The sequence below is a fragment of the Etheostoma spectabile genome, chromosome 21, assembly GCF_008692095.1.
Source record: "Etheostoma spectabile isolate EspeVRDwgs_2016 chromosome 21, UIUC_Espe_1.0, whole genome shotgun sequence".
Classification (NCBI taxonomy): domain Eukaryota; kingdom Metazoa; phylum Chordata; class Actinopteri; order Perciformes; family Percidae; genus Etheostoma; species Etheostoma spectabile.
In genome coordinates, this window is record NC_045753.1 from 251,659 (window position 1) to 485,000 (window position 233,342).

The 233,342-nt window shown below is 44.4% G+C and overlaps 2 protein-coding genes and 3 long non-coding RNA genes across 10 annotated transcripts; 3 read left to right on the plus strand and 2 right to left on the minus strand.

Moving 5' to 3' along the window:
• Positions 1 to 209: 209 nt before the first annotated feature.
• On the plus strand, positions 210 to 17,607 carry LOC116671403 (uncharacterized). Its single transcript, XR_004327263.1, has 3 exons — positions 210 to 220; positions 5,360 to 5,365; positions 17,550 to 17,607. It is a non-coding gene; the product is annotated as an uncharacterized LOC116671403 (long non-coding RNA).
• A 2,506-nt stretch (positions 17,608 to 20,113) lies between these two features.
• On the plus strand, positions 20,114 to 142,355 carry LOC116671474 (dynein heavy chain 9, axonemal-like). The gene is given in 78 exon segments (XM_032502789.1): positions 20,114 to 20,600; positions 22,056 to 22,071; positions 22,074 to 22,251; positions 22,369 to 22,527; positions 23,517 to 23,647; positions 24,245 to 24,456; positions 25,524 to 25,757; positions 25,916 to 26,083; positions 26,415 to 26,531; positions 26,667 to 26,817; positions 27,419 to 27,533; positions 27,710 to 27,778; positions 31,663 to 31,789; positions 32,424 to 32,570; positions 33,410 to 33,518; positions 34,441 to 34,682; positions 35,042 to 35,177; positions 36,346 to 36,542; positions 36,745 to 37,007; positions 37,510 to 37,671; positions 39,274 to 39,496; positions 39,674 to 39,840; positions 40,935 to 41,078; positions 41,229 to 41,388; positions 41,482 to 41,637; positions 42,382 to 42,514; positions 45,061 to 45,338; positions 45,693 to 45,823; positions 45,906 to 46,032; positions 46,418 to 46,570; positions 47,068 to 47,193; positions 49,519 to 49,758; positions 50,534 to 50,694; positions 55,126 to 55,282; positions 56,256 to 56,360; positions 59,249 to 59,406; positions 61,173 to 61,311; positions 62,803 to 63,090; positions 65,017 to 65,227; positions 65,306 to 65,433; positions 66,595 to 66,703; positions 67,950 to 68,097; positions 69,781 to 69,955; positions 70,760 to 70,933; positions 71,352 to 71,559; positions 74,045 to 74,210; positions 74,820 to 74,922; positions 77,887 to 78,126; positions 82,723 to 82,884; positions 84,302 to 84,498; positions 86,095 to 86,257; positions 86,480 to 86,603; positions 89,796 to 89,938; positions 92,468 to 92,629; positions 92,852 to 93,085; positions 98,235 to 98,345; positions 98,868 to 99,098; positions 100,353 to 100,547; positions 101,418 to 101,537; positions 102,962 to 103,150; positions 104,486 to 104,721; positions 104,795 to 104,917; positions 105,857 to 106,061; positions 110,789 to 110,953; positions 112,007 to 112,147; positions 113,287 to 113,457; positions 113,615 to 113,737; positions 115,984 to 116,177; positions 117,324 to 117,472; positions 119,986 to 120,113; positions 123,967 to 124,194; positions 126,424 to 126,615; positions 126,756 to 126,947; positions 129,447 to 129,617; positions 133,549 to 133,731; positions 138,747 to 139,000; positions 139,081 to 139,216; positions 140,825 to 142,355. Coding segments are annotated over 78 exon segments (13,245 nt in total). The 5' UTR covers positions 20,114 to 20,246; the 3' UTR covers positions 141,053 to 142,355.
• Positions 107,861 to 108,283, minus strand: LOC116671428 (uncharacterized). Its single transcript, XR_004327271.1, has 2 exons — positions 108,019 to 108,283; positions 107,861 to 107,931 (listed from the first exon to the last, which is right to left on the minus strand). It is a non-coding gene; the product is annotated as an uncharacterized LOC116671428 (long non-coding RNA).
• A 14,175-nt stretch (positions 142,356 to 156,530) lies between the features above and the next one.
• LOC116671035 (protein shisa-6) lies at positions 156,531 to 223,251 on the minus strand. Of its 6 annotated transcripts, XM_032501918.1 has the most exons (10): positions 223,157 to 223,251; positions 221,873 to 222,773; positions 219,666 to 219,826; positions 211,306 to 211,407; positions 177,951 to 177,989; positions 166,715 to 166,777; positions 165,571 to 165,591; positions 161,030 to 161,182; positions 158,780 to 158,883; positions 156,531 to 158,567 (listed from the first exon to the last, which is right to left on the minus strand). In XM_032501918.1, exons 2-10 carry the CDS (start codon positions 222,397 to 222,399, stop codon positions 157,704 to 157,706), a joined length of 2,034 nt encoding a protein of 677 aa, XP_032357809.1. In that variant the 5' UTR covers positions 222,400 to 222,773; positions 223,157 to 223,251; the 3' UTR covers positions 156,531 to 157,703. The 6 variants fall into 6 exon arrangements, with proteins under 6 accessions (XP_032357809.1, XP_032357810.1, XP_032357811.1 ...); XM_032501919.1 differs by lacking the exon at positions 177,951 to 177,989; XM_032501920.1 differs by lacking the exon at positions 161,030 to 161,182.
• Positions 174,319 to 181,065, plus strand: LOC116671053 (uncharacterized). Its single transcript, XR_004327178.1, has 3 exons — positions 174,319 to 174,412; positions 176,312 to 176,314; positions 181,054 to 181,065. It is a non-coding gene; the product is annotated as an uncharacterized LOC116671053 (long non-coding RNA).
• Positions 223,252 to 233,342: the final 10,091 nt, after the last annotated feature.

The window sequence follows — 233,342 nt, forward strand, 5'->3', positions numbered from 1 at the left end:
TCACAGATTGAAACTTTGTATTCATTTCATTCCATGGATGAGGTGTAATGTGTATCTGTTATGCTCAAAGTCCCACAAATAAATCATACCAAAAAAGCATATTTAGGACGGAAGCATCAGTTTTAAGAGTGTGTAGAGACCCTGGTGATGCTGAGTCCATGTGTAGAGACCCTGGTGATGCTGAGTCCATGTGTAGAGACCCTGGTGATGCTGAGTGCATGTGTAGAGACCCTGGTGATGCTGAGTGCATGTGTAGAGACCCTGGTGATGCTGAGTGCATGTGTAGAGACCCTGGTGATGCTGAGTCCATGTGTAGAGACCCTGGTGATGCTGAGTCCATGTGTAGAGACCCTGGTGATGCTGAGTCCATGTGTAGAGACCCTGGTGATGCTGAGTCCATGTGTAGAGACCCTGGTGATGCTGAGTCCATGTGTAGAGCCCCTGGTGATGCTGAGTCCATGTGTAGAGACCCTGGTGATGCTGAGTGCATGTGTAGAGACCCTGGTGATGCTGAGTCCATGTGTAGAGACCCTGGTGATGCTGAGTCCATGTGTAGAGACCCTGGTGATAAATCTTAAAAGTGACACTTCTGTCCTGAATATGCTTTTAAACGAAGGTTTAACGTAGGTACATTCACAAAAATAATTTAGACATTTAAAAGAAGACCAAGATGTGGCTTCCCTGACCTCCTTATGGAATCCTTCCAGAGCAAGGGGGCCCTGATAGCAATCTCTAAAGAGAACCCACCGGAGGATCCTAAGTGGGATTAAACCTTCATTGACATATTGTACCAGTCCCATCTGTACCTTAAAAGAGAAATCTAGAAATTGTTTCTAAAGTGTAATGAAACTAAAATTGGGGTAATATGTGCTCTTTGGCTAGAACTAGTGAAAAGGGCCCTGTTGGGAACGGGTCGATTGCTTGTCCTGTGGTATTGCTGCTTGGAGAACATCTCATCCAAACCACTTCACATGCTATGCTGTGCTTTTGTAGGTCCTGAGCAACATAGCTACCATGACATAGGGCACTGACACCCCAAGCCGATCGCCGTTACACGCACCGTCGCTACCCGTCGGCCTTCGTCTGCCTATTTATGGTCGAAATGGTGTCAAATTGTTATAACAGGAAAATCTTAAAAATGTAAAGTTAGCATTCAACGTGTCATAATTTACCAAATAACTCTTAATAACAACATTCATAAACATTTAAAAGGACTCCTTCATGTTCATGTCATGGTTATGACGGTGCCATGTCAGTCATATAAAGTGTATAAATCAAGTGTTATTGGAAAATTGAACACGTTTTTCAATGTTCACAATCTTTCTCTGTACTTAAAGCTGCACTACTTGATTTTCTTTCCACCTGGGGGCAGCAAAGCAAACTTTAAATACAAGATTTACTGTAACATGTCGCCTATGCTGTTATTTGACGTCTTAATGTCCTTTCTTTGTATTTTTAAATCTATCACTTTCGGGGTTTTAAAACATATTAAAGGAACCACAGCATTGGTTTTAATTCATTTTTTTATTTCTATTACTTCCCTGTATTTTTCTTCTGTGTGTTGTTTTGCTATATTGTTGTAAATGACATTTTCATATACAACTGTGTTGGTTTGTGGATTGTGGGATTTGCGGGTTAATACGTGCTCCTATTAGCAGGTGTTATGTCAGCTGATACCTGGGGTTGGGTTAACAGAAAGTTATTTAACACGTTTTCCCTTTGCAGGTGCTCTTGTCCAAAGTGAAATACAAATACAATTTTGAATAACAGCAATTTGATCCAAATATTGATTAGTGCATCTTTAACCAAGTGTTTTGGTAGCCTAAATGTGTCAAAAGTCCAAGTCCTGCGACTTACAGCCCAACCAGCTACCCCCCCCCCCCCCCCCCCCCCCCCCCCTGCTGCCAACAGGATGACTGATGTCACACTTGGTGGATTGGACAACCCGTTGCCTATGAAGGTAATCCAGGAAGTAGGGACATTTCCTTGAATGGAAATGACTAATATAAGAATGTATTTTGTAGGTGATAGGGTAAGAATATCGTGTGAATTCCGAGGATTATGGTTACAACAATGTTAAACAAGTTCAGTAGTCAATAGCAAAGTTTATTTTCAGCCGAGGCTTGATTTGTTTTCTTTCATGAGTCAAATAACCAGCAAGTGTCTGGCTCGAGGATCTGCACAGGCCTGCTCTGTTACGTACTGTATATTATGCAATCTCATCCTTCATGCACACAGTACGTCTCCACATCAATTTCACAACAGCTCTTTCTCAAATTCTCTCATTCTCTTCATCAATATATTTCTACAGACATCTCATTAATAAAAATGTCAGGTGAGAAAATAAAGCAGAATTTCTAGCTGTAATACCATCCGTAGTGCCGAACTTGTGCCGAAAAAGCAACGATAAATCGCCCCATGATTATTTAGTCTATATTATGAGAAATATTGATGTGGAACTCCATGACCTGGTTCAAATATGAGCAACTGCCTCTGCCAGTGCTCGTCTGAAAACGAACATTCGGATGCCAATCGAATGAGGAACCCCGTCATGAGATGGTCTGATGACAGGATTAGATTGACTTGAAAGCTTGGAGAGGTTCACGTCTGGGTTCATGTGTGCCAAAAACGCAATTTTGCCAGACGTGTAATCACTGAATGGATGTTGCATTGTGGTTGAAATCATGCTGTGCACCGGGTCAGCATTGTGTAGTTGGACTCAAGCAACTGGGCAGTGGCACTGCTCGCTCTAAAGAGTGATCCCTCTGTGATCTCATCGCTAACGATAAGTGACTCAACTCCAAATACAAGCGGGGTGAGAGATTAAAACGCTACGAGGCACCAAGAGTGCAACAACAGTAAACCAGGTCCATGATGTCATGTTTCTCCAAAGCAACAGGGCGAGGTCGGAACACATGAAAGTCCTGGGCCAATTGGAAACAGATTTCACCTGACAAGTGTAGCCTGTTGTTTCAGAAAGGACTGTGTGTGTGTGTCTGTGTGTATGTGTATGTGTGTGTCCCCGCGTGTGCGTGTGTATACATGAATTATTATAGTATTATAAGTAGAGCATGGGACAGACACTTCAAACCACTTTAAAGATGTATCTGCTACTTGGGTTTCAATAAATCCTGGTTTTGTTTTGCTTACTACATTACCTACTGGGATCCTCGAAAATTGCAACATTACTGTGTGTGTGTGTGTGTGTGTGTGTGTGTGTGTGTGTGTGTGTGTGTGTGTGTGTGTGTGTGTAAGAGCGATAACGTGGGGAGTTGGGTGGCTGGCCTCAAATTTCTTTTTACCATCCATGAAATCCACGACCAGCGTGCAGCCAGGGGAGTCTTAAGAGATGGAGATGAGCCTGGAGGTGCAGCTGATGAACGTGCGGCACCGGCCAAGCAACATAAAAAGAGAGATCTGTGTAGCCATTGAAGTGAAGTTGGACCAGTTGTTTCTAATTAGGCCTGGCTCCTGGGATCAGCCCAGTAGAGACGTTCCTCCTGAAAGTCTCTGCTTCTACAAACAGGCCCTTGGCGTCTCAGACCTGGCCCCGGCATCTATAGGGTATCAGACCTGGCCACTGGCGTCTACAGGGCCTCAGACCTGGCCCCTGCGTCTACATGGCCTCAGACCTGGCCCCAGCGTCTACAGGGCCTCAGACCTAGCCCCCGACATCTACAGGGCCCTTGCCTCCAGCATCTACAGGGTCTCAGACTTAGCCCCCAGTGTCTACAGGGCATCAGACCTGGCCCCTGGCGTGTACAAGGCTATGGCCCCTGGTGTCTACAGGGCCTCAGACCTGGCCCCCGGGGCCTACAGGGCCTTAGACCTGGCCACTGGCGTCTACAGGGCCACAGACCTGTCCCCGGCGCCTACAGGGCCTCAGACCTGGCCCCCGGTGGCTACACGGCCTCAGATCTGGCCCCGGCATCTACAGGGTATCAGACCTATCCCCGGCGTCAAATTCCATCTGGTTTAGCATTACCACCATAATGTGCTCTCTGCTGCCGAAGAGATGGCCAACTGAAAGTAATGTTAGCGGTACTTCCAAAATCACAGCCCTTTTTTTTCTCTCTCTCTATATATATATAATATTTCAACTTAGAGGACAGTTGGGAGGGAGGGAGACAAAACAATACATGTAGAAACAGACACACACAAACACATACACAGACAGACACACACAGACAGGGGACCAATCCCGTGCCCAGGTTGAGGTCAAGCTGTAGCCCCAAACCCACAGCTCTTCTCCTGGTTGGTTTGATTCCTCTGACCTTGCTCTAATTGTTGCCATGCTGGGTGGTGTCAGCAGGGGTTTGTGCTGCTGTTAATCGAAGTTCCTGTGGGATTAGACAATGGTTTCGTCCATGAATCTGCTGATAAATTCAACGAATCAAGAAGCTACATCAACGTTTTGCTATTTTTGACTGAGTGAATTAACTGAATTAGACTTACGTTTACCTGTCCACCTGACAAATAATCGTTTAGCTTATATATATACATGTTGTCATGGCTGTTTCAAAGGTTTCTTCTAGTTTTGGGATAAGTGGTATGCAATTGTTGGGGGGAGGAAGGGTGGGGGTTGTGTCTATACTATAGTTGATCAAAACGCTGCTGCTTGAGTCCTCACTAAGACCAAGAGACTGGATCACATCACTCCAGTCCTCACTAAGACCAATAGACTGGATCACACTACTCCAGTCCTCACTAAGACCAATAGACTGGTCTCACTACTCCAGTCCTCACTAAGACCAAGAGACTGGATCACATCACTCCAGTCCTCACTAAGACCAATAGACTGGATCACACTACTCCAGTCCTCACTAAGACCAATAGACTGGATCACACTACTCCAGTCCTAACTAAGACCAAGAGACTGGACCACATCCCTCCAGTTCTGAAGTCTTTACATTGGCTTCCTCTGCCTCAAAGAATTGATTTCAAAGTACTTTTCAATAAATAAAATATATGTAAAATAATATATAAATATTGTTTGGCATTGTCATAGTTTTATGTTAGAGGTTGAAATGCGGCATGACAGCGGGTCTTCCCCTCACTCTCACTCTGCTTCTCTTCTCACTTATTCTTCTCTCTGTTTAGCCTTTTTTTCTTTTTTTCTACTGTCACCTGTTTCTCCTCTACACATAGACTTATCGCCAACTCTCCCCTTGAGTTACAAAAACAAGTTCACCTTTGCATTATCACCCCAAATGTCAGCTCAGGCTATTATCAACTTCTTAAGTTACCTATCCGAAGGCCGCAGTTATGAATCTTAATACTGCATGCCTTTGAAGCCAGTATCACGATGCATACTTAGGTGAAATATCTTCATCTCTTTCTCCCACACTTTGATCACTAGGTAGGAGTGAAGCTCAAAAACTGCTACGAGAACTCTGAATTGGACAAGTCAGACAGAGGACAGGCGAGCTTCGCAATCCTTTATGAATGACACAGCACAATATTATTGCAATATAATTTATGCTTTAGCTCTTGCTATTCCAGATTGCTTCACTTTGTGAAGCTGAAGCTCTGAATAAAAAGACGCCAAAAACCTACGCTCTTGTAGTTGGGTTATAAACGAGCTTCAGACGGTTCCTGACGGGGAAGATGAGAGGAGATGTATTGCATAAGTCACACTGACTGGTCGCTGGAGGCTTAATTCAGCAGCTTGGTAATCCGGATCCGGCGCGGGGTTGTCCTCACCTGGCCCGGCCGCCGCTCCACATGCACAGCTGTGTGTGTGTTCCCTTCTTACCAGCTGTCTGAAGCACTCTTTAAGGCTATTTATAATGGAGGTTTTTGTTTGCACGCTGGGTTGTTACCTCCACCCGCTTGTCTCCGAGTTATTTGAGAGTAGTGAGCTCATTGGACGGCGTGGTTCCTACCAAAACGAGCGTGCATCAAGTGAGAACCTGGTTCATCAGTGGAGGACGTTTGGTTTGGGGGTGAAACCGTCTGGTCAAGTCACCTCTCTGGGCAACCTTCAAGGAGACTCGTTTGGTGTCTTTTGCAGCGCGTTAATGGACTAATGAAAGGAACATTTAATCTTTAGAAGTTAATTAGGACTATGAGTGAAATGTGTGTAAATGAGTCTGGATCAAATCTTTAGTAGAGCTGTGTCGACATAAAAACATAATATTTGAATTAGAATTGATATCTTTCTAAAGATTAATTTTTTGAGATTTTCCTTTTATTCAATAGTGACAGGTGAGTAGTGGGAGAGAAAGAGAGGCGATAGCATGCAGCAAAGGGCCACAGGTGGCATACCAACCCACGGCCCCTCCAAGGACTCAGCCTACATGGGGCACCCACTCTACTGGGTGACCTACAGGTCGCCCCGACAATGGATATTTCATGTTAATGTAAAAAAAAAAAAGGGTGCAGAAACGTCCTTTTAAAAGTTGAAAAAAATGCATAAACTGTCTCTATCAAAACCCTGAAACCTTTAACCAGCTGGACCCAAGACATTCAGGCTCACAGCTATGGACACAAACACAACGCTTCTGTTCTGATGAGCTGCCGATGCCCAGGTCAATGCAGAGAGGAATTAAAAGACTCTTTTTTTCCAACTTATAGAAAACATACACAAAAAGTTTTAAAAAAGCGTTGATGGTGGTTTTCCGGCTGGTCCAGTCTGTCTACCCAACACACAGGAATGTCTCCTTGACTTGGACATCCCATGTATAACTGAACAAGGTACAACAATTTGAGGAAAGTCCATGTTTTCCAATTTGTCTCTCTTCCCATATTTTATTTTATTCTGGTTGATTTTTATTTATTTTTTTATTTAAAGTTTTATAATTATTTGGATTTGTCAATAGTTAGTTGTTCACTTAGATGTAATCAAAGTTGTGTTTAAATGGTGCAGCCTAAGCTTTGTCTCTGTTTTCCCTAATAATAAGACGTCATAGGAAACTTCAGAGGAAACTATTAAGAATAATTGGAACTCATAAAAATAAAGTGTCAATGTTTTATTTCCTATCATGAAGATCTACATGCCCTCTCCACACCCCTGAATGCTGGAATCCCAAAGTTGTGCACGTTTTGAACTGTAGAAAGATGAAAATGGCTTCAAGATTGATAGAAACCGAGCAATTGTTGCTCAGAAACCTGCTGGAGTTTCTGTTCTGTTCTGGGATTTGGGATGAGACCTGGCTGTTTAACGACACAATATCTGTCTTTCAATTCAAATGAACTTGTTTTGAATAAATGTATAATTATATCTATCTTTCTGTGATGTCCAAACTTTGTCTCTTGCCCTATTATTTTTCTTTTCAAAGAAAGCAGTTTGACAGACAGCCTAGCTCCTGGGAAAAGTGGCACAGCAGCGAGCTGGAAGGCATTAAGAGCTTTCAGCGACGCCCCGAGGCAGGCTCATGTGATACCCTGAAAGTGAAGGGCTAATATTTTAAAGTCAGCTTGGTATTTACCAGAAGCTCGTAGCGTTCACCTCCGATCCACAGCAAGGTATCCAAACACTGGGAGGATGAGTGCTGAAGCAGCTTCTCAGCCAGGGTTCAGTGGTTGAGAGAGAAACCAACCTGGATGCCCAACATGACGTTGATGTTAGGCATCTAAAATGTGACACCACAGAACTCTTTGCCTGTGCACCTCGGCCATGACGTAACCCATGAAATACAACAATAAAATGCAGAAAATCCTCTTTTGTAAAACACGATGAGGGAGAAGTCAGCCTGTTTGATTGATGGAATTATTACAGAGTCTACTTAACAATCCTCTAAATTTAGATGTGATTTGGTATCCCAGTTCTGAGCAGGGATTCCTGGCCTGCAACCCAAGCATTACCTCAGCTCTGAGTGCCGTGTGCGTGAAGACTGGGCAGAGAGGCTGCTGTCAGCCAGCCCAAATGGCAACGATTGGTCTGTTGAACTGAGCTCAGCCAGAGTGAAACGGCTAAACAAGCATAGTTGTTCACATCCAGACATATTACTGCAAACTGAAAACATGCTGGTGCTAGTGCCTGTTCACAGAGGGAGGTAAAGAGGGTCGGAGAAGCCAGGTGGTCTGGGTTTCCTCCTACATCTGGATGTGCATTCTGACAAATGTTCCTGGTCCAGTCTGCGTTACGAGCTGCAGGTTGATGTACGTGACGAAAGAAAGGAGAAGAGCCGGCGACATCCAAATTTATTGAGCCAGGGTTTTGATTTCAGCAAAGGATACGTACACATAGTCAAAGTCAGGAGCAGTGGTTCCCATTTATCATAGAAAATACCAACAAGCATTGAACATCCTAAATATCAGTTTGTCACACAATAACTTGTGTTCAGTCTAAAAAAATATGGCTGCTGTAATCTATGTGTAACAATGCATAAAGACTGTAATGTGAAAGGAGTCGCTTGCAGTGAAAGACCCACAGAGAAGTATCTCTATTAGTTTTGGTTTTACGGCCCACAATAGATTTAGATACGTTTATAGGGTAACTACCAATTTCTTCAACCTGCAGCCTATTTTCCTGTGGTTTTGTGCCTAAGTGACTGATGGAACAACAATCTTTGACATCGATCCAGTATTAAGCGATAATGTTACAATGGAAGTTAATAGGGCAATTGTGCAGCTTGTATTTACCTTCACAAAAGAGCTACCACTGACAGACTCCGATTAATATTCTAAGTGTCAGACAACATTATGGAAAGATTGCTAAGGAGGTCAACATTTCTGTAAACATTTCCAAATTGTGTTTCTTAAACCCACCAGACTCCATGTAAATAAAGCACGGTAAAATACACTTCATTCAAAGTTGACTGAAAAAAAGTGAAACTTTGACAATTCAGTTTTTAGGTTGTCTTTCCACTTATCCAACCATCACAACTGTAGTTTAGGTTGAAATAAACACAGTTTACTTATTTGCATGTAAAAATATGTTGGCTCTTTAGATGCTAAAAGTATTGCTTTTTTAAATAGAGTCTGGCGGGTTTAATGCTAGTGACCTCAGAGCGTTTTCTGGTGAAACAGAAAGGTCTCAAAGATTTTTCCATAATGTTGTCAGACACTTTGAATAATAATCTGAGTCTGTCACCAGCAACAACACAACTTTTAATAGACCAAATTGACGATGCACATTTGCCCCATAGGGTTCCATTGCAGCCCGGTCTGTGGCTGCTGGTTACAGCGTTAATGCTCAATACTGGACCAATTTCACTTACACAACAAAACACAGGAAAATGAGGCCAGGTTGAAAATAATGGTAGTTACCCTTTAACAGCTGCTGTGATGAAGCTGCTCTGTACCTGACGGCACAAAGACCACGTCAGCCACTGGCCGGTGAACAACGTGCAGCATTCAGCAGCTAAGAGACACTTTCCTCAGACAGCGCTAAAAGCATCACTATTGGACATAGATTGGTACACATCGTTCCAAATGAATGATAGAGATCTGTCAATAATTAACAGTTTGCGTGTTATGCTGCAGGTTATGGTAGGGTTAAAGGAATATTATATACTTTTTATGTTTGTGTTTTTGCCAGCATTCCTGTCAGTAAGGCTAACTATGTAGTGTGGGGAAAGCAGCAGCATCAGGTGTTAGCCAGACCTACCTGGAAGATAAAACACACTGACGCTACAACAAGGCTGAGATAACCATCATCCCGGTTTCCTCACACACTTCATGGTTCAGTTGGGACGTAGGATCCTTACCGTGGTTGTTGGGCACACAGTTTTCTAGAATAAATGAAGTGGATTGACAATCTGCTTACACTGTTAGCTCATTAACATGTCTCTCTGCTCATTGGCCATGTTGGACGGTTCAGATCTCAGCAGTTACTTTAGTGAGTGCAGTGTTATCATAACCAATAGAAATGCAGGCCAAAACTACTTCAGTAAGACCAACAATGTGATAAATCAGAATTATCCTTTAACTGTGTGGATTTGGACCCCTGATGTTTCTCCTTACACTGACTGAACCCCACTGCCTTCCACTAACTTTCACCGAACTCACTAACTAAACACAGATGGCCGAATCTCTCCACAGCGTGGTATTAACACACTTAGCAGGGACTGAACCCAGCGCTTTGGCTCTAATGACAGAAGAAACCCAAATCTTTCTATATCATACATCAAAGAATGTAAGCAACATTACCAGAATGATCAGTCCCCTTGCTGCACTGACTTTGTTTCATGAATGCTCATTACGGTGTTCACGACTAAAACTACTTCTGAACGTACAGATGTTCCACCAAAACAACTTCCAGAGACCATTCAGCAGAGGCACCATGGCTCTGTCTGGAGCTTAGCCCCGCCCACAATGATTCTGATTGGTTTAAAGAAACACCAATAAATCAGAGCATGTTCTGTGGAGGAAGGTCTTTAATGCATTTTTTTGCGTATCAATCAATCGATTAATCAAGCAAGTAATTTGTATTTGTCACATGGAGATATAATGCCGGTGGACTGTGTGCATTTAAAAGACTTTAAAGCATGAACAGTGACTTTGTTAAGCTGTTTCATTTCAGGAGAGTCAAGTATTTTATTTTTAGAGGAACCGTAAACATATCGTTCACACGTTCCATACATGACATTTATATTTCAGGAACTAACTTGAATAATAAGACTTGAAAATGGATTTCATCCCGCTACAAGACTTGAGTCACACACGAAGGAGGTCCAGTGTGCGACTTACATCAAGCATGACTTTAAAAATAAGCATGCTCCTATTTCCCATGAACCGGGTTTGGGGGCCTGAACCGCTCAAACCCAGTGCTGTGAAAGGATTCCTACGGGGTTATCTACAGCAACACTGGCAGCCAAAGGATTACTCATTTCAATGTCCCTGATAGTATGACAAAGTTGTAGAAAGGATCCCATTCCCATCAAATGAAGCCTTGTTTTTGCTACAGGGATGCAAGGGTACAAAATGGTATGAACTCATGCTATCAGACATTCAGAGCCCATTTCCCATTGAAATTTCTAAAACATGGTATTGAGTGATTCCACAAACCCCAGATGTAGAAACTCTTGTCTTGATTTAAGATTGATTTTTGCCTTTAAAGTGCTGACATCAAACAGCGGCGAGCTTTCACCTGCGTGTGTACATCCAGCAGTGTCTTTAAATTATCACATCAAGTTTGATGCATACTCTTCTTCAGCCAACATAAACAGTACACTGTTGCTTTAAATCAGGGAGGACATCTTGGGACAGCCAGCCAGGGTGTAGAGATTACAGGGAAACTAATTTATGCTGCCTTTCTCACTACTTTCAGAGCTGAAGAGAAACACTGCACAGGCCCTGATGTTTCATTTTTACTATTTTCTGTAGTTCAACATATGGTACCACGATTATTTAATCACATGTAGAATAAAATTTACAACTCCTTCAATGAAGCATGGCCTGAGCAGCCTGCACATGGTGTGAGCAGTTGCTGGTTGTATTTAGTCTCTACAGAGCTCTAGGACACCGGCTACCAGCAGCAGTTGCTGGTTGTATTTAGTCTCTACAGAGCTCCAGGACACCGGCTACCAGCAGCAGTTGCTGGTTGTATTTAGTCTCTACAGAGCTCCAGGACACCGGCTACCAGCAGCAGTTGCTGGTTGTATTTAGTCTCTGCAGAGCTCCAGGACACCAGCTACCAGCAGCAGTTGCTGGTTGTATTTAGTCTCTGCAGAGCTCCAGGACACCGGCTACCAGCAGCAGTTGCTGGTTGTATTTAGTCTCTGCAGAGCTCCAGGACACCAGCTACCAGCAGCAGTTGCTGGTTGTATTTAGTCTCTGCAGAGCTCCAGGACACCGGCTACCAGCAGCAGTTGTTTAGCCGCCAATAGGTGACTGTGAGCCAGCTACAGGCACCGCCAGATGACGCTTTCAGGGGTTGTGGTAGTGGAGTTCAGACCGAAACAGTGAGAATAAGGCAGCGCTGACAATTAAGTTTAGGCACCAAAAACAACTCGATTGTGGTTAAAACACTACAGTGGAACTTTCGTTTTCTGGGTGAAAGTATTTTGTTTTGGCCTAGAAGGGACCTCTGTTTTCCGGCGTATAAGCTCTGTGTTTAAGGTTGACATCACGTTGTAATATTTAATTTTGAGATTGAATAGTTCATTAATCAGTGTTTTGGCATCCTGGCTACAATATTAATAATATTATTTAGGAGTGGCACATTCCGTAGGAAGTTGGGTTGAGTTAGGGTTAGGGTTGGGGTTAGGGCCGCTGGTTCAAGTCCCTGTATTGACCAAAGTACAGAATGTTTGTGTTTTGTAGCTTGTGAGATGCCAGTTCACCTCTTGAGCAAGGCCCCGTATCCCCAACCGCTCAAGACGCTGGTCAAGCACTAGCAGCCCCCCCACTCCGACATCTCTCCATTTGTGCTTGATTAGGTCCTGAGCAGGTGTGTGTATTTTCAGGCCTGTGTGTAGTGATTTCTAACAAACAGATAGAGTGTAAATTGTAATTTCCCCACTGGGGATCAATATAAAGTATAAATAAAAATTATTATTAGCTCTAGTTTGGTCTCCACCGCAAGGAAAGGATCTGCTAAATGCTTCACGTTCTTCATTAGCTAGCAGCTGCATTTGTCTGCTATTCTATTTTAAAGTATAATAAACAAAAGAAAGTATCTGACTCACTGTCAATATGAAAAGGGTGTACTGCAACACCTAGCATCATTGTGATGTCAGTGTGGTAGAGCTTTGGTTGGCTGAGCTATCATTTTCACACAGAAACACCATTCTGTTTTTGATTGAAAACAGTTTGACTCTGTATTTTTATGGAGGGGGTTCCCATCCAGCATTAGGGTTAGACAAAACATTAGAAACACTTGACAAGCTTTTCGGTGCCCATGTCCATGTTATTGCAGACATGGCTCTGATCTGTACTGTGATGAAATAAGACATCTGTCATGCACTCTGGGTGCCTTTATCTCCAGCCGTGCACACACACATGCACTCAGTCTCCACCTTTAGGACGGGCACGCACCGTCCAGCAGGTTCTCCGTAAGTGGAGAGCGCTGAAGGAAATGATCCATCACTCCCAGTAAACTCTAAACAGCCTAATGACACGTGGCAATATAAAATGGAAAATTCAAATAAACAGCAGTGGGCCTGTTTGGAGGCTCTTGTGGTACAATAGCCCAAACACTGGGCATTTGAGTAATCATTACTAGTCATAACTCAGCACCCTGGAGATGTTAAATAAACAGTATACTTCTGTAAGGCATATACAACAAGGCCCAAATTTACTTTACCGTATCACAGGAATCTGTGAGGTAAAGGACACTCAGCAGCCGTGCCAGAGACACTATCTTTAATGTCATGTCATGTCCTCTCATCAGCAGCACGGAGAGAAAAGCCTCCTACTGTACCTGTTGGTGGCCTCACAGCTGATTTGTGGCTGTTGGGTGATATAACTAGAAAGTGTTTGGAAACCTTCACAACTGGACAGCCTGAAGTCTGATTTCTAACACATCTGTGGACGTCCTGCATCACCGCTCTACCTCTGTGATTCAGTTCAACTGGAGAAAACAAGTCGAAAATCATTTGTACTATCACTCAAGCGCGTGCTTGTTGTCAGAACAGAAATGATTTATAAAACCAAAAGCTTGTCCAGCAATGAGGTCAGCGTCCACATCGGTGAAACCCTGCCTCTAATTGGCTCCTAATTGGGCTTGATTACACGGCTGAGAGGAAGAGTTCTCCGAATGCAGCCGGCCGAGTCCTGTGCTGGAGTTAGGGAGTTAGCCAGATACTGTTATGAAGCCCAGGTAAGGTGTCACCGCAGGGCTAAACCCAGTGGGCCCAGTTAGGACCCAAATTGAGGCTATTACATTACTGCTATTCCTGAGTGCAATTTAATGCAATTCAAAAGCAGACAAAGAAGAATAATCACTTAATAAATAATGTTCTTAACGGGTTATTAAAAACTAGCTCATGATGTAGAACGGTAGTCTCAGGAACACTGGACTCTTTCTGTCTGTCCTCAGAACATTAACATTAACCCACAGCTTTGTCAAACATGAGCTGTACATAAATGCGATAATAAAATAACCTTTCCTTTCTTTCTTTGCAATGCCATTAATCACAGTTAATAACTAAGTTTCCTGCAATGGTTGCTATCTAGAAGATGAGGCATGTTGCAAACCGTGATGGCCGACAATGATTCGGGGAAAGCATCGAGGAACGTGTGGGGAGCCGTAAACATCCTCCAGAGTCAAATGCATGAACATTTGTAAGATTGGTAAACAAAAAGCATACTGTGTTGCATATAGATGACCATGTACAGCGTCTTTATCTCGAGTCGAGCCAAGGTTCATCGGCCACTCTGAACACACAATCATCCCTTGATCCGTTTTGTCCAACCTGCCACACCATATTACACACTGAGATCTTTTAACCCTCCTGTTTTCCACAGGTCAAGTTTAACCCATTTTCAAATAGGTTTTACATTACAAATTTGGGTTTCTTTCAGCCAAATTTTCAACAAAAATATAGGGTGACAAGTTTTTTTAGAACGCTCTTCACAAATAAAAGAAATGATCAGTTCATTGATTTGGGTTTAATTCCTTTTTCATAGCTTTTGAAGAAATAAATAAAACAATGTTAAAAAGTGGCAAAAATGTCAGTACAAGGATTCACAAATGGGGGGGGGGAAACAACTCAAATGTCAAAAAGTGATGCAATTAGGAAATGGGACAAAAACATTTGGAGAAAAGAAACAAGAGTGTCAAAAAATACCTCCAAAACCAGTGAGAAGACCAGTTAAAAAGGAAGTTTAAGGTGTTCATGTTAAAAAAAATCTGTATTAGGGTTGATATATTCTGTTCTTACTGGCTTCCTCTCCATACTGGAGAACAAGCAGTTTTATGTTGTCAAAATCAAATGTGACCTAAACTTTGAGCCATTTTCAATCCAACAAGAGGGTTTCGTATGTGCTAAAACGTCTGTAAGCTCTCAGTGATATGTGTGAACAAAGCCTAACATTTATGTCATTCTGCTGGTCCCTTGACGGCCATTACCAACCCAATATCCTGTTTCAGAGAGAGTAAGCCTCCAGCATGTTGCTTTTGGCCCATCACCAAATCTCAAAGTATGAAAATGACCCATCCAGTCATGGCCTGCAGCTCTTTAAAAGACATCAGCGTTCCTTTTGACAAACCTCCACAGGGCTCAGAGGCCAGACCCAACTGGCAGAGCACCACCGCCACCGCCACCAACCACAACCCCCCCCACCCCCCAACCAAAATAACCAGGCTCGTCCCAGTCATTTGTAAGGCCACATAATTCAACGGCTGCGAGGCCTGGCGATTATAGTACTGCAAAAAACCCAGATAAACAGCAACGGCTTCCTCTCGCCTTCTTATCAGCGTTCTCATACACTGGCTGGCCTGTGCTTTACCCCTGCCTCGCTACACGTGTCACATCCCTCTGGAGTGTCGGCCCCAGAAATAGCCTGACATGTCGTCTCTGGGTGTGCTTTCCTTCTCTTCTTGTGACACCAGAGGCTACTAGTCTGCATTTCTATCATTGTAGTGGCTTACAGATGTGTAAACTCAGACAGCGATAGGAGGACCACTTGTGCTTCGAGTGCTGCATAATAGGTTGTCACCCAAGTTCAATGAGGCTTTCAAGAGAAGCAGCTTTGCCTCACAAGTGACAAATAACAGGGAAAAACAGCAAACTTATGAGTAGTTCTTTCTCTGACTTTACAAAAGGAAAAGCTTGGCTCCAGAATGATTAATGTTGCTGCTGTTGACAAAGGAATCAAGCTCCATCCAAACCAAGAAGGAAAAGCATCATTCAGGAACATTGGGGATTACTGACATTCCCGAGAGGCCGAGGTATTCACCACATGCCTCAAACACACTCATGCACAAACAGCGTCAGGTGTCAGGTGCTGCCTTCAGTCCTGCCAGTGGCAGGTTAGCATCGCTAGGATCGCCAGGCTTGGTGATGTGAAGGGTTTGATCGGCCACTGGCAGCGCACCAGAACCCAGGCTTTTACTGATGCTAGCCTTTATGAACTGTGACGTATCCTCAGTACTAGACTCCAGTCTTGCCAGGAATGACTTGGAACTGGGCTAGGGTAAAAACTGTCTGTGTGTGTGTATTTAAATTGCAGAGGGACTGATGGAAACCGGATGCAAAATGAATTACATTTTTTTATGTCTACTTGTGGTCTCTGTGTGGTTTTGGTGTTTTCAAGTGTTGCTTTCTTTGAAATGAAATAGTCCCAGTTAGCTCTGTGTGTTTCACTGTCTTCACTGACAGAGCTGGATGGGCTTGGCATTCCACCATCACATATATGAGGTCATCGTCAGACATAGGCATGGAACTCTGTTTATCTCACAGGCGTGTGTGTGTGTGTGTGTGTGTAAACATTAATGAAGATAAGTAGCGTATGGGACAGACACTTCAAACCTGATCAAAGTTAAAGAATAGTTCTGCAACTTGGGTTTTTATTGGTCATGGTATTGTTTTATCATGATAGCCCAAAAGTACAAAAGTAAATGATCTTTGAACCAAAGCTCCCTGCTGAGGTCATGTTGGGGACTCCACATGAAGACATGCTGTTGTCTTTCCAACCTAAAACTATCAGATTTGCTTAGTCCAAAGCAGACAACTTGGACATGGGTCATTTCCAAACTTCAATTGGGCATAGATGAATGTCTACAAAGTCCCAGGCGGTTGATATTGTATGAGTAAGTTAATAAGTGACTCACAATGATGAACGTGTTTGCTCCATTGATGCTTGGTCGTGGTCCAACCTGTGAACTCACTTTAGCTTTATTTTAGACCAATGAGGATGTGGCGATGGATAGGTTAGGACAAATACCAACACTGTTACTTCTCCTGAACTGAATCTAGCTCCGCCTCTCATACTGGTGCTGTCACACATCTGAAAGCAATAAAACAAGAAAGAGAGAGAGGGACGGGCACATTTGAGATGGTGAATGATGTTACGGTATACATCTTTAAATACACAGAACACAGCTTTGATACCTCCAGGGAGAACTATTCTTCATACATGAAATATTTGAATGTGATACTAACCTGGACACAGAACGTGTGGCAGGGGACCTGAGGACAAGAAGCCTGAGGACAAGAAGCCGTCTCCTTCACTGTCCGACGGCTCAGAGGAACTTCTCGGCCTTTGCTAACGGAGGAACATGTATTTTGAACTTTTAAAACTTGTTTCCCTGAAGTCCCAACAGAAGCATGAGTGAAGCTCAGAAGTGTACTGCCCTCTGCTGGTGACAGACAGGAAGTACAAGCGTATCAACAGGAAACATTTTACACCCACAACTCTAAATAATGCGCTGGTATATTATATCATGTTTATTATAGTAATATTGCACATTATTTTTATTTCAGGAGTAACACAGCTTTATTCTGTGTTTAGTCCATATTAAACATCACATTTCTAATGTGTTGTCCACCCCCAATTGATACAAATGTGTTGGACAAAATATTAGAAACACCTCCCAGTGACCATAAAGATGAATCAGCTGAGCATTCTGAGGAAGGCGTTATTAGACAGCATCACTTTGAACGCTCATTCTTTTTGTCATTTCAGGCCTTTATTTGATAGCACAGCTTAGACTTAAGGGAGAGAGACGGGGGGAATGACATGCAGCAAAGGGTTGCAGGTCGGAATTGAACCTGCAGACTTGCCATCTCTACATGGGGCGCATGCTGGCAGGTGAGTTAAGCAGGCGCTCTGAGCTTTGATTCCAACCGAATCTCCAACAAGTAGCTCGGTCAAATAAGGGCCTACACATCTCCTGGGAAATGAATATATAATCTTTAAATAAAGAAATAATCAGTGTAACAAATGAATAAGCATTTATTAAAGTAAACCAACTCTGTGTCAAACTACACATAGTTAGTGCTTAAGAGTTCAACAGATTTCCTTCAGTGTCATAAACTCATGAGGAACTACGGATCAGTGGGAGAAAAGGACTTTATGTTGTGATGCATCAAACTGTGTGAACACGTGTTAAATAGTTATTATAGTTTGGTAATTCAATAACCAACTTCCTGTTTGTGCTGTGTCAGTCTTACTTCACCGCCCATCATGCTCAGCCAGGCGTTCCTGCTGTATGTATTTGAGCTCCGTCATATCAGCGGGTTGATTCTGAAATGGAACGTCTGGCTGCAGTGCTTCTCTTTGGTCTGTCATCTTAATCTTCAAAGACACTGAGAGTAACTGAAGGTCCTCAGATGCTGTTTCTGGACATCTGACACACAAACACACACATGCACGCACGCACGCACACACGCATGCACCTCAATGAGACAAACGACGAGAACACTTCCAGTCATGTTTCTGAGACTTCTTTCTACATTAGTGGACTGAACACACTCTCACACACATTGTGTTTGGATCACATGATATGTGGGAAAACAAATAAAATCCTTGTGTCTGCTGCAGTCAAGTTGAACTGAAGCATGATGGAGCAGAACGTAGACTTTCACAGGTCAGTACTGTTGGATACCTCCCATGGCATTTACGGTAGACTTGAGGCTGTACGGTGAAGGTCTGCCTGAACACAGCTCTGGGACCAGGCTGGACCGCCACAGTGGACTGAACACAGGTCTGGGACCAGGCTGGACCACCACAGTGGACTGACCACAGCTCTGGGACCGGTCTGGACCGTACACAGTGAACTCAACACAGGTCTGGGACCGGTCTGGACCGTACACAGTGGACTAAACACAGGTCTGGGACCGGTCTTGACCGTACACAGTGGACTGATCACAGGTCTGGGACCGGTCTGGACCGTACACAGTGGACTGACCACGGGTCTGGGACCGGTCTGGACCGCCACAGTGGACTGAACACAGGTCTGGGACCGGTCTGGACCGCCACAGTGGACTGAACACAGGTCTGGGACCGCTCTGGACCGTACACAGTGGACTTACCACAGGTCTGGGACCGGTCTGGACTGTACACAGTGGACTGACCACAGGTCTGGGACCAGTCTGGACCGTACACAGTGGACTGAACACAGGTCTGGGACCAGTCTGGACCGTACACAGTGGTTAAGAACAACCAGGAGCGTTCACATCTGAAACCAGCACTCATGGTAAAGGTCTTTCAGTACAGTAGTGCCCCCCTGTGGCCACCTGTGGCAATCACATCTTTTCTACATACAAGATATGGAATAATAGCTTACTAAATAAATAAGTATTAACCACAAAATGGGTGGCTATTTACACGCTTCCTGTCCGTTTCCCGAGTCTGGAGGAGCACAAGGCAGGACTTTCTCTGAAGTCTGTCCCTGTCCTGAACATGCAGACAACAGAGTGGACGTCTGAGGAACTGGACCAGCAGCCCCTGAGCCAGGGTGAACTACCTTTTTACATACAGACATGTGTGTTATGTAGACCTGCTCTACAGAGAGCCCTGATATAACTTATTGGATGATTTGACAATATAAATACCGGTAGTCAGAGTAACTCTGTCCTGGTTACAGGAGTCTGTCCCCACCTGCAGGCCTCCCCTTTGGACACACACACACACACACACCACACACACACACACACACACAGTGAAGGCAGGCCTGTTTCTCTTAAATCAATTTTCTTTTATGATCGGGATGTATTCTGCTTCCTTCTCTCCTCTCCTCTGCTTAACTTAATACAATATTTTTTTGTATTTCACTTCCACTTTTTCACTCTTTTCTTCCATCCGTGGGATTTCCTGTGGGCCAATCGAAATATGAGCTATACATGTGTTTAATCAACGCAGTGTCAACATGAATGGACCAACCACTTCCTGGAAGTCAACAATGGCAGTCAGGCAGCAGGGGGACAGACGGATAGACAGGCAGGCAGCGGGGGGACAGACGGACAGACAGCAGGGGGACAGACGGACAGACAGGCAGGCAGCGGGGGACAGACGGACAGACAGGCAGGCAGCGGGGGGACAGACGGACAGACAGCAGGGGGACAGACGGACAGACAGGCAGGCAGCGGGGGGACAGACGGACAGACAGGCAGGCAGCGGGGGGACAGACGGACAGACAGCAGGGGGACAGACGGACAGACAGGCAGGCAGTGGGGGGACAGACGGACAGACAGGCAGGCAGCGGGGGGACAGACGGACAGACAGGCAGGCAGCGGGGGGACAGGCAGGCAGGCAGGCAGGCAGGCAGGGGCATGTCCTGGTCCTGGGTCTGCTCCAGGTCGCTCGTGTCCCCTTAGCAACGGCCTGATTAATGCAAACACTGTGTTACCTTGGAGGCCGAGACACAATCAGTGCACTCAGTCACTGAGCGGGACCGGCCCGGGACAGCAGCCATGGAGGAGTCCCCCGCCGAGGACAGCAGACTGGACTTCATAGCGGACTATGTGCTGAGGACTTTCCGACTCAAACAGGACGCATGGCAGCAGTGCGTGTCCAACGGGGACAACAGGCAGCTGCTGCAGGACTTCCTGGACCGAGCCGACCACAGGAGCCTGGTGATGTGGGTGAGCGCGGCCGGGCTGCTGCAGCCCACAGCCGGCGTCCCCCCGGGCGGCAGCGGGACCCGGGCGGTGTACCTGCTGAAGCAGCGCGGGGCAGCGCTGCGGCCGCACCGCATGCAGGAGCAGCTGCTGTGCGGGGACATGTCCCCGGCTGCCCTGGACCACTTCTCTGCTCTGGTTCAGGAGGTAAGGGGACTGGTAATGATTGTTCGGGATCACTAACCCCCCCCCCCGTGTATCACTTTCTCATTTGCAAACAGTGGACTTCCCAGCTGTAGCCCACCAGAGATCCCCCCTTCACGTGTGGAACTACAGGGCCTCTGTTTGCTTTACTTCAGGAAATTTGGTCCAGTACTATTTTTTACTTGAGTAGGCCTACAGAGAAACAAAGGGAGGGAGGCTGGAAATAATAGGGGGGGGGGGCAGTGTTAGATTTGACCTCCCTGGCTCAGGTGTGGTCAGGTGGTCTCTGTTTGGGGAACTTCTTCTAGAGGGTTTTAACCTTTAATGTGTAACTTTTTCTAATAATGAACATCAGCTCCATTCCCCCCCCCCACTCTCCCTGGGTGTCTCAGTGGGGCCATGTCGGTGTCAGGGGACTTTCCCTCCAGAAGCTAGAGAAAGATAATGACCGCTTGTAAAGACACACACACACACACACACACACACACACAAACACACACAAACACACACACACACACACACACACGCTTTACGGAACCTAGTGTTTGAGAGAAGCATCCATCAATCCTATTTCTTTCACCAATAATAAAATAAAAAAGCATAAATAAAATATTACTTTATAAAATATAATATATCTTTGGCCCATGCTTCATGCAGTTTTTTTACAATCACTTTGGCACCAATTTTTAGAACCTTGACGTCATTTTCAAAACTCAAGACACAAAACTCACCACCAATGATCAAAATGCAATTTTTTCAAAACTCTAACACTTAATTTTCTATTACTTGGTTACAATACACATAAAGCTAAGATGTAGAAGTACAGTAATCACTTCTTTGTTTAGTACCGTCATTACTTTTCTATTTCCTTGCTAATTATTTAACTTATGTTGGGATTGTACTGTATTGTTTTTCATCAGAAGATTTCAGATGTCGTTCAATGACTCCACTGTGTTTGTAGTATTCGCTCTACTGCAGTGCTTTTACAGGGACGTGTTTTCATCTAGTACTATAATGGCCCATTTTGTACTACAATATTTAATGATTACACTAACAATGACACTGTAAAACTATTGGTGTGGCTGATGTAAAGTAACGTTTCAATGATATTTCACAATATATTAGTTTTTTTGAACCAATGATTGTGCAAGTGCAAGCTTTCTTTAAAGATATGAATGCCCAATGCAATGTTTTGAACTTTGGACAGCCATGGTTACAGCTGATGACCCAGTTTTGTGTCTAGAGTTTAGGAAAAGGACATCAACGTTCTGAAATTAATAGCAAAGTGATTGTAAAAAACTGTAATTTGTACTTTTACTTTAGATCCTTACTCAAAGTAACATTTAGTATCCAAGACATCTCTGATGTAATATGATGGGAATATGTTGTCCACCTCTGTCTGCCTCAAAGGTTTCCTCCAAAGCAAACATGTCCCACGCTGTCCTCATTGTCCTGCAGGTTGTGGCCCCACTGCTGTCAACAATAGGAACCACAGTGAATGGCCCCAGGTCGTGTCCCAGGACGTCAGACGCCATGTCCACTCCCTCCAGACCAATGTGTTTGTGGTGACAGGCCAAGTCCAAGGCAAGACCCTGCTGCCTCTGCCTGCAGGCTGCGACCGGGTGGAGCAGGCTGCCCTGGAGGCTGAGCACAGGTACACACACACACACACACACACACACACACACACACACACACACACACAGGTGCATGTCAATACATCATTCTTTCCCAAGACTTAAGGGACCTCTTACCTGCTAAAACCTGACAGGGGGGAGATAATGGATAAGAGCATCATTCACTCCTTGGAGTCAGCAGTGATTGAGTGGAGCCATCAGATCCGCACCGTCCTGAAGAAGGACTCCTCTGAGGCTCTGCTGGAGGGCAAAAACCCCACCCCACACATGGAGCTGCTCTTCTGGAAGAACAGGTCAGCACCCCCCTAGTTACAGGACTCACAGTTCAGTCAGATGTTTTGCCGGTGCTTGGGGTTTCACAGAATAATCAAATACTCAAATATTCCATCATCAAAACTAATAATCCACGCGGCACATTATAGTCAAATTATCCTTCACCTGTGGTTTGAACATGGTGCAGTAATGAAGTAATTATAGTTTTTTATCAATTGCTAAACGATACTGGGCACAACTATAGTGTGCAGGCTCAGTGCAGCTAAATCCTCACTGAGACTTACACACACACACACACACACACACACACACACACACACACACACACACACACACACACACCACACACACACACACAATCACGTATTAGCCATAATTTCTTTCAGGTGAACCTGGGTTATCAGGATATGAATGCTGCAGGGATGCCACAATGTAATGTTTATGCATGACTATAAAGACTAAACAAAAGAAATCTATTGAAATCACACAGAACAAAAATAACAATGAAAATTGTCATCACAAGTTTTGGCAATAGGGTTAGGGTTAGGGTTAATGTCTGCTCTTTGAGATCAGTAGGCCACATCACACTCATTTCAGCCTCCAGGCTTTATTCTGGCCTGTCTGTGTCCGTTTTCCAATATACACACACACACACACACACACACACACACACACACAGCTCTCCCACTAGGTTTATCTATTGGATATGTGATTGGTCACATATAACGCTGTGATGGAGCTCAGGACTCCACTGTGTAACAAATCTAAATGTCTGATTGTTAGATGTTGTTTAGATGATGTTTTAGTGTGTGCACAGCCTCTATAACCCATAGAACTACATCAACAACTGCTGTGAGATTAGTTGGGGCACAGTGAGAGACCGCCTGAGAGCCGAAGAGTGTAGGAAGGACTTCACTCTCAAACTTAGAAATGGACTTCCAAGTAGCCAGTGCATCACAAACCAGTGGCCTCGTGCAGATGTGACCAGAGCTTTTTGTTCTCCTTAAAGATATGCAGACCTGCAGTGCATCCAGTCCCAGTTACAGTCCTCCAAGGTGAATAAGATGGCGATGCTGTTGGAGGCTGTGGAGAGCAGCTACTCCCTTGCTTTCACTAACATGCAACAGGATGTCCTTGCAGGTAACGATACACCTTGACACCTGGCACGATAGAGACATTATTATGATGATCTATCATTATTAGTAGGCATGTAACAAGGTTTATATAATTGCCTAAGTGTCTTTGTTTAACCACAAGGAATTAGCTAAGGGCTTAAGGCCAATGACTGGTAGTTGTTGGTTTTGTTCAGATATGCCAAATAGTAAGTGATTATTGGTTGGACTATATCTTTTTATTATCATTCCAGTTGTTAGTTGATGGCACTTATCCCTATACACATTCATAGCGACAGAAATGACAGTTAGTCCAGTTGTTTTATGATCATAGAGAGGCGTGGTTTACTTCATAGACTGTGTACCTGTGTTATTACATTGGGTCTGGGTTACATGACAGTTATATAACCAAAAGATGGATCCTGGGATTCAATCACAACTTTTTGTTTATAAAAATAATACATTAATACATCTTTTTAAATTTGACTGAAAGAGACAATTATATTGTTAATTTCAATTATTTTTTCCGAGACATGTTATTGTGCAACAGCATTTGTAAATGTAACCGCTGTAATTATTAATATTTTGTGGTTGAACTGACTGTGATGTCCTGGTCCCTCCCCAGCCCTGGAGGAGGCGAAGGACATCTGCCGCTACCTGAGGCCGCTGCAGCGTCTGTTTGAGGACATGGAGACTGCGGAGTTCCCTGATGTCCGGGCTCAGATTGGCCCGCTGATGCACACCGTGTGCCTGGTGTGGGCCACCTCCAGATACTATAACACCCCCGCCCGCCTGGTGGTCTTGCTGCAGGAGACCTCCAACCTCCTCATACAGCAGGTCAGCTGCAGGCTCTGCTCTGTGTCCCGCGGTCATCCAAGAGCCGGCTTTTCTCTGGTGTAGTTATTGGCCTGGTTGCTGAGCAGTCATCATGTGGCTGCTGGGTCTGGACCTGGGTCTTGCCCTGGTTTATGGCCTGGGCCTGGGTTTGTGTCTGTGTCTGTGTCTGTGTCTGTGTCTGTGTCTGGTCTGGTCTCGTCTAGGTCTTGCCCTGATTCATGGCATGGGTCTGGCCTGGGTCTGTACCTTGGCCTGGGCCTGGGTCTGGGCCTGGGCCTGGGCCTGGGCCTTTCCCTGATTCATGGTCTGGGTCTGGGCCTTTCCCTGATTCACGGTCTGGGTCTGGGTCTGGCCTGGGCCTGGGCCTGGACCTGATTCATGGTCTGGGTCTGGGCCTTTCCCTGATTCATGATCTGGGTCTGGGCCTGGATCTGGCCTGGGTCTGGGTCTGGGTCCGGGTCTGTAGAGATCAAGGCCAGTTGTTTGTATCCAGGTATCGTCTATAATGCATTTCCTCTGTGGTTTCCAGTGTGAACCCGACAGAAGAGGCCTACTGCTCTGGGGACTGCACAGCACTGGTGGGGGCTGTGGTCTAAAGTTGATAATCGTCTTTTCAAATCGTTGTGTGACTCAGTGATTCAGGACATGTTACCGTTGCCTTAGTAACTGTCTTTACACACTTTAAAGGGATAATGTTGGCAGATTGAATATGAATAGAATAGATAGAATCTTTTTAAATTGTGGGGTTTGGAGCTAGCGATGACAACTGTCACAAGCACATTTGATCAGCTTTGGTTCGCTAATCACTTGTTTTGGAAGGAGAACTATGTAAACAGGTCTTAAATGAGCACCTCAGAGGGTCATACATACTATTGTACTAGAAGCTGAGACCATGTCCCAGGCAGGATGGTAGCGGTTGATGACGTCTGGAACAGTGATGTCACTGGGTCGCTGTCTGTGCGGCCTAAGGACACAAATGACAAAGCTTTCATGAAATGGGAATTATTAACTAAACATGTTATCTGTTGCTATAACAACACCTGAGCTGTGCTGCTGTGTACCACCAGGCCCAGGTGTATGTTGCCCCAGAAGAGGTTCTGAGAGGAGAGGCTTCAGAGAGTCTCCTGAAGGTGCAGACCTGCCTGGACATCCTGCAGCTCTTCAAGAGCACCTACAAGGACCGGAGGGCCAATCTGAGCCAGTATCAGTGGAACGGGAGCTGTGTGAGGCCCTGGGACTTCTCCCCCCTGTTGGTCTTCTCTAGACTGGACCGCTTTATTAACAGAGTCAGGACCATTGAGGCGAGTATGGAATTAGGATTCATGATAACTGAGACATGTCTGCAGTTGTTGCTCTGTGGATAGAGATGCCAAAGTTAAACTTACCTAAATCTTTACAGTGAAACTGCACTGTAGCTTGATTGCCCCCCCCCCCCTTTTCCATGTTTATTTCCCCACAGGACATCCTGTTGACAGCTGTGGACCTGCTGAAGCTTGAGAAATTGGAGATTGGAGGTATGCGAGGCCGAGCCCTCAGCCAGCAGGTCCAGCTGCTCCACCAGGAGTTTGTGGACACTTACCGACTGATCACAGAGAAGCCCTATGACTGCCTGGACCTCGACAACAGGGTACGGAGGATTAGTAGCACAGGTGGCATCGTGCTTGTCTTCATTTGCCTTCTAAAAAATGAGGCTAGAGCAACTTTAAAGTACAGCTTATTTTCACAAATACGCTGAATACTTCTCAGTACGTACTCTTGATTTCTCATATCCTGGTGTGCCTCTGCCCAAATGAAATGAAGTTTTCAGCTCATCTTGTTGCTTAAGCAAGATGTTCCCAAAGTCTAGCAGGAAAAGGAATTTACTTGGTGTGTAAGAGGCAGCCAGTGCTCCTGCTGGATGGCTTCGAGTCAGGGAGCGTTAGCTGCTGTGGTGTTTAGCTGAGCTATCTGCCCTGCAGGAGTATGAAGAAGACGTGAAGCAGTTCAAGCTGAAGGTGGAGGACACCGACCGAAGACTGGGAGCCATCTTCTGTCAGGCCTTTGAGGACGCCTCTGGACTAGAGCACGCCTTCAAGGTCTGAGAACCTAATCTGTCTCTGCTTCTCTCTGTCACACACGCACAGAAACACACACACACACACACACACACACACACACACACACACACACACACACACACATATTTATTTACACTTATTTGACTTGTGCAGGTTCTGGATATGTTCGGAAGCCTGCTGGAGCGCCCCTTAGTTGCCACAGATGCTGGGGCCAGATACCCTGTCCTCGTGTCCCTGTTTGACAACGAGCTGGACTGCTGTAAACACCTTTACAACAAACAGATCCAAACTGCAGCGGAGCTGGGTGAGCCACTTCCCAGAGAGCCGTATGAGTGAGCAGAGCTTCTGCAGAGCGGCAAACCAGTTTGCTTTAGGCATAAATCAACATTTAGATTGTGAAGATGAAGAGTGTAATGTTTAGGTAAGGATTAGAGATGGGGGGGCTAACTTGGTGTGGCTAAAGCAAACATTATGCAGATACTTTGTTCAGGTTATGAGATGCATCCATGCAGTGTCTCTAAACATTAAAAATAACAAAAAAAGGTCAGCAGCAACATGTCTGATCAAAAGGAACGCCCTCAGTAGAACGAGCAGACAAGGCCATGCTCTGCCTTTCATACATGAACTGAAATCTTTATGTGTACACCACTGAATGTGTGTTTGAAAGAGGACACAGTTAACCCTGCTGAGATTTCACAACTTGGGGATACATAATCAAAAGCATCTTTGTGACTAGATTGCATGAGAGCTAATTTGTTTTTTTAAAGTTGAAGTGAGGCGTTGCCCCGAGGTTTAACCTCAGTGTTGAGCGTTGTTTCATGTCCTTCATCTGTCTCTCGGTCTCTCACTTCCTGTCACACACCTTCATTCACCAAACTGTAACTCCAACTCACCCCCCCCCCCAGGTTGGACTCCAGTGAATAAGAATATGCCAGCAGTAGCTGGTGGGCTGAGATGGGCCCAGGAGCTACAGCAGCGCATCCAGAGCCCCTTCTCCAAATTCAGACTCCTGTCGTACCCGTAAGTCTCCAACACGGCAGACTGAAAACACAACAGTGGTGTGGTCATGCATTCAGGCTTGTTCTGTGAGCTGTTTTAAAGGCTTCATTAACAAGCTGTTATATAGGGAAATACAATGTTTTGGCATATTGGCCCCTGGGAAGATCATCATGGGTTGTAAAATGTCTTCTCTGCAGGTGCCTGGAGTCGGCAGATGGAGCCAGGGTCATCCACAAGTATGAGGAGATGATGACACTGCTGGACAGGTGTGGTGTGTGTGTGTGTGTGTGTGTGTGGTGTGTGTGTGTGTGTGTGTGTGTGTGTGTATGGGGGGGGGGGGGTGTGGGGGTGTGGGGGGTGTGTGGGGGTGTGTGGGTCCTATCAGGGTATTCCACTACATGTCACCATGCTCAGGTGTATGGATTGCTGTCCTTATTGGACTGTAAATATGAAAGATAACATAAATCTGGTATTAGCTCCGTCTCGGCCAGGTTTCTTTCTGTAATTCACACCAGCGCTGTTTTCAAACGAACAGTTGTGATTCTGTTAGTTGAGTGCATAACATTTATGAAGAAGCCGCAGTGGAATAGCACGAGGACATTCAGCTCCTGGCTTGATTTATGTTCTCATTACTGCGGCGCTGCTCTGCAGATTATCCCGCAGGACTCCCATAATCCCATGTGTTCTGTTGCTGCTCACTGATGCCAAGTGAGAAATGGCCTTTTAGACCACAAGCAACATCAGAACCTGCAAGAGGAAGTGTAATATTGGGTGGGAAATGCTGTTTGTATAAAGCTGTATCAAGTCAAGCTGAGTGCATGAGAGTCAGAGAAAGAGTTCTATAATTTAGAAGAAATGTCCACATCCAAAGATGAGACATTCCAGCGGGTAATGTGAGTATCATGACTAGTAAATTGAGGTTTTGGATCCTTTTGAATCCTCATCACTACACTTCATAAGCAAGGGAAAGCAGCTTTTAGATTTCAGCAACAAGGCAATTCAAAGGGCTTTACATAAAAACAGCATTAAAGAGCAGTTCACATCATTTGTTAAAGAGATTATTAAACAGCTAAAATAGAATATGACAGGTATGAAATACGAGAATAAAAGTCACAGTGCAGTGTTAGAAATGAAGAGTCACTTAGAAAAAGAAGAGTGTTCAGCCTTGATGTAAAAGAAGTGAGAGGGGCAGCACTAATCTGGGAGTTAGGTCCAGATATGTGGAGCATAGACAGTGAAGGTTCAGTTCTGACTCTGACAGAAACCAGGGCAGACCCAGACCACCAGAGAGGTCTGGAGGGTTCAGAATGTAGCAGCTGATCAGAAATAATCCAACTGTAGTATTTAGAAACCAATTCTCTGAGAGACTTCAGAACTAGACTCATGTGATCCACTTGGTCTTGGTCTTGGTGAGGGCTTAGGCAAGGCAAGGCAGCTTTATCTGTAGAGCACATTTCAGCAACAGGGCAATTCAAAGTGCTTTACACGAAATCAGTTAAACAGATAAAACACAAGTACAAACAGTTAAAAATCATAAGCATTAAAAATTAATAAAACACATGAATAGACAGTTAAAAACAAAATAGAAACATTAGGACACATAAAACACAAAAATAAAAGTTACAGTGCAGCATAAGAAATTTAAAGAAATTAGCATTAATTTAAAGAAAGGCAGCATCAAAAAGAAAGGTCTTCAGCCTTGATTTAAAGAACTGAGAGTAGCAGCGGATCTGCAGGTTTCTGGGAGTTTATTCCAGATATGAGGAGCATAGAAACTGAAAGCTGCTTCACCCTGTTTAGTTCTGACTCTGGGGACAGAAAGTAGACCTGTCCCAGATGACCTGAGAGGTCTGGGGGGGTCATAGTGTAGTAGCAGATCAGAAATGTATTTTGGACCTAAACCGTTAAGGGATTTATAAACTAGCAAGAGTACTTTGAAATCAATTCTTTGAGACACAGGAAGCCAGTGTAAAGACTTCAGACTGGAGTGATGTGATCCAGTCTCTTGGTCTTAGTGAGGACTGGAGTGATGTGATCCAGTCTCTTGGTCTTAGTGAGGACTGGAGTGATGTGATCCAGTCTCTTGGTCTTAGTGAGGACTCGCGCAGCAGCGTTCTGAATCAGCTGTAGCTGTCTGATTGATTTTTTAGGGAGACCTGTAAAGACCCCGTTACAGTAGTCAAGTCTACTGAAGATGAAAGCATGGACCAGTTTTTCTAAGTCCTGTTGACACATAAGTCCTTTAACCCTTGATATATTCTTAAGGTGATAGTAGGCTGACTTTGTTATTGTCTTAATGTGGCTGTTAAAATTCAGGTCTGAGTCCATGACTACACCAAGATTTCTGGCTTTGTCTGTTGTTTTTAAAATTGTTGTTTGAAGCTGAGCGCCGACTTTTAATCGTTCCTCTTTTTTTCCAAAAACAACCACCTCAGTTTTTCCTTCATTTAATTTCAGAAAGTTCTGGCACATCCAGTTGTTAATTTGTTCGATGCACTTAGTCAGTTTTTGTATTGGACTATAGTCCCCTGGCGATAGGGTTATGTAAATGTGTGTGTCGTCCGCATAACTATGGTAACTTATTTTGTTTTTCTCCATAATCTGAGCCAGTGGAAGCATGTAGATGTTAAACAGAAGAGGCCCCAGAATGGAGCCTTGCGGAACTCCGCACGTCATATTTGTACGCTCAGATGCATAATTACCTATAGACACAAAGTAATCCCTATTCTTTAGGTAGGATTCAAACCAGTTTAGTACTAAGCCAGAAAGGCCAACGCAGTTTTCCAATCGGTCTAGTAGTATGTCGTGGTCGACCGTGTCAAATGCAGCACTGAGATCAAGTAATACTAAGATTGAAATTTTGCCATTATCTGTGTTAAGGTGGATGTCATTAAAGACTTTGACAAGAGCCGTTTCAGTGCTGTGGTGTGGTCGGAAACCCGACTGAAAGGTATCAAAACTGTTGCTTAGTGACAAGGCTGTCTGATGGATTTGTTAGGGAAACCTGTAAAGACACCGTTACAGTAGCCGGGTCTCCATACTGTCATCACTTGTTGTGATTTACTGGGCTTGAGAGTCTCCACTGTCATTTTCTCTGCATCAATAAAATGTGATGCATTGCATTGTGGGACCGTTAGCAGAAGGCACTGTGCATGCCCTGGACACCACCTGCTGCAGGCCCTTTTAGAGCTAAGAGTATTCTTAGTGTTAGCTTACAATAATTATGTATTAGTAATATAGTCAGTGGAAGGCTTTACAAGGATGGTGATATAAAAGTAGCCAGCAGTACAGTATGTGAGTCAGCATTGTAAAAGAGACGCACATCAGTGAGCACACACAGATGCCTCTACACACACACCCAGACAAACAGCCATTCTTTATGCTTTGCACGCTTAATAACAGTCTTGACTTCCTGTCCCCCAGCCACAGTGATGGGATGATAAACAGCACCAGTTCTTTGCCCTCACTTTACTCCCATCAGAAATCAGAGCCCTTGTTATGCTGTAATAATCACTGCTGCTGCCTCCGATTAATGCCGCCGTTATTATACATATTTTAGTCAGGAACAGGACGGGCATGCTCACTCATTACCCCACAGACAAAATGCGGCGTGATTTATGGCCGGGGCCGAGGCATTTGATTGCCTCTGCGTCTGCGGTGCCACTATCAGGAAATGAAGCTCACAGCAGAAATCCAATAAGGAGCACACAGTGTGCACTGAAGTTCACATCATAATCATAGCTATTTACAGATTGATATAGCTGTACGAGCCCTGACATATTCTGTGTTTCCCAGTCTCTTGCAGATGATTCAGCGTTTTACCCCCCCTCCTACTTACCCTGCTGCACTGCTCCCTCTCCCTGTAGTGTCTGCTTGATATGGACCAACCAATCACGCCTCTCATTCTGTTTACAAGCTCAGAGGATTGGGAAATGTCTCAATCATATGCCTTTGAGCTGCTCCTTTTATTTGCTTATGTCAATCTCCACGATGCGTGCCGTTTTCACGCCCGTGCCCTGGTCAAATAAAAGCCCCAGGCTCTTTTATCGGGGAAATGAAACAAAGGTGTATCTTGGTGGTGTGAAGGGGGGGGGGTACAAACAGCTTTTGTGTGATAATAACTTGTGTTGGATTGTGTTCTGTGTTCCAGATACTCCAGCAGCCTGTATGAGACATGGACCGAGAGCGTGGGCGAGAGTTCTCAGTACAACCTCAGCCTGCCAGTCATCAGCAGGGACCCGGCCACTCAGCTGATCTCAGTCAACTTCAACCCGCAGGTTAGAAGCAGAGACGCCGGCCGCTACATGTGTCGCTCACAGCTGGAATCCTTTAAATAGCTGGGACAGGATCTGAGTGATTCATTAGTTTGGTGATAGATCTTGCTGTAAGGGTGGTACACCTGCCTGCAGCTGCACAAGACGGTATCAATCTTTCTTTTTAATTAGCTGGATCAGTATTTCCATTTTTTATTCTAAAGCCCTAATGTTGGATCAGGCTGCCCTAAAGAAGTGCTAACCTGCATCTCATTCATCTTTAGTTGGACGTTTTCTACCACCAACAGCCAAACTCTAGTAGTGAATTTTAATGTTTCTTTTGTGATCAACATTTTTTATTGATTTTATTTTTTTACAACATACAAAACAAACAACTCGAAACATTAACACCCCCACCCCCCTTCTGTCATTACCACCTACCCAGACAAAAATCCAGAAAACAGTAGCTACAATATTCCAGACCATTCAACAGAATGGTAACAAAACAGAAAAAGACCAATAAACCAAATAAGCATATGTATAAATGAAGCCCATAAGCCTAGGAGTTACCTAGCAGTTACCATGTTGGAAACCTATTGGCAGCCTGTACTGATAAAAACTGTCAGTGCTTCTAATTTCCCTTTGGCCCTGTTCCCAGCTGGCGGCGGTGCTCAGGGAAGTGAAGTACCTGGAGGCGGGGCGGAGCGAGGCCATCCCTGACACCGCGGTGCAGGTCTACACCACCAGGGGGCAGCTGTGGCAGTATGTGGCCAACCTGGAGCTCACCGTGGGCCGCTACAACAAGGTTGGTTTAGAACACGCTAACAGCAGTGAAGAGAAGCACTGTGTAGGATTTAGGGGCATCTGTTTTCAGAGTTTCTGCTGGGTCTAAAGGTTTCTAAAAGTTTTCTAAAATTTTAGTTTTGTGTTCTAGGTCTTAAAGCTATAGTGCATAGTTTCTGCCTTTAGCACCTCCTTCTGCTAATATTTCGTAGCTTAACAGTTGCATGTGTTTACAATCTATCTGGAATACACACTGTCCTTTCCCTGCAGCACCATGTATTGTTGTCCTAGTGACGTCTTCCATCCATTCATCCCTTCAGGGTTGTAAAGAGCAGCAGAGCCTTGTGGGGCTGCCTGACACTATTTCAGAAACATCAAGCGTAGATCACTTTTACTCAACCAAACTACACTGCCTGCTGTTTGACTTGTATTCTGAGATGATGCTAATGAGGGCGTGCACTGTGTGTGCGTTCACCTAATGACTACAATAAAGGAGTTAGCAGGCTGCATAAATGCGCTTCTCTTTGCTTCGGACACTATCGAACACATCATGTATTGTTGGTCTTATGTAATTGGAACTGGGCATGGGGACAAAACCAAGAGCCATAACTGATGTGATAAACTCCCAGAGGACAAAGCTTAACCATACGCATCACAGCTACGTCAATAAGATGATTACACTCCAAATATATATATATATATATATATATATATATATATATATATATATATATACATATTGCTTCATGTAGCTGAAAGTCGCAGCAACATGGAACGAGCTTAAAAGGCCACACAGAAGATCAATTCAAATGATATTTCTAATCCGTGCCCAATGGATGGGATCTTTGTCTCTGGCTGCAGGTGATGCAGTCCGTGCTGGACGTGGAGCTTCCTCTGGTTCAGGACCAGCTCAGGGACATTGACGCTCAGCTCCAAAAGGCCCAGGAGAGTCTGAACTGGAACAGCCAAGGTCAGGAATCTAACTGATAATTATCAGACACTCTGGTTATTCTGGAAGATGAGTTTTAATAAAAAAACATCAGGAACACAACATGTGTGTATCACACTGTACAAACACTGAACAGACACAGCACGTAGAGAGCCAGTCCAGCTCTCTGACTCTCTTCCTCCTCTCTGTAGTCATGTTCACATCTAATTGTCAAGTGAATTTTAAACAGACAGAAAAAAAGAAAATGTGAATTAGAAGTGTTTCCATCAACTGGTTTAGAGTGAATAAAGTAGTTTGGTCACAAGATGAGGTTAGCAGGGATGTAGATTGCTAAATCAAAGAGGTTGTTTAGTTCTGACCATTTCACTAACTGCCATGACACTGGGCTGCTCGGGGGGCAACAACGGGGAAATGAAACGCCACACGCCGGCCACAGCTACAGGACAGACCGCCACACACGGGACGCAAGCCCTGGGGACACGATCCGCGGTCTTTGTAGCGCGCAGGAACGGGGAATGAAATGCCCCACGCCGGCCACAGCTACGGGCCGGTTGTGGTTAGGAAAAAAAGAACGGGGAAAGGAACTGAAACACACAATCCCCGGTCGATCCCCGGTCTACGGGGTGAAAGTCGCAGCAATAGTCATGTGACATACCTGTTTGCTACGTCACAACTTATTTGGCAAAGCTGTTTCCATCTCCCATTTTGCGCATTAGCTCTTTTTTGGAAAAGGCAAAAACCACTTCAAGCAAGCTTAAAAACTTTTTTGCAATTTTGAGGACGTTTTTTTCCTGAATTTTGCCGTTTCCATCAACATTTTCTAATGCAGGTTCACATATGGATTGACATCGTATCAAGTACATTAATTTTTGTAATGTCAGAAACCATATTTACTTTTTAAAGTGTATCCCGCTGATGTTGAGTGCTGGATGTGACCCTGCAGGCCTGTGGCAGTACATCCAGGAGGTGCGAGACTCGGTCTGTGACCTGGAGAGCCGTCTCCAGAGGACCAAGGACAACGTGGAGGAGATCCAGAGCTGCATGAGCACCTGGGCCAGCCCCATGTTTGACAGGAAGGAGGGCAAAAAAGACGCCCTGCTCAGTCTGGAGGACAGGGCCGAGAGGGTGGACCGGTTCTACAGTCTGATACGCTCCTCTGGAGAAAAGATCCACTTCCTGCTAAAGGTGATTTAGAAAAGGTTTCCCTGTGGTGGTGTTTGGGACATGTCAGTCACATTCAGGGTGTGATTTGTCAAAAAAAACTGAAAAAAAATGTTTTCTGATCATGCACAACAAAACATGTAAGAATTAAGAATTAAGGAGCTCTGTAGAGACTAAATCCAACCAGCAACTGCTGCTGGTAGCTGGTGTCCTGGAGCTCTGTAGAGACACAATAATTACACAATAATTCAGCAAATGCAGGGATATGTAGACCAGAACGGGGAATGCCCCCCCCCCCCCCCCAGAAAATCCCATTGACAGTGATGTTTACCTGTGGGGGAGAGGGCGGTCCGGTGTGAGTGTCAGCCTTTGTCGTGTTACAGAACAATCTGGAGCTGTTCCGAGCCGAGCCGGGCTCTGACCAGTGGAAGGCCTACATCGAGTACATCGACGACATGATCATCGATGGATTCTTCAACAGCATTGAGTGCTCTCTCAAGTTCTTCCTGGAGAACACGGGTAGGATGATGATGTCACTGGTGTTACTACTGTAGTCTCAGAGCCACAGTTGTGCCAGCAAATCAAACATTTAATAATAATAAAAAATAATTGAAAACGTCCTCATCAGCCAGCGCTGACTTGGAAGGTTTCCTAGCAACACTTCCTCAGGGGTTAGCGTGTCAATTGGGTGTCCGATTCAGTTGGCTGTGGACATAAAATAGATGTGGACTTGGTTGCTGGCATGACTTTTGTCAGTTTAGATGCACTGGAATGTAGTTCAAGATTTTGGGGGGTTGTTGCCAGACTGCTGCTGGGTCCAGTTCTGCTTCTGCATGTTTCCTCTATCTACTCCTCCTCCGTCTGCTCCTTCTTCCTCTCCCCCTGCCTGGTGGTAATATGGGAGAACAGCACAGCCATCCTCTCCAGACTCAAGAATTAACCTTCAGCCTCGTCTTTTATAAAAATACTATTTTATACAATTCTTTTTAATATTCATCTCAAAAATTGCCAGAAAGTAGGGCTGCACAATTCATCGTTTTTTATCATCATTATAGGACGCTACAATTTAATATCAGCAGACTGCAAACTGCCCTTTAAAATGTAACTGCCCTTCTGTTTTAGTGCTGCCTTTCATATTCAATTCAGTGTTTGTTCAGCAAAAGAAAGTTGGAGATGATTTCCCTTTATTTGTTATGAATTCAACAAGCACTTTCTTGTATTTTAGCAGAATATCGCAAGCAGCAGAAATGCAGAACTGAGGACAATTAAATATCTTTATACGTTATTTATCGCAACTAATATTGCTATATTCAACATTCTCGCAATCTGCATTAGTTTCTCAAATCGTGCAGCCCTAATACAAAGATTTTAAAATGAGAATCCCTTCCCTCCATGTTGTAGCAGCTGCGATGTCACATCATGTCGACTAGATTATTAGCAAGGACCGAAACTCAGCGACTCTATCTGTCTGATGAAATGGACATACGTTATTAATATAACCTCTTTGCACAAGGTCTCCTCTTGTTCTGGAGCTTTTGGTCATATCGCATGCAGTGGTATGTTTCCGGTTTTAAACACTGAAAAAAAATTGAATCGTTGGCAGAGTTTTCAAAGTAATAAGGAAATGTCAGTTATTATGACCAACCCATGTTTTTGACTGGGGTGGTGTTCCTGCCTTTGGCTCCAGACCCGAGAGCGGCCGCCGCCCCCCTGTTCGAGGCTCAGCTGGACTTGAAGGTTCCCGACATGGTGTTCACTCCGGCTCTGGAGTTTGGGGGGGGAGACAGCTTCTTTGAGCTGGTGGAGAGCCTCATCAATGATGTGTTCCGAATCTCCTCCCTGGTGCCCCGCCTGGCCCAGCACAGCCCTTCCCCCCACTACCAGGTACTGCTGCTGTGAGGCGTTAGAAGACCAACAATAGTCAGTAGTCACTGACTTTCACCGACTTTGATATTTCCCAGTGTACAAAGCACAGCATCAGTAACATCTAAAAATAAGATAAAACTCAAAATAACTACAAACACCCACAATAAAGTGCTAAGTGTTAAATACATAATTAACTTATCCTCCATTAAACCCCCCCCAGGCTGACATGGAGGACATGGCTGATCTGGCAGACATGCGTCATCTCCTCATGGAACGCGTGCAGGGCGTCATGGCGACGTGCTGTGAGTTCCGTAACTCTCTGGAGCGCTACAGCTACCTGTATGTGGACGACAGGAAGGAGGTCATTCGCCACTTCCTGTTGTACGGCCCCACTCTCAGCAGCCGCGAGGCGGAGCTCAACACTGACGACGGCGTCTCAGAGAGCCCACCGACGCTGGAGAACTTCAGAGAACAGGTGGACGGGTGGGTATCGGCCATGTCTGTCTCTGTGTGTCCATCTGTCCACTAATCAGCTGATTTTAGTCTCAGTAGGCTGACATTTCTTCACTCTATTTGTCTTTTTTTTGCTTTTTCATGCAGAATGTTTTATTTCCAAGAAACGTGTGAGATTTAAAGTGGTGCTTTGGTATGACAGTGACAGTGTTTGTCAGTGGAGAATCTCAGTTTTAAAGATCTGTAGAATAAATCAAGTCATCAGTTAGGCTGCAGTTACACTGCTAGGTTTTGGTTTAAAAAGAAATGTCTTCTGCTGCTCTGGTGTTTCCCCCTCTCATTCCCCCTGCTCTGGTGTTTCTCCCTCTCATTCCCCCTGCTCTGGTGTTTCTCCCTCTCATTCCCCCTGCTCTGGTGTTTCTCCCTCTCATTCCCCCTGCTCTGGTGTTTCAGATTTAGAATAAGTTCTTTTGTTTTGAGTGAAGAGGAAGTGTTGGTTACTGACTGGGATGTGTTTGTCATCCTGCTGCAGGTACGAGAAGATCTACGAGGAGGTGTTGGGTCTGGAGCCGGTGCACGTGTTCCACGGATGGATGAGGGTGGATGGCCGGAGCATGAAGAGTGCCTTGCTCAGCATCATCAAAAAGTGGAGCTTCATGTTCAAACAGCACCTCATCGATCATGTGACCAACAGGTGATGCTGCAGCCGGGTCTGCTAGAACCCCTAGCTCATTGTGGATCATGTTAGCTAACGTTAGAGGATAATGCTGAGCTCTGTCAGGCCTGGAACAGCAGCAGTTTTCAATGAAACTGCCACAATCAGTAGCACTAGAGCCTGAGGGCTTAATAGTCTTGACCAAGAAATGTTGTTTCCAATAGATTTTTATGATTGTAATATTATCTACAGCCCTAGTGGATGTGGCATTGTCAGTAATTAACATAATTAGTTGATTTAGGAGTAGAATCCACAGAAGAATAGGCTAAAAAAATGAACTAATAGATATCAACATGAAACTTCCCAAGTTGATTACTCACATGAAGACAAAAAGAAAATGCATTGTACAAGTTTTCTGAAATGTTATTTTTAAATTTGCAAATGAGGCATTATCTTATTGAAAATAGACAAATTTGCATAAATGCCCAGAACTAAAATCTGAATATTGGATAAAATCTTGTTTAATTTTGGTGACAAATTAGCTCACAGTCAATGATTTTTGAAAAGTGAAAAACAGATAATATGAGCAATATTGCCAAGTCCACCCTTATCCCACCTGCTGTGTCTACTGCCACTTTACTGCAGAAATTCTGCTGTGTAACCTAAATCAGCTAATTGTGCAAATTACTGACATTGGCCAAAATGCAACTTTTAGCAACCAAGCTTAATTTCCTCCATTAGGGATGTAGATGCTATTATAATCATATAAGTTAGTAGGAAACCCCATTTCTGAGTTTCCTATTGGCCGTGTAGGAACTATAGCACATCTGTGCAAGTAGAAAGGTACTCCAGGAGGAGGTTTGCAAGATCGTCTGATTATTCCCGGGGAATAACCCTGAATAACGCTCCAGCTCAGTTTTTCTAGTGTCTTTACAAACATGGACATGCAGGACACGTTCTACATGTGATGTAGAACGGTCCCAGACTGCTCTCAGATACCCTGTCCTGCCAAGTTCATAACGGCTCGGTTTGACCTGTACTGCTCCTAGTTGTTGACATGAGCCTGTGACTGGCCGAGGTCAGCTGAGAACATCCAAGACGGAACATTTCATTTACCCATAGTAAATAAATGCATGCACAATGAAAAAGTCTACACATCTTCATTGAACGAGCAAATGTAATAACATGATAACATGTAAGAGCAGCTAGACATGACAAGACCTGCTCAACACTCTGTTCTCATGGCAACAACTAGCGGGTCCCAGCCGTGTGCATCACTTTGTAGCGTCCTCTGGAAACCATCTCTCTATTTGGTGTTGTTTTTTGCAGCGTTTTGTCTGGATCCTGTGCATGTGTTGTCATATTGGTGAAGATGTTTTCTTCGTTTTGCAGTGCGGTGAGCTCTCAGGGCCACCGTAGATGAAGGTTCAAATATGTCTCCCCAAACGGATGGTTCGGTTAGCATCTAAGCTGTTAGCTGGTAGTTAGCCAGCTACAGTGACTCAGACTTCAGAAAGCTCCTCAAGAGCCACAGAAGACATTCTGGTTCCACAGGTCCACTAACTCCCCATGGTGCATACCTGATCTTAATTGGGATTTCTAATAAGTGTCTTTGTAATGATCCCTGTTGTCTATTCCCAGTCTGTCAGATCTGGAGAGGTTTATCAGTGTGGCGGAGGCTGGCCTGAGCCTGCAGGTGGAGGAGGGGGACTACGGTGGCCTGGTGGGGGTACTGGCTCACCTGATGGCTGTTAAGGAAAGACAAAGCAGCACAGATGCCATGTTTGAGCCGCTGCAGCAAACCATCGGCCTGCTGAAGCTCTACGAACAGGAGCTGCCTGACGTGGTCTACAAGCAGCTGGAGGTAAGGACTGATGGGGAGTCATTTTACTAGCACACCTTCTTTCAGCTGAGACAGAGACATCTCTCTCACTTCCACTCTCTGTCTTCCAATCACCAATCTGTGTTCTGTGCTGTACCTGTCACTCCTGCCCTCCTTGCCTTCATCCCCCTCTCCCCCCATGTATGCGTCTGTCTGCAGGTGTTGCCAGAGAAGTGGAACAATGTGAAAAAGCAGGCTGTGTTAGTCAAGCAGCAGGTGGCACCTCTGCAGGCCATCGAGGTGGCCAGCCTGCGACGGAAGTGTGCTGCATTTGATGTGGAGCAGCACACCTTCAGGGAGCACTTTCGCAACAACGGGCCCTTCAGGTACAGGTTTATTATATTTATGTAGTACTCCAGTCCAGACTCAAGACCCTTTTCTGTTGTCTTGGACTCGTCTTGGACTTCTAGTTGGTTTGGACCATGTCCAGCACTATATGCTTTCGTTCTAAAGTAACTTCCACCTGCAAAACGAAGCCACTGATAAAGTGTACCTGACCAGTTTTATTTAAAATCCATCTAGAACAGGCATTGAGATTGGTGGCCTGGTACATCAGGGACAGTAGGCTACCTCCATCATCAGGGAGCAGTCGGTTTCATTTTAACACTTTGTTCTATGAATTCTTCAGGACTAGCGATAAGTTCAAGAATTGGAACTTCAGTTTTTTTAGAGACACCTGCGTTGCTTGTTATTTAGAACATTGTCCATCAGCAGTCCAGAATGTTCTTGTTACACCAGAATAAAAAGACTCAACATCTTATACTGTATGTGAAGCTGCACATACGCTCCATGTGACTTAACGTTTTTAATTAAATTGTTGTACTTAAAGTAAATAATGGGCCTAATTGGATCCTTTCTGTCTCGGTCTTGCCTATGTCTCATCTAGACTTGGTCTTGACTTGGATTAAAACCAGTTTGGACTTGGTCTTGACTCGGTCTGGCCTAGTCAAGGTCTTGGACTCGACTTGACTGCAGCCCTGTACACAATTATGAATCATGCTGTAACTGATTACATGTTATAAGATAGCTATAATCTTAAGTATGACACAGTTCAGCGAGAAGCTTTGATAGATTAACAAGTCACCTCTCCGCCTCCTCACCTGATTATAGAGTGTTATCCCGAGGCTCTCATGTCCGACAAGGCTAATTGAATCTTAACATAATTATAATTAATTCATAGGTAAGAGATGCTTTGTCATAATGTCTAATTGTCAGATTAGTTATGTGTTTAATTGGTCTCTTAATAACCTGGTGATTATTTTCCCATTAATGCCATGGAAGCCATTGTTAACTGTCACAGTGTGCGGTTAGACTCTGGTCTGGTTCTACTGCAGCCCTTCATTACCTTAACACTGTCTGATTTATAGTGTGTGTGTGTGTGTGTGCGTGTGTGTGTGAATGGGATCATGCATTCATCCAGGTTTGACAGCGAGAGTCCCAACCAGATGTTGGATGCATTCCAGCTGCAGATCCAGGAGCGGGAGGCAGTGATGGCCTCCCTGGTGGAGTCTGCCAGCCTGTTCGAGGTCACCGTCTCCGAGTACAAACAGCTCCGACAATGCAGGTAAAGCCCAAAGCTGGAGGCAGGAAATACCACAGGCCCGTGCCAAATTCCAAACTATAGCAGAGATGCTCTCTTACTGCGCTGTCGCTATCTGAAGAGTTTCAATTTTGATGCTGGTTTTTTGATGCCTTTGTCTTCTCTGTCCCCAAGGCGGGAGGTGGTCCTGCTGAAGCAGCTGTGGGACATGATCAGCGTGGTGGAATCCAGCATGGCGGCATGGAAGATGACTCCCTGGAGAGACATTCACGTGGAGGACATGGAGCTGGAGTGCAAACGCTTCTCTAAAGATATCCGGGGGCTGGATAAAGAGGTGAGGGGGGAGAGCGGAGACGGTAGGATGGAACGGAGCTGCTATCGTCTGTCCAGAGCCCTTAGGCTGATTCCTGGTCTTTGTGTACCACAGGTGAGAGCGTGGGAGGCCTTCACCGGTTTGGACAGCAGGGTGAAGAACCTCCTCACCTCCCTGCGGGCCGTGGCAGAGCTCCAGAACCCGGCCATACGCGCCCGGCACTGGCACCAGCTGATGGCTGCTACTGGAGTCCGCTTCACCATGGACCAGGTTTACATTCCATTCTCCAGATAAGCTATAAGAACGTACTGCACACTGAGTTCTGTATTCACCAGCTGCACACTCTTTAGTTGATATCATGTGGATTCTTTAAGGGCAGTGTGCTCTGAGTATTTCATGTTTTCTGTCCCATCCTCACTGGGCGCTTTGTCTGCTGAAGGAAGATCAGATGATGTTTGTACTGATAGGTTTGTTTCCTACAGGGGAAGACAGTGATAGCTGCCACCATTAGAATCTTATAATAACAACCCACCTCCCGTTTTCTATCTTTAGACTCTTGATGTAAACATCTGTCCCTTTTACCAATTTAATAGTACTTTTACTGAAGTACAATATCTTTGTACTCTTTCCACGTCTGATGTTGACCACCAATACAGGCCTTGGTAGTGTCCTGCTGTCCTGCTGTGTGTAACACCTGCAGCCGGCGCTGAGGGTTGCTGCTGTATGAAACTGTACTATTTATAGATAATATATGTCTAAACTGCAGAAGCAATTTGTTGCCGTGTTTGTTGTTGACGCCAGTTGGACAGAAACCCTCTGTCCTCTGCAGCTCTGCTGTCTCTTCTGTAGCTAATAAGTAATTGTAATTAATTGTCCAAGAATATTGAGATGTGATGTGTAGACTGTGCTGTGAGTCCAGTTTTTTCACACACACACACACACACACACATATAAATATAACTAATGTTGTAATGTTATCATATGATAAAGTGTAGCTGTGTGTTGTCTGAGCAGGACACCACGCTGGCCAGCCTGCTGCAGCTGGAGCTGCACTGCTTTGAAGAGGAGGTGAGAGGGATCGTGGACAAGGCTGTTAAAGAGATGGGCATGGAGAAAGTCCTCTCTGAGCTCAACTCCACATGGACAGGTACAGGCAGAGACATTCTGTTGTAGTAATTATAACAATAACTTGTATTTATGTAGTGCCTTTCACAAAACCCAAGAGCCCTTTACCAGAGTTTCCACGGGGTCTTAACAAGTCTGAAATTTCAAAATCTAAATGTTAGGCCTTAAAAAGTCTTAAATTCACTGACGAATCGTGTTCTAGGTCTAAAATAATTAGAAACAGATCTAGATTGAATGTTTCCACAGCGCTTTTTTTTTACCTTTTTTATTCTGTGGCGGTATATATAATTTTCTGCAATATGACTACAAATGAGACCAACATGCAACTTATGTTGCAGCCGAGTGCAAGGCTGCGCCAGCCTCGTTCAGGGACACATTTTATATTCTTCAGCTCTGGGCAAGTGTAAGATTAGCGATGTTTCCAGTTTTTTTTTAATGTGGTGCTATAGGTCTTAGATTATGTTTATAAAAGTCTTAAAAGGTTCTTAAATTTGACTTGTTGAAGCCTGTAGAATCCCTATTTTCAGAATTACTGGAGCCAAGCTAAGCTAAGCTAAAGGCGGCTGTAGGCTGTGGGGAACAGGTGGTGTTTTTGAAACATGGGATGTAGCATTGTGGATATCTGCAACACTAGAGCAGGGCACTTATTTCTTTAGGAAGTCTTACCTTTTGTTCATAAAGGTCTAAACATTTGTATTGTCCTTCCATAGTATTTACCAATTCCTTCATTATTCTGTCCCAAAGCATCTCTACAAATGTTTCAAATTATCGCCCTATTTCAAAGCTTCCTTTTTTTATCAAAAATCTTGGAAAAATGTGTATTTATGCAGCTACAGTTTTTTTTGGAGGCACATGGCACTTTAGATATTTTTCAGTCAGGTTTTAAAGCATTTCATAGCACTGAGTCTGCACTTTTAAAGGTTTTTAATGACCTGTTTTTAATAACGGATTCTGGTGATTCAGCCATTTTAGTGCTTTTAGATCTCACTGCTGCTTTCGACACAGTTGACCACACAATTCTACTATCTCGCTTGGAAAACTGTGTGGGAGTTAGGGGGACTGCCTTAAAATGGTTCCAGTCATATCTTTCAGGGAGATGCTTCTTTGTTAAAATGGGGGACTCTACCTCATCAACTGTGCCTCTTAACTGTGGAGTCCCCCAGGGATCTATTCTTGGTCCTATTCTTTTTGCACTGTACCTCCTTCCACTTGGAATAGTTTTTAAAAAGCATGGCATCTCCTATCATCTTTATGCTGATGATTGTCAAATTTATATACCAATCAAAAAGCAGGAAGGCAGCTCCCTGACACCCCTACTAAACTGTTTAAATGACGTCAAAGCGTGGTTAGCCCAAAATCTTTTAAAACTAAATGAGAGTAAAACTGAGATCATGCAGTTTGGTCCCACTAATTCTATGATAAACTTGGGCCCCCTCAGTGATTTTGTGCATCCTGTTGTAACTAACCTTGGGGTAAAAATAGACAGTGATTTTAAACTTGACAAACAAATAAATGCAGTTGTGAAATCTAGTTTTTATCATCTTCGTCTTTTAGCCAAAGTTAAACCGTTTTTGTCTTTTAACAGTTTGAACAAGCTATACATGCTTTTATTTTCTCGTTTAGACTACTGTAATGCACTTTATATCGGTATAAGTCACAAGCACTTTCACGCTTACAGTTAGTCCAAAATTCTGCAGCGCGTCTTTTAACTGGAACCAAAAAGCGCGCTCATATAAGTCCAATTCTCGCCTCATTGCACTGGCTTCCTGTACGTTTTAGGATTGATTTTAAGATTTTATTGTTTGTTTTTAAAGCTGTGAATGGACTGGCCCCAACATATATCTCAGACCTCATCCAGATTATAGGCCGGCGCGATCACTGAGGTCAGAGAGCCAGCTCCAGCTTGTGGTCCCAAAGACGAGACTTAAAACTCGGGGGGACAGGGCCTTTTCTGTGGCTGGACCTAGACTCTGGAACGCTCTGCCCCCCCATGTCCGAACAGCCCCAACAGTTGAGTGTTTTAAGTCTCGTCTTAAGACACATTTTTATTCTTGGCTTTTAACTCCATGTGAGTTGTGTGGTCCTCTGATGGCTCTTACTGTTTTATTGTATTTTAGTATTTAGTATTTTTATCTTTTTTTTTTAACTTTTTAAACCAGATGCTCTTATTTAGTTTTTACCATATTTTACATTAATTGTTTTGTATGTTTGAGTTTTCTGTGCAGCACTTTGGTAACTTTGTGTTTGTAAAATGTGCTATACAAATAAAGTGGATTGGATTGGATTGGAAAGCATGTATGTATTGAGTACTACAATAAAATGTTGTATTGGGTGAAGTACTTGGTAAACAATAATTTTTATAGTCTAAAATCCTTTCTGATATTTGACATACGTTTGCCGTATGGCCATAAAGTTGTTATTACATTTAATTCTGAATGGTATTATAAAAGTCTTTGAAAAGTCTTAAATGCAACGCGGGCCCGCGTCTCATGTGTAGTCAGCATGAGAGTTCCCCCCCCCGCCTTCCAGAGTCTATGACCTATATCTGAGTGTGTGTGTCTTGTCCAGGTATGCAGTTCCAGTACGAGCCCCACCGCCGCACCCACGTGCCCCTGCTGCGCACGGACGAGGAGCTGATCGAGACGCTGGAGGACAACCAGGTGCAGCTGCAGAACCTCATGTCCTCCAAGTACATCGCCCACTTCCTGGACGAGGTGTCGTCTTGGCAGAGCAAGCTGTCTGTGGCCGACTCGGTCATCTCCATCTGGTTCGAGGTGCAGCGCACATGGACCCACCTGGAGAGCATCTTCATCGGCTCGGAGGACATCCGCTCGCAGCTGCCAGAGGTTACATGCTGAACACATGCACACACACACACACACACACACACACACACACACAGCTAATTACATCCCCGACAAGCTCAGATGCAAGCAGGCCTTGACCTGCGCCCTGTCGTTGCCAAAGGAACCCAGAGAGCGCAACTTTTATAGTCTTCTAGACTTTTTTTAGCTAATTAAGAATGCATTAATTGGCTCATACTCCCAGTTTAGCGAGCTGAGATTAAATAACTTTTTATTAATTGCTCCCACAACGTCGGGGCTGGGCTTAAACCCAGATGTTTGCTATTAAACCTCTGACTCGACTCTCTCTCTCTTTTGGGAACCTAAATCCCCCGGCCGGGCTCCCTTCCTCTGCAGGACTCCAGGCGCTTTGAAGGGATTGATGCTGATTTCAAAGAGCTGGCAAACGCCATGCATCAAACGCCCAACGTAGTGGAGGCCACCAATAAACCGGGCCTGATTGGTAAACTGGAGGACATCCAGAGCAGGTGAGACTTCTCTCTGAATATCTGTGATCAGTCTTTAGACTTCAGACACATGGATGCACACATTGACTGTGTTTCTCTACAGGCTGTCTCTATGTGAAAAAGCTCTGGCAGAATACCTGGACACCAAGCGTCTGGCCTTCCCCAGGTTTTACTTCATCTCTTCGGCTGATCTGCTGGACATCCTGTCTAATGGGACCAACCCGCTCCAGGTGACTCCACTGCATTTTAAGCTTCAGTCTGTTCCCAGACTTACTTTCTACTTTACTTCTTTCATAAACCATGTTCCATTGCAACGTTCAGCTATTTAGCTGAGGGCTGTTGACTTCGGCAGTACCCGCGGTGTCCACACAGGGGCAATGTCGCTTATAGTTTTGCAGATTGTTCCAACTTCCATCATCAGGACATTGTCTTATGCTTCTCCACCATGAAGAAATAAATCACTGTTAAGCACAAACTTTCTACTAAATCTCCTTAAAGAGGAAGTTAGCAGGCACGCTGCAGAACATAGGTCCTGCCCTTCTATAAATGATCCTGAAGAACAGTAATGACGCGTGCGTGGCTACCATGAGCTGAGTGGGCCTGTTGTTTGCTTAGGTCCAGAAGCATCTGTCTAAGCTGTTTGACAACATGGCTAAGATGCAATTTGAAGCAGATGGACAGGGGAATCCTTCTCAGACTGGTCTGGGCATGTACAGCAAAGAGGAGGAGTATGTCCCCTTTAATGAGCCCTGTGACTGCACTGGACAGGTAAATACACCCGTCTTCATTTACTCATGTCTCTAAAACTGGGCTGCCATCACTAAATGCTAAAGACATTTATAATCTTCAAGGGACTTAGTGCTGACCGTGGCACTACAGCTGTCTGCAAAGGAATGTAATGGACGAGGAAACTGTCTTACCTGCCCTTTTCTGTAATAGAAGAACATATATATATATATATATATATATATATATATATATATATATATATATATTATATCAAATACACATATCACAACCCACAATAAAGGAAGGAAATGAAATGGAGTCTGTCATTGCCCCTGGGGTTTTGCATATCAAAGCCTATAAATCCATTAATTTTCCATTACATCCCATAGTATTTGCCTGACTCCACTTTCACTCTAATGCTTATTAATGACCTCATTAGGGTCCGTTGATAAGAAAGCCGTCGGTGCTCACGTGACACACATTGCAAAGTGTTTTTACATTTGTATTCATGGACCTGTCTGGGGTTTTTGTGTAAGGTGGAGGTGTGGCTGAACCGGGTTCTGCAGAGCATGCGCTCCACGGTCCGGCACCAGATGACCGAGGCAGTGTTGGCCTACGAGGACAAACCCAGAGAGCAGTGGCTCTTTGACTATCCGGCGCAGGTAAACCGTCTCAGCGGGCTGTTTAACTGATGGATTGGTACCAGAGTAATGTGCATGCCTCTCTTACATATTGCAGTCCAGTGCACACACTCGCCAAGGCTTTACAGACACAGTTGGCAGCCAGATTCTGACCGGGTGGAGTGACACAGTGTGGGGGTTCCCCCTCATGTGCCATCACCTGAGCTGATTGCAAACGGGGAAAGTGAATGGATGAAGGGGTGAGGGTAGGTGGGAAGACAATGTGGTAGGTGAGAAGTTGAGGTACCAAATGGTAAGGGAGGATGGGTTGAGGATGCAGAGACCAACAGCAACTTCCTTAAAGAAAGCTATCTGGGACATTGGAAAGAAGAAAATAAAAGCCAAAGTAGATTAGAATGGGATCTAACCCTAAAAAGACAGTTTGAATGAGCAGAATATCTCTGTGCTGTCAGAGAGAGGAGCCAGAGACAGATCCTAACCAGGTACAGGCTGAGGCTGCATCTACCAACCAAAAGGTAAGAGAACATGTGGTCCGTGTTGGACAGGTGAGCCTGAGACAGAGGTACACTTCCTCCCACCATGTCTAACATTCAATGAAACAAGCTCCAAGTTCCACTCTGTAATCTCAGATTTCAAAGAGATGAATGAAGTTTTTTTACAAAATAAGTGTAGAAGAAAATGCATGAAGAAAAAAGAAGAAAAAATGCAGCGAAACAAAAGCAACTGCTGTATTTACTGTATAAACAATAGTTTGTAGGAGTGATCTTTTTGATCTTTTTTCCAAATCAAATGTTTCAGACAGCAGGGCTTTTCTACTTTTTTATACAGCAACACAGAGGAATCCATTAAATGCTCATTTTCATTCCACAAAGTAACTCCACACAATTTAGTAGAAACTACAAGATGTTTTGTACAAAGGAAAATAAAGGTTCTTAGTCCGTCTAGTTTGGGAATTATGGAAATGTGGAAGTGTTAACAAAATAATATCTAAAACTATCTAAAAACTAGCAAGTACAGCCCATACAAGGAAAAAAGTACAGCATGGTATGGCTGGGTATGGATAGCAGTTAGCTTATTGTTGTTGCCGAGTTCCATCTGTTGAATCGGAGACTGGATCTGAGGAAAACGTGGTTCGAGGTAGTAGCTTTTCTGTTTCTCCACTAATGCCTCTGCAATGGCGTCCGGATCGCCGCGTTGGACTTTGTCTTGTTTGCCATTCTGCTTCAAGTCACTCTAGCAAGTGCAAAGTTGTAAACTATAAATTTGGAACCATATCAAACAATTATTTGACAATGTTGGGCCAGGAACTCCAGCTTAATCCGCCATCTCTGTCCAGCCGATCACGTGACCCAGTTTGAAGAATGTTGATGTTGAAGATGAAATCTAGGATGCACTTGGTCCTAAAGCTTTGGAGAAGGTTGCTAATCCAATATTACAGGGTGTTAAATAAATATGATGGTAGGAAAGTATATAACATAACCTCTTATAGGTTATGTTATATGTTATAGGTTGCTTCTTAGAACAGAGCAACTTGTTCTTCAGTAATCAGAATACCTGGAAAATAAGTTGTATATAAGTTGTAATATATCCACGACGTGTCACTTCCGGGAATGATGCCTGATGTCCGTCCCCGTCCTCTCTCTCTGTGTTGGCGCTCTAACCTCTGGTGGATTTCTGAGGACTATGGTTACCTGGTCCTCAGATCTCTGCAGGGTAAATCCAGACAGCTAGCTAGACTATCTGTCCAATCTGAGGACTATGGTTACCTGGTCCTCAGATCTCTGCAGGGTAAATCCAGACAGCTAGCTAGACTAGCTGTCCAAGCTGAGGACTATGGTTACCTGGTCCTCAGATCTCTGCAGGGTAAATCCAGACAACTAGCTAGACTATCTGTCCAATCTGAGGACTATGGTTACCTGGTCCTCAGATCTCTGCAGGGTAAATCCAGACAGCTAGCTAGACTGAGAAAAGAAAATGAAATGTATTTCTATGTCAATATTACTATTTTTTTCTTCCTTTTTTTCTCTATCTTTTCTGTGTAAAATAAATTGTTAACTGACCAACAATGGGGCTGGGGAAATTAGATGTTTCTGTCTTCATCCAGCGCCTCAAGAATAATGCTATGTCATATAGCAATTCATTAATGGTTGCATTATAAAATGGGTCTGTTTCCATGAACGTAATAAAAACAATGTGAGGTGTGAAAGGTGGTAACGTGTCAAAGTGGCAGCGAGCACAAGCTGCTGCTGCTGCCAAGCATGCTGCCATCTGTATATTACCCCTTTAAATACAGGAATGCTTCTGCATGAAATCTCATCAACATTTCTTCCATTGTTCCTGATCCAGGTGGCGCTGACCTGCACTCAGATCTGGTGGACGTCTGACATCGGCATGGCGTTCGCCCGTCTGGAGGAGGGCTACGACAGCGCCATGAAGGAGTACTACAGGAAGCAGGTGTCCCAGCTTAACACCCTCATCTCCATGCTGGTTGGCCAGCTCACGCCGGGCGATCGGCAGAAAGTCATGACCATCTGCACCATCGACGTCCACGCCAGGGACGTGGTGGCCAAGATGATCACTCAGAAGGTGAGATCAATGTGGCAGACAACATGTACTGTTGACACCCGTTCTCACTCCCAACTGGTTAAATACTGACCCGAGGTCAGTGGCTCTCAGCGTCTGATACCAACGCAAAAATCAGCCTTCGGCTTCTGGATGAAACCCAGCGGGCAGAGCAGCAGCTCAAACGCAGCGCTGTAAGATGACATAGAATGTAGAGACACAACAGTACAGACACAACAGTAGAGAGACATGTCCCGTTCTTGTCCCACATGTCAATGAATCAACGTCATCTTTTCCCAAACCTAACTCTCCTGTTCTTGTGCTCCATGTCAGTTAAACATACGTCCTGACCCGGAGCGTCAAAAAGTGACGCCAAGAGTCCCGACTAAGAGCCTGTAAATATGCCCCCACTAAATATGCCCCTACTAAATAATATGCCCCTACTAAATATGCCCCTACTAAATAATATGCCCCTACTAAATATGCCCCTACTAAATATGCCCCTACTAAATATGCCTCTAAATGAGCCTTTTTGCTTCAGTAACAAACAGCAAAGGCCCCTGATGAAGTGTCACTTCCTGTGCTCTGGGAGTGAGAAGGTGTGGGTACTCTATGCATTCCTGTGTAGACACCACGACTGCTGCTGTATTTTTGAGAGGCTATTACCAGTGAGTAATGCACTCAAGATATTCAAGCAAGGCATGTCATTACCATAATTAGAGGCTGGTAAAGCTTCGATTATTTTTAGCTTCATTATAAGCCTAGGCTCTCACTCAAAGCTCTCTTTATTATTTTCAAGGTGGAGAGTTCTCAGGCCTTCGTGTGGCTGTCCCAGCTGAGACACCGCTGGGATGAGAAGGAGAAGCACTGCTTTGCCAACATTTGTGATGCCCAGTTTCTCTACTCCTACGAATACCTGGGCAACACGCCCCGATTAGTCATCACTCCTCTAACAGACAGGTACGGGGGCCTCGTGTGTGTGTGTGTGTGTGTGTGTCTGTGTGTGTGTGTGTTCAGAGGCAACAAAATGTCATGGTTGCTTGTTAACTGCCTGATAGCTGATGCTATTTCCTTTGGTGTTGCTATACCAAACTTTCCATTCTTGCACATCATATAGCCTATGCAGTTAACAATGCTAATGCTGGCAAATTTACCAATGCCATATGTAATGAAATAACATGACATGACCATGCTTGTATCAATAAATCTGTGCTGTTAAATTAATTAAACGTGCAGGGTTCCAGACTGCGCTGCAGAGTGGGCGGGGCTTACCCAATCTACCAGTTAGCATGAAACCCACTTGAAATCCATTAATAGATTTTTTTCAATCTGTGTTGATGAAAATTAGTATTTTTCTGACTAAAGGATACATGCGTCTCATTTTACAATAATCATCATTCTAAGGATCTTTTTTTGAATTATTTTTGATACCTACCACAAGCCAAACCTTGTAGAACAACTCAGCTCGGCCACTTTGCCAGCAGCTTGTTTGTTCACGTGCACATGATGTGTAGGATTCCCGATAAAGCTTCAACTACGCAGAGATGAATCCCCGCCTCCCAGATCCCTTTGGCAGTGTTTGACGGTGCGGTTTTCCAGACTGACCAGCATTCCCTTTGAAGCCTGAACAAAGCAGAGACAATGGGCTTTGATGGTGAGCTCAGCGGCCGTGTAGCGAGACGTCACCATATGGTGCATGCCCTCGCTGGTTGCCACCGGCTTTCATTTCAACAATGGACCGTGGACCAGGGAGCTGGGTGTCAAATCCTTTAATCCAAGACTTGAGAGAACAGAGAAAAGCATGTTTGCTTCATGATATTGTGACACAAGTTTCTTTCTAACGGAGCCGGGAGGAGAAGATGCTGTCAGGGGAAAACGGGATGTCACCAAATATCACAGTAGCTGTGAACAAAAGTTGTCTTTAGTTTGACAGTGTGAATACAGTAGAGACAAAAGGCAAACCATGAAATAAGATATAAAAGAAACATGAGTCAATATACAAAAGACATAAATATGATTTGAATAGAATAAAACAAAAATATAAGATAAAAATAAGCTGTAAGCTATATGATAAGATATATGAATGAATAGCCCTAAATGTAATGATGGCAGAAACCTTTTGAGCCTGGACTTGGAAGAACTGAGAGTTGGAGCGCATCACGTTTTCTGGGAGTTTGACTCTTTGACTCGTTTCCTGCTTCCAATGATCGCTACATGATTGCTGGATATAAACCATAATAGTATAAAGTTGTTATGAGCTGTAGCCTCCAGTCTCCTCTTCTGACCAGAGGCAGAACATAACGTCATCTCAGAGATTCTTCCTCCACAGGCAGACACAGCACTCTTCATCAGACTCTAACTACTGCTAACTTCCATCACTGATAACATTACCCCCGCTAATCAAATCCATAAATCCATACTACACCGTCAACCATCAACCACTACACCTGGATGGAAAGAAACACCTCTGCCGAAATGATGAATTAGTTAACGATCATAATAACACACATCTCTCTCTCTCTCTCTCTCTCTCTCTGCTCTCTCTCTCTCTCTCTCTCTCTCTCTCCCTCTGTCTCTCTCTCTTTCTCTCTCTCTCTCTCTCCCTCTGCCTCTCTCTCCTGCTCCCTCTCTCTGCCTCTCTCTTTCTCTGCAGACACACACACACACACACAGACAGACACACACACAGAGTCCGGAGCTAAATGGGAGCTTGTCTCTGGAGGCCAGTTGCTCCGGTCCTGGTGGTTGATTAAGGCAGATAGGTGCTGATTAGCTCCCATAACGGGCCGGATGGATAGCGCCCTGCCATGAGTCCATATGGCTAATGTCTGATTACTCCACATTTTGATTGTGATATTTTGTGATTACATTATGAATCAGGTAACTGTAGAAGTACAATGTCTTCCTCTGATGTGGACGTAGACTGGAAGTCAGTAGTAGGCTATCCAGTGGAGTTGCATATGAAGTGGGTCGGGGTCCCTCTGGAATCCTTTTGGGGTACATTTTGGTTTTGATGAATTCTTCTAGCAGGAATACCACAGCCCAATCAACCGGCCCCCTCCAAACAGACACATTTTCAACAGCCACTGTTCTAGTGTTACAATTTGGCAGAGCTAACCAAAGTCAACAACTACATTCCCTTAGGACCCTAGCTAATGATAGCAATCTATGGGGTTAAACAAAGAAACCGCGATGTTTGAAAAAAATTGACAGTTAGACAATTATTGTTCCAGGCCTACTGGGACACGACTGATGGGAGATGTTTGGCCCATAGAGCCTGTTGGCGCTGATATGGGGATGAGACACTGTAGACAGATGGGATCATTTGTCTTCTGTGAGCTTCTGTCTCTTGTTGTGCTTTCCAACATTATCCCCTTCCATACATCATCTATTAACCAGCAGCTCATTAAAATCATTGCTGTGTTAATATTCAAGGCAAAGCATTGTGTTTATTGCCCTGATCAATAAAGTCCTGATTGTCTCCATCAGTTCACGTCCATGATGCTGCTGGTTTTTATTGATACGAGACAGGCCCGCTGCTTGTTAGTCCTGACGGCTTCTGTCACTGGGGTTGCTAATCAGCCTGCGTGATAATCAAAGCACAGGAGCAGATTCTATTATCATATAATGAGGTTATGCACAATGATGGATGACTGTCTGTGCTAGTAATAAGACTGTGTCATTTGCACTGTTTACGGCTGTGTGCAGTTTTCTAAATGCTGCTGTAGAAATAAAACCATAAAGTCACTCTGGATCATTGAGGGGGGAGCCGAATGCAGAGCTGTGTACATGCTTATCATTTTAAAATGAGTCCTATCTGGGACTATAATATATCACTTTACTTTGGAGAACTGGGATTTCTCACACACAGAACTGTAGATAATTAATCATAGATTGTTGTCCTCCCATATTTATTAGATTATGTGGTAGTGAAGTAGAACAATAAAGAAGTACACTTAGGTAGAAAACCCACGGTGTCATCCATCCATTTGACCTACAGGTCTTCAGCATGTGTTCTACCAGTTTGTGCATGCAGCTGCAGGGAGCCATGCTGTTTCAGGGTTCTTCATCCAGTAGTTCCAGTTGCATTCTGCTGCTCTTCGAACCTATCTGACGGTGCCCACCCCCTTACTCTGAGTTTCAGGTGTTGCCCTCTGGTTCTAGGTTCAGATTCTCTGTGATTAAGAGTAACAGGTACAAGCCCTCCTTCATCCCCACAGCCATTTCACTAGTTAACTCCGGCTGGGGCAGGAGGTAATAACTTCCAGCTCACTTGGCAAAGTGTGTAGTTTAGTAACCGATAATATGCGCTCCCTGATTATGGTGATGATTAGGATAATGATGATATCTCTGCAGCTGATGTGAACAGTTAGTGTTATAATGGAGCTGTTGATCATGTATTCAACATGCCTGGTCACTCGGCACTTTATTTTGTGCATTTGTATCTTTTCCATCATTCTGTGAAAGTATTTCTTGCCGACCAACATCTGGGCGCTCGACTTCCTGGAGTGTTGTTGCCAGGCTGAAAATAAACTCCCTTCAAAACCGTAAGTTGTATATGGACAAAACAAACGAAATACAGCAACAACATAAAAAAATCAGATTTGTTCAAACTGTCCCTATCTCCTGACAGTACTACGTGAATCAGATGATCAACGCTTTAAAGGTTTGTGACCAAGTCGAGCCAAAACCAAGCCCTGCCGATCTCACTGCCACAGCTTTCTGAATGGAGGTCATCAGCAGTAGTAACACTGGGCTAGAGACCCTGGGGTCTGATTGGTTGTTTCCCCAATGCCATTAGGGGCACCAGGAGGAGGAACAGGATCTCCTTCATGCATGACTGTCAGGATATAGCGACAGTTTGACCAAATATGACCAAAGGTTATTTTTTATAAAAAGTATCTACTGATTGTAATTAAAACCCTCCCGAGGAATGAACGAGCGTTTCCTGGGTCAAAGTATTACGTTCTCTCTGCTCTGTGTGTAATGTTGACACTATGTATTGATTTAATTTTGAGATTGTTTCCCATTGAATATTCAGTTCATTAATCTATATAGTCTAATCTATATAATAGTGTTTTGGCATGGCTGGCTGAGGGGCTCTATATCCTAGGTGGTATTGGAAGGGAGATTCCATTCTTGCATGTTTTGTTTCCCTCTGTTTTCACAAATCACGCCCTGTATATACAGTATATAATTATTTTGGTGGAACATTTTAGGTGGAAAAGGTCAAAGTGCACTTGTTATGCTAAGCCGTGAGCTAACGTGTTAGCGTAGTCCAGCTGCTCACTGGATGAATGGAAGGATCTTTATGAATGGAAGAGCAGCCAGTGGCTGTCGGGCTCCAGCCCCCGTCAGTGATGCATGCGCGTGTCTCTTCTCTGTTTCTAGATGCTACATCACCCTGACCCAGTCGCTCCACCTGACCATGAGTGGAGCTCCGGCAGGGCCTGCAGGCACTGGGAAGACTGAGACTACCAAAGACCTGGGCCGAGCCCTCGGAATCATGGTCTATGTATTCAACTGCTCTGAGCAGATGGACTATAAGGTGACAAGCATTCATGGGCACGTAGCTAATGTGCATTGGCAGCAGCTCACATTGTGCTTGTTTCTTTTCATCTTTGTCAGTGATATGGGATCCATTTGTTATTACAGTTGTCAACCCACCTTTATGCCCTTCTCTTTTCATCTTTTATTCTTTTCATCTTTCTTGTGCCTGCTTCCTTCTTAAAGAAAAGCTGATGAGTTAAACCCAGATTGTTATTTCTTAACTAACCCTTTTGAAAATGCCTCCTCCACCTCTCTTTATTATACGCTCCTGTGTACTCTTACACACTCACTTTCTGCACATAGACTGCTCAGGGGAGACATAAACATAATCTTGTGATCCAGCTTTCTCCTGCTTCCCCCAGACAGGGGCATCATTACAGTACAGAGGCGTACAGCCCCCCCGGCCATACACTCCGCAGAAAGGTGTCAGAGAGAAGTGCTAATGTACTCCAGGGGGAACACAGAGCCCTGCACTGTTACTCATATTCAGTTATGCACACACAGAAATAATAACGGCCAGCAGCTCCTCCAGCTGCACCACCTAAAACACACACACACACACACACACACACACACAGCATCAATCCAGCAGTCAGCTCCGGTTTGCGTCAGAGAAGGTTTCCTCTGCCCTGTAATTGGAGAGAGAAGTCAGCTGCGAGCCTCATCGTGGTCCAGCTGTTCACCTGCTCTCAGGTCGATGTTGGGGAAAACTGAAGTGTGGGTGGTAGACATTTTAGCCTTTCTCTTTTTGCCTTTAACACCTTGTTGTATTAGTGCGAGGCCGTGTATAAGCATCATCCAGTTATTCTACGCCTACTCCCAGCCTGTTGTTCTCACTGCCATCAATGCTTCTCTTATATCTTCTGTCTAATCAGTCAGTCAGACAGGGCGTCCACCTGTGAGCCTGTCTGACTGACTTCCTGTCCCGCAGTGGTCATCTGAATATCTGTCTTTCTCTTTGTGTCCACCAGTCCTGTGGGGACATCTACAAAGGCCTGGCTCAGACGGGGGCATGGGGCTGCTTTGACGAGTTTAACAGGATCTCAGTGGAGGTGCTGTCTGTGGTGGCTGTACAGGTAAGAACCGTTCCAGTTCCCGCTGCCACAGGTGCTGAGCACAGCTTGTGTGTATCTTCAGGCCAGAGAATCGGTGATTTTTTATCTACTGAAGTTGAAAGTTGAAATTAAGCTCTTAAAAACAGCTCTGCAGAAGTAAATAGCCTCTTCATCACCGATTGCACGCGTAAATTGCTTCAGCTATAAGACTAATCCACCGAGGCTGACACCTTAGCACCCCAGAGCTCCTTCCTAATTGGAGCCTCCTCTGATCTGATATGAGAGTTAGGGATGGAAAACCGCCCTTTGCTCGCCTGCACGCTGCTCACATCTTTAATAACGGCAACTCTGAGTGGACAAATTCTGTCAAAGCACATGCAGCCATAGGACGGGGAATTGGTGGGATCTGGACACCTGTACAGCACATTTGTATTTGTAATTTAGAGTTATTTCTTTTAAAATGAATTATCTTAGTTCAAGGCTTAATCAGAACACACACACACACACACACACACACACACACACACACATTGCATCCATTCATCTCATCATCATTCGGGCCGTATGTCTGTCACCTTCCTTTTTCTTTGTGTTAACAAAACCGCTGAGATTTCGAATAGCCCTACAAAATGGCCAACACACTATATAGTGTGCTATTTCTGGGATAGAAACTGTTTCCAACACAGCTTTTATGTCACTTTGTTCACAGCTTTTTGCGTTGCCCACAAGTGGTTAAACACCAATGCAGGTTTAAGTCTGTGCCTTAATGTAAGCTAAATCCTGACCTGTGGATGACCCGCGATGGTCCTGTTTTGTACATGTCGGAGCTCTGGGGAGGAACTGAAGGGATGTGATCGGTGTATGCTCTGAGCGACCTACAGCAGCTAGCCCTTTGATTAGGGGACTCAGCCCTGTTCTGTGCGTTTCAGCTGATGCTAGCTTTTCTGCCATCTTGCATTCTGTTATCCTGCTTCAAGCAGACCCTCTCACATGTAAAGTACTGTCACTGCACAATGGACACACTTGAGGATGATGATCATGATCGTGATGATAATGGAGATGGAGATCCTCAAAGGATCATTATTCTTTGCAAGACCCAACACACTGCTCTTCCCTCCATCCTTCCTTCTCTCTTTAGCAGCAATAAGACTTCTTCCATACGCTGTGGAAGCCGACAATATTTAGAGAATTTGAAAGTGCCAGAAGAATAAATCGGTGTTGCGTGGCGTAATGAATAATAAATCACGGTGGCTTATACGAGGATAAGTAGACCTTGAGAACAGAGGAGTGTCAGACTGCTGCTGTGACAGCTGGCAGCCACCGAGCCATCTCTTATCGCAGCACACACACCTAATCCATCCTCTGAAAGTGGGAGCAGCTAGCATCACCCGCCGACATACTCGGCTGCTGCTCAGGTCTGCTAACACAGGTGGCGGGACCAGTCCTACATTAAATAAAGCCGGGACAAGCAGAAGGCCGCCAGCCGTTACAACATGGAGATAAATTGGTGGAGCTCTGCCTCTGTAGCAGCCAGCACAGGCATGGACTGTGAATGTATTGCAGCCTGTACATTCAAAGAGACCGCAGAGAGTGGAGCCGGACCCCACTGGATCCCACTTTTCAGGACGCTTTCTGCTCTTGAACTTTTAAGGAAGTGTTTTTGGTGTTTTACGTCCTTTAATATCTCTGTAGGATAGCAGAGGTGGGCCGCTGTCATTTCACATAAAAAAGAAGGCCCGATGATGTTCTCATGGAAACTTGTATTCTTTTTTGGTGTGCTGCAGCTGCACTGTTTGTTTTTGCGTCCCCCTGTTGTGTTAGTATGACTGAGTGATCTGTAGCCGAGTACTCATCCATGAAGAGATGTTCCTCCTCTTTCCAGCTGTCGACTCGCTACGCCCGTTTACCACACGCATGTTAAATTCATAAAGCCTCTTACAGGCTGGGATTCAGAGTTTTAGGCCACGCACATGCACAGACACACACACACACACACACACACACACACACACACACACACACACACACACACACACACACACACACTCACAAAAGTTCATTTCTGATATCTCATTTCATCGTAGTGTAGACAATCGGAGGCTGGCAGTTGATGCAGTAAAGCCTGGCTGATAGCATGCTCATATTATTGATGAAAGTGTGTCCCTGAAAAAGGTTCCTAGTGCGTACCAGTTTGACAGACTGTTACAAATTGACTCTGGTATGTGCTTAGTGACTTTAATGATATACTAATGTGTGAAACCCAACTTTCTCAAGCTACGTCACATGTGGGTGTTGAACAAGTTGGAAGCGTCCCTTGGGCTGCTTAATGGACAGTGACCAGGACTGGGTACGTTTGATAGTGGTGCCAATACAGAACTTTAGTTTTAAAATATCTATTTAAAATGTATTATCTGATACACGGATACCAGTATCAGAAAAGCTTCATATGCTGCCTAAAATACTAGTATAGGCATGGGTAAGTACTGGTGTTTATGCACCGATCTGATACCACCTGATGTAGCAGAAGGAAATCTACTTTAAAGTAGTTTCTGAAAGTTCTTTTTCTGCTCTGACTGACTGTCAAACTGGACAGTAAAAGAAAGTTCTATGGTGTTCATTGTTTGTGTTTCTTCATGTTTCCCTAAAGCTTTAACCTGAGCCAGACCAAACAACACTGATAGCAGTCCTATCACATCCATACGGGGACAGTAGTCCACAGCTGTTAAAATATAATAAAATATACATAACACACTGGTATCGGATCAGTACTCGGTATATGCGAGTTCAGGTATCCGAATGAGTATTGGGAAGGAAGAAATAACAGAAAACGTCTCAAGTTACAGTACCAAAAAAGATTGGATACCATTTGATAGTACTCTGTATTTTGTGTTTGTACTCTGTACATGCAGGTGAAAAGCATCCAGGATGCCATTCGAGATAAGAAGAAGAGGTTCAACTTCATGGGCGAGGAGGTGAATCTGTGCCCGTCTGTGGGCATCTTCATCACGATGAACCCCGGCTACGCTGGCAGGACCGAGCTTCCTGAGAACCTCAAGGCTCTGTTCAGGTAGGTCCGACTGAACCTGTTGGCCCTAGCCCGGCCCAGGCCACTGTGTCAGGCCGGACCCGGACCCCGACCCCGACCCTGACCCTGACCCTTGACCTACCGCTTATCACAAATTTCAGCCCGAGCTCAACTGCAGCCTGTGTTTTTTTTCTTTCCTCCCAATAGCCAGCCTTTATAGGCCAGAGGTCAGTTGTGTTTATCATAGCAAAGTGCTCATATTGCTTTTTGGTTTTTTATTAAATTAATTTAGAAATATGTATGAAACAATTTTTAGTTTTTTAAAGTGACGACAGCAGCTGACAGTGAGCAGTTTTTGTGTTTTATCAATTTAGCATCTTAAATCAACACTTAGTAAGAAAGATGAATATAAAACACTGTAGGCTCATCAAAATGTTAGTTAAAATGTTTATTAGCAGTCAAAAGACATTTTTGAATGAGGCTGCTCACAATGGGCCAAAAAACAAAGCGACATTTAAACAAATAATTATAGCCTAAATAATAAATATATAATACAAGGTGTACACTGTCATACCTTACGGCTAGTATTCATAAAAAGAAAGGCTTCAAAACACAACATTGCATGCCATAAGCCCCAAAATTAAAAACAATACAGCCAGTTATAAGCAGTGTACGTAATAGGCAGGTATACGCTGTATAGGAAGCTCCAGACTTTCCATATCTCTCTAAAAATGTTCAGTGATAAGTAGCAACATAAGTTTGTGACAGAACTTTGACTTCTGCTAATGGTCTTCTAATACGGGTTGAGTTACAGCCCAGTAAACCAGACCACACCGCTGCTCGTCCAGTAGAACCGAATGCATCTTAGAAAGCACTCGCGCCATGCAAAAAGGGTTTAATCTCGTCTTCTCTTCGATTGCCCTTCCAGCCGCGCTAAAGACGCCTTCGGGGGGGATTAAACCATCAACCAAGGTTTAGGCCATCAACTAGTCATGGGACAGATTATAATAACAGAAAAACAATAGAGTTGCACTTACTGTATGTTGTTACTAAAACCTGGAAGTGATATGGACAGGTCCCAACCCCCTGGTACCCCCCAACACGATCAGTAGATTGAGAAATGGACTCCAGAGGGATTTTCAGAAGATGGAACATGATAGTGTTTGTTAGGCGTTTTCAATCGGTCGTGTTTCCTGTGGACCTAGACGTGGTCATTGAGTTAGGAGCAGGACCTCTGCTGGACATCCTGTGCTGTAGGCAGGAACTCCGATACAACTCTCCCTCAGCTGGTCTTCATATTATTCTTAACTCTTGGAACGTCAGCTGGATGGACAGAAGAGGAGCACGACATTCTCGGCCCTCTGGAAACATCCACAGCTATTAGTCTAGCATCGTTTCTTCTTTTCTTTCCTTACCTACACTGTACAGGTTTTTATACACAACATTTTATACTGCATTTTATACAATATGTATATCAGTTCCATCTGACACAAGACCACAAGATAAATGCATACAGGCCAGTGTGTGTGAGAGAGAGAGAGAGAGAGAGAGAGAGAGAGAGAGAGAGAGAGAGAGAGAGAGAGAGAGAGGGATGTTAGGTGAGTAGCGGCTCTATGAAAAGGGGAGATAGCTGGACCCATCGTGGGAATAAAGCGCTGCAGTGTTGAACTGGGATGGCCTGGGACCTGATCAGAGCTTCCTGTGTGCTGTGTGTGCTATCTCACAATCCGTCCACATGGACACAACAGTTGAGTGAACTGCAGGTGTTATGATTTTGCCCAACTTCTGAGATCCTGTTTTTTCCTCAGACCGTGTGCCATGGTGGTGCCAGACTTCGAGCTGATCTGTGAAATCATGCTGGTGGCCGAGGGCTTCCTGGACGCCCGCGTCCTGGCCAGGAAGTTTATCACCCTCTACACACTGTGTAAAGAGCTGTTGTCCAAACAGGTATTAGCTGCTTTCTTTCATCTTGCACATGTGATATGGTTAGAAAAAGCCAGATCCATTTCTACCCTGGTCCATATCGACAACGTGTCATTTACGGGATTGTTCCGGTGCCACTGGAGGTGCCGCCAGACGTCCGTCCTTGTCCTCGGTCTCCGTGTTAGCGCTCTAACCTGCAGCTGATTTCTGAGGACTATGGTTACCTGGTCCTCAGGTCTCTGCAGGGTAAATCCAGACAGCTAGCTAGACTATCTGTCCAATCTGAGGACTATGGTTACCTGGTCCTCAGATCTCTGCAGGGTAAATCCAGACAGCTAGCTAGACTATCTGTCCAATCTGAGGACTATGGTTACCTGGTCCTCAGATCTCTGCAGGGTAAATCCAGACAGCTAGCTAGACTATCTGTCCAATCTGAGTTTTCTGTTGACGACTAAAACTACTTCTGAACGTACACATGTTCCACCAAAACAACTTCCTTCCTGAGACTATTTAGCAGAGGCACCGGGGCTCCGTCCAGAGCTTAGCCCCGCCCACGATAATTGGGATTGGTTTAAATAAATGCAGAAACAGCTCACCTGCCGCTTCTGGTCTATTTTAAGGACTCCGAGCTCGAGGCATCGCTCCTTTCTAACTGAAGGGTCTGAATGAAGTCTGACGCATATGAATAAGAAGCTGATGTGATTCCATCTGAAATGTTCTTTCATCCTCTTCTAGTCCGGTCCTGTTTTACATGTCATACCATTATTTAAATGATTTAAAAAGCAATAAAATCACTCGCAGGTCTGACTAATTGTTACAGCAGAGCTCCTCAACTTAGGTAAGTCATTTTATGAGCCCTCAGTTCTGGATGAATTTCCCGTGACCACAGGCCCATTTACGTGTCATAGCACACTGCTTCCTTTTTATGGCGGTTTAATGAAGCTCTAGTTCTTCGGACATTTTTTAAATATCACCTTAATAACACTTTTTGGGCTACTCTAAAGTTGTTTGCCAGAGTTTCATTGCAGGTTTTCCAACATTAGCAACTTAGTAGTAATGAAATCCAATGATAATGAACAGACTGCTTCTCTAAGCAATATTCAAAAGGGCTGAGCCTGCAGATCAATGGAAAGAGCAGATTCAGAGAACTACTTTCTTGAATTAAACAAGTGGTTGATAATTATGGATTAAATATTGCATAAGTTCTCCTGCTTTACCTGTGCAGAACGACTATGCTGTAGACACCAGAGCATGCTAAGAATCTCAGTCTCAAAATCAGCAGGGAGCTGAAATAAGGCTCTAATAATTTGTTGCCACACACTTAATGGCTCTGTGTGTGTGTGTGTGTGTGTGTGTGTGTGTGTGTGTGTGTGTGTGTGTGTTGTGTGTGTGTGTGTGTGCATGACTACGCTAGCAGCTCTTTGAGCAATGCTAATATGCTCACAATAACACTGCTAACATTGTAAAGGCAGTAGAGGATAAGTGTTGAGCTGTGCTGTGTGTTGCCCACTGAAGGACCACTATGACTGGGGCCTCCGAGCCATCAAGTCCGTGCTGGTGGTGGCCGGCTCTCTGAAGAGAGGAGACCCCGGCCGAGCGGAGGACCAGGTGCTGATGCGAGCTCTGAGAGACTTCAACATCCCCAAGATCGTGACAGATGACATGCCCGTGTTCATGGGGTTGATAGGTGACCTGTTCCCTGCCCTGGACGTCCCCAGGAAACGAGACCTGGACTTTGAGAAGCACGTGAAGGAGTCCATTTTGGACCTGAAGTTGCAGGCCGAGGACAATTTTCTCCTCAAGGTAAGTTAAACCAGATTCCTGGATAGCCTCCCGACGTGCTCGCCTGCTGCAGTTTATCGGATTCTGTTTTGATTACAACTCAAAATGTTGCCAAGGATGGAGGCAAACGCAATCACAGGTTGTCTGCGATGGGGGATTTGTCTTTAACAATTTAGACAGATATTACAGTTGTAGCAATCTCATTTAGATTTATCGTAGTTCTTTCCAAAAGCTATTTACCTCACATCATAATGTTCTGCTGGGAAATACACATTAGTGTCAGACATGTCTGCAGGATAGGGATGAATTGGGCAAATATTGCAGAAAGCCAACGGTTAGCTGCGATGAGAGTTCAGGTGCCCAAGCTGCTGACCTAATTCTGGTCATTACACACAAACACAGACACACACACACCACACACACTATAGAAGGCGTTATATGTCAGAGACAGATGAACGCAGGACCAGGGGAAATAAGTGCAAACTGCCTCAGGTCAAATAGACACAGGAAGCACATAATAACACTCCATCAATGAGGCTGGCGCTGCACCATGCCACTTAACCCTGATATTGTGAGAGACAGCCACGGAAATAAACAAAGAGGAGGAGAAACACAGCGAGCGAGAGAGTGAGAATGGCGGGGTGGTCAATAACAAGCACCCACCCCCAGAGCCTGAACTTTTACTGTCTTTGTTTGTGCGGCCAACCTTTTGATTCCAGACAACGAGGGGGGGAGGGAGGGTGTGTCTGAAAGAGACTGCATACCTTTGGCGTTAGCCTGTGCTAGCATTAGCCCTCCCCACATCAAAGCGGTAATCAGCCGGGCCCTTTGAGCTGAATGGATGGTGAGTAGGAGCCGCGGGGGGGCGGTCGATGGCATTGATTGAGGTTTGAGTGGAAATCTCTCTTTGTCCAGGTTTGCCCCGTCTGTTACTCACTCTGTTCATCACCTCTCATACCTGAATGAGAACTACAGGAAGTGTAGAGATGCAGAGAAGCTGTGTGAAGGTAGAGCGAGCTCTTTATACTCTGAACATGTTGGTTAGAGGCCGGCACCTCAGTTTATTTGATGAAATACAATGGTCTTGTAAAAGTGGAGTATTGCACAGTTTAATTAATTTAATATTTATTGCAGTGTGAACATGAGGTATTGCACACATTTAATATTGCACAGTTGAAGATATAAATACTAGAAATGATTATAAATAATTCTCCATTTGATGGCCACAGGCAGGAAGGACTTCCTGTGGTTCATCTTGGAGGAATGTACTGCTGTTTTTGGATTTTTGTGTCCAGGAGAGAGTGCGAGACATTGTCCAGAAAGGTACGTATCTTGGGATCCTGTCTCACTTCCTGTCCGGCTGTCTGAACGCCCCTTGCGTGAAAAAAGACTTGGTGCATATCTTCAGCGGAGCAGAGAGCCTCTCCAGGCACGCGGCTGGTGGAATAGCAAGCACTGACTTGAATGGCTGCAGTTGCTCGCGGTGGTCGCGCCACATCTGGGAAGCAGCGCAGACGCACCCCATAGCTGGGGGTCACCCTGGGGCTCACCCTATCAGGGCCTACCCTTGTCAGTGGACTCTCATCAGCTGTCTTCTTACTTGGTCAGCTGTGAAGAACACTGCAGAGGTTACAGGGAGGGTGGGGGGGAGGGGGTCTTCAAGAGGACTGTTCTTGTCATGTCCTCACCTCCTCCATATCACCCAAACAATCCCTCTTCTATGCATTCAGGATGGCCTTGATGTCTTTTTTTATAATTTATAATAATAATGCAGTTTTTGACTGGAACAGTGTAGTCCTCATCAAAGTCTGCCATGCACTACGCACTGTGAAAAGCCCATCAATGTCCTCTCCCTTAATTAAATTTTAGTAAAAAACAAATCAAAACATATAAGACAAATGCAGAATTCTAAAATGTGTGTGTGTGGTGTGTGTGTGTTATTGTTAGGTGGTGCAGCTGGAGGAGCTGCTGGCTGTTCGTCACTCTGTGTTTGTGATCGGGAACGCAGGCACCGGAAAGAGTCAGGTGATGAGGTCACTCCAGAGGACCTATCAGAACATGAAGCGCAGACCTGTGTGGGCGGACCTTAACCCAAAGGCTGTGACCAATGACGAGCTCTTTGGCATCATCAACCCAGCTACCAGAGAGTGGAAAGATGGTGAGTCCAGTGTTTATGAGTGCAACGTGTTTACTGACCTGAGTTAAATATCCAACATGTGAACTCTTCTTCCCATAGGCCTGTTCTCCAACATCATGAGGGAACTGGCCAACGTCAGTCACAGTGGACCCAAGTGGATCGTTCTGGATGGAGACATCGACCCCATGTGGATTGAGTCACTCAACACGGTCATGGATGATAACAAGGTGCAAGGGAGTTGTGTGTGTGTGTGTGTGTGTGTGTGTGTGTGTGTGTGTGTGTGTGTGTGTGTGTGCGTGTGCGTGTGTGTGTGCGTGCGTGAATCTGACAGACAGTGACAGTAGCTAAGTTTCCACCCACTTGTGAATCGAATTATCGGATGTTGGGTAAATAAATCTGGTGAAAGTGTGTTTCCATCCAACGGCTTTACAGCCAATAAAAACCTGTGGTGATGACATTACACGCTTTTTTTTTAGGGTCAGACTGGGATATCGGATTGGTTGGAGACATTTTAAGGTGTTTCCATACATTTTCACTGAATCACAACATTCAACAAACATTTGGGAACAAAGTTCTTCAAAATGGATCGCGCCGTCTACCAACAAATGATCAATATGGGACAAGTTGTAATAGAGCTTATGTGCCAGCGACATATCAAGCTTTAATAAGAAAACAAGGATGCTATCAACACATCGATATGACGATGCAGATTAAAACTTGTCTTTTATTGTCCCCCCGGCACCGCTGCGAGACTCTTTTTTGAGTCATGTCTCTCTGTCTGAGCGTCTTCCATTGTCTCCCATGACGTCCCACGGCTTGTCCTAACCTTTGTCGCCCATTTCTTTCACGAGTTCCTGATCAATTAAATCCAGAAAGTCTCTCGTTTCCTCTACCGTCCACTTCCATCTGTCTTTGTTGCCCCCCCGATGTGTGCAGACAGACAGGAAATACTGAGGGACATTAACTACAACTTCTTCTTCTTCTGCGTATTGTGGCGGGTTGCAACCATAAAATGACCTAAAACTTAGTCAATTCATTATTTATTCAGCAAATAAGGTTTCCATCAGTGTTTTGGGCAGCACGCTGGTTAAGTGGTTAGCACTTCGGCCTCAGAGCAAGAAGGTTCTTGGTTCGAATCCAGGGTATTCCAGAAATGTTCATAGTCCTAATCAAATAAATAAGGTAGATTAAATGCTGCATATTGATAGATCTAAAATAAGATGAGACCCAATGGATTTCCTTTGAGTTGAAATTCCATTGAATTTTACTGTTTCCATGAGGCATTTTTTATTTGATTATACTTAATTCAGATACAAACGTGTGGATGGAAACTGAGCTGGTATGTGCTGTAATGCTGGGTGTCTCCATGCCCTGTGTCTCCCTGTTAGGTGCTGACTCTGGCCAGTAATGAGCGGATCCCTCTGAACCCTACCATGAGGCTGGTGTTTGAGATCAGCCACCTGCGCACTGCCACCCCCGCTACAGTATCTAGAGCAGGTACTCCTCGCTTTCCTTTCTTTGTCTCTACATGGGCTCCTAAAGCTAGAGTGCGTCTTTTCTGTCTCCCCATGAGGAATTCTATGTAATGACAACATTGACGGCGCGTCCACCTGATACAAGTTTTCAGAATCTCTGCACCTCCTCCACACAGTTGCTAGTTGCCAAGGAGGACACAGAGGATTAAAAGAACATGATGGTCTCTTCAGATGAGGTCATCATCTTCTCTAGAGTTTCTGGCCCGGAAAGTCACCTGACGCCCCGATCTCCTGAACACAGTACCACGAGAGTCCAGAGAGGTTGTGAGGAGCTGAGAGTCTTAATTAGCATCGTTTGGTAATGCGTTGAATGAACTGGCTTTAATATCAAACAACAACCCCTGCCTATGACGTTCAATCAGCACCCAGAGGACCGGTTCAGTGGAAGGCTCGCTCCTCCCAAGTCCGGCCACAGACTCAAGGACTCCTTTGCCTCATGCCATCCACTATACAACTCCTCACTAGGGGGGAGCAGGAATAGGGCAGCAAGACAATACATATCATAGTACATAACATACATACTTTCCCACATGACATATCATAATACATACATATTCCATACTCCTACACATACACACATACATACATACATGCCCCTGGACTAAATTCACACCGGTCAATTTATTAAATCATTTTTACACAGCAGGACTAAACACTGACACTTGTAATAATAATTTGGTCTTTCTTGTTTATTTGACAAATGTTCTTATAGTTGTTATAATTTTTATTGGTATTTTGTTGATTTTGTGTCTTTATACTGTCTTTTATCTATTTTTTATTTCTTTGTTCTTGCTAAAAACTGCTGCTGGAACTTTCAATTTCCTGCGGGAGTCATCCCAAAGGATCAATAAAGAGAAGTCTAAGTCTAAGTCTAAGTCTAAGTCTAAAAAGTTACACACTAAAGCTTTAAAGACAATGCGCTTGTATTTTGGATTTATTTTCAAATGTATTGGATGGATAGCAACCGGGAAAAGTGGGCATCTTCTCAGCTAATAATCATTCATCTGTTCACTTCTAGTTTGTTCACACAAGTATTGGAGTATTGTCTGCTTTCAAGGTGTCTGGGCAAATCATGGAGGAGCCATGTATAGGCTGCTTTCTGCAATGAACTTGGCATTGGAAGGGGGGGGTCAAAGGGGCAACACGTGTTTGCCCCTGGGACCCTCAGTCATTGTAATCACTAAATGTGTTCCCTCTTTCCCTTCCAGGCATCCTGTACATAAACCCAGCAGACCTCGGCTGGAACCCGCCGGTCTCCAGCTGGATTGACAAGAGGGAGGTCCAATCAGAGAAGGCCAATCTGACCATACTGTTTGACAAGTACCTCCCCTCTTGCCTGGATGGAATCAGATCAAGGTAACACAAAATGAACATCATGCTGTATTGAAGAAGACTTGAAGCTAGCAATTAAAAATGTTCACTGAGGTAATAAATCAAAAGAGAAGTTGACTCATTTTCTCATAGACTTCTATAGAAACAGGAGCCAATGGAGAGAGCGCAGCTTAAAGGAGTCTCCCCCTGCTGGAGGTTAGAGAGAATGCAGCTTTAAGATGTCTCCCCCTGCTGGAGGTTAGAGAGAATGCAGCTTAAGGAGTCTCCCCCTGCTGGAGGTTAGAGAGAACGCAGCTTTAAGGAGTCTCCCCCTGCTGGAGGTTGGACAGAATGCAGCTTTAAGGAGTCTCCCCCTGCTGGAGGTTAGAGAGAATGCAGCTTTAAGATGTCTCCCCCTGCTGGAGGTTAGAGATAATGCAGCTTTAAGGAGTCTCCCCCTGCTGGAGGTTAGAGAGAATGCAGCTTTAAGATGTCTCCCCCTGCTGGAGGTTAGAGATAATGCAGCTTTAAGGAGTCTCCCCCTGCTGGAGGTTGGAGAGAATGCAGCTTTAAGGAGTCTCCCCCTGCTGGAGGTTAGAGAGAATGCAGCTTTAAGGAGTCTCCCCCTGCTGGAGGTTAGAGAGAACGCAGCTTTTCTTTTCTGACTGCTGGAGGTTAGAGATAATGCAGCTTTAAGGAGTCTCCCCCTGCTGGAGGTTAGAGAGAACGCAGCTTTAAGGAGTCTCCCCCTGCTGGAGGTTAGAGAGAATGCAGCTTTAAGGAGTCTCCCCCTGCTGGAGGTTAGAGAGAATGCAGCTTTAAGGAGTCTCCCCCTGCTGGAGGTTAGAGAGAATGCAGCTTTAAGGAGCTTCAGCTTTGGCTTCACTTCTCAGTAGTGATGACGAGATGAAACCTCTTGATGTATTATAAAACAGGAAGATCAAAATATATATGTATTCTTACAGATGATCTTGTGATCTGTAATACAGAGACAGTTTTTGACTGAATTTTGCGCCAGTAAAGATTTTTCAATTTTCACACATACATTACATACATTAAATACATTCATATCAATATAGTGTGTATTTTCTGGTATGATATAATTAAGATGACTGTGTAATAAACTATCAAGGCAATCAAATGTGTGTAAATAAGTCCTTTAGGTCATAATATAATAGCAGGAAGGGCAATTTTAGTAGGCTATTCTAAAACGGGAAGGTGGCGGTGGTTTAACCAGGCAGAGGGCCGTGCATGTGCTTGTGTATATTGGGGGGTGTAATAAAACTGTATAGATTCATCTCATAAGCCAGTCACTCGGTAGGCGCGTCACAGACTTGAAACTTCCAGGATTTCTCGACACGCTCAGAACGTCCCAGACGCAGAAGCTCCGTCCATCTTTTTTTCAGTGTGTGGTCCCTGTCGTGTCTGGTTGACGCAGGAGGCTGCCATGTGACATAACATGTTGGACTGAGGCAAACAGTGAGTGACTCAGCAGAACTGGATCCCATCCTGCATTCTATTGTACAGGAGCACTTGCCTCCTCCAACACCTCCATCACAACGGCAGACAACAAAAAACGGAAGCAGAGGAGGATTATTTTGTCCTAACTGTATTCAGGGTCCAGAGAAGCTCTCTGTCCCATAATGCCACAGAGCCTATAGACTTGCCAACAACACCCGTTGTGTAATAATGCTTGAGGCCAGTGATGTAATGTCTGTCTTTGCTCAGGTTTAAGAAGATCATCCCTATCCCTGAGCAGAGCATGGTCCAGATGCTGTGCCATTTGCTGGAGTGTGTGCTGACTCCCGAAAACACCCCGCCAGACTGTGCCAAGGAACTTTATGAGCTCTACTTCGTCTTTGCTGTGGTCTGGGCCTTCGGGGGAGCCATGTTCCAGGACCAGGTACTGCGTGGGCCTCTGGCCATGTGAGACGCTTACTAAGTGGTTGCATAAAGAGGGAAAAGAATAGGACACAACTGCTAAATGTTTTTTTCTCTCTCTCCTCCCAACTCTTTACTGAAAGAGATTTTTTCAGTTGCATTATGGGTATTCCTTTGTATTATTCAAGCCCTGATGCTCTTATGCAACTCAACTTTGTGTCTCTATTTATGAAAAAGTCATTTGAAAGTTATTTTCAGTTGAAGAAATGGCAGGTTTTGAAAAAGGCAGAGATCTCCATCTGAAAATGAAGTGGACTCCATTCCTGCTCATCAGCAGCCAGGCTGGCTGAATTTAAATCAGCAGGAGAGCCGTGGCCAGCAGTTGCTAAGCAATCCAGTTAGTGCTGTACAGTAAGCGTGTCCATCTAAGTTATGGGATGAAAATGCTTTCCCCTTGGTACAAATGTACTCCACTTTATTTTCCCATCACAGATGCATTTAAATGCTAAGTGGTTTTATTGACTGGAGAGTTGGTAGTGAATAGAGGAGACAGGTACCATGGGGGGGGGGCTTGGAGAAAGGCAAGGAGTGATGAGGCTACTTCACTGTCTGAATCCGACAGATGGATAGATAGGCCTGCCATCTCTCATTTTCTACCCTTCAGCTGCGGTGGCTGTATCTCTCTGTTGTTGCCATTTATTCTTCCTCTGGTCTGTAAATCAAACGCTCAGATCCATAGCTACTGTACGGGCCAGGGAAAGCAGAAAGGAAGTCATTTTAGAGTATTGACTGTTCGCCTACCCTCTGTGTCTCTGCGTGAGTGTAGCTGGTCGACTACAGAGTGGAGTTCAGCAAGTGGTGGGTGGCCGAGTTCAAAAGCATCAAGTTCCCGTCCCAGGGCACCGTGTTCGATTACTACATCGACCCCGAGAGCAAGAAGTTTGAACCCTGGTCCAAGATGGTGCCCAGGTTTGAGATGGACGCAGACACACCTCTTCAGGTACAGCAGCTTGTCTTAGAGTGGTCTGCAGGGTTCTTGTGGAATGACACAGATTTCATCTATTGGATTTATTCTTAAATTACATAACATACAATTTGAATAACCAATTAATAGTTTAAAACTGTGGTAATCACTATTGTCACCCCCCCCCCCCCCTTCCCCCATCATGTGAGCTGGAGCATTAGACCCAGATGTGTTCCTCAAAGACTAAAACCTTATGCCATCAAGTCCCTGTCAGATCTGAGAGTGGGGAGGGCATTTCCACATGTAGACAAAGCTGTACATTGAACAAATATTCTACAGATAATTTGATAATCAAAATAATCATGAGTTGCAGTTGCAAACCCTGTAGTTAGTCTATTAATCTCCGAACGGGGGTTGTGCACGTGCTGAATGTATGTTTGCTTCCCGTGTGCAGGCGTGTCTAGTCCACACTACAGAGACCATTCGAGTCCGGTACTTCGTGGACCGCCTCCTGGAGCGCCGCCGGCCCGTCATGCTGGTCGGGAACGCTGGGACAGGGAAGTCTGTTCTGGTCGGGGACAAACTGGGATCGTTGGATGCAGAGAAATACATGATCAAAAATGTCCCCTTTAACTATTACACCACATCCGCTATGCTCCAAGGTAAGAACCGGGCGTGGGAAATCTTTGATTCTGATTGGTTGGCAGCTGTGTGTAGACGTGTGTCTTCTTGGCGTATGTACTCCATCCATCCATCTATCTTCATCCGCTTATCCAGTATCGGGTCTCGGGGGCAGCAGCTCCAGTAGGGGACCCCAAACTTCCCTTTCCCGAGCCACATCAACCAGCTCCGACTGGGGGATCCCGAGGTGTTCCCAGGCCAGGTTGGAGATACAATCCCTCCACCTAGTCCTGGGTCTTCCCCAAGGCCTCCTCCCAGCTAGACATGCCTGGAACACCTCCCTAGGGAGGCCCCCAGGAGGCATCCTTACCAGATGCCCGAACCACCTCAACTGGCTCCTTTCAACGCAAAGGAGCAGAGGCTCTACTCCGAGCTCCTCTCGGATGACTGAGCTTCTCACCCTATCTCTAAGGGAGACGCCAGCCCCCCTCCTGAGGAAACCCATTTCGGCTGCTTGTACCCTGGATCTCGTTCTTTCGGTCATGACCCATCCTTCATGACCATAGGTGAGGGTAGGAACGAAAATTGCCCGGTAGATCGAGAGCTTTGCCTTCTGGCTTAGCTCTCTTTTTGTCACAACGGTGCGATAAACAGAATGTAATACCACACCGGCTGCTCCGATTCTCCGACCAATCTCACGCTCCATGGTCCCCTCACTCGCGAACAAGACCCCAAGGTACTTAAACTCCTTCACTTGGGGTAAGGACTCAATCCCTACCCGGAGAAAGCACTCCATCGGTTTCCTGCTTAGAACCATGGCCTCAGATTTAGAGGTGCTGATCCTCATCCCAGCCGCTTCACACTCGGCTGCGAACCGATCCAGTGAGGGCTGAAGGTCACAGATGATGCCATCAGGACCACATCATCCGCAAAAAGCAGCGATGAGATCCTAAGCCCACCGAACTGCAACCCCTCCCCGTCCTGACTACGCCTCGATATCCTGTCCATAAATATTACAAACAGGATAGGCGACAAAGCGCAGCCCTGGCGGAGGCCAACCCTCACCTGGAACGCTTTGGTCATACAGAGATTGGATGGCCCTGAGAAGGGACCCCCTCACCCCATATTCCCGCAGCACCTCCCACAATTTCTCCCGGGGGACCCGGTTATACGCCTTATTCCAATCCACAAAACACATGTAGACTGGTTGGGCATACTCCCTTCAATCCGAGGTTCGACTATCGGCCGAACCCTCCTTTCCAGCACCTTGGAGTAGACTTTACCAGGGAGGCTGAGAAGTGTGAAGTGTCGCCAGAAATTCCACCGGATGTCCATCACCTTTGCCTGGATGTCTGTCCCCGTCCTCTGTCTCTGTGTTGGCGTTCTAACTTCCGTCCCCGTCCTCTGTCTCTGTGTTGGCGTTCTAACCTCCGTCCTCGTCTTCTGTCTCTGTGTTGGCGTTCTAACCTCCGTCCTCGTCTTCTGTCTCTGTGTTGGTGTTCTAACTTCCGTCCCCGTCCTCTGTCTTTGTGTTGGGGTTTTCCAGCCCCGTCTTGTCTCTGTGTTTGTGTTCTACCCTCCGTCCCCATCCTCTGTCTCTGTGTTGGCGTTCTAACCTCCGTCCCAGTCCTTTGTCTCTGTGTTTGTGTTCTAACGTCTGTCCCCGTCCTCTGTCTCTGTGTTGGTGTTCCAACCTCCGTCCCCGTCCTCTGTCTCTGTGATGGCATTCTAACCTCCGTCCCCGTCCTCTGTCTCTATGTGTTGGCGTTCTAACCTCCGTCCCCATCCTCTGTCTCTGTGTTGGTGTTCCAACTTCCATCCCCGTCCTCTGTCTTTGTGTTGGGGTTCTCCAGCCCCGTCGTGTCTCTGTGTTTGTGTTCTAACCTCCGTCCCCCTCCTCTGTCTCTGTGTTGGCGCTCTGACCTGCGGCTGATTTCTGAGGACAATGGTTACCTGGTCCTCAGGTCTCTGCAGGGTGTATCCAGACAGCTAGCTAGACTATCTGTCCAGTCTGAGGACTATGATTACCTGGTCCTCAGGTCTCTGCAGGGTAAATCTAGACAGCTAGCTAGACTATCTGTCCAATCTGAGGACTATGGTTACCTGGTCCTCAGTTCTCTGCAGGGTAAATCCAGACAGCTAGCGAGACTATCTGTCCAATCTGAGGACTATGGTTACTGGTCCTCAGATCTCTGCAGGGTAAATCCAGACAGCTAGCTAGACTATCTGTCCAATCTGAGGACTATGGTTACTGGTCCTCAGTCTCTGAGGGTAATCCGACAGTAGCTAGACTATCTGTCCATCTGAGTTTTCTGTTGACGACTAAATACTTCTGAACGTACACATGTTCCACCAAAACAACTTCCTTCCTGAGACTATTTAGCAGAGGCACCGTGGCTCTGTCCGGAGCTTAGTACTGGCCAAGACGATTGTGATTGGTTTAAAGCAATATCAATTAACCAGATCACTGTTTTCCAAAATTGGTGGTCTGCTCACTCTCTGCTCCTGTGTTCCTCTACTACACAGCTGTGTTGGAAAAGCCCCTAGAGAAGAAAGCAGGGCGCAACTATGGGCCTCCAGGCAGCAGAAGACTAATCTACTTCATAGACGACATGAATATGCCGGAGGTGGATGCATATGGAACGGTGCAACCTCACACACTCATTCGCCAACACATGGACTACAACCACTGGTAGGCTCTCATTTACATGCAGCTATCCACATGTATGAGCAAACATGAGTACATGCCTGTGGTGTTTAAACAGGATGGCATTATGGATAGACTGTCTTTCAAAATGATTTCCAGAAATACCACATGATGTTGTCACTTTAATTGCTTTATTCAGCCAATTTCTCAATGTAAACTGAACGTGGAAAAAGATGATTCCGATAACAGAGTGCCAGCAGCTGATTGGTGGAATAGCCGTATCATTGTAGTGAAAATGGCTTTAGTATTCAGACTGCCTCAGTATCCATGTGCTACACAGTGAGGCCATTCTGAACATGGTTCCACTGCGTCGGACGCAGGCTGACTGGATTAGACACACTCAGCCCATTACAGATATGTTGGGGGGATTTCAGGTAGGAAATTGAGAGGATGTAGGATACTCCTGAGCCACGCCAGCTTAGCAGGGAGCTGAGGCGTCCACGTCGGGGAATGTGTGTGTGTGTGTGTGTGTGTGTGTGTGTTTGTGTGTAGCCGGCTGTTTGTGTGCATGCAAAACTGTTAAATAATGTTTTTTTCTGTGTGTGTGTGTGTGTGTGTGTGTGTGTGTGTGTGTACGTGTGTGTGTACTCCCAGGTACGACCGTAATAAGCTGCTTTTGAAAGAAGTACACAACGTTCAATACGTGTCCTGCATGAACCCCACAGCTGGCAGCTTCACTATCAATCCACGACTGCAGGTACACACACACACACACACACACACACATACACATTGTGTACTACTAGTTATGAAAAACACTGAAGAGGTTATGTGCACTTTTCTCTTGCACGTGGACATAAATAATAATACAATCATTTACTGAGAGAATGCTTTTTATTTTTCCTTTCTGAAAAAGTTTGGATAGAAATGCTCACTTGTTTAAGCTGATGATGTAGAGAGAAGAGAGATTTGGATTGCATGACATCTTTCCACATCAAATCCTTGATTGTTATAATAGATATTGTACACTACTGCCCAGGCTTTCAGCAAACTTGGAACAGATGATGCATCTTTTTATATTAATTAAATATAATTGTTGCATTGGATGTTTAAACTGATGGATTTTTTTATAAAACGAAGCTCTGAGGAGCATGCTTTGTCATGAGACAGTATTCAGGAAATGACACCGGTCAGCTTCAGGCTGGGGGCATAGAATTTGCTTGTTCGCCAGGGGGGTCATGTTTTGTGCTTGGTTTGACCTTTTGTCTGTTTTTCTGTAAGCAGAAAGTATTAAAAAATTATTGATTATTGATGATTTGTATGACCCTTGGTGCATAAGTTGTGACGTAGCGAACATTAAGCTCCCAGGACTGATCAGCTGTTTCCCAGATATTCCATAATCTCCGGACAGCATGAAACATGGCCGGCACTAACTGAAAATGAAAGAACTATTCAAACTAATTCCTGTAGTCCTCTCTCTATGTTTCTCTCGTAGATGGTTCGATGGCCAAGGCCTCTCTTTTTCTTTCTGGTTAGCAACCTCTACTTCCTCTCCTCTGTTTACTGGAGGATTACAGCCATGTGTAGCTCATGGCCCTAACGTCTGACCAAACTACGGTGGAGCCCACTTTATTCGCTCCAAACCACTTCATTCACATTCCTTTTTAGAGACAATTTACAAGTTTGCTTTAGATTTGCTTGACGATTAATCGGGAGCACGACTACTGACTCCAAGATTTCTGTGGGACTGGCGTTAACCCTCGCCCATCTGTAATACATTGCCTACAACCGTTTACTACTATTTTAATCACAAATGCAAAATGTATTTTTTTAATGCATTTAGCATTTATGAGATAAATATTCTAAAAAAATCATGTTGTCCAAAAGAACTACACACCATATTCTATTATTATTATAGGTGCCACTTGTTTGGAACCACTTGTTGATACTGTACAGTATGTCTCGCTCCTTAGCAACACGTCTCACTGTCTTGGGTTAGGTTTAGTCTAGCTTTGACCAGACCTTCCTCCAGAGCGCTGCGGAGGAAGGTCTACACAGCATCTCTGGATGGGAGAACAACATGATCTGGTTTATTGGCATTTCTTTAAAGCTATAGTGCATAGTTTCTGTCTCCCCATGAGGAATTCTAATAATGACAACAAAACAGTTGGCCTTCCGTGACCACGCACCCCAGCAACCCTCTTCCTCCAACACCACACAGTTGCTAGTAGCCAAGGAGGACGCGGAGGATAAAAGAACATGATGGTCTCTTCAGAAGAGGTCATTATCTTCACTGGAGTTTCTGTGCTGGAAAGTCATCGGACGCCAACATAGTCCCACTGAGAAGTCCAGAGAGAGTTGTGAGCAGCTGAGAGTCTTAATTAGCTTTGGAGCAACTCATTTGGTAATGGCTGGAATGGAACTGATGTTCATTATTATAAAAAGTTACACACTAAAGCTGTAAACCAATCACAATCCTCTTGGGTGGTGCTAAGCTCCGGACAGAGCCACAGTGTCTCTGCTAAATACTCTCAGGAAGGAAGTTGTTTTGGTGGAACATGTGTACGTTCAGAAGTAGTTTTAGTCATCAACAGAAAACTCAGATTGGACAGATAGTCTAGCTAGCTGTCTGGATTTACCCTGCAGAGACCTGAGGACCAGGTAACCATAGTCCTCAGATTGGACAGATAGTCTAGCTAGCTGTCTGGATTTACCCTGCAGAGATCTGAGGACCAGGTAACCATAGTCCTCAGATTGGACAGAGAGTCTAGCTAGCTGTCTGGATTTACCCTGCAGAGATCTGAGGACCAGGTAACCATAGTCTTCAGATTGGACAGATAGTCTAGCTAGCTGTCTGGATTTACCCTGCAGAGATCTGAGGACCAGGTTACCATAGTCCTCAGAACTCAGCCGCAGGTTAGAGCGCTTACACGGAGACAGAGGACGGGGACAGACATCAGGCCTAAAATGAGGGATATCCGACCTAAAATGAGGGACATTTGGCAGTACGGAACAATCCCGGAAATGAAACGTTGTCGACAGGGACTGAAGTTAACATTTTTGGCCACCAGCCGCTGTGGCAGGTGGATTCTAAAATCCACCTGCCACACAGGCTTTTTTTGCCTCATAAAGCATCGTTAAGAATATAAATTTAACTGCGGTCAAGTTATTAACAAAATCAATATAATTAATGACTCTTATCAACCATATTTTTTATCGTTTTTATTTAACGCTTTCCCCTGTCAGAGAAAGTTATCATACGCCGACCCACTCCTCTTCCTCCACCTCTTCCTCTGAGCCATCCCTGCACTACATTAGTTCTGTACTGCAGCACCTCACCAGCCTCGCCATTGTCGCCAACTGTCTACTTGGTAATAAAACATCTTCTTTTACTTTTCCTTGAATTATCCACATCTTTTTGTTGGTTGCTCGTTTCAACCGCCATCCCCCGCCAGTAATGCTCAAATCCAGGCAAATGGCGGACTTGGTTGAAATGTGAAAGAACAACAATGGCAAAAAAACAACTCTGATTCAGTCAACTCTCATTGGCTGCCAAGGTAGCAGATAGATTGACAGTTTTACCCACCAATTGCATTATTCCCCCGCTTTTTGGCGCGTTGTCAGTGTTAATTTCAGGCCCTGGTCGTTGATATAGGCTAGGTGGGGTTAGGTTGACCCTTGTTTGGAACAACTTGTTTATGCTGTATATGTCTCTCCGTAGCGCCACTTCTCTGTCTTCGCCCTGTCCTTTCCTGGAGCCGAGGCCTTGAGCACCATCTACACCTCGATCCTGTCCCAGCACCTGAGAGGAGGGGCCTTCAGCGTCGCCCTGCACAAGAGCTGCCCCACCCTGGTCCAGGTAGCCCTGGCCCTGCACCAGCGCATATCCTCCACCTTCCTCCCCACCGCAGTCAAGTTCCACTACATCTTCAACCTGCGAGACCTCTCCAACATATTCCAGGTGAGACACAGATCCAAAACATGCAGGAAGGAATTATCTACACAGACGTTCTTTCAGAAGAACGACCAATCTTTTCACAGTTAAATGTCAGAGGTTACACTGAAAAAGTTTTCTTTTCATTTCATTCCTCTTTCCATTTCCAACCAGGAGTTATATATTTTGGACTTGATTTACAAAGCTCTGCTTCCCACGAGGAAAGAGCCAGGCTTCTGTCACTAATTTCTCATCTAAATTATTATTGATTTAAGAGCTTGGTCTGAAAGCTAGAAATAAGTCTGAAATAAGTGTAACAGAAAATATAATGGATTTGCACTTCCATGGGTGTTAGTGATGATTTAATGTATTTAAATGAATATAATATCAGAGTGCATAGGCTGTCAGGGGAGAAGCTTTGGGGGCAATATTTCTGTCAAAATCCTCCACGGTTTCATGGAGGGCAGGCTCTCTCATTTAACTCAGTCTGTTGTATAATTAATACTTTAATCCACTGAACTAGAAGAACTTCACATTTATAATTCCATCTAGGAGTTTAGAAAGGCAGCTCCGAGTTTTTACTATACTACAACATAATGTACATAACACAAAGGCGTAGCAATGTGGTATTTCATATTCACCTTTTTAAAGCTGCACTAATCAATACTGGATGGATCAAATGTATATGTGTAATGCAAAAGCACTTGGTCATAGTAGGTGGAAAGCAAAGAGAGCTGTGCCAAATTTGCAGTCTGAGGGTTTTTTCACACCGACAACCTTTAGTTTGGTAGATTCCAACTAAAGTTCATTCGCCCCGCTGGTGGGGTTTGTTTGGGCAGGTGTGAATGCAGCAATCAAACTCTGGTGCGCACCAAAAGGACCAGAACTGATCCGTACTCAAACCGCATCAACTATACATACTCCTCCAGTCTAAGCTAATGTCTCCTGTAGTCAGGTAGCTTAGCAGTCTGAGCTAATGTCTCCTTTAGTTAGGTAGCTTAGCTGTCTGAACTAATGTCTCATATAGTCAGGTAGCTTAGCTGTCTGAGCTAATGTCTCATGTAGTCAGGTAGCTTAGCAGTCTGAGCTAATGTCTCCTTTAGTTAGGTAGCTTAGCTGTCTGAGCTAATGTCTCATGTAGTCAGGTAGCTTAGCAGTCTGAGCTAATGTTTCCTTTAGTCAGGTAGCTTAGCGTGAGGTTAGCTCAAGCATGAGGCCTAAGGAGTTGTCACTCAGTGTTTTCTGGCTTGTCGTGTCAGATGTTTGAAATAATTGGGCAACTTTTTTGTGATTGGAACCTGGACAAGTATCCAAAGACAACTGTCTCATTATAATCACCTCTAATGAGCCAGGAAACTGAGATCAGAGACTCGGTGTGAGCTTGCAACACACCTGGTAAAGGTGTTTTAAATGTGACAGAAGGAGCGTCTCCAGACAACCTTCAAGGTTGCATCTTTAAGAGAGTATCGTTGCTGTTATTTGCTGACAACATTCTCTCTTCTAGGTTTGTGTTGGATAGTAAGATGGAGCTAATGCCAAGCTTTTTCTCTCCATTACTTTCTCTACTTTGTCTCTTACCACTTACTTACTTTGTTGCAGTACTCCATCTTTCTCCTTGGTTCTCTGTGTCTCTCTACCTTCTCCATGAACAGGACCATCACTATGCCCTTTGGATGTTAAATTGGACGTACTATAACTGAAGTATAGTAGCCACATTCCACTTACAGGGCAAGACAAACAGTTTGGCATCCGACTGGGAGCGTTGTCAAAGATCTCTGTTTGCCAATGTTCATTCTCTGCCATGACCAGCAGGCATATCCGAGGGCTCGTCTTCCCCATGTCAGCCTAAATGAGCTCCTCGAAGCTCAAGGCGTGGGAGGAGAAAGATGGACGTAATGAAAAGGAGGACAGAGACAAGGGAAACAAAAAGAAAGACAGTACATGAGACCTGTGATGCAGAGAGACTCTGACTGCACTGACTGAACAATATGCCTGTATGATGTTCCATGCTGTGTTCATGCACCACGTCAGCTGGGTGCATTTGTTAGCAGGGGAAGCATTGTTTGGGGCTCGGAGCATCTGTCAAGGTCCGAGGGAAGCTCGTCTGCTGCAGACGGCCCCACAGACGAACAGACCCAACACCCACAACTCTCTCATCACTCACCTCTGCGTTGAACAAAGCAATGACAGATCAGGACAGAGAGGGTGAGATAGTCTCGCAAACTCAGCTGGAGAGAAGGAAAACAAAGTTCTCTCTCCTTGTCAGTTTGTCAGCGCTGTGCTGTTTTTTTGATTGGTACGAAGAACAGCTAAGCCTGCGAGTTGACTCTTATATAGAGTTGCCATATGGTGTTTTGTTTTGCTCAAGCACACTACACAATAAATGTGGGATGTCATGATTGACACCATTAAGCAATGAAATGGAGTAGAAAGACACAGATCATTCACAAATACTCTGGAAAACATCTTGACTTTTGTAGATTTAGAGTAGCAATCATTCTGGCTCAGTTTGAATCTTCAGTACGAATAACCATGCAAATATTCACACACACACACACACACACACAGGGACACCACCCCTCTGTACCATTACACAGTGGATTTAGCTCCAATATGAAGGCAGATCAGACTGAGCTGGCTTTACCCCCAGAGATGGTTCTGTTGATTGGAGCACACAACATCTGCTTGCCTCTGCCTCCTGGGTGACCGCGTGCAGAGGGGTCCCCTTCCTCATCCTATACGGCACCTGTTGTATGAGGCACCCACATAGTGCAGAGTTGTGCCTGACTGCAGAATGAACGGCCCTGTGGGAAAGCATACACATCACACAGGTCTGCTCTAGAGACACATTAATCATCTAGCATCCCCTCAACACTCACGCTCATTGTCATCATTCTCTTTTTTCATTTAGGATTTTTTTACACGTATCTCATGACTTTGTGGTAATATCTTCATGGACTTTGTAACTTGGTTACCGTGGGTACCTTTTTTCAAGACATTCTAGTATAATATTCAACAAGCTGAGCTGCTTGACTCTGATTGGCTAACAGCTAGCCAATGAGAGCCTGGCTGTCAGCATCCTTTACCCAGCTCTTGAATATTAATGAGCTCTGGCAACATGACGTCAGCCTGACCAGCGACCAGTGAGTGGCCTGATTTCTCCTCTTACTTCTTTTCAGTGGCTGGAGCTGACACACACACACACACACACACACACACACACACACACACAACACACACACACACACACACACACACACACACACACACATGGACCATACAAATGCAAGTAGAAACGGTTTTGTGTGGCAGGGCACCTTTAAGGATGGAGAGAGTATAAATTACAAACAGAAAAACACTATTTATTCTCAGACATGTTAAGGCGCATTACCCCCACCTAGACTAAGCTCACTGATCTGCTCCGTAGCCTTTCAGGAAATCCATTGGCAAAAAAAGTTCTGATATTTGCAAGTTCTTTCATCACCTCATTTAGGACTATGTCCTCTACAGCTACCAGCCTAATTCAACCACCATTTCCGATCACATATATGAGCATTATCACGGACACAGGTCCCCCAACCACTCGCCACACCAGCCTTCAATGTGGCAGCGTCTAACATCTGGAAGTCTCTCCAGGAGAAAGCTGTAATACCACGTCCCTGGACATATTCAGACAACACCTCCATCCCCCCTGTTCATCACAGCCTACAGACTCAGTTAAATCCGTTTTTTCCATCAACTTTGTAACTACTAATCCATTTATTAGTTGGGTTTCGTTTGGTTTCTGTGCTTATTGTTTTGCCTTCATGTAAAGCGCCCCTGGGTCCTTGAAAGGCACTAGAAAATTCCATTACGAATTTTATTTATTTCCATCACGGTTTTATTATTGTAGTTACTCAATCCAGATTTAAGACCCATGTCTTACAACCTTGCTGTGGTCTATTGAGGAAGTGGTAAGACGTTCTTCTGATGAAAGGATCCAGAGAGAGAACACACTGTGTTTGTGTCGTCTTGAAGATGATGTCACAGCAGTTTCATGCGCTGTCGCTATGACAATCAGCTGAGAAGCCCGCCTCCACTGAGGGGGTACGTACTCCAGTGGGAAATCAAAGTAATGATAGCAAAAGTGAGTAAAACTGAGTTGAGTCGTACCATGCATCCTTCTAAAATGTAGCATTATTTTGGTTTCTGTATAATAACTCCATAACCATTCAGAGTGTCTGGCACACTCTCTCTCTTCGTTGTCTCCGTAGGACTTCATTTGCAAATATTGCACACCAAAAACAAATACAATTTTCTATATTTCATGATATTTAATATTCTGTGCTACATTGACTGACGGTTGGTGTCCTGCTCTTGTCTTGTGTCACTAAACACACATTTTTTCACCCTTTAGTTAAGTTAGAAAGATAAGAGATGTGACCAGAGGGTGGAGGTGGGGAGGTGCAGTGTTATTTATAGTTGTTTTCTGAGTTTCTTTGCACACCAGCTAACATCTAGTTCACTTAATAGCCATTGATTTACCCACAGAGACTGAGCTGTGCTTCCCTCCTTGTGTGTATATTGGCCAAATCAGCCTCTGGAATCAAACTCCAAACCTTCATCTCTCCCCTCTCCGCCCAGGGCATTCTCTTCTGTACTGCTGAGTGTCTGAAAGCCCCTCCAGACCTGCTGAAAATCTATCTGCACGAGTCCAACCGGGTCTACAGAGACAAGCTGCTGGAGGAGCAGGACTTCCAGGCATTTGATAAGCTGCAGGCGGACACAGTGAAAAAGTTCTATGAGGTGAGAGTTTTACAAAGTTCAGCAGAGGAAAAGGGGGAGGCTGGAGGATGTGGGGGAGGAGGGGGAAATCATTAGGCTGCCTGCTTTGTGTCTGGACCCGGACATCAGTGGCCAACACAGCGAGGAGAAAGAGGAGAGGAGAAAAAGGAATGCTGGGGGTCAGTAGAGGGTTGGAGAGAATATTAATCCGGGTGGTATGGGGTCTGGCTGTCAGGGTCTGCGCTGTCAGCCCGGCAAATTGGAAAACATTTTAATGGTTTTCTGTCCACTGCTCCCCTCACTACCTCTCTACTGGCTCTACGGCATGCACACTAGTCATGCCACAATGAAGAGCCTGACGTGTGCATGTGTACACACACCCACACACGGAGAGGGAGGTAGAATAATACTCACCACTCCAGAATCTATTATTCAGAGTGTTCACCTTCCGTAAACTTAGGCCACTTTGCCCTGTGCCACAGAGCGATATGCAGCATGCTTTCTGCTATTTTTACATGCAAACAAGAAAGCCTTTAGATACTGTGGCACTGTTAGGAAGTATACTTGATACTATGATAATGAAAACTGCACTGGAACACAATGTACATACATAGTCTTCATTCATCATGCCTACTGCAGCTTTATGCCAGTGGAAGTTAGCGGAGAAAACAAGCGCTCCCTATGAGGCCCACGATCTCTCCACTCAAATATTTGGGGCCCAACTTTCTTATCTGAGGGAGAAAATGAACTAGGTCACCCTCTGCACAGCTGGGATATTCAGCTGTGTTCCTGACTTTTTTGTTTTGCTTCTTCATTTACACGTATAATAAAAAGAGGAAATATAGGATTCGCAAGGGAATGTGAAGGAGATTTGCCTAAAAACCCTCCAGGGGCTTGAAAAGTGGCAATCTCCAGGCAGCATATTGCAGGAAATAATCACGTCTATGTAATATACTCAACTTGGATGTATCCATCAATAATTTTACACACACATCAGTAACCCTGATTCATATTACATGCAAGTCTAATCAAAAAGCATTATTAGCAGACTAAGGGCATGGCTCCATGTGACATGGCCGACTCTTCACCAAGAAAGACACAGGAGAAAATAAATGCATATAGAAAAAAAACAGCAATAATAATAATATTAATAGGCCTCTAAATGTATTTAAAGGAAGATGTTGGTTGGTTTAAATAAGTACTTTCAGGACTCTTTTAAAATGCTGTGAAGACCAATTCAAACAATGTAAAAGATTCCACTAGACAATAATGTTATGGAGACAGGGCTAGTGTGTGTAGGCCTGTCTGTTTACCACTGCAGTGTGTGTGTGTGTGTGTGTGTGTGTGTGTGTGTGTGTGTGTGTGTGTGTGTGGTGTGTGTGTGTGTGTGTGTGTGTGTGTGTGTGTTTTGTGTGTGTGGCGCGCGTCCCTCCTTGAGGACATGGAGGAGACTCTGGAGCAGACCAGGGAGATGAACCTGTTCTGCCACTTTGCCCGTGGGCTGGGGGAGGCCAGGTACATGGCTGCTGAGTCCTGGAGCAGCCTGAATAAAACCCTGCTGGAGGTGCTGGACAGCTACAACGAGGTCAGCGCCACACTCAATCTGGTGCTGTTTGAGGACGCCATGGCTCACATGTGAGTGCAAGTTCTAGAAAACCCAGAGACTGTGTGGGGGGAGTAAAGGAAGAGTAAAGAAAAAGTTGTTTTTGTCACTTTCTTGATTGTCTGACAAGGAACTCAACTGACTTCCCAGATATTTTAGGATTTTTAGGATTTAAGGATAAGTGTTTTGGACTATGGTGATGTTGTCTACATGCATGCTGCCTCTAGTACTCTCCACCTGTTAGACTCTGTGTACCATAGTGCTTTGCGCTTCTTAACTAACTCTTATGCACGTACTCATCATTGTACGCTGTATGAACTGGTAGGCTGGCCGTCACTAAGTCTACGTAGACAACTTCATTTTTATATTTTTCTATACAAGGCCATGTTGGGTAAACTGCCGGCATATTTATGTAATCTCCTCAAGCTAAATTCCAGCCATTTTCATCTCCGTTCCACCAGGTGGCGCTCTTACCAGGTTCCAAGGGTTTTTACTGAGCTGGGGAAGAAAGCCTTCTCTTACTCCGCTCCTTGGTCTTGGAATAATTTGCAAAACTTGATCCATTTAAATAATCTAGTCCCATTGGAAGAGTTTAAGGCCATGTTAAAATGTCATGTAATTCAAAAATGTAACTGCCCTATGTGACCTGTCCTTTCCTCTATGTGAGATTTTGTCTGTGCTGTATTTGTTTAAATTGTAACTGGTGTGCCGTCTTGGCCAGGTCTCCCTCGAAAAAGAGATTTCAATCTCAAGGGACTTCCTGGTTAAATAAAGGTTAAATAAAAAAAATAAAAAAATTTACAGTTCTATTTTACAGACTGTCAAAAGACAGCAAATCTGTTGAAAGTAATCCAGCATGCATCATGGCGGCTAACACAGAACAGGTAAAGAAATAAAATGAAAAACTATTAACCCCTCTAACTTCTTGGAAAAAATGGAAAAGCAACCATTGTGCACACTGTTTCTGTCAAGTCTGGTCGGTGCGTTCCGTACCGTCGTCCGTCGGGGGGCCGGCGGCTTCATTTTGGCTGACCTGATATGCTCGGTTGGAAGGCGGGGACTAAGGTCGAGATCTGAGATGAAGATTCAGCCGCTGCAGGGCCTCTTTCTCCTCAAAATGTTTTCAGAAACACAAACTATTTTAGTAAAATATGAGATTGGATTCTGAACGAGCCACTATGACGGTCTGGCTTTGAATTTCTGGAGAAACCAGACCCACGTGGCGCATTTGTCCAATCAGCTGCCAGTGTCTGTGTGTTCCGAGTCACTTTGTTTGGCCAACTCGGGGGGGGGGGCTCGGAGGGGTTGGCTTTTCTGCCAACGGACATCCGTCTGGTTGGTGTGTCACGGCCTTTAGGGAAGTTGCGGCGTGTGACTGTACTGGGGGACGAAGTGTCTGTGAAGTGTGTTGTATTGCATTTGGCAACAACCTCAAATGAAGCAACACAAATGAAAGGCACGACGATTCTTTGATACATTTGGTACATCTGAGTGGTGAAGATGGCGTAAAGGCAGAGAGAGCAGACACAGACTACCTGCGTTTGTTTGTCTGGTGAGTCAGAGATTGTCTTTCACTGGCTCACCCTTCCATCTTTCCCTCCCCCTAATGTCTTCACCTCCACATGTAGCTGCCGTATAAACCGAATCCTGGAGTCTCCGCGGGGGAATGCGCTGCTGGTCGGAGTGGGCGGCAGCGGCAAGCAGAGTCTGACCCGACTGGCCGCCTTCATCTCCAATCTGGAGGTTTTCCAGATCACCTTGAGAAAAGGATACAGTATCGCCGACCTCAAGGTTTGAGGGGGATTACATTGCAAAGATATACCACACTGCAAAACAGCAGCCATCTGAACAGCTTAATTCGTCACATATGAAGTGTTAAAAGATTTAAATGGGAACATGGAGGTGTATCTGAGTGAAATACCTGTCCTGGTAATCCACAAAGGCAGAATAACAGCCCAATCTCATTATGTGTGTCCCTCTCCCACTCCATGGTGTTCTCTCCCTGCCCCCCAGAGTGACCTGGCGTCCCTCTACATCAAAGCTGGCGTGAAGAACATTGGCACCGTGTTCCTAATGACTGACGCCCAAGTGGCAGACGAGAAGTTCCTCGTTCTGGTCAACGATCTGTTGGCATCAGGTAACAGTCGGATTCACTACTAATTACTGTGTGTCATGTTTTTGCAAGAGAGATATCAAAAAATCACTGTGATGCCATTTCTGCAGCATCACCTATCAACCACAACACATCATTGTGAAGAATTGCAGCAAGGCTGGAATCCCATCCAGATTTATAGCTGACATTTGAAGGCTGTCATACATAGCACCATGTAAATGAATATAGAGCTATTATCAATATATTAATCTTGGCATTGCAATAGTGTGGCCGTTATTATGCACAAAGGAATGTACAATATAATGTGTCTGGAACACTGGAAATAATGGCCTAAGCCAACAGATACAACATCTTTAGCACACTACTTTCCATTTAAAATCTGAAGACATAACGCAAGAGCATGTACTTCTAAAAGGAAAAAAGAATCCAGTCTCCCCCTTATAAATAAAATAAGATACCTCCTCAGTTCAGTACATTCGGGGGTTTGCTGCAGCAGTCTGGTCTGATGTGACCGGTAGCTTGTGGTGGTTGTCTAATTTTAGATTAATATTGCTGTAACTGAAATTACTGAGTGAGTTTGTTGACTCTATTACACTACATGCTACAGTTAATGCTAGAAGTGCAGAACACAGTGTCACTACTCCACGGCAACGTGACGTGTTTCTGAACCTGCCGTCTGCTCCGTTCCATCGCTTCAATGACAGCGCCTATCACTGATGTTCAGATGCAATCAGTGCAAAAAAATATAAAAAAAGAAATCCAGTACAGTGTTGACTATAAGATAACATTTGAATTAGCAAAAGGGGTCAACATGCCAGCAGATACCCCCACAGTTGGAGCGAGGACTAGCTGCTCATATCTACCATGTGTCCCAGGTGCTCATTGACTACAGTTTGAACCAACAACCACCTTTCAGTATTACTGGCCAAATACTGTGATTACTGTGAAATTACTGTTCCAGAGGTTGAAAGATCATCAGCATGTTTGATTAAAAATGATTAATAATGATGAAAATGACGTCAGTGGGACAGTTGGTACCCAAACAGAAACCAGCGGACCTGAACACTGTCACACCAAAAAACTGATCAGTCTGGCTATCGGACCAGGTTACAGTAAAGGTCTGGTTTTATCTTTTGCGCTAATGTTACAGCAAATCAGCCTGTAGCCAACCAGAGGGGCATTAGGGCAAAAAGAGCACAAACATGTAGACTCAGATCAGATCAGGTGAGATAGTGACAGTTTCAGATGGGGTATATGTCAACAGTCCTGTGTCTGCTGTGACTCAAAGCACATCTCTGCATTTGCACGATCCCCCTGTATGAACTGCTGCTGCCCCCACCTCTAACAACACACCTAGGTTTGACAGAGTCTTAACGGCTCCTTCTCCACCGCTACTTTTGGTCATAAAGCCAAAAGTGATCTCGGTGCACCGAGTGTTTTATCTCCAGTAGAAGAACTAACACGCCCAAACCTCATATGTCATCAACATCCTGGTATACTGGACATAAACAAGAGGCAGCGTGGAGACTCCCCCATCTGCTGTTAGTTACCATGGTAACATTAGTGGCTTTAGTCTCAGAGAACGAGACACTGTGACCAATAAGACCCAATCAGGAGGAGGAACGTTGGCGTCAGTGTCGGCGTTGCCAAAGGTCTCCGTTTGGAGCCGTTGAGACTGAAACACAAGATTCATAGCCAACACGGGTCAGAGCAGGGGGAATGAGAGGAGGAAACACCAGAGCAGGGGGAATGAGAGGAGGAAACACCAGAGCAGGGGGAATGAGAGGAGGAAACACCAGAGCAGGGGGAATGAAGGAGGAAACCACCAGAGCAGGGGGAAATAGAGAGGAGAAACGCCAGAGCAGGGGGAATGAGAGGAGGAAACGCCAGAGCAGGGGGAATAAGAGGGTGGAACACCAGAGCAGGGGGAATGAGAGGTGGAAAACGCCAGAGCAGGGGGATGAGAGGGGGAAACGCCAGAGCAGGGGGAATGAAGGGGGAAACGCCAGAGCAGGGGGAATGAGAGGGGGAACACCAGAGCAGGGGGAATGATGAGGGGAAACGCCAGAGCAGGGGAATGAGGGGGGGGAAACGCCAGAGCAGGGGGAATGAGAGGGAACGCCAGAAGCGAGGGGGAATGAGAGGAGGAAACGCCAGAGCAGGGGGAATGAGAGGGGGAACACCAGACAGGGAAATGAGAGGGGGAACACCAGAACAGGGGGAATGAGAGGGGGAACATCAGAGCAGGGGAATTAGAGGGTGAAACGCCAGAACCGGGGGAATGAGAGGGGGAAACGCCAGAGCAGGGGGAATGAGAGAGGGGAAACACAAGAGCCGGGGGAATGAGAGGAGGAAACATCAGAGCAGGGGGAATGAGAGGGGGAAACGCCAGAGCAGGGGGAATGAGAGTGGGAAACACCAGAGCAGGGGGAATGAGAGGGGAAAACTCCAGAGCAGGGGAATTAGAGAAGGAACACCAGAGCAGGGGGAATGAGAGAAGGAAACACCAGAGCAGGGGGAATGAGAGGGGGAAACGCCAGAGCAAGGGGAATGAGGGGGGGAAACGCCAGAGCAGGGGAATGATGAGGGGAAACCACAGAGCAGGGGGAATGGAGGGGGAAACACCAGAGCAGGGGAATGAGAGGGGAACACCAGAGCAGGGGAAATGAGAGGGGGAACACCAGAGCAGGGGGAATGAGAGGGGGAAACATCAGAGCAGGGGGAATGAGAGGGGGAAACGCCAGAGCAGGGGGAATGAGAGGGGAAACACAAGAGCAGGGGGAATGAGAGAGGAAACACAGAGCAGGGGGAATGAGAGGGGGAAACGCCAGAGCAGGGGGAATGAGAGTGGGAAACACCAGAGCAGGGGGAATGAGAGGGGAAAACTCCAGGCAGGGGGAATGAGAGAGGAAACACCAGAGCAGGGGGAATGAGAGAAGGAGAACACCAGAGCAGGGGACATGAGGGGAACGCCAGAGCAGGGGGAATGAGAGGGGGAAACGCCAGAGCAGGGGGAATGAGAGGGGGAACGTAGCAGCAGACATTCCTCTTTAAACCAGAACGTAGCGGTGGAGATGTTGCCTAATCAGTGTCAGTTCAGATCCTCAGACGTTAAGTCAGTTCTAGGAAGTTCTCACCCAACAGAAATCAATCCCAATGAGCTTCCCACGACCTCAGCGGGCTTCCCAGGGTAACTGATGATTTCATTCATTCAAGGAGAGATTCCTGACCTGTTCCCAGACGACGAGGTGGAGAACATCATCGGCAGCGTGAGGACAGAGGTCCGTGGCTCGGGCCTGATGGATACAAGGGAGAACTGCTGGAGGTTCTTCATCGACCGGGTTCGCAGACAACTCAAGGTGAACCTTCAGATAGTCAGACAAGTACACACAGCTGTGTGTGTTCTGCATTTCATTACTCATCATCCAGAAGAGGGTGTTCTCCTTGGCTTTCCTTCCAAATCCTGTAATTGATTTTAATATAGCAATAGCATGCTGCCTCGCACTGTAATTGACCATTCCAAAAGAAAAAGAACCTCCTGGATAAACCTCTGGCTTTGTGATGAGCCTTTCCCTCGACATGTTTTAGTGCTGATGTTTTCAGAGGAACTTGAATGCTTTTGGAGGCAGTCGACCACATTTAATTCACCAGCATTACCAGAAAAGCCGGCAATTACCTCCAGATAATTTTACCAACGTCAGCCGCCTGTTTCCCCCCGGAGAGAGAGGGATTCCAGGGGGTCGTTCATCCTGTCATTATTACAGTGTGCACCGCCACCACCCACATCCTCCACCCCCGCCTCCTAGCTCAAGCCTCCCTGGGTTGGAGAGGGAATAAATTGGGAAGGCAATCCCAAGGGCACAAGCTTGTAAAGAGTGTATTTTTAACAATGTGGCTGTCTGGATGGACAGGCTAATGTTGGCAATCTGATTCAGAACTACCTGTACATGGGGGGACAGGTTTAAATCCTGAGCCCAACATTTAAATCACTATTCCAATCAGACCTGGGAGCAGTGTTCCCAACCTGGCTGGCGTTGGAGGACGCTGAAGGGGTTGCAAGATGATTACTGGATAGGAAGTGTAAAAACACACTCCATGTGTGTGTGTTGGTTTATGATGATTTATTCATTTGGAAACTTATTTGGTAGCATACTATGACCTAAATCTTTAAAATTGGTTCTGCATTATGTGGGGAATCTCAGGTGATAATGTGGTTAAAAGGTGCACAATCCCACATAAATGTTCCTTTTATTGAAATATCCACAAAGTAATTGATACATGGCAAACCTGCGGGCAGGTAGTACAGCAGTACTGTGATTCTGTGTGTATTCTGCTGTGGGCATTGCACTTGATGGATAGTTGTAAGACGTAAGATAAACTCATACACTCTGTATACAGCAGCCAGAGATACAGCTACAAGGACTCAAAAACATTGATTCATATGCTTTTATTGTCAATCAAATTTGTTTATATTTTGTATTCAGAAAACATAATATAGTAAACATAAAATTCACAAAGAGTTACAAAGGGGTGGTGGGGGGGTGAAAACAACACATGCAGAACAGAGACACAGAAACAGACACACACACAGACAGATACAAGACAAGGGACCTGAGGAGGCTTCCAACAGGTTGAAATCATCGTCTTACAGCTGGACGTCCAGAGCTGGGAGGCTGGCCGCTCCTTCAGAATCCAAATATTAACAGTAACATTAATCAAGGGGGAAATGTTGGATGCAATATTGTTCCAGAAGTGACCAACAGCAGAGCACTCCCAGAACATATGAATTTATGTGCCTTGTGCTTTCACTGGACACAAAGTGCATAAAGGGCTATTAATTATTTTCAAATGGTGCATTTTCACGGAGGTGAGACATGTCCGTTGTATGACATTGTAGTGAATCTGCTGATAATCTGGATTGCGAGATGCTTCTGGAATGTTAGACCATGCATCATGCCAGTCGAGAGCAGGGTCCTCTCAATAGGAGGGGCAGAGCGGCCAGATATCTGATTCATATTCTGGGTAAATTGACGGCTGTCTTCTGGATTGTGGTCCATGTCTCTAGATACATCAAATGGTCCGTAAACTGTTCCAATTTCAATTCTGTTTTATTGATCGTGTCAAATCCTAACATTAGTTTTCTCTGAACCCTTTACAGACAGAGTAGGTCTAGACCACACTCTATAATTTACAAAGACCAAACAAACAACCCAATAGCAAGCATTTGGTGGACAGTGAGGAGGAAAACCGTTCTTTTCCACAGCGCCTCTAGGGGCCCTCAGCTGGTTTTTGCCCCAGGGGCCCTGGTTGAATACAGAGAATGCTGTAGCCTTACGGCAGCTTCAGTGTGTGCAGCCATTGTCACAGGAAATGTAAAATAAGTTTGTAGCTTCTCGCTTATCATCAGTCGTGTCTTTGGGTGTGCTTCTGCATGTTTGTTTCTAATGGTATCGAGCATCTGGCTGAGCTTCTCAACAAGCCAGCTGTTAGTCTCCCACAGTGAAAATCAGCCTGACGCAGCCCACAGCTCAAAACACTCTTTTAATTCACATGCTTGCTGGAGGCTTTATTTGCTTAATGATGTAGCTGCAAAAAATTAATTCACAGTTTCCTATTTCTTCCCCATTAAAGGGTGTGTTTGGGGAGTTTTTCCTCCTCTGAATGGAGGATCAAAAGACAGAGGGCGTCGTATGCTGGATGGATTGTAAAGCTCTCTGAAGCAAATTGTGATTTGTGATATTGGGCTATATGAATACAATTGATTTGACTCGACCATAAAGAAGTGCTAATCAGAGCAGGAATCCCCTGCCTTTGTTTTATCAGTGTGCCTGTGTCTCCACAACATGACTGGGATCAGTGGTTTGGACCTGGCTGTGCTTGTGTTGCAGGTGGCTCTGTGTTTCTCTCCGGTGGGCAGTAAACTCAGGGTCCGCAGCAGGAAGTTCCCTGCCGTGGTCAACTGCACAGCGATCGACTGGTTCCACGAATGGCCGCAGGAGGCGCTGGAGTCGGTCAGCTTCAAGTTCCTCCAGGAGGTGGAGAACATCGAAGTGAGAACAGCTCATATGTTAATATACACACACAGGGATGAAGCCACCCACACAACTGATGTCGTCAGGCTACTCGGCACAAAGAATGTGATAATTATTTCAAAAGAAACTAAATTCTGGAGCCCAAGCATCAGGATATATTGCTTTCCAGCCAAACCTGCACAGCCATTTTAATTATCTTATAATGTGAAGTAACCAGTTCTGTGATTTATAACTCTGCAGCCCCGGGTGAAGGAGTCAGTCAGTAAATTCATGGCATACGTCCACATGAGTGTCAATCAAACGTCCAAGGAGTACCTGGCCAACGAGCGCCGCTACAACTACACCACACCCAAGTCTTTCCTGGAGCAGATCAAGCTGTACGGCAGTCTGCTGGGTCACAGGAGCAAAGATCTCACCACCAAGATGGAGCGGCTGGAGAACGGCCTGCAGAAGCTCAACAGCACCTCCGCTCAGGTGCCGCTGCTCACCTCTCACATTCCACCCTGACCCGCTGTAGCACCGCACATCTGGAACCTCTTTAAAAATCATTTTCTAATTTCTAGCATTTGGGACCCATATTTACATTCCAGATTTCCCACGACTCAGTACAAGTGGATTGCAGTAATAGTGGTAAAACTACTAATAGTAGTAGTGATTGTAGTAATAATAGCAGTAACATTTTAAAAACTGTACAAGGCTACAAGGTTCATTTATTTACGCAGCCAATCACCTTACAGAGCTATATTTAGAGCAGAAAAGTACCTGGCAGACTTTTTGTCCTTTCTTTATTTTGCCATGAGTAATGTTTATTTGCATCATTTGATATTTCCCTACTTGGATATCTACACCTGGATCCATTAGTCCAAATGTTCACCAGCTCCACACCTTTGCAGAAGAGAGCTATATGAATAATGCAACACAAGGTCTGAGTGTGAAGCAACCCTAATTATAGTGGCTCTACTACTCTGTGCAAGTGGATGGAAAACCACACACACACACACACAAACACAAACACAAACACACATCATTTCACCCCTACTACCCTAAACCCACTCGCACAAAATCACACACATGCACACCCCTTACGCATAACTGACATCAATGTGTAAAGCCACTGAGTGTCCTGTGTTTTAATTTCTCATCTCCATTTTACTGTAAGAAGTAGCCAACACACACACACACACACACACACACACACACACACACACACACACATATATAATGGCTGTATGGTAATTGAGAATCCTTCTAATTAGAGAGCAGAGCCTTTATAGCAGAGGGCCAGCATTACTGCACCCTGTGCATGTTGTTGCATCCACACTGATGGCTGCGCTACACTAAGAAGTGTGTGTGTGTGTTTGTGTGTGTGTGCGTGTGTGTGTGTGGTAGGGGTTGTATGAGTCATCTGCTTCCCAGAGGACACATTAGTTCCATGTTTTGTCCTCCTTAATTTGTGGAGGTGTTGTGTGTGTGTGTGTGTGTGTGTGTGTGTGTGTGTGTGTGTGTGTGTGTGTGTGTGTGTGGTGTGTGTGTTGATTATGTGGATTCTGTGCACCACAGCACATGCCCACTCACTGTCTCATAAACACTCACTCACACATGCACCCGCCTCTCTTGTTGTGACAATGTAGTAGTACAAGTATAGTTACTAAAAGTAGAAGCAGTAGTAGTCCTAGCAATACTAGTCTAGGTGGAAGTAGTAATATTAGCAGTTATCAGTCACCAGAGGGCTGTTTAATGGAATCCCTTCAACCGGATCTCTAAGCAATCAGTTGCACCCTGACATATTATAATTATAAATGTAACATTTGACTGTTTCCCTTCAAACACAGACGCACACAAACACACACACACACAAACACACACACACACACACACACACACAGCCAGATGTCTCTTTGTCTCTTCCTTTCTTTGTCTCCGTGAGTCCATAAGCCATCACACAAGTGGATAACAACTCAGTCACACGGCAGTCACTATATCTGATCTTTTGACTCGTGTACACGGACACGATTTTCCTGAGTTTTTGGTGATTTTTTAAACTAACTAAACTATTACTATTGAATTATTCTTATTCTTATTTCTTTTGGATGTGGCCTACTGAGCGGTAATTACTACGTCACTTCCTGATGGCCTTCCCAGCGGGTTGGGGACACGTTTCCACGGGGCATAACTTACTGGAAAAACTGAGCAACTTGTCCCACGGTTGCTAGTGACATAATCACTCATTAAATATGTACAGTACATTGAATCAATATTGATGTTAAAGAGCTGCCTGCTCGCTGTCCAATTCTCTGATATGAATGACTGTGTTGCATTGTGGGATCTAGGCCATAAATGCGCTCCGCGCGTATTGTTGTAATATTTCACCGGTAAAAGGGTATCATGGTTTCATTAAACAAAGGAAACAATGATAACCTCTCTTGAATAAATGTTGATTTATGTAGATGTATAGTTCTAACAGCGCCAACAGAACAGCGAATGAACAGCTTCTCTGCTGCAGTCCCGACAGCCACCAAAGATGCTTCCAATTACATTAAAATACATCGTGCTGAGCAGTGTGAAAAAACCGTAAAGATCATCAATATATAAAACCTGACTGGCTACCGTCTCCTTTCCTGCATAAGAATCAACTGTTCTGATGAACATGTCAGCAGCCTGTGTTCTGCAGTCAGGAGATGGATTTCCATAAACACAGAAGATGCTTAGATGTATTGAATATCACCCATGTCTCCCACCAATTAGTTCCCCCCCCCCATTCATCATGTTGATGGCTCACTTGGTAATTATCTAATGTTCGACTGAATCTTTTGCACAGAAACGTCGCAACCCGAAAGGGCCGTCTTCCCTCTGGCCTGATTTTCTGTTTGTTAATTAGCTGAAAGACGAAAACGTCTGCTTTATTTCCCCAGTGCAACGCTCTGATGGAGCTCTGGACGCTAACGCACGCTCCTATTTGTCAGGGAGTTATGAGCTTTTTGTAACAGCTTTAATTTATCTTTACGACTGACCTTGGTCTGTGTGTGTGTGTGTGTGTGTGTGTGTGTGTGTGTGTGTGTGTGTCTGTCCTAAAGCTTTTATTTTTTTCCAGATAGTCTTTCTAGTAACGGATCGAATGGTCACAAGGCCCATCCACGTCCCGTGCACAGTGCAGGCCCTTTGTCTTCACTGCTGTGAAGAATTGAGGAGATGTTTAGGTTTCATTAAAGCTGCCACCGGGCTCGATCAGGGAGTGTATTACTAATAAGAGCCCAACAACTACAACAAACGATTTCAAATCCGCCTGAGAGATTCAATTATATGATAGCAATAGATTCATTAGTGGCCATGATATACACACTCATTGCTACATAGATCATTAAATGAGACGCCAGTAGATTATTGTCAGCAGCCCAGCCTTGCTTTATGTTAGTGCAGGTGTTCTTTCATTCCTCCCATCGTATGTGGACAGTTCACAGTTTCATGTTTTGAGAATTTGCTAGCTTGTTTATTTCCAAGAGTGAGATGAGGAAATGAATACACAGCTCAGGCCTTTGGTGTGGGGAAGTGGTTAGCGTAGCATAGCATGAAAGGAAAAGGCAGGGAGAGTGCTCTTCTGTCCAAAGTTGAGAATACACCAACCAATACACCAATGAAGCTAACTGATTAACACAATGACTGTAAAATGCAGCTGGGTTGCCAGGTTTGTTACCTGCCTGTTGCCTGTACTGACACCTGTCTGGCAGTGATGTAGCAGAACTCAAACAGTCACATTTGGCCGCTTTGAAATCTTTTGCTGACTCACCAGCTTTCAGAGTTTTGTATTTTTCAAATTCTTTTTTTAAATAGTCCACCTTTACTTTCACCCAGACCTTCCCCTGTCTCATGTACCACCTCACGTTTTAAATAATGCAGTATGAATCGCCCTAGAATGAACATTTAAAGATCCCATGCATAAACTTAATGTGGTTTTTTAACATTAATATGAGTTCCCTACCTGCCTATATACAGTATTATGGACCACAAGGTCTATATAAAAAGACTTTAGATACAGTAATTAGGGGGCCACTAAGTCTATATAAAGAGACTTCAGATACCGTATTAGGGGACCACTAAGGTCTATTAAAGAGACTTCGATACAGTATTAGGGGACCACTAAGGCTAATAAAAGAGACTTCAGATACAGTATTAGGGACCCACTAAGTCTATATAAAGAGCTTCAGATACAGTATTATGGACCAAGGTCTATAAAAGAGACTTCAGATCCAGTATTAGGGACCACTAAGGGCTATATAAAGAGACTTCAGATACAGTATTAGGGGAAACCCCTAAGGTCTATATAAAGAGACGTCAGATACAGTATTAGGACCACTAAGGTCTATATAAAGAAAACTTCAGATACGTTTATGGCCACTAAGGTCTATATAAAGAGCTTCAGATACAAGTATTAGGGACCACTAAGGTCTATATAAAGAACTTCAGATACAGTATTAGGGACCACTAAGGTCCCATATAAAAAAGACTTCAGATACAGTATTAGGGACCACTAAGGTCTATATAAAGAGACTTCAGATCCAGTATTAGGGACCACTAAGGTCTATATAAAAGAGACTTCAGATACAGTATTAGGGGACCACTAAGGTCATAAAAAGAGACTGTCAGATACAGTATTAGGGCCACTAAGGTCTATATAAAAAGAGACTTCAGACATCAGTATTAGGGACCAACTAAGGTCTATAACGAGACTTCAGTACAGTATAGGGACCACTAAGGTCTATATAAAAGAGACTTCAGATACTACAGTATTAGGACCACTAAGGCTATATAAAAGACTTTCAGATACATATTAGGGACCACTAAGGTCTATATAAAAGAGACTTCAGATACTTTCAGTATTAGGGACCACTAGGTCTATTAAAAGAGACTTCAGATACAGTATAGGGGACCACTAAGGTCTTATAAAAGGATGGACGTATTTCAGAATAGTAAAAACACACCCCTAAGGGTCTATTGATAACAGAGCCTCATGACAGATTAGGACTAGGTCTTATAGGGAGAGCCTCAGATTCAGTATTAAGGACACTAAGGTCTATACAAGATTGAACGTAGGGCCAACTAGTCAGATAAAGAGCCTTAGAACGTCCATTAGGGACACACGAGCTATACAACACACTGAATGATTATTTGACTATGGTCCATATAGTCCCCAATTCGACCAGCATGTCCAGGACTCTATTCCCCTACCTGTCGTCCTTGATAAGGCTTGTGAGCTCAAGGCCAACTGGCTGCTCAGGAGTTGAACTCAACAACAAGAACGAGGACGCGACAAGGGTGGATAGGAAAAGAACCGTTCCCTTTTTACCCGCAAAAAATTAATTTGAGTATTTTCCCCACTGATGACCAACCCAACTAGCTCTAGGGGTATTGTACTCTCGGTGCTACCCAATTTTTTTCGCACGAATTTCCTTTTCACCTTTTGTTTTTGGTATCTCCACTTTCCCAGTTTACCCAAACAATAATATTTTGTTGTGAAGCACAGTGCCCTGAATTAACCCGGTGTCTTCCCCCCAGGTGGTTTTGGGGAAAGGGAAAAACGGGGGGGGGAAGGTGTCCAAGGAAAACGTACAGATGAGAAGAGCAAAAGTGGGCCTTGCTTGTGGTGGTCAGCGGCAAACAGAGAGACTGTGAGGAGGACTTAGCCAAGGCTGAACCAGCTCTGCTCGCTGCTCAGGATGCCCTCAACACTCTTAATAAGGTCACTTAGTCTCATATCCCGCCGTGTACTATTGATTTGCTCCATCAGACTCTCATCTCTTTGTTTTTTTCTCTTTGTTTGATTTAGTTTTCAGCGTTACAGGAATAAGTTCTGTCCACACAGGCCTTGAACTGGAGATTAGATTATTGAATCACAGGCTTTAAAATAATGTCTTCTCTATGTTCTGTGGGCATTTGACTTCATCCTCACATCCCCTGTAGGTTTATGAGCAGCCTCTGGGATTTAAAAAAAACACCCTGTGTGTTTAAAAGGGGCTCTCTGTTCAAACAAGCAGAACAGACAGTTCAATCTGTGCGTGGAGCTCTCTAAAGATGCCTTAATTAGAAGTCTCTGTTGTCTTCTCAAAGTCAGCACAGGTTCTTCTTCCCTTAGTCTAATCCTATCCTTTTTTCTCTCTTATTTCCCCCCAGCAGGCAGCAGAGATATGCAGTTGTTCAAACTCAATTAAATAGTGGGTCTTTCATTTTCCATCCGTTATTCCCTCTATCTTTTCTACCACAGAACAACCTGACAGAGTTGAAGTCGTTCGGCTCTCCGGTGGCAGCAGTGACCAACGTCACAGCGGCAGTCATGGTCCTGTCTGCGCCGGGCGGCAAAGTCCCAAAGGACCGTAGCTGGAAAGCCGCAAAGGTGATGATGGCCAAAGTGGACACGTTCCTGGACTCGCTGATAAACTTCAACAAGGAGAACATCCCAGAGGCATGCCTGAAAGCTATTAGGCCCTACCTGCAGGTGAGCGTCTCAATTAGCCCTGATTCATTAAAGTTAGACGCCAACAGCGCACAGTGTGAACGTTTGCCGCTTGGCAAGTTCAACTAATAAGTCAAACATTTAGCAGGGGTGTGACTACCATGACAGTGGCACATTACAGCTGCCAAACGCCCCTTAATAATGTCCCGGTAATTAAGCGGCACATTTAACAGCCACCCTGATTATGAAGTTCAATGGAGCAGATAGAAGGTATGTCACTGCAGCAGAGAGCCAGATCCACTATGTACGCCACACTGGTTCAGTCTCACACTATCCATGGAGCAGGATTTTGTAAATCCTGTTCATTACACAACAAACATCACACTATAAGAAAGACTATTTTCCTCCTTTTGAATCTGACAAAAAAGTTGAGTAGAGAAACATGACTTAAATCTGGTGAAAGGAAGAAAGTGACACATCCACATCCCAGTGGTGGCTCTCCACCACGGTGGATGATGATATGATATGGTCCATCGGCCAGCGTAACCCCATCTCCCACCTTACTTCCTGTCGAACCTACTCGTCTTCAGACAATGAAAACAGTGTGTTGGTTAGAGGAACACCTAACCTCATCCAAGTCTCATATCAAGTGCACTGCCATACAGCTGGCAAAGATGGGACCCCGGGGCAATAAAGGCTTTCAATTTTTTCACATCACTTTTTATTTGCTTATATTAATTGAATATGTATTAATAATACAAAATAATGTATTCAAGCAATTAAATATATGCTAGTGCACTTTCTTTTGTAAATTTGAATTCTGGAAAAAGTGGCTTGAAAAAAATAAAATATTCTGGTAAAATTGGGCAAAAGAGTTAATTTCCCACCCTTTTTAGGACCTGCCAGTCAGGACCAAGGCTTAGCAATGCTAACCATGCTAACACTGGGGACATTAAAATAAACCTCAACGGCATCCATATAGCTCAGCTGGTAGAGCGGGACTCCCAGAGGTCACTCCTCAACGCAGGCCCGGGTTTGACTTCCCCCCCCCGCATCTTGCGTATGGGGACCCTAAAGGAAGTGACACGTCTCACCTATGGAGACCCAGTTCTCCCATTGGCTCACAGAGCTGGGGTCCCTAAATGTGAGCTCTGCAGTTGGAACATTCTTGAGATTGCGGTTGCATAATTATTTTTATACGGTAGAAGAAATTTTAGAAAGCCAGATTCTGAGCACCAGTGGAGCGTTTCATCTGTGTTGAACTGTGTATTTGTTGATCTGTTGGATCTTCTCCAGGATCCAGAGTTCCAGCCGGACCTAGTGGCCTCCAAGTCCAACGCGGCGGCCGGCCTGTGCTCCTGGGTTTTAAACATTGTCAAGTTCTACGAGGTTTACTGCGAGGTGGAGCCCAAGCGTCAGGCTCTGAGCAAGGCCAACGCAGAGCTGGCTGCTGCACAGGAGAAACTCGCCACCATCAAGAGCAAGATCAATGTAAGCCTTCACAGTGGACTGAGGGTACAGGAAATGAAAGGATCTATTTTAAATGATACTGAGGATATATCTTTCACGAAAGGACTTACTAACACTAAAGAGTAAACTTTAGTTGGTGGGCCGTCAAATGACTTGTGGAAGCCAGACATGACAGCACCTAGCTACGTCAAAATCTCTATTAAACCCTCAAGATGGGCCGGTCAAAAAGAAATAAAAGATAGATTCAGGATATGAATTCTTTAGGTGACAGTTGACACCCTGGCTCTGCCAGTAGTGGATGATACACCAGCTACTGTAAGTGCCATTAAAGCTTTTTACTGTTCATTCATCTAAAACCAAACCCATCGATCTGAAACCCTTATTGATAAAAGCAGCTGTAAATAATTTCTTCCTCACTGGTGTTTGATATGCAGAACATCAGCACGCTGGGTCGGCTGCTCACATCCAGCTCTGCTGAGTGAGGACTCCTTCTAATAAGATCCAGCATGACTTGTCGCTGTCATTCTCCAGTCTCAGTCAGACTGCTGGAGTGGAGAGTGGCTTCAGAGCCAAGGGGAATTAGCAATCCTCAAACTAATCTACTGAACCTGTGTGCCTCTCCACCGATTAATCCTGTTTGTCCTTGTGCTAATTGCTTCCATATGCCAAATAAATCCATAGCAGAGGGAATGATAAGTTGCTTCCAACTTTTTGCACACTCCCAAGTTTCTTTCATAGAGAGACTTCTGTGATGTTTGTTCTTTCTCTTTGAGGCTTCTTTATGTCCACAAGAGCCAATGTGTCTCTCTTTGTGTGTGTGTGTGTGTGTGTGTGTGTGTGTGTGTGTGTGTGTGTGTGTGTGTGTGTGTGTGTGTGTGTGGCGCTTATCAGCACCTTAATGAGAACCTGGCCAAGCTGACAGCCAAGTTTGAGAAAGCCACTGCAGACAAGCTGAAGTGCCAACAGGAAGCCGAGTCAACCGCACGCACCATTTCCCTGGCCAACCGCCTGGTGAGGGGGCAACAGCGGGGTCACGCACACACACACACACAAACTCACTCATTCCCACTTGCTCCTTCCCTCAGATAGATATACTGTAGATGGATACAAACTGGTATTCATAGACATTTTTACATATATATACAGTATATACTGTATATAAACAATGTGGGTGTGTGTATATATAATATAAAGCCACAAACTTGGCTTGTTTCTCTCTTTCCTAAATGCATGTGTACGGGTGAAAACCAATATGAATACATTTTTATGAAAAGATAAGGCATTTTGATCAAATTCTAAAGACCACACAGGTCTTCAGAGTCTCAGTCAAATCCAGACACACTGTGGGTAAGGGGGGTGTCACCCTCTCCGTTGGCTACAGATGCAAAAAGCACTCTGAATGAGTGAGAGGTTTCCTTCACTACCAGAGTAATACAATTGTAAACATATGATTTTAAGTTCAATATTCAGACATTTCACAATGTTTATCCTCAATAACTTTCACCGGTCTTCTTCACCATCTGTTGTGCAGTGCCGGGTAAAGCTTCAAACCTGAGATGAGATCATTATTGATTACAGCAACTCAAGAGTCAAAAAGCAAAAGAGAGAAGGGACTGATTGATAAAAATACAGTGGCTATATACACCTCTCACCTTTTTGCAGATATTTACATAATTGATAATTGCACAATGTAGTTGCAACCATAAATGTAATACACACATGGAAGAAAACTAAAATATATAAATATAATTGCACAGTTGTAGGTGGTGGTGAGACAACAACATTGTTACAGTATGCTATGTTTGTGTCAAAGAAATATTAAAATTAATGTAGGTACATGGGGAAAATATTATGTGATACAGGTTGTTTTCTAAGCAGCTTTCCTTACACATCAGACACAATTCCTAACAGAAGTATACACACATACCCAAAAACTATTTTTGTATCTGCTTATTTGTGCAGTTGTCGCTTTTTTAGGTGCGCATGTTTACACACACACACACACGCACACACACACACACGCACACACACGCACACACAGACAGAAATCCGACCACCACCTGCAGTGTGTAAATCACAACAAAAAGATTGTTGACATGGTTAGTATGATAATCTAAAGCACAAAGGTTAGTAACTGACTAAGTGTGCAGTGTCTCCGCCATGTACTGTACGCTGCAAAGTTCCAGTCTGTGTAAAGTTAGGAAGAGATGGGATATTAAGGTGAACTTTATTGATCCCTGAAGGGAAATAGGATCACTGCTGCAGTAAAGAGTAGAGGTGATAAAGAATATGAAAACCTCATGAAAATAGACTTGTTGTTCTGGAGATGTCCTGATATTATATATGATATATGTCAATGACAGCAGCCATGACTTCCTTTAGATCTGATTTGAGAGGAGGAATGGATAATGGAAAACCGCGTCCCTGTGTTTCAGGTGGGGGGTCTAGCATCAGAAAATGTGCGCTGGGCGGAGGCCATAGAAAACTTCAAGAAACAGGGAAGGACTCTGTGTGGGGACGTGCTCCTCATCACCGCCTTTATCTCCTACCTGGGCTACTTCACCAAACGCTACCGCCTCCAGCTCATGGACGACACCTGGAGGCCCTATTTCAGTCAGCTGGAGGTGGGGGCCTTGACCTTAGTCTACATCAGCCATGTTCCACTTTCAGGATCCTGAAGAATCCTGCAGCATGTCCCTCATTTTAGGCATTATGTCCATCCTCGTCCCCATCCTCTGCCTTTGTGTTTGCTTTCTAACCTCAATCCCCGTCCTCTGTCTCTGTGTTGGCGTTCTAACCTCCGTCCCCGTCCTCTGTCTCTGTGGTGGCGTTCTAACCTCCGTCCCCGTCCTCTGTCTCTTTGATGGCGTTGTAACCTACGTCCCCATCCTCTGTCTCTGTGTTTGCATTCTAATTTGCAGCTGTTTTCTGAGGACTATGGTTACCTGGTCCTCAGATCTCTGCAGGGTAAATCCAGACAGCTAGCTAGACTATCTGTCCAATCTGAGGACTATGGTTACCTGGTCCTCAGGTCTCTGCAGGGTAAATCCAGACAGCTAGCTAGACTATCTGTCCAATCTGAGGACTATGGTTACCTGGTCCTCAGATCTCTGCAGGGTAAATCCAGACAGCTAGCTAGACTATCTGTCCAATCTGAGGACTATGGTTACCTGGTCCTCAGATCTCTGCAGGGTAAATCCAGACAGCTAGCTAGACTATCTGTCCAATCTGAGGACTATGGTTACCTGGTCCTCAGATCTCTGCAGGGTAAATCCAGACAGCTAGCTAGACTATCTGTCCAATCTGAGGACTATGGTTACCTGGTCCTCAGATCTCTGCAGGGTAAATCCAGACAGCTAGCTAGACTATCTGTCCAATCTGAGGACTATGGTTACCTGGTCCTCAGATCTCTGCAGGGTAAATCCAGACAGCTAGCTAGACTATCTGTCCAATCTGAGGACTATGGTTACCTGGTCCTCAGATCTCTGCAGGGTAAATCCAGACAGCTAGCTAGACTATCTGTCCAATCTGAGGACTATGGTTACCTGGTCCTCAGATCTCTGCAGGGTGAATCCAGACAGCTAGCTAGACTATCTGTCCAATCAGTTTTTTCTGTTGATGACTAAAACTACTTCTGAACGTACACATGTTCCACCAAAACAACTTCCTTCCTGAAACTATTTAGCAGAGGCACCGTGGCTCTGTCCGGAGTTTAGCCCCGCCCAAGATGATTGTGATTGGTTAATGAAAATGAGGGACATCCGGCTGAATTTCCAGCGGCACCTTAACAATCCGGAAAGTGGAGCGTCGTAGATATAGACTCTATATATTGTGTATATACCGAATGTTTTATATGCATTTGTAAAACTTCCACTCTTTAGGCTTAAACACTGTGGGAAAAATGATTACATTATATATAAATTCTGACTTCATACGTAACCATCACCATCATCTGTAAGGTTCCCATCCCAGTGACCCCTGACCTGGACCCTCTGACCATGCTGACAGACGGCGCCGACATCGCAGCATGGCAGAACGAGGGGCTGCCCGCCGACAGGATGTCTACTGAGAATGCCACAATTCTCACTTCCTGCCAGCGCTGGCCCCTCATGGTGGACCCCCAGCTGCAAGGCATCAAGTGGATCAAAACCAAATATGGAGAGAACCTACGCGTCATCCGCATCGGACAGAGAGGGTAAGAGGCTTTACGGTGAAATGGGTCATGGTCATATATTGGAGAAGATGTTGATGGAGGCTTATGTCCTCAGCTACCTGGAGGCCGTAGAGAGAGCACTGGCAGCAGGTGATGTGGTCCTGATTGAGAACTTGGAGGAAACATTGGATCCAGTTCTTGGACCTCTGCTGGGCAGAGAAACCATTAAGAAGGGCAGGTAAAGAAGACCTATCAATAGTACTTTACATCAGTTTTCTTTATAGTGTCAGAAGTTTAACAGAAGTTCACTCAGGAGCCGTTACAGATCCTCTGAGTGGAGATCTCTGGTCTGGATGTGTCCAGTGATGTAGCTCATGCACTTCACAACGCTGTGTCACCCCCTCAGAGGATTTCCCCCTCTGATCAACAGGGCTGGGATACATGGGCAAATATGAACCATTGTTTTTATTGAAAATCTTTTAGACAACACCAAACCATGGATGAATTTGCCTGTTGACTGCACAAAACACTCCGCAGCTGTAGCCTCTCTCTCTCTCTCTCCTCTCTCTCTCTCTCTCTCTCTCTCTCTCTCTCTCTCTCTCTCTCTCTCCTCTCCCTCTCTCTCTCTCTCTCTCTCTCTCTCTCTCTCTCTCTCTCTCTCCTCTCAGTATACTCTGGCTCAAATGAATGCGGGCGGTTATCCATTATTATGACCTCATCCACATTCTCAAAATCATTTAAAGGTTGAGCCTCGGCACTGACAATCAAGCCTATTCTTTTCTGTAGCCTACTCCAAACCAACATCTCCCAGAATGCCTTTCGACTTGCGTTCTACACTCCACACCGCTGTTTTCGGACAAGAAGTCACCTGTTGAGATGGATAATGTTGTCTGACACTTTTAGTTACAATCCGAACCTGTCAGTGGTAAAAACAATCACTTTTAGTAGACAGAAATCGGGGGTGCACAGTTGCCCCATTAGTTTACATTGCAGCGCGGTTCTGCGATCTGCCTCAATACTGGACCAATTTGTAATATTTTTGTCCACTTGAGTGTATTAGACACCAATGCATGGGGTTCTGGGGTGTGAAATGACCCTCTGTTTCTTAGAAACTTCACTTCCATTTAGCCACTCTCAAAGTTCAGAACACTTCCTGTCCACGTTTGGCCCTCAACAGGTACATAAAGATCGGAGACAAGGAGTGCGAGTACAACCCCAGTTTCCGCTTGATCCTGCACACCAAGCTGGCCAGCCCTCATTACCAGCCCGAGCTGCAGGCCCAGTGCACCTTGATCAACTTCACCGTGACCAGGGACGGGCTGGAGGACCAGCTGCTGGCCGCCGTGGTCAGCATGGAGAGACCGGACCTGGAGCAGCTCAAGGTGAGGGAGGTGCACACACACACACACACACACAGGCATTTAACAGCAAGGAGGGGTCTGACGTCATCTTAAAGTGAACCTGAGCTGTCTCTGTCAGGTGTCTATCACAGAACAAACAAGCATCCACGTTCCGCTGCTAACTTCTCGTTTGTGCAGGCGTAATTAAAAGAAACAATGAGAGGAGTCCGGAGCCTCCAGGAGCCGGGCGGGGCGCTCTCGCTCCTCATTAGCGTCTTTGCAGCCACACGTCTGCAAGAAAAACGCTGTCTGCCGGAAACATCACAAGAGGCCGCAGATCCGAGCTCTTTGATTCCAAAGCGATCGGCCGGTGCCTTTGATTAACAGCAAACTGAGTGGATGTGTGATAATTAAAAAACCCTTTTCGGATTCTGGTTATCCCTCACTAAGGGAGACGTGACACTGCACGGCGGTGTATGCATGTGTGTCTGTGTGTTCACGGGGCATTACCGTAAAACAATTCCTGGAACCAAAGGGGTCTGGTAGCGCTGTGGAGCTCTTTCTCTGAGGTTGGCCCTGTTTGGTTTAGGCGAGATCTGTAACTGTGAATGGGATTCTCATCATTTTATTCTCCTCAAACAGTCAGTGAGCCTTAATGCCCTGCATGGGAATATCTGCCATTGCCATCCTCTCAGAGTTTTCTGTATGGTTTGTCTGTCAGCAGGATTACACAAACACCACTGGTGGGGGGTGTAGCCTGGGCCGGGAAAGAAGCCACTAGATTTTGGAGTAGTTCTACTCCACGGGGCAGATACACAAATCCTTTCTCCTTTTTGTTAACATTGCGATATAGGGCATGCCTTGGCGGAGGTTCCAGTTCTGTATTTTGGTGTCCAGCAGCTCCTGAAGGAATATCTTCTCCAGCTGTTAAATGCTCCTCTGTATCCACCTGCTCGTCTCTAAGGCTGCGTTCAGACAGCCTGCCTCGGCCCGGCAGAAACACAGGTCTTTCTATTCACTTTGAATGGGGGTAGTCCGTTTTGGCCGGGTCGGAGGTTACTGCAAGGGGGACGCGCAAAAAAACGCAACGGGCCTGCGTCAAAAAGTTGAGACTGGCTGGGGGGGGTGCTGAGTTTAAGTAGTCTATCTAGTGGTGTATGTTGCTGCCTCCAGCTTCTTAAGAAACCAAACATGTCTTCTGGCCACATGCCGAGAATCAAACGCACCTTCCATGTTCTGGGTGTGTGTCGCAGTTCCCTGCAGCGTCGCTATGACGACCAGCCATGCTCGCCTCACACATGAGGCGGTACTGGCTATGATGTCATTTCTTGATTTAACAGGTCATTATTTCTGTTCAGCCATGTTGGCCATCCCTTCCCATACTACCTACTGCGCTAGGCATTGAGAAAAAAACTTCCTGTAATTACAAGGTATTACTTCCTGTGCATGACCCAACAGACAAAAAACTGGTTAGTTTGAGGTGTCAGCATCGGCAATAATGAAAGGCATGGCATGGATTGTTACTCTGTAGCATCCGTGACCAATCACCCATAAAGGCAATAATCCATTAATCCTCAATCCCAAAAAATCAAACAACCTTTTGAAACACTGACACTCCCCCATTGTGTCCCATTCTGCCTGGATACTGTTTCATTTATCACCGAGCTCCAGGAGTTGTGTAATTGTGTCTTGATGCTATCCTCTGATGGGAGTTTCATCTTTCTTTATCACTTTGGCAGACTCATTTCTGATCACACACCCACCTCTCTAAAATCAAAGGAGAGGCAGATAGGAGACGCTTTAAGCTGTATTCTCCTTCTCCTTCTCTCGGTCTTTGTTGAGTGGACTCTGGACTGTTGATGAGCTGTCATGGCCGCTACACCCTGTACAGTACAGCAGCTTCCTGCATCTGCTGGGAAGTAATGAGCAGCAGATAGTTACACATATATATCCACAGTATGCTGTGAATGTAAATGTTTGCAATTAAGCAAAAACTTACTTGATCAAAGCTGCGGCGCCTAATGATGCCTCGCGCTTGCCTCCTGGACTATCTGTGCTTTTCATGTCAGCTGTTTGAAATGGATTAGCGGTGGCGCCACGGTCCCCCAGCAATCAGACAACACATTGACAAACTTCCACTGTTCCTTTAACGCGGGCCTTGTTAGTGTTAGAAGGGAGAGGAAAATCCCAAATCCCTCTCGGTCCACACGACGTCTGGCTGCCGGCGTCTCTGAGAGATCGCAACGGAAGATAATGTGGGAACTCCGTGATTTACTCCAACACAGTGCTGTTTGCATTTGGAGGCTTTTCTGGAGCTGTCCGTGTGTGCGCTGGGCTTCTGTAGGCAGTGCTTCAGTCAGACCTGCAGGCTTTCTTCACAGACAAATCAGCATTTTTGATAAATGAAGTTATTTTAAGCCCTGTGTCCCCTCAGCAAAATCCAACGGAGAAGTGAAATGTGATTTAATGAAGCTTGTTTAATTAGCATTTCACTAAGATTGGAGGCTAAGGGAGGAAAAAAAACAAGATCTGGAACTCACTTATCATTTTAATTAACAGTGAGAGTTGAATGTGGGTGGTGTGTGTGTGGTGGGGGGGGTTGTTTCTGTCAAAACACGGCCTGTAGAATGGAGTGCTGAATGGATTTTGTTGCAGGTAAACAGCCCGGACTGATAAGAATCAGTTAAACCTGTGTCTATTCTCGGAATGCCTCTGTGCCGTTACAGCTTTAATGAGCAGGGCGTTGCTGCTCAGCCGTAAGACGACGGCGGCTGAAAGAGCCAAAGACGACTAAGGAGCTTAAAATGTCAAGTTGCCTTTTTTGGAGAAAGCGCAGGGGAATCGCTCTACAACCTTTTAGCACAATAACTAGCCCCTGTGCTCCTCCCTCTGCGCATGTGAGTGTGCATGTCTACATCCTTGTGTGTGGAACTTCTTAACCAGACCTTCGGTGTTAATGAGAACTCCAATGCTCCACTTCCCAAATTACCTTAACAGGGCTGCTCTGTGGCACTCAGTAATCATTTGTCTAAAAAATGATAGATGCATTACCTCATTTTAATCCCAACTAGAGTGTTCTGCTGACTGGTTAATTGTTTGTTTTTTCCAAGGCAAGGGTAATTACAAGTACAATGTGCCAGAGGAAAGCTAATCGTTAAACCGCCTCATTACTGGCTCCAGTTGGGAGTGTTTAAGGGTGGAGAGCAGAAGGTCACAGTTGACTCACACCACTCAGCCCATTCTGGGGGTCTCCTCTCGGCTCAGTCCTCCAAATGCCACCAATCACATCAGCTTTTTGCCTGCGCTGTTGGAGCACAACGTTTCAACTACCGAGTTGGTACTAACAACAAATTCCGAGATACAAGAGTTAACAAGGCAGAGGCTGAATTAGTTTTACCACTGGAGTAAAATACTTCTCACCACCACACTAGGAAATACTGTCATAAAGAGAGCAATTAAGCAGTGTGATCTCTTAAACTATCTGCTCCCCTGGCGCGATCTGAGCAAAGTATGGCTCTTGTCATGGGAACGCCGTGCCACAGGGAGGAGCCCCCCCCCACAGTGATTACACGGGGCAGAAGCGGCAGCAGCAGAGCCGTATTACCAGCGCCTGTTGGATCATGCCACTCAGAAGCCCTCAGCTACTATCAGTCAGTGACAACACCGGAGCAGTTAATCTCACAACTGCCCCCCCCCCCCATAATTCCAACCATTCAAAGGTCACAAGGCTTCTGTTAGGAAACTTCAATAAAGCAAAGTCATTATCGACATAAACAGGAGCCTGCAGCAGACTATAATGAAGACAAAGCATAAAAGAAGGACGCCGGCCCTCAGCCGCTGTGTCCTCCCCCGACGTCTTCAAACCATCGGCTTTGAAAGGAAAAGTTCGTTTTCAGCCACAGACAGACAAAACTGTTTGAGTCAAGCTTTTATAGCGGGTGCACTAATCCAGGTGAGCGTTATAAAAGCCCCCTTTGTTTGCGTGCAGGTAGTGTGGTTGTGTGTGGTGTGTAGTGTGTGTGTGTGGTGTGTTGTGTGTGTGGTGCGTGCTGTGTTATGAGGAGCATGCTGCGTGACGTTGTGTAGGCTCCTCGTTGACCGTTGTTCTCTACTTTAGCATTTCATTTATGCTTTTTGCATACGCTCTTGTCCCAGACAGGCCTCAGCACACAACATTATGTATTATACATATAAATGTTGTTGCGCATTGTTTGGCATGCATGTGTGCAACGGCCTGGGCCTGTATGGTTCATATGAATACTAGTTCATACCAAGATTGATAGTGTGGTGTGTGTGTGTGTGTGTGTGTGTGTGTGTGTGTGTGTGTGTGTGTGTGTGTGTGTGTGTGTGGTGTGTGTGTGTGTCTGTGTGGTGTGTGTGTGGTGTGTGTGTGTGTGTGTGGTGTGTGTGTGTGTGTGTGCGTGCTTGCCTATCATCAAAGCTACTTCCCCTCTAGCTGGAATCGACGATGTCATCACATGGAGGTGAGGTGGTTCAGCAGAGGTTGATGTTTGAGAGAGGAGCTGGCTTATGTCTCCCAGAGCCCTCCGCTCATGGCTCGGACAGTCAGTGCAGAGCATATGATCAGTTGGGCCTTTGACGTGCCCTTCACTATTCATGTCCTCATATTGACCCACACCTTGAACATCTCCCACTGCCTCCGATATGATGATGAAGCCAGAAAGGAAGCTGACAACAGGCCTAGATCTGAGCAACCCTCTGACATGTGCAGTCTCTCTGAAGCTTTTCAGTGTTTTTGTGTTTCTTAGTCCGACCTGACGAAGCAGCAAAATGGCTTCAAGATCACTCTGAAGACGCTGGAGGACAACCTGCTGTCCCGTTTGTCCTCAGCTTCAGGAAACTTCCTGGGGGACACAGAGCTGGTGGAAAACCTGGAGACGACCAAACGCACCGCTGCCGAGATCGAAGAGAAGGTCCTGTTGTTGTTTTTATCTTTGCTACTCTTTATTCTGCTTATTCATTGTCACTCCTCTAGTAACTCTTTAGATTGCAGAGAACATATTTCCATCTATACCGGAACTAATATATAAGTACAGCAGCAGATGAGAATACTTATGCTATAATTATATTGTTATATATTATATTGTTATATTATATTGTCATTAATGAAAGGGAAGAAGTTGAGTTAGTAACATACATTAATGGGATGAGGTTGCATACAGATGGAGAGAAGGAGGAAGATAGAGGTGCTCAGTGCATCATGGGAAGTCCCCCAGCAGTCTAGGCCTGTAGCGGCGTAACTAAGGGATCAGGACTCTCCTGAGCCAGCCCTAACTATAATCTTTATCAAAGAGGAAAGTCTTAAGCCTACTCTTAAATGTGGAGACGGTGTCTGCCTCCTGAACCCAAACTGGAACCTGGTTCCACAGGAGAGGAGCCTGATAGCTGAACTCTCTCGTCCTTGGACCCAGACTGGAACCTGGTTCCACAGAAGAGGAGCCTGATAGCTGTAAATATTTAGGGTACAATAATGTTACTCAGTAACAGGATAGTCTCAGTCCCTGGTGTAATTACACACACACACACACTCACACACTAGGCTCCTCTTTAACACAAATATGTTAAGCCCTTGTTGTCTGTACTTCTTCCCTTGTCCTTATTGCAGGTACAGTAAGTATTTGCTGGGTGTATGCAGTAGTTAGAGTGTAATCCCTTCTCTCCTTCTCTTTCTTTGCTTAGCAGGCCAGATTGTTACTTTCTTGCAAGGAGTAGTTGTCTGATGATGTGAGAGTGTTTGCAGATGTTCATCCTTAAGTATAATTGCCCAGACATTTCCTTATAAAAAATGTCACATAATTGTCGCGTTGGGCGCAGTGTGAGAACATTTTGTCTGGAAGCGTGAAATTGGAACAGCTCTGCTCTTCACTCAGGGTGTTTTATTGGATGGTGCAGTTTCCCCATCAGCGGAGTGTGTGCATGTCCGAGCACATGCATGACTCCATTGTGTTTCACTATCTTTCCTGTAGGTGAAAGAAGCCAAGGTGACAGAGGCCAAAATCAACGAGGCTCGGGAGCACTACCGCCCAGCAGCAGCGCGGGCGTCCTTATTGTACTTCATAATGAACGACCTCAATAAAATCCACCCCATGTACCAGTTCTCTCTCAAGGTAGCCTGTTTGTTGACATGCCATGTTTCCTCCCCGCCTCACCGGCCCCCAGTGAGACCCCTGTTTACACTCACTTTCTCCGTTCCCCCCTCTTTATTCCATTTGCTCTCCGTGTTTTATGCTCTTTGCCCCACTTTCATTGTGTTTGTGGCTCCCTAATGTGGTTATGTAGAGCATTATGTCTTTCATATTGTCAGCCAGCGAGCACTGAGAGGAGGCAGCCTGAGATATGGTTTGCAATCACTCCTGACTCGGCAGGTAGCGGCCCCGGCCCGAGGTATCTCCCAACATAATCGAATGAAAACACACGCAGAGTATATAGGCTTTTGATATTGAGAAGGAAATGTTCTTCACACAATGTTAGAGCAAAGTGTGACAGAAATGACACCAAAGAAGAAGATGATGACAATTATTATTGGAGCGTTTCAGTTTACCGTCACTTCCAGTTTTTCAAAGCGTGACAGTTTGACTAGACTTTGATTTTTCATTCTGTAGTAATCATAGACTCAGAGCGGTCAGCTTGAATCTTGTGAAATCTGTTTAGGAACATCCTTATCCTGTAAATCCTCAGGACAGTGTGAACTAAACTGAAGTGTGTGTCCCCACGGTGCTGAAGGAACATGTCACCCTGTGCAACTGCTTGCTCATTGATAAGAATAAATATTGCCGACTTTGGTCTTTAATGGGATGTGTTGGGAAATATATTTTATTTGTACAAGAGCTGCAAGGATGAATTGATTAACTGTCAACTATTCAATTCATCGCATCTACTTCAATAATCATTTGAGTCATTTTTATTGAAAAAAGTCAAACTTCTCTGATTCCAACTTGTTAAATGTGAGTATTTTTTAGTTTTTCCTCTGAGACAGTAAACTCAATATATTTGAGTTGAGGACAAAACAAGACATTTGAGGATGTCATCTTGGGCTTTGGGAAATGCTGATCCACATTTTAGAGACCAAACTACTAAGCCATTCATCCAGAACATAATCACCTATAATTATGGTATCTGATTTATAATTAAAGGCTCACATGAGCCAGAAATTGGTTCATATTGTTTAAGCATTGGTTTCTGTTTGGTCCACCCTGCATTGTTCCATTGATGCCTTGTACGTGATGTAGCTGTCCTGCGTCCCCAGGCGTTCAGTGTGGTCTTCCAGAAAGCAGTTCTGAAGGCGGAGCCGGACGAGGTTCTGAAGCAGCGGGTCTCCAACCTAATTGACAGCATCACGTCCTCAGTGTTCCAGTACACCACCAGAGGCCTGTTTGAATGTGACAAGCTCACGTACATCGCTCAGCTGGCCTTCCAGGTAGGGAGGAAAGCTTTCATCTTCTGCATGGTTTATCATGTTCAATCCGTTGCTCTGGAGACCAGCGGCCCTGTTTGGATGTAATCAAGTGGAAAGGAAATGGGGTCTGTGCTGGAAATATAACAATTCACAGTCCTTCCTGTTTGTTGTGTCCCAGATCCTTCTGATGAATAAAGAAATAGATCCTGCAGAGCTGGACTTCCTCCTGAGATACCCTGTCCAACCAGGTGTGATGTCACCAGTGGATTTCTTATCCAACTTCTCCTGGGGAGGGGTCAAGGTACAGACTTGATTCTTTCTGCTACTCCAGTCTAATGCTGTGGAATGCAAAGGGCTAGCTCCCACGTGTTCTCAGTGTGTGGTCTGAGCAGACCTGATGACAGACTCTCTCTACTAACAGACCTGATGACAGACTCTCTCTACTAACAGACCTGATTGGTTAGTCTCTCTCTACTAACAGACCTGATTGGTTAGTCTCTCTCTGCTGACAGACCTGATTGGTTAGTCTCTCTCTGCTGACAGACCTGATTGGTTAGTTTCTCTCTACTAACAGACCTGATTGGTTAGTCTCTCTCTGCTGACAGACCTGATTGGTTAGTTTCTCTCTACTAACAGACCTGATTGGTTAGTCTCTCTCTACTAACAGACCTGATTGGTTAGTCTCTCTCTGCTGACAGACCTGATTGGTTAGTTTCTCTCTACTAACAGACCTGATTGGTTAGTTTCTCTCTACTGACAGACCTGATTGGTTAGTTTCTCTCTACTGACAGACCTGATTGGTTAGTTTCTCTCTACTGACAGACCTGATTGGTTAGTTTCTCTCTACTGACAGACCTGATTGGTTAGTTTCTCTCTGCTGACAGACCTGATTGGTTAGTTTCTCTCTGCTGACAGACCTGATTGGTTAGTTTCTCTCTACTGACAGACCTGATTGGTTAGTTTCTCTCTGCTGACACACCTGATTGGTTAGTTTCTCTCTGCTGACAGACCTGATTGGTTAGTATCTCTCTGCTGACAGACCTGATTGGTTAGTTTCTCTCTACTGACAGACCTGATTGGTTAGTTTCTCTCTGCTGACAGACCTCCACCAGAACAATCTGTATTCCGTCTTAAAGAACAGGTGTCCAGCGATGCAGCCCTGTGGACGTCAAGCAGCAGAGGTTCCCTTTCTTGTCAGATCAGTTTAGCAGCAAATAAATACCTAACAGCAGCATGTTTTTTTAGCCTCTTGTGCTCATGAATTTTTCAACCTGTACTTCCTAGAATATTAACTAAACCTACACCCCTCTGAGGGTCTGGAGACGGCCTTTCCCCAACTGCACTCAGTCTCCTGTGGATGTTCAAGGCCCTGCTAATCAAATTCTGTCACTCGAGTTTCTTATCGCAATTGGCAACATAATCAGTTGGAAAGCTTTAAAGGAGGGTACGATCCTCTGATTGGTTGGCTCTCTTGATGATATTAGCAGAGCGTGAATCCCATGAGACCCAGTGTATCTGCCCTCAGCTGGGCTCAGGGCTCGCCGACCTCCTGAGCTAATTAAACAAAGTGAGTTGGAGTGATGGCCGGTGTGCTGGGCGCCTCACTCCACCTTACCACGTCGTGGAAAAGACAATTTTATGGATTCACGTGGAGAGTTTTTCCATGGCTCCTTGTACTCAATGTCAGTGGTTTCCCCCACAGCTCTGTCAGGTGAACTCATGTACCCCTTCATCAATTTCCAATGTGTTCCAAATGTATATCTCTATTTATTATATGAAAAACAAGTCATACAACGGAACAGTCAATATTTAGGTTGGTTTGGTCAGCAGTCTTACTACAACTTTGGAGTGAATCAAATGTTTCAGCTGTTTATCTATTACTTTAAGCTTACTAAACTGTTTAGTCAGTACTTCTAACTATTTCAGCCAATAATGCATAACATCCCTGTGTCTAGGTCCTTTTAATCAAATCATAATTATTATTTTGTCAAATTCCGAGCCACACTTTTTTCATGTACCCCCTGGGGTACACAGACCCCTGGCTGGGTATCACTGCTGTGGGGGGGCTTCTGGCATATACAGTACAGAAGATAGCATACACACGTGTGTGTGTGTGTGTGTGTGTGTTGTGTGTGTGTGTGTGTGTGTGTGTGTGTGTGTGTGTGTGTGTGTGTGTGTGTGTGTGTGAGAGAGAGACACTGCGTTCTCCACAGATGAGATAAGGTGTCTGTCAGCTGGGCCGTTCCAATAAAGCCCCTACTAGTTCTGCTGTGGATGCATATTCAGTTGTCCCCCACCCCCCGTCCCGTTATGAAAGGATAGTGTTTACTCAGCATTTACGTTTGAAAACAATATATTTTTATTGGCGGGAGGAAAGATAAGTACTCCTTCAAGTTTTTTTTCTCCCAAACTTTTGCAAACAAAGTTAGTCCTTTTGCTGTGCATTGTCAAAGGTTTTCTTAAATGTGCATCACGGGTCAGAGTAGCAGCACTTTGAAAATACATTAGGTTTTCTGTATGAATTATTTGTCTTTCTGCGCCCACCAGTCCCTGTGCTCCATGGAAGAGTTCCGGAACCTGGACCAAGACATCGAGGGCTCGGCCAAACGCTGGAAGAAGTTTGTGGAGTCTGAGTGTCCAGAAAAAGAGAAATTCCCACAGGAATGGAAGAACAAAAGCTCTCTTCAGAGACTGTGCATGATGAGGGCCCTGAGGCCTGACCGCATGACGTACGCTGTCAGGTGAGAGGAGGAAGCATAGCTCGCCCTTTGCTCTGTGGTCGGACCTGGTAAAGGTCTTAACCCTTGGCCTGTAGTTTGAGTCGACAGGGCATTAGTCGGTTAGACAGCTCTGAAAGAACAATCGATGAGCCTCATTAGCAGTCCTCAGCATCTGTCAACCACCGTCATCGTATCAAACTCAGATCCCATTTCTACCTGGTGTTAACATTCAGCCTCTACTTGGAGAACGTTTCTGGATATTACGTAAGACACAGAAAGGAGATAAATAAAGCAATGCCTAGTTTTACTTCTATATTTTACTTAATATCTTAAGTGTTGGAGAACAAATATTAAAGCTGCACTAATCCAAATGTTTATGGAACAAATAAGAGAATGACTGGATGTGTAAGAGTGACCATCCCACAGAGAATAATCAAGAATAATTATAGTTATAATAATTATAATATTCGAAAAATCCCCCTCAGCTCTGCAGAGCCCATTGTTTGGATTTTCATTTCCCCGACTTTACTGTTTTGGTTCACTCTCATTGCTCTCCTCAGCCCTGTATGGGGTAGTTAGGGGTAGGGTTAATCCTGACCCCTACCCCTAACTCACCAACAGGAAACGGTTCAGGTAAACTGCTCTGATGAAGCCACTGTACTCTGCCTGCTCAGCCCCAAACAGCAGACACAGTTAAAGACTAGCTAGTGGACACAGTGCAGCGTTCAGCAGCTGAAGAGACAGATATCAACCTCAGGAGTTGGTGGAGACCAAAATTGAGCCAAGAGCAGAGCAATTATTAATCTTTGGCCAGACGTAGTTGACACATAGTGTCAGCAACATCATTCAAGCAAACTAGGTTTATACTTGCTGTAATATTGAAATATCAGTCAAAATATCATTTATGTAGTTTTGTATCAATTAATATGTCAGTGAGGGTTTACATATAGAAGAAATACACATTGTTGGTTTATTCAGGAGTGAGCTGTTTGGTTAGAACATCGGTAAGAAAATCCTGATAAATTAAAGGCTAAAGGATGGAATGCAGTGATGTTAGAGAACCACTGACAACACAGCCGTGACTAGGGATCATATCTGTACTACACAAGATGTTGGTCAAAGATCATAAAATGTGTTGAGGAGAAATGAGTCATATTCTCCCCACAGAGACTTTGTAGAGGAGAAGCTGGGAAGCAAGTACGTGATTGACAGATCACTGGACTTTGCCGTCTCCTTTGAAGAGTCGGCTCCAGCTACGCCCATGTTCTTCATCCTCTCTCCTGGAGTTGACCCTTTGAAGGATGTGGAGAAACATGGTAACGCTGTGCTTGTTTTATGTTTAATAAGCTGTAAGACTGTGTTCTTGACTTTTATTAGAGCTTTCACATTACCCGTTTTTCTGTTATTTTCATGTCGTGGGAACGTGCAGGGTTTGCATGGAATAGCCAATTGAAAGTACAGCCATTAGGGCTGGGTATCGTTCAACAATATTCAATACCGGGACCGATCTCATGATGCCAGTTCCTAAAGGATACTTTTTCAATACTAAATTATCATACAAAAATAAATTATTCAAATTGTTACACATTACGGCACAGATCTTGTTATTTATGTCCCAGCTTGCCGCGTGTTGATTGGCTCACTGACGCTGATGAGATTTACTCCCTAGGTATTGAAATTGGGTATTGAATGACGGGGCCTAAAAAGTATTGATTTTGGTACCCAGCGCTAACAGGCATACCTCCATGCATGGTTTTCTACTCCATATGATTATCAGTCATCCCAACACATCTGCTGTGATATCAGCCATCACAGCCAATGCACAACAGGCTCTTGGTAGATTGAAGGGATTATGCTAAAGGTCACAAATATATGAGACGACACCACAGGTGTATTAGGGCCAGCAGAAAGTAAATGCCATCGGTTTTGGAGTTACAACCCTTTACAACCCTGTTTGAGTAATGTGGATGGCAGCAAGACACAATGTTTGGATTTGTGACCTCAAATATGCCGAAGCTGAAGCTTCAGTAGTGAGCTGGAACAGGGCGCCATCACGGCCTACGCTTCTAAATCTGCTGCCAGATAATTCAGTCAGCTTTATGAAATATTCAGATTGCAGGTTCAGTTTACTGGAACATTCATTTTCGGTAATTTATCATAATTAATATACTGTTATTGTCTAATTTGACTTTCTTTGATTTGTAGTTCTGCTTCAAAGTCTGTCTTAACCAAATAAATCCATGCCATAGATTAATTTCAACATGATGCAGCTGTTTTTAGCATGAGTATTTTAGATTTCCTAGCCTCATTTTTATAAAGACTTGGATCCCAAAGAGCAGCAGGTGGTGAAATCAACCATGGACAGACCTTCAGCCCACGTTAAATCCACCATCCTCTCCCAATATGATAAGAGGGAGCACTCCTACTGGAACTGCCTGTAAGGGGTGTGATTATGGATTATCAACACCCTCAGTGAGAGCCTAGTCAATCACATCAAAGCTCAAGGTAACCAATCAAACCGCGGCTGTAGAGAGAGCGCAGTGATGATGAAGAGCAGTCGCCGCCACATTACACTGAAGCACAAAGAGCTGCTTTTCCATTACAGCTGTGACTATTGGCTTTCTCATTGGTATTAGGCTTCAATTAGATTTCCATTAGATAGATGATGTGATTTTGTATGCTCTACAGGGGACTAATATCCCGGAGACACAACCTCTGTCGGCCTGGTTTCAGGTTGGAGCTTTAAAGACAATAAATAAATAATAATGCGTTGTTAGAGTTAATTCTCAAGGTTGGCAAGGAATGCAGAGTCATTGGCCACCTGCTGATTATGATGCTAAACGCAGACTTTCACAGCTTATTTAATGTCTTTCTGAGAGTTAGATGGTGAGGTCAATACTAGCCTTGTTTTTTAATAAGTATTTTAATGCACATTTTGAAGTTAGATTAGAAAAGCTGTAGTCTTTATGACAACGTTTCATTTCTGCCTATCAAATGTTTGTTTTAAATCCTCTTGACCCTTGAATGGAGACACGGCGACTGTCCACTCGGTGTGTTCAATGCCGTTGTAGTATGTAGTTCGTTCTTTTTGTTTCACACCAACATTCAAACGCACTTCAGGACACACTCAGGTACGTGGCTGCATCAGCAGTCACACCACCATGGTATTCTGTTTATTAAGTTCAGAGTTTAACAGTCACCAACCAGAGTCAGCTCATCATCCCTGTTGTGGCTTTCATAGTCAACATGTATATGATGCTAGCGTCGCTAGCTTAGATAGCTGAGGATTCTGTTTGCTTATTAAAGCTTGGGCATTGTGTTAATTAATGATTTGTAAATGTACTGACCACTCTTAGCAGCCACATTTTAGCCTAGCTTAGCACAGAGACTGGAATTACATTATGGCGTAGTTCTAAACAACAACCAAGTTTTTAGTTTTTAACACGTGTAGAAACAGAACGAGCAGGACAAGTGTTTAGCCTAGTCCCTGAAGCCATGCTACATCTAAAGTGTCCTGTTGCCATGATGGATGTGAGCACCGCCCAGGGACTCGTGGCTGTGTGTTGGGGGTGGGTTGGCTAGCTAGCTAACAAGGTAGCCTGAAACATGTACATTAGACAGCTCTGGAGTGGTTTGATCAGGGCTAGCTCTTTACCACAGCTAGGCTAAGCATGTCTCAGAGACAACGCTGTATCAAACTCATAGACAAAATAATAATAATTCATCTTTATATTAATTTTCTCATCTATATTCTAAAATAGCAGATTACAGTTTGAAGCATATGTATTCAACAATGTGTTTGAAATGTTACTTCTGTGTTTTCCTTCAGGGAAGAGGCTGGGTTACACATTTGACAACAAGAACTTCCACAATGTCTCTTTGGGCCAGGGTCAGGAGGTTATAGCAGAACACGCCCTCGATTTGGCGGCGAGGAACGGCCACTGGGTGATATTACAGGTACGGTTTGACCATACACATGTGCTATACACACACAGTATAAGTAGTATTTTGGCTTTAGTACAATTAGAGTTATTTGGGGGGGGGGGATTTGACTGTCTTTTCAGTGTCCTGTGCCCAACCACCTTGAACAAAAGTGCCAAATCATAAAAAATGATGGTTGAGCAAACATGGCATACGTACATGGCACACATACACTCACAAAAAGGGTTTACCAAACACATTTTTGAACACAGGGTTCATTTTTGTGTCAAGGATTTTCTATTCAGTAGTGGTTTTAGGTGTGGCATTTCCTTTATCTGTGCATGTCGTGAATGAGGTCTATTATTACATTGTTTTTCATTGCACACTCAATGGGATGTTTGCTTTCCTCCCAGGTTTCTCTGCATGGAAAAGTAAATTTAATTTTCTCCGGAAATTTCCTAACTGAAAGGGCATTATACAGTACAATCTCTATGTGGTGTCTGTTCTCCTCTTATCTGGAGGGCGAGGCTGGAGTTTGCATTTTAAGTGGAAACCTCGGTGGAATTCTAATGGGAAGTATCGACGGATATGAACTGCGACCGAGCACTGCAGGACACTCTTCTTTTCATTCAGTGTGAATGTTAGCTGGTAGAAAAAAAAGGAAAAAGACTGGGATGCCATCACTCTCTGCTCCAAACCCGTGATAGCAAAGACAAGCGGTTGTTTAATTACCTTTTGCATAAGAATCTTGATCGATATGCTTAAAAAGGCCTTGTCCCCCTGACAACAAACATCCCACTCGCTTCATCATCAGCTGTCGGTTTGTCTGCCCGCTGAGAGCCACCCCCGGCACTGGCTGGGCAGGGAGAGGGAGATCTGGGGGAGGGGGGGCTATCATATTCTTGTCTCCCTTCTGTTTTTACAGTGTTTTCTTCTGATATAATGCTCCATCTTGTCTTTTCTATTGCCCTTCACACCCTCTCATTCTGCCACATACTTTTCTCATTATGAATCCTCGCGTGCAACCACCTTTACCGGCTACCTGTTATCTTTCTCCCCCCTTCTCATCGCAGCTATCCACCTACTTATCCATCCCCACCCACCCCCCTCTCGTCTCACAGTCCCCCTTTACTCTCCCGCTGGCAGGCCCGGCTCCATCAGCGGAGAGCTGGTTCGATGGCAGGTTCCCCCACGCTGACTGGTAATTATACTGCAGAACAGCAGCTCCTGCTCAGATGGGCTTTGGAGACAGAGATGCAGAAACTTTGAAAGAAGCCCACTGGGAAGGAAGAGGGGGGGAGATAGAGAGGCAATCAATCGCGCAGATTGGAGTTGAAAATCCCACATGAACCAGGCAATGGGAATCAAGTGGCCTAAACTCACCACCGTATTTGCCCATTTACTGCTAAAGCCACCCTATTTGGGTGGCTGAAAGAAGTGCAGATACTGTAGCAGAGAAAGCAGGAGAGACAATCTGATGAAAAGTCTCTCCCTAAGTGTCCTTCCTTCACTGAACTTTGGAATGCCAGCTTCAGACTACAGGGTTTTCATGGAGTGGACGCAGTGACCATTGGTCTCGCATTTGCAGATCTATCTCCACAGCGCTGTAAAATAAGGTCTGGCTACACCATACGTTCATTCTGGGATAGGACAACACAACAACCCCAACACACAGCGACCCCAACACACAGCGACCCCAACACAAGCACCCACAGCGACCCCAACACACAGCGACCCCAACACACAGCGACCCCAACACACAGCGACCCCAACACACAGCGACCCCAACACACAGCGACCCCAACACACAGCGACCCCAACACACAGCAACTATTCTACATCTCCTCTCATCGTGTTCTACAAGTTCTCCCATCGTATTCTACAAGTTCTCACATTGTATTCAGTTATTTTACAAGTACTCACGTCATGTCTACAAGCCATACCACTTACACCATATTTACCTTCAGACAGTGCCTGCAGTGGGACAGCAGTCCGGTTTGTCCCTCAGTCCTGTTTGTCCTTCAGTCATGTCAGTCCTGTTTGTCCCTCAGTCCTGTCAGTCCTGTTTGTCCCTCAGTCCTGTTTGACCCTCAGTCATGTCAGTCCTGTTTGTCCCTCAGTCCTGTTTGACCCTCAGTCATGTCAGTCCTGTTTGTCCCTCAGTCCTGTTTGACCTTCAGTCATGTCAGTCCTGTTTGTCCCTCAGTCCTGTTTGACCTTCAGTCATGTCAGTCCTGTTTGTCCCTCAGTCCTGTTTGACCCTCAGTCATGTCAGTCCTGTTTGTCCCTCAGTCCTGTTTGACCTTCAGTCATGTCAGTCCTGTTTGTCCCTCAGTCATGTTGTCCCTCAGTCATGTCAGTTCTGTTTGTCCCTCAGTGGTGTTGTCCCTCAGTGGTGTTGGCTGTCTTCCTCCATCAGTCTGGAGTCTGACGTCTCCCCTGCAGGAGCCCAGCTGTGCAGCTGTCTTGATGAATGTGTTTTAGCGTGTGTGAAAGAGAAATATTGTGTGCACGCACCTGCCTGTGTTGGTATTTGCTTGTTCAGGAGCCAGCGTGTGTGTGCACGGGCACTGTGACAGTCCAATGTGCCATTGTGCTTTCCCTCAGGTTGTGTTTGATAGCAATGCATCAAAGACCTTGCCAGTTGTGTCTTCTAATGGGTTTTAGATTCAACTTTGATATTATTATGTAAATAGGTGGCTGTGTGATGTAGTATCAGCGCAGTCATCACAGGGGCTGGAAGGCCGTTATCAAGAAGACGTTGAGGGAACAAAAAATGTTGCACCTGAAAGTTAATTAAAAAGCCATAAAAACGAGGCTGCTCCTCTGTCTTGTTTGTTTGTCTGTTGGCCTGCTGGTCTCTCTCTCTCTCTCTCTCTCTGTTCCTCCCCCTCTTCTCCCCCTGCAGCCAGAGGATGAATGGTTTCATTACAGTGACGAGTTCTGAGGCAGTCTCTGACTTCCTCTGTTGGCTCTCTTTATTGCCAAGCCATTTACACGCCAAGAGGAAGGGTTGCACTGGCTTGATGAAAAAGCGCTTGAATTTAGACTTTTAATTTGTATACCATTCATTATTCTCAAGAGGCAAATGAACTCATCCTCGTCTCAGCTTCAAGCTCCTCACGGACTTTCTCTCTCACAGAATGTAAAACTTTTTTCCTTTTTTTTCAATGACTCCTCCAAAAATTGACGTTGCTCTCGCTGTCATGTCCCGTCTTTCAGAAAGAGGGCTAACTTCAGCCATCATAAGGAAGATTAAATATGGAGAGCAAAGGGAAATGAGAAAGTAAAGAGGCTTATGAATTAATGACTGGAGTTATTAGTGCTGTAATTAGATTTAGGGAATGGGCAGTGCTGCATGGTAAGATGTGGGGGGCTTGGCTGACTCCTTATCATTCACAGGATATCCTGTAAGTGTCAGGACAGTTGAGATGGAAAATTGAGCTCAACCATGCTTGTGTGATAGTACAAGTCAGCTCCACTGCCCGCACCACACTGAGAGATGAATATGCAGAAAAGTCTTACACCGGAGAGGGCTCGCTTAATGTCAGCAACCTAGAAATGGGTTTCAAGTGCTATGTACCATATAATTTGGTGCCACATCAAAGTCACAGTGCAGAGAGGAGAATATGCAACATTTTAATTGCTCCTTTTTGCTAGTTGTCATTGGAAACATAAATCATATAGGCACTGCCAGCATCAAGGACCAAATTAAGCTATTATGTACTATCCATTACAGCACAGACCTTCACAGATATCCAACAGAAAACCTCATCTGGGTGTTAGGCTCTCCACCCTCACAGAGGAGAATTAACAACAAGCCTGTTTTCTACCAATATCGTGTAATGTTGCTTCTTGACCTTGTACTTGCTGATCCTTGTCCCTGTAGAACATCCACTTGGTGGCTCGCTGGCTGGGTACTTTAGAGAAACTTCTGGAGCAGCACGCAGAGGGAAGCCATCGCAACTTCAGGGTGTTTGTCAGTGCTGAGCCCTCGTCGACCCCTGAGGGCCACATCATCCCGCAGGGCATCCTGGAGAACTCCATCAAGATCACCAATGAGCCGCCTACCGGCATGCACGCCAACCTGCACAAGGCCCTGGACAACTTCAACCAGGTACCCAGAGGCATTCTGCACGTCATCTGATAAGAACTGAAACCTTTTACTCACAAAGAAATCCATCAATGATGTCAGATACAACTTTAACATGCTGCCTACAAGATGTTCGTAATTATATTCCACTGTATGTATTTCAATATAAAACTCTGAAAGGAGCTTTCTGATTTTAAAGGTCCCATCAAATGATGTCATTACTTCCTCAATATGAGTATTTCCTGTTGAAATCATAAACAATTTAATTGGATAGAACTCTTTTGAAAGGAGACAGTTCAGGGATCATCTTTCAGTTACTCCCTCTAGTGTACAGAAGAAGAAGTGACTCCAGTAACAGTTAAAGAGCCTGGCATCTTGACCACATCAGGGCTGTGGATACTTTATGTTGATACATGCGGCCTTCCTCTAAAGGATGTTGCCATGAGTGGCAGCTGAGACACAACATGCTCATTTTCACTCCACATTGTCACACATCAAGTTGCCAATTTGCAAAAACTGGATGAGCCAGCAGATGTGGAGAGTCACCTTTCACTCACCCTGGAATTGCCTCCGACCCATGGGGGACAGATGTGAACGTAGCACATGCTAACCTCAAACGTTGGTGTGGTTCTATTCTGCATGGAGAGACGTTACTGAGCTCACAACCAAGTCTATCTGCTACTTTTTGTTTGTTATTGGAGAGACGGTTTCATTCTGCTGCCTCTGTAGCTGGAGCGCTGCAGTGGCCTCTCCCTTTCTCTACCTTATCAGTTCTTCTCTCTATCTAAGCCTTACCATTACCACAGTGCTTCGCTGCCAATGCATCTTCCCCCGCACCATTACCTGAGTGCTCGGCTTCTTCCCAGTCCATTTCCATGATCCTTAGTTCGCTGATATCTATCTGCCTGATAAGTGCTACGTGCTTGTGAGTCCTGCCTTGTGCAGACCCATAGCGAGGTCCACTGAGGTAAGGATGGGGGAATATTCCTGAATCATGCGTACTCAGTGAAAGCTAATCGATGTTAGGCTAACTCTCTGTAATAGCCCACCCGCGTGGCTAAAGCCAGTGCTAAGCCAAAGAAATGACAGTTTTTTTGCCCTTGACCTTTTTCCTGGGAGACGCGTGTATAGCTCCACTGCCTATACCCACCCCGCAAGTCTCTGAGATAGAGTCTGGGTGGGCTAAAGTTAACGTCTGGCACAATGCTTTAGCTTTTTGCAGAGGTAACACTTGTATAATAATGCTGTGAAAAAAGCTCTTATGGATTTGCAATTCTGTTTGCTGATTGATTCAGTTTATCTGTCAGATTTTCTAGTTATTCAAACTCACACGTACCCTGATGCTAATCATGGACCTCTGTCAGTTCAGACATATTGAGGTGTGTTTTCAGTGCATGTGCATGCCTGTGTGTGTTTATGTGTCCTCGCTGCAGTCTGTTGTTTCTCTCCAGTCCACAGGCCATGAATAGGGAGGCTATGCATCTCTTTCAGCTGTGCTGAGCAGGGCGTACAGTGCAGAATATTAAACTACATCTTGAGTGTGGTGTGTTTTGTGTGTGTGTGTTGTGTGTTTGTGTGTTATGCATGGTGTGTTTATGCATGTGTGTGTGTGGTGGTGTGTGTGTGTTGTCTGTCTGTCGTCTGTGTGTCTATGGTGCATGTTGTCGTGCTGTGTGTGATGTTTGTTCTCTGTGTGTGCGTGCTTTGGTGTTTTGTGTGGTGTGTGTTGTGTGTGTGTGGTTTGTGGTGTGTGTGTGGTGTGTGTGTGTGTGTTTTGGTGTGTGTGGTGTGTGTTTGGGTGTGTTGTGGGGGGTGTGGTGTGTGTGTGTGTGTGTTTTGTGTGGGTGGTTGGAGTTCAACTCCCCGGGGCACTGCAGCAGGGGAAGTTAAAGAGCCTTCTGTAGCACTCTCCTGACACATGCTGGAATAAAGAGAATTTAGCCTTCCTATTTCCATAGGGTTTTTGGGCATGCTTATTTAATAGCTCTCCCCCCAAGATTAAAATGCCATTTATGCCCACTTTTTTTATTTGCTTGTCTGGAATAATGAGCCCAGGAGACAGTTGGAGGCTGAAAGCGCCTGACAAGTTGTGACAATTAAAAGGGAATCTCATTGTTGGGTTTATTGCTATCTAGTCATTGTCTGTCTGTTAGTGTGCCACACGGCTGGGGACAGATCACAGCGCTGCCTGCCACAACTTTCCGTTAATGCAGCTGCACAGTTCAGAAGGCTCTTTGCTTTGTTGTTTTTCAGGACACGCTGGAGATGTGTGCACGGGAGAATGAGTTTAAGAGCATTGTGTTTGCCCTGTGCTACTTCCATGCGGTGGTGGCAGAGAGGAGGAAGTTCGGTCCTCAGGGCTGGAACCGATCATACCCCTTTAACACTGGGGACCTCACCATTTCCATCAACGTCCTCTACAACTACCTGGAGGCCAATCCTAAGGTACGTGTGTTTCGCTTTTACTTTTATTCCTTTGCAAAGGATTACAAACACCAGCGTTTGTAATCTTAATTGGAAATCGTAACACATGTGACCTTAGCTAAACCGCACAAAGCCACCTCCCCCCCCGTCTCTTATCCCAGGTGCCATATGATGACCTGCGCTACTTGTTCGGTGAGATCATGTATGGGGGTCACATCACAGACGACTGGGACCGCCGTCTGTGCCGGACCTACCTGGAGGAATATATCAAGCCCGAGATGATGGAGGGAGAGCTGCACCTAGCACCTGGATTCCCCTTGCCTGGAAACATGGACTACAACAGCTACCACCAGGTGAGGCACACTGCGATCAGCCAAATCCTATCCTTGCATTACATAGAATGGAAAATTCTTCAAGCTACAAAAAGTTAAAAAAAAGTTAAAGGATTCTTGGTTAAAGTACTAAATTAAAGCAGGAATGTAAAGAGATAAAACAAAAGCCATACAGATAAAACAGAAATGAAAATCCAGTAACTACATTATAACTAATAGTTACATGCTAGAAAATATAGCTGGGGTGGCAGTAGCTCAGTCCATAAGGGCACTGCCAGGTGCTCTTGAGCAAGGCACCGTACCCCCCCCCAACCACTCAGAGTGCTGGTCCAGCTGGCAGCATAGGTCCTGAGCAGGTGTGTGTATTTCAGACCTTTGTGTAGTGAACAAAACAGAGTGTAAATTGTAATTTCTGCACTGGGGATCAATAAACAGTTTAACTTATAAATTATTATTATTATAAGGATTACAGCAGTAGCACTCTAGGTGTTCCCCCCAAGGGGCTTCTATGTGGCCTCCAACAAAAGTAATGGTGGTTTATTATTGCTAAAATTGAATCACTATAATAAAGAGTTTTTTTCACCACCACTATCCCCCATGTACAGTGTAGAGTTCTATAATTCAATGCTAGGTCAATAACAACACAACTCTCCCCATATGGGTGCCTGGGACAGTACAGCTTGTAGTTTGTTGGATACATGTGTCTGTGAGGTGGAACAGCTCGGGGGGGGGAGTGTGTCTGTACGTCTAACTGACAAACTCTTAAAAGTCATGTAATAGGGAAAGATAAAAGTCACAATAAGTGGAACTAGATGAGTCATGGAACACACATAATATTGATATAGAAGCAGCAAAAAATGTGGTAGATATTGAGCTAGCAGCTATGTATCTCTATGGAAGGTGGATCAGTCGCAAGAAGCAATGCTAACTGTAGTTACTGTGAAAAATCCCACACGCGTGCTCCCGGGAAGCTGCGACGTGCAGGGAAGCAGAAGGAGCAGCTTTTACTCGTCATGTGACAGATAGTCCTGCTGAAATCATCTCTCCAAGCAGAAAACGAGTGTATGAAACCATGGGATGTTACTGCACGTCACTCAGCAGCAGGTGAAAGTCGGGGCATGGTTGCATGACTAAAGGTAAAATGAATTCAACGTTTAAGGCGAGGAACGAGAAGCATATTACCTGTATGTGTGAAAACAGCTTTATTTTTTGGGTGGAATATATAGCATAATTACATAATTTTGTCATTCCTTCAAGCGGGGCGGGCTGCCCCCCCCAAAACACTGGTAGGGGCAACAGTGTCAGATGTTACGCATAATTCCCAGAGATGAATAAACAAGCAAAGCCAGACATACTGTGGTCATTTCACTTTTGATTTTTTTTTTAACTCCATTCTTTGACAGCTACAACCAGCTTTACTGGTGTCCCTTAAGAAAAACTGACAACATTCCCATGAATAACAGTGCTTCTGGCAGACAGTCCAGATTTTGCCCATGAGGTCCCCTGGTAGGCAGAGGGAGTGGGATGTACCACTTGTGTTCAGTACCCCCCATTCGGGCGCTCAACGGTCCCATCCTGGCTGTCATAGGACCCCCGCTGGGAAGCACTAGAGCGTTTTCCATTTTGCTGTCACCACACAGCCAAGCAGAGGCCAGAGTGGCTGAGATTTTGGCTGAAGAACAGGGACCATAAAGGCCTGTCGGTCCCTGTAGGTCCCTGTGGGTCCCTGTGGGTCCCTGTGGGTCCCTGGGGGTCTGTTAGGCCATAGCCTCCCTCACAACCATCCCAAACAAACTTACGGTATATTTAGGAGAGGAGAGGGGTGGGAGGGGCACAGAGAAGGAAGTGACTCAGCAGTTTTACTCTTCTTTCAACAATATACAGGTGCATCCAATCAGCAAACGTTAGCCAGCAGGTACAGAGGAGATCAAACCAGCGGACTACAAAGTGTTTCTGTATTAAAAGCCAATCTATTTTCCATCAAAACTGTAATCAGGACATTATGATTAAAGGGGATTTTATATAATGTACGTGCCCCACTAAAAGCAGCCTTTTTCAGTTGAGCTTCCACTTTCATCCGCACTAACTTAAAAGCATGTTGAAATTCATTATGGACTAGCAGATGGAAAATGCCACATTTCCTTCTTGATGTGGTCATTAACAGACTGTCAATCGATGCTGAGTGTTTGTTTCTCACCCAGAGCTATCTCATCATGTACACGCTCCTGTTCTTGTCCTTTGTCAGCAATACCAAGGAACATCTGAGAGAAAAAGACTGCTCTTCTGCCACAAAGTAATGGAGTTGCCAAACTGTATGCTTTCAAAATAACTAATTAGGATTAGTGTTTAAATGTTGTCCTGTTCAGTCTAAAACATGTATTCATGTTGTTCCGGCTTCACACATGTTCAAGCTTCCTTAAAGTTCTGAATTTGAGGTTCACACAGAAATCCATGACGTCTAAAGGTGAGGATTGATTTTGATGACACCAGAGTTGTGACATGGGTTTCCTTCTGCTCCAGTACATTGATCAGACCCTACCTGCCGAGTCACCCTACCTGTATGGCCTTCATCCCAACGCCGAGATTGGCTTCCTCACACAAACCTCGGAGAAGCTTTTCCGCACGGTGCTGGAGATGCAGCCCAGGGACGGAGGAGTCGGAGAGGGTGGTGGGACCACGCGTGAGGAAAAGGTTTGTGTTTTATTGGATGCTACATCTCCAAAAGTATTCGCCCAAGATCCTCCTCATCCAAAAAGCTGTTGGATGGGGGGGAGGTCAGGGCTCAGGGCCAGTCCAACATTACTTTATAGGCTTTGTGCACCAAGGCAATCTTCAATGGTAAAACAACTATATAGTTGGAAGCAGACTACACTATACTGTATACGTGCAACAACCAGGAAAAGGAGCCCCACTCAGGTATATGGACAAGGAATAAGGCTGAAACTAAGGATAATATTCATCATCTTTTTATCTGCCAGTTCTTTTGTCCATCAATAGATTAATAAAATATAGATGGATAGATAGATAGATAGATAGATAGATAGATAGATAGATAGATAGATAGATAGATAGATAGATAGATAGATAGATAGATAGATTTCAGTTTTGTTACGACTGCACCATTCCCTCAACAGATGGCTTGTGCATCCATTTATACTCATTTTACTAAAATGTTGTGTTACTGAAATCAGTGTGTGTTTGTACCTTATGAATGTTTCAGAACTTAAAGTTGAGTTCTGCAGTTTTAAACAATGTTTGGCTGCACAGCATGAACTTTATTTCATTTCTAGAATCGTTCTAGAGTGTGGTCTAGACCTACAGTCCCTGACAAAAGTCTTGTCGCTTGTGTACAAATTGACCTGAAGTGCCGCTGAAATATATTTCTAATCAAGATTTATTTACAAGAAATGGCTCCTTTTAATCCCAACAGCTTTTGTAATAATGTTTCAGAGCAAAAAGAAACTGTCAAAAAGTATTCTCATATTCACAGCTTGGTAAAGCCCGTTGAGTCAATGTTTGCAAAGACATAAGTGTTGTCTCCTTGTCATATGAGCTTCACCTGTGACTAATAATGGACCAATCAGGTCTCAGGTGTGTATAAAAAAAAAACAGTACGATAGACCTTCACATCAACTGCAACTAGACCTCTGCAAACATGCCTAAGATTCACCCTGAGACTAAAGTTTGGATTATCAAGAGGCTGAAGACCAGATCCACTGCTGATGTGGCAGACACCTTCAATGTGTCTCAGCGTCAAGTACAGAGGATCAAAAAAACATTTGAAGACACTGGAGATGTTTTTGACAAGCCCAGGTCAGGCAGACCCCGCAAGACAACTGCTCGAGAGGACCGTTTGTTGGCTCGAAAATCCAAGGCCAGCCCATTTTCCACTGCAGCAGAGCTCCACGAGACCTGGTCCCCTGAAGTCCCTGTGTCAATCAGAACGGTTTGTCGGATTCTGTCTCCAAATGGCCTCCATGGTCGAATCAGTGCCCAGAAGCCAGCACTAAACAAAAGACAATTGAAAAACCGTGTGGCATTTGCCAAGGCCCACAGCTTGCTAAAAGGATGGATGCTGGAGAAGTGGAAGGAAGTGGATTTTTCAGATGAATCTTCTGTTGAATTACACCACAGTTGCCGCAAATATTGCAGGAGACCTACTGGAGCCCGCATGGATCCAAGATTCACCCAGAAAACAGTGAAGTTTGGTGGCGGAAAAATCATGGTCTGGGGTTACATCCAGTATGGGGGTGTGCGAGAGATCTGCAGGGTGGAAGGCAACATCAATAGTCTCAAATACCAAGACATCTTAGCTACCTCTTATATTCCCAACCATAAAAGAGGCCAAATTCTGCAGCAGGATGGTGCTCCATCGCATACTTCCATCTCCACTTCAAAGTTCCTCAAGGCGAAGAAGATCCAGATGGTCCAGGATTGGCCGGCCCAGTCACCAGACATGAACATCATGGAGCAGATGTGGGGTAGGATGAAAGAGGAAGCATGGAAGACCAAACCAAAGAATATTGATGATCTCTGGGAGGCAGCAAGACTGCTTTCCTAGCTATTCCTGATGACTTCATCATACATGGTCTGAATCCTTGCCAAACCGCATGGGTCCAGTCCTTCAAGCTCATGGAAGTCATACAAGATATTACATTTGGATCTCACAGCACCACTATTTCATTTGCTGACATATTTTAGTATTTGCAGTAAATTTGTTCAATTTCTGTATAGGCGACAAAACTTTTGTCTTGCCAAAATTTGACCTTTCTGTCTTGTTTAAATAATAAATCTTTTTTTAGTGTAACTAATTTATTTCAGTGCATTGAACATCATTTGGAGGGTTTTAGCTTTTCATATGAGCTATTTCTTACACCAATTGATTAATTAAAAGTCAGGTTAATAGCAGCTGTTTCTACAAAATAGATAAGCGACAAGACTTTTGTCAGGGACTGTACTCTATCCCCTCATACCGCTGCAGACATTAAACCACAGGCACCAAGCCGACTGTCTCTCTAAACTCTGGCCTGAGCACCATATCCTAAATGTATGCTGACAACAGGTGACATTCTCTGAAGCTGCTGCATACTGAATAGAAAATAAATTGCAGACCAACTGTTTGGGGCCTCTGGCAGCACCCAGGGTGATTTAAAGGGGATGGCCATTTTCTGGTTCAGTACTGCTCTGAAATCAAGCTTATTTGAGTGTAAAAGCTCAAACAAATGTTCTGTCTGAGAGAGTGCAGCCTTGTGCACTCCCTCAATGGAGCAAGTGTCGCTTTTTTAATATCACGAGTAAGGGTCTTGGTTGTAGTGTTAGCTTTGTTAAAAAGTCATTCGTGCTTACTGTGGCCTGAAACAAGCTGCACAATGTGAGTTATGTATCCGGCTTTCTTTTATTTCTCTAACCATCAGACTGATTTCTTTTCTGAACCTTATTTTCAATAAAGGCAACTATGCATTTTGTTCAGTGTAAAGTACTGGTGGTAAGGTTTCATTTACATTTCAGTCCCCTCTCATCCTGAAACCCTCCCCAACAGCTCCTCTGGATCCCTGCACTGTGACCATCACTCACAGCGCTCCAACAACATAATACAACATATTGCAGCATCAAGGTTAATGGTATTTCTGGAATCATGCTGAAATGTCATGCTGAAAATGTTTTTAAAGTTACACACCATTTGACACAGTTGGCCTAGTCTACCATTAGTTGGTATGGCAAGACATCAATCAGAGAGCCTGCTGTCACCAGAGACGCGTTCTGTCACTGGTCCTATTTTACATCCATGACTGTCACAGCATGAGATGAAGGCGGAGTGGAAATGCTGCCGGCAGCTGCTTCTCTCCGCCAGTTCACTCGGTTCCTGCTGCTAACCTTCCAATAGCAGCACAGCCTCAAATAATGTAGGGACTATTTATTTTCCGACCTCTTACAAACACCCTTTGTTCAAAAGCGTCATCACTTAAACACTACGTCTGCTGCTCTGTGACGACCAGTTGACTTGGTCTCATCAACTCAAAGTCCGATTTAAGATTAATCCTGCTTCAGTTTGTTTGGTGACTTTTCACAATAAGTTTCCATGGTAACAACTAAAGTTGCGTGTGTCATGTGTGCATGTGATGACAGCCATGCTTAGCAACGAGACTCCCTTTGTATTCAGCGCGCCCAGGAGCTGCCAAACCAAGATCAGATATTTGAACTGAAAATCCATAGACATGATGACCTCATATCCTTTGTGGGGCACGTAATCCGTTGATTGATCCCTAATGCTGGCTGCCTTGGGAAAATGTTGACACGGGCATTAGCTTTCATCTTACCCACAAAAATATGATGTGAGCATTGATTTTCTGGAGGGATTAGACTGTTATTGAAAACAAAGAGCTGCCTTGCAAAATATATCTTCATGAATATTTATGAAACTGTCTATTTCAAACTGTAACGCTTTCTCAGGCTGTCTCATGGCATGACTGAGTTCATCTGACACCGATGACCCCAACCTCTCGCGAGTCTTTGATTTCATGGAGCATTCTCTCCTCGTCTGGGTCTTACCTGAGTAACCTCGGAACTGTAAGATGAATTTAACTTTTTTTTTGCTGCCATTCCCTGCCCCCCACACTATCAGGTGCGTGTGGTGCTGGAGGAGATCTTGGAGAAGCTCCCGGAGGAGTTCAACATGGCCGAGCTGCTGGCCAAGGCAGAGGAGAGGACTCCCTACCAGGTGGTGGCGCTGCAGGAGTGTGAGCGCATGAACCTGCTCACCCAGGAGATGAGACGCTCCCTGAGCGAGCTCAGCCTGGGACTCAAGGTGAGGACGGGGGGGTGACGGTCACCATCAGGCTGCACCATACGAGCAAAATATGCAGTATGGGAAAACACTGTTAAATATTGCAGTAAAGAAATTAATAAACAGATATTAAAGTGTTCTGCTAAAATAGAACAAACTGCTTGTTGAATTTAAAACAAAATAAAGGGAACTATTTCCGTCTTTCTTTTATTAAACATTTTAAAGTTCCGTTTTCATCTTTCAACTTATGGTGTTTATTGCACCAGTTGATATTGAGATGACAATTAAAAAAACAATTATATATTGTGCAGCCCTAATCACCATGGTAACAGCGTAGACTGTGTTGGTAACCCCTGGGACCACACTGAGTTTTTGTTAAGGATGCTGTAAGACAGATCCTGCTCATCGTCTCATCTTAACTTCATGGAGCCGGTCAGCAGAAAGCAGCCAATCAGGTGTGGCCGCAGCAGTAAGAACAAGGAAAGGCCCTGTGGCCCGTTACCTTCTCTCTTATCACTGGGATTAGTGCTCTTTAGTTTAGGGCTGGGCAAAATGGAGAAAATCAAATATCACCAAATACCTCAATATCAATACCGCAACAATATTGTAGTGTTGACTATTGGTGCTTTCACAAAATATTTACACAATTAGATTTTTGATAAATGATCATCAGTAATGTAGATATAATGACTAAGTGGGTAAAGGATAATAATAGAACAGTTACAACAGTCTGGTAAGATCAGGAAATAACATCACTTTACTGTAATGCAGCCTTTAAAACCATATTGCGATGTCCAAAATTTAAGATGATATAATATCGATGTATTGCCCAGCACTACTTTAGATTGTCTTTTTTAGTATGAAATGCTTTATTGTTCTAGTGTTGTATGTATGTGTTGTATATTGTATTGTGTTCTTTAGTGCTGTCAGTTAAACGCGTTATTAACGGCGTCAGTTTCTGTATGGAGAGATTAACGTTCTTTTTGGCCTCGCAAACTTTGAAGTTATTTCACATGCTGTTGCAACAACTAGTAATGTTAGAAAAACTAGACCGGAAACACAACAATAGACACGCCCCACACACACACACACACACACACACACACACACACACACACGGCGAGCCGGCCACACAGTAGGAACGTTACGTTGTGAGTGGTTGGCGAGCGTGAGACGCCGACAAGAATCTTTTTTCATTTTATTTTTTATATTTTTCCAAACTCTCTGTTTTTCAAGAACAACAATTTTCAGTGCAATTGTGTATAGGATGAAAATAATAATAAAAAATAATAATAGTAATAATTAAAATAAAGTAAAAAGGGACAGCATGGGAAGGGAAGCATGTATAAAAGTATGTGCATGGCTACATCCACACACACATAGACCTAAATACACACATATATTCAATACACTTATGCACAACATAATGCATAAAACAGATGCATACAAAAAGCATAACATGGTCTTTGTTGTTTCTTATATAAGAGTAAGTCAAAGGTGCTGAAAAGAAGAAAGGGCAGGATGCTAGTGGAGTTAGCCTGAGGCCAGTCCGCTTCACTGAGGCCCACTGTGGAACTGGAATGTTTGTCTGTGGTTAAGAAGGCTTCCAGATCTTAAAGAATGTAGCTGAGGATTCACATAACGAGTGCTTAATTTTTTCTAGCCTGCTAAAATGGAGAGCATCTCTGGTCCAGGACTCATATGAGGGAGGAGAAGGGGACTTCCTGCAAAGTAGGATCAGTAGGATTGTCTAGCCAGTAACATTAGGAAGGATACAAAATCTGCATTGATCTTTGCTCGGTCACCGTGGTTGGCATGACTCCAAACAGAACTATCAGCACATTTGGGTCCAAGGTCCCACGAGAACCCCTGAGAGTGTCCCAAAGATGTTTGACCAGCAGCTCTGGAGCATGACCAAAATGATATGATATACACATATAAATTAGAGAAGCTGGAGCTATTTTACACCTGTCACAAGCAGGATCAATGTCGGGATATACTTTAGAAAGCCTGAGTCTTGTCCAATAAGTGCGCTGTATAAACTTAAACTGGATCAGGCCATGTTTGGCTCACAGGGATGAAGAGTGTACTCTAAGGAGAATATGTTCCCAGGGGCCCTGGTTACGTTCTCTTCCCATCGGGCTTTGAAAGCTGAAAGTTTAGCGCTTCTGAGAGAGGATTTTATCATATCCATGCGAGATGGCACCTTTTGATATCGGGGGTGGCACTAGCAACATTTCTGTTGGTTGGGAGGGAAAAAGGGAGCTAATATTCTTTACAAAGCTACGGACTTGTAAATATCTGAAAAAGTGTACATATTACATATTCAGGCTCAGTGGAGTTCGACGAGTTGTACATAACATGAAATAGGTGTCTAACATTTGAAAAAGCATAGCTATTCTTAATAAATCCTGTCTGGTCAGGGGAGATTATAGATGGCAAAACTGTTTCCAGATGCATGGCCAGTAGCTTAGTAAGGATTTTATAGTCCACATTCTGTAATGAACATGGTTGACTGGATCCACTAAAGAGAGAGTCTGTATTCTTTTTCAATATCAGTGAATTGGTCTGGGGAAGAGAGACAGTATCCACTGAATATAAAAACATTTTAAGAAGAAGAGGAGCTATCTTATCCATAAACTTCCTGCAGAATTCAATAGGAAACCCGTTTAGAGCACTGCATTTTATCTGCCGCTCTTCGGATTTCCTCCAGGGTTACAGGCTCTTCCAGCTGGAGGGGGGACCAGTTGGCCCCGCCGGTCAATACTAGGGACAGTTATGGAGCTGCAAACAATTAAAATCTGAGGGGTCAGTTGACTGTTCAGACATATACAAAGAGACATAAAATTGCTTAAATTGGTCAATAACTAGCTTCGGGTCAGGGGTTACCCCAGTGGGAGTTTGGACTTGGGTGATTTGATGTATGGTCCCAGCCTGGCGTGGTTGGTGTGAAGCAGTTTCCTGTCTTTGTCTCCGTCCTCGTGGTGGGCACATCGTCAGTTTGAGCTGAGGCCAAATTGTCAAACTCAGCCTGTAAAGACAAGCGGTCCTCATTTACATTAGGGGATGGTGATGTGGCATATACAATATCCAATTGTAATATTTGAGTCATCAGATCAGATATTTTCTTTTTTCGTTGTTTCCTCTCATACCTCGCGTATGACATAATTTATTAATATAGACTATAAAAGTCTCCCAGAGAAGAGATGGTTTGATGATTTGTTTCTATAAAAAGATCAATCTGAGCATTCAGAAAGACAGCAAGCGTGTGTTAAAGCGCCATGGAGCCCGGGAACGCAGCTCTCCACCTCCTGTGAGATCTAAGGTCAGGGAGCATGCTCGGATATGACGAGGGAGTTCTAAGACCCTGAGCCAACTAAGGGTACAAGTCTATTGTCTAAGAAGAAATAGTCAATGTGGGTAATAAAGGTTACTTAGACGTTTGACTTCGACTATAAAGTCCCATCCTGAGAACCACTGGTCCAGCAGGGTCCTGCTTAGAGCATGGTCATGAACTGTCCCTCAGAATCCAGCACAGACCCTCAGTTTGTCTCAACCGCTATGACTCCCAGCCGTTGGCTCGGCAACAGGCTGCTGCATTACTGTTCCTTTTCAACTAAACCTTTTTCCCTGTTGTTGGTCAGAATGAGTCAGAGATTTGGCTCGCAGAGAGGAAAGAGACGTCTGCGTTCATTTCCTCCAAAAGTCACGCCTGACTGAGTCAGACGAGAAGAGAAAGAGGAGGAAATGTGTAAAAATGTTTGTCAGGAGTTACGGGGCTTGGATCTCTCGACACTACAAGCCCCAATAAATCAGATCAGTGATTTAAAAGCCTTGTCGACCACTGTACCAGCAAATGGAATCATATTTGGTCTTTATAGTGGAATAAATAGCAGCTATCAGGAAGTTTGCCTCAGTGAGATGGTGCAGCTGCGTATCAGCACGGCGTGTTGCCAAGGTGAAGGGTTCACTGTGTTCCCTTTTTCATTGTGGCGAGATCTTTATTTATGAAGGCAGTGCTATTGTACAATGTTAACCTGAACTTTACGTTCAAGCAAACCAGTTAACAAACAGTAGATGTTGACCTGAAGAGCTTTATTCAAAAGAAATTAGTATATATTAGGTTTGAAATGCCACCAGTAAACTATAGTCTCTGGATGACATGGACGTTGTCTCTCCAGTCACTTCTGATGGACCCATGAACATCTTTTAACCCTCGTGTTGTCTTCCTTTTTTGTTGATGCTTTCCATTGATATTTTTAACTTTTTCTTATGTTTTTGTCCTTTTTTTCAACACTTTTGACCCTTTTTTTCAATGTTTGTCATTTTTTGGACGTTTTCAACACTACGTAACACCGACTTATTAAATAGTTTTACAGTTATTTTTTGAATTTATGGTCAGTAAACCTCATTTATAGGAAATTATACCTAATGTTTGAGTTACAAAAGCAGAAATTAGGAATTATTTGGACTTAATTTTGTAAGTCAACTTTTACTCTATATTATTTCAAAACCACTTTTCAGATGCTATAAAATTGAATAAGACGCCCCAAAATTAATGAAAGTAGAGATTTGTACTTGGCAAAGAGCGTTGGAATCAATCATGTTATTTTGGGGAATTAAAAAGAACATTGATATAGGACAACATGAGGACCACATGAGGACAACATGAGGACCACATGAGGACAACACAAGGTTTAACTTTGTTAAACTTTTGAGGGGAACGGAAAGCAACAGAGTCTAAACCTATTGTAGCTTAGCCTTGTGCTACCCTTAGCTTAGCATGGTGCTGGCATGTTCCAGGCTGGCTTACATGTTAGCAGTTAGCTGGCCATCCATAGCAGCTAATGAGCTAGCACTACGAGGACACATGGATGAGATTCACTGTACCAGGGAATAAAGGAGCGTTGCTGATGATTGTTTGTCCTTTCAGCAATACAAATATTAACAATAAACTTGGAAATCGCCTGGGCAATAAAATTGATGATCTCAGTTGGTTATTATCTATTCTCTCATCCCACCCCCACCCCCTTCAGGGAGAGTTAACCATGACCGGTGACATGGAGAACCTTCAGGATGCTATTTTCCTGGACATGGTGCCAGACAGTTGGACCAAGCGGGCCTACCCCTCCATGTGTGGCCTGGTACTGTGGTTCACCGACCTGCTGGCTAGGATCAAGGAGCTGGAGGCTTGGACCACGGACTTCGCCTTACCATCTGCGGTGTGGCTGGCTGGCTTCTTCAACCCACAGTCCTTCCTCACAGCCATCATGCAGGCTATGGCTCGCAGGTAGGGCTGTGGTGCACTAGGACATGGACCTTGCAAATGTAGATGATGAGTACCACATTAAATCTCTGTTTGAATGGCAGGAATGAGTGGCCTCTGGACAGGATGTGTCTGCAGTGTGATGTCACCAAGAAGAGTCGCGAGGACTTCACTCTACCGCCCCGGGAAGGAGCCTACGTGCATGGGCTCTACATGGAGGGCGCACGGTGGGACACACAGGTACACAGGTTCTTCACTGATGGTTTTGTTCAGCTGACGCCTCGTCTCCAGGGAAGGCGTGGATACAAGATCACCAACAGCACAATTTGATTCACAAGCACCTCACACAGAAATCTCTCTTTACACACCACTGATGATGGATGGCAGAGTAACACATGAACATAAGGTGGGCTCACTTCAAAATGCATCTTTAAACTGAGTCAGGTGAAGTAACTTTGATATTTTCTCCATTCCCTGTGTGGCTTAATTTTCTGCTTTGCATCCTGCTTGCGTTCAGCTGGCGGAGCGAAGTGCATTACTCAGCTTCCCAGGGCTCTATCTCTCTACATACATACAGCTACTGTATACGCGCCCCGCTTTCAAGGAGCATCCCTGTAGACTTCTTAATTAGGGAAAGTGCAGAGTGTGCACTTGAACACTTAGGTCACCCTTTAGAGGAGTGGTTCCTTTTTACTTCATTAAAGTTGGAGACGCAGGCAAAAAGACAGGCGGACAGACGAGCTGTTCCTCACAACTCCTCCTCATCCTCATGTCCTCCACTAAGCCCTTAAGGCCACTGGCGGCGAGGAGCCGAGAGCACGGTGGAAAAGCAGCGGTGCTCCATCTGGACAGAGCTCTGAGCAACCATACAAGTCATCTTTATTAATAAAGCTTGCCATTTATTCAGAGGGCTTTCAGACATCAAAAACATACTGTATATGGTAAACACCTTGTGTGCTGGAAGATTATCGTTGTTATTTAACCCGGAGAGTCTGGTTTTTCAAGAAAACACAAAAGAGACGTTAAAGAACATTAAAAGGAACTAGAAATCCAGCAAAGGGAAGGCATGGTACAGTTTGTAGACATCTGAAGGAATTCTTTCATTTTGGACTCAAAGACCTTTAACTTTATGACAGAACGCAGACATGAAACTGTTTGTGTGATGGACACCGATGAATAGTGATGAATGCTCCAGCTGAGTAATACACTGTTATTCTCCCAGTATGTATATTAGATTATACAATAAAAGTAGATATCTGTTACCATAGTAACATTATCGTTTAACTAATCCAATGAATCATTGAGGCCTGATGTAAGATGCCAGTATGTGTATTTACCCAAACAGACATTATGGTGTTTAACAGCTCTCTAAAGTTTATAGCGAATGCAGATGTAATTAGGGCTTTGTCCTCTGAGCTTTTTCCAAAGTCATCAGGATTTACATTTCTTCCTGAAAGTCACTGTGCATGCATGGTGAAACTTGTGTTAGTCAGGCCCTAAGTGTAGGAGGATTAATTAATGAGACGGACCGCTCTGTTTCTGTGTGTTTTTGACTTCCACTCACACTCTGCTGACTTTCACCACTCTTCAAGGGTACCACAACATTGTGTTCTCCAAACTGGAGATTAGTCAAACACCTTTTCTTTTCTCTCACAAAGGAACATTAATAAATTCAGCCTCAATGGCAAGCACAGTGTCGGGACGACGTTTCCACTGCACCTCAAACCAACTCCTAACTTCCCTCAGCTCTGCGATATGTTTCTGTCTGTGTTGACGGGCTTGTCATCCTCCCTCCCTCCCTCCCTCCCTCCCTTCTGCTTTCTCCTCTAAACTTCCTTTCTCTTTCAGACTGGCATGATTGTAGACGCCCGCCTGAAAGAGCTCACCCCGACCGTTCCCGTCATCTTCATCAGGGCCATTCCTGTGGACAAACAGGACAGCAGGAATGTGTACCAGTGTCCTGTCTATAAGACTCGCCAGAGGGGACCCACTTACGTGTGGACCTTCAACCTGAAGACCAAAGAAAATCCCTCCAAGTGGACTTTAGCTGGGGTGGCCTTGCTTCTGCAGACCTAGCCAGAGTTGATGAACTTCTTTGTGGTGCCAGCGGGGGCCTAGGGCTCCATAGGAAGGGGGACCAAGGAACTCGGTGCACTCAGTGCAGCTTATGGAGGCTATTATTATGGCTCATCTCCACATTTAGCATGTGGCCAAAGAAAAAGGAGATGTAAACATACTGCAGCTTTAGTTATTGGGGAGAGATGTTTGTTGTGGTCCAGTTCCTCTGTGGGAGCAGCATGGGGGACAGCTGAAGGCCTCACTAGGAAGCTAGCCCGGTTACTTATTGTAAGAATGTAGTTAGTGTACCTGAACTGTACTTTACTGTTATTTATAATTATTAAAAGTCACTTATTATGCCAAAGGGAAACACGCGGTGAGACGAGATGTTTATCTTTCACCTCGATTAAAGACAAAGCAGCACCTTATCGCTTAGTTTCAAATCCATTTCAATTATTTTCATGAGAGAAACAATCTATATATTATTATATATGATATTGTAATTATACCCTTCATGAACAGATAGTCTAGTTAATCCCTGCTAGTCTATATCCACGACGTTCCATTCCAGGATTTATCCGGTGCCGCCAAAACAAGACCCCGTCCAGAGCTTAGCCCCGCCCATGACGATTGTGATTGGTGTAAAGAAAGGCCAATAAACCGGAGCGTGATTTTCACCCGGCCAGGAATGCTGCAGACCTTGGCTAGTCCACCTTGCCCTCCTCCAACGATGCCTTACAAGAAAATGAGTTACAAAATCCCCATAAGGGTTTATTGAGGATGTCATGTATTATGACCTGTGCGTTTCCTTTCAGCTCCTTCAGTGTTCCCTGATGCGTGGCCCTGGACCTCCCAATCGCCAATCGGCAACTCTGGTTTGGTCAAATAAAATCCTTAAGTCACCAACTTAGATGTGAAAATACTCTGGCCCTACGCACTGTTCTGCCCACCGATGGATGGATGGATGGATGGATGGATGGATGGATGGATGGATGGATGGATATCACCGCTTGATGTTTTCTTGTCATTTGAGTCTAGTCTTTAGTGTCTGCCTCCGAAGAAGGAGGTGAGCCGCTGCTTGAGGGGAGAACAGTGTGTAGAGCTGGAATAAGGATAAACATTATGGATTATATTTTACCAAACTAGAGTTGCTGATGATGTACTCAACTGATCACTGATAGCCAATCTGGACGCAGCTCAAGAGCGAAATCCAAAGAGTCACATCGCGTACTTTCCTCCCTTGACTCCACGGGGTAGACTGGCCTTTAAATGCAGCTTTCTGAGCTTCAGTAGTTGAAGACCATTAAATCATCCATGACTAGTTTGTAGACTTTGTTTGAACTTTTGTATGTAACTTTATTGTGTAAATTACTAAAATGCTAATTATCTGAATGTGTTAGAGGAGAAATTTGAGCGATAGCATGTATCTGTGAGTCATATTTTGAGGAGGTGTTATGACGCTGCAGCTGATTGTGGAATATCACAGAATACATTTAACTATTGGGTGATTTCACACATATGAGCTAAATCCAAATATGTACAACTACCTACATTATGTGCACATTTTTCTTATCATGTCTTAATTGACCATATACAGTATATATTTTTGTATGTATACAAATCAATTTCCCTTGTCTTCCCAAAAACCTCCACAGTAAAGATGTTTTATCTCATCATTGCAGAATTGTGCATTTGGTTTTATTTTGACATAATAACAATGTGATAGACATAATATATCCATATAAGTGCTAATATGCACTCATCCTCTATCTCCAAGTGCTGCCCCTTCTCTATCTGTCCCCTCCTCCCACTTCTCTCCTTTCATTCTCCCTCCTCCCCATTTGAGATGAAACAACCTTCTGCAAACCAGAAAGAGTGGAGTCTCAAAGATGTATCCCTCAACGGCACGACCAGTGGATGCACATGCACACCGTCCAGTATGAGCCAGCTCTTTCTTTCCTGCCCCAGCCCAGGCTCCCCCACATCTCCTTTATCTGGTTATTGGACAGCCTTAACAAAGAGGTGTGAGGGAGAGGAAGAGGAGGAAGGGGGCATGAGGCAATTTATGTAAAACTCCAAAATGACTCCTTCAGGTGGCGTTATGAAAATAGATTCTGCTTGTGCACACATGCAGCTGTAGTGTGGCATTGCACAGGAGACATATTCTGGCCTGTAGTGCAGCAACACTAATGTGTTAAGTATTAATACCTTCCTCCAATTGACCCTTTGCAAAGCCCTGACTCCCTTCGTTACTGTTGCTATGTTCTAGCACAATTCAATTTATAGTATAGTGTATGTCTATTTTTAGTGTCAAATCCTAACAGGATGTATCACAGGACACTTAACAGATAGAGTGGGTCTAGACCAGACTCTATAATTTACAAGGACCCAACAGTTCCCCCCAAGAGCAAGCCTTTAGTGTGACAGTAGCGAGGAAGAAGTTCCTTTAAGCAGGCAGAAACCTGAGACAGCCCCTGGTTCGGGGTGGGCGGCCATCTGCCGCTGCCAGTGGAGAGAGAGAGAGATAGTTACAATGATAATGGTGGCAGATTCACTTCTCAAAGTATTTTGCACACAAGTAAACAAAAGCAGCCTTTGATTTCCAGCCGCTGACCGTCTGAAATGATGTGCTGCCTGTTGTAGCTAGCTGCATAAGTCCTGCAGCTGTTTTTTTTGTGTTTCCAGGTTTAAAGGAGAGAGCTCAGTAAAAAGCCTTTTAAATGCACCTGACAGCCACATACGTGGGCTCATGCTAAAAGAGTGTACATGTCCCATCGTCACCAGTTGATGAGCCATGTCTAAACACGGGAATGAAGGAGCAGTCTTGTTCTTGTGTTGCAGGTTGCAGCCAGTTAATATTATAAATGATGTTTACTGTGTAGCATGCTAACATTTGCTAATAGCACTAAAGTCAAATGACAGCAGGGGCTAATGGGAATGTCATTAGTTTTGCAGGAATTAGCAAGTATTGGAAAACTTAAAATGTGCAGTATACCTGATGATGGAGATAAACGGCATTACAAAGTTATTACAATTCATCCTGAGAGAAACATGAAAATGTCATTGTAATTCTTCCAATAGTTATTAGTGAATAGATATTTCAATAAATAACACACATTTGGAACTCATGGTAGCACTAGAGGTAAAGTCAGGGAATCACCAAAATCATTAGGATGAATCATCTGCACCCTGGATATCTGTTCCATATTTTATGGCAATCCATCCAAATGGTGGCTGACCCGATGAGCCATGGCGCTAGCATGGCTACGTAATCAGTGTGACTTATTCTCAAATAATGCCAAATGAGAATACTTGGACAAGAAACACACAGATTCTACTTTATTGTTCATAACCTGTAAAGATAAGGTAAACGTAACGCTGTCTCAGCTCCAACGAAGAGCACAGATGCGCTAACGTTAGCTTAAACACTGTTATAGTAGCAGCTCCGCTCCTGTTCCAGCCATAAAGTGACATATAATCCCACAAAATAAAGTAAGTGGCTAAAGATACGGGGCCCATATGTTAGTACTGGAACTAGTTAGTTGCATGCTGCCGTTTGTATCATACGCAAAAATAAATGCACAGTTTTACAAAGGCTAAAAAAGACCACCTTCCTATTCGTTAATTCGCTATCCGCCATGTGTGCTGTTTATTTGTGCTCATGGAGTGTTTCAGGCCCAGAAGATGAGCCCCCTGTGTGGACCAGAGTCCTCTAACTGCCCCTGCAGACCGACCGCGCTGTCCTGGTGCAACTTGAAAAGCCAGATGCTTTGGAGCAGTTAATGATGAGGCTACGCCAGCTCCAGACCCTGGTCTTAAAAATGCTAAAAACTGTGTGGGGGGTCATATTAAGTATTTGTAGATAATATGAGTGTTTGTGGCACACCACTGAGGTGCTGGAATCGAAGGAGGAGATCTATCAAAGGGTTCATGCCTGGAATAGAAAAGAAGGTACCTTTAATCATCTGCTTGGGTGAGACGTCAGGCGGTTGCTAGGTTACAGGTCAGTGCAGAGAAGCTTCTAATGCGATGCTGTAGAGATGCCTTGCTGTGCATAATCCAGAGTTCTAATTTCAGTGAGATGTTGTACTGCTATCGCAGCGCTCAACAATAACTAGTAGCCATGAAGAGGATGCATGGGAACCCCCCCGTTGCCTTGTGACTACATGTTCTGCTCATACACCTACACAGTGACCCCCCTTTCAATGAAGTTAGGACATCGTGTAAAACGTAAAGAAAAACAGAATACAATGATTTGCAATTTCTGGATGGGTATAGGTTGGAACCTATATTCAGTTAAATACACTACAAAGACCAGATATGTAATGTTCATTCTCAGTTAGTTTGTTCATCTCCATCTACAAGGTCCAGTTAAAACTCTGCCATGCAAAGCAAAAGCCATACATGCTCAACACTCAGGAACGCTCTGGGCCCGAGCCCATCTGAGATGGACTGACCCAAAGTGGTCTGACCAGTCCACATGTCATATTGTTTTTGGAACTCATGGACGTCATGTCCTTCAGGCCAAAGAGGAAAAGGACCATGGACCATCCAGATTGTTATCAGCAGAAAGTTCAAAAGCAAGCATCTATGATGGTATGGGGGGGGGCATGGGTAACTTGCACATCTGTGAAGGCACCATTAATGCTGAAAGGTACAACAAAGTTTTGGAGCAACGTCCCTGCTTGTTTCTGCAGGATAATGCAAAGCCCCATTCTGTTAGATCAGCGTGGCGTCGTAGTTACAGAGCGCGGGGACTGGACGGGCCCGCCTACAGTCCACACCTGTCTCCCACTGAAAACAGATAGGGCAAACTACGTCAACGGAAACCCCGGACTGTTGAGCAACTAATATCAACCAGTGTCCTCAGTTCCCAAACGTTTACTGAGTGTTGGAACACAGCAGCACAACTTGCCCCTGTCCCTGCTTTTTTATGACGCTATGCAGGCATCACATTTAAAATGAGTGACTATTTACAAAAAAAAACAATAACGTTGATTAGTTTTAACATTAACTATAATGTATTTGTGGTGTATATAATTGAATATAGATTGAAAACAATAAGCAAATCATTGTGTTCTGTTTATATGTACGTTTTAAACAATTCGTTGGAAATGGGTTTGGTAATTCCTTGGTGGTCTGAACCGACGGACGGAGAGGGGATGTGGTGACATCACCACTTTCTTCTGAATCTTTTGGGAAATTCTTCACTGTTACATGTTACTAGATATGATTTAGATATGACAGTTTATTAGCCCAGCCCTTTACAACAGCATGGCTAACACCAACAACGGAAGCTAAGTTACCCACAATCCCTCAGGTGTATCTCAACTACGGATCTAATAGTAGTCCCAAACAAGCGTCACTTCTTTGTCGTTTTTGCACTACACTTCCCAGAGATCACTTGTCAGCCAAACAGTGTGTCTACCAAGCCTTGCAAAATTCACATCACACCCCCTCAGAGTGCTGAGAAATGTGCCGTCATGACAACCAAACGCGCTGGCGAGACACCTCACTCGCACTCGTTCTCACAGCCGGCGTGTAGAATGCTGATAAATAACACAATGTTGTCTCAGCCTGTAATTCTCCTCACTGCTCTGACCCGGCAGCGGCAGAATGGTTGGATTAGCTGCTCTCAATCCTGGTCCACCGTCAGAGCCAGCTGCTGTGCACAACAACTGCAAGAGGAGCAGTTTCTGGCTGGGGCTGGAGACCGGGCTAATTGGCTTTGACAGAGCTGATGAGTTGCTAATTACATGTTTATCTGAATCTGGCATCTGTCATGAAGCGAATGTCTGTTAACTGCCTACAATCTGTGCATTATCACAAATAACTGCGGTTGGGTCCTGCATGCAGGGAGATAAGCACCTACTGTGTGCACGGCATAATGCCAATGATCAGCTCCATCCACATTTAGCCTTACACTTACATTGACAAGTTTGGGAATAGCCTAGTTGCAGTTATTATTTTTTGGTCTGATTTTGAATATTCAATCCATGAAGATAATTAAAAATTCGGCACTCTAAGACAACGTATAATTTGATTTTAGAGATGTTTAAAGATTCACTTCAGGATCAGTGAAATGACATTTGTGTCTCTGAGATGTCTGCCTTCATCCTGGCTTAAAGAAAAAATCAATTTTGAAAAAAACACCATTCCTTTGGTCTTCATTGGGATAATGTCTTCAGTAAAACATGTAGTTCCAAAAAGGTCTGTAGATTATCCACTCAGTCCAATGTCTATGTATTTTGGGTTTGTAAATGTGAGCTGTACCTGAACTAACCACAGACACACCTGTACGTGATGTTACACCGTTGTTTACTTCAAACTGACGTGAGCTCTGGTTTTTGGTGGCTGCCACCTGAAGTGTCCCTGCATGATATCCCAGGTCATTCATAGATTAAACTACTAACTGGGTGAGCTTGTTCCAACCAGTTGTGCCCTGCACACTTATGACACAAGGGAAAAACACCGAATCACTGGCAGAAAACGATGAAACGGTTACCGCGTATGGGCCTGAGTGATTTAGTAGGGGAGCCCAGATCTGGAACGAGCTCGAGGAAAACTTCTGTCTCCATCTTCATTCTTCATTCGTCTATATTGTGTCCATGGTAAATTGAGTTATTGGTTGGTATATTATTTGTTGTATGTTTATTGTTATTGGGCCCCCTTTTGGTAGCTTATTTGAGGTTCCCTATTTCACGCGGCCTGCATATGATCATTGTACCTCCTGATATGATGAGGACATGGTAAATAAACAAAACAAAACTGAAACTGTTCAGCCATGCAACCTTTCTCTGACCAGGTAACCTCACTGAGATCCTGAGCAGCAGGGCACAGCTCAAAAAATAAGAAGCAAATTCATCCGAAGAGATGAGGCTTTCAACTTTTGTTGTCCTTTGAAGTTCTTTCCATTTCTAAAGGGCTGAAGGCAGTCTTCCCAGGCTCAGTATTTACTGGTGGGTTATGAGGGATCTGCTCTGATCACCAGTAGTTTTAAATGGGGAGTGTAGGGAGGGGGGGTGTACCGAGCCAGCCTTCAGTGTGGACTTCTCTTCTTGTCGCTTCAGAGGACCAGCCTACCTTTTCATGAGTACGATATGTATATGCTGTAAGGGACAGTTTGTTTTTTATGTAAAGCGTAACTCTCGCCTCGCCGAAATGCAACCTCGGGTCCTTTTGTGAATGTACCTAAGTTAAAGTTTCATTTAAAAGCATATTTAGGACAGAAGCATTTCAGTAGATTTATTCAATAACATTGTGGAAACTAAATGCACACTTCCCGCATTACTTTAAATACTGAGATGCTCCTCTAGTAAACTAGTACTCACATGAGATAAAACAATTATTATTATTATTATATAACTGTAAGACCATTCAACAAGACCCACTGGGTAATAACACATTCAACATGTGAACTGGTTGCTATGGACTCGTCACTAGGCTTCCCCTAGTCATTGGATATTTTAGCATACAGTAGGTACAGCTGCCAAAGCTGAACATTATCCAAAACTCATCATCCAATATATTTAAACTGGTATCTATATATTTAAACTGGTATCTATATATTTAAACTGGTAACTCATATTCAGGATTCAGTATGCAGTCCCGCAAATGACGCTTGTCTTCATAGGGTATACTCTCTGGACTCCTCGTCAATTAAAAACAAAAATCTATTTTCTTTAATGTTCCCTCACCCGACATGGTCTGCAGTGAAGCTCCAGGTTTTTGGGCTTCCAGCTAGCGGTCCGTATGTCTTCCTCAGCTCGGTCTGATCCATTTGGTTTATCTGTGCGCCCTCACAAGAGCTTAAATAGCTCCTTGTTCAAAATGGGTCTACCAATGATTGTGGGCATAGGGTCAGGTGTGGTGCATCATGGGGGTGGGGGATGGTGCATTTTCTGTTGGATCAGACCCATCTGCTGGCGATGGGGGGCAGAGACTGAGAGCTACATTGAAAAGTATGCACCAAACCAGCAACTTTGAAGTTTAGCTGTTTTCCTAGATACAAAAGTCTCTACCCTGTTAAGCGACTTTGAGCTCGGGAAAAGCGCTATACAAATTCAATTTATTATTATTATTATTAAAAGTTGGGTGACCCCTCATCTCCAAGATTAAAAAACGCTGGGTGACCCTCCCCTCAACAAAGAATAAAAAGACATGCCCCTTCCCTATTTTCCTCCAGTGGTCCATTCCATAATTACACAACGGTCCCTAATCTTCCACTGTGGCAGCGTGAGAGTAGCATCACTCCACCGTAGTCAAACACTTCACCATCAAGCTCCAGTTCCCTGTCCACCTGGGATACAGCTCTAGTTTCAACAGACCAGAGACACGCTGCACCCTAGCCTGTGTCTTTCTTTTAAGCTTCATTATGTAGAGCAACAACACGAGCTGGCCAGTGCCTTCAGCGGGATGCGTCTGGTTGTGCTACTGATGCTGTCAGTCGGCACTGCGGTGCAGGGTCATTGTGGTTCCCTGCTAGCTAAGTGCAGCAGGTAGAAGTGTTTGAGGACGATGAAGTGGCACAAGAAGAGAGTACAAGCACCAAAAATCCAGGTTCAAGAGACTGAAGAAATTATGCACTTGAGCCTACTGCAGTCCACTGTCTGTTGTTAGGGGTCGGCCACTGGAATGTTCTTTTCACCTTTTGCAAGGGATCCACAGCAGCTTTTTATTTAAAAACCTGAAAAACATGAATCTATTCCTCTATTATCGCCTTAGTGCAGCAGATTGCTTTTCAACCTTGTTCACCCGTCCTCGACTTTGAAGGCCAAAGCAGACCAGAGTGCTTTCTGTGAGGAAGATAAAATCCAGAATGGAACAGCATTTCTTCTTTGTTTGTCAAAACCACATCCTCTGAAAGTCACTGGGAAGCTTTCTGAGGATCACAACTGGAAGAAGTACTTCTATTTTAAATCTAGACATGAAAGTCTCTCTGACAAAAGTAAGAGACAAATGGAAAACCACAGAGGGCAAACTACATTTTAACCAACAAACAAGCCCAACTCATGTTTGCAGTAAAAGCTGAAGAGACGGGTAAAGAAATCCATCGTTGAAGAGATGCGTGCCATATTAGCTGAAGCTGATTATTTACTGGAAAGCCCTGTTCATGGCCAGTTTCCTCCTCCTCCCTCCGCTTGAGTTGCAGTGCTCTTCCCATGCTATCATATCCATCTTACCTCTCACGCTTCAGCAGCTCTCCAGCCATAGATTCTTTTTGATTGCAGACTCATATTTTCATTTAAATGCTGATGTGCTTGAGGATCAGTGTAAATTGGAAATCAAAACCTATTCCGTTTTTTTCTTGTGTGTTTGTGCAATTGCAGGCGCCATTGTTTGCTGTGACAATTGTTGTTCGCACCTATGGATTATCATGAATTTATAGAAGGTCTAAAATTGCACTGACCAATATTAAAGTCAACCATATTAATTCACATGCAAATTGAAATCCTGCCCTGGCCAACACTGATGAATGAACATCATGCTGAAAGTGTGTTCCTGGCTGTGACATGCTGTCAGATAAGGTGTGTGTGTGTGTGTGTGTGTGTGTGTGTGTGTGTGTGTGTGTGTGTGTGTGTGTGTGTGTGTAGAATTAAACTTGGAGTTGTAATTATCTAAACATTTTTCTAAGGCAGAACAGCAAAAAGAAGGGTATTTACACCCTGCAAGCTCGTTACCTGGAAATTATGAAAAAGTTCAATTTACAGTAAATTGAATTTAATCTTCATATTTATCCTTCATATTATTATTGGTCAAACTGCTTAAAACAACCTGTTATGTTTAGATTCAAAGCAGGAATATTATTATACTGCTACATATATCTTACAGGGTAGTCGAGAGATTTAGTATTTCATTTTCTATGGGTCAAGCTCCAAGAAATTGTCATGGCGGGGTCCCGGCTGGTCGTGAGTCTGTCTCCCTTTTTACTTTTCACTACTCTAAGTCTCGTTTGCCCAGCCTATCTTGTTTTGGTTTTGCCTTCCTGTTTTGGTTTTCCTGCTCTCCCGTCCGAAGCCAGCTGATCACACACACCTGCCTCCCGTCAACGCCAATCACCAACATCAGACGCACCTGCCAGCCTTCACCCGCTCCAGCCATCCACACCTGCCTGCCATCATCATCTACTCCTGTTTATATACCCTGGCTCTGCATCCACTCTTCACTTGATCGTCAGATCAGCTACATGGGTGAACTTCTGCTAAATTCCTGTGCTAGCCGTTGTGTCTTTGTATCTGTCGTTACTGACTCTCCCTGTGTTTTCCTGTTTCAGTTAATCTCCGGCCGGCTGGCTTCGGACCCCCCACCAGTCCTCCTCCCACGGCGTCTCCTCCTCATCATCCTGCTCTGCCCCTCGCACTGCTGCACCTCTGCCACCGCAGCTCTCCACTCTCATCTCTCCCTTTCGCCGCCACCAGGCTCCGTCCTCCGTGTCTCTGCTCGCCGTGCCCTCAGCCCCCTCCTCGGCCCTCGCTCCCGGCTCCTCCTGCACAGTCTCCCCGGTCCGCCACCCACCTGCTCCTGGCGTCCATCTCCCTACTTCCATCCCCCTTTTTCCTAATAAATACCTTCCCTGTGAGCCGTGCATTTGAGTCCATCCTTCTGTCCCCCCTAACAGAAATACTACATTACCCTTGATGCAACTCATGTAGTAATTGTAAACTCTCCTTGCTCATGCCAACGCATTTAAAATCCACGACTCCAGTTTTTAATGCTAGCTTTGTGTTACCCATCAATCTGTAGTTATACAGTGGGGTTCAAAAGTTTGGGCCCCCCGGGTAAAAAAATTACTAAACAAAAATATAAATTCTGCAGGGTGCCCAAACTTTTGCAGACGTCATTTTTTTAGTTTTCTGTTATTTTGAAAGTGTAAATGATGAAATGAAACCTAACTTTTTGTAACGTATTATACAGAAGTCTTATCAATCATTTGATGCCTTTTGGAGATTTTTCCATTTTTTTGGGCTTCTCTATGCACATTAATATAAATTTTTACCAGGGGCGCCCAAACTTTCAAACCCCACTGCATGAAGAAATTCTAGCCAAATGTGGTAGGTTGGCACTTTGTTCTTTCTATCTTTTATTAATGATCTTTTCATTGTTTTAGGCAACATGGAGTGATAATTCAGATAGCATATTGATTGCCGTTAACAACACCTTTCAGGACTCTCGACCTCCCACCACTTCCCATCCTCCTTTGTAGTGTGACAGCACATAGAAGGAATTTAAGAAACAAGGGGAGTAAAAACTTCTTACTGTTTTGAATAAAAAGTAAATAAATATATAGTATATTTATTTAAAAGGCATTGCATTTTGCAAACAGTAGCACTAAAAAGGGTTGCAACATGGGAACAGATGGGGACTGAATTATTGGCTTTAAAGGGCCAATAATGCCAAAAGATGTAAAACATTGTTCAGTCTGAATTGATTTTCTAGCTGAAAGTATGAAAAAGTAGAAAAGAGAGAGGGAAAAGTTTAGAGTTTGAATGGCGTCTGGAGGTGAAAGTTAGTAGGAGGAGTAGCATTTCAGAGTGGAAGAAGCCTGAGCTAAACACTTAGATATTTAAACGGTCTCTGATGCTGAAAGTATGCAAAAGAAGTAGGCGACCGAAAAACAAGAAGGGGAATCATAAAGAATTGGATGACAATACTGTGAATGTTGCTAAATCAGCATGCACACAATAAGAATATTATTAAGTTTGAGGAATGATAGTCATTGTGCAGAACTCGCAACACATCAGCACTAAAAAGGCAAAGTATGGAATGAAGAAAAAGTCAAAAATAGTCATTAAAACGTCACAGTAGTTATGATATGGTATGTCGCATAAAAGTCATAGTATATATATATATATACTGAGAAATGTTATCATTATTCTTAAAGTTATGAGTAAGTGTATTCAAACTTTGTCAAATTGGTAAACAAATAAAATGGGGCAACATCCTGGAATCAAGGACCATTAACTGAACTGTGAAAATGCAGATTTTAATTAATTTGAATTGTTTATCTCATATTTATAAAGTGAAGGGTGAAATTTGAGCATTGACCTGTGCAACCAGCTGTTATTACAACATATACACAAATAATCACAAACAACTGCACTTTCAAATATAATAGAATTTATTCAACTTCAGCAATATTGTCAATCAATAATCAACTATTAACACGCTACCACTGCAACAAAGGCAAAACAAGCAAACATGTGGTAGGTGTGTGTGTGTGTGTGTGTGTGTGTGTGTGTGTGTGTGTGTGTGGTGTGTGTGTGTGTGTGAGAGAGAGAGAGAGAGAGAGAGGGGGGGGGAGATGACGAGATTATGTGAGTAGCTAAGCCACTCAAGATCAAGATGGCAGATGAAACGCCACAAGATTTGAGGCTTTTTGCAGTTTTAGCTCTTGGTTGCAATATTTGTACTTTGTAATAGACTGAAACTGTTTTAAAGTCTCAGTATCAAACATAAAACATTCAACAGTACCGTGATCTAGGTAAAGTACTTTCACAGCAATAACAGGAGACAAGGTCCAAAATCCTGTTTAATGTAACATTTTGCAGCAGTAGAGGTTACTGACATTAGGAACACAAATACTTCTGTGCCCAGAACTTAAGCCTCCTTACTATTTTTACTGTTTTTTCTGCTTTTTTGGCCATAGGGTTCTCCGGGGGAAAAACAGGCTCATCATTATGGGGAAAAATGTCCCTCTCTCGCCTTCAAATAAAAGAGGGTGCCCCCGTCGCCCTTTTCCTGCAGAGTAAACCTGAACCAAAACAGGACCAAAAGGGGGGCAAAAACCAACAGTTCCCCCCAAAGGAACCGTTCATTAAGTAAAAAATATTTTCTGTCTCTTTTAACATAAAGCAACGAAGCAAGGGTTTGTCAATGTTTTTTTCAAATACATAGGGTGATTTTTTTTCACTTTCTTTCAACAACTTACCCGAAATCTATCACTTTTTCAACATACTAAACAAAACTACACACAACCTGAAGCACACACTTCCCCGTAAACACTCCCTACCCACCCCCCTGAGGACTGGCACTGCCCCCCAAACAAAGTCGCCAGTATTTTTTTTTTTATTTCTTTTTTTTGACATATTAACTTTCCTATTTTTTCCTTTTTTAATTTCTTTAGTTGCATTTTTCACTTTGTTTTTTTACAAAATACTGTGACTTAACTCATACTATGACATTCTTAACATTCGTTGGCTACTTTACTGTGATTTTTACAGTTTTTTTGCTTTCAAAATAAAATAGAGTGAAATAGATCAAAGGAATTTTCAAAAATGATTAAAAGGTTTAGTATAAATTTCGAAGAATTTTGAAGAATGTGAAAATCCCTCAAAAGGGCCCCTGCCCAAGGGGGAATGGGCCCAAACGGTCAGATCTGCGGTCACTTGGGGGCGTAGTGAACCCAAGGACTGCCACATGTCCTACATATAGATTTTTTTAATACAAAAATAACTATTTTGTTAAAAAGCCATTATAACCATAGTATAGATGTCAAAAAAAGTCAAGCATTGTATCAAAAAAAAGGGGAAAAAAAACAGTCGGTGTAGCGTCTGGGGAAAGGAACGGGAAAGACCAGGGCATCTGGTGAAAGGGTCTCGGGTGGGACACGGACCAGGGCAGTCGGGGAGAGCCGGGTAAGGAAGGGGACCAGGGACAGTCGGTGGAGAGTCCAGGTAAGGAACAGGAAGACCAGGCACAGTCGGTGGGGGGGGGGGGGGGGGGAGTTAGGAAAGGAACGAAGACCAGACAGTCGGGGGTTTTTAAATTTCGAAAGGAACGGGAAGGACCGGGGGAAGTTGGGTAGAGTTCTAAGGAACACAAGCCCGGGGGCCGTCGGTTAGAGACAGGTAAGGAACACGAAACCGGGGCATGGGGAAGTCCGGGGTAAGGAACGGGAGACCAGGGACGTCAGGGGAGAGTCTGGAAAGGGAAACGGGGCCCGGGACAGTCGGGTGTAGAGGCAAAGGGGCAAGGGAACCAAACCAGGGACGGATGGAGATCTCAGGTAAGGAACAGGAAAACCAGGCAGTATGGAGAGTTCAGGGTGGGGAACAAGGAGACCGGGGCAGTCAGGGGTGAGTCTCAGGGAAGGAAAGGGGACCAGGGACAGTAGTGTAAGTCCGGTAAGGAAGGGAAGACCCGGGCAGTAGGTGGAAGTCTCAGGTAGAACGGAAACCGGGCGTCGGGGAGGTCTCGGAAGAAGGGGGGGGGCCCGGGGGACAGTCAGGTGGAGATTCTCAGGTAAAACAGGAACCGGGGACAGTAGGGGGGGGGCCCTGGTAAGGGGACAGGGGGGGTGGGGAAAAGGCCCCCGGTGGGGAGCCCCCGGGGTTTGTTTAATAAAAAGGGGTTTAAAAAATTTTTTTTTTTCAGTATTTCCTTTTTCCTTAAACAAGAGAACAGAAGATAAGGTCCGTCCCCAGCTCCACAATGAGTATTAAAAGGGCTTTCCCTGTTTCATATCCTCTACAAGACAATTGTGGCTTTTTTTTTAGCCCTTCAAAAATTCTCGTAATAAAAGTTGTGTTGTAGAAAAATAAATGATAAAAAAATCTAGTATGTAATTAAAAAAAGGGTTAAAAGTACAGTATGCCCAAAAAATGATACTACATCAAAAAAAATAAAAAAAAGTTGTAGATGGTTCCGTGGAGCAATTAAAGGGGTTTTTAAGAAATGTTCCCTCTCCTCTGTACTGTAGCTGTGACATCACACACCCAGCAACCTTAAAACACTGAAAAAGTCTAAAGAAGATCTAAACCTAAATATTGATAACACAAAAACTGTAAAAGGTATGGAAAAATGTAATCATTCCAATAACTGAAGGTTTTGTGAATTGTTTGATTGATGTCTGTAGATGAAGGAAGAGTAGCATTTCAAAGTGGAAGAAGCCTGAAGAGGATTTAAAGATTGCTTCAATGACTTTCAATGTAAAAAAAACAAAAAGCTTAATATTTACAAAAGGTATAAATGGTAGAACAAAATATGAATACAAGCACATATGTCCTTAAAGTGCTGAAAAAGTTATTTGAATGGATTTTGCAGCTGAAGGTATGTAGAAGTGGTAGGTGACCAAAAACCGTACCTAAACCTCCAAAGAACTTTACTTCTCAGGCCAACCAGGCCAAGTGAGCCTGGGTTCAATTAAATCAAAGTAACACCATATTCATGTTAGTATCATATAATTAATTTCTTATAACATTGAATACAACGTTTCCTTCACCTGAACCAAGCACGTTTTGTGGGCTAGGGTTGCTGCTGTGTTTCCCTCTGACCATTGAGATACGTCGGTAAAACCCTGGTAAGCTGGGGGCTCACACACCATTAGAGGGTGTAATGGACCTCCAGCCTTGTTTACAGGCATTCTGTCTCATTTCCCTTTATACAGGAAAACTGGTTTTATACTCAACCAGTGAACGCCTGCAGAATGCAAAGCTAGTACTCCCAGTGGTAATGTGGTGTATCAACACACAACACAGACATGTATCAAAGAACACTGTTGAATGTTTAGAAAAATATGGATGGTTTATTTGACCCTACTATAACAAGCATTATAATCCATTTCCATGATGTTCAACGTCTGATGTCAATGGAACACAGTCTACATCCAAAATATGAACAGTGGTATATCAGTTAACAACACATTCATTCACTTCTCGTCCTACAAGACACACAGTATAGTATTAATTGATCCTGTCAAATACTTGTTTAAGTGGGTTTCTATTCTGAACTCACAAAACAGTGATGATTTATAGATGTTCTTTAAGAATCTATTGAAAACAGACAGTCTAACACAAAGTCCATCCAGTACAGACTTGTCCATAATACTGCTTCTAGAATAGCTTATTTACAATCTTCTATTGGAAGCAACAAAAAACCTGCCATTGCTTTAAGAACAAAACAAGCTAGCTGTCACTATTCAAACTCAACAAATCAAAAACAAAACAATATTTTTTTGATTGTGCTTTGTAACCCACAAAACCACTTCGTTTTTAGAAATGAAACATCTGTCGGAGGCACCAAATAGAAGTGCTAATAACATCCATTTCAATTTCTCTCATTGAGATTCACTAGAGCTATGAGTAGGACAGGGCGTACAAATGGTTTTGTTTTATTCATTTATTTATATATTTATAAAGTTATTACAGGCTCAACCTTGTTCATCACCTGTGATGGTGTTGTGTTGCACAACAGAAGTCACAGAGAAGTCAGTCTATGCGTTTAACCATGCAAAGCCCTTTGAGATTCGCCAGAAAAGGTCACAGAATAGATTTGTTGGACAAAGTGGGCCGATAAAGGCTAAAACAGACAATCAGTGTTTTCTCACTAAATCACACACAGAATGAGGCTGTAGCCTGTGGATGAATAGGGTAATCAAGTGGAAACAATTACAGTGGAAAATAATAGGCAAGTTAGCTGGATAATACCATCCATCCCCCAACCACGACCCTCTCTGGCTTCAGATCTAACAGGGCCTGTGTATGCTGTGTACAGTGTAGCTCGTTTTTCCGGTCTCTCACAGTAAGCTTGCTGATGTTCTTGGTCCTGGAATCTCTGACTTTGCAGGAACTTCAGTCAAAGAAAGGGAAGTTGCCACCATCCTACTCTAAAAGAAGGACAGTGTACCCACGTACCTCTATCGACCCCACCTCTGGCACACAGCAGGCTGCCGTTACACAGTCACCTCCGTCTTGCTGCCTGTGCGGTAGTGCTGCGGCTGCGGCTGTGGCGGCTGCTGCTGCTGGTGATGCGGTGGGATGTAGTGGAGCTGTTCCATAGTATGAGTCCGTCTGGAGGCAAATGCCTGCCTCTTGGTTGCTGTCTGGTTCATGGCTAAAGTGTTGGAGTGCCCGCTGCCTCCCGCTCCCAGAGTCCCGCTGCCACCGGCATTGTTGGAGGCAGTGGGATGGGAGTGCATTTTGGTCATCTTGTAGCGGTCCATAAGAGGCGTGGTTGGTACGAACACGTCTGTGTGCGAGATGGCGCGTGACATTGACTTGTCGCTGCCATGAAACCCGCCGGAGATGCTGCTTACCATGCCACGCTTCAGTGACATCATCAGCTTGTCTGGCGACAGCAGAGGATCCTGGGATAGGAGGCGGTCTTGTGAGTACAGTCGATCTTGTGAATAGAGGCGGTCTTGAGAGTAATGGCGGTCTTTCGAATAGAGGTGATCCTGCGATAGAAGTCGGTCCTTGGAGTACATGCGGTCCTTGGAGTACAGACGATCTTGGGAGGTATGACGGTCCTGTGGGAAAAGACGCTCCTGGGATCGAAGACGTTCAGCGGACAGGAGCTGTTCGTCTGAGAGGATCCTGCCTCCATACGGGGACATGCCATTAGAGGACGTGCTGTAGTCCTGCTGCGGATCTCTCTGCGGGGACAGGACTCGGTCCTGGGACATGGCCCTCTGAACGCGACGGGGCCTCTGCCTTTGTTGAGACTGTTGCTGTGAAGACTGGGACTGGGGAGGGGCCTGGGAGATGGAGGATTGCGGGGGCTGGCTCTGGAGCTGCTGCTGCTGCTGTTCCCGGTGCTGTTGAGCACAGAATGAATGAGGCGAGTTTATTCACAAGCTGAGGGGGAAAGGCTCTGCCACCCACCACTGCAGAAATGGAAAAAGGACCAACTATAGCTTCTAACTAATGAAAATCTGGAGACTCACAGATAGTACACTTGCTTTGCCTTAAAAAAAACATGACCTTGTTTAGAGACCTGCACACTTAAACCAAGCACTTATCTACCCACCTGTTCTTGACTTATTTTGAGAACATGCAAGGGAAGAGTTCCTCTTGCTGCCAGGTCAGGCAGGTGGCGCTTACGAGTGTAGTATTCATCAACATCTTTATCTGCTGCAGAGAAGACAGGAATAAAATGACAGAATCAAGAGGTGAAGAGGAGATTCATGGAGTGAAAGCAAAAGAAAACACTGGAAGGTGTTAGAATGCAAGGGGAGAAAATGGATAAAGTGGGATTGTGCACAATGCAGAGAAAAGTGTTGGCGGACCCATCTGTGTTTCACCTTTCCAAGTTCATGGAGGGGAATAAAAAATAGAGAGACAGAAGAACCGCCGTCAGACTGTAATACATGCTAGGCACATCACATCTACACATCCATTTGGGATTATACAGGCAGTTCTGCTGTAGGGGCAAACTTTTCAAAGGTCATGTGAAACATGGTCATATCATACAGATACAGAGGGAAGCACGCAGGCATCTCATATGTAGTACATGCTGAACAGCTGTCTATGTATTATTGAATTTATTCATCACTTTCCATTGAGAATGTCCTTGAGTGGATGTTTTATCCCTTTTAATGTGTACAACATGCATTTAGAAGCAGATCACAAAGACAAGAAAACATTTCCAGAGACAGTAGAGCGTGGGAGTGAATGTATCATCAACTACATGCCACACAACACAACACATGCAGAAAGACTGTCTGAATACAGAACCACACACATAGTGACGCACATTCACAAAAACTTTGTCAGACATCTTGTCAAAGAGACAAAACACAGTTGAAATTAAAAAATGGAAACATTAATAAGTCCATTGTCGTAAAGATGCACATTCTGTATTCTTTCTGAACACTAGCATGAATGTTTCACCATCATGTCATCCATATGGTGGGATTCAATCATGGGAGCAGACCTCTCCACCTTGTTGAGAATTGGTGGAAGACTCTGAGCCTGTCTTTTTCAGCAGTGTTCACGCCACCTGTCAGGATTACACTCAGCCAAAATCCCCTTCAGCAGCGAGCCACGGCTGCTTGCTGCAAATCGATTCATTATGAGAGATAATAAAAACAAGATGTTCCTTTCTCAAGCATAATAGTCTTCAGGATTTGGGCAGGGCACTGCAAACTCATCAACTATATTACCACGGAGTGAATGAATAACTTGTGATGTATACTGTCCTGCCCTGCAATGGGCTAAATGCTTTTCTTCAGTTTGATACCAATTTGCATTAATAAGCAGTAGCATTCTTCCCTTTTATTATCCCGACAATGAAAACGCTGCTCTATCTTCCCTCCAGCACAATCCAACATGATCTATCAGTGTGCAGACACTAGTTGAGCAACAAAAAGAAACCGCAGAGCCTTTAGGCTATTTGCTGCAACAAATAATTTGCTTTGGAAGCAGAAAGAAAGTTGGGAGGACTGAAGGACACTGCTTTAGGATATTTTGTCTCTTCTGGGGGCTTCCATCTCTGCCTAGACTATTCACTGGGTTTTGTTTTAGGACTGTAATGTTTTTTGTGTGTTTATTTCCTGATAGTTGAGGACCAGTAAATAGCACTGTATCCTGCAAATCAGTTTTGCAGTTTGGTGTGAGGTGGTGTCTGGCAGCTAACGGGGGGAGCCAGTGTGGAGTAAGCCCTGATGGGATGAGTTGTAGATCGTCATCCTTTACTTTGACTGCATGCCAGCAGTGAAGTGGGGCAGTCATGATGAAATTACACAAGCCTTGAGGAATATTTGCGTTCCACTCGGAGAACATCATGAGATAAGACCTCATTACGCAGCAGAAATCCAGCGTAGCACCACTTAATCAATACGGAGCCGAGCCGGGCACAAGAAGCCGCTTAATGTACTTACACGCTCCGAGAGAAGAATAGTGGCTGCAGCCATTGAGAGAAGGCAAGGGAAGCATGGAATATCAATGACTCACAGTTTCTTGAGATGACTAGGCTGATTTCATGAAGGATCAGAGTTGAGGAATGGGTATTTTTTGATTCTGATTCAGGCCTTCTCCATCCACTGAAATGATCAATGGGGAGTTGCAAAGATCTCCAGACAACTGTGTAGGAGGACTTTACTTTTGACTGTTTGATGTCCTTCGTATAACACGCTAATCATTTTCACAGTGGAAACACTTTGGAGCCATTCAGTCCCAGTCAGGAGTCAGGAAGGCACACTTAATGCAGTATTTCTGTCATGCAGGACATCAGGGCAGGGGGCCTACTCTTGCATTAGTGCAGAGAACTTTGACCTACTGAGTTTCTTCAGGGATGAGAAGCGGCTGAGGTCGGCTTTGATGGCCGCCTCATAGGAGGGCGGCAGGTGAGACAGGCTCTGGAAGGAGCGTGAGAAAGACAGGTCGTAGGGCTCCGTCTGCGAGGTCAGGATGCCACTTATCCGATTGTTTTCTGGAGACACATACATACATATACAGACACAGAAGAGGGAAGAGAAAAGACATGGGCAGGCTGGCTACTCCTGTCCCCCACCCCCCCAATATAACAGCTAGCCAGGTTTAGGTCATTATGGAAGACCACCTGCTGAGGTAGAGAAGGGGAGAGTGCGCTGGCGGGCAGGCTGGAGCTTTCGTGTTACAAACATTTCCTGGAGGCAGCGGTGCTCTGAACAAATCTCAGAAAGGATCTCCTTGGTATGAAGGTAGAACCCAGGCTTGGATCTGTGGAAGGTTCCCTTCATTGTACAATGAAATTAGGGTTATAAATATTACAACAAATATAAACCAGAATTTCTTGAGACCACTTTGAGGTCTAAATAATTCATTGTTGTTGCCAGCACTGCAGCTATCATTGAGGACACAGAGGACATGTCCTTGGTATTGTCTCTAGGACTGCAGGCGTTTAATTTGTATACGTGTATACGTTTTTAAGGCTTGTTTTGGCATTAGTTAGGGTTAGGGTTCAAATAGTTTCAAACGTTTCCAGGAAAATTGCCTGACAGATGTCCCTCACCTCCCGCTCTGTGTTACTGTTCTCAAAATCCCTTCCATACCGGAAACAACAAAGAACTTTAAACTAGCGAGCTACACGCTGAAAATGTCAATTTGACGGTGCAACAAGGCAGGCCTGCTTGATTCTGTCAGGGAATGATTAGAAAGATTTATAAAGAATATGTTTAGGGCATGTCCTCTCTAACTGGGACGTTTTGGGACTGATTGGTGACAAGTCCACACGGAGATACACATGTAAGAGTTAACGAGGTGTAACCATGTATCAGCTCATTTAAATAGCTCACGTTACTGTATTGTGTCAACAGTTAACTTCATTTAATGTTGGATGTGGGGTTTTTTGTGGGGTGTAAATGTTCCCCCGGAACAAGTTTTTTCCTGAGACTATTTAGCAGAGCCACTGTCACCAAAAACTTTGTGAGGGGTCTCAGTATTTCTTAAAGTCTAAGGTACGTGTCACTGGACTCTTAGGCTCTTTCCTCTTGCCTTTTAATTTAACAACATTTACTCAAGAAACAAGCTTTAACTGAGCCAGGGCGTTGATGAGTGCCTGTGAGAAATGGTTGCATATCTAAAACTCCAACTTGCTGGTGGCAGCGATGGGGGAGTAGAGGCGGTCACATCAGGCACTCAGTGAGTCTTTGGTGTGGGACTGACTTGACATGTGGCATGGTGTGATGGGTGGAAACAGCGGTCCACAAAAGAAAAGGAAAAAAAACAAAAACAAGACAACACACCAAACAACATGTGTGCTGCAGAGTGACCCTGCTCGGGACAGTGCTGTGATGTGGTCTGGGGCCGGGCAGGCACCAATGCCTGGACTGGCTGCCGCTGATGTGACATGATATGATGCCAGGAAGATGTACAGGAGAGAGGATCGGGGGGGTGGGGGTGACTGGACCAAAGCCCTCTTTTATTTTCTCTTTATCTCCCTTCCTCACACATGCACGCACACAAACATCCGCAGTCTGTCCCATTCACCGCCGTCTTCCTTGCTCTGTCAATCTTATCTTTCCTACCATGCTGCCACCCACTTTCCTTCGCTCTTAATTCTTTCTTGTCCATTCAGTATTCCCCTCTCTATCATTTTCTTTCTCACTTCTGCGCTATATCGCCCTCCCCAGTAGGCTGTGAGTCTGTCACGCAGTGAAGAGCAGCGGGCTTGGGTGCGGCTCCACACCAGCCTTCAATGGAAAGATAAAAATAGGGCTTTAGTAACTGCTGCAGGATGGAGAGAAGGAAAGGAAAGAGGAAAAAGAGATGGAGATTAGAGAATCTGAAAGGAAAAAGGAGACTGAAACACAAGAAGGAAAGAATATAGTGGGATGAAAGGAGGAGGGGAGCTTGAGAGAGTAGGACGGAGGGGTGGTGGCAGGGCCGGGTAACAGCAGGGGGTCCCGGGAGCGATCTGTGGCAGGACTGTTTGCCACACTGCATCAATAAGAGGAGAAGTGACTCAGACTGAGGCATGCTGTTAGCTATCTCAACAGAAAACACATTTCACTGCTTCATCACGATGGACAGTACAACCACACAGACCTGACTCAAGTAGTCTTTGCAAATCTTAGCATGTTTTTTTAAAGGATCTTAGGAAGTTATTTTTTTTATTACCAGCAAATGCAATGAAAAGACCAAAACCAACAATTCAGTGATTGGTAGTGTCTCGCTACCTATAGCCTGGTACAGTGCACCAGGGGACATGGTTCTGCATCAAGATAAACATGGACACATACACTTGTTGTTATTAACAGACTCAATGGCAATTTTTCTTTACTACATTTATTCTGCCTGGCACTCATGGGAAGGTATCCTGGAGATCCAGAGTTCTCACAAGAGCACAATGTGAATTAGCTCACGAGTTCCTCTGGCATCGAGTAATGCTGCTTATTAACTATGCCCTTGTAGCCGAGCTGCACCAATCACATTGGTGTATCTGATATAGGCGGGGCCAGAGGGGAGCTGCACCAATCACATTGGTGTATCTGATATAGGCGGGGCCAGAGGGGAGCTGCACCAATAACATCGGTGTATCTGATATAGGCGGGGCCAGAGGGGAGCTGCACCAATAACATCGGTGTATCTGATATAGGCGGGGCCAGAGGGGAGCTGCACCAATAACATCGGTGTATCTGATATAGGCGGGGCCAGAGATAGGCTGCAATGGGTGTATCTAATTGGGTCAACTATTTTCCCACCCAGTACAAATGGCTGTCAATAACCACCACAACAGACTTATGTAAATCTCTGAAAGGTTGAAGATGTGGGCAGTTCTTCAAAGGTCTGTAATCAGGCTAATATATGCATTTCTGGTTCCATTATTATTCACAAGTGCTTCAAATGTGTATTCATCCACTGCTAAAAAAGGTCCCCAACAAATTGACAATCTCTCCTTCATTAAAAATCCAAAGATCGACGTCTTCAATAGGAGCCAGAGGGCTTGGGTCTGAGGGCCACAGACAGGGTGGAACGTTAGAAAGTACAAATGGTTGGTTTTAGTCTTTTTTGGGGAATAGTTTGAAAATAAGAAAACTATATAATAATGCAACTTCTACTTTGTTGCACATTTAAATGAAATCACATGAATTGACTTTCATATACACTCACCGGCCACTTTATTAGGTACCTCATGCTAGTAACGGGTTGGACCCCCTTTTGCCTTCAGAACTGCCTCAATTCTTCGTGGCATAGATTCAACAAGGTGCTGGAAGCATTCCTCAGGGAGTTTGGTCCATATTGACATGATGGCATCACACAGTTGCCGCAGATTTGTCGGCTGCACATCCATGATGCGAATCTCCCGTTCCACCACATCCCAAAGATGCTCTATTGGATTGAGATCTGGTGACTGTGGAGGCCATTTGAGTACAGCCAACTCATTGTCATGTTCAAGAAACCAGTCTGTGATGATTCCAGCTTTATGACATGGCGCATTATCCTGCTGAAAGTAGCCATCAGAAGTTGGGTACATTATGGTCATAAAGGGATGGACATGGTCAGCAACAATACTCAGGTAGGCTGTGGCGTTGCAACGATGCTCAATTGGTACCAAGGGGCCCAAAGAGTGCCAAGAAAATATTCCCCACACCATGACACCACCACCACCAGCCTGAACCGTTGATACAAGGCAGGATGGATCCATGCTTTCATGTTGTAGACGCCAAATTCTGACCCTACCATCCGACTGTCGCAGCAGAAATGGAGACTCATCAGACCAGGCAACGTTTTTCCAATCTTCTATTGTCCAATTTCGATGAGCTTGTGCAAATTGTAGTCTCAGTTTCCTGTTCTTAGCTGAAAGGAGTGGCACCCGATGTGGTCTTCTGCTGCTGTAGCCCATCTGCATTCTCTGTAAACCCTAGAGATGGTTGTGCGTGAAAATCCCAGTAGATTAGCAGTTTCTGAAATACTCAGACCAGCCCTTCTGGCACCAACAATCATGCCACGTTCAAAGTCACTCAAATCACCTTTCTTCCCCATACTGATGCTCGGTTTGAACTGCAGGAGATTCTCTTGACCATGTCTACATGCCTAAATGCACTGAGTTGCCGCCATGTGATTGGCTGCTTAGAAATTAAGTGTTAACGAGCAGTTGGACAGGTGTACCTAATAAAGTGGCCGGTGAGTGTACTTTCATGAGTCAGAAGGATTCTGGATTTCTTTGTCCCACATGACAAACTAAGACACATTTTCTTGTTGAAGTAAGTTCAAACCAACAGCCAGAATTATTAGCAAATGGTACTCAAATCAGGTCTGAAAACACTTTGAGGTGTAGGTGAACACAAATGTGAGCTGGAATGTAATGATGACTATTACACTAAATGTATGACTTACCACGTCTCAATGATCGGTGAGCTACCAAACCCAAGTGAAAAACAAATATTTCAGAGACACGTTGATGGTGAGAAAAAAAGAACCTCCAAAGACCTACTCCATATTTAGCATGGCTAGTAAATAAATAATAAACTCAACACTACTTCCAGAGGCAGTGATGTACATTTGTGTTTATGATTATGCATTTTCTGTGATTTGCAGCTGTAACTCCTGGCTGTTTCTGTTGGGGGATGAGGGGGAATCAGAAGCCTTTTAGAGGGCATGTGATCAAAGTCTGTGTTGTTGAAATGGAGTTTTCATGTTTTCCATAGATCTCCAAGGTATTTCTCTAAAGTTGCGGTTTGCTTATCTGTGTGTGTGTGTGTGTGTGTGTGTGTGCGTGTGTGTGTGCGTGTGCATGGAGAATGTGTCAATTATATCCATTAAGAAGAGAAGAGCTACAGAATTCAAACATCGCCCTGAATGCCTGAGAGCCAGCGAGCCGTGTTTCGATGTTTCTATATTGGTGGTTGAAACAAACAGAATAGAAATCAAAGGGAAACACAATAGTGATTTAATTAATACTGAAGGTACAATATTCAGCTTATGGCCTCTTATCTCTGCTGTCCTTCCTCTCTCCAGCCTCCAGCTTGCTTCCTTATGCTACTCTCCACATGGGTCGGTCTGCGACCCCGAGCAAGACCCCGGCTCGCTCATAATAATGGTTCAAACAAACAGCTGCATGACATCAGCAATAAAAAATCCATTCACGGTGATGCTCCTGTGAGCCTATGGTGATAACTTTCACACGCTCTGTCAACCAGAGGACATGATGACCTCGACAGAACATTAACTTGATTCTTCGCCAATTGTATTCCCTTTCAAAAAGAGATGGACTGCGGCCTGATCCCACTCACAGAAAGATGTTCCTGACTATGGGATGTGACACTTCTATGATTCAATCTTTAACGAAAGAGCCTCATTTTAATAACAGAATGGATTTGCAGTGGGACAAATTGAAGAGAGAACCATGTCAAGGGGCTTTTCACACATCCATGTCAAGCAATAACTTCAAGCTAATGGCTCCGTGGCCCGGGCGTCATCTGAAACACTGAACTCAGCTGTGAATTCACTTGAACATTCCCACTCCCCCAGGGGGTCTTACCATTCTTAGGTGTGCGTGTAGGGCTACCTAGAGCCACATGGTTATAGTTGTGCTGATGGGTACCTGCAATGACAAAAGCAATGAACATCTGTTGAGGAACGCCCTGTATCCGCTCACAGACAGACTGGTAGCAGTGGGACGGGGACAGTCAAAGAGATAATTCACCAATTTACATGTATGCTTTTCACATAATTCACATAATACAGATTGATGTACAGAAATTTGAATTGACTTTTATATTATACTCAAGTCACAAAGCCAATATCAATATTCTGTTGCTGACTAATTTATTGAGTGGGTGAAGTATCCCTTTAAGTTCCTCAAATTAAGTGAATGGACATAAAATGGATTGAAAAGGATGGGATGAGTTAAACCGCCGTCGTTGTAGTCCGCTCAGTGTTACCCTGCAAAACATGTGCACATTAATCAGAGTCCAGAAAGTCAGAGAGTACAAACACACAAAAACAGAGCTGTACAACACTGATCCCATCCTGTGCTGGAACACACTCCCATGCTCTCTGGGAATTGTAGTACTAAACCCACAGAGACTACAGTATCCGGTGAATTCATCACGAAAAGATCCCTCAAACACAATTTAATTTAAGGAACCACAAGCCAACAACAACAAAACACAACCAAACGGTGCTTGTTTTCATCACCTTGACAACACAGAAACAGCACTCAAAATACCACCTCATATTCATAAACCTCAAGCAAAGAAAGGCATCTACCAACACCACAACACACAGATGCTTTGCAAATCCAGTTACAAAGTGGGAAGTACAAGTATTACTGTGCCAGCACGTTTTTGTCTGCAGACGCATCCTCACCTGACACACATACACAGACACACACATACACACACACATACAGACACAGACACACACACACACACACACACACATAAACCCATGCCCCACCCTTCATTTTTTTGACAGTTGCTGTAAAACGTATGCTATTTGCTTAATACTTACTTGCAAATTTTTTTGTGACAGATTTTTTGTTTTTTTGATACAATTCTTGAAACATTTGGACAGTGTCCCTTGTCTCTTGGGCTCTCTGTGTGCATGAGTTTGGTCTGATCAGCAGTAGCAGTCTTCTGTGTTGTCATCTGGGAACGCAGAGCCATTTTAATTTCCAGAGAATAAACAACGGTTCAGCCAATCATCTCTCCATCCTACTGTGCAGGAGTGCTTGCGTTTGACAGGAAATGTGATGCAGTGGTACAGAGCTCGGCTGGGCACCGCAGTGTGGAGGTGCTTTATTTGAAAGATGGGCCCTTTACAGAGCCCATTGTACTGAGAAAGTTGATGAATGAGAGCTATTCTCAGGATTGCATAGGACAGTGTGTGTGTGTGTGTGTGTGTGTGTGTGTATGGGTGGGTGGTTTTGTATGTTTGTAAGTGATGAGGAGGCAGCCGTCATCGTAGAGTGTTGCTGTCGCGACACCCTCATTTGCTGTCTACTGCTGTGCCTGTTTAAAAATGCATTAAAGCCAACTGCTGAAACAGTCATTTACATCTGTCACAGGAGCGAAGGAGGGGGGGGGGGGGGGCACCGCTCTCACATCATGGGTTTCAATATTTACTCAAGCTATGGAGATGGATTGGATATGTCTTCTGTGTGCTCCTTCACTGGCTTTTTCTTTTTTCATATAAATGCCTAACGAGTTGATTTGAAAAGGGGGAAGTCATAGTGATCTGAGACTGTCTCACTATCTGAGACTGTCTCACTATCTAAGACTGTCTCACTATCTGAGACTGTCTCACTATCTGCAACGAGAGCAACTGAACCTCCAGCCAGGATGGAAAACTGTCCCTTCGACATAAAGGAGGTGCCACAGAACAGAAAGAAACTAATGCTCCCAGTGCTGAAAATGTAGTTTACATCAGGTCTGTTCACACAATATGTCCTAGTCTGTGGGCGGATGGGGTAATTGTGAAGGGTCTTTTTTTATTTAACAACTCTTACACGTCTGTCATTTATAAAAAAAAAAAAGTAAAAATCCTAAAACAAATGATGAGTAGAAACATGCAAAAATCTTTCCTAAATGTAAGTAAAACTTGTACTTCTAAAATAGAAGTGCAAGTTTTACAGACTACATTTAAAATTCCTGTGTGACACCACCTATAGATATAATTATCATTTCTGATATAATGTATGAATATTTAATGAACTGCACAATTCCCTTAGTTCACTAGGCCAGAGCACATGAACACAACTAAGTTTTAAGTTTCAGCAGGTTTTTCTTTTCCAACCTTGTCTCCTACCTGATAGCTTTATATACTAGTAATAGATTAGTAGTTGGAGAAAATATTAATAATTGTAATGGGTTACAGTTGTCCCAGAATAGGAAGTCTGACAATCCAATACTGAAGGGAAGTCATCGGATGTCAAAACCCCTTCTTTACTCTAGGTGAAGGCTACTTAAACACTTGGCCTCGGTTAGCTTTTGTACCAAAAAGCTAATTTCCTTTATTGTCTTTCCCTAACCTAAATAAATGAAACATGTATATTTTTTGTTATGCTGATAAAAAAATTATTTTGGGTAGCATCACACAAATTGACGAAGAAACTATTATACATTTAATCTGGGAGTGTAGGTATGGAGCTGAGGACAGTTCTCTAATCTAATATCAAACATGTATTAATATTGGAAGCAAAAGTTGTGATTCTGTTTTACGATAACAAAAAACCAAAAAATATATTGGATTAATATATCGGATATTCAAACTATTCATTCTACAAGGAAAATTTCACATCCCTAAAGCTACATTTTCAAATCTCGGCCAGTTTTTACTCACTTCACAATCACATTTAGGAATTATTTTGAGTCTATCCAAATTATTAATAATAATAAAATGATTTATACAGTGGAAAAATGACCTACCTTTAGCCTACCTTTCAAGTCAAAAACATTTTTAAATTCATTTAATTTGTCTAATTGTTTTTTTCTTACTTATGTTTATTTATGTTATGTCATCATCATGTAAGGTTGTAATGCTCATTGAAAAGAAATGACTGCCTTATTTATATGTTTCTTTAAGTATGATGCCAAACCGTTCTACAATTGTTTGTATCACATGATATTTGTGAAAATATGCAAATAAATTTGTAAAAAACTAAAATAAAAATCGTCCAGCCTACACTATGTATCAGGCAGTCCTGGACATGTTGTGAGTCCAACGCCAGGCATGTACAAGTACTGTATGTGGAGAGTACTTCAGCCAACCCGATATTTGAATTGTTATTAAGAGAATCTCTAGTTAATCCGCTAATTCTGCTAATTCTTGTAGGTTCTCTAAAACCAGAGAAAGACAAACTTCACAAAAAGAAAAAAGAAAAAAGAAGTCAGAAGTGTCCTCAGGACGCTGCTTCGGGGCCCCATCAGGAGGAACAAGAGATTCCATGTTTCCTTCATCCCAAGAGTTATTGATGTGCTCGATAGCAAACAGCACCCTGGTTGCATCCCGGCTATTCTCCTTGCACATTTGCACATTTGCACTCTTGTACCTGTGTACATAGCTGCATTTAACTTTCCCTGCTGTAGCTCTGTGATTGGTTGTGTTGTTGTGTCAACGTTGTCTTCGTGTATTCTGTTTCATGTGAACCCGGGTTGCATATCCCATTTCCCCTCGTTCTCCCAGAGTTGAGAGGTATTATCAGTACAGCTCCCTAAAAGTAAGTAAGTAAGTAAGTAAGTAAGTAAAGTTTATTTATAAAGCGCTTTTCTCAGATAAAAATCACTAAGTGCTGTACAAAAGAGTAAGTAAAAAACAAGCAGTATAAAATGTATATAAATATATAGAATTAAAATGACACTAGCAAAAACCCATCAACCAAAAGCCTTCTTAAACAGAGATGTTTTCAGATCATTTTTAAAAGAGACGACAGTGTCTGCAAGACGCAAGGACAGGGGTACCGTTAGAGAACCCTGACTGGGACCGGTACCGTGCAATGTTCTTGATCTCTGAGAAGTTTCGTCTCAATCTGGTGATTCACTCAAAGACCGGTCTAAGGGGTCCAGAGGGACGGGCCGAGCTGAACGGCCCACTGAGAACAAGCAGAGCTCATTAAGAACCTGGAAAGCCGTGTTCAGTGATCCCTGCGTAATCTGGGGACCAATTAACCGCATTGAGGAAGCAGTCCCGGTACAACCAGCACCCCCAACCAATCGTCTCCGACCAGCCCACCACGCTGCCGCCCCCCTCTCCTCTTCGAGCTGACATCGCTAAATGACCTCCACACGGCGTGAAGCGGCTCGAGAAAATATGTTGATGATGAAGGGAGCTAACTGTGAGGGTGGGACCCCTGTGGGACCCCCCCGGACCCCCCCGGATACACTGCTGGCCATTAGTCAAGCCAGTGCTGTTATACAGGGGACTGCCTGAGTATGATTGACATGCTTTCCAGATCGTTGGGTTAAACAAGGCCCTTGTTTGAATTGCTAAGTGGATGTTTTTCTGACAGCATGTTGATGACGCAGCTGTGTGTTTGCCAGATTTAATGTCTGAATCAAGCATATATCTATGATGGGTGGGCCGCATACACATTTTTATGGATACAGTTTGCCCTCACCTCCGCAACAACATTAGTCACATTAAATTTCCCTTGGCTTATAATCGATCCCCGGAGAATACCTCCTTGGCAAGTTTGCGTAATAGCATCCAGATGGCACACAAGTGACTCAGTAATCTGACATTTGGCGTGGCATTTTGTTTCACATCACACTTCCAAACATCACATCCCCGTGCAGCACACAGGGGAGGCAGGAGATGGCATGCTGAGCCGGCCACAAGACACCTCACTCAGCGCCTCACATGCCCAGAGCTATACTGGAAACCATCACAACAGTGATTTCTATGAATTAGCATTGTGACCAACAACGGAACAGCCACATCATGATATCCAGTCCGGTCTCTGTAAATGTGTTATTTGTTCTATGACTAGGGAAGTCTTTCAGAGAGTTGAAATGAGGCAAATCTCCATGACAACTACAAGGGCGCAAACAAATGTAACATACAAACAAATAAGCAAGCCCATCAGAGTATTTGCTTAATCAACTGAGCAACCTCCAGGTGTGATCCCCCACCAGTCAGACCCAACACTGAGTAAGTGCATTGAACAAATTGAAGGATTCCATGTGCCAGAACTTTCTTAAATCAGATGAAGACACCACTGAGGTGGTTGTTTTTGGCGCCAAAGAGGAACGATTAAACGTCTGCACAGCTTCAAACAACAGACAAAGCCAGAAATCTTGGTGTAGTCATGGACTCAGACCTGAATTTTAACAGCCACATTAAGACAATTACAAAGTCAGCCTATTATCACCTTAAGAATACATCAAGGGTTAAAGGACTGGATTTGGAAAAACTTGTCCGTGCTTTTATCTTCAGTAGATCCCATTCCTGTGTCTTTACAGGTCTCCCTAACAAATCAATCAGACAACTGCACCTGATTCAGAACTCTGCAGCTCCAGTCCTCAAGAAGACCAAGACCAAGTGGATCACATGAGTCCAGTTCTGAAGTCTCTCAGAGAATTGGTTTCTAAATAGTACAGTTGGATTATTTCTGATCAGCTGCTACATTCTGAACCCTCCAGACCTCTCCGGTGGTCTGGGTCTGCCCTGCTTTCTGTCAGAGTCAGAACTGAACCTTCACTGTCAATGCTCCACATATCTGGACCTAACTCCCAGATTAGTGCTGCACCTCTCACTTCTTTTAAATCAAGGCTGAACACTCTTCTTTTTATAAGTAACTCTTCATTTCTTACACTGCACTGTAACATTTTTCTCATATTTCAGACCTGTCATGTTCTATTTCTATAGTAGTTCTTTTAATAGTCTCTTTAACACATGTTTTTAACTGATTTGAACTGATTAAAGAGTACTTTTTATATATAGTAAGATTACTTTTATGTAAAGCACTTTGAATTGCCTTGTTGATGAAATGTGCTGTACAGATAAAGCTAACTTCCCTTGATGAGTATTAAAATGATATGCATCACATGCTATGGCCTTACAGTCACAAGGATGCAGTATTGTTGACCACCGTTTGGGGGTGCGTGTTACATAGCACTCTCCACCACCATCGTCCCAACACCTGTGCACTTGGCCAATTACTGCGTGAAGTGGGTGTGCCTGTTGGATTGTCGTTCCAGAAAATGACTACATCTATTGGACGCACAATTATGACATTAAGACACTTTATGTTGGTGCTCCCTTTTATTTGTCACTAATGTGTACTTACTGTGGATTTCCTAAAATTGTAGGGGTGGTGTAATTTGAGCGTCTTACTTTTACTTTCAAAACAAATTTTAAAAGAAAGAAGAAACCCGGCAGCAGCGTCTGCTTCATGCACAAGATGTGAGCTAGCAATCTGTGAGAAGACAGGGTAGAAACCGTGGTGGACACCGACAGACTACAAAACACTGACAAGACCGACAGACAGGGACGACGTAATGGAAACCCTACAGGCTTGGTATCTCTCAACAGCATAGAGGGTGGAGGGGGGGGGGGAGCAGAAATACAGTGGACGCAGGATAAACTGCATGACACAGACAGCAGATAAGAGAAGGAAAAGTATGAAAAAGGAGGATGTAGTGAGGCAGTGGGATGAAAAGAGGAGAGAAACATGGGCCAGTGATCACAAGGCAGCACCCCCCCCCCCAGACTGCACACTGCCCACCTCAGATCTATTAGAGTGCTGTCCTCAGCTCTGTGCTGCTCTCTAAAACCCACAGTCCTGCCATCCCATTAGCCCTGCCAAGTGGAGCCACTGGAGTTCTGAAAGGCCCAGAGGAGGGGGGTGGGGGTCCAGAGTGCCCTGTGCATGAGTGTGAAAGAAATGAATGCGGATATCTCTGTCCTATCGGCTCTAGTGACAGCCTGGTGCTACCAGCACATCCCTGCCCTCCTCTCACAGCGCAGGCAGCCACTGTGGGCTTGACATTTAACAACTGACAAAAGTGTTCACATTTAATCGCTAAATGTTAACTGCCATAATAGCCCAACTTCACTCGGTTAGGAGTGGACAAAGCCTAAGGCCCCTAGACAGAAGCTCCCATCACATCATTGATTTCACTGGCAGAGCTTGAGGCTTTAAGGGGAATTTGGGTATTTTTCATTCAACCTGGACCCTATTTTGCCATGAATTCATGTCTAAATGACAAACTAACAAACTGCATTTATATAGTGCTTTTTCATATATAACGAGTACTAAAAGTGCTTTTACATACAGGAACTATTAACCATTCACACACTATTGGCTGAGGCTGCCGTACAAGGTGCAACCTGCTTATCAAGTACACCCATTCATACACTGCAATTCACAACTTGGGGTTCAGTGTCTTGCCCAAAGACATGGGCAAGACGTGGGTCTGCAGGGCCAGGGATCAAACCTCCAACCTTCCGATTACTAGATAACCGCTCTACCACCTGAGCCACAGCAAAAATCTTTGTAACTGGTCCAGCATGAGTGAGAACACTGTGAGGCTGTAACCAGCATCTGTGAAGCAGGCTGCAGTGTAACAATATAGGACAAATGGGCACCATCAATAAACACCCACTAAAAGTGCTGTTTTTGCCACTGACAGGCTCAGATTGCATTATGGGAAGATGGAGAAGTCTTGTTCTGAAATCTTGCGAGGTGACTTGCCAGAAAACGGCGGTGTAGATCCGTAGATGTTTATAGTGGGGAGTGGGGAGAGAGGAGATCCGGGGAGTACAAGTAGTGGAGCTTAGTTTCATGTTAAGATTTGAATCGTTACCTTTGGATGGGACAGGCTGAAGTTGAGGCTAGTGTGCTACAGCTATGAATGCAGACAGAGCAGAGGTTAGCTGATGCTATTAGCTGAAGTTACTGTGTTGACATGGCCTCAGTTAGTTACACAGGAGAGCACGGCAGGATAACAGAAACTTCACCATCATTCTGTACTGTGAATAACACTCTGACCCTGTTGGTGGCAAAAACTGGTTTTTGGTAGAAGTAGACTGGCGGTGCACATCTGTCCTGTAGGTTACATTGCAGCCTGCTTCTTGGCTGCTGGTTTCAGCGCTCTCGCTTGATACTGGACCACTTTCAAAGAGGTTTGTTCACATTAGTCACTTAGACACCGATGCACGGGGGAGTAGGGTCCATGAAAAAAAAAAAATCCGAATTAACTGTAACCCAAGTTACGAGAGTCAATACAAACAGAAATTTAAATTTGAATGCGCAGTGAAAATAGAAGACAGGATTAAAAAACTACTCAGCTCCAACATCGGACATTGTGCAACTGCTAGACATGTCCACATTCTGAAGTCAGCATCCTCAAAATCCCAGCTTTATGTTTTTATAGCATCTTTTAAATGATTCAGATAGCATTGTTTCTGATTGTAAAAACAAAAGAATTTGTGAGAATGGGCACAATCTTTGTGTTAAAGGGGCACTACGAGGTCCTGTATGGTCCCTTCTGTCACCGGGGGCAGGCAGCTAGCAGATCAAGGAGAGACGCCTACCATTTGAGACAAAAATTAAATTGTGCTGAAAGCATGCAGCTTATAGTCCACCTTTGATGTCAGCTCATTCATGCCAGGGTCTTTATTTGGAACATATATGTTCAACTCCTACATACAGCTGCTTGTGAGTCCCTCCACCTCAGCTACTGATATAATATAAATTTCTAAAATTACCTTTGGGATGAATAAAGTATCTATCTATCTATCTATCTATCTATCTATCTATCGATCTATCTATCTATCTATCTATCTGTCGGTCTGTCTGTCCATAACCTCATCATACTGTAGTTTGACAAGCTCCTCTCAAACAAGTGTGAGGTCATCCCAGTTTATTTAAAGCTGAATTCATGCAGGAACTGCTCCGAAGGCTCATCACTTAACGTTGACATTAAACAAAGGCAATGTTCATGTAAAATATTGTAGATTTGCAGCTTTTCCAAATCCCCAATTCCATGTGCATGTAAAATAACAAATCACCAAAAGTGAACATGGCTATTGCTTGTATTTCTGTCATAAAAGCAACAGAGGGTGCATTATAATCAGCAGGACTGCAGGGAAAGAGAAAGCACTCTGGGAAACACTAACAACAAGTCCTAAAAACTGAACAAAGCAAAAAGACTCGGATACATTGTTTTGTATTGTGTCTAAAACCATTTGTATACATAAAGTCTGCAAAGTTGTAAATAGCTATGCATGTTGGTTAACAATCTACATCTCATGTCTGCTAATGAGTGAAAACCAATTAACACATGTTTTGAATTGGTTGAAATGAATAGCTACACTGATTATCATCATTATTATCATAATCATTATGCATTCATAGATAACTCTGTTAATGAGAGCCACTAGAGCTGCAGATTGTAAAGTCCCTGTGTTCTACCAAGTGCAATAACACACCAGTCCAGACTGTTTCTGTATCTAAGTATCACTCTTCATCCCATAACTCACAATCACCCCCAGGGCACCAAAGGCCAAGCAGTCACTTGACACAGCGCTGCCTCTGCAGCTTGACAAATGTGCCATGATAGACCGAGCAGGGATAGGAAAGGCCAGGAGGCTGAGATGGACTCCATATCCAGTTCATTTTGAAATGTGATAGACAGTGAACCTTGCGTGGACTATTGTGACCCTGTGTGGTAAAAGGTAATAAGAGATCCATTTCAGTGAAGTAATGCTTGATGATGTTCCTCCGGCACTCGTCTGCTTTCACCCTGTACTCTCAAAGCTCGGGTGATTCGCTGGGTTTAAAGGTAATACTCTTTCCTGAAAATCAAACAGTGTAACAGCATGACATCAAAGGAATAAAAAAGCCATTTCTCTCAACAGTTGATTGACATACCAGCCGACTCCATTTGCGGGCTGTTGAAAAGCAGACTTCCTTTGAGAGGAGGCGGCGGGCGAGGAAGAGGTAGAGGAGGGTCCGTATATCTTAAGCAAGGATAAGCACAGATTTATCTGATGTCTTCTTAAAATAGAAGAAGTAACATCATCAAAACTGCCTTTATCCATGCCTTTATAGACCAGCCCTCCTCTCCACTGAGACGGACAAAGTCGAAGACCACGTACACCATAAAGGTTAGGACATTCATTACGACCAACACAGAAAAAAAGCTTCAGTGAAACAGTCCAAAACATACATTTGAAAGAGCAGGAATTAGACCAGAGGGGGGACATGGGACCAGTTTGGTTTAAAGGCACAACACAATGAGAAAAACAACAATGTGGGCCAGCTGCAACAAACATCAAGAGGTACAGAATATTTTCCTTTATGTCCTAGTTTGGTGAGTTGTGACATTGATTAGACCCAGACTCTACTCATACAATGGAACGTTTACATAAAGTTAAAAAAAAAACTATTGTGCAATTGAAATCTCCTCTTTACAATGTTTCCTTGAAGGCGAGCCCACATCACCACACCATTGATTTGAACAGTACCAGATAGGGGTTTAACGGTGTGTGTGTGTGTGTGTGTGTTTGTGTGTGTGTGTGGTGTGTGTGTGGTGTGTGTGTGTGTGTGTGTGTGTGTGTGTGGTGTGTGTGTGAGAGTGTGTGTGTGTGTGTGTGTGTGTGTGTGTGTGTTTGTGTGTGTGTGTGTGTGTGTGTGTGTGTGTGCGTGCGTGCGTCTGTGCTGTGTGTGTGGAACATTGTGTCTGTTGAAACAGAAACAAGCATGCTAGCCTTAACTATTCGTCCATCCCAGGAATACATATGTTACATTATATTACATGCATGTCCGTCGGGCCTGCTCTGAGAATCAAAGCAGCAAATATCCACTCCTCACTTTCAAAAGATGACTTTGGATAGTCCCAAGCTAATTGCCTACTGGTTCCAAATCCATACTGATATCAACTTTCATCTGAAGTTCATTTTAAACCTGCTGCACTTGTCTTAATCTTTTTTTTTTTTTTACCAAACTGTGAATTTTGTGTACCGTTATACCCCTAGAACCAGCGAACATAGGCGGCCCACATTACTCAACACACGGACAGGAGAGCTACATGTCAGGGGGGAATACACAGGTTAGAAATATACATAGATATACAGTGGGTCAAGGGGAAGGCACTGCACTACAGGTAACACTCCAGGTGTGAGCTGCCTCCAAACACTGATCACATGGTACTTCAGACTACTACTTTTATTCCTATAGGTTTATAATAGGTTCATAAGAGAAATACAAGAACCATTAAGAAGTGTTAGGAGGCAACTTTGACCTTTTAACAAAAAACAGCCATCCCTACCATGGTGACTCTGGGAGCGGACTGGCCAATGGTTATCTCCTGGAAAACAGAATCAAGTGGTTATTTATTAGATTGTGATGTTGTAATAGACAGAAATCACAAAGTCACTTTGAACAATCGGCAGTTCATGAATTTGCACTGAAAAGAAAGGACAGGGTTAAAGTCACAACCACTTCCTGGGTTATAAGTCAAACTGACCCTTTTTGTGAAAATAGGGAAATTGTGACACATGCAAAGAATCAACAACATCATTATATGAATAACATCTCTTTAGTCAGTCAACTATTGCACATGCTGCAGCAACAGATGTGTGAAAACGTAGCACAGGGGGCTGCTGGGAATGGGTACAACTTAGGGTTTGGATATTGATGGTGTTACATTTTATCTTCCCATCAACTACTGGCTGATGCCACCTGACACCATGACACAAGGCATCAAATCATCTCTCACACACACACACACACAGACACACACACACACACACACACACACACACACACATACGCACATACACACAAACAAACGCGCGTAAAATTCTACCAAGATTGGGGTAAGAGAAAGGAGTGTGAATTTGAAGATAAGAAGAGAGAGTTGGAGTAGGAGGAGAGGATAATGAGAAGAAAGGAGGAGGGGTGTTTCCCGCAGCCTGACGGCGCGGGGCTCCAGCCATGCAGCACTTTGATCCATCACTATCGATTTACCATCAGCTTCTCACGGCTGCTGCCTCCCACACGGCGACACACAGCCACAGGGATGTGCTCCCCGGCTCGGAACCATGTGCACACCCCACCTGACCTCAAATCCTCTGACCGCATACAGCCTTATTGTTTGGAGTCATGATAAGGGGGGGCAGTGCTGCTGTAGATACACTGATATGGAACAATACTGAGAAATATGCAAACAGCACATCTCGGTACTCAAGTACGTGTAACACCGCATCAGCAGAGTGAGTCACACTCTGAAGATTATTATTATTATAATTATGATGACCCACTCTTTCCTTTTTAGATTAGCCCTTCCCATCAAAACAACAGCATGTGTTGTACATTAAAGTGAGAGCATATGGCCTATACAAAAAGAATTAACACATCAGCTTTCTTAAAAAGTTTATTTTATTATTTTTTAATTCATATTTTCAGGTATACCTTTGTTTTCAATTAAAACACTAAATTCATAAGCAATTAAACCGACTCTGGCTCAGTTCAGGGCATTTGCAGCTCCAACCTTCCTTGGTCCTAAAGAGGCTGCTGTTAGCTGAACTTTAGATTGATATTCCGACATTAGGTGCTGTTGGGGGTAGTGTATGGTCTGGATCAACAAGAGTACATTTCCAAGATAACGCCCGATGTCTTTGTCCCCCCCCCCCCCCCCCCGTAATGCAGCTCTCAAACTCCAATCTCTTTGGGAAGCAACAACAGCTGTCGAGTTAGCAAGCTGCACACTGAAAATGTCAGGTTTTGAAGAGAATTTGACGGTGCAACAAGGCAGGCCTGCTTGTTTCTGTCAGGGAATGACTGGAAAGATTTATAAAGAATATGTTTAGGGCATGTCCTCTCTAACTGGGACGTTTTGGGACTGATTGGTGGGATTGCTGTGGACCACGTCCACACGGAGATACACATGTAAGAGTTAACGAGGTGTAACCATGTATCAGCTCATTTAAATAGCTCACGTTACTGTGTTGTGTCAACAGTTAACTTCATTTAATGTTGGATGAGGCTGTTCCTTTAGCGGGCTGCAGATGTTCCCCCAGAACAAGGTCCTTCCTGAGATTAAGCAGAGTCGTCGTGGCTGCGTCTGGGCTCAGCGCCGCCCAAGATTGGTTAAAACAAATGCAAACAGCCCAGAGAGTTTTTCTCTCCTATCCCAGAATGCATCTGTGGTGTAGCCATACCTCTGAGATATGTACCTATGTGCAATGTATAAAGTATTAATTTATAGTATTAATAAGCTCCTTCCTATTTCTCCTAAAGTTCATATGCCCATATTCCGGCCTACCTCTGTTTTAACTTTTATCGTCATTGCAAAAAAAAAGTAAAGTTGTAATTATTTTTAAAATGAGTAAAATATAAAATTATGTAAAAACACTGTAATATGTATTAGATGTGGGAATGTATTTATTATCTTAATGTATTTACCTGTTTTTAAATCTCTAATGCACTTTTGGCAATGGTTGAGTCATTTCATTTTTTATTTTAAAAATTCAAATGATCCCCCCTCAATTTATTCTGCTCATTTTGCCCTCAAGAGGCAGTGAACGCACCCCAGCAGAGGAGCAACAGAGACGCTGCCTGCATGCTCCTACCCTACTCTGTTTCTGGAGATTCCTACGAGATAACCTTGAGCGTTATTCCAGTCAATAACTTATTGATGGCTTGATAAATCCATCAGGCTGTAATGCAAGGCAGACATATTGATGGCTGCAGAATGTTTTCCCCCAGAGGACACACTCCGTCATCTCCTGCATCTTTTGTCTGATCCATGTGTCTGCTAAGGAGGGGGGGACATGGTGTACTACTATACAAGCTTAAGGCGCGGGGGAAATATGTGGCTGCCCTTCAGCTTTAGTAGTTGGATTTGTTTTGCATTGGTTTTGGTAATGCATGTAATTCATGTGTTAGTGACCCTGCTACATGAGCTGCAAAAGACCAAGCTCATCCATTTGGGGTCCTTCACACCTCAGTTCACCGGCCTGAGTGTTCCCGCGTGGTTACTTAGAACCAAAATGTGAAGAAGAAACCGTGATGCCCAGACATTAGTTACCGTTCTCCCCCGACTCAACAACATACAGTGCATTTACAATGTGTTCAGTATTTCAGTCAACAGAAACTTGTAAAGTTGAAAAATGCCAGAGGAAGATTCATCATTTCATTTAGCGCTGACAAGAAAACAATCTTCTCATTTCACAGCGTCATTTTCTCGCACCGCAGGGAGAGGAGGGGAATCAAAAGGTTTGAAACTGACTGTCAGGGGAGAGATGACACTCTTAAAGCCAGGCTACAAATGACATAAGTGGAGTTGGCAGCTCAAGTGTAAACAGCATTGGTTATGCTCCTTAATTGGAATACTGTGTTTTACAGTCAACTACTACACCTACATGCAGTGAGCAGGAGTGGTGCTGGCTGGGATAGCATCTCTGAGGGGAAAGACAACTTGGAGCGAAAAGCTTGTGAGGAGTAGGAGCACTGAGGAGACCTCCCTCCCAGGGCCGGCATGCCCCCATCAGCACTTCACAATGTTACTCAGGTTTTCAGCTCAAGGTAACTGCTTCTACAAGGCTCCGCTGCATTTCCAGCCGCCCTTACCCCGGCTGGCCTTGACATATCAGCAGGGCTATCTCCTGAAATCAATGATGTGGACTCAGCCCACAAAATGTCAGCTGCAAACGTGTCATGTGTTCACAATATACACAAAGCCAAGGTAAGAGGATTATTTTCAACAACTTTCTGCAAAAAGAACTGAGGGCAACACTAAGTCTGGTAGGAAGGTATTTGCGGCCCCACTCTGATCTCTATTGAGCAGTACTGTATGTCCTTTACAATATAAAGAATGCTTTATTTATTTTTTGTTCAAACGTCATGTCCCCATCATAGCTGTGAGGTTCATTGATAGTAATGGGCATTTCAATGGCGTTCAGGCTACACGATGAGAACAGTGACTCCAGGGGCTGCTGCCATGCTGTGATGAATCTCTCAATAAAGATAAACTCTTTTTTATGACTGTAAGACTTCACATACTCTTGCATTTCATATTAACACATATTGTAGCATATGTAACTTCTCAAAAACCATGTTTGCTAATGTCACCGATGCATTCAGCCCATGAGCCTGGAAGTTAAAACCACATTCAAACAAACTGCCCGTGAATTTATCGGCACAAATGAGTTTCCATCCACTTGTCAATCGAATTATCTAAAGTTTGGTAAAAAAAGATTTGAGCTCTCTCGTTTGGTCCTTTTTAGTATATTTAGCGTGCGTTGCGTGGCAAATGTATGGCGAACTCTGCCAAGCACAATGTGTATATAGCTGTACAAACCTGATCAGCATCGGCCTACGAAGCTGTGGTCCAGTCACAGAAGATTTTCGACAAGCAAACCACATACTGCTCGAATTATCGAGGGCACCGGGGTCCGACGGCAACGACGGCAGCAGAGGGCCTAGCGTCTTCCTTGCAAACGTAAGATCTATCATGCACAAAATGGATTTAACATAGAGCTGCGGATAGCAACTGACAACTTGGTCCAGGAGTGTTGTGTGATGATCTCGACTGAAACCTGGCTCCATCCTGCTATCATCCTGATAACACCGTACAGCTAGCAGGCCGTAAGAACACAGGAGGCAGACTCTGTATCTATATCAACAATGAATGGTGTTCTCAAAGCCATATAACATACAAATACTGTCCACTCCCCCCCCCCCATCTTGGGGCATCAAATGTCATCTGCCGCACTTTTTATTTACTTAGGGAGAAAACTGTAGTAACCATCACGGCTGTGTAAGTCCCCCCAGATGCTAACATTAACGTAGCCCTCAGCTATCTTCATGGGTGCACAAGTAAACAGCAGCAGGCGCATCCAGATGGGGTACACATAGTAGCTGGAGATTTTAAAAGCTGTCCTCCCTAAATTCACCCAATATGTGAAGTGTGCCACCAGGGAGAGCAGCACACTCGACCGTGTCTACTGCAACATTAAGCATGCATAAAGAGTAGTGCCCCAACCACACATTGGCCTGTCAATCCACCTCTCACTGCACCTCATACCAGCCTACACCCCTCACATCAGGGAAAATAAGCCCACCATTAGGAAGATCAACACCTGGCCAGTCTATTTGAGAGCCTGGATGTGGAGGAGTACACAGAGACTGTCTCACTCTACATCACATTCTCCTGAAAATGTCAGTTTGAAATGAAAGGATGATCAGCACCTCCCCCAGTCTTCACCAACACCTTGCTTTCCCTCCAGGAACATCAGGTGAGGAGAGTATGAGGGAAGTGAACCTGAGGAAGGCGGCAGAAGAAATACAGGCTGCTAGCTGGCTGGGGGCTGACTGTGGATGTGTCCCTGGGCTGTAATGATAGTGGGTGGCTGCTAGCTGGCTGGGGGCTGACTGTGGATGTGTCCCTGGGCTGTAATGATAGTGGGTGGCTGCTAGCTGGCTGGGGCTGACTGTGGATGTGTCCTGGGCTGTAATGATAGTGGGTGGCTGCTAGCTGGCTGGGGGCTGACTGTGGATGTGTCCCTGGGCTGTAATGATAGTGGGTGGCTGCTAGCTGGCTGGGGGCTGACTGTGGATGTGTCCCTGGGCCGGGGCTGTAATGATAGTGGATGGCTGCTAGCTGGCTGGGGGCTGACTGTGGATGTGTCCCCGGGAAAGTAATGATAGTGGATGGCTGCTAGCTGGCTGGGGGCTGACTGTGAATGTGTCCCCGGGGCTGTAATGATAGTGGATGGCTGCTAGCTGGCTGGGGGCTGACTGTGGATGTGTCCCCGGGGCTGTAATGATAGTGGATAGCTGCTAGCTGGCTGGGGGCTGACTGTGGATGTGTCCCCGGGGCTGTAATGATAGTGGATAGCTGCTAGCTGGCTGGGGGCTGACTGTGGACGTGTCCCCGGGGCTGTAATGATAGTGGATGGCTGCTAGCTGGCTGGGGGCTGACTGTGGATGTGTCCCTGGGCTGTAATGATAGTGGATGGCTGCTAGCTGGCTGAATAATAAATGAGCATGCTGAACAATGTTGTAATCTTATATTACCCGCCAAGTATTAGCTAAAGTTATAGACCTAGCATTAGCATTAGCTACTTGTCAACCTGCACCTTTACAGTAGGCATCAAAGCACTTTTCTTCTTTGTTCCCCCTACAGGTTGGGAGGGGAATTGTGCATTGAAATTTTAAAATTTAATTTAAAATCAATTTAAAATTGACTGATTATAACACTCAAAAATCGTGATATGAACCGAATCCTGGGTTTGGAGTATCATTACAGCCCTAAGCATTAAGTGTTTAGTACTGTAAGGACTACCAGGAAATAACCATTTGTTGTGGCTCAGCCCGGAAATACAGATAACACAAAAAGTGAACGTTAACCAGAAAACATTAACACTGGAAAATACCCACAATATATGGCAGCTATCGCTATACAGAGATGTTGCATCATGGCCAGAGAGAGGATATGACATGTTAGTATTGTATTAGGACTGACTTGAAAAAAGCACAACCTATGCACAAAGTGTCTGCTTTGGACTGTAATTACAACAAAGAGTTCAACGTTTAAAAAATAAAAATGCATTTCAGCCCAGTTGTTGATTTCTTTCAATCAACATCTCACTGAGCGAAGACGCACTCCGTCTCTTGCTTTGCTAATCATTAGCATATTACCAAATCCATTAGCATGAAAGAGTGTCTCTCTGTATCTGTGGCAAAACACTCGATGCAATATTATGTAGGGTACTGGATGTGTGATTTGTTTCACCCCCCCTCACCAGACACACACACACACACACACTCACACACACACACACACACACACACTAGCACTCCCCTGCTGGGTGTGTTGGACAACTATCAGTCCCTGAGAAAGCAGCTTACATAACCACGCTGCCAGCAGCAGCCCACGTCAGCCTCCATATTAGATGATAGCATCTTAAATGGCTCTTTGACAATATTTCATCTCACTCGCAGTTTACGAAGACAAGGCCACTCATAAGTGTGAGGGTGCATGTGTGCATCAGAGCAAGGGGCTGCGCGACTGCTGTTTTCCAATAAAATGGCGTGTAGGTGAAAAGGAATAAAAGATGATGATGTTGGATTGTTTGATAGAGAAAGGCTGAAGCTGCTCGGCCAACTTTAGGAGCAAAAAATAGTTTGGATTTGTTTGTGTTGGAGCTCATGCAATTGTTTAAGACATATTCTCACGGGCTTGAAAATAATGATGTTAAATATTTCAGGGGTCGGGATTGTAAAGCATGAAAGCCAATCGTGACGCGATTAACAAAAAACAAGTAGAAAGTTGCCAGAGTTTACCCGTCTTTTTGCAGGGGAGAAAAAAAGCTTTCTTCATTAACTCTCCATCTCACACAGCAATCCCCCAAGCTCAGATAGAGTAGGGCGAGCGAGCAAGGGAAAGATTAGGAGAGGGAGAACGAGAGCAAAGATTCGATAAAGAAGGGGAGAGTCTTATTTCAGTGCTTCACACACTGCTGGATGATCAAAGTAGAAAATGCTGTTTTAATTCCAAGAATCATATCTCATCTCCTGTCCATAAGCTCATTATAGAGAATTATGCTGCAGGACAGAGAGGGGGGGAGGGACAAGAAGAAGAAGAAGAAGAAGAAGAAGAAGAAGAAGAAGGCACACAGTGAACGCCCCCGAATCCAGCTAGTCTCCCCCAGCCAATCCCTGGTGTAAGCTAACCTTTCTCGCCTTGTGGAGATGTTGCACACGGCCGGTGTGGAGGCGTTTCCTCAGTGGGGCAGCGGGGGGGCAAGCTTGAATACAACATCATTTGACATTGTTATAGTGAGTAAGTTGTGGTAATAAGCTACTTTAGTCATCTCCTTACTCAGCCCAGGTCCATCAAAGTTTGCTCCCAATACCTCTAAAGCTGCCACGCCCATCTGCTGCATTCAGGGTTGCCAGGTCTGCATGACAAAACCTGTCCATACAACCAAAACATATTACACTAACCCTTACACGGCTTTACAGCATTACTACAGATGCTTAAGGTATTGTAATATCTACAAAGTAACACCATTACTGTGTAGGGTAAATAGTGTACCAACATTAAAAGCCGTTTCCCTTTAAATTTATTTCACCTTGTGTAATTAGATGCAGTGTATTATCATAATTAAATAAATCTCTGTGAAGATGTAGACACATTCACTGATGAACACACTAGCCTGTTTGTTGTAAACTGGGTACTAGTTCATTTGCTGCCTTGACTACAGAGGCAGGTGCTGGGCTGCGGGGCACGTCCTGTCGGTGGGGGCCTGGACTACCCAACACAAAAACTTCAACCTGGGGCAACACTTTAGAAGAAGCCCAATTCCATGGCAAAGCTGCAAACCTGGCAACTCTGGCTGCAGTTACCACGTGTAGGAATAGAGACAGAGGCATCGTGGGTGGGCGGAGCAGCCAAACCTCGCTTCGGAGGTATTTCCTGTGTTGACCATCAGAAGGCCCCCCCCACAGGACACAGCAGGTAAATAAGACAACTCAGGGTAACATTTTCACTTCTGTCTCTGCACTGAACAGACAGAACCACTGCTGCACCAAATGCTTGATCTTGGGGGGAATGATTGGGTCCTGATAAAATACAGTGTGGTTTAGACTTACCCACATGGAAAGTGTCTTGAGATTACTCCTGTTATGATTTGATACTATAAATAAAATTGAAATTAAATCAACCCTCCCTTTTCCCCCTTATGCGTATCATAAAAAGACCACAACTTACATTTTCTTGTGCCACCCTGACAATAAACTCCTGAAATAAATGTTTAAGTAACAGAGTGGGATGGGATCATAACATCTGTTACAAACATATTAGCAATATGATTACTGAGAGTAGAGTGGATGAATCTTAAAATGGCAGCAGTGTGTTTTTAGTGTGGAGGAGTAAAGTGAGCTCTCAGAAAATGTAAGCCTTTCCTGAGGGGTTTATGGCAGTTTTATATAAAGAGACAACTTCCTGTAGCCTCTAACGCTCTCTGTTATCACTCTTTTTAAATGTCAGAAAAAAGAGCAAATGTTTTGCCGTGTTTATGTTTATTTTGACTTCACAATCATAAAATAGTGTTGTGACTAACGACTCAGCATAGCGCAGACATTAGTGGTAGGCTGGCAGCATTTAAATCCAATCACCATCTTTCTGCTCTTTCAGGTGTCTGGTGACAGAAACAGAGAGATATGTAAATAGAACACTAAATTGAGTATGGTACGGTAAGCACTACATGAGTTTGGTTGTATTAAAACAATAGTCTATAAAAAATAAATGAATGGAGCTTCCAGGTGTGAGAAGTGAAGCCAATGTGGAAGCTTTCCGGCATTTAGTGTTTAGCTTAGCACAGCGCCACTGCAACCTTTAACAACACTAGCTTAGCTGCATCATCCTCCCAACTCCAAACTCTCGCAATCTGGTTGAAAAAATTAAGATTGGGACACCCTTATCTGCAAACTCTTCACAAGGCCAGTCCCCAACCTATGATGCTACGTCCATTACATTTACATTAGTTATTAAAACACAGTTTAGGTGATCACAGACAGCAGTAAAGGTTAAATCGACACTGCGACTCTGAAGAGTAACTGGGCTGTCCCTGCAGTCTGACACCACTGACCAACACCACGATGAAAGAAAATCTAAGTCTACCCGTTAATGAATGTTTCCACATCTACTGTGTTTTAATGCCAAGGAAATGTGTGATGGATGAGTTTAAGCCTGAGGCCTCCAGCTGACTGAAGCCACAGCTTTACCACCTGATGTCTGCCTGATTTTAAAAACCACTAAGAAAAACCAATCCCCTAAAGCAGATGAATGGCCACAGGATGACACCTGATGTCAGGTTGAACAGCATCGAGGCGTGACCTTCCCTGAAAACGACCCTCCCAGCTCTGCCAGCGCTTGACACAGATACCTGAACACAGTGAGCACATCCATCCATACATTACTCCACCAGCGCCCCATTCAACAGCATAATCATGCTCAGCAGGGGCTCCAGTCATTACAGCCAGTTAATTCTAAACTCATTAACAATGGAGCCATAACAATAGTGTGCACAAAAGCAGAAGGTGTGGGTGGACTGCCTTCACGCAGGAGGAAAAAAAGCAGAAATGTTGGGTTTTCATAATCAACTGCCAGTCATTTGCTAAGATAAAGTCTTCTTTAAGTCTGCATAGGGGACAGAAGCCCACAGCAATTTAATTAGAATATTGCTGGAGTTTTACAAAAGACACATAAGTATGCAGTGTCATGACTACGGAGGATTGGCTTCATGAATAGAAATGTGTTTCTACAAAAGACAGAAGAGAGAGTTAAATTAAAACCCTGACATATTCATTGAAAGTTACGATTTTTCCTTCTCCTCTGTCCTCCCGGTTGAATAAGTAATAAAAAGACAAAAGGTTGGATGAATATTTTCTGTACAGTGAGAAAATCTTGGTGACCATTTATGCACTCTAGGATCTTTTTCACCGACTTCCATTTGATTAGCCTTTAGTGATTTTTTTACCATGAGTTAAAAAGTCAATTTTTTGGTGCATCACAAATTCAAATAAAAATGGTCGGAGGCAGGTCATATTCCTGGACGTGAGAGACAGGACAGCAGCAGTCACACAGCCTGAAGCACAAAAGCTGACAGCACTTGACAAGGTGTGCACAATTGGCTTCAGTCGCCAGTGAGACAAATGTGAATATTGATTGAGTCCATTTAATCCACCTCTGCGCTTATTGATATGTCAATCATTCTTCTAAATCTAGTCAAGCGTATCAGTGTAGCGAGCAGAACAGTGGCCCAAGGACACCGCTCGCTTCTGTCGTGTTTTAATTGCTGTTGGCACTGCACGCTGTGACTCATAATGAGTTAATGAAGTCATTGAGATTTAGTGAGCAGCACAAGCTGCGGACTTCCTGCCGAGAGTAGTGCACCGTTCAATATGGCTTGATTAACATTTGAGAATAGTGCCAATAGACATCGGCTGCACTGATCACAGCAGTTTTGATTAAATGGTGGTCTGCCAGATCAGACTGAAGGGAGCTCAGTGGGCTGGAACTTAGGATGAGGTTTGTGGCACCACATGTAGGCATGGTAATAGTTCATCATGATTGGCTCTCACAGGGAAGTAAATCCTTTCTCTTTTTTCCATTTTTCTGTTTTTTGAATTCCCACACACCATACCATATACAGATCCAATACACAAGTAGAAGATTCTGCAAGAAATGTTGACGGTGTGCTATTTGGTTAACAACCCAATGCCAATATTGTGCAGTGAGGGAGTAGAGGAGGGTGGGAGAGACAGTATGTTGGACAGGTCAAACATGTCAGTTTTATGAGTATCACACCTCAAGTTCCTTCTGTAATTCAAAAACTGTGAGTCCAAAAGTTAAAATATCATCATCTCCAGAGTCTTCTGAACCCAGGAATGTGGTTTCATGTTTCAACCACCTCTTTAGTCCAGACTGAAATAACTATGATAGGGATTGCAGTGAAATGTTGCATAGATATCCATGATACCCAGGTGATGACTCCTGATGATACCTCGTAAACATCAACAAGTTAGCATGCTGATGTTAGCATTTAGCCAAAGAACAGCTGTGCCTCAGTAAAGCCTCATACAGCTGCTAGCATGACCGTAGACTCTTGATGGACACTATAAACCAAGAAGGCCGTTAAATGTCAGAGTGAAAGTAGATCTCTACAAAGTGATCTCAATAATTACAAATATATGTAATAAACTAAATACTAACAAAATACATATTCATTCATTCTGCCTTTTTATAGTGGTGGAACCTACTCCGAGTTGATTGAACCAACTCATATCAGCTGCCCTGGAACCAAAACCAAAAGCTTTCCCATCTCAGGCTAAATCTACTCAGAGATCAGAAGATACGTGGGAGAGTGGGAAGCTTCTGTGGTCAGATGAGGTCCAAATAAGCTGGTCGGAGACAGTGGCCTGATATCAAAACATCCAATTGGAGTGATACTGTAGTACTGTAGTTTCTGCCTTATTTATTAATATTTTTATGTATCCACAATTCACAGATTTGGATGATAATGTTGTACACCTTCCTGTGAAAAGAATCTCATAGAGCACACTGCGTTAAAAACTAATCTGCACATCATCACGCACATTAAATCCCTGTTGCATGCTATAATATATGTTTTTAATTAGACGGATTTCAATTCAAACTTTTTTTGCTGTATTCTCTAGTGAGGAGTAAAACTTAAAATATTGAAATTCCATCTACTCTTGAAAAACAGTGACTCCCCCCACAACAACAAGGAGAAAAGGTAGAAACAGGTTTTATGGCAATGTATTCATGTCTTTTTTCAGATTTGATGTCAGGTAATTGGTGTGCCAAGTGTCTGGAGCGATCAGTATTCTGTGTGAGCGCCGGAGGCGGGGCGAGGGGCCCAGTCGGAGGCAGGGGAGATATCTGACAGAGCCTTCCCTCTCATCTAATTAAGTAATAACCTCGCTGAGAGAAACCCAGAATGAGCAGAGAGGAAAATCTATAGAACTCATTTCCAGAGATGCACTGGCAATTTGTTTCAAACTGACAAATATTGCATTTGTTAGATGTACAAAAACATAAATCATCATATGAATTTGTTATGGGGTGAAGGACCCCATTTTACATTGTTGGTCCTTTTTGCTTTGCTAAATTGGCACATTAGGGCTTCTTGGAAGGACGTCTGTCTGTGTCCTCTACGGTTTTCACTCTGTGCTGTCGTCTAGCTTGAGTGTACTCCTGAATTAGCAAATTCAGGGCTCCTTGTGCAAATATTTCTGGGCGCCTGTAGAGATTATCATCATGCAGCATAATGGAGAAGCACTCTGGAGAAGAGGCCAGTCTGCAGATTGCAAGGTGATGGGACTGAGGATTCCTGTGGTTGGAGAGGAAATGTTCCCCACTGTGTGAAATGACATGTGCACAGCAAAAACTGCAACACAAACAACTTCAAATATCCCAGATTTGTAAAGAAAACCAGGGATTGTCTCCTGCTCCCCTTCATAATGCAAACCGTCAAAAGGACGGGTTAGCAGAGGACGCCCGCTTGAGGCTTTTGTTTGGGCCAAACACATCAAACTCTCGGACAAATAGTTTTTTGATGGTGTGCAACCAAGGCATGTCTTTCTTCTTCCCACCATTTCACTTTTGATATCATGTGGGGAAAGAAATTGAAAGGTGACTGAAGTGTTAAATGACTGTTAGTATATTGTAGCTCTGTATAAACTGGTGAAGCGTTGTAATTATGTACTGAAGCCGAGCATGAAATGTTTACCCAGGGAAACCGCTCAGAAATGTGCAACATGTACGCGTCAATGGATGAAATACAATGGGTCTTTATGGGTGGGTTTAATTATTACATTCTGCAGCTCCGGAGCCAACGTGCTCCCTCTGCCTTTGACAAAGCGTCATATTTCACGTTGGCATGCATTTCAGTCAAATGAGAGCGAGTCAGGTTGATAGATTGAGAGTCTGTAGAGATGATGCATTTCCCCTGTGATTGCTTTCATAGCCATTACTCACAGCACAGGGTGATTAGTGGGCCGGCGGTGACACCTTTGCTAGCGCATGTGCGACGGAGATGTCTTATAGGAGGGTCCGGTTACCTCTGCCGCAACACTGATCTTTGATTGCTGGGCTCAATCAATAGGCCAAAATAATGGATTATGTGCATCCTTGTCAATCAGCCTACCAGGGGAAGAAAGTCCTGAAGGACAGACAGCAGCTATTTATGAAAGAAGACTTTTAGAAATATAACTCACATTCTGTCCTCCTGGATGTCATTGTGTTAACTGTTCAATGTATTTTGGGAGGAAGATGTCTGAGCTGACCTTGCCTAGCCTCTGCACACAATGAGAGAGAGAGAGAGGAGAGAGAGAGAGAGAGAGAGAGAGAGAGAGAGAGAGAGAGAGAGAGAGAGAGAGAGAGAGAGAGCAACTGACAAACTGCTAGCTTGACCCTCAAACTGAGGTGACGTCCATGGACACAGATTTCGGCTACTGGGGCTGGGTCATTTTATCAAGAGATCCAGTTTGAACGAATGATATCTAACACATACAGTATACTGTCAGATTCATCTGTGTGCAACCCTTGCATCCTAATACTAATCCCTGGTGATCACTGCCGCGCCGCAGGACTGATTCCCGGTCAGGAGACGCTTTGGGGGTGGCAGTAGCTCAGTCCGCAGGGAGTTGGATTGGGAACCAGAGGGTTGCGGATCAAAGTACAAGTTGTGGATTGGTAGCTAGAGAGGTGTACAAGGTTCTTCTGAGCAGGGCACCGTGCCCTCCAACTGCTCAGGGCGCTGGTCCAGCACTAGCAGCCCCCCCACTCTGACATCTCTCCATTTGTGCATGAGAATAAATTGAATTAAATTAAATTAAATTGGGCGCCCGGGTAGCTCAGTTGGTAGAGCAGGTACCCACATATAAAGGTTTACTCCTCGACGCAGCAGGTCCGGGTTTGCCTCCACCTGCGGCCCCTTGCTGCATGTCATTCCCCCCCTCTCTCTCCTTTCACTTCTTCAGCTGTTCTGTCAATAAACGTCTAAAATGTCAAAAAAATAATCTTGAAATTAAATTAATTCAAATGAAATTAGTGTGAATGAACATTAATGGTGCCTCAGCTACCTCCCTGCCACGCGGCCTGGTTGCTTTCTGCTAGGCTCTGAACACCAGGGAAGGGGCTCTTAGTCCCTCTGGCTGATTGGACCTCTTCTACAGACTGTGATTGATTGACATCTTCCTGAGTGTCCTGTTAGCTCTGCTGCACCTGATATGGCAGGAAAAATGACACCTTTATCATTTTTATTGGTAGATGAAGATTTGTGACCTAATAAATTGCTGTCAAAGTTCTGGCCCACCTTCACCCTGAGCAGCGTTTAATCAGCCAGGAGAAGGGAGTCTCTCCAGAGGCTTTAACAGTAACAAACAACGTTACCTTTGGTCTTTCCAAATCCTAACTGCTTTCACACTTCTGACTGCTCTTTGTCTTTTATGTATTTGTTTGACAGTTGGAAAGTGATGATGTCACATATTTTCATCCACCACAACTTTTTTGTCCAGCTGAGGCCAGAAAATGCAAACATCCACACACATACACACACATACACACACTATTCTTCTACTGTAGGCAGAAAGGTGCAGATCAGTGCAGTTTATTCATTAGGTTTATTGCTACCACATTACTACTACATGTTACTACATTTAACATGTCAGTCAGACGACAGTTATTATTTCCAGCTTGTAAACCCATTATAAAGGGCAACTCATTATAAATGGTACCAATGTGGCTAATTAACAAAATACCCTCAATTTAACAGCATTTAGCAAACTGCTGCATTAAGAAACCATCACTAAACTGTGCACATTCTGATACTGCAGCTATTTACATCTGTATCACAATTGTTGGACGGTGTATGGACATGATCGTGTTAAATAGAAGTCGATTTATTTGCACAAATGCATCTGCTCTAGTTAAACTGCATAGTCAAATTCAATTAGAACAAATTAGAGTACATTAGTGATGCCCTATTAAATGATTAGGGGGATTTACTGTACTTGAACGAACACTTACATAACACCGTTTTTTTTGTGATATAAATATATCCTTTAGATCAGAGATCTTCAACAGGGGGTCCAGGACCCCTAGGGAGTCTTCAGAGTAACTGCAGGGCGGCCTTGGATTTATTGGATCTAAAATACGTTAGACTCATGTCTTAACATTAATCTAACCTTTAAAAATCTTTACCTATAAAACATGATTTATAAAATCATTATTATTTCAATAATAAGGGGTCCTTGTTTTAAAAAGCATTGAAGACCCCTGCAATAGATGTTTTAACATGCAAATGTGTGACCTATTAAATGGATGGGAATTGGAAAAGGACATTTCCTCAAGTAGTGTTCTTAAAATAGAGTCCAAGATGGCAGCCCCGGGTTAGATAGCCAGCTAGCCCCAACGCCCTGAGAAGTAGGCCGTGGACTTGGTGGGTCCCTCCGTTCTGGGGGCTCAACTCAGTGGTAGAGTGGGTTGTCGAAGTGTCGAAGTGTCCTTGGTCAAGACACTGAACCCGAGATGCTGCGTCATCCGAGTGTAAACGTGTGTGAGTGTGTATCTGATGAGCAGCCTCGGCCACAGTGTATGAATGTGTGTGAATGGTTAAATGTTACTATGTTACTATGTTACTATGTTACTATGTTACTATGTTACTATGTTATTATGTTACTATGTTAAAGCAGTAAGAGTAGTCGTTAAAACTAGAAGAGCGACATATAAGAATAGTCCATTTACATTTCAACTCAAACAACCAAGTCAGACATGAAAATTGTCATGTGACCCAAATTGTGCAATAATCGCTATCAAATTTCATTCTGTGTCACAACAATACCCACTGTGGGTTTTGATATAATCTGTTAATCGAAAGCAAGATAGTTTAACATCAGCAGCACAAGCACAGAGCCAGCAGGGTCTGCAGAATCAGGCATCTCACAGGCTTGAAGCCAATGTGCTGCCAACACCGTAGATATCATCCTCTGAAACACTTTCCATTTTTTACTATATTTCCCAGAGGGCATTGTGGCAGCTGCATGGCTGATTCCTCCTGGTTTAATTTAATATCTTCATGCTTCACTAGATTGCTGTGTGTGCCAGATAAAGCACCATTATCAAGAGAAGGATGGAGAAGGGAACAATGAAAAGTCAGATGGAGTTGGGGCCAAAATCTGGTCCAACTGTGTTCCAGACTCCCTGCGCTGCTCAGGTGGGTTCCAGCACTCAGACTCACTCTTGAGATAATTCAATCTAACTTCCAGCAAGCAAATATTGACTCACTCTCTTGTAAACATTTAATTTCCTCGGAACAGCTGATGAAAGGACCAAACACTTAATACTGGGAATACTAATTAATGCTTGAGGCGATTAATAATGTAAAAGTCACTTTTTGTACAACCCAAGAGTATAATTTCCTAACCTCCCTTCTTGGCACAAGAGCTTCGGAATTATTCTGTCTTCTGGTGTACAAAATAAAGCTGTGGGGTGAGATCAGCCGCCAGCGACTCTCCCCGCCGAGGGAATGAAGACAGCCATGAATTTTATTACCTCTCCCGAGACGGACTGCAAAAGAGTTCTGAGCTGTTTGGACTGAACCTGATGCAATATTGATGGCGCTGGCCAGGCCGGCACAGACAATGCTCTGAGTAGACAGATCAATGCCACATCAAGGGAATAGAGGCAGTTTAGGGAAGGGAGCACAATTGAACTGGAGGTAGAGCTACTCTGTGTGGTTGAAAATCAACAGAAAGGATACATGGTAGGCTCCAACATGAAGCCTCAGCAGGCTGCGTATCAAGGGAGAAGTGCAATGACACTCAGCAGACCCGATTAAGACAGCGCGTTTACATCCACCACCAGCCCCGTTGTTTATGTGGACAACGTATGTTTTGCAGCATCACAAGATCTCACATCAGTGTCATGTTGCTGCTGTCTCCGTGCATGGTGTGCCCACCAACACCTTAGGTGCCAGCCGTTGCGGTTCATTGCCCGCGCCTGCAGGACTCAATTCTCTCTGCAGGGTCTTTTTGGGCTTTTCCACTATCAACTGACTCAAAGAAAACTCTGGCTGGAAATTGTCTGACTACAAAACACATTAGTACATTAGTCTTTTATTTTAAGTTTCTATCTAACTGCAGTTATTAAATTGAATGGAGGACTTAAGTGCCCTAAAGTGTTTGGAGCCCCATGGTGTGTCAATAGAAAGGACTGAGTTTAGGTCTACCATTTGATTGGTCCACTGTTGACAATGGATGGGATCCTGTAGCCATGTGGCAGCCAAAGCACCTCGTTTCAAGGCCGAGCAAGATCACGTGTCCAGTTGGGAAGAGAATAACTATGGTGTAAGAGTAGCAATTTTTTCAGGGGTGGTAGGGCCCCCCAGAAGGCGTTCAGAGAACATCAGGGGACGCTGGAAGCAATATGCATGTGAGTGTTTTTTAACAGCTGTTTGGTCTCAAAGCTTGTCGATTGGCTTTCTTTCTGACTTGCTTGCATGCAGCTTCATTGTTTTCTATGGCCGCCTTCCAGCGGTGATGTGGCTCATACCTGGACTTTTGACAGTATTAACTTTATGTGAAGGCTACAGCACAACAAAGTAGCAAATAAACAAACAAACAAACAAAAAAGAAACCATTCATCTACCTAGCCTACTAACTTACAGATGGTAGCTGACAAAATGGGGGAGGCCAAACGCTCCCCTTGTGTACACCTGTGGTATAAAGTGACGCGGAGGATGGAATAAAAGGGGGTCAGAGCCAAAACGCCTTACAGCGGCATCAGGTGGAAACCAGGGTGAGCTCAATTATTTTAATATGTCAAAGTACAAAACTACCATACTTTTGCAAGAGAAGCATTGCAAAACCATGAGCAACAGAGCTTTAGACCGAGAGAGAGAGGGGGGGGCTCAGCCGAGAGATCGCGGCGTCCGTCTCACTTTTCCTTTGCATAGCAAGAGGCTTCGTCTATAGGTCAGTGGTGAGCAGTCGGCTCTCCTGGCTCTATGTTAGATCATTTATGGATGATTGCTGTCCTTAGCCTACCCTGCTCTGCTAGCCAGGGTTTCCCGACACACAACTGGGTTGTTTTATTTGACGCTCTATGCCAGATCGCCGCAGGTCCGATTATCTAATCAGCTGGATCGCCCGTGATGAAGCTCAGTTCCTGGAGAGATTTGCTTACTGGAAGAGCAACCCATGATGTGATAGAATCCAAGCTGATGCATCTCCAGAGTGATGTATACCAAGTTTAGAATAGCAGGATGCCAAAAGTACAAGAAATGTTTTCAGCCAAACTCCGTTTAGCTTTCTTCCTCGGAGACATGTTGACCAGCCAGGCCGTGTGGTGACACAGCCTTCAGGCTTTCATTCTTCTTCTTCTTCATCTTAGGCTGTTATTATCCTGTTATTGTTGGTATTATTATAAACCTCTTATTTAAGTTAGAACTACATTATTAGCTTTGTTTTACTACAAAAGACTTTTTGAAAATCTCAATATCTTTGAAACTTGTGGAATAAAAATGTCAAAGTGGCTAGCCTACATACCTTCTGTGTTTTGCAGTGGCCTCAGGCTTTGCCCTTGGTAGGCTGGTCCTGTTCCCCTTGGAACGATGCATAAGAATGCTTATTGTTTGGCACCATTGCCAAATTACCGCTCTCTGATTGGCTGATGTTTAAGATCAACAACGAGACCTAATTAAAGTTGGAATGTCAAATTTCAAACTGTTGCATTTGTTTGACACTCATAGATATAATTTCTATTCACATGCTTTTTTTGCAATCTAATGATAATGATATTCCAGCTGTCCAGTTTAATCAAATCTGTAATTTGGCATTCAATGACATGTTTTTTTAATGATATACACTGAGTTATAATCAACATTAATGTTCTAGGAAGTTAATTAATTAGGACATTAGCCTACTTTTTAATTGATGGGGGCCGTAAGGGACCTGGATAGGGAGGCGCTGGCCAAAAATAGGTTGTGAATCACTAGAGCTATTGCTGCATACTATACACAGATACATAGTATTCATTCACTCAAAAAAGGTTATGTGCACTGGAAACTGTCCTTTGGCGCCAGTTGGCTACTAACTAACAGCTGGTGTTGCTATAGGAGACGCAATGTCCACTTTTGCTTTTTGCCACTGAGTCACGTACAGTCACGTAGGAAGTCACATACCGAGTCACGTACTGAGTCACATACACATTCATATATATATATATATACATATATATATATATATATATATATGGTCCACAAACTGGCCACTGTAGTCCCAGTCTAGAGCTTCTGAAACATCCCAGTCTTGCCTCTACTACTGTCAGTATTCCCGGGGGGTAGGCGTATAATAAAACACACCAGCCAGTACCCAACTTCTCCAAAGGAAAAGAGACTGAGAGCACCGACACACTGAAAATCTTCTGTCTTTGATGGGGGAAACATATGGATGTTTCAATTTTGCCATATGTGCCTGAGGGGAATTCTCCCTTGAGCTAGCTATTCCTCTTTCTTGTGCTTCTCCTAGGGGATCTCGGGCCCCCTCCACCACCGCTCATGTCATCCCAGGCGTGCTCGCCGGGAGCCTTTTCTCCACTGCATTCTCCCCTGGCTTCTGTCACCAACCGCTGTCTGAGTGGCTCAGCTGAGTCCCTAACTCCCGGCGGCTCCCGCTAGCTCTGCAGTGCACTGTGCCAAATGTGAGGTAATTAAGACACAGAAAACTCCTCCACTCAGTTGGGAAGAGGATTGAAAAGCTCATATCTGTCAGAAGCGGCAGCATGCTGCTAATTTTGCCTCATTTCAAAGCGCTTCAAGGGTGTGCCAATTACTATGTGCATACTATAGGCAGTGACATGTGACTCGCATGGCAGCCATGTGCAGTCTGGGGAAAAGAAAAGTTGGTTTTGCTTGATTACGTTCCTCCTCTGCCAGAAAGCACTGAACTACCAGTGCACTACAAACAGGCTACACTTAGATATATTTACCTTTTTATCAAACATCAGATAGCAGACAGTCATGATGTTTGAATTTGAATAAATCTAAGGTGCCCACGTCTGATAAGATTAAGGGTTTGAAAGCAGTTACATAAAAAGTCTGTAAAACCTGCAGTGAAACTGTAAAATAAAGTACTGCTCCGAGGGTGCCGCACCATAGCTGACCTGCACTACGGGCTGTGTTTATACATTTCAACTGCCAATTACATTTACCTTGTGGATCGACAAATGAAGCTCTCTTTCTTTTTGAGCTTAGCACGTGTTTGCAATCCTCCGACACACTGTTTCTTATAATAGGTACTTTGTTCAAGAATGAAATCTCTTGCAATTATTGGAAAAACACTTCTGTTCAGCATGCAAAACATACCTGAAATTGGCAACACCCCCACACACACTTCTACACTAACTGAACACCAAGCAGTCCGAGCATTAGCCCTCTATTCAACTCAACTTTATTTATAGTATCAAATAGAGTTATCTCAAGACACTTTGCAGACAGAGCAGGTCTAGACCAGAGCAGGTCTAGACCAGAGCAGATCTGGACCCCTCTATAATTTACAGGTAGAGTAGGTCTAGACCACACTCTATAATTTACAGGTAGAGCAGATCTGGACCGCTCTATAATTTACAGGTAGAGCAGGTCTACACCACACTATAATTTACAGGTAGAGTAGGTCTACACCACACTCTATAATTTACAAGGACCCAACAATTCCAGTAATCCCCTGAACAGTAAGCATTTAGTGCGACAGTGGCGAGGAAAAACTCCTTTTAGGAAGAAACCTCTAGTCGGCTCAGATAGTCAATGGAAAGCAATGGACATCCTTTCATTCTTATAAAGTCCGCAGTATTCTGAAACTTATTGTTGCCTCAAACTGTTGGAAGGAATTCATTCTAATTTTGATCATACTGTATATATCATCCATCTACAGCTAACAATGTTTTGAAAAAAAATACATAATTTGTAGAACATGGGTGATAACATGCAAAAGCACTGGTATGGTGCTTTAATGTGTTCACTTACTCATAACTGAAATGGTTATGTCTGGAAATAAGATACAGAACAGTAATACCACAGCGACGTCAGACTTGTTCCGGGTGACTGATGATGAAGCAGTGTGTGAGTGCCTCCCCCTCCTGTGTTTTCACACCTGTATTATATTCCCGCCATGGCTCACTCAGCGTGGGGGTTGACAGGCTGGCTCCATCTATGTGAGAACATCTTCCTTCACAGACACACTCCCTTCCCCAACCCCTAATGGCCCCGGGGGAAACTTCATTATTTAGCACTATTGAAGGGGCCTTTCAATTATAATCCCTCAGACCCTCCCCCTGTCTATAACCTCACAGTGTGGGCGGGTAGATTGAACACCTTTAGCCTCTATCAGCGATAACTCAGGCGCCCCCCCCCCCATGTGAGAAGTTCACAGAACCTACACCGGTGAGAACATGAAGACAATTTGGCCCTGTGGCTGGAGAGGGCCGGGGACACTGCAGCGTTATGTGCGGTAGGGGGATGGAGTCAGTGACAGCTGGCAGAGATGGAGGCGTGTAGACATGGCTCGGATTTCTCTCTTCAACCACCGGCTCATGGAGTAGACCAGCAACAGCCAGGCGGAGCGGCTCTCAGCATGTCCAGTCTCTCACGTCTCCTGTGATTGTTTCAAATGGAGCCTAATGCCAAGCGTCCCTCCAGCCAGGAGAACACCGCCTGCTTTATGAAGAGGCCGAGAGACTCAGATTGCTGTTGAATGTATGGCAGAGCTTCTGATTAAAGGTTTGGTCGTCCCGGCTCAGCGAATTGAGTTATCACAGCACTCATTTACTGAGAGCCACAAACTAAAGCTGTCTCATAATGTTTTATCATCTGTGAATGTGAAATTAGCAAATTGTTTAGGTGCTCAGTAAAGAATTACCCACTGTAAATTGATAATGATTACTGATTATTACAACCACAGGAGACATTTATCATTCTCTACAGGGGCAGCACTGCTCCAAATGGTTGTAGATCTTTGCATTGGTAGGCGGATGCCTCTGGTTTTGCGTGTGTAATAGCTGGTTGTGTACTTGTATTACAAAGTAAAATAGTAAAATTAAGCAGTGTTGTAGTATTTGGTCTTAAAACCACTTTCTGAAGGTCTTGTCTTGGAAACATTGACAGCCAATCAGAATCAGAATTACAACGTGGTGGAGAGAGACACGGCAGAGAGAGAGAGAGAGAGAGAGAGAGAGACACGGCAAAGAGAGACACGGGGGAGAGAGAGAGAGAGAGAGAGACACGGCAAAGAGAGACACGGGAGAGAGAGAGACTGTTGCCCCGGGGACCACTGGGAGACATTTTTGGTTCATAACACGTACCTAAATTCATAAATATGTAGCATATAACTCCAGACATTCCTGTAGTTGGACGTTGCGACGTCTGCTGTGACGTATTATAATCAGCTGGAGCGTGCAGTGCGTGTGGATGACATCGCTGTTTGCGGAACGCTATTGCGCAGCAGTGGGATGCTCACATCGTTCTAGTTATGGTTGTAGTTATGGTTTTTGGTGTGGATGACCCTTTGATCTAGACAGATTCAATGAAATGTTTAAAATGTGCATGTCTTAAGAGATGGAGTCAACAATAAAAACACTACCTCCGCTCCAACAGACTCACTAACATTTGGCCAGAATTGATCAAAAAACAAGAAACTCTGACAAATTAACACCATACACACGCTCCCCTTTGCCTTTTCAATTTTTCATCTGCTGGAAATAGATTTGGAGATGGATCCTAACCCAGAGCTGATGCATTTTAATTTGATCCCTCCCATGCATCATTATTTGCACAATGCAACTGGCAGTCATAGCTGTGTGCTCTGAATAGTAAGTCTACATTCAAATTCTGCACAGAATACAAAATCCCCCCACCCATATACAACAAAAGGAAATCATTCCATTTGTTTTCCCACACAATGGCCTCTGGATAATAGTAATATGAGGGTGGGGGTGGATGGAGGAAAAGCGACCAAGTTATCTGCCTTTCCCAGTCTCTGTCTCTTCGTCATGAATAATAGATTACAGATGAGAGCGGGAGTTTGCCTTGCAGGGAGGTGGGTATAAAGCAGTGTGAGGTCAGCACGGCAAAGCCGAGATCAGTCTGATACCAGGTCTTTCTGGAACACTTGGAGAAGTATCCTCGAAACACCCTCCTCATAACGTCTGTTTATCACTCAGAGCAACTCCGTGAAGGACATGGCTGGTCAATACCCAATGTCATGCCTTTCAGCACGACAAACAGCTTGGGACAGCTATTTTTGGTGCTTTTATTGCTACAGATTTGGTAATCCAGGCGGTGCAGCACTCTGCTGTAGAGCTCTTTACCTATTTTAGCCCTCCTTAACCTTGTAATGTTGGATCGTTGGCCGGTGGGGAGCGACTGAGGCTCATTAGCAGGTTAGACGTACCGCCTCCGTGTAATCAAACTATGACACTGTGTGTGTGTGTGTGTGTGTGTGTGTGTGTGTGTGCGTCTTTTAAACCAATCCTGCATGTACAAAAGACGCCACACGCAGTACGAAGATGTAAGGGGCTGTGTGCAGCAGCGGGGGCGGGTGGATACATCCGTAGTGGGCTAACTGCAGTTCACCAGCTCTGACTTTTTCCTGCTACCAATGCCCCATGATTGGTGAACATACAGCACTAACCAAACTTTTCTAACTTTCACCACTAATAACTTCTCACGTTATTACCTTGTTAAAACAAGCAAAGAATATGCTGAGTGTAACAGCGTTGGCTAGTCCACACATCCTTCCTAGATGGGAGAAAAACCTGCTCTGGTTTATTTGCATTTCTTTAAATCAATCACAATCATCTTGGGCGGGGCTAAGCTCCGGACAGAGCCACGGTGCCTCTGCTAAATAGTCTCAGGAAGGAAGTTGTTTTAGAAGTAGTTTTAGTCGTCAACAGAAAACTCGGATTGGACAGATTGACTGTCTGGATTTACCCTGCAGGGATCTGAGGACCAGGTAAGACAGATAGTCTAGCTAGTTGTCTGGATTTACCCTGCAGAGACCTGAGGACCAGGTCACCATAGTCCTCAGATTGGACAGATAGTCTAGCTAGCTGTCTGGATTTACCCTGCAGAGATCTGAGGACCAGGTAACCATAGTCCTCAGATTGGACAGATAGTCTAGCTGGCTGTCAGAGACAGAGGACGAGGACGGTGGTTAGAACGCCAACACAGAGACAGAGGACAGGGACAGACATCTGGCTGAAAATAAGGGCCATCTGGCAGTATGTTCCACAATGTTTTCCTCTGCTAGTAGAGTGAAGTAGAGTGGTCCTGAGTACGGGCACTGCACTGGTTTAATAACGTAGTCAGGAGTGAGGGGGATCTTATTTAGGGACGGTTGAAAGAAAAGGTCTTGACACATTCCTTTTAGGAGTGGACTTACAGCTCTCAGAGCTGCGTCGATGTCTCAAATCACAAAGGGCATTCACTGCTCACGTTTGGTCATATAAAAGTCAATTAAAACTAAATATTGGATTAAATTCCCTTTGTGTGCGGTGTGAAGAAGAAGAAGAAGAAGAAGAAGAAGAAGAAGAAGAAGAAGAAAAGCCCCAGTGTGCAGAAGCTTTAAATTCAAAGACTGGGCCCCGAACCAAAACACAATTCATCTGCTCATGCCAACCTCCTTTCATCTGCTAAGGCGTTCGCGGGGGAGGCAAAATGGTCCACAGGGATGGATATTTGGGGCAAAGTTCATTATATTTCGGAGCAGGCCATGGCATTTTAAGTCATCTTATCAGTTTTGGGTGGACCTGCAGAAGTGGGTGTGAAGGTGTGGATTTAAAGTGTTTAAGTGTCTTGTTCATTAAGGTTGGAGTACAGGAACTTTGATTTCCACGTGCCGTTTGTCCACTACTTTAAAGGATGATAAATATTTCATTGTAAAAAAGGAGTTAGTGTTATACTTCTTTAATTTGACTCTAACGAAAGGTCCTGTTAAACAAGTGGAGGAGGGTGTAATCCATTATACAGTTTCATTAAACATATCTAAAACTCCTGAGCTTGCTAAATAAACTTAAGCAGCAGTAGCAATCCAAAGATGTGATGCTTCAGCACACGGTGGATTCCAGATTCATCAGACTCCACTGCACTTTATTTGTGTGCAGGACCCCGTTGATCAAAGATGATGAATAACGAATCTAACAGAGGGAAATTAGCATGAAAAAGTCCCTGCATTCCAAGTGATGCATAAAATATTTGCACTTACTTTAATGAGTGGCGATAAAAGTTGCCATGCTGTGCGCTGGGCAGCATCTTGATTGATGCTGTGCATTAAGAGTATGCTACCGTGCCCAAGCCAACATCACAGCAGCCCATTGTCTCCCACTACCTGCCTGCAAGGACTCTCTATCTCTTCTCCTGCCATTTTACCTGCTCTCAAAATCCCTTTTCTTGTTTAGCTCACTCACTTTTTTACCAACTTAGATATTCTGTCTCTGCTCCATTCCTTGCATATTCCCTTCTCCCGTCTCTCTCCGAGATAAAAGCATGCTTACTCTTCCCTCCAGCATATTGTACCACGCTGCCAGACAAATAGCTCCACTTGTTTCAAAGCGGCCACAACAGAAGGACGAGATTAAGAGAGCTGTCTCCCTAACTGTCATTTCCTCTGTCTGCCCCCACATCTCACATCACTGTAATTGACTGCAGTGTATGTGGAGGTGCTATTGTTCCTCAGGATACCCGAGAGTCTTGTCAGGGTGGCTTGTCATTCACTGACCTCAACATATTTGAGTTCTGGTGGTATTTTGAAAAAGGCTGCAAGGTGTTTGTCACATGTGTTAATTTCTCAATACCCAGAGCTAGTCCTTTTTTAAGTGCCTGGGCTGAAAGACACCAAGGATAGCTACTGAGATGTTCAAAGGGGGGTGGGGGGGAGAAAAGTGCCAGCTCCTTTCTGCTTTTACATACAGTAGCACAGCACCTCTGTCCTTCTCCTTGCATCGGCTGCATATTCAGTAGAGCAACAGATGTAGATGTCACGCCATCTCTCAGTATTATGTGCAAGAGAAATGTGTCTCGAGCTCTTTTCTGCTTATGAGTGTAGTGGCCCCGGCCCTGCTCTCTCCTGGACCTTACTAACACTGTCGCTTTGGTTATTCCACACAGGGCTTAGCTAGCGGGTCAGCCCTGCTACCTCCCTCTCAACCTGACCATCAGTTCTTATGAGCGAGTACACTTTTGCCCGATCGGAGCGTGCTGTCAATCAAAAACAGCCACCGAGCGTAAAAAAAGTGAGCCGGCTGGCCAGATTTTCAGCCAGTAAAACTAATTTGGGGCCACAGATTGCTCCCTGAAGTGGGACCTGGTTTCAAAGTGTTTAAAGAGGAAGTTCTGTCAGTGAGGGATGAAAAGCAATCTGTGGAAGGAGAGCAAGCAGTGATCTCCTAATCATCGCCGGCCAACACCAATATCTTTTACTATAAAGATAATCATTGACTTTGATGAGACTTCTAGGGCGTGTAAGGTGATCACTGGAGGCAGCCTTGCTAGCCTGACTACTTGTACTTTTAAAAAAGTCATCAGTGGAGAAGCATACAATATTATTTTTCATAGCAAAGGGAAAATATGGTAGAGGATGTTTTTGTCTTTTTTTTCCTGAATTTAGGTTTGACATACAGAGCTATGTTCCTTTTCTTTAATATAATTAAATGTAATCCTCTGTCATAATTTACAAATTTTGCATTGTCATTTTGAGAAACAAAGACTACAGAAGATGACATTGAACCCTTCATGGATACTCATGCTAACATAACCTCTATTTGTGCTGGTTTGGAGAGCCAAACGTAAAGGCAGAACTTAACCTGCTGCTGGGACTGTGGTGGTATGTCCCCTGTCCATAAAGGACTGCAGGTCCTAACCTGCTGCTGGGTCTGTGGTGGTATGTCCCCTGTCCATAAAGGACTGCAGGTCCTAACCTGCTGCTGGGTCTGTGGTGGTATGTCCCCTGTCCATAAAGGACTGCAGGTCCTAACCTGCTGCTGGGTCTGTGGTGGTATGTCCCCTGTCCATAAAGGACTGCAGGTCCTAACCTGCTGCTGGATCTGTGGTGGTATGTGCCCTGTCCATAAAGGACTGCAGGTCCTAACCTGCTGCTGGGACTGTGGTGGTATGTCCCCTGTCCATAAAGGACTGTAGGTCCTAACCTGCTGCTGGGACTGTGGTGGTATGTCCCCTGTCCATAAAGGACTGTGGGTCCTAAACTGCTGCAGGGACTGTGGTGGTATGTCCCCTGTCCATAAAGGACTGCAGGTCCTAACCTGCTGCTGGGACTGTGGTGGTATGCCCCCTGTCCATAAAGGACTGTGGGTCCTAAACTGCTGCTGGGACTGTGGTGATAAGGTAAGGACTGTGGCTCATACTCTGCTTCTGACTGGCTAGTAGTCCTTACCTAGGTACTGAGATGGAACAGAAGTGAGAACTGTAGCTAAACAGAGGGCTCAACACACAGGGCAAAAAGAGGAGCTGCAGCAGTGTGCAGTACAACAAAAAGATGTAAAGTTATTCTGATATAACCTCTAAATACAACTATGAAACATTTTCATTTCACTGTAAATGCATATCAGGTCCAAATATTGGTTTTATTAACTACTTATAATCGGTATCAGCCTTGAAAAAACAGTATTGGGAGATCCCTAAAAAGAAGACCAAAATCCTTTGCTTCATGAAATCACTTTAACTTTAATTCCTCTTCACTCAAACCTACAGTTTCTTGTGTGTCACCGTGTTTTATTAAATGGTGTGTCCACAATGATTATGTTTGTTCATTTTATAACCACTTTCACTGTCAGTATGAATGTGTCTCTGTGGGTTGGTCACTACAAACCACCATTTGTTATAAAAAGTTAGATTATTGCAGCGTGAAAGCTGACTAGCACTGGCTCGGCACCCCCCATCTGCCGTGACCCTTGGAGCTGTCCTTCCCCACTCTGGCGTTTAGCTGTGAGTAGTATAATAATAACACGTTACTGTGGTTTTATTTCATAGATTTTTGTCAGTCTAAAGAGGAGGGTAGAAAGGCTTTGCACATCCCATTAATGCAGCTGAAAATCACCCAGGCCTGGCCAGTGGCGCAGCCCATCAGTGAGTCAGCAACGCTGGCAAACTGAACTGAAGGTTGCAGTGAGGGACTGTTTGTCTTTACTATTTGGTCTGCTGGAAAATGTGAGTTTTGCATCAGAGATTTCATTTTCCATCTCTGGTTTGATGATGCGTTTTTTTAATGGCCACTGAATGGCAGTTCCTGTCTTTTTACTCGTGGCTTAAACAACGCCAAAGGTTTTCACGGGCGGATGTTTTCATCTTATGCCTCATCATCCTGGAGTGTTGATTACACGGGCTGGAAATGATGATACTGCCTGTGGGCTTGTTGTTCCACGGGTCTGATTCATTCAGAGAAACAGGAGACGACTGTTTCACAATCAGAGGGAAGGACTGAGACGCAGAGAGGAGCTTTTATACTCTGTCATCAAGTTCTTCACAAAAGGTAAACAAAAAGGACAAATTAGAGCTTTAGAGCACATTACAGCTGTGATAAGGCAACAGTATGCTTTGTTAGATCCTCTCCCTTGATAGTCCCTACGGCCTCTTAGTACTGCACTACTGTACAACTTGCTGCATAAGGAGCACCCCAATCAGTCTCTCTTGCAGTCGTTAATGTGCTGTAATTGCACAGTAAATAAAAGTTCTGTGATAACATCCCCCTCTAATTCTGCGGCTACATCCCCATATCCACTATTCCAGACACATCATGTTCATAAAAACAATAATTGCCTGCCATGAAAACCAATTTGACTTCCTCCACAGGGCGGAATTAAAAGTTAGGCTTAGCAAGGTAATGAAGTACGGCACACGCTAAGTCAAGGATCGAGGTTTTGTCTGAGGTAATCACTTCTCCGGATGCTGTGGCTTGGCTGTGTTTCATGTCAACAAGACTGACATATGGAAAAATAATTAAAATGGACGCATTCAACCAATTTCAGCTGGCAAGTGGCATTTTTAATACCTTATCAAATATGCATGCTGGCTGTCAGTCCACTGTCCTGTCGGAGGTAATCCAGCTACATCGAAGGCCCAGAAACACACACAACTCTGGGTGACAGTGTGACAGTGACGAGGTTTGCTCGGTGACAGTGAGTGAATAGAAAAGTACACCGCAGTTCTTCTGTGACAGAAACAATCAACATAAGCCAGAAATTGGGCTTCAGTCTGCGTAGGCTACACGGGATGATGTGCTGTAGCGTTGCATCACCGCTACCAGCAAAAAGAGGAAGCTCTCTCTTATCTACCTTCTGAAATGATTTTCCCAGAGAACTTTTATACACTCTCTGAAGCTTCAAACCGAGTTCTGCAGTTTATACACCCAAGGCAGTGTAACAGTGCAGTCCCATCTGACAGCACACACACAGACAGAACAGTGAGCATCCTCATTAGCTAGACTCCGTTTGACAGAAACCTCTAACTTGCTGCCTCCTAATTTTGGACAAGAGGACAACAGAATCCAGAAGAGCTGGGAATGTGTGAGGCGGTGCATCGATCTGGACAGATGGCTGACAGGACAGGAGCAAGGTAAGAAGCTGCGCGTGCTAAATAAAGTTTAGCATTACTGAAAGATTGTCCCTCTGGGAAAACACTAGGCTGGAGGAATTTTGAAAAACACAAGTAACAAATAAAAGGGACCCCATGTGTTTGGGCCATTAAATCTTCCCCAAAAGAAAGAAAGAACAACATAAAGCATTCACTCCAAACTCCCACATCCAAACCACGACTGCAGCCAGGATTTCTGGATGTTCATTACTGTTTGGACAAAGCCTGGACGTCGAGCAAACACCTTCACACTACACCTGGTTTTGGGGGGGGGGGTCATTCAAATGCAAAAAACTAAAGCCCGTGGTTTGACAAAAAGATGGTTGCATTGCTCTTCTCTCATTATACACCTCTTTGTTCTCCTCCTATATACTGTTGCACAAAGCAAGGGCGTAGGTTTTCTCCCAGAATTGGGGGGGACAAATCCTAAACGGGCGGCGTGGGGATCCTCCCCCAGGAAGATTTGAGCGACAAAACCTTAATTTCCTGCATTTTTTTTGCAATTTTAATGCAGAAATATGTGTAGCACAAGAGGACGATCCCTTGTCAGACATCTCCTTGTTCTTCAGTTCCTCACCACTTGCCGGGAGGCTTTACCCTGCTGCTTATGAAAAATAACAGTTTACAGTCCACGTTTTGGTAGTATAAGAAAAGATGGCCATCGCAGTGAGTCAAATGAAGAGGTTTAACAACGACTTCATGCTTTTCAGTTATTTTCCAATATCTTCCTGCCAGGCCAACATCGGCACAAAAAAAAAAAGCATTCTAGACTTTTGCTTATATTATTACTTTCATCTGGCACTTCTATAAATGCACCTCTTCTTTTTCCTGACCTTCAGCACTGCTCTGTTAATCTCAGCGAAAGATACTTTGCATTTCCTACAGCTCCTTCACAATAAAAGCTTAGTTTAGCCACTTCCAGTGTGAACACAGAACCTTCTTAGAATTAGTATGCAGTATGACATTAGAACACAAAAGAAAAGTCCCTCTGTGTGCCCACGAGACATGGCCACAACAAGTTCAGGACCTTTTTCTTAAGGTTGCTGAGAGGCATTTTGGGAAATGTAGGACGCCATGCACTAACTAAAGTAGAATATCACAGGGTAAGCCGAGGGGAAGGTTAGCATGGCACAGAGATGCATTACAGCAAACTCTTGGACTGCAGAATGAGAGTCTGGCTTTTAGTTGGCCATCCCGCCGCTCACGGCAGATCTCATTTAGAGTTCAGCACGCGGCTGTTTGTTCCCAAACACACAGATGTGAAGCATCCAGCTGCTGAACACTCGCTGACCTCACCTGTCCTCCCCTAGGGCTGCACACACACACACACACCACACACACACACACACACGCACACACACACGCACACGCACACACACACGCACACACACACACGCACATTCACACGCACATACACACATACACCCACACGCGCACACACACACGCACACGCACGCACATACACACACGCACACGCACACACACACATGCACCACGCACACACACACATGCACACGCACCACACACACGCCACAAACACACACACACGCACACACACACACACACGCACAAACACACACACACGCACACACACAACACACACACACACGCATACGCACACACACACACACACACACAGCTTGCCATGTAATTAACAATCAAACACACTTTCCGCCTGTATAATTAAGCACCATGAGAGACGGCGTGCTTACTCAAGCCAAAGGACTACCTCAGGACTCCAGACCTCGTTCTGTCAGCGGGGCAAAAAAACCAACTGAGATGCAGTGAAGAAGACATCTGGTTCCAGATTCAAGGGAACAGAACTTTCCCACTGACTGGCCAGTGATATCTATGAGCGTTGTTACTCTCTGCCAGAGCAAACCAAGCTGTGCAAACCTCTTCAAAACTAATAAAGCTCAGTTTGATTAAACAGGACTGTTTAACCTTAACGTGACTCCGTCTCATCACTGCGAGTGCTCATCAGCCCACAGACTGGCCGCGCTCAACTGGAAAATCCATCCCCAGATTTTGGATACATTCAATACTGGGATCAAGTGATTTAGTGACTGCTAAATCGTTATCTGGACAGATACATGATTGCGTGTTGTCAAAAACACTTAATATGCTTAGGTAGGAGCAATTTATATCCTCCAATCAGTGGAGGAGAGAAGTGCTGATAATGTAGCTGAAGCCATTTTGCTTTTGTAGAGATAAAGAGTGCTTGTAAAGAGACTATGAGAGAGCGGGGGAGGCTTGGTTAAACTGTTTTTCCCTCGACCAGCCTGAAGTAATTGTACACTTGTGAAATACTACAGATAATACCAAGCAGCAACAATACCCAAACCAAACTTGAGACCAGTGTTTCATTGATTTTAGATTGCAATCCACAGTAAAACCCTGCCTCTGGGCACACGGCAGTCCAACCCAGACGAAAGAAGAATACTGTTTTGAAAGTGGGGCTCTTGCACATGCTTTACATACTTTTTTGCAAGAAATCTTAGTGTCAGCAGACCTTTCCAAGATCTCAATCTGTCACATTTCATTTGTTTCTGCAGCAGAGGAATCAAAGGCTAACCACTGCAAGAAAACCCAGATTTCACTGCACAGATGCTGAGCACTAAAGCATACCCCATGCTGTTGTTGTGACAAGTAGCCGGAGATGCCAGAGTGATGCTGTTATGATATCTGTACAGAGGGGAAAATCTATTTAGGAGAATCAGGATTCATAAAACCTGGGGGGGGATAAAGTACATCGAAAAAAGCTACTAAATTAGATTTCATGTAAACATAAATATCATGGTTCCCCATTAGAAATAAAAGTGGAGAAGCTGGAAATACATGTGCAGCAGTGGAACCAGATTACCTCTAATGTAACTATGGCGGTTTTTACTAAAGCACTCACAATCTGGCACAAACACATTCAATTAAAGCAGTATCAGGTAAAGGAGTTGGCCTCGCACGCACGCACGCACACGCACGCACACACACAGACACAGACACACACACACACACACACCCACAGACACACACACACACACACACACACACAGGGCCTGGTTTGTGGAGCCAAAATGGATGGGAATAAATCACTAGAGCTCGGCCAACATGGCTGCATACTAATCAGTGTATTACCCCTGGGAAAACTCTGCCTGCCCCCCGGCTAATGGCTGCATGTGTGTGTGTTTGTGTGTGTGTAGTCCCCCATCAGCAGCAGTAAGTGTGTGTCTGCTTGTATTTAATTGCAAAATGCAGAGGCAGGAGTTCATGTGAATTGCTTGGGAGGGAAATTGAATCGGCAAACATTTCACCTTTTGTCCGTGTCTTGTTGTTGATTACTGGTATTGCAAGTGGAACATAATCGCTTTAGCATTGAGCAAGTATACAGCACAGTGTTCATATTTCATCTCCTGTGAGAGAGAAGAGAAGAAAAGGTGGAAAGAACGGGTACTTTACCTTTCGGATGGCCTCGACCCAACGTCACAAAACCAGAGGAGATGAAGCTGTGAAGCTCAGCGCCGCCACTGCTTCGGACGCTCTCCTTCCCATAGTGGAGACCTGTGTCACACACACACACACACACACACACACATAAAATTAGTCAGGCAGTCACATATATATACTGACACATAATGTCATTAAATCATTAGCAACATTTGCAGCAGCTGAAACGGGGGCTCCCATAGTGGCGACCCAGAACCTCCCAGCAGTCACAAGATAAATCCAAGGGCTCACAAGCAGAAAAGAAACATTTATGGGAATAACTTAGAAAATAAATAGGAATTACAATATAGTTTTACCCCATCATTCCCCTAAAGATTATTCAAACAAAATAAAAATATAAATATATATACTGTATATCTACAGTTTAGAGTTTTCAGATTACATTATGGGTTTACATAATTGCATAAGGGTTCTCCAATGTTTTTTTAGTCAGTTTTCTAAAATGATGAATAACAGAATGTGCCGATGGAAAACTGGATGAATGGTTGCTGATAATGGGCAATGTAGATATTGCATTAAATATCCTATGATGAAGAAGAAGAAGCGCCCGCAGGTTCAACAGCAGGGGAGGGAGAGAGGACGGCTGCACATTTTACTGCTTAATGCACTGCAATACATACATGTTTAGGCGCCATTACATGTACGTTGTGTTGGTAAATGTGAGATGTTTGAGTCACATACATCTCGTCTTCATATCACAAACAAGGAAATTAATTTGACCCGTTCTCACTCCTGATTGGTCAGTGGCTGCACGTGGGACTGCTGGGATTCTTGCGAGTAATGAAAATGCGTTAAGGGCCCCGGCTGTCAATCAATGTCTTCCAGTGATGCGGGCCCCTGCTTACCGATAGTTACACTTCTCAATCACTCAATTCTCATTGGCTAGCTGCCAATGTGGCGGGTAGATTGACAGTGTTACCCACCAATTGCAAAATTGACCCACTTTGGCAGGTGGTCGGGGGTTAATTTCAGGCCCTGCACACACGTGTTTTAAAGGCTGGGATTCTTTTATAATGAAAATAGATTACCGAAGTTGCCAGAGGACAAAATGTCCCCTCAGTCCCAGCAGAGGATTGGGTCCGTTCCTCACCTTAAGAGTTCACTTCATTTTAACTTACAGGCCGTATGCAGAGCAGACGTTCCAACACTACGCTTTCACTTTAATCTATGAAATAGAAAATATATGAAAATAGTATATAATAAATATGAAAATGTCTACACAGAGAGCAGCGTAGTGGTGCGAGAGTCTTCTATTTTTATTTGCTATGCGAGGTGTGTGCGACCCTTTTACACAGAAATGGATCACAGTGGTGTAGCAAGTGTCTATATTTCTATAAATAAAACTACCAATATACAGGAAATAACTAAATGACTGTGAATAAGCATATTGGCAGTTTTATTTTGAGATTTTCTGTTGTTATTTCTTGTCTTGTCCCCCCCGTCCTCTGATAACAGCTGACAGTAGACTGATGTTTCACGGCTCTGTGCCAGCTCCAAAAAACTGGAGAAACAACAACAATCCCAGAGGAAAAGCTCTCGTCTCGCCTGTGACTCAGACAATCCTTCGCCGTGTGTCACACCACCCTGCAGGTGGAGACGGTTAAAAGGTTAACATACACTCCGCCAACGGTCTGCATACATTACACGTTCACGCAAACCCAACTTTTTGGGGATGGAAATGGACTGTGTTTATATAACACTTTTCTAGTCTTAACATCTACTCAAAGCTCTTCTACAGAGTACAGGAACCATTCACACACTGTGGCCGAGGCTGCCGCACAAGATAAACACTCACACACATTTAGGGGTTCAGCGTCTTGCCCAAGGACACTTTGACATGGGACTAGGGCCATAGATCAAACCACTAACCTTCCGATTGGCAGGTGACCACTCTACCACTGATCCACGGCCGCCCCTGCATATTGTGCACTGTGTACACTGCATATTGAGATACGCTGGCTCTATACACACTAAAAGTAGTGATTATTTACATGGAGTCTGGTGGAGATATGCTGCTCTATACGCACTAGAAGTAGTGATTATTTACATGGAGTCTGGTGGAGATATGCTGCTCTATACATGCTAAAAGTAGTGATTATTTACATGGAGTCTGGTGGAGATATGCTGCTCTATACACGCTAAAAGTAGTGATTATTTACATGGAGTCTGGTGGAGATATGCTGCTGTATACACACTAAAAGTAGTGATTATTTACATGGAGTCTGGTGGAGATATGCTGCTCTATACACGCTAAAAGTAGTGATTATTTACATGGAGTTTGGTGGAGATATGCTGCTCTATACACGCTAAAAGTAGTGATTATTTACATGGAGTCTGGTGGAGATATGCTGCTCTATACATGCTAAAAGTAGTGATTATTTACATGGAGTCTGGTGGAGATATGCTGCTCTATACATGCTAAAAGTAGTGATTATTTACATGGAGTCTGATGGGTTTGGTGATAGTGATTTTGTGGCTGTTTCATGTGAAACTATCTTACTCTTTAACTAAAAGGTCTATCTCTGTAGGGATCCTTTCCATAATGTCTGTTAGAGATAAGAAAATAGTGTTTGGCTTTTCCATCATGTTCTCAAACGGAGAGCTTCCAGTGGTGTCTTTTCCCCGGGCACAGATAAGAGGAGAAATGGTTATACAGTTAGCCTTACAAGCAAACCTCGTGCCATGATCCCCAGAAAAAGCAACATGTTTGAGCCACCCACATACCACTCTGAACTTAATCCCAGCTCCCTGTGCGCTGCTGTCACGGCTGCACATGGAGGATCTGCTGGGGTGGTTTTCCCATTCAGTCATAGCAGCAATTCTGTATGACAGACACACACACCATGTGTCTTCCTTTGTCACCTTTGTCATTGGTAGGCCACTCCACGAGCCACTGCGTCAACCCTCCAATCGGAGAGCCCCATCAGAAGCTCCCACTCCCAGCTCATTAAGGTGAGCTGGAGTAAGAAGCCTGCAGGGGGAAGCTACGCATTAGGAATTTATCGTCCTTGATACAAAGAATATCGTGACTTTCACCTCAACAATGAGCTGAGGATTCATAAGCTAATACTTTTTTTAATCAGACTTCTTCACTGGACACCTGAACCTCTGAAGTACCTCTGAGAGCGGGAACATGTGAATAATAAGATAATTATATCATGAAGTGAGCTGGATGTGGCCTGCATCAGGGGGGTGATCCCACTCCAAGGTGGATGAAGATTCAACACAGCCAGGCGGAGGTCATTTACATGCCACATAGATTTTTATAGCATTATCAGATGCCGATCTGCTGGAGTGGACATCATCTCGATAAAGTCGTTCAGCTGGAGCTCAGCATCGCATATCTTCCTATCTTTATCTTCCTCTCAGTCTGAGATACACGCTGGAGCTTTTTAAATGCCGTCTTGGCAAATGCATGCCCCCTTTTCTCTTAACCCTGCCCCCGTCCTCCCGTGACTGTAATGGTGCAGTGCAGTAAGTCCTGATCCACAACCAGTCCATAATGAAATGGTAGCGCTGCTGGAAAGAGATGCTGATGGATCCCTGCCTCCACACACACACACACACACACGAGCACTCAGGGGGCCAAAGGTCCAGCTGCATAATCGGGGGCAATAATGAGATCTAGGGCAGGAGACAATTAGGGAGGGTCTCTCAGATGCTGAGGTTTAACACAGGTGCACTCAGGAGGAAGCTTCTATTAAACATGTTGATGCAGTCAGCAGAGAACATGTGGGGGGGCAGCAAGGTCACAGTGGAGATGTCCTACCTGCATACAGTAACCGTTAATTGGAGGGAGAAGAGGGAGGTGTTTTGTGAAGGTGGATGTGTGTTAAAGGTGCCTTTTGGTGAATAATTAGAGTAAGTTAATTATTTTTTATTATTTAGGCATTTCTTGTTTTGGTAACTCACCACACACACACACACACACACACACACACACACACACACACACACACACACACACACACACACCCACACACAGCATCGTGCCATAAAAATATGTGAAGGTCATGTCAAAGCTGCTAAATGGCTGCGATGTTATTCTCTCATCCTGATGCTGATTGGCCACAGCGGCTGACCTTTGAGCGCCCGGCTCCGACTAAATGAACCGACGGCTCCGATGCTGGAGGAGCTCCGTCACGGAGAGACGCTGGCCGCTCCAACATCGTCATCCCTATATTCTGCTTGTTCTGGTTCCTCTGGTGCAGTAAACACAGAGCCATAACTCATAATCCAGTTTGCCTATTCTTTGTCTTTTTGCGGGACAAATTGTTTTTCTTTGGTTTCTGTTGAGTAAACTGAGACGGAGGAAACAGCGTCTCTCTGCACTACCTGAAAACTATATTTCATCATTCTGCGAATTAGGAAAATGTCAGAGAGGAAACCAAGCAACACTTTTCAAAAAACAAAAAGAGAGGCAAAGCGTTGCCCGTGGTGTGCGGTAAATAACTCCTGTTCATGTGAAGAGAGCTGAGGGCCACACGGCGCGGCTGGAGAAGTGGTTATTGTTTACTTTAACCAGAGGCCAATTCTGGTAAAGGTATCTCCTCCTTTCAAGGTCTGCTCCGTGTTGTGGCCAGGGGGGGGGCTCTGTGTTTACATCCCCACCTAAAACAGGACTCTGAGCCCACAACAATGCAGAGTGGATGTGAATAGAAATAGCAGCACTTGCGCTGGTATCATATTATGCAGCATGCACGGTTTTGCTTGGGGCTGTTTGTTTTTTTTAAAGGAATATCTGGTTCTAAAAATGCAGGGAAGTTTTTGCAGTGCACCAAGGGTACCATGTCACTACACACGGCCCGCAATGTGAAAAAATAAATCAGCATGTATTTTTAGAATTGAGTCTAAACAAATCTCTGAGGATGAAATAAATGATTACTGCTGCGAGCAGCCGGCATGGTCGCATGTAGAGGATGGAACGAGGAACGGATGTTATTCCCACTTTTGACATTAATTAATAGAATCCTCTTAGGCCCTTTAGCCACTTGCTTTGTGAGGTCTCTCCACCTGATTTAAAAGTGTCTGAAAAAGCCTCCGGATGTGAAGTGCCATTTTTTTCTCTCCTTAAGAGGCCTGCCTCCCCGCTCTGTGCCAAATGTCCATTTAGGCGCACATGAATATGCATTTTCCGGAGAGCGAGTGCACCTTGGAGCCTGTGAAGGCATCGAGCGGAGCTCCCAATTTATATGCACACATTAACCACGCTTTGGCCCGGGCTGTCACTGTCTTTCATGTCCAACCCCATCAGGACTGCCGTGGTCCCCCGATGAAGGCGCTGCTACACTGAGCTCAGTTGTGTTCTCGTTGCAGTGATTGTGTGCAAGCAGGCCAAATAGTCCCAGCCAAGCACAGAGACAGATAAAGAGATGCTCGACCTTTGCTGAGTAGAAATGCATGCAAGGACTTAGTGAACGCAGCCTGCCACGTGCAGCTGTGTGTCCGCCGTGCACGGCTGGCTACTGACCATTAGCGGTAGACGGATGCAGCAGACGAGACAGGGAGGCTCTAAGTGAACCAACGCTGAGCTGCAAGAAAATGTTCCCAGCAAGTGCTTGATAGACGGCGATGTGGCAGAAAGAGGCCAGCTCAACATGACACACAAGAGTCTGTCGGCCCAAACACCGCTGAAAGAACGCACAATTTATTATTTAGAGAACAAGAAGCAAAACTAGTTTGCTGTCCTGTAGTCCAATCCGCCGTAACAGCTGCACGTACTGTATCAGCTGCACTGCCCTGCTCACCGCCGCCCTGAGGCAGCACACAGACTTTTTAAAATATCCAAATCCGTGTCTGATGATTGGGACGAGGAGCTGGAAGTGGCTCCACCCGTGGCCCCCGCCCACAAGATCAAGGTAACTGGTACGAGGTGTCTTTCAGGAAGTTGATGTGCTCATTTTGGATAAAGGTCAGAACTGATATGACACTTGAGGGGGCGTGTTTGTGTGATGCTGATTGAACCCGGGCCAAACGGCAGGAGTCGGGGGGGGGGGGGTGAGTTTCATTCAGGAGATTGTTTGAGGAAGTAGCAGCACGCGGCTGCAAACCACATGCTTTCACACGGAGAACACGAAGACGCTGAAAGACCATTCTCACGGCACAACCCTGTAAATGAAAAGCTGAAGAACAACACGGAGAGCCGAGACGTGGGAAACCCTCCTCCAGACTAGCACAGGTCTCGTTCTGACACTGAACGCATCACGCTAATGTTACGAGCTAGGTTAGCCTTTAGCAGCTGTGTTTCTGTGTTCTACAAGCCCGGGTTAGCTTAGCATTGTAACAGTAACTATTTCACATCATAATCAAGATGAATTTTTGGAAGAATACAAGCATGAGCCTGAGTAGCATCATCAATGGTTTAAAGATATTTTTTGAATCTATTGCTTAACTGTGATTTATCATTTAGGCTACTGAGGAATTCCTTGCCCAATGAATGAGATGTATTCTAATGATACATTATTATATATAATTTTAGTGTTTTCTCTATCTTTGTGAAAAACGTAGGTGCGTGTAAACTTTTTGTTTTGGGTTGTTTTGGGTCTGTGTTATCTGTGTTATGCGTCTCTTACATATATAAATAGTCGCCCAAATGGACTCAGGCTCTGCTCCTAGACCTTATGATGGAGGGATACTGGAGCCTACTGACACAGACACGTGTTATGGTCTGAACGGCCGAGGGGGACCTCATCGGGTCCAGGTGGTTCTGTAGGTGTCCCCATAGTGCCACCACACTCCTGGTCCTCCCAGAAATCCATGTTTCTGGGCGCCTGGGTCGTATCGAGGTTCACTCCTCCACCCAGCGGCTGTGGGTTCAACTCTCACATGCTGCATGTCTCCCCCCCTCTCCCCTTTCATGTCTAAGCTCTTAAAATAAAGGCCTAAAATATGGCCAAACAAAATTAAAAAAGAAAAGAAAAGAATAAGAAATATGATCCATATTTGCTGTGATAGTATGAACAGCAGGTTGCTGTGTGTAGTGTAGGGTGGAATATTGGGGGAGGCCCCACCAGACCAATATCATGATACTTTCTTATTATGTTTTACCCTGCAATATATTGCAGTGTTTTGCCTTTTTTCCAAAATTAAATGATTTCCCCAAACATCTCCAAAGTAAAAAGATACATTTCTCGGTTTGTTCTAGTGGACTGAAAAAGCAATGCATTTTTATTATTCTAGTACCAAAGAGGGAAATTCTCATGTGCAATTTAAGTAATATTAGATCAATACTTGGTGTGTATCGCTAAAGTATTGCCAAGAAAAGTATTATGATAGTATGCTGTATTGATTTTTCCCCCACCCCTAGAAGGAAGGACCAGAGAGCAGAGAATGGGATGATCCCTGTTTCATGAACAAAAGCAAAACGGATGTTCTTCTATGTCAATTCATAGAACATCTTTTGAAAAATACAGAAATATTACGAAAATATTGAAGAGACTGTTATGCACATCGCTGTGCTCCAAAATGTCATCTTTTGAGTTATTGAGTAGAATTATCTCCACCCAGAAAGGAAAAGTTAGTTTTTCCTAAAAGTTCAGAATCGGTACAATATCACACAATAATAATTCTTTGCTTGATTTATTCTACCTATATATGTTCATAAGTCTTTTTAAAGCTAACTGCACACACATCATCATTTCGGCTGATATCAACAACTACACTTTTCCCTATTGGAATCTTTCTTTACTTATGATTAGCGCTCATCTTTCGTTTTTTTCTTTCCATCTCACTGACTCCTTGTGATTCCAGCATCTCATTATTTTCCATCTGTGTCCCTCTCCTTGAGTGGCTTTGCCTCTTTCGATCTGTTAACACCTGCTTCGTGGAGGACGCTGCCGGCGCCGACTGGCTTCCCCTGGACCAAGCTGCTTTTCCTGATTTCGGTCGTATTACCGATGTGCGCTCCCTGCCTGTCGTCTGAATGGCTGGGTTGAATTCCGCCGTGTGCACGGCGTGTGATTCACCCACTGAGTGACTGAAGGCCATCACTTGCAGCCTGTCAGAGAGTGCAGGGCCTCGCTACCTTGCCAGCCTGTAATTATCTCCGCTAGCTGGCCCGTCTTTTTCTCTGTCGCTCTCTCCCTCGCACTCTCTCGCTCAAATCGGATGATTACTGGATGTTAACAACAGAGATTACACGCTGAAAGGGTGAGCACAGTGGCTGCTCTTTGGAGGGGAATGCAGAATCTTGCACCGAAACAATCAATGCATTGCAAACTGAAGACAGAGACGCTGAGAGTGAAGCTGACGTCTCTACCAGTGGATGCTTGTGAGGCTGGGAGCATGGAGTGGAGAGAGAGGAGAGCTCTTACCGTGGTTGGATTTGGAGGTGTGAACAGGGGTGTAGTGGTTCTTGGATGAGGTTCTGACCGGCGTGTTGTCTTTGGGCGAGCCGTTCATCGCTGCAAAGTTCTCACAGTCGTATTGCGAGATGGGGATGGGCCCCTGCTGCCTCAGGATGTCGGCGAGGGCCCTGCAACACCACAACACCAAACAAGAAGGGCTGTTAATGCTGCTCCATGGTTCTCTTGTACAGTCTTTCCCTCTCAGTGCAGCTGAACTCAGTTTAAAATGAAGTGATAGCACGTCTGTTTTCTGCAACCGAACGGCTGCTAATCGTCAACAGTGTTGTGCTTTTATGAGTAATTCAGGGCTGCTCTGTTCTGGTTTTTTTATACATCTGGGAACATGACGAATGTTCATTTGCAGGAGAAACTACATTGGATGTGTGCGTATCTTGTCTAATTGGGTTGAATTTGAATGTTTTTCAGACGGCACCAGGTGCATGTGGAAGGATGGAGTCCTCGAGGGAGGAGAGGGAGGAAGAGAGGGAGAAGCAATCACGATGAAAGAAAGTTCAAAAAGTGTTTGTTTGCTCTTTCTGAAAGAGGAAATCAAATTACTTTCACAGCGCTGCAGCAGCTCAAAGCTTTTGCACGACTACAAATGTTTCACCGACATAACCTTTGCTTTTAAATTAATATTTAGCTTCCCCCCCCCCCCCCCCCGCTCTTTATTGAATGTGCAGCGGTGCATGCATGTCACACGACCTTGATACAGCCGCAACGTTAACACTATCCATTATTCACCGTCGTAAGTGTTGAATAATGCATCCAATAAAAAAAGCCATTTAATCTGGAGGAAATAACATGTGTCAGCAATGTTTACTGATGTAGGACCGGTCTACAACCTCTGGTCCACGCGGACTCCTGGGGCTTCAGCGTACTGGTGTAGTCAGTGAGGAGCTGAGATGCCATCGTTCACCATGGTATCCCATCTCTGCCGAGCATTCTTGTCACAACCCCACCTGAACACACCAGACAGCCCTGTGCTGGTGTGCAGAGGGCGGGGGGGGGGGGGGGGGGGGGTTCGTGAAGTATGATGTTTGATAGCTGGCTGCCTTGAATTGGTTACCTCATGTGCCAAATATCTGGTCCATAGTGATTCAAACATGCCAGACACCATTTTTATCCCAGCTTAATGGAAAAATATAATATGTAAATGTTCAGGGGCAAATAATTAGAGTAAGACACACACACACACACACACACACACACACACACACTCACTTCATGCGCACCAGACTGCCACAATCACTGCAACAGTTCTCTTTTAACTCCCGGGTAATTATTTGTATCTTTCATTCTCGTGCACTTCTTTGGGATTTAACATCTGCTGCCGTTCTAATCTGATGTGAAACAGTCAACCACTCTGTCAGCAGGATTTATAGTTCACTATTTCTAATATAGGGAAATAAACACTCTGACTTAAGATCTACATATAATAAGTTGTATTTTGGTACACCGGCGTCTACTGCATTAACATGGTTCAAGGCTTGTTTCTGACATGTATCTTGCTTTACCTTTGACCCCTGACTGCAAACACACTATACATATATATACACTATACTGTTATAAGACCATAACAGTCATGGTTTATATATCTAGCACGTGATGAGCTCTTAGGATGGGACTTTGATTGTCTTTCCATGTCACTGAGTGGCGATTTTAGACCCTCTTTAGGGGGGCTCAAGCCGCTATTTCACCTCAGCCCCCCCCAAAAATATATATACAGTATATATAAAAATAACTTCATAGTTCACCAACTTGTCTGTTAGTGACAGAGGGAAAACAATGACAGGTTTAAAGAAAAGGTTTAACATCCTGTGGCGCTATGCTCTGCACCTGTAACCCTCCAGGAAAGTCTTATTTTTTTATTTATGTATTGTTTACACCTCATTATTATTTCATTTGATTCTGGTGGTCCATAAAGAGACTTTTGTAGTTTTTTCACAATATTATGCATTTATCATCTCTTATAATAATGAATACATCTATTCATTGTTTGCAAGGCATTGTATTGTCTCACGTTCTCATCAGGGGCAGAGACCCCCTAAAGGTCTTATCCTAGAATCGTCCCTGGGGGAGAACATTGTAAAGTACTAATGAACAGACTAAATTTATTTCAGCATGGATTCACATTATATGTGATATGATATGTATGTCTTCTGCCCACTCACCTGTGTATATTCATTTCCTGAGGCGGCTCTGTAGCTTTGTCGTAGGCGACTTTGACCGACACCCCCACCACTATGAGAAAGGCTATGATCCCACAGGTGATGTACACCGCCGTGCTGGTCTGGTCCATGCTCGGATCGTACGTTTCCCCGGTGGGGATGGGGGACGGGGCGGCCGTCTGGACCCACACCGGCGTCTGGTAGTTCTTGCAGGCTTTCTGATCCAGCCGGTCTTTCTTGTACTCGCAGCAGAAGCGCAGGTAGCACGTCCCGCAGCAGTACCGGTGGTCCGTGTTGTTGCACTCGAACAGTTTGTCATACTGCCCGCTCACGTCGTAGTAGCCCAGGCATGTGTCGTGGTTGCTGGCGGGCGCCGGCTGCGGGGTCTTCTGCGGGACGGCCGTGGGGACCGCCGTGGCTTTGGGAGCCTTCCGGGGCGCCGGCTTGGGCTTTTTACCGCCTGCAGTGGCGCTCAGCACGCAGAGCGGGTCCAGGTATATTATCAGCAACAAAAGGTGCCTTATCCCCATTGTAGTGTGAAGAACTTAAGTCTGATGTTTCGGCAAAGACACTTTAATTCTAGTTGAACATGTAGGGTTTAGTCTGGTGTAAGTTTGGCCGCCGAGTCTCCCCCTGCTCGCTCAGTCTCCTGTGCCGCTGTCATGCTGAAATCAACTCTGGGTAGACTGATGTCAAGGGCATTTTTTGGCTGCTATTATGCAACGGAGAAACTGCGACCCATCGTGGCAGCAGAGCATCGTATCCTGACCGGGAAGAGAGCTGCTGGGTGCCCGGGCTCTGCGCGCTCTCCCTCGGCTGAGCGGCGTGTGAGAGCCGCGGTGCGTCGCTGTCCACGGTGCTGATTCCTGGAGCCCCAGTCACTTCTGCTCCAGTCAAAGTTAGGCTGGAGAAACAAATAAGCCAAATGGGCTCATTAGGTATTATCACCACGTCAGAGTCACGTCATTATTTAATTAGTAGGCTTGTACACGTCCAGATAACTTGACGGGTTCTGCCATGAGACTACATCCCGTTTGGAGTCGTTTTTTGCAGATTGCATGACACATTCAACTTGGTAGCATGACAAAATCTGTCGAACACAACACTAACATCTCCCAAATGAATGTGGTATGTCATCTGTATGTTAAGCATCACAACATACCAATGCTGCACACAACTGGCTACAGGACAATTACTGAGTGTTTTCAAATACAATTCAAATATAACTTTAATACATTAAAAAATGTTGATATATCCAAAGAGTGAGAGAGTAATAAGCCAGCCTACCTCAGTTAGGATACCCGCTGGGGAGTTGCTCTCTGTCTGTGTCTCTGAAAGTGAGGAGAATATCAGAGCTGTAAACCCCTCTCTCCCTCCCTCCCTCCCTCCCTCCCTCTCTCTCTCTCTCCCTCCCTCTCTCTTCTCTCTCTACTTCTTCTCTCTTCCTTATCGGCTTTCTCCCTCCCTCCGTATCTTACATCATTTCAGTGCTGGCGTCAGAACTCAGTCAAGTAACCAAGCAAGAAAGCAAGCCTGCTTATTGAAACGTCTAAATGAAATGGCTGCAAACCCCCCCCCCCCCCCACACACACACACACACACACACACACACACACATGTTTATTTGCACACAGTTGCTCAACCTTTTGTACAGCTGGCTTTTATAATGTTGCAGCTACATGCCCATAAACAAGCATCGTTTTCAGGATGAAACAGTAATTGGCTGTGCTCTCTCAGTTAACACACTCATTATTTCAGATAGGGTCGTTCATATTGGCCTTTAGCCAAGCCGTGGCACCTGGGGGATTATGGAGAACTGATAGGGCTAAATTACCAGTCAAGTGTGTTTCAACACTGCTACGTTGAAATGAACCAACGCTGTATAGCACACTCCTACACACAGCTCTGTCCTTGTTACAAAAAGCCTTTTCCTCTTCTTCTGTGGCATCCATATTCATACTCACCAATGAAAACATTGTATAATTATGTATAGGTTCCAAATAAACTAATGAACACACATCTAACCAGCAGGTATAGGGCCTGTTTACAATGACAAACTGCTCTCAGTGATGCAAATATGATGTAATATAGCTCAGCACGCTCTCTACAAACTACCGAGGTTGTCTTGACATGGGGAGCTCCAGAGAGGTGGGGAGCTCCAGAGAGGTGGGGAGCTCCAGAGAGCCGGACATTAAAGTGGAATTATCCGCCTTGGACAGGAACACATGCAACATGAACACCACACAGCACATTGTTTCACAGAAGAGATAAAAGAGACAGGCTTAAGACCCAGGACAGACAGTCTCTTTATCTATACACAGTAATCTTGTGATGACGGGTGTGGACATTGTTAAAATATTCTTATGATCATAGGCTTTAGTTTACACTTTGCATTTCTAAATCCCTTTTCCAGCAACCTTATCACGACATCAGGCCCAGGACACATTACAAGATTTTTGCAACTGTAAGTGAGAATGGAAAAACGGAATATCGGGAGCTTAAAATCCTTAAAGTCCTGCTCTATTGCAAATTCAGTTCTGGTTGTGTGAATGTCTCGCTGTGAGCCGAGGCTTGAAGAGCACACCAAGGATTGGAAAGTGTCTTCATTTACCCAGTATGTACAATGCAACTACTGTAGGCTGATTACCACCTCTGTGTGTGTGTGTGTGTGTGTGTGTGTGTGTGTGTGTGTGTGTGTGTGTGTGTGTGTGTGTGTGTGTGTGTGTGTGTGTGTGTGTGTGTGTGTGTGTGTGTGTGTGTGCGTGAGTTACACAAACAAGACAGTTTTGTCTAAATAATAAAACAGTGATTAACTTACGCTAATTATTCGCCAAAAGGCCTTTTTATAATCAACCCTTCCCCCCCCCGTGTGTGAGTGTGAGTGTGAGTGTGGTGTGTGTGTTGTGTGTGTGTGTGTGCGTGTGCGTGCGTGTGGTGAGTTACACAAACAAGACAGTTTTGTCTAAATAATAAAACAGTGATTAACTTACTCTAATTATTCGCCAAAAGGCCCTTTTATAATAACCCCCCCCCCCCCCCGTGTGTGTGAGTGTGAGTGTGAGTGTGTGTGTGTGTGTGTGTGTGTTGGAGGAGTTACTAAGTCTTAGCAGTGAGGCCAGTTTGCAGTTTGTAAAGGGGAGCGGCAGCACTCAGCAGGTCAGGAGGTGCGGGCTCGTTAGAGCTGCGGTGGGCCAGGTGTCAGGATCCCACCCTGATCCTGCAACGAGTGCAGACTCGCCACAATCAGCAACATGGCTGCAGCCAAATCAGGATGATCATCTAGCTTTAAATCTCAGTGTGTTTCCAGCTTGGAGTAGTGACGTACAGTGTTAACCAATCTCCACACAACATTGCAACTATTATGTAACTGTATGTTGTGCTCTTTTTTTTAAACCAGCATATTCAGTAGGAACCAGCGGCTCAGGGACGACGGCAAGCTTGTGAAGAAGAATGAATCTTGGATTAGTTCTTTTCATGGGATTTGTTTAAAGAATATAGAACGCAGCCTTAACCTTAAAATTGTTTTACCTAAACTACATTTATTTGCTGAATATACAAAGACAATTCATATTTCTGCGCTGTGGTACAATTGAAAACAATGAGAAGTGATTATTATGGGACCTGTAAAAGCTGCCTGGATCTGCCTCCATCAGCACGGCCTGTCAAAACCAGCGGAGCCACGTCAGATCTCGCCGCTCACACAGCTGACCGCCGCCTTGCAAGCATATTATATTTATATTTATAAAACAGACAAACATAAACCCAAGTAAGACTTCTCTTGAAGCTGAGACGTTCAATGACTGTGGCACTTTCCCTGCTGTCACCCTACTGTCGCCAACCCTCTCTGCTTCCCCTCCGGAGGAAATACTGAAGGAAGGTGGAATGCCAGCTCTCATTACAAAGCTTTCAAAAGCTCCCTGACAGGAACAGTAGGGGGACAAATGCTTTGCATAAGCATATTTTTCACTATCACCAGTGATGTGACTGGCAGCAGGTTTGGGTACCAAAAGATCCTAATTTAAAGTCCAAGTCCTTTCCTATAGAACTTACAGTGTCTCCTGAATGGCTTATCCACCTTCAGCACATCAGGCTGAAGTTGATAGACTGACTCAGGAAATAGATTTGTCCTTCAGGACACTAAAGTGGAAGACATTTTGAGCACTTTGTTGTTTAATTTACTACCTATCAGATAAATCCATTCAGTACAGGGTTTGCCCTCTGATTGACACGCAGAAGAAAAGAGAGTGTGATGATATTTGTGTCTGAATTTCAAACCAGCAACACCGCTGTTTGTGGGCTGAGAAGCAGTTGCTTGGTAACCACGTTTTACGATGCCATCCATACTCGTAATGAAAAATTTAAACACCTCAGTACTGCACTACTTTCTAGGACTTCAACGTGAGAGATACATGTACTCAGAGACGTATGTGTAAGGGCATCACACAGTGGTGCAAAAATATGCAAACACACAGCAGGAATACAGACCTTCCTCTGGCCCATGATTGATGAATGCTGTTACTGAACCTTGTAGGCCCACGTGGCCCTACAGCAGCCGGGATGCATAGATGGAAGATCTCGTTTTAGCCCGAGTCTTCTACATCCGTGTGTGACCAACTGGGATGATGTTTCATTAATGTTTCACATCCATTTCTGTTCCTGCAGTAAACATGATTGAGGCTGCATTGTGTATGAGGCTGCACTAGGCCTTCCTACATCACTGCTGTTTTCTTATGGGCGTATGATCACTGCTAATATTATTGTATGGATCCACAGTGTTTCCCACACACAGGTTGTACTTGGGCACACTGGCCAGGTAGATTTAGACCGGCCCAGGTAGATAAAATCTGAATTGCATTTTTTTTCCTGATCAACATTGTATTACAGCACACACAGACCAGTGGCCTCCAGCCCCTCCTGCTTGTAAAGTCCTGCACCAACGCTGTACTTCAGGCTAGTAGCATGCTGCTGATGGTCTTACTGTGGGATTAACTGTATTAACCATAGACAGTGAAAGAAATGGACCTGCTTCTAACTAACATGCTAGTTAACATTAACATAGACACAGGCTAATTACTGCTAACTAACAAGCTAGTTAACATTAACATAGACACAGGCTAATTACTGCTAACTAACAAGCTAGTTAACATTAACATAGGCACAGGCTAATTACTGCTAACTAGCATGCTAGTTAATGTTAACATGGGCTGTCTCTGTGTTGGCGCTCTAACCTGCGGCTGATTTTTGAGGACTATGGTTACCCGGTCCTCAGGTCTCTGCAGGGGAAATCCAGACAGCTAGCTAGACTATCTGTCCAATCTGAGACTATGGTTACCTGGTCCTCAGATCTCTGCAGGTAAATCAGACAGCTAGCTAAATATCCTGTCCAATCTGAGGACTATGGTTACTGGTCTTCAGATCTCTGCAGGGTAAATCCAGACAGCTAGCTAGACTATCTGTCCAATCTGAGGACTATGGTTACCTGGTCCTCGATCTCTGCAGGTAAATCCGACAGCTAGCTAGACTATCTGTCCAATCTGAGACTAGGTTTTCCTGGTCCCAGATCTCTGCAGGGTAATCCAGACAGCTAGCTAGACTTCGTCCCCAATGAGGACTATGGTTACCGTCCTCAGATCTCTGCAGGGTAAATCCAGACAGCTAGCTAGACTATCTGTCCAATCTGAGAACTATGGTTCCCGTCCCAGATCCTGCAGGGTAAATCCGACAGCTAGCTAGACTATCTGTCCAATCTGAGGACTATGGTTACCTGGTCCTCAGATCTCTTGCAGGGTAAAACCAGACAGCTAGCTAGACTTCTGCCAAACTGAGGACTATGGTTACCTGGTCCTCAGGTTCTCTGCAGGGTAAATCCAGACAGCTAGCTAGACTATTGTCCAATTGAGGACTATGGTTACCTGGTCCTCAGACTCTGCAGGGTAAATCCAGACAGCTAGCTAGACTATCTGTCCAATCTGAGGACTATGGTGACCTGGTCCTCAGATCTCTGCAGGGTAAATCCAGACAGCTAGCTAGACTATCTGTCCAACCTGAGGACTATGGTTACCTGGTCCTCAGATCTCTGCAGGGTAAATCCAGACAGCTAGCTAGACTATCTGTCCAATCTGAGGACTATGGTTACCTGGTCCTCAGATCTCTGCAGGGTAAATCCAGACAGCTAGCTAGACTATCTGTCCAATCTGAGGACTATGGTTACCTGGTCCTCAGATCTCTGCAGGGTAAATCCAGACAGCTAGCTAGACTATCTGTCCAATCTGAGGACTATGGTTACCTGGTCCTCAGGTCTCTGCAGGGTAAATCCAGACCGCTAGCTAGACTATAGAGAGAGGGAATAACTGATACAGCATAGCACGGAGGTATTTACCATGGCAACACTGTATTGATACACAGGTGCCAAGTATGGATCTTTTATTATATATTATATATTATGTGTTGGTCAGTTTGTCCCATTTTGGAACAATAAAATTGAAGTGATATGACAAAAAGGTTAATAAATTACAATACATCCCAGAATATTGCCATATGTTTAAAATCACAATAATATTGTATTGTGACAGACGTATCATGATAATATCGTATCGGGAGGTGTCTGGTGATCCACCCCCCAGTGATTAGTAATAACTTCTGCCAATCTTTCTCTATAATGCCACTGGAATTATATGTTATTTTTAAAAATTTCAATAATATTTGAAAACTTAATGCTCAAATGCAGCCTGAAGATGGGGACAAGCTAGCATTAGCCAACATATTAATAAGAAAATCATACTCGAATAGTAGTTTCATTCAAATAATGTTGATGTTTTTACTGTTCAAATTATATTTGACATTGGCAAATCGTTCCAACAGCCCTACCAACATATGGTGTTGTTCATGTGTGTAATCATATCTATATCCATATAGGATTCTGTTCTGTTAGCCGTGATACAGTCAGGCACTTCTTAGATGTGTTTATCATCAAGTTAAAGACTAAGTGATTCAAGGCGTTGCAAAAATCAGTTCAAAGGCGTCTGCATTTCTGTTTGTGTAGTCATAACTGCAAGTTAAGAAGTTCACAGTGACCAGCTGAGCAGAATAAAGGCTTTTTAACTGATTTTGGAGTGCCTCGGATCTCTTTTTCCCTCTGTAATTTTAAGCTTGCAATTATGACTAGCCATGCAGAATAAAGGCTTCAGGCACGGTTTTCGAAGTGCTTTGGATTTCTTTTTTCCACATGACCACCAAAAGAGGTTTTTTTCATCTGAAAAGGCTTCGAACTTCACAATCATTAGAGGCTAAGAAACACTTTAAGCTTCTTATTTGTTTCTGGAATGACCCGGGATCAGTGCCGTGTGCACGCGTTGGCCTCAGATGATGCACATTACCTTAACGTGGGGGAAACAGAGAGGCGGGCGGACGGATGCCAGTTCTTTCAGCAGACAAGACATTGCTGTTACGCCACTGACAAAGCAGTGAAGCGGCCCCCGTCGGAGCCGGCCACCATTGTTCTTGACTCCTCTTGTTCTCTCTCCAGAGGCCGATCCTTTATACATGTCATGTTCTTCTGCCATTACCATGACCCAATTTCTTTGAAAAAAGTGTGTTTCCTAAATTGGAGAAAGAGCCGAGGCTGGTACAAGAGCTTTTAAGAGAAACTGTCCCCTTGAGTTTAACTATGCGTGCTGCTGAGTCCTACTGCAGAAAGTGCTTTGTCAAGAATTTCTGATAATGCTCTTTGTTTTTTTCCCCCACAGGGCTCCACGTCTGAGCCACAGGCTTTGGGCTGGCGGAGAGTGGCGCTGGGCAGAGACTTACAGAGCATGTATGGTTGCTTTAGCCTCATATGCTGTCTCCTTTCTGTAATATGGCGTACTAATGCCCAATGAAACCAAGTGAATGCATTCCATCACTTAGCGAGTACCAAAACATTTGAACCCTGTCAATATTTCTCTCAGCTTTCAGCCTGTTGCCAGCTGCCTCCTCAGAATGAATAGTGTGTCAGGTCTGGAGTAATGAACCTCGCCAGCATGCTATCATCACTTCCCATAACTGTCTTGTTAGTCTAAAATCCTGTCCCTGCTCCTGTCCCTGGCACCCGCGCTGGCACACTATAATGTCTCGCTAATTTACAGCCAGACTTACAACTGAGTGAGCTGTTTGATGTTCAGCGTTGGCTTTGGATCAGGGTCATATATTCAGAGAGCTCAGTGGATATAAATGATTATTACTGTAGTGGCGCTTTGTAGCAGATAATGAATGGAGTCGAGGTGGAGTGTGTGTGCCTGGGGAGTAGTGACCTCATCTAGGAACTGGAAGCTTTCTTTCAAACTGGCATCAGTTCCAGATTATGATAATCTGCTGTAATTGTCTTTAGGGAATCTTGGGATGTTCCAGATCTACACTATAAAAAATGCAATATGTTTGTAACATTCTGAGCCACGAAAAACAAATGTGGGCAACAGGATGGAGCCTGGACGGAGTCAAGGTGAGACAAAACAACCTTTTCTAAACCTTGTTAAACATGCCCAAATATGTATTTCGTATTACTGGGGGAAAGTGGTTGCTTGTATTGATGAACCTACAGAGAATTACCATCCAACTCTGCAGTTCTGCTTGGCTCTGTAGAGCTTTTCACTGTCTTTCAGCTGAGCTTGTTGTGGGTTTTGAGCCTGCAACTCCACTTTCATCAATCTCAAATCCTGATGCAGCAAGCCGCTGTCCTCAGCAAACCGACGCTACCTGCCCCCCAGCCCACAGCAGACACACACTAAGAGACTAGCTGGTGGACAGTGGAGCATTCAGCTGTAGTCTCGCATTACCAGACCTTCCTCCACAGCACTGCGGAGGAAGGTCTGGCTAGTCCACACAGCATTCTGGGATGGAAGAAAAACATGATCTGGCTAATTGGGCTTTCTTTAAAGCAATCACAATTGTCTTGGGCGGGGCTAAGGTGCCTCTGCTAAATAGTCTCAGGAAGGAAGTTGTTCTGGTGGAACATGTGTACGTTCAGAAGTAGTTTTAGTTGTCAACAGAAAACTCAGATTGGAAAGATAGTCTAGCTAGCTGTCTGGATTTACCCTGCAGAGATCTGAGGACCAGGTAACCATAGTCCTCAGATTGGACAGATAGTCTAGCTAGCTGTCTGGATTTACCCTGCAGAGATCTGAGGACCAGGTAATTATAGTCCTCAGATTGGACAGATAGTCTAGCTAGCTGTCTGGTTTTACCCTGCAGAGATCTGAGGACTAGGTAACCATAGTCCTCAGATTGGACAGATAGTCTAGCTAGCTGTCTGGATTTACCCTGCAGAGATCTGAGGACCAGGTAACCATAGTCCTCAGATTGGACAGATAGTCTAGCTAGCTGTCTGGATTTACCCTGCAGAGACCTGAGGACCAGGTAACCATAGTCCTCAGATTGGACAGATAGTCTAGCTAGCTGTCTGGATTTACCCTGCAGAGATCATACTGTGGTTCCCAGTTTCCAGGTTAAAATCATTCATTATGAATTCATCCATGTTCAAATTAACCTAGATATACTGTACCTAGAGGTTTCACACTCAGTTACATGTGTTTCTTTGTGAGATCCCAAACCTAGTAAGAGATCTGGATGAAAAGCCCAGGATCGGGTGACTAGTTTTATTTTGTTTGTTTAAGTTCTCTCAACTGCAAGATTGCAAGCCTTTTGGAACGTTGTCTTTATTGCTTATCTTGGTACTCCGGGGTGGGGGGGGGGGGGGGGGGGAGCATCTGGCATACATCTCATGATTGTCTGTGTGTTTTTCTGATGTAGAGCCAGATGAAAATTAAAACATTTTTAGTAATATATAAACTAATTGAGGATAGTGTAGTAGTATGGTAGTTGGAAGTAGTGGTTGAGGTATTAATGGTAATCTTTACCGATATGTTATTTAAAGGTCAACATATAAAAACAGCTGGTGTTAGTGTAGTGTAAGTAGTTAGATACATTAATTTCTGTACAGTTTAGGTTTTATTCACAAAATGTGATATTGCAATATCGATATTCTTAGACATATATAAAAACACAAACGTTTGTGTTACTAATAGTTACTAATAGAATATCAAAACAGCGTACAACACAAGGGCTTGTTTAAAGTACAGTCTGAGGAAATCCATTACCAAATGTTGAGCACAGCACTCATGGCACCGTGTCCTGTGTTGTTGTGTGCGGTGAGACAGAGGTCGGGGGTGCCGGAGCACCGTACAGCACGTCAAGCATAGAGCATTAGCCTGAGTAACATCTGTTGGCTTAAAGCCAAAGAACCCCCCCGCTGGCGAGGAGGCGTTCTGTTTGGCCACTAACGTTCCTCTTCAGTCTCCAGACTCTCGCCGTCTCCCTGAGCCAATCATGTTCCTAATATTCTGTCTCTTCTTTCCTTTTGCTCAACACACTCGCTTCGCAGTCTCTCTTTCTGTCCATTGGCTTCTGTCTCTGTCTCTGTCTCCCTCTTCCCTTACGCTGTCCAAGTGTGGACATGTAACATGGCGACTGGCCAATGAAATATGCGGGCTCCAAATTCATCACAACACACAGCCACCGGCACATCTCTCCACATGATTAACAGAATATCGCATTTTTTCAGGACATTTTTGATATTGATATTGCACGACATGACAGTAAAAAAACAACACTGAGTCGATGTGTCGTGCACCTCTAATTGATTTGTTTTTACAAATGAACAGAGTTGCTCCCCCACTGGTTGACAGAGAAAGCCAGACTGATCTTTTTCCGCTCCTGTCCCTTGGCATCCTTAGAGAAAAAAAGCAGAAGTGATTAAGCAGGTTGGTAATCATCACCTCGCCGTGTGCAGTCCACTGCCATCACATCAGGATCTGCTTCTTTTTCACTACTGTGCCAAACTCTGGCCCCCACATGGAGGCATCAGCACGTGCAGCACATGTTTAGATGGAGAATTCATTCCCATTAACAAACTGCACAGACAAAAAAAGCCTCGGCAGCGTCTTGTTCAAAGCATCTGTGATCATCTTGTTGTTCTTCAGTGAGAAACAGTTTCCAGCTGGTGTTTGGGATCAGATGACTTCCATCGCATTTCATGTCGTCAGTTACTTCATCACCCTTCTCACATGTAGCACACTGTCATTTGATGCTGCCACTGGGGGCAAGCTGACATATTTCATTATTATTAAAATGTTATTTCTTTCTTTTTGAGCTCCTTAAGTAACAATAACCTGAGCTTGCAGTATATGTTAGGGAACAATGAAAAATACATCTAAAAGCACAATCCCGTCCATCACATCTAAGGTGACGTTTGTCGATTCAGCTCCAGCTGAGCCTCGGGGAACTTAAATGCTTCGCCTCACTCCAGAGGAGACACTTAAACTACAGTTAAACATTAATGTGCAATTATTTATACATTGTGTGGTCTCACATGCCTCCTTATAGTACGGCACAGTACATTCCTCAGCTCTAGGCCGGCCTGCTTATGTGTTCCACCAATTAG

Excerpts from the sequence above, each read along its gene's own strand:
- LOC116671035 (XM_032501918.1), bottom strand. The coding sequence starts at position 222,399 with ATGGGGATAAGGCACCTTTTGTTGCTGATAATATACCTGGACCCGCTC. Across the intron at positions 166,778-177,950 it reads CCGCTCCCAGAGTCACCATG|GTACCCATCAGCACAACTAT; the intron begins GTAGGGATGGCT and ends TTGTCATTGCAG. Across the intron at positions 158,568-158,779 it reads TCAAAATAAGTCAAGAACAG|CACCGGGAACAGCAGCAGCA; the intron begins GTGGGTAGATAA and ends TGTGCTCAACAG.